The sequence below is a fragment of the Pseudonaja textilis genome, chromosome 3 (genome assembly GCF_049901715.1).
Source record: "Pseudonaja textilis isolate UNSWEBS1 chromosome 3, rPseTex1.2, whole genome shotgun sequence".
NCBI classification, from domain to species: domain Eukaryota; kingdom Metazoa; phylum Chordata; class Lepidosauria; order Squamata; family Elapidae; genus Pseudonaja; species Pseudonaja textilis.
In genome coordinates, this window is record NC_141992.1 from 82,177,956 (window position 1) to 82,466,313 (window position 288,358).

Sequence of the window (288,358 nt, forward strand, 5' to 3'; positions counted from 1 at the left end):
ATAGCTAGTGTTGCCAAAAAAAGATGCTGTTGCCATAAACTGCATAATGAAAATTAATAATAAGTTCCTCTGAGATAGAAAAGAGGCTCAAATATTTAAAATTTGCTGATACAGTCAGAAGAGTTATCTGCCCAAAGCCTCTCCCAGCTTGTTCATAATGTCACAACACAAAGGAATGCACTGCTCCAACACCTTTATAGATCGCTTCATAACATGATGATACTCTCAACGATGCAGATGATCTACTGCAGGCAGTGATGTCAATTTTTTTAATTGCAGCAGGGCTGTCCCATCTATGAGACAATTGCTGTAGTTGATGGATGTTGGGGCAGTAGTGGCAGCTGTTCCAATCTACTTCTAAAATCCTTCTTAGATACCTAAATTGTTTTCTTAGAATCGAGCTAAATAGGATTAGTCCAGTCAAATTCTTTTTGTGTTGAAACAGAAGGTACTTCAAATTTTCTTGTGCCAAGTCTGAATGCAATGTATTTTAGCTTTAATCTTTTTTTTTTTAAGTGAAAAATGAATTTAGTATTAGCAACACAGGTTGCATTTTTGGGAGAATTGGTGTGATAAATGCATTGATATTCTATTTTCACCTTTTGTTTGTTTCTGAAAATGGGTGTTTCTGCAGCATCTATTTCCAATCTCTGACCAGTCAGAGTTCACAAGGTCTAGGACACAATTTGGAGAAATGTCAGGATTCCGGCAGTTACCCCCATTTAAATCATGAGTCTCAAGACAAACTTCCAAAACTTCAAAAGGATTTATTGGGAGTTAAAATGTCCGGCACTGCCTGGGTGTAGCCGACTCTGAAACACATAATTCATTGTCACCCTTGACCCTGGTTTTCCCCCATCCCCTGGGTGTATCATAATTCATATTCTCCAGTGGGACACATCCATAGCCAAGAGGCATCAATTATGCTCTCCAATTAGAATTGTGTGCGGCAGAAACTTCAGTCACCTAGTTACTATCTTTTACTATCTTTGAAAACTATTTATGGAATGCACTTTCGGTATGCAAGCTTCCTGCACTGCTCTCCCCTCCCTTTCTGTTGGCATCTCTAAAAAGACCATAGAAATATTTTATGAGTTGATAAGAAGCGTGTCAAAAGACGATATCTTGATATACAATCAAAGGATTATAGAAAGAGAAATTTCCTGACAGCAAGAACAATTAATCAGTGGAATGATTTGCCTAAGAAGTTGTGGATGCTCTAACCCTGGAGGTTTTTAAGAAGAAGAGATTGGATGACCATTTGTCTGATATGGCATTTCCTGCCTGAGCAGAGGTTTGGATCAGAAGATCTCCAAGATCCCTTCCAACCTGTTATATATTTCAAAAATATTGAGTATTATACAGAATTCAACCAAATCTCTTCTGCTGACAGTGTGGAGTTGATTCCTTTATGTATTAACAATATAAAGGGCAGATTCAAGACATTTGCGTGCTTGACATACAGCCATATTTGACATTTCTACCCCTTGTGTGAATTTTGTTCTTATAGATTTTTTACATGGTTTTATGTTGTTTTTAAATTGTTGCACAGTTTTGCTAATTTAAAAAAATCGTATTCTGTATGTGAGCTGCCCAGAGTCCTGTACTGAGATTAGTATCTATATAGCTTTGATTAAAACTAAATAATAAGTCTATGTCTGTAGTACCTAAAATTAAACACGTACCAAAAATGTTTCTTCCCATTTCTTTTTATAGCAAAACCCCACAAAACAATAAATTAACAAGGAATCTGGCTCTCATTCCTGATATACCTGCTCAGGTGCTCAAGAAGTGATCACATTTGCTTGAGCTGTAACATCTCCCAAACAGCTTATGGGTAGGCTAAAGTATCATATCACACCGTCTCTGCTAACTTATGTGGAATAGATTGGCTTTCCCTCTTTTTATGAAGGCCCCCGTGGCTCATTAAATCTGACGACTGCTGCTCCCATGGATGTTGGGGAAGACTATAGAGAACTATGGATGCAGCTTCCATTAGTCTATCTAATTCCCCATGGATCCCCTGTATTTAGCTATCTCTGTGTGGATTGGAATTAAGGTGGTCACTCAGAGTCGACCACATATCTGATGGCACAAAGTCAATGTGGATTAGGAACTAACTTTTCTTTGGGATCAGTAATATGCAATTGTAACAGGATTATATTCTAATCTTGGCAATAGATAAAGGTCTTTCTTGGGGTGGGGAGGGCATTTTAAAAATAATTTTAGTATTTTAGAATTGAAACACTGTTTTGTGGTTATTTTATCATGCGATATTACATCGATTATTTTTAACCTAACTGCTGAGGGCTTTTTATGTAAGTTTTTTATTTAGTTTGGTTTTTATGTAAGTTTAAAATAAATTGTAAAAAGGTAAATAACGAATTGCTAAACTAACAGTTATAAGCTACAGAGTTTTGGAGTGATGCAAAATACAATAGAGCATTTAAACATTCCTCTTTGGGGTGTATTGGCTAAAAACCTTACCAGCTCATTTCCACATTTTTACGTTGCATTAAATATAACTTGTGAGCTGCTCTGGGCCTTCTCCTCTCTTCTCTTTGCATTCTGATTCATGAAATGGTTTATAAGTCTTTTCTTCAGGTTAAGAAGTAAAAAAAAATCTGAGGAATAGAAATTAACTCTCAAAAACACCATCAGATCTGGCAGGAGGGGTATGCTATGAATCCTTTCTCTTAAAGGCTGGCAGGACACAAGAAGAAAGTCTATCTATTCTTTTGAACATCATCCCCCATTCTGCCGGGGATTAGGATAGTTCCAATCCTGTTGACCTTTTGTGGAGGGTTCCCATGTCACCAAGTATGGGGATTAGAAGATACAGTCCATGAGATTATTCTGACGGTTGCTTGTGGTTTTTATCTTGGCTTACTGCAGGGGTCCCCAATTCGCGGTCCATGGACTGGCACCAGTCCATGGCATGCCAGCAACTGGTCCACGCAAACAAGCAAAGCCCATCCATAGTATGCAGCCAGCACACAAAACCATGCCCCTTCCCTCCGTGGAAAAATCTTTCTCCATGGAACCGGTCCCTGGTGCTCAAAAGTGTGAGGAGGGCCATTGATCTACTGTATGCTACTGTTCTGTTTTTAACTGGTGTTCAACCGCCCAGACTCATGAGGTTGGATAGCCATATAAATTGAAAATAAATAATATAAAATAAAAATAAAATGCAAGTGCAAAATGGATGCAGGTCTGAAAGAATTTGTATGAAGTCCCAATGCAATAGTTAACTATCTGAGATACTTTGTTTTTTATTGCTATCCACAAGTCCCTTGTTTCATTCATTTTAATCTAATGAGTTTCAATTCAAGAGGTTTAACTTCAGAAAAAAGCATGACTCATAAGCAATTTGCATGGCTCTTGCCACACAGGGATGAAGGATATGTCACCCTAATTTTCCAGGAGTTGCTAACACTGATTGGCTGGCTGCCTTTCTCCACCCTGGTTATGATTGGTAGATCCTGACCCTTTTTTGATGCTTTCTTTGCCATCCTTTCCTGAGGCTCAGGCACTTCAGGGCTGCACACTGACCACAAGGCTTGCTGCCTGCTGATCAGGATTCCAGAAACAAGGTGTGTTGGGTGGAATCATTGGGATGAGAGTGGCAAGAGAGCCAGTTTCATTGGTTGACTTTAGTTTCCCAGAATGGCATGTTGCTTGTTGGATGTCTGCAATGATTTTATTCCAGAAGGTTTGCAAAGGGATCAGAAAATTTTAAACTGAATGGAGAATTGGATAATTTTTGGAGGCCTAAATACTGCATTCAGATCAATGTAAAATCATGGTGATATTTAAATGGACTCTTTTCTGAAACTTTTGGGGAGTTTGTTCATAGACGTGAAAATATTCATAGCTGAGCCTCCTACACCGGAAGAACTAATGTATTAATTACTTTGCTTTGTACAAGATCAGGCTAAATTACAAGTGGGTGTATGTTTAGAATAGATGTTTGATAATAGAAAAGGTAAGGACAAGAAGATACATATGTAGTTCTAACAGTTCTAAAATGAAAGATAAATGTATGGCATGCTTCCTATTCATATTTGTTGTCTCTCAAGTGTTTAAAAATTAATGCCTGTATTCTGTTCCCAGCCTCATCCATTTAAAGAGTTTACAGGGAAAAGTATTTATGTATGAGCAGCTCGTATTTTTTATTTGTCAATTCTTTAGTTGTAAATGAATTCAGAATTCAAAAATACTGTAGCTTGCAAGCATCACATGTAATTCTAAGCAAAAAATTCTGCTTTGTATACATTCTTATTTACATAGGCATTGTAATGTTTAAGATTCTTTCCATCTTTAAATTTCAAGTATGTGAAGCTTTTCATATAAGAAAGAACTTTTTCACAATTCCTTTTGTATGAGCAAATAAATGAGAATTCAGAGTTTCCACTTCGGGTAGCCATTAGAGATAACTTTAGCAAACGTGGCTAGTTTAGCAGTCTTAATACTATAGGCAGAGATTTTGAGTAATATAAGCTGAGATAATATTTATTTATTAAATTTATATGCCACCAATCTCACTGTCACATAATTCTGGGCGGAGAATATATTGGATTGTTTCAATTGGATGTTTCAATAATTTTTTATTAGTGTTAATGTTCCATTCAAGTCTCCTTCATGTGCAAAAGAGACTTTTTTTAAAAAAAAATCAGATTGTTGAATTTTCTTTGCTTGCAGTTATCTAAATGAAGCAAAGTTCTTCCTTGTTTTTAGCCATCCTCAATCTATTGACTTCCAGAAATGTGGGACATGTTTCTCCAAAAATTTCCACCACCATATTTATAATAAGTTGCAATATATTTTCTGACATCAGTGAGGTGGTTTGATCAAAGTGTATGCAGATGAGGGAAACGGAGCAGGAGCGGCTGCTTTAAAAAAAGACAAAAATATGTTTTTCAGTTTGTATGTGCTTGTCTACAACTAAGCTAATGAACAAGAGAGAGGAATGACCGTGTAAATTAAATATAGAACTACAGTTTGGGACAACCATAAGTGTGTGATGATATATTTCCTTGAGTTAAAAAGTTCAACAATTAAAAACATGGCAAAACTTTAACTTATAGGCATTTTTTTTAAACAGACTGGCTGTGAGAACAAAAGGTCAAGAAGAAGCTCTCCTTTGGAGTTCTCAGAAAACGTAAGCTTTTGAGGATTTATCAGTATGAGTCTTGAAGGTGGCACAATAATATTTTACTGTAAAATCTTTTGAAGGCCTGCTGCAAACATCTTCATTAGCTTTGTACAGATGGCCTTTTAATGAGTGGTGGAATTCAATTTTTTTTTACTACCGGTTCTTTGGGCGTGGCTTGGTGGGCATGGCAGAGGAAGGATACTGTAAAATCTCCAGTTAGAGGTGGTATTTGCCGGTTTTCTGAACTACTCAAAATTTCCACTACCAGTTCTCCAGAACTGGTCAGAACCTGCTGAATACCACTTCTGCTTTTGATAAATGTACAGGTTTGTGCAATATTCGAATCCTGAATATCTACAACTACGTGTTGTAGAGATAATTGTTCTGTTTATGATTTAGACTATAACAACGTTACGTATAGGACATAAGGACACAACCTCATATACAGTTATGTCCATGGACATTCTCCTTAATTGACTTTTCCTTCCATTGTTTTGGGTCATCTAGCCAGATCAGACAATTACTGCTTCCTTAAACCAGTCCATCACGACATGTGCAAGAACAATTGCATTGAATGTCTGTCTCCCTGCTTAATGCCCTGTCATTCCTATGGTTGTTATTCCCATAGACCTATGCAGAAATTTGCAGATGCTATCTCTTGCATGGAATTCAACACCCAGAGCCTGAAGTTGTGGTGCTGATTTTATTGAGAAAATCGGGCATGCCAACTTGCTAGGTTTGATATATTTAAGCAGTGTTTAGACATGTCATGCCCATTAAAAGGAGGAGGTCAAGTAGAACAATATATTATTGTTTTCTTGCATTCAATGCAGAATTGTAATGTTATCTAATCTGATGTACCACAGTCTTCTTTCAGATATAGTGCCTAGGCCTTAGGCAGTCAGGTGGGTTCCCATGTGGATATTCAACAGAGGGCTAATTATAATTTCCAAATAAATGATTCCACATAAGAGCTGCCCATATCCTTCCTTTCATAATGTGTTAAAATTCACATATTTTACTTGCACATATCAAGCATCTTAGAATGATTGTGATGAAGATGAAAATATTTAAGATTATTTTGGGGGGTGGGGTGGGATTGTTTTTATTTAGCCCTTTTTCTCTCTAGAAAGTAACATTTTCAGGGGCGGAATAATTGTTAAACTCTTATTTCTCAAGTCACTTTGCTATCATGCTACATTTTGGAAAAGAAGAGAGGAATATATTACAGTACTTCTATTATGAGTCAGAAAGAAAGATCTGAATAACAAGAGACAAGCTCATATTAAACCATTGTTTATCACAGTCTGTAATAGATCAGCACCCACGTGCTATACTTAAATTTTAATTAGAGGCAGGCCAGGTCAATATCTCTGCAGGAAAGTGAGCAACCACACCTACTGTACTGATACTTGAATAAACACAAGCAAAAACTCCCACCTGAGTGCAATTTCTCCTGGCAACCTCAGATGAAACAATCTCTGTCCTTCCCAGTCCTGATAGGAACAATTGTTTCTACAACCATCTGATTGTTCACTCCCTTTTATTGACTGTACTATTTGCAGAGCCTAAGCAACTCTTCCTGGGCTGTACCTATGGTGTAATTTAATTCCTTACTCAAGAACTTTCACAATCTCTGCATCTAATTACTAACAGTGGTTTATTGTGTCCTTGGTTTCTGTTCACACACGTCAAATGCAGTATTGGAATCTCTTCTGGAAATGTTTAGTAACCCATTGATTCTTGTTTGCTAAGGACTTTGCATCTGAAATAGAAAGTTGAGAATTTGAGCTGAAACTAAATAAATCAAGTGATCTGTTTAGTCATTATTTTCGACCCTGATTGGGCAGTTTTTCTAGATTTTATTGGACTAGCCAGAGATTGGATCTTACACATATAAACATGTGCTTCTACTCAGCTGTTGTGATGCTGGGTGGGTGGGTGAAGAAAATGATATGTTTCTCATGGTCACAGATACATTAAGCAAAAATGGAGTCCAATTTTACATTGATTGGTTTGTTAATTCCAATGCAGATCTCTTTGTTTTCTATTGATTGGCTCACAAACAGGATTTCTTTTTTTCAGTGTAAATTTATTCCAGAAAACAGTTTTCTCAATCACCCAACTGATAAGACCATTGATAAGACCCCGTGGAATGCACAACTCATGGAAAAGATTGTTGTGTATTCATGGTGCAATCTGTTGGTTGATCTTCAAGATTTTAAGGTGCAGTGTATTATCAGGCTCTGATTAGTAATATTTAATAGCAAAAAAAAATTAAGATTACAGCCCAAGCATTCCAGTGAGTATTCCACTTTCAAATGAAAAAACCCTCTATTATAGGCAATCTAAGAGGGCAAAACTCATGGATTGTTCTTACACTTTTTTGATTCTATGTTTTGCTTGTGTTTTTTGTGAAGTTGGGATAATCAGTTGATTGTTTTGGTAATGGCTGTTAGACTTTATCAGGATGTATTACTTTTGTATGTACCTTGGATGCTTTTGAAATGTATGTAACCATTATTGTTCCTTGTTGGATGGACTGTATGTTAGAATACTAATCAATCTAACTAGAGTAACCAAATTGCTCCACTAGATAGAAAAGGGCCCATTTCAGAAATTTCTTATTATTAATAAGTGCCAAACCAGAAATAACTTATATTTATACACTTCAGAAGTTATCAAGGCTATGTGAAGCATTACAAAAAGGAGATTTGCAACATGGGTGAGCACATATGGAACATCTTTCTTCAAATTAACAAAGCATTGTGCCTTTTTTCCAAGTCTGTACAAATTGTTCCTGACTTTATGTGTCTATGCACACTTGAAGAGATAGCAGGGAAGCAGTTTCTGTGAGTCTGAGAAAAATGTGGCTGCATAAATGATTCAAAGGGAGGTGGCTAGGAAAGTCACAGTAAATTACCCATTAAATTTCACATGTGAAGAGAGTTTCACAGGATTGCTAAAATCAAGGCAGCAAAAATTCTAATTTCATAGAAACCAACTGTATATGCCAGTGATAGGATTCAAATTTTTTTTACTACCGGTTCTGTGGGCGTGGCTTTGTGGGCATGGCTGGGGAAGGATACTGTAAAATCTCCAATCAGAGGTGGTATTTGCTGATTTTTCAAACTACTCAAAATTTCTGCTATCAGTTCTCCAGAATTGGTCAGAATCTGCTGAATACCACCTCTGGTATATGCATTCCTCTCATTCCACTTCACAAAATGTCTCACTATTGAAAGTGTACTAGTAGAATAGACTGTCTACCATGCACATAGTGACTCTGATGTATTGACAGACCTCATTGAAGAGAAATGTAGAAATATTATGGAGAAAGATGAATATCTACTGAGCGCAACAACATGTTAAGCAAATGCTCTAAAATGGTATTGATATTTTCATAGGAACTTTTGAAAAAATACCTGGTACCGAAGCAGTATTTAAAATGTTGACAATAACAAAAAGTTTTCTTACTTTTGTAGAAATAAGAAAAAGGCCAAATTTTTTAATGAAAGCTAAGACATTATAAATATCATCATTTAGATTGCATGAGAACTAGGACACTTTTTTTTCTCTGATTTCTGCCTTATAGAGCTTGTCTTCTACTGCAGTCATTTCTCATATACTATATTTTCATACAAAACTCAAGTGTCCCTCACTTTTTTTTTCTATGAACCAAAACATCTTAAATGAAGATTTGATAGAGTACTAATATTTCCTTTCAAAGATGCTATGTCAATTTTATCTGTCTCTTCTTAATAATATTTTAAGTTTAAAAGCCAGTTGGTCTAATGGTAAAGGCCAGAAACTGGGAAACTGAGTTCTAGTCTTGCCTTAGCCATGAAAGCCAGCTGGGTGACCTTGGGCCAGCCATTCTCTCTCAGCCCAACCCACCTCACAGGGTTGTTGTTGTGGGGAAAATACAGTAGGAGGGGGAAGGAGTATTCAGTATGTTTGCTATCTTGAGTTATTTATAAAATACAGCCATTTTTTAAAAAATGCAGGGAAGAGACAGGGAATGTCTTCTACACCAATCCAGGGAATGTCTTCTACACCAATCTCTAGCAAGGAATCCCTGTTGTATGTGACTGAATTCTATTCATGGAAGGAGCATTTCCATTGAGAAAAGGACCAATTTGGATCTGTCTACAACCTGAAGATGGCTGTGTGCCATTGAGTCAATAGATCATTTTCAGTAACTCAAACGCTTTGTAGCAGAACTAAGGAGGAAGCCATTCTCTCTTTTCATGCAGCTTTTATGGTAGTATACTTTAGATTTGGAAGGTTCAAGAATTAGCAGAAAAGTAGACAGAAAAAAACCCATCACATAAGTAAGAATCTTTTTTCTGCAGCATTAGAGTTAATCCAATGGATTTAATGTCACTTTTACAAATACAAAGTGTGCCAAGGCCTTGGCATTCAATCAACCAATCAAAATGCAGCTGGAAGGGACCTTGGAGGTCTTCTAGTCCAGCCCCCTGTTCAAACAGGAGAATCTATACCATTTCAGACAAGTGACTGTCCAGTCTTCTTTAAAACCTCCAGTGATGAAGCACCCACAACTTCTGAAGGCAAGCCATTCCGCTGGTTAATTGTCCTCACTGTTATGAAGTTTCTCCTTAATTCCAGATTGCTTCTCTCCTTGATTAGTTTCCATCCATTGTTTCTTGTGCTTTGGAAAATAAGTTGACCCCTTCTTCTTTGTGGCAGCCCCTAAAATACTGGAATACTGCTATCATGGACCCCCTAGTCCTTCTTTTCTCTAGCCTAGCCAAACCCAAATCCTGCAACGGTTCTTCATATGCTTTAGTCTCCAGACCTTTAATCATCTTAGTTGCTCTTCTTTGCACTTTTTCCAAAGTATCAACATCTTTTTTGTAATGTGGTGACCAAAGCTGGATGCAGTATTCCAGGTGTGGTCTTACTAAGGCTTTGTGCCACTCAACAATATTTTGAACACAGGTGAGAAAATGGATGAGAAATCAGCTGTCAATCCCATTTATTCACATTCTAGGCAGATTTTAAGAAAAACAAATGAAAAGACGCCTTCTTAAATCAAGCCAATTCAGATGGGCAAATGACAGAGATTGCTACCTATTAATGAGCTAACTGAAAAAGATGCAGAAGTAGATTTTTGTTGTTGTTGACACCATTATGTGGGTGCCAACCTGTAGCACAGGTGCTACTGTATATCTAATGCATGCAGAGAAAGTTTGAGACACTCTTCAGAAGGAGAAGGGCTGGGGAGTCAGGCAGTAGTGAGAATTATTGTACTGTAATTTGAAGAACTGTTTGATATCAGTATTTGGAAAGTTTTTAAAATATATTGATTTAAACTTTATCTCCGTTAGCTAGTGACCTAGGGGTGGAACTCTTGTCTCACAATCAGGAGGTTGTGAGTTCAATCCTAGATAGAGGCTAATATTTGGAATAGACGCTCCTGCTCGAGCAGGGGGTTGGACTAGATGACCTCCAAGGTCCCTTCCCGACTCTGTTATTCTATGATCTAAGTCTACTAAGAATCTTTCACTTGACTCTTGAACATTTTATTACAGCCTCTGTGAATTTGCATGTATGAAAATTTCCAAATGAAGTTTGATTCCTGATGACTGTTTGGATCCATCAATATAATTTTCTTGGCAACAGTGCAGAAATGATTTCCCACTGACATTTCCCAGAATATATTTTAGCCTCATAGAACAGCCTATCACCCTGGTATACCCCTGTAGTTTTGAGAGCCAGTTTGGACTAGTGGCTAAGGCACTAGAACTAGCAGCAGAAAGTTGTGAGTTCAAGTCCTTCTTTAGGCATGAAAGCCAATTGGGTGACGTTGGGCTAGTCATTCTCTCTCAGCCCAACCCACCTCACAGGGTTGGTTTTGTGGGGAAAATAGGAGGAGGAAGGTGTGTTTTATATATGCGTAGCCTTGAGTTATTTGTAAAAATAATAAAGGCGGGATACAAATAAAATAAATAAAAAACAAATTCTAACAGTTATCCTGTATAGTTTTTCAATCAAATATGTACTGAAGGGCTGCCACGGGTGAGACACATCCTCATCTATACACCCACAATCATATTAGCATAATCTCATTCTCTGGGCCAGCCATCATTGTTACTTCCTATGATATCAATGTCAATGCCTGGAATGCACTATCTGGCTCTGTTGTTACATCCTCTAACCCCTACTCCTTTAACCTCAAACTAACCACTATTGACCTCACCCCATTCCTAAGAGGTCTATAAGGGGCGTGCATAAGTGCACCATCGTGCCTGCTGTCCTTGTCCTATTGTCCCCATTTATTCGTAGCTATTTCCTGTATTTATTCGTAGCTATTTCTTACTCATGTTTATACTTATATCTATTACCTTGTAAGAGATTGACAAATCAAATAAATAAATAAATAAAAATATAAATGGTTTCATCTCTCAGTACTGTTCATCTATTGTGATGTCCTCTGTTTTTTTTTAAGATGGAGAGATTCCATTTCTTTGCGCTTCTGTGGAGCGGAGTCTTAATCTCTGGAGTCATCGGCCTTCAATCCACAAATTTTTCAATAGACTGTGAAACTATGTCAACAAACCTAACTAAACCAGAGGAATCTGCATCACCCTACTACCTTTTGGTATCAGCCAAGGAATATAACCCAGGAAGTGAAGTTGAAGGTACTTTCCATATATTTTGTTTCTTGATTTCTGCATCTTTTCATTCTTTTTTCCTCAGCCTTTTTCTTGGGGGAGGGGGGATAGAATATGTTAACATGACATTTGATTAGATCAATCTGATAAAAAATACAAAACACCTAGCATTTAACAAGAGTTGAGTAAAGAAGAGCATTTACAAGCATTGTCTTACCCTGCAGCCTGGTAGGCCTTGCAAAAGTAGCTCTAGAAGGTTTGGGGAAGCCCTTTGGATTACTATATTTCCAGAAGAATGGTAGATATCAAAAATGGCCTTCTTACTCACTTCCTCCATCCTTTCCTAGACGCCAGTGTTTTCTGAAAACAAAAGGCTAATCTGGTTTCACTCCTTTGTTAGATGGCTCTGTTCTGCTACTGTTGTAATTGGGGTGGGAGTGGGGGAGTGACTTCAAGGTCAATCTTGTCTCCTAGCAACTGCCTGCAGTTTTCTTGGTAAGGTGGTTTGCAAAGTGGTTTGCCATCGCTTGCTTCCTAGGGCTGAGATAATGTGACTGGCTTCATGCCTAAGGCAGGACTAGAATTCAAGGTCTCAGTTTCTAGTCTGGTGTCTTAACCACCAACCGAAACTGTTGTAATTGGAGAGCACAAAATGGCTCTCCTAAGATTTAAATGACTCGCCCTTCCTTACATCACAGTATTGCTGTATAACCATAGTTATGAACCTTTATTCGTGCATGAAGCTCCAGCAGGTAGATCAGTTGTGCCTGTCTCCCTAACTTCCAAGTCATAAAACAAACATCACACTCCTATATTTAATATTTAAAAGAAGTATCATTAACAGCCACAACTAAATAATAAACACATTAATGCAAATATAGCAACTTGAGATAAAGTTATCGAAACTTTAAGGGAATGTATTATCTTTTTAGCACTACTAGAATATAATGCATAATATTTTTCTCATTTAGTGGATCTGGAAGGAATGCCAGGTGCTGGATTCAAATGGTTCATGCTACAAGCTCGAGACATTGAAAAAAATGTTCCCATTGGTTCATTTGTAACTGTAGACCCCAATACACAGAACTATGACTGTTACAATTTGCTGGTATGTCTTTATTCCTTCTATTTGTCTATGTGATATGATTAAAAGTATCGGTTCCTTCTGTAATAAATGTGTGTGATTCAGCAGCATTGAATGATGGGACACAATCTCTACACATTAGTATAGATCTTTAAAGATTAATGGCATCTTCTTGACTCGGGGAAATTCAGAAAGGGCTTTCCTATCCTCTTCTCCAGTTTTCTCTTACACTACATACTAACTTCAGTCACGGGGATAATTTTGAAGAATTCTCAGGAATTCTGTATGTGACAGACTCAGTGTTGCTACGTTAACAGCAAATCAGAATGTGTATTGCTTGTGTATGTTAAAAAAAAATTGTAATGAGAGAATTGATTGTCTATTTTACCACCTCTGACTCTAGTCATTAGTCTCCCACACACAGGGTTTCTGTCAAAGGTTATACGTGGGGAAGCCTCCCAGAATTCTCTATGAGGTAAAAGTGTTGCTGAATGACACAAATGGAGCATTCAAAAATTACCAGTTGCCATATCTCAAGAAGTCAAGTCACTGGGCTCCTTCTGACAAGAGAAGGCCAACAGTTCACATGAATCTGGAATGTACCCTATAATGAACAGCTATGTAACTTATAGATTCTGCATGAAGATTTTTACTTTAAGAAATAAGCCTAGGCATTTCTGACTGAGGAAATAAGCCTATTTTGTTAAAAGACAGAAAAATATATAGAAAATAGAACATGAATTTTTTCACAAAAGCTAATGAGGCAGAAAACTATGAGTCACAATGCTGGGATGTAAACACTTCTTGAAGGCCACTTTTTCCTATATTATCTTCAGAGCATCTGTCTCCATGCATGCCTTGAATTTAGAAGAGCAAACCAAGTTGCAATAACTGTATATGCATGTTGGATTAAAGGTCCCTTATCCCCAGCGAATGTAGCAATTGGGATACTGACTGCATATGATATTAGTAATCCAGTATATCTGTGTCCTACCCATTTCTGAAGCGCTAATCTAAATAATACATCAGATTCATCTCTATTTTTTTTAGAATTCAACTTTAATCCACAAGAGCTCTGATGAGAAATATAATGTTACATCTGTCTGGATTTCACCAGAGGCTAAGAAGGTTCAGTTTGTGTAAGTACATACCGTATAAAGAAACTCTATATCGATGTAGAATTTCTGTTCTGTAAGGAGTGTGTGTCAGCATTTACATACTTTGTATGTGTGTTGGTGTGTAGAGACATATGTGCACATGCCTACACACACGTACACAGGCACAGACATAGACACAAACATAAACATTGTCTAATTATGTTTATAATTATAGCCAAGCATATACATAGTCTTAATAGCATACAGCATTTGTGTCTGAGACAGAGATGCAGGGGCATCTCTGTTATGTTTGTTTGTGTGTGTGTGTGTTTGGATGTCTGTGTGTATCAAATAAACCAAAATGGTGGCCACAGTCATGCAATTTTGGCTGCCATCTTTCCTTTCTGATTTTCCTTTGCAGATGTCTCTGGTGAGATTATTTATTATATATGTCAGAGGTAGTCAGTCATTTTTAACTGGAACATATTTGGAATTTGGAATTCGGTTTAGTTAAAAAAAAGAGCTGACAACTGAGGCTTGTCTATTCACAAATTGCTTCCCACCTATTTACCTATTTAATGTGGCATTGTAAAAAAGGCAAACAGAGCAAAAATACATAGATGTCATCTTTCATTACAATTAATTTGCACCGAGCTCCTTGATTGCTACATGATGAAATGAAATGTTAAAGGAAGAACGTATTTTGTGGAGGATATAAATATATAAATGCTCTCGGCCATTTAAAAGAAAACAATACCATCAGAGACATCATATGAGGAAATCTTGATTATCAGAAATAACAGCCTGCAAAAATTATCAAATAAAGAAGGGTTTTCTGGAATAATTTGTTATAAAATAATATTAGTATTCTGAAATAATTTTAAGATAAGGAAATAACTAACTAAATAAAATAAATAACTTTAGAAAGAGAGAAGGAATAGAATTGAAGATACTGTGGCATTTATTTATTTTGTTTGGTTGTTTGGTTATTACCTGCCTTTATTATTTTTATTAAAAACTCAAGGCAATGGACATATCTAAACACCCTTCCATTTTCCCCAACAACATCCTGTGAGGTGAATTGCGCTGAGAGAGAGTAACTGGTCCAAAGCCACCCAGCCTACTTTCATGCCTAAATCAGGATTAGAATTCAAAGTCTCCCAGTTTCTAGTATGCTGACTTAACCATTAGATCAAACTGGCTCTCAATTATTATATGGCTTACTTGATATTGTATGATATGTTGATTCTAAAAAAAACGTACAAAATATAATTCAGAAATTCACCATAATCCAAATATGATCTAGTGAAATTATGTTATCTTTGCAGAGCAACTGTTTTTCAAGATCCGGAAAGATACTGGGTTGTTATATCCAACAAAATCCTCTTCCCTAGAGATTCCAATGTGGCAGGAAATGATAGCAAAGTGGCTAATGTGGCCAAAGAAACCAGTGCATCATCAAGAAGTAGGAAAAAGGTTTGTAGAAATAACTCCGACTTAACATGTATAACAGGAGGCCGAACAATGCAGCCAGGCAAAACATTCCGTTCCAAAGCGACCCATAGGTGCCCAAAACCCAAATACTTTTCACCCAGATGGACAAATGAGGGAGACTCAAAGCTTTATCTGCTTGCAAATGGGACACTGAAATGGAGCATACCATTTGCAAGCAGGTGAAGTGTCATCTCCCTCTGGGTGAAAACTGCATGGGGGGGGGAGGCAGGTTATCCCAACATGCTACCCACTCCATCCCACTGTCTCGCGGCTTGCCCGTGGCTGCACTGGGCAGGCAGCTGTGCGGGGCGTCGGGATTACCTGCCTCCCCCATCCCCCATACCTTTGCCTGCACCTGCTGGTGCCACACAAGGCTCCTGCAGGCTTCCCGTGAGCCAGGCAGCCATGCAGCACATCCGGATCACCTGCCTCTCCATCACTTCTGCCACCGTGCTCAGACTTACAGGTATCTGCGTTGTGCCAAGGGGTCGGCGGGCCTCACCCCAAAAAATCAGACTAGGGCTTGTTTTGGGGGGAAGTGTCTTATTTTCAGGGAAACACGGTAGTCAAATGCTAAAAATCAAGAAAGTGTACTAAAAATCAAGAAATGATAAAACACCATATAAAATTTTGGCATAAGCTTTTTAATTAAAATGTTTTTTGTTTTTAATTTTGTCTTTACAGTCTTCTAACATTATTGTAAGAGTAAACTGTGGCCAGGTAAGAATTCTTGGACAATTTCCAATACAATTGCCCTTATTCATTGAATACTTGATTTGTATGGTAAATACATTTAAATCTGAGCTCATAGGAGTCAGGCTCTAAGATCTAAGAAGTAATGTAGAGCTACTTCTGAGTAATTTCCTTTATTGTTCTTCACCTTCAAACAGAATCTTGCCTGACTAAAGCAATTATATGCATTACTATAGATACATTCTGGCAATTGCAAGAGAGGAACCATTTTAACCCTCTTCCTGCCAACCAAACTTTTGTAGCCTCTTTGTCCTCCAGAATGCAGCCCCTCCCTCCTGGGAAACCAGTTTACATTTTACCATACCAGTCTCTTTAACATCATTGTTTTCAATCAGGCTCAAGGAGATTTGTGTTTATCCTCTTCCCATCAGCATACAGAACATATTATAAGAGGGGAAGGGTGCATTCTCCAACTGACCAGTGGAATTTTGCAAAAAAACAGCATCCAGTTAATGTCTTTCCTGCTTCCTATTGTGTTTGCAAAAATTCTATACATTTGCAAAAGAGATGGACTGCCACATCACCAGCAGGCTATCTCTCTGCTTCATCTATAAAATAATTTTCTGCAACTAATCTCTACAGAAAGAGAGAGAATTGGGAACCCATTGTAAAGCAAGTTGACATAAATTATTGCCAGGGGAAATAATCCATCATAAAGATCTATAGAGCACCAATATTTCCATTGGAAATTATCTTCATTATGACTCCTAGTGAATTACAGTTCAAGCAAAAATGAATAGATTTGGCTGCCAAACTGGAAGTGGCAATGGATCCCATTAGGTGCAGGGTCAATTCCTAGAAGCAGTGCACATATTGCATGTCAAGGTACTCCTAATTTATTTATGTAACAGCTTACCTCTCTTCTGCTAAATGTATCAACATATTGCGTTTTTAAAGCATGGCACAAGAGAAGCAAGATTCCTAAACAGACATAACGGGTGGGGCAAAATACAGATGAATCCCATTTCCTGTTTCTTTGCTTCTTTGCAAACTATTATAAAATGCCTATGACACTCTTTGGTTCAGTGTGCAATCCTCTAATTCACAAAAGAGCATCGGAAAAAAAGATGGGCAATAGGAACAAAAATATTACTGTATTTAGAATTGATTTGCATTTTCAAATACTTTGAGCTGCTTTAATGAGAAATCAGGTTATTATTTTCAAAACTATTGCTCATTTATGCTCTCTTGATACTTTATTGAACCTGAAGTTGCATTATGTTGATGAAATTATCTAGAACTTTAATAATATTTTATAACTTTAGGGTAGTTCTTATGGAAGTGGCAGTGAATGTGTCCAGGTAAGCATTATTATTCTTTCAATATATCTTACCCCAAGCCTTGGTGTATTTTCATGTGGTAATTTATTCAATTTTTCAAGAACATAAGAAGAACTTTGGTGAAGAACGCAACTAGGCCACCATATTTTTCCAGTTGCCCACCAGTCATATTTGGAAAGTTTATGGTTCCCAGTTAGATTAGGTTTGCTTGGATTGGCAGACAGTTCCCAAAGTTCAGAACAATTAGTAGATGTCAAGTCAGAAAAGCTAAACTATATAATTCTCTGCATCATTTGATGTACAAACATTTTTTTGAGGGGATTGTAAGCTACTACAGTAGATAACAAGAAAAAAAATAGTGAGGGGCCTTCTTTGGGCCTCATTTTCTGATTTTCAAATGAAACAATATTCAAGATGAGTAAGCTATATGAAAATGAAAAAGAGCATGTACGGGAGCTTACACATCTGGAATATTGTTTGACTTTCACAGGAAAGGATAGGATGTGGAAATATTGATTATGCTATTATCAGTATCTATGTTTTCTATGAATAAATTACTAATGTGGTTTTTCGCAGGGTTCCACATCTTCCTCACAGAGTAGTAGCAGTCAATCACAGGTAAGAATTTCCTCCCCACTCCTCTTCAATGTTAGTTATGTTTAGGACTAGGTCAGGGATTGGCAACCTGTGGCTCTGGAGCCGCATGTGGCTCTTTCATCCCTCTGATGTGGCTCCCTACCGCTGGTCGGCACCACAATTTTGAGAGGAGCTTCCGGTTGGAGGGGGGAAAGCACAGGAGCAGACTCTATGGCAAAGGGCAGTTTTTCCAGTCAGCTCCACAATTGATAGGAATTTCGGTTAGGACAGGTAGAGGAAAAAAAATGCCACACTAGGAGGAGATTCTATGGTGGGGGAACTGGAATTCCATTTGGCTCCGGAATTGAAGGGGGGGGCTCCAGTTAGGACCTTTGTGGCTCTTCGAATATTTAAGGTTGCTGACCCATGGACTAGGTAAAGACCTAGTATTAGAGACATTGTTGAAAAGAATGAAGTAATTGCCAAAACTTGTATCACATTTCTTGACAATCTTTTAATTGTACAAATTGTAGAGATTTATGCAGAGCCATCCTTAGGATTGTTAAGGAGAAATTACATTGTTTTACATTAGTTACTCTTATTTTTCCACATTCTCGTACTAAAAAAAAAAATCAAGAGCCTGAAAAAGTGTTTCTTAAGCCACAATGTTATTTCTTTCTGTTCTACAATATTGGATGGAACAGACTAAATCTAACATAGGTCAGTGTAGAATAGTTCTTTTCTCTCTCTCTCTCTCCCCGCCCCCCCCATGTTTCCTTCTGGAGTTGTCTGACAAAGAACTATTTATAAAATTACCAATGATCTCTTCTAAAAGATAAATAAGTTAAGTTTAATTTAAGACAAAGATATGTTTTTAAAAAAATGTATAATCTCTACAGATGGATTGAGAGTATACAGTTAATACTCAATATAACATTGGCAAAAGATACCAAGCAGAATTCTTTGTAGAGATCTGAATTTTAACTGCTTGGATCCAAACCTGAAGAAATTTGGCTTGGATGACTAATGGAGAGAGAATTATAGAGACAGTGCTAAATCAGCACAACTGTTTTACAAGAAAGAATATTAAGCCAGTGTGACCAATAGACTCACCTGAAAAAGATGTCTTTTGCATATGATTAAGTTATCTCTGCATATGGTTCAGTCAGTAAAATGCTTGTGCACCCAACAGATCGATAGATCCCCTCCATGATCTATTTGTCAGTCTCTCACTGATATGGAAACTATGTTTACCATGAATCTCTTCTACTATCATAGAAGATAGTAGACTACTATCAACATGCAATGCAATCCCTTTGGCATTTGAACTACAAGGCTCCTATGATCATTAGAATCCCCCACTTGTGAATCCCTAATTTTAGATTTTGGAAAATAGATTAGGAGAAACTGTATCTTCTTCCTGGTTTTTCCTTGCCTGCAAAGCAAATAAATCAACACAAGCAATAATTTAGTTTCATTCCCTTTCTGCACCAAAATCAGTAACTTTTGGTTTCTTTCCAAATCATATATCTTGTTGCCAAGGACACCAATAATTATTCTCAATGAAGCCTTTTTTCTTTGAGTAGATGAACAATAGTAAAACTCTGCTATTACTTTGTAGTTTCTTTTGACATAGTAAGTGAAACCACTGGCAAAGGAATAACCTGTTCCTGCTTTCTTCTAGGGAGGCTTAATCTACCAAGGTGGAAGCATCAGAAAGGTTGGATGCCTTGGTGTAAGTATACAGTTCTCCCATTTCTATATAGGTCAGAGATGGGACACCCATAGCTCATAACCTTCATAAAACTGCTTGGCCACCTTTTTTAATGATCCTGAATCCCACCAAGATTATATTGCCAAGTCACACATTTTAAGGTGATTCTCCACCCCATGTAAGTCCTATACAATCTCCCAACTCCCAAGAAATGAAGAAAAAGATGAATATTTTCTAGCTTTACCTGTTTTGGTGACATCATTTCCACTGTGGAATAGTGGTTAAATTATTAGATTAGTAACAGGAAGGCCAAGATTTTAATCCACCTTCAATCAAGAAAGCTCAACAGATGACTTTGGGCCAATCATTCATTCCCTCAGCCCAATGTAGATTGTTGTTGTTTTGAAAAAAAAAATAGACAATGGGATTTCCCTTGAGATCCTGGGAAAAAAGGTAGGATAGAAATCTAAGAAATACATGAACTAAATAAGGATACCGCATGACTTCAAAACAATAACAGGAACAACAAAATCTGCCTGTCCATGATTTAGATCTTTGCCTTCAAATAGCTGTAATTAAAACCAGATAATAATATTGAAGTTTTGGTGCATCTATTTAAGTTATGCTCTCTTATAAAAACTGGCAAGAGTCTTTGGAAAGCATAACAAAGAGACCTAGTAGTGTAGTGGTTAGATGTAGTACTTCAGGCTAACTCTGTCCACAGACTATAGAGTTTGATCCTGATGGACTTAAGGTTGAGTCAGGCTTTCATCCTTCTGAGATCAGTAAAATGAGGACTCGTAATTGAGACTATGAAATGGATGCACAAAACTGATGAACCAACCGACACACTGTTTGTATATAAGTATGGAAGAGAGCTGATGCTTTTATGTTTTGTCTGTTTTTGTTTGTTTGTTAAAAAAACCAATAAAATTGTTTTCAAAAAAAAAAAAAATGAGGACCCAGAATGTTGAGGGCAATAAACTGACATTGTAAACCAGGGGTATCAAACTGGATTTCTTCAGAGGCCGGATCAGTGTTGTAGTTCTCATCCACAGGCTGGGGGTGTTAGATGGGATAGATGCCTCCTGCAGCACCCTGCTGGCCAAAACAGGGCACAGGGCCCACAGGGCCCATTTTCAGCCTAGATGGCCTCTTGCAGCACTTAGCCAGCCAAAACAGGGCGCGGGGAGCATGCATGGCCCCTCATAGCCCATTTTCAGCCTCCACGGCCTCCTGCAGCACTCTGCTGCCCAAAAATGGGCCACAGGGGGGCACATGTGCCCGCCCTGCCCCTTTTGGCCAGCAGAGATACTATAGGCTGGTCCTTTGATATTTTCAGGCCAGTCCCACAGGCCAGATTTAAGCACCCCGTGGGCCAGATCTGGCCCGCGGGCCTTGAGATTGACACTCCTGTTGTAAACCATTCAAAGAGTGATGTGAAGCACTGTGGGGCAATATATAAGTCTAAGTGCTATTGTTATTGTTATAACTTCAGCAGTGCCATTGTATTACACAGGCTTCCAGTTCTCGATCTTCTTAGTGTAATGGAGGATGCTGCTTTTGACTTACAGATGTGATAGAGTTTGGAATGTGTCTTGTTTAGACTTCCAAGAATGGTAACAATTTTGGAAAGTATGTTTCCAGAAATTCCCTAGTTCAAAAAATTTCCACAAATGATGCTTTCAGAAACATGGCTTCCAGTCCTAGCAATCAAGATCCAGTGGCTTTTTTTTTTTTTTTTGCTCCTTTAAAAAATAAACCCTTCAAAAAGGACCACAGAAATTGTGGCAAACAGAAGACAGTTTGAAAATATAGGCAACATTCTTAGATGTTGTCTTTATTTTGAGAATAAAGCAGGTATTTTCATAGCAAAAGCATTACAGTATATGAAAAGAATGAAAGCTTCATCCCGGATGCAAAATATTCCTATTTTGTAAAGTGTCTTCATTTAATTCTCTATTTTTCATACAGGGTGGAACTGCAAGTGTCTACAACAAATACGGTTGTGGTGATGTAAGTCTTCTTCTGTTGTTTGAATGGCGCTGTTGGTGGCATTTATTCTGTTTAATAGTCCTGTGTTTTTCAGTATATTCAAAATATAATTCTCCTCTTATTTTTCTGAAAATGAGTCCCACTAAATGGAATCCCCTTCCGAATGTACTATGAGAAATTAATTTATAAAGTGACACATATGTTTAACAATTTGTATTGCAACTAATACATATAAAATCCATAAAACTAAACATACACACATACAAACTATGAGCACATCCACACCAATATTTCCTTTCCCTAAACTTCCATAAAGAAATTTGAAGCAAAATCCATAATAATCTTTATTTCTGCAAATCTTATAATACAGAGAATGTCAGGAGCCAATCAATGCTCACTCCTCTTTTCCGGTTGACCAATAGCACCCACTATCCTGCATTCTCCCCTCCAACTGGAGGCTGGTCCTGGAGTAACAGAAATTACCTCACCTACATTCTCAAAAGAAAACAAAAGTTTCTAGTAACTCTGGGCACCCACTTTCCTCTCGTGTAATATCTGCAGACTTGAGAAAAGTACTGCAAACCTGGGTCCAGAAGCCAGAAAGCAAAATAAGAGTTGGGAAATGGGCCAATAGGACATTCAAGTGTGTGGAACTGATTTTTTTTTTAACAAAAATCCAAATATGCTGCAATTTCTAATGAATAAGAGCACAGTCAGAAATGAACGAACTGCCCCTCCCCAAAATGTCATCATAAGATCAGTCAGGTCCAGATCCAGTCGTGAAGAGTGAAAAATATTGGATGGGAAGTATCCTGCCATAAACTTGATGCTGCAATTTCAGCATCGTTCTATTTGGTATTCTAACAAATTCTCCCAAGGATTTTTCAAAGTTCTTCCTCAAGGTTTAGAAATTGGAATGCTGTGGGCTCCTTGATTGTAGATTGACTTCCACTCGCTTTGGTCCCAATAACCAAGCATAGCCAAAGATCAGTATTGTGTGAATTGTAGTCCAGAAACATCTAAAAACCTCTAGGATCCTAACTTAGGTGGAGATTTAAATTAAACACTAATGAATAAGAACACCCTGTTATAAATGCAAATCTCTTAAATCCTGCCAGTTCTGTTTACATTGGTTTTATTTTATTTGCAGGGAGGCATAGACACTAGTAGCGGCAACAGTTATGGGCAGGTAAGAAATCAATTACTATGTTAAAGGTTTCTAAAATATGGAGACAGTTGAGGAAGGAAGTTACCTAAACTGGTATACTGCTAGCCTTTCAGGGTAGACCCTTGTCAGGAAACAGACACCACAAGAAATCTACCTTATTGATATAGGCAGAGGTGGGCTTCAAAAATGTTAGCAAAGGGTTGCTGGGTGACCATGGCCACGATGAGCATGACCTAGATGACCTCCTGCACCGGGGGTGTTTTTGCCCTCCCTCGGTTCCAGAGGCTTTCCTTGAACTTCCGGGAGGATGAAAACGGCCTCTCTGGATTCCCTAGGCTCTCTGGAAGCCAGAAATGGGCCCATTTCCAGCCTTCCCAAACTTCCAGGAGGCCCATTTTTTACCCTCCCTGAGCCTCTGTGCACTCCCTGCCCTTACCTGCATTCAAAACGGATCACGTGGGGACTCCTGGGAGGAGAGGGGCGGGTTGGGTAAGGCCAGCCAGGAGTGGGATTTGGGGGTTCTCTGAACTACACAGAATCTTAGCTGTGAACCCCCAGCAGCCCACCCCTGGATATAGGCTATATTGCAATAACAGAATACGGAAATGCTGACTTAGTTTCTGTTTCCCTCCCTCATTCCCTCCCTGTAAAATAGGATCAAGGCAGGGCTATATTGAGATTCTTTCTCATTCTTTCCTGTATGAAACCAGGGGTTTCACAGGGAGGGAGTTATCAAGAGGAGGGGCATTGACTATACAAGTTTGACCAACATCTTGACTTTGTGATGTCCCTTGCTCCTGAAAACCCCTCTGTACGGAACTTTTGTTCAAGGGGTAGCATAGACTGCTCTGTTATTCCCTCGGGTGATGTTACAATCAACAAACTATAACACATGCTTTTTGTTTTTCTTGCAGTCTGTTTCAACTATTTCAGATAAAGGGAAGGTAGGTTTTTTTCCCCCTCAACTAAATCTCTAAAATATCCTTAGGTAGGACCTTATTTTAAAAGTGCAACCATTCCTTGCAACAAACTTCTCTTCTGCTTTTCAATCTAAGTCATTATCCTGCCTCTCTACTTAAAGCTAAAATTAGAAGTAGATTGACATTAGGCTCATAAAAAGATGGGCTAAGATATTTGGTTGCCTATGATAAAGCAGTAACTCTTCCACCCATGGGGCAACACTACACAATTACAATATGTGAAGAACTCACCACCTGGGATATCAAGCAAAAGGCTATGTTATAAGCCTGTTTGCCTAAGCCACTAAACTGAATCTATTATACTGAATTCTGTGCATTTTTATTGTCATGGTCTAGATGCAGATTAGCCTTCCCTGCCCTGTTCAGTTCCTGAACAGGTAGCTAATGTGGATACAGATGCACATTTGATATTTGTTCAGGCAGTATTGACACTACTATCTGATATGCATAGCTATAACTGTAGTTACAATTCTATTTTCTCATTTAAATCAGTGATTAGGCACCCACGAATTTTCATGAGGCAGCCTGCCACCATTTCTGTGTAAAATGATACTTAACAATAGTTTGTTCAATTGGGCAGAAAAAGAGAAATGATTATACGGTTTTCCTTCTTATTTTCCAGATATCAGTTATTTGGGAAGAATAGTTTTGAATCATTCTCCCATTTCATAGTTTTTTTTCCTGGTGTAAAAAATTAAAAGCTTTTACAATTCAATTTCCAAATGATTTTTTTCCATTCATTCAAATTTTACAACAAATAGAGACCAAATAAATTCTAAAGGACTCTGGTCCCTTCAATTAAACAAAATCTAACTTTTCTCTGTGATGATTTTTGACAGGTCATAATATATCCTCCTACGAAGTCTTTCCCACCTGAAGTAAGCCCTACTTATTTAATTCTTTAATTTTATTACTGTAAAAGAATGCAAAGTGAATGTCTAATTGCAACCCATTGAGCATGCGAAGCACTTTTTGCTGACTAGTCAAATAGAGAGGATTTTCTTGTAACTATTGTTTTTACTTATTTTTTTTATCCTTTCTTTCTTCACAGCGTGAAACATATTCATCGGTAAGAATGCTTGTTTCCCCAATTGGGCTCAAGTCAATTTCTTTCTAATTAGTGGTGGGATTCAAATTTTTTTACTACTGGTTCTGTGGCCGTGGCTTGGTGGGCGTGGTGTAGCTTGGTGGCATGGCTTGGTGAGCGTGGCAGGAGAAGGATACTGTAAAATCTCCAGTCAGAGGTGGTATTTGCTGGTTCTCTGAACTACTCAAAATGTCTGCTATCTGTTCTCCAGAACTGGTTAGAACCTGCTGAATTCCACCTCTGTTTCTAATCCATTTAAAAGATTTTGGATAGTCTTTCCATCTTTTCTTCTGCAATTTTTCTGCGGTAAAGAAAAAAGAAAGGAGACGACGTGAAGGTTATGAATGGGAAATTATGCCATCCTGACACTCACACGTTCCTTTACAATAAAATACATTAAACAAGGCAAAGTGAATGCATCATAAAAGTTTCTTCTGGAAATAATAATTAATTTTTTTAAATTCCTGCATTCAATTTTCTGCACCTGCAAATTTATTTGTGCAAATGATCTGCCTGCTTGGGGACTTCTAAAATGGTAACATACTTTTTTTCCTCTACATTCTTTACATACATTTACATTTTTATGGCACTTGTATGTCAAATTTTCATAGGCACTATCCAGTCTATAGTACACAGTGCCCAGGGATGGTCTGATGACATATTTCATCAATATCTTTGGAAGTGTCCCCTTGTTTATGAAAACATTGCTTTTAGGCAGCTGTTGTCTCCCCTCCCTTCAAAAGTGCTAGATTAGTGGAATGGTGAATCATCTTCTTTATCTTAATGGTTACAAATAACACTAAGAACACTAAATAAGGAGCAAGATGAGAGTAATTAACAATAACGATGATGCAATCCATTCAAAAGCAATTTCTTCTAAGCAAATGTGTGGACAAATTTGCAATATATAAATTGCTGCAGCTGGCTAAATAAACTTTTCTGTAAAAATACGTAGAAAGAGGGGGAAGGGTCCATGCCACACTTTGATAACCTTCCATGCTGCTAATATACACAGATACGTTTATTAGAGTGATGTAGAGAATTCAAATGCTTTTTTTTCTGAATTCTTATAGCAACTTGCCAACTCCCACTACAAGCATATTCAGGTAAATATGTTTTCCTTTGCTTTATTTAAAACATAATGTCAGTTATTAATGCAGAATGCTCACTGGCAGATTTGAAAAAGAGGAATAAATTTCATATTTTGAATGATTAGCTAATAAACACTTGCTCAGAGCACTTGTTTATTTTTTTCCCCTCGTGTTTTGTGCAAGAATGTTGATCCATTGGCTGCAACAGGAATTGACTGACAGTCTTGTTGCCCGAGTCAAACATTGTAGGCTGAGAGAGAATGGTCGGCCCAAAGTTATCCAGCCAGCTTTCATGCCTAAGGCAGAATTAAAACTAGAACTTTTGGTCTCCTGGTTATGCTTTAACCACTAGACCAAAATGGTTCTTCACCTGGACAAATCCTTGTAGTTTTCTTAGCAAGATTTTGCCATTGCCAGCTTCCCAGGGCTGAAAAAAGTAATTGACCCAAAGTCACCCAATGTACTTCAGGTCTAAGGTGGGTCTAGAACTCACACTCTCCCAGTTTCTAGCCTGGTGCCTTAACCAGTACACCAAATTGGCATATTACACCAAATTAATGACACCAAATACTAATGAAATATTCAGGAGGAAGGTGGAGATAATATGGGAGGGGCACCTTCATGGTATTAACTCCTATCCTTAGAACATGCAACCCCTTGAGAGCTGGGAGGCCTCTCTTCTCTTAGCCTTTTGAAAAGCCTTGAAGACCTGGGATATGTTAAGACTGGAGCCCAGTTAGGTTGTTTGTGGAGATGTTGCCAGAACCTTTTCTATTAGTTTTTATTCGTTTAACACTTTTTATTCTTGTTTGTAAACCATCTGAGATTATAGATACATAAGGCAGACAGCTATGGAAATGTTTTGTATGTATATGTGTGTGTCTGTGTATGTATACCCTGTTTCTCCAACAATACGGTCTCCCCCAATAGGAAGTCCCAACATGTTTTATAGGCATGAAATGAAGTTAAGCCCCTCCCCCCAAATTAAGGCCTATATTAAAACATGTGAAATGGGGGGGAATGGTGGGGGGGCTTGCCATTAGGAAGTACTTTTGTTGCACACCCGGATATGATGCTGCTTGCGTTGACCCCGATACGAAGTGCCCCACCAATGCCGAGGTCAACATCCAAGCTGTCGCCGCCCGCCTGCCCGAAGATGCAAGGGGGGGGGAATTAAGTCACCCCCGAAAAGACGAGCTAGCCATTTTTGGGGGACTCAAAAAAAAAAGACCCGTCCTTATTATATGAGAAACACAGGTATGTACATGTACATGCATATACACATATATACAGACACAGACACACACACAAATACACACACACACACATCTAACTACCTACCTACTACCTACCTATCATCTATTTATCTCTCTCCCAGGATGAAAAGAGTACTCATTTGTACAAGAGAAATTATTGTAGACTCAAAATAATTAGGGTAAAATTCTAATCTAAAATGCATATAGTATATATTTCCACAACACAGGGATTAATCTGCAAGAAAATACCATAATTAATGTTTATATCCATCCTTTTGCAGAGCACTAAATACGGTGAAAAGATCCAGAGCCAGGTATTATTTCTTGTCTCATTTATTCCTTTCAAATTTTTCAGTTATTTAACCATACATTAATCATGAATTACAGATTAAAAAATGGATAGCTAAATTCCATTCTTTAATCTCATGGCAAATTACTACATTGAGTGGAGATGATGCTACTATAGGAGCATGGAGTAATCTATCTGGACTACAACCTTACTTGCGGATGTAGCCAGCTGATAATCATGCAAATTTCCATTGGCAGCAGTTCCGTGTTTTTTGTTTTGTATGTTTTTGAAGGAGAGGAAGCACTGTACATTAAATTAGGAATTTCAGTATGGAAACAATGTACTAGTACATAATTTTGAATGAAATCTGAGTGTGGGGACTTGTCTTCTTCACCCTCATCCTTGTGACTTCCTGTTAACTGTTCAGAATCTGCAACAGAGCCTGGGAGATCTTATAGGAAGAGATTTTGAAGGGGTGTGGGAGACAACAGAAAAAAAGAGGGAATTGTTTCATTCTCCTAGAAATAGTGCCATCTGCTGAGAAACCTAATTAGGCTTTGCCACTCCCACTCATCTCATTCACAAGACCTCAGATAAAAGGAAGGCTGTTTTCATTTTTTGTATCTGTAATTAATTATTTATGGTTAAATGACTGAAAATAAAGCCTCTTTGATGCATCATCCTAAAATAGTACGCAATGAATAGTTTTTGCCTCACAGATTATTTCAGCATATGACAACATAAATGGTATTTTCATCCGATAAAGGAAATTGTTCTTCCTTTTTGAGTGGAGAAATGGTTACTGTGTGAATTGTTTATGCCATGTAAGTTTTCTCTGAGCTTTATCCAGAATGATTTTCTTTGAGGCTGTTGTTTAATATGTTCTGCATGAGCTAAAAACTCCAGTTCTAAATCACTTTTTGAAGTTTTTATGAAATTTAACCCTTTTTTAGTGATATCTAACACTCTATTTAGTAGATGTGTTTGATTGATTTGGGCATGTTAGAGTTAAAAATTACTGCTCATCTTCTGGATGTGTGAGAATGGGAAACATTGTTCTAAAATTAATATCTGCATTTAGGAAAATGTACTTATTTGTTCACCTTTAGCAATGACAAATTTTGTGGATAAAGAGTAAAGAATTCAGAGGTTTGTCAGTGCCCCAGAATCCTATTACCCTTAGGTATACTAACTGGTAGTTACAGAAATTGAAGGCTAGGAAAAATTGATTAAACTCTATAAAATAGGTGCAGTTCTACAACTAATGTTATGTAAAATTATCGCTTTCTTCTACAGGGTTCAAATCCTCAAAGTGACATCCGTATTACAATTCAGGTAACCATTATTTATTTGCATTCAAGCCTTCAGTTAATAAAATCATAAAAATTATGTCCACTGCTAATGTGCCTTGGATCACTAAACTGCAAATCCTATTTTCAAAAATAAATCATGAGCTGCTTTTTCCCCACAGATGTTATACATTAAGTACATTCACATTCTAAATCATAATGTTGCCTGGCTTCTGCTTCCAAAATATGCGGTTCAGACCAGCAGGCCTTGTTTAATAAATAATTAAAACAAATCATAGTTTAGAGCAATGCATTAATTCAGTCACAATGCTCGGTATCCTAAACCTGATGCTGAGCAAATAATGGGCAATCTTTGAAATTACTTTATGATAGGCCTTTCACATTCACGAGTGTTAATCCAGATTTGAATCTGCCTAGTGTGTAAAGCTGTGTTGACTATTTTAAAGAAGAGTAGCTGCAGTTATATTGACCTGGAAGGCATTTTAATTGAAAATTTTGAGAGTAAGACAACAGGCCATCCTAAAATAATTGCTGGAAAATCCTAAGAATTTAATCCTGGCTTCCTCCATATGCAGATCTAATTTAGATGCCAGTTCCCGGATGTTAAACACAGATAAGAAATGAAAATTAGATTCTGTTAAGTGTTTAATTTTCTTAAACAGAAGAGAAATTACCATAGCTAGAATTCTTGGCCAAGCTGATCACTGGAAATTTTATTGGTTGAAATCGTAATACATCAGGCTCATGCCAGGTTAGGACAGCTGACCTGGAGCATATGTAGTTCCTTTAGTTCTGCATTTAGCCCACATTTTAATATCTAAAATTAAGCATTACTCTTCTTGATACCCATTCATTTTCCTCAGAAAATATTTTTAGTTCCCTCTCTGTATTACCTGGATTGGGTTGATTTTTTAAATTTCACTATCAAGATCTGATTAGAGAGCCAGTTTGGTCCAGTGGTTAAGGCACCAGGCTAGAAACCAGGAAACTGTGAGATCTAATTCTAGTCCCACCTTGGGCATGAAAGCCGGCTGGGTGGCTTGGATCAGTCGTTCTCTCTCAGCCCACAACATCAGATTCAAGCAACAGGCTCACTAGTCAATGAATTACAACCTATGTATCAACATTCAGTTGATCTTTTTTCTTTTTGACCTTGCACTTGTGAGAAAAATATTAAGAAAAAATGAAAAACTATAAAGATCTTGCTTCTCTATTCAGTGCCTTAATTACACTTAACATAATAGACCCAATTAATGTTTACGTTCAAGAGATTAGGTTTGTTTAACAGGAAAAGCAATCATAATTATATACTGTATCGGATGTTCTTCCAACATATTCTTCTAATGTATTATTTGTAACATAACCACAGGTAGTCCTCGAGTTACGACCACAATTGAGCCCAAAATTTATGTTGCTAAGTGAGACATTTGTAAACTGAGTTTTGCCTCATTTTATGAATTTTCTTGCCACTTCCTGTTAAGTGAACCATTGCATTTGTTAGTTAGTAACATGGTTATTAAATGAACCTAGCTTTTCCATTGATTTTGCTAGTCAGAAGGTCGCAAAAGCAGAACACATGACCCCAGGACGCTGCACATGTCATAAATATGAGCCAGTTGCCAAGCATCTGCATTCTGATCATGCGGCCTTGGGGATGCTGCAACAGTCATAAGTGTGAAAAACAGTCATAAGTCACTTTTTCAGTGGCATTGTAACTTTGAACGGTCACTAAATGAACTGTTGTGAGTTGAGGACCACCTGTACGTGAAATGCTTCTTGTTTTTAAAATGGCTTCTGTTATGTTTCCCTAGAGTGGACAACCTATGAAAGTTTGTGATAAGGTAAGCACTCTTTCAACATTACTGAATCAATGTAGTTTGATAGGTATCCTTCTAATTTTGAAGGATAAGTTGACAAATTAGAGGAGGATAAATCTGTCCTTCCCTGCTAGACTGGACAGCTAGGTCTAGAGTCAAAAGTCTAACTCACTATTACTAGAGAACCAGTGCAAGTGTTGGTCTAAACCAGGTCGAAGTCTACTCTCACCAAAACTTTGAGCCAGGCTTAAGTTTTCAACCATCCGTCTTAATTCTTGCTTTTAGGCTTAGCCAGATAGTTTATCTGGACTTTGATGTGGCTGATGTGGCAACAAATGGCAACATGCAGCTAAGCTTTGAATAAGGAGACAAGAACTCTTTAGAGACTCTCGTTAGATCCGCAAGCAGGAGGTATTCTCCCTAGGATAACATTAATATGCGGATGAGGAAGACAAGCAGCTGCTTTTCCTTGTTCCAGAAAGAATGATTAGAGGCAAAACTGTCTACTTTTCCTTGCTAAATCATAGCTTGTGGTGAAGATAGTAACACAGCAAGGCATATGGGGTCTACTGAACAGTAGCATCCTGAAATCTGCCAAAAGATACTAAATCAAGGATGACTGATCTCCTCATTAAAAGCCAAGCTAACTTGTCAAACGAACATCTCTGTAACCAAACAGAAATGTTGGACTTCTGCAGCTATAAAATGCTACCAAGAGAATTCCACAAAAATATGAAATATGAAGACCTACATATACTTTGGGGGCACAGTGGCTCAGGGGTTAAAGACACTGAGCTTGTCGGCTGGAAAGTGGACAGCCCAGGTTCGAGTTACGAGCGCTGCACAACAGGGTGAGCTCCCGTTCCTGCCCCAGCTCCCCTCTCCAGTAGCATTCAAATGTGAATAGATTAATAGGTATCACTTTGTTTCAAAGGTAATAGCACTCTGTGCACTTCTGGTATGTAGCCATGCTGGCCACATGACCAAGGAAATGTCTTAAGACAATGGCTCCCTTGGCCGAGAAACAGAGATGAGCACTGAACTTTAGAATCGGACACAACTGGTCAGGGAAAACTTTACATATACTTTATGTATGTTTTAGAAGTACTCTCTTACTTCTAATCATTCCATCACTTCATTTCCAAATAACTGTTTCTTTCTTTCTTTTTTGTAAACAGACCTCTCCTTCCTACAACAGCCAAGCCTGTAAATTGGTAAATCTATACTCAAAACTGAAACTGTTTTTATTCCTTTGGGGTCATTTGGTATTTGATACACACTATCAAATGTGTATCTTTTGTGCACTTTTTTAAAAAAAAACATATATGAAAAGGTATGATTGATTGCTTATTGTACCCTGTGACTATCATTAAGTGTTGTACCTTATGATTCTTGGCTCTTGATGAATGTATCTTTTCTTTTATGTACACTGAGAGTATTTGACCAAGACAAATTCCTTGTGTGTCCAATCACACTTGGCCAATAAAGAATTCTATTCTATTCTATGGAAAGAGAAAAATGCAGAAGGACAAATAGCAAATTCACCCTTATTTTTAACATATCACAAAACATTGACAGTGGAAAATCTGTCTTCTGCATTATGCTGATTTAGAGCCAGCTGTTAAACAGAAAGCAGCGCACAGAAGGATCCCAAAATTGTAGTGAGGAATTATCATTTTTGTTCCCATCCATATTCAGTACATCCATAATAATTTTCATATCAACGTTCCAAGCTTTGGATCTACAATTCCAAAATACATTTCTGCTTTCTTAACAGACTATACAGTCTTCTTCATCTCAGAGTGGTACTTCTTCTGTCTCTCAGGTAAACTTTCTTTTGTCATACATGAGTCCTGTTGGCTTCACTAGGATTTGAGAAGGGGGGCTGTTTCTGATGATACATATCAATGTGAGAAATCTAGATGATTTATTTATGTAGCATATGGCAGGAACTCCCAACCTTTTGGGCACTGGTTCTGTGGAGAAATATTTTTCCGTGGACTCAAGGGGGCATGGCTTTGCATGCTGCCTGTATCCCACAGATAGGGCTTTGCTTGCTTGCATGGCCCAGTTGCTGGTGTGCCATGGATTGGTGAGGTCCATAGACTGGTGGTTGGGGACACCTGGCATATGATATATCATACACAGAGTAGCAAAATATATTCACATTTCACCTAGATTAGTAAAACACAATAAAATATAAGCGTTAAAAAGATCTATGTTCAAATGCCAAGGTTTAGGGGGCCATCTAACCATTGAAGCACAGCATTGTTTATATTGATCAAATCAGATACTGGACCAGTATATGCCCTCAACTTACAACTGGTCATGATGTGATCTACAGTTTGAGTATTATTCCTCACCATACACTTCTGGAAATCTCTAAAACATTTGAAGTCTGGTGGGAGGAACCTGTGTATAGTTCCTTCCGATAAAAATTCACTCTCTTTTCTGGGAGGGTAAAGCTAAATGTGGAAAGGAATTCTTTATACAACAGCCCCATGCATTGTTTCTTCATAGAAACAATCTTCTCCAATAGAGATTACTATCCATTTATTTAGGCAAGGCTGCTAGAATTCCACTCAAAGACATATTTAAAATTCTTGAATTATACTATCAAATTTTCACTTGGAATAATAAGTGCAGAGAATAATATTTTTAATTCTTTACTCACTCCCAAAACTAAGCAAATTTGGTTTGTTCAGAAAATTTGTCACATGCAAACCAGCAGCAGGATGCACAAGAGGTTTCATGGATATGGCACTAATTTTGTTTGTGATCCCTTATTTAGCTACAGATAAGCCTGCAGAAGTTAGTTGTCTAAATGATCTCTAAAGTTATAGAAAACATTCATCCTGGGAAGGGTTTTTTTTGACAGAAATTGTGTTCTTTGCCAGTATTGGTTCCATTGCAATACAGACAATAATGATATCTGGAGTCTTGCAGTATCCATCTCAACTCAGATTTTGTACAAAAGAGATTATATTTTGGATTATATTACTGCCTGTCTGTCTAATCTATGCCTGTCTGTCTTTCTGTCTGTCTTTCTGTCTGTCTATCATCTATCTATTATCTATCTATCTATCTCTCTCTCTCTCTCTCTCTCTCTCTCTCTCTCTCTCTCTCTCTCTATCCACCCACCCATCATCTATCTATCATCTATATCTATCATCCACCCAACCACCCATCTATCTCCAAAACATCTACATATGAAGTCTTTCTTGAACTCAACAATTTTATATTTCCTATTTGCTTAAAGTATTATTTTTTACTTTTAGCAATTGAAAACTAATTTTCTCCTCCTTTGTCTTTGTATATTCTATGACAATGTTTTCTTCACATCAGAATTTGTAGATGTGGGGTTATTTTAAGAAATATGTTCCATTTCATACAAAAACAATGTCTTTAGTTGTGCTATTTTTTTTCATCAGGGTGAAACGATTATAGTTGGTGGTGGTAGACCTTCTACTTCAGTAAGTGGCAGTGGAACTTCAGTTATAGTTAGTGAAGGTAGACCTTCTTCAGTTGGCAGTAGTGGAACCTCGATTATAGTTGATGGCGGGAGACCCTCTGGTGGATCATCATCTACATTTGGCAGCAGTGGATCTATTGTATCAACTGGCAGTAATCCCTGTGGTCAGGTCAGTGGTGGGATTCAAAAATTTTTACTACTGGTTCTGTGGGTGTGGCTTGGTGGGTGTGGCCTGGTGGGCATGGCAGGGGAAGGATATTGTAAAATCTCCATTCCCACCCCACTCCAGGGAAAGGATACTGCAAAATCCCATTCCCTCCCCACACCACTAATCTGCTTTCCAGCTCTGTTCTTCTGTGCAGGGGAACAAAGACTCAGCCATTCAGCTGGGACTCAGGAGGCAGAGAATAGATGGGGGTGGGGCCAGTCAGAGGTGGTATTTGCCGGTTCTCCAAAATACTCAAAATTTCCACCACCGGTTCTCCAGAACTGGTTAGAATCTGCTGATTCTAGAATACCACCTTTGGGTCAGGTTAGTGTGTTTTCTCACAAAAAACAACCTGCTTAAGTGTTTCTTATGTTCTTCTTGTGAAGAGAGGACTTTACACTCTATCCTACATTATGGAAAACAAAATTTGAAGGTAATAGCTAGAGTTCAACTTGACATTGAGAAAGCTTGCATATAATCTTAAGCCATGGTTATATAAGATGGAAAAGAGAGTAAATCTACTCTCTTGTCCTACTTATCCAACATGGCTGCAAGGAGATCAGCAAAATTATACATGTTTTATTTGAATTATGTTTGACTAATAAAAAACAGCTTGTTTTAATGTATAATTAGCTAACAGGACTGTTCGATTTGAATGATATCACAAGCAACAATTAATTAATAGCAATAGCACTTAGACATATATCATTTCACAGTGCTTTACAGCCCTCTGTAAGTGGTTTATGTAGAGTCAGCATATTGCTCCCAACAATTTGGGTCCTCATTTTACCAACCTCGGAAGGATGGAAGGCTGAGTCAACCTTGAGCCTGGTGGGATTCGAACTGCCAAATTGCAGTCAGCTGGCAGTCAGCAGAAGTAGCCTGCAGTACTGTACTCTAACCACTGTGCCTCCGTGGCTCATAATTAAAAAAGAGAATCAAGGTTTTCTTCTTTTTTCCCCAGCCACATTAGAAGTAAAGAGAATATGAAAACTTGCTGTGACTTGTTTTCATTACATTAAACTATTCTTTAGAGTTATATATGAGCCAGCTCTTTATTTCCATAATCTGATGAATGCCTGTTTGTATTCATTGTAACAGAAACTTGTATAATCAATTTTGAGTCATGAATCCATCTGTTGGCTGTGAAGAACTCCTATTTCTAATTATGATTGCAACATCTTTTCTTCAGTTGAGGCATTTTTTTCTCAACTTAAGCTGTAATGTGGAAATACCAATATTTTAATGATTTATTTGATACCATCAATTCATGAGCTGTTTATTTAATTTTTCCCCCACAGGGAAATACCCCTGGCAGGAATCCTTGTAAACCGGTAAGATTTATTTACCATTGAGGGGAAATGGTGGTCCTTCAAATACTTGTTATATTTTGATGTCAGAAAGGTACCTATTGCCCATTCTTGACCAAAGTCACCGAAGATGTGCTTTTAATTTCCTTAATTGCCAAATTCTTTTGCCTTGAGAAACCAGTGACAAGCTAAACATGGATTTAACAGCTGTTTATTTTTGAACTTCTGGATTTTCTTCTCTATAATTATCATTGTGACATCTAGTGCTTAAACATCCAAAAAGCAATGCCAGTCCATTACTGAACAGGAGGTGGCATTGCTAATGTGTGCTTGAGAAATTGCTTTAGACAAAATCTTCCCAATCTTTTAACTAATTAACAAGGCTGTGTCATTCTTTTTTTTTTTTTTTTGGCAAAGAAAAATGCTAAACACAAAATAAGGGCACACTATTTTCCTTTGAACTTAAACAAATTTGCATTGGCCACATTACAGGCTTGTGTAAAATTCTGTGTTCTAACATTGGAGAACTGTGTTGATTTGATTTTTTTTATTATGTGAAATTATACTACATAATATATTAAGTAAAAAGAAAAGAGCTCTGGCTGGAGATTGCCACTGTGCTCTCTTATTTGTCTTTACTTTCTTCAAAACTTATTTATTATTTGACAAGATTTTCTCCTTAAATTGCTCTTTCCTATGTAGTGTCATGGACAGTTAAATGGATTAGAGAACTTGTAAAAGGTTTCTTAAGTTTAAAACATTTCAGTTGTTTTTAAATCATTGGCTTTTAATATAGTCAAAAGGTGTACTGTTCCTACTAAATAGAAATGTAGAAATGTAAGAAAAAGGAGAAACTAAATAGGAAAACATCAGAAAATTCCAGCAGAAAACAGCAACATCTGATATGTAAAGCTTTATGAATAAAACAAGAATAATTGCACAATTAAAAAAAACTTCAGCAGAAAAATTCTTTCTTTGAACCTGTTCCACAATAAATGTTTTAAAACCTTCGGATGCTTTGAAGTAGATATAAACCATATACATGCATGCATTTTCATTGTAATAATGTCCCAGCATTATTAAACCTATATTGTTGATATATATTCAATAAATAACCTAAGACTAGAAAAAAAAACCAAAGATATCATTTGGGCCCATAAGAAAAATCACAAAATCCTAATAAAGGATTGATGTAATATAAATTTTGGAATAAAGTTCCTATATCCCCCAAAGTTTTTTCCCCAGGCTAGCATTTTAAGTTGTAATGTTGCATAGTCATTTTTTGCATAGGGCAGATCTGGACAAAACAGCAATCTTGGTTTATTATTTACATAAAAACATCTATTGGAAATATATCCTGTCTGCAGGACAATTCCAGCAAATTTGAAACAATATTTGTTTGGTTTAAATGTGCCTTACCCTGGACTGGGAGAAGCCACAACTTCATGTTCAGACAATATGGCAGGTGATCCTTATAAAGAGAGCTGGGAAGTCATTAGCAGCTGAGCAATCAGTCTAACTTGTCAAAATGCAGCCATGATGAGAGAGGAAGAGACACTTGTTTAATGCAGGTCACTTTAATGAGAAAAGCATGTTTTTGCACTATGAAGAAGTTCTTTAAAATTAAGAGTGTAAAACTTATTTGGCAGGATAACTCATCAAATTAGATAACAATCATGCTCTGTTTGAATATTATAACTGTCTTGTTCAGTGGAAGAAATTAAATTCATTTAGGCTATTTTGAACATTTTGGACAAAGAATCCAAAATTACTCATCCTTTTCTTATGGTGTAAATAAAAAGCAACCCATCCAAAGTTGGCTGAATTTAATTCTGTTTTAAGACCTCCTGCCAAAACCATAGGCACATCTTCATTAAAAAGATATATTGTATAATCCTTGGTACTCGTATAAGATCCATATTTATAATGTTTTCACTCATTATTTTTCCCATAGGCTGGTTCATCATCTCAGCAAGGTTTTGGAAGTAGCCAGGTAAGGACAGAGCATATTGTATTGGTTTATTTCTACAAAGAATTTTGTGCATTTTTGAATAGACAATTTATATATATAAAAAATCTTGTTTCTTTGCAGAGTGGTTCATCCCAGCAAGGTTATGGTTCCCAGGTAAAATCAATCTTTCAGTTAATTTGTTTCAGAAAATGCAAAAGCTGCTGCTTGGTTTTCTGTACTTTTTGAATAATAATTAGAACAACTGCGGCAAAAGAAAGCGATGATGATGATAAGAATAAGTGTCCCTCGGGTCAATCCCAAAACATCTGGGGCATTGTTTGAACACCATCAATCAATTGCAAAAGGCAACTTTACTTGGAACAGTTTTCATCCTGCAATGATTTTAACATCACCACTACCTTTAACACCATCAAACATCCACATCTGCTAATCTCAGGTCCTTGGGAAAAAACTCAATAGGTGGATAAAAACCCCAACTCCAGTCTAAACATCTGGCTGACTGTGTGACCAACCATAATATAATATTAAAAACTATTCATCTTTTTGGATGGCTTATCACAACAATCTTTGGAAATAATCAGGTTGACCTATCTTTAATATCCCATCGTTTTAATTGTTTCACTCTTGCTTAAAAAGGTGGGCCATTTTACAAAGGCCCAGTTTGCACTGAATGAATGAATATTGTTCCTTTATAGGAAGGGTGGGTTTACTTTCTATTGCTCTTGTCAATAGATAGAAAGCAAACAAATAAATAAGCAAACAAGCATTCTATTTTCTTATTTCTTTTTCCCAACAACCTGACTTAAGTTAAAGAGCTTTGGCACCTCCAGACCTTCACAGACACCAGTTTCAATCTAGATGAGCCTAGGAACAAATTAGGGCATCCCACACTTTCCCCTTGGAAATCTAGTGCATATACTCTCATGACCAATTGCCTTGTAACCAAAGCCTTTTTCTTAGTGGCATCAGATGAAGTAAGCTTTCCTTTACAAACCGTTATTTGTTTTCAGACAATTAAATTTCATGTACCTGTGCAGTTTCTGCAAATTTTGTACTCAGAGTATAGAACATCTTTTCAACAAGAAAAATAACCTCTTGTTATAGATTGCATGCACGTGTAAACACACACAAACACACATTATTCTTTTAGAATGGGCATTCTAAATTTGGTGTGATGTTTAATCCACTTACCACTGATGATTGGCAGCTATTGAATGCTGGTTGGGAATGCCGTAGCAGTGCCTGCTACAGACTTTTCTCCTAACGTTGATGCAAACTTGAGAATCATTTTTCAATGCTTTCTACTCCACAGAGCTTGAGCAATCACCAGTTTATTAGTAGGATTCTTCCACTGCTTAAGAAGCAGTGAAAGATCATCTACTTGAACTGCTTTTTTTCCAGTTCTTTTTTGTTGTTACCTCCATCGGGAGCAAGTTCTACTTATGCCGTGGGTTCGCAGCCTGATTTCAAAATTCTTTGGCAAGAGATTAATTTACTGCTCTGCAAGAGATATGTGTGGACTTCCATGATTTGGCATTAGGAGCAGCTTAGCAGTGTTACTTAATGAGAGCAATTAATCCTACAGAGCACTTTGACATACTCTCCCACGTTTCACAACCCAGACTATCCGGCTTAAACCAGGATAACTGGCGAAACAACAAAATGAGTTTTGTCTTCAGTTGCATTTTTTTTAAAATGTAAGATGGGTGAGGGCACCAAGAGGGGATGGGTGCCACTTCACCTACAGAGCACAGGGGCCCATTATTTTTCTAGCAATTCATAGCCACCTCTTGCTTGTTCATACCACATGGAGGCTGGGATGTTGACTCACAATGGAAGCACTATGTGAAGAGGTGGGCTTCAAAATTTTTAGCAATGGGTTCTCTGCCTGGTTGCTGGGTGGACGTGGCCATGGTGGGTGTGGACTAGTTGGCTCTCTGCACCATGGGCGGGGGGCATTTTTGCCTTCCCTGGGCTCTGGAAGCTTTCCTCGAGCTTCTGGGAAGGCGAAAATGGCCTCCCTGGGCTCTGGAGACTGTCTGGAAGCTGGAAACAGGCTCATTTCTGGTCTCCCCGAACTTCCGAGGGGCCCGTTGTTTGCCCTCACCGAGCTTCTGCATGTGCTTGCACTTACCTGCATCCAAAACTATTGTGTGCGTGGGGACTCCTGGGAGGGGCAGGTGTGGTGGGATGGGCAGGGCCAGCCAGGAGTGGGATTTGGGGGTTTTCCGAACTGCACAGAATCTTAGCTAGGAGCTCTCCTGAACCCCTGCGAATCCCCAACAGCACATCCCTGACTATGTGATCAATATACTGTATAGCAGTGATTGAGGTACTATATTCTCTTAAAAAGAAATAGCTATATGCCTTTGTTTCTTTTTGCCTTACTACAGGGTGGTTCGTATTCTCAAGGGAACAGAAATCCTTGTGACGGGGTAGGTCCTTTTTTCTAAACCACCTACCTTGATTTAAATGGTAGATTAATCTGACAATCTTTCCCAATGGCTGTTGGATGTGGCAAATATCATTGAAGCTTATGTGGAATGTTAAGTAATAGCATGATAATTCACTTTTTGTTTTAAATAAAATACAATAGCTTCAGTCAAAGGAGACTTTCTGTTATTTTCCTTCTGTGCATTCTCAATTATGTTATGGTATTTTAAACTAATTCTCAGCCATGTTAGAATAATGTGCATCAAATATTAGAAACTGTAAGTCACTAAGGAAATGTATTGTCTGCAGTATGCTAAAACCTTTTTATTTATGTATTAATCAAATTTGTATAGCTGCCCAACTCACCAAAAGCAACTCTGAAGCTATTACTTAAGACATGAAGCTAAACTAGAAACCTCCTAGTTAATGTTGTTAACAAATAGGTTAACATTTAAGTAATGATGGAAATATTTTATGAAGTCATGCAAAATAAATTGCTTATGTTTTCCCTTCATATAGCTAATAAAAAAATAATTGAAAGCTTTTACTGCATGTTGTAGGTGGAAGGGTTGATCTTGAATGTACACTAAATCAGATTACAAAGGTGTAGTTTATTTTGCAATGATTGAAAAGTCTCAACTTTGACAAGGAAGAAAGATAAAACTTAAATATGCAACCTGAGCAGGATGAAGCTGACTCATATATAATTGGAAACTACCAGGTTCACTTTCACCACTAGTGAAAACTAAACTGAAAAGGATCACAGAAAAATATGGCAAATTACTTCCATCACGTTGTTGAGGGAATAGCTGTCCATTAATCTAGGTTGTTTAATCCTTGTTTGTCTCAGAACGGAAAGACTTGTAGTTCCTAATGAAAAATTACCCCAAAACAAAAAAGAGTACATTTTTATTATACTTGAACATGTGTTTTCCCTTCCAGAGCACTATTGGCAAAATAATCAGCAGTAGCAACTGTCCAAAGGTAAATATGTTTTTCCTCCCTGTAATTGTACAATTTGATAGGAAAAAGATACCAACAGGAATCATATTCATTCTATCCATGGCTGGGATGTTCTAGATAGTTCAAATAATTTCTGTGTGAAAACAGGTATATAAGTGGGATAAGGGCAATTGTGCTTTTAATCATTTTCCTTTGAGGAACCTCAAATCATAGCCAATATTGCCCTCTACTGTTAACTGGTTCTATACACAATGATAGGCCTCTTTACATAGAGAGTACATGTGACATATGTGGGTATTGAAGTCATTGTTTTGAGTAATGCATTTATTCAAGAAAAAAATTTAACTGCACATATTAACTTTATACATTTCCTGTACAGGGGGTATCAAGTGGATCCTATGGCAGCAGCAGCAGCAGCAGCAACCAATATGGACAGGTAAAAATATTGTTTGGTGTAGATATTATATAATTGTACATTTCTGAGGAAAAAATGTATGCACTGTTTGATATTCTGAACAATGTTAGAACTTTGTATGGATCTTGCTGATATACGTAAGGAGTGAATACTTTTTCATCAGTTGTATTACTTAGTAAAGGAGAATGATAAGAGATTAGGAGAGAATTACCGGTAGCTGTGTGTGTGTGTGTGTGTGTGTGTGTGTAAAATATAGAAGTAAGACAAAAAGAGGCTATAGCAGCTTTGTACTTTGTCCTTGGATAATTTTGATTATTTTCTGCACAGTATGGTCAGAGTGGGTCCTATGGCAGCAGCAGCCAATATGGACAGGTAAATATTCTCTTGATATAAAAAATATATGCAACATATTAGAACAATATATGTATATATTAGAACAATTAATCAGTAGAATGACTTGCCTCCAGAAGTTGTGGGTGGTTTTTAAGAAGAGATTGACCAGACATTTGTCCAAAATGACATAGAATTTCCTGTTTGAGCAGGAAGTTGGATTAGAAGACCTTGGAGGTTATATGCCTTAATAACACAAAAGAAAGCTAGAATTGTAGAGTTGGAATCTAGAACAATCTAAAAAACAACTGTCTTATAGAACCTACTGTCAGGAATTCCTTCATAGTTAAATGAAATCAAGGTACCTGTGACTTATAACCATAACGATCCATAATTTCTTGGGTTATAGAAATTCATTCTTTAATGGTCTTCCTCATATGTGTCTGAACATAGCTATCCGTCTATCCTAAATCTTTTTTTCTCCAGAGTCAGTATCCCCAAGATATTACAGTTTAATACAGCCTTAATTTAGGGTGATTATAATTTCATTTCAGAAAAAAATAAATTCCTTTCTCACCCCTATAGAATAGATGGTCTATGTCTTCCTTAATCTTGGGTCCTGTACCAGGGGATTGGGAGTTTGAGGATTCTGCATAGGATCGTATTATTTTCCACATCTTCTCAAGTTCCTCCTTTACATATATATACACACACACACACACCATCACCACACTCTCAGCCACTCACTTATTCTGCACAATAGAAAATATATACATATAAATGTAATCTATTTATCATCATCACAAAATCTCCAGAACCGTAAAGCCTACAAACTTGAAATTTGACACGTATGTTCCTCTTGGTTTCTAGGTGCTCACTAAGAAAGGATTTTTTGAAATGACCATCAGAACATTAGTATTTTGTATATTATTATTAACATGCTCTGATGCTAAGGAGTTCTACTCCCCCTCCCCACCTGGAAAGAAATCTGTTCCAAATGCAAAACACAAGGAGAGGAGAGGAGTTTCAGTTTCAGTTTTAGTTTCATAGCAGCAACCAGCTTTAATACAGAATAATTGTGATATGCCACACCCAGGCTCCTTGCTGTCTCCTTGCTCACACAACAAATAGTTTCAGTTTCCAAACAGCCCTCAACTATCACACACTGATAGTTGGAGGGCTGTTTGGACGCTAGGATGAATAGGACGCTAGCCAGATGAATACAGATGGATGCTGGTAGGCAGAGGCAGATTTTTTCCCTCTTATTTTTCTCCCCCAAAACTAAGCCCAACCACATAGTTTCGTAGTGAAGCATGGGTATCAAGCTTGTTCTTTCATAATGTTTAAATCACTCATTTTCTTGGGAATTAGGTAGTCTATAAATATACTGTATGTAACTAACAAGCAAACAAATCAATAATTTCTTTGAAGAGTGGGTCATATTGCATTAGCAGCTAACGCAGACAGCTTAAAAACTTCTGGCTATTACTAATGCATTCAATATAGTGTAGGTCTCAGTAGTACTGATAGATAAGGATATTAGGGCTGCACATGATTCTAAAATGCTTCGGAAGTGTTTTGCACCTCCTTCAAGGGATTCATTAAAATTAGGGTTACTTTTAATCAAGCAGAGTATCTTTCAGGGCTTGCAAAGAAGGAAAAAAAGGACTTGCTTTAATTAATAGCAGAACTGTTTGTTAGAGATCTGAAATGTCTCTTCCAAAGTATCATAAAATAAAAATTGTAATTTTTAAACATTTTCTTACAGAGTGGATCATACGGCAGCAACAGCCAGTATGGACAGGTAAAACTATCGTTTAAATACAGTAGATATCTAATAATGGCAATATGTGACAATAGCCAGAGATGAGCAAAGAAATCCTATACGTAGATCAAGTCAAAGGAAGGAGGTTATGTAACTGCTGTGGATGGAGGCCAGATATTGAATCCAATGCCTAAAAACAGTCCAGGAGGGGAGGGAAGAAAAGCCTTAGGTAGAAAATGCAAATGTGGTTTGGAAAACTTAGTTCCGGTCACAGACTTCCTGAAAGCAACCAAGGCCAAGTAATAAGGGGCAGGAGTTTCCACTAGAGCTATGAAAAAGAATCAAGACGAGAGTTTGAAGCCCAACTCCTTTTTCTAATCAAAGGTGGAAAGACTTCAACTGCACAGTGATGACCACCACTCGACAGTTTGGATATGCCCTCCCCTGGGCATCACAGATTCTAGGTCTTTGTACTACACTTACATGAGACAGTCAATACATTCCCACAGACAAATGAGGACGTGCTGAAGCCCACATTTCTGTACTGCTGCAGAAGACAACGCCATAAGTACCAGCCCCACAGATTCAATAGATCATAATCTTGTCACTGCCAATCCTCACATAACTGTCCTAGGAGGGGTCTTGATTACTATGACCGTCCTCTCAAAACTTGTTTCAGGAATACCATCAACACAAGATGCAGCCCTAACATTCTTGCCTGGGCAGAAATGCCAGCAATCCAGACTAGAGGGGGGAAGATTATTTGCCAGTATTCCAAAGTGAGGGACCAGATCCTTCCAGAAGGAAAGCCAAAGGCATACATATGGGCAGAGGCTACCTTCACAAGTTGCCTCCCTGGGAAACAGAAGACACTTCCTAGCAGGAAGAAGGGGGGTTATTTAAAATTTATTTGTGTGTGTGTGTGTATATGTTTGTCCATTTTTAAATGCTTTGTTTGTCATAACATATAGAAAGTTGCAGGCCTAGCATTTTGAAGTAATGTATATTAATGTTAAATCTTAATTTATATTTCTGCACAGAGTGGATCCTATGGGAGCAGCAGCCATTATGGACAGGTAAAACTATGCTACCATATAATGTCAGGCTCCAAAAAAAAAAAAAAAACAAAGAAAGATATGCAGAGAAACCTCTAAGCCGTTTCCTTTATTGTTCGTGATCTATGGACAGAATCTTGCCAGACTACTTGCATCATTAAAGATAGACACTGAGCACCTCTAGGGAGGAGCTCTCTTGACCTTTTTCCTCCTAACCAAACTACCTCAACTGTGCTCTCTCTTGCTCCCCTGGAATACCACCTGTCCCTTCTGTGAATCCGAACTAATTCTCACCATATAATGTGTGTAAAAAAAGGCCTATAATAAAAATAAAAATGAGCATTTTGCACCTTCTGAATGTAGGTAGCACTCTTCTGCAGTTATATGAATTGTTTTTATAATATATTTGCTATACAGACTGGACAAAGCGGATCCTATGGGAGCAGCAGCCAATATGGACAGGTAAAATTGTTTTGTTGTACGATATATGTAGAAAATGTGCTCTAGCAATAGATCAAAATGGGCATTTTGGTTTATTGCTGCTTCTAAAATACAGTATAATAACATGGGCATTTCTGTTTATTATAATTTCGGAATATAAAAGGCAGGTTTATGAAGTTATATTAATGGGGCCTTTTTTACACTGGAGATGGCTGGTAAAATAAGAGAGAAGATTCCACTTCTATACTGCAAATGTACTGGGTTCCTATCTTTATCTTGTTAATTTTAATGTTTTTATATTTGTGTGTTTATTATAAGCTGCCCAAAATCTCTCTAAAGAGTGAGATGGGAGTTGTATAAATTTAATAAACAAACAAACGAATAAATAAATGTGTTATAATGTATTTTCTGTACAGACTGGACAGAGCGGATCCTATGGGAGCAGCAGCCAATATGGACAGGTAAAATTGTGTTACCATATGATTTGTGTAGAAAATATGCTACAGTAATAAATAATCACAAAAAAGAAATGTGTATTTCTATGTATTTCAGCTTCTGAGCATAAAAAAGCAGCCTTGCTTAAATGTATTGTTTTATTATCCCCCCCATATTTTTTGACAGAGTGGATCCTATGGGAGCAGCAGCCAATATGGACAGGTAAAACTGTTTTATTGTATGACACATGTAGAAAATGTGCTATAGTAGTAGATCAAAATGATCGTTTTGGTTTATTGCTGCTTCTAAATATAACAACATGGGCATTTCTGTTTATTGTAATTTCGGAATATAAAAAGCAGCTTAGAGCAGTTATATTAATGGGGGGCATTTTACACTGGAGGTGGCTGGTAAAAGTAAGAGAGAAGATCCTATCTCTATATTGCAAGGGTTCCTCGCTTTATCTAAGTCTTATTAATTGTAATGTTTGTATATTTGTGTGTTTGTTGCATTGTAACAAACCCAAAGTGAGATGGGAGTCATATAAATTTAAGAAATAAATAAATGTTTTATAATGTATCTTTTGTTCAGGCTGGGCAGAGCGGATCCTATGGGAGCAGCAGCCAATATGGACAGGTAAAAAACTGTTGTTATTGTATGATGTATGTAAAAAAAATGTCCTCACAGCAATAGATAATACAAAGAAAGATGAGCATTTCCATTTACTTTCAGTTGCTTTGTGCAAATATATTATTTTTATATGCATTTTCTGTACTGAGTGCTGCAGCTCTCAATATGGAAAGGTAAATATTGAGCAATGTATAGATAATATATTTCATGGACAGATGTAAACTATTTCTTAAAACTTAACATTGATGTTTATTTCTGCTCTGAATGTAAAAAAGATCTGTCTGTCTATCTATCTATCTATCTATCTATCTATCTATCTATCTATCTATCTATCACATGGATGTCACACTTGCAGTGTCATGTTGCCATCACGTGACATTTTGCAATGTTTTCCCATTTGTGGAGCTGGGGTGGGCCTGGCCTGCACATGTTGTATCCAGCCCAAGAGCTGCCAGTTTGACACCACCGATCTATCATCTGCCTGGACAACTTAAACACTTTTCTAAAACAGTCCCAGAGTAACTGTTTTCTATTATTCTTGTCAACATGGGTGACCTTCTTGGATAAGACACACTTGCATAATTTTTTAATTCCATGCTCCTCAGGCTATGATATTTAAGTGGCTCTCTCATGATAAGAAATAATTGGATCCATTTCTTATTTCCTTGGCAGGGTTCACAAACTAGTGGAGGCTCCAATATTAAGGGTTGTGGTGAAGTAAGTATAGTTCATATAAAATAAGTAATATTTTATTTTGAAATAGTAACCTTTCACTTATTTCTCAAATGACATAAAGTTGTAACCCCATTCAACCATATCCCTTAGAAATGCTTATTATGTTCAAGTATCACAATGAGCGACACAATGGCCTAGAAGTGAAGACACTCGCCTCCCACACTCAGGAGGCTGAGAGTTCAATCCTAGGCAGTGACAGATGTTTCTCTATTAAGAGGCAAGGAGAAAATATCAGCTGTGAACTCTTCGTAGGATTCAGGAAGGGTATCTGGCCAGTAAACGCTGAGCTCTATTCAATCACCTAGATTCCATCCCAATAAAAGGGATTACAGGATCGTAAAATGAAAAAAAATAAGTATCAAGATGTTATTAATCTGTAATTTCCAAAACTGGCCATAATGAAATTGCCTATCCTGTGAAAAAAACACAATATTGAGAATGAATAAAGCCTTGCTGTTTTCTTCCCCTGGCACACACCCTTGATGAGATTAGGAACTTCTCTTCTACTTTAATTGCAGTTTAACTTCGCTTGTCTGAACCTTAAATTGTGCGGTAACTAAGGGATGAATATGCTCCATCAAAAGTATCATTCAAAATATGAATAATGTATTGTCTTTTTTCTGTAGGTAAAAATTTTTTATCTGTAGATAAAAAGCAGGGCTCTTTAAGATTTAAGAAAGTTCTTTTTCAGAAATCTTTGCATTTTTCAAATTTACAATATGGGTCGGTAAAATTATAGTTGATATTAAAAAAAAACTGTTTTCTGCTTTCTTTCTCACACATTTTAATAACACCAAATGCCATTTAAAAGTGTCAGTACAACCTATTCATGCTATATCACTTCTATATCAGTCTGAGCATTTTTTTTTCCTATTTAAAGCAGTTTCAAAAGTAGTGCTTGGTTAAATTAAAGATTTCTCTTTTGCTCATGCCGTTTCTAGACTCTTTGAAGGCAATATTCCTCAATTAGAACTATTAATATGAATATATATTTAGATCACTTTTATTACCTTAGTTGTCATGACTGTTGATTATGATGATATTTCAAATCTCTTAACAGTCTCTACTAATCATACATAATACTTTTTTCTTCCACTTTATGTTTTATATAAACCCAGAATAATTCTAATGACAGAAGTTACACCTAATATTACTTTGGTTGTAAAGCAGTCCTTTGTTTCTTAGACTTTATCTCCAAAGTTTTTATTTATTCCTCCAACAGATCACAACTCTGCTAACATAAGAAAGGCCTGCAAGGGGAAAAAAAAAGATTTCTATGTTTCGTTATGACTTTGTTTTCATTTCTATGCATTTGGAGAAAATCCTTTCTGAAGAAAAGGAAACAATTACAGTACAATGGAGCAAAATATTTAACTTTCCCTTGGTTGTTGTTTTTAATTAGTGTCCTTTCTTTGAATTTTAAATTTTCTTTGAAGAAGATTTTTTTTTGAACTTGAAAAGAAGACATTGGCTGTCTTGGATTTTTCCTGCAACAGCTTTTACACTTATTTTGCTCCCATGCTTTTCTTAACTTATGAATGGCACTACTGTTCAGCTTTTTCTGATGAATGAGTAGCAAGTTTTTTATATGGGATTAATTATAAACCTTTCAAATTAGAGCTGCACACTACATTGTATACAATTTAGTGCTTCCTGTACCTCTTTGCTGCCATCTAGTGGCTGTGCTTTTTGAAATTCCAGGAACTGTAATACAAGATATGGTGACTTCACCATGCTAGAGCTGTGCCTATTCTGATAGAATGAGCATTGTTTAAAAGTACCTTTTACCCTCATTTTTCTGTAACCTTTCAGATAAAATTGGCCAAGTGGGAAAAGTTAGTTCGGATGTTTTGACAATCAAACTGCGGATAGATCTGACTGACTTTGCACGGGCATAATTTAGGACACCAAAGACCGGTTGTTTTCATTTCATTTCATTTCATTGTTATAATATTTTTACTTTAACAGAAGAACCCAAGAAACTGTAGACGCAAAAGGGCTGCATCAGCTCCAGTAAGTACACTGACTAACCAAATGGAGATTTTCTTTAAATCAGATAAAAGTAGGAAGGATTCCTCCATCAAACTAACTTGGTTTATGACTTGTGTTTTCTCTTCCACAGAATATACTTAAGACATTGATCAATAAGATTCGGGGAAAGAGGGTACGTGCTTCTCATCACTATAAGTTCTGATTCACTTTGCTTTGTGAATGTGAGGGGTGTTTTGTTTTGTTTTTACTTTAATCTCAGTGGTGGGATTCAAATTTTTTTTACTACCGGTTCTGTGGGCGTGGCTTGGTGGGCATGGTAGAGGAAGGATTAAATCTCCATTCCCACCCTACTCCAGAGGAAGTATACTGTAAAATCTACATTCCCTCTTCACTCCTGGGGGAAGGTTACCATAGGTTCTCTGAACCAGTGGTGGCATTATACTGGTTCTGCCCAGTTCTGGAGAGCCGATAGCGGCAATAAGGAGTGGAGACGGAACCGGTTCTCTCCGCTGCTCTGTGTTTGGCCCACCCACCTGCCTGGCCTCCCATACTCACTTTTATGGCCAGAATTCGGAGTGCAGCTGCTTTGCGCGGTGCAGAATAGCACTGCGTGGCAGCTGCTGCAGCGACCGGCATCGTGCAGGCTTGCAGGAGGTGAGTTAGAATGCCTCTGCACCTGCGCAAAGTGCACGTTTGGCATGCGCGTGCACCCAAAGTGTGCACATGTGCACAGCGCACCCACCAAGCCACGCCCACCAAACCGGTAGCAACTTTATTTGAATACTATTACTGCTCTGAACTACTCAAAATTTCCGCTACCAGTTCTCTAGAACTGGTCAGAACATGCTGAATACCACCTCCTTTTGCTTTCAGATATAAAGATCTCTTTGTCAACCCTTAAGAGAAAAAGACACTATTTCTGACAAGAATCAGACACATTTATTTGCTTATCCCAGTTCTGGTGGCTACTTATATTTTCAATTAACATCTTCTATTCTAATTGATTCGTGTCTACTACTAAGTAGCATCAGGTCTGGTATGTAACTGCTGTGGGAAACCACTGAGGAATGCCAGAGTTACAGGCTGAATTGAAAAGTTTTAAAAAATCATTCAGAAAAGATAATCACCTGCTACATTTTTAATATTACAAAGTAATCTGTATCTAGAAGAGGAACTGTTGAAATTGCTGGCTGATTTCCATGCTGGGGTAAAAGTTATGTTGGCACATGTTTTATCTTCCAAAGAAGGCTTGGTCAATAATGTCATATCAGAACAGTGTATTTTCACAATCTGTTGCTGTATCTCAGTAACTAGTGCATGAACTCCCAGTGATTATCTCTTGGTATAATAGTCATTACTTACTGATTAGAGTTTTATAGTTTCCCAAGGCATTAAATGAAAAGAAAACTAAATAAAGAGCAACCAGACGTGAAAAAGCACTGACAAAAATTATTTTCTTACTTTTGATTTGAACTTCAAATTCCTTTCCATCAGTCATAGAACTGCCCAAAATTCAATACACACTACAATTGTTTTCTATATGGGGAAAATATGCATGCCCCATGGTAATAACAGAATCAAAGAAATACTTTATGACTTTTTGTCCAAAAAAATATCAAATTATGACTTTTGCAACCAAAACAACAACTCCTATATATTCAGAATTTACAAAATGTTACGGTCTCAAAATGTTCTAACCTCAAAAGACTTGATTATGTCCGTCATTTAAACTTGGGACTGCTTGAAATAGAAGTTTTCTGCTAGTATATATTATTATATAAAAGTAAAAAGTTGAGCCTTAAGTTACTACCATATTCTACTGCACCAAAAGAATTCAGAAATCAAAGCCTTTTTTTCTTTTTCCCTCTGCCCTGAACTTTTTTCTCTTTCCCTTTTCATCCTTATTTTTCCATTATCTTTATTTTTCTTTGTGTGTTTTGTATTTTATATTTTGATAAACCAGTACAATTTGCAAATGTAAAGAAATGGGAGTTTTCCACAAATGTTGAACACTACAGTATTTATGTCTTGTTTACAACATGCACTTTCAGGTTTATGAAATACGATATTAAAGACAAGAGCGGGCATTATAAATCCCACGTAGTGTGTTTTAAGGGATATATATAAAATGACATTTTACAGAAGCATGAAGTAATAAATAGATTATAAACAAGTATAAAGGAGCTGTGGTGGCACAGTGGTGAGAATGTAGTATTACAGGGATTTGATCCTGATTGGCTCAAGGTTGACTCAGTCTTCCATTGTTGGGGGCAATATGCTGATTCTGTAAACCATTGAGAGAGGCCTGTAAAGCACTGTGAAGTGGTATATACATCTAAGTGCTGATCCTATAAATGGCATCAAAAGGCTCTTTCAGGCAGTCCTGCCTAAAATCATGTTATCTACCAATTATTCAGGTGGCGAAAAAGTATGCGCCAACATAAAACATACCGCTCTTACTATTGTCCCCTGTTTTACTGCCGCAAAAGGCCAGCGTTGTCTTCATAGCTATTTCTAAGCATGACTAAACATGCTTCAGGAAAGAAGATAAACCTGAATTTAAAAATATAGTCCAGCTGACAGATTGCAGTTATGGAAGTAGGATACAGAGCGAAGTGGGAGGGAACTTACCTAAAACTTCTGATCAATGCAATCCCTCCACTACATATATGACCTGTTCACTGAAAGAGCAGGAGGAAGCAGGTAATAATTAGAATAAGTGAGTTCCATCTTATACAAGTCCTGAAAGTTGTGAATATCTAAGGAACCCAGCAAGATCCAAAAGAGGCAAACAACACGTGGATGGAGGTGGTAGGCAGTCAAGAAACACTGAATGTGGGTGGTGGCCCATATTTCTCACATAATTTGTAACAACATAATGAAGCATCTTTAATTGCTATCTTTATTTCAGAATGAACCCTTTAATTCAGAACAAAGGTATACCTATGACCAGGTAAGAATTTCAGCTTCATAGTAAATTTAAATTGGTAAATAGTTTCTAGAATTAGGGCTTTTAAGAGCCTAATTGGATTACTGTGTTAAAGTGCTATTCATCAGTTCTTGAACCAACAGAAAAGTGTGGCTTTGATTGCCTTAATAACAACACCAGCAATTACTAAGGAAATGATTGATAGGCTTTCCCAATTTATTTCCTGTACCTGCAAAGCCTTGCCTTCTGCTTGTTTAGGAGAATGATCAGAAATCCTTCCACTAATGTGGGCAAGGTTGAGTGAGGACAAGCAAGTGCTTGAAATGCCATGTTTAGGTGGTATCATTGTCTGGGTGGGTTGAGCCTGGAAAAATTAGAAGAAAGAGACCTGAGTCCCTTATCAAAATCCTATTTAGGGAATGCTCCACACCCAAGGCTGCAGAATGCAGACGTCTGTTATCACATAAGGGTGGGGGAAAGAAGGAGTGTTCAAATATAATGGTTTGATATAAATATGGCTTGCTTCCTAGGTCCTGCAGTAGCTGAACTTCTTTGTTATCTGACCTTCTTTGAATCTACAATTAAAGCCACCTATCTATCTGACCTTGTCCTTGATTCCTTGCTGCTAGCTCCAGAGAGCAGGTTTGAGCTCCTAGAAAGAGACTTATTTCTGTGCACGACGTGAAGCTCTGATGGCAAAACAAGTTATTCCTATTCCCAGTCCCATAGAAGAAGAGAATTCTTTTAAGACTCCAAGATTAAAACCATGGCTATCAACCTTCTTACAAATTAACTGATGGTTATATCGGTTGCCGACCTTTTATTCCAATATCAGAATTATGGGTTGACTCAGATTGAACAAGCGGAACTGTTGCTATTGGCCTTTTGTGTGCCTCTACCAAAGATCCAGCAATTGTAGAAACAAGTTAAAAAAAACTGACACACAACAAAAGGAATCTTGGCAAATATTCTGCCTTTCTTGTTCTGTATGATTTGTACACCTCTCTAACACTTAAGGATTTTTTCCCCACAAATTGCTCTCAAGATTTATAATTGGAAGGTGAATCAAAATGGGTAACTCCTCTTCTCTAACAAGGAAACCATTCCACATGAAAGTATGTTGCTGATCTCCAGTCAGGTTGCCAGTTGGAATAAAAGAGGCTTAAATGGCTAATTAGAAGCAGTACTATCAGGTAAAAGAGAGGATTACAAAGACTTTGTCTATATTAATCCAACTATGCTTGGGGATTGATGGGAGGCCTGAGGAACTGTGGCAGAGAATGGATGGGTCACCACTATTATCTCTTGTTCTATCCTTCTCTGTCCACTAATTGGACACTTTGGATGTTGAAGCCCTGGAGTTGGGTTGTACGGTGCTCACATTGACCACTTTACATGGCAATATCCTTCTCAGATCCTCAACTCTCCCTTCCAAAACATCAACAACATCATGAGCTCTGTTAACTATTAGAGATAATAACCCAATTCCTTTCATCTGGAATTCTTCTGGATTTCACTTCTTATTCCCTGGTTTCTGGTGGCCTCAATTTACAACAGATGTGAAAGTTGATATTTTTATCGTTGTATGAAGCTTCATACTACCTAGACAGCAGAACTGCTGCACTCTCCCCATAACTACAAGGATTAATGAACACAGTTTGCTTTGGACTTTATTACTCATTACCACATGTTATTTGCTTGGATGCCATTCTAATACTACTGGACCTTTTCTCTAAAATGGCTCTTTTCATCCCTTTTTGTTGCCTTCCATACATTCCTGAGAACCACAGATTGACTGATCATTTTATTCTGGACAGAGGGCACTCAATTCACAGAACATTTTCAATGGCATTGTATCGACAATTGATTTAATGTTCCACTTGTCATCCACAATCTGACAGAGGAATGGAAAGAACAACACTTTCTTTGCTGCATAAATGACCAACTCAAAACCTGGCCTGAGGTTTAGCTGTGGTTCAGTTAATTCATGCCTCTACTCAAATGTCTTAATTTCAGGCTGTTTATGATACTGCTTGCACCTGCTGCTTGATACTTCTTGACTTCCTCTCATTCCATTTTTACCATAAACTGCAAGATATGCTGTGACTCTTCAAGGATCCTGCAAATGCCCTGCTACCCGTACCAAAAGGAAGACCATTCTATTGCTGTAAGATACAACTGGCTTCCTCCTAGGTTCCAGTCTTCAATGCAACTGTCTAAGAAGTTGTGTGCCAAGTTTATTGGACTGTCTGTGGAACTTACATAGATCAGTACCATTAACTTTTGTGTGCAGCTTCCATCTACACTAAAAGTACATTTGGTCTTTTGCCAATCCTTCCTGGGTCAATAATCCCCCTTTTGCTCTTTGTGCACTTCAGCTCCATCCTTTCTCTGTAAAGGAAACTGACCTGGGAAAAGGAGGAAAGCAAATGTATCAGTAACAAGAGGAACACAGAAACTACCACCCCAACCTTTTAACGGGGGTGGGGGGGGGGCAATTCTGGATGAGGGAGAAATGATGACAAAGATACTGAGAACTTCTCCAATGTTTGCCAGGAAGTACCCCAGGCAAGAGAAAGGAAGGGCAGATAAATGTGATAAATGAATAATAATAACAGATGTCCCTTAAGGTGGGGAAATTTTGTCTGCTCTACATGATAAATAGGGAGGGAGGGAGGAAACAGGGAAGTAAAATTAGCCTATCCCGCATGAGAGTAAGAAAGAAATAGCAATGTCCAGATCCCAGGGAGAAAAATAATACTGTGGGGACTGAAGTTGACAGGGCCAGAAGCAATGTGCAGGTGTTTTACACATCTAAGACTGAGAAATTGCCACATAAGTGTGTAAAGAAGAGACATGATATTTAAGCACTGGCTTTGTTACAAATATATTTTGATTTTTAGACCCTCTGTAATTGATCTTTGTTGTTAAAGCTATTCTGGTGTCTTCAATAAAAGCAATTTATCTATTCACACTTGTCCTTGATTCTTTGTTACTAACTCCAGAATACAGGTTTGCGTTCTCGGGAGATTCATTTCTGAATTATGGTGGAGCCCTGGCAGAGCTTTGATCTTGCTTAATGATGCAAGAGAATGGAAACAGGCAGCAAGACAGCAAGTCCTTGTAGAAAGGAGTACCCAGAATAGCTTGTGAATGGCCATTAAAGAGGAATATAGCAGGGAAAGGGAAATGATGCTTTCCAACCACATTCAAGTACGGAAAGTATGGTTATATAAAATCCCTTGTTGGAAAAACTGTGGAAAAATATATTGTGCCCTGTGCTGGAAAACCAGCAAAAACCTATTGGAAAAACCTAGTTCTTCGTAGCTTAAATCTATCTTGTATGGAGTAGAAAGTAGAGTTAAGACCTTTAAACAGAGGTCTTTCAGAAGAGCACTAAACCAATGATTGAAAGCAAGTCTAGCACTCTTTCAAAAGAGCATTAACCCCATGTTTATAAAGAGCCCACATTAGATCTGAGAAGCCCTTCAGAAAGCACTGGTCAGTGTTTGAGCCTTTGCTTCTGCCAGGTGTCTGGGCTTTCCAACAATCTGGCCAAAATGGCAATAAAATGGTTCCCAACAAACAGAATAACCTAGAATGGCCAACTGGAGTTGGTCAAAATAGTGTCCCTCAACTGCAGCAATTTACACCCTCAGTGAATCATGCCAGATTGTGCCCATGGGCAAAAAAATTTGGGGAGAAGAGGTACTTTTTATTTTGAAACTGGTATGGCTAAAGATGGTGTTTAGCTGCCTTTACTGGGTTCAGATGAAGATACAGTTGAAAGGATGTGGAATAATAAAAAAAATATGGGGCATGTTTATACAGTGGTTAGAGAGGATGGAGGATGAGCCCTTTGGGACTCTAATCTGCTGTTGTAGTGAAGATCTTCTGAACCGAAGGGTGGGAAACTGGACTATTTATTCCATTTGAGATCCTTCCTCTTTCCATCTTAAGATGGTACCTATTTACCTGTGGCTAAAACTGCTTAACACAACAGATTGCCATTCACAACTCTTTGGAGTGTAAAAAGTCCTTGGAAAGGAAGGGAGGAAAGAAGGAAGCAGAAGAAGCTCCAATGACTATTGTTTGCCAGGTCCAGCTGTTGAACATACTTTGCTGTTCCTTCTTTGCTCTTGAATAGGGAAATGTTGTGGGAGAGAAAGTAAAGATTTAATAAAAGCAACAACCACACTTTCCGAACCTCCCCCCAAAACTAAAATAGAATGGACGTACCAGGAAGCCAAAAAAGGAGTTTTGTATGAACCAACAGAGATTGGTTGTTCCCTCTTCCCTACAATTCTGATATTATGGTATAATATAGGCATCAACACACTTCCCATCAGGTCAAAGAAAGGGAAAGAATCAAACTCATATATAAATGTATATCATATACTCTTTTTTAGTGGAAGGTATCCTCTTTCTGTGAGGTAGAGAGTATGATTATTTTCTTTCAGATGCCCTTACTTGTACTGAAGTAATTTATATTGACCTTTTACAGGATAAAAACTTTTCGGATGATAGAAACAATCATCCACAGGTAAGGATTTCCTTTTCTTTACTTTTGACAGGATGATGATCCCTTACAAATTCTGTTATCAGTGGTGATTTGCAACCATTTGATAATTAGATAAATAATGCAACCATTTTATAGTTAGATAAAACCAGGTTGCAATATTTGAAGTTTTTAAAGTTGTAATTCAGGGCATGCCCTTTTCAATTTGGTAACAATACATTTTAACAGATATATCCAGGTTTCACACATATATTGTTAGTTTAGGCATTATAGATTAAATACTGATATTTTGAAAATGAGATTTTGAAAAAAAAATAACATTGGGCTTAAAATATTCTGGAATCCATGGATAAATATAGATGTAGCATTCAAAAAGCAGTGAAAGTGATCTGGAAGAGCTCTTGCAATTGCATTCAGTGCACATATATATATATGCTTCTCTATGCCTAAACTCATAAAAGAAGCATTTTAGATTTTAAAAAGTTGCAGCTTTATTTTTAAGAAGTTCTCCACAATTTTATGTAATCCTACATTGAAAAGATGATTTATTATCTCCTTATAGGATGGATCATGTATGGCAAATGCATACAATCTGGTTAAAGTATTTCTGGATTTTAATCATTAACTTATACAGGTAGTCCTTTCATTTAGTGACTGTTCAAAGTTATAACAGCACTAAAAAAAAGTGACTTACAACTGGTCCTCTCACTTATGACTGTTGCAGCATTCCTACAGTCCTGTGATCAAAATTTGGGCACTTAACAATCAGCCTGTATTTATGACAGTTGCAAAGTCAACAGGGAACCTAGATTTGCTGAGTGACCGCATGATTCATTTAACAAATGCAGTGATTTGCTTAACAATCATAGCAAAAAAAAGTTTGTAAAATAGGACGTGACTTAGCAATGGAAATTCTGGTCCCAACTGTGTCCTAAATCAAGGACTATCTGTATAACTTGAGAATGAACAGGAATTTTTATGCTTGTTTCTAGTCCTTCTTTCAAAAGATCAGCCTATTTATTCAATTGTCTTTGGGCTCACTCTGGGTCTTTCAGGGCAATCTTTTATTGTGATTTTTTCCTATTGCATTCGTAAAATTTTATTTGAATCCTAGACAGTTCTGTCTTTCCTGTGTAATTCTGCCATGCTTTCCCAATTTTTCTTCATGATTTTTAAGTAGAAAAAAAAAACCCAGCACTGTTGCATAAAGAAATAAGAAACATCTCCACAATATCTTTTATTTGATATCACTGATCATCTCCCTTAAGAGCTTAATGCAGAGAATTTCTGTCTCAAATACTTGATAATGTATATTTGGCATTGGAAGAGATTTAACCATGAGGTTACAGTTGATTTTTTTTATGCTACCCTTCAATTTAGGGGAACTGGGTGCAACAGATTTTGGTTACCATTGTATTTACATTTTATGTCATTTATATAATGATGTCATTACCCAAATGACAAGATCGGTGCAAGTAATATAATTTGGATTGGGCACATAACAATGTTATTGCAAATGACATTCTTTCCAATTTAATAGACAATCAGAAATAATGGACACCCACTCCCTGCAATTAGTCCCTGAGAGAAGATTTCATTGTATGTGGAAATTCAAGCGTTATATTTGAATGTATTGACAAAAGAATCAAGCTTCAAGCTTTCTCTAAAAAACTTTTACAGCTGTGCAGTGCTAATTCCTCCCTAAAGTTCTGATTAGTCCCCTCAATTTCTTTCTCTCTTTTTTTTAAGCAACAGTGAATTATTTTGAATGCAGTTTTATCTGCAGTTGTCATTATTTGGTTCCTCACCTTTGAGAGAAATAGTATTTTTGCCAGCTCTTGAATTTTATTTTATTTTTTCCTCATGGCCGTCTAACATTTTGAAAAAATTTTATCAATAAAAAAAACTTTTATCAATAAATAAAGGTAGAAAAACATTTTTGTTTATGGGGGCTGCATTTTTTTCCTATTGACATCTAGATTTTGCGAGGCTTGAAGTGATATTTCCAGAGAGCACAAGTCTCTAGTTTGCTCATTTCTAAGGGTGGAATTGGATATTAAAAGCAAAAGAATACAATGAATAAAGAAGAGGTGAAAAGCATCTTTTCTAATCCTTATTTTAATAAAACCATGAAAGTCGGCAATACTGAAAATGTATTCCTGAATATTGACAATAGCACCTTGGAAAAAGATTCTGAAGGCCATAAAAATTAGATTGCAGATCCTTTGTATAAAACTTAATTGCTGAAGCAGCCTGCCAATTGCAGACTTCAAAGCACAATTTTAGGTCTGTTGTAGTTATAATTAGAGGTTTCCTTCTATAGAAGGAGTAATTTCTTGTGTTTTTCATAGTTTCTAGTTCAATCAAGCTAGCACTAGAGAAAAACAGTTGATGGACTATTGTAATAATCAGGTCCTACTATTATCTTCTATTTCCTATTAAATTCCTGCAAGTTGAAATAACTTGTTCAACCTGGTTTAATTCCAGTCCCTAAATTGGCATAGGTTAGATTAACATGAAATAACATTTAAGAACAGATATTTTATAATAAAACATTACACAGTGTTTGATTTCTTACAGCAAAGGTGAAACTAATTGTTTGCATTTTTACAGATTCATTGTGTGTGTCCTAATACACAGGTAATCTATTTACCTTTCATGCTGCTCCTTACTGTCTCAATAGCATTGTCGCAATTGATGACAAAATGTCTTTTGTCATGTGCTCACTTTTGCCTACCAGATGTTAAGTTCTTGCTTTATTGTTTTTAACGAGATCCCTTTGCAAGCCAATGTACATGCAAGCAAGCAAACAATAAATTTTGAATGGATATCTAACCCACTATATAACACACCTATAAAAATCAGCTTTGCTCTTTAGAAGATGACTTGGGAGTCATCAGCTACAGTCACATGCTACAGTTTTATATTAATTTTGTTTGCAAAAGACACTCAATTAATATGTATATTTTTGTTCTTACTATTCTTGAAGTTTTTTGCTACCCAATTGTAAATCTGAGAAGGTAGACCTGGATCCTTTAATAATCTCTCGTCTGAACAATGTCTGACAAGATGCAGCTAGCACTAGCAGAAACTAAGTCACCCAAATCCATTGTGAGTGGTGAACTCAAATCTTAGAAATGACCCTGTCCCATCCAAGTTACTTTAAGAATAATCCAACTTAATGTGGCATTTTCACATCCAAAGTGATATGTACAAAAGTAAAGTTGTATTTTCTCATGAGAACAATCAACCAATGGAACAGCTTGCCCTCAGAAGTTGTGGGAGCTTCATCACTGGAGGCTTTCAAGAAGAGATTAGACTGCTATCTGTCAGAAATGGTGTAGAGTCTGCTGCTTAGGTGGGGGTTGGACTAGATTCCAACTCTTCCAACTCTGATTATCTGTAACCTCTATAGTTTATCATGAGGAAAAAACAGTGATGGCTATATATTTATTGTTTTTAAAGCAGATTTTAAAACAAATTAAACAAAAAAAAGTTTTTAAAGCATAAAATTTTCAAAGAAAGCTTACAAAAGAGTAAAGCAAGACAAGTAGCATACTGTATAGATTGCAAGATGAGTGGCATATAAATTTTATAAATAAATAAATAAAATGTCATTTTTACGATCCTGTAGTCCCTATTTGGGGTAGAGTCAGGGCAACTGGATGGGCCTGAGATGCCCTTCCTGATACCTATCAGGAGTTCACAGTAGATATTTTTTTTATTTGTGCCCTAGGTGAGAAACTATCTGCCCTTACCTAGGATGGAACTCTCAACCTTCCAAATGGGAGGCAAGCATCTTCACCACTAGGCCACTATACTGCTCTAAATAAATAAATACTCCTTTGGATTCGCTTGCAATTTTGGGGGTGCAGAATATTAAGAAATCAAATAACCCTTAATTGCTGGCAGATAGAGGCCACTGTGGTTAGTAGCACCCTAATAATCTTGAAAAAGCTAAACAGGATTGGACAAAATGAAGCACTTTTGGATGGTTGTCAAGGAAAAATCTAATTGACTCTTGATGAATGTATCTTTTCTTTTATGTATACTGAGAGTATTTGCACCAAGACAAATTCCTTGTGTGTCCAACCACACTTGGCCAATAAAGAATTCTATTCTATTCTATTCTATTCTATTCTATTCTATTCTATTCTATTCTATTCTATTCTAACTATCCACATGTAGTCCATCTTGAGAGAGATTTTACTTTTACCTAGGTTGAGGAGGCCTTGTGCAAAAGATAGAAAAAGTTGATATTCCTTCTGAATGAAAGGAGATTGAACTGCTAGCATAAGATAAAAGAAATTGCCACACACAGAGAGATGGGAGAATAATTGGCAAATAATGGCTGCTGCATGAGCAACATTATGTAAACAGCATGTTTCAGTTCAGTCTCATGCTGATTAAATCTTAGGGGCCTAAATTCTGCTTGCTAACACAGCCATGCAGACATATCACTACTAGATTTGGGTAAAACTAATCTGATAATAATACTATACAGCAGTATTAAAATGATATGCTTCCCATCTCACCCAAGGTGAAATCTAGGTGGCTTACAAACATTGATTAAAATACATCATAAAACAATACAGATTTTAAATTTAAAATGCTATTAAAATAAAAGATTGATACCTAAATTCTGATTCTTTGTAGAACTTATCTACACATCCAATAACTAACTAGGAGATCGGTTAAAATTTTTATGCATGTTTGTAGTGATGTTAAGGTGACTTTTTTGGTGAATATATCTGAATTAGTCAAGCATATATTCCAGATGGATAGAGTTTAATGTACTAGATAATTCCCATTTTCCCCCTCTTTTACACCAAAGTAGCACTCTTTTGGCAATAAAAGAAAGGAAAGGAGACAGATGATGAATTAAGGAGCAATTAATCATGAACTCTCTAGCTTTACTGAATAGGAAGTAATGAAACTAGACTCTTCTTTGCTAAATAAAAACTACCAGTATCAATGGCACCCTATAGAAGGCAGTAGTTATGGGTTGTTGCTTTTATTCAGTGCTGTGGGAAACCTTTGTTTGTTTGTTTGAAACCACTTCCTACTATTGCTTTAAAATCTATACAGCAGGAGAATTCAAGTTTGTGTGCAAACAGAATTAGTATATATGAGGTATATGTATATAGAATGTTTTGAGACTTGGAGAAGCAAATAAGCCCTACTAAGAGAGTAAGTATATATTATATGTTAATGTTCTATAGATTGTATAGAAAGAACTTCATAATCATTTCTGTTCTTAGGTTTAAAAAAACATAGCGAAAATAGTTTAAAATAGAGATTCTTATGGAACAAATGTTAAAGATATCTAAAATGTTTTAAGACGGCATATTATTTTAACAACTTCCTGAAGGAATTATTATTTTCTTCAGAATGAACAAGTTGGAACAGATGGAGGCAGCAACCAATCTGAACAGGTAAAATATTACATATAGGTAATCCCTGACTTGTGACTTATAAGTCATTGCAGTTGTTAAGTGGGTCACCAAGTGACTGGACCCTATTTTATGACATTTTCTGCAGTGATCACCAAGAGAATTTCTTGTGTGTCCAACCATTCTTGGCCAATAAAGAATTCTATTCTATTCTATTCACTATGGTCATTGAGTGAACACACTGGTTGTTAAGAAAATCCATTTTATCCAATTTCATAATGCTGATTTCGCCAACCTTGGATCCCTGCTGTCTGGATGTATTGGTAGTGGAAGACAGAAGAGGAAAAAAAAATAATTAAAAAATTGCCAAGTCCCAAGCTGGAAGAGGCTCAGGGTGGCCACACTCTAGAAGCCCTCCAGATATAAGTATCTATTAGGATAAAAAATATAGCTTTAATTTGGCAAGATTCTGTCCTTTTGGTGTAGGCAAATAAAGAATTGGACTCAACTGGATTTTGCTCTGCTGTCTTTGGGCCTGAGCCTGACACTATGTGATATATATCATGGTAATATAGAGATGTCAAAATCAGCCTAAAATAATATCACTTACTTTGTAGCCTCCAGAAATTATCTTGCTGTAGTCTATTACAAAAGGGCTCAAGGTACCTGCCTATTTTAAAATTGTATGATTTGTCATATTGCTAGCAGATCAGTTTCTGAAGAGTAACAATCTTGACAACCTCTAGGTGGCAGCAAAGTGATATAGAAACTCTGTTTCCATCTAGTGGACCAATGGGTTTATTTAGCCAAGGTAGAGTAGCCCTAATAAAGGCAAAGTTTATAACCTGCAGGCCTAATTTTCTTCATTTTCAATATAAATGATAAGATATCCTTAAAAACCAACAATTTTCTATCTCTCACCACATTCTACAGATTTTATTTTTATTTATAATTTAAATAAAAATACAAAACTCCATTTTACATTTCTTTCTGGTCTAAGAAAGCTGACATGAGAAATCTATAAAAGTTTGCTAGGCAAATATAATATTTCAGCAATGAGACATTTTAAAATAATAACTGGGTTTTCTTCCATAGGGTGGATATGGTGAATCATATGACGGCAACCAATATGGACAGGTAAAATATAACTTGTATCCTCTATGGTTATAGATAGTAAAAATAAAATAAGTGTTAGACTTATTCAGTTGCTTTAATTCAGCTACATGAATTTATTTAATAAATAAAATATTTGCTTCAAAGTTTTTATTTTGTCTGTTGTATGTCTTTCCCAGATAAATAACAACTGAAAGAATAAATACAAAAATATTTATAATAAATAAATAAGTAAAATAAAAAACCTCCCTAAACTACTTTAATCTGAAAGTTTAACAGACAACCACAGGATTCTACTACTCTGCAGTTTTGTGCTTCAAGCTTTACCCCTTTTGGAAATAAATAGAGGTTTGTTACAACTCTTTTCTCCAAAACCAAAGAAGGCTTGAAACATCTGATCAAAAGGATTAAAACAGACAGTGAGAAATTTGGCCTCTTCTGAATATCAAAAACACTGAGGTCATAACCACTGAGAGGAACAGAAATGTCAAAATAACACTTGATGGTAAAAAGATCAAATGTGCATAAGAATCTACTTTCCTCGAATTACAGATTGTTCAGTGCTGTCCAGATATAGTGTTGAATCACATTGGGTCTCAAAGCAATGACAAGCATGAATAGGATATGAGAAAGAAAAGACAACAACCTTGCAAATAAATGCAAATTAGTCCACACTATTATGGTTCCCATAGCTACGTACAGTGGCAAAAGTTGGACTGTGAAAAAATTAGACTGGAGGAAAATTGACCTCTCTCTCTCTTAGTTCAACTTACCTCATAGGACTGTTGTGGGGAAAATAGGAGGAAGGAGTATTAGGAATATCCGTTACTTTGTTTGTGCTGTGGTGTTGGAGATGCCCCCTGCATGTTCCTTGGACAGCAAAAGTAACAAACAAGAAGGCAGAGAGAGACACACTTTTGTCTAATTAAGGCACCAGACTAGAAACCAGGAGACTGTGAGTTCTAGTTCTGCCTTAGTCATGAAAGCTGGCTGGGTGTCTTTGGACCAGTCACACTCTCTCACTTCAACTCACCTCATAGGACTGTTGTAAGGAAAACAGGAGGAAAGGAGTATTCAGTAAATTCATTGCCTTGAATTATTGATAGGATATAAATAAATAAATGAGAGTAGGATATAAATAAATAAATTAGAATGAATACTGGACTGTAGAAAACCAAACATATCACTGGAAGTCAGTCTTAAAATTCCACTTTAGTTATTTCGGCCACATCACGCAATATAAAGTCTACTGGAAAAGGCAGTTATGCTTTGTAGTTGTAGATGATAAGAGGAAATGAGACTTCAAAAATAACTTTCAAATGGATTACATGTGGCCAGACACTATTAAAGCTGAGACCAATGAGAGCATAAAACCAGTGAAAGAAGATCTATAAGTATGGAAAACGTTGCCAAGAATCAGGTGCAACTGAACGGACGTCATCATTGTCTTCTTCTTCTTCTTCTTCTTCTTCTTCTTCTTCTTCTTCTTCTTCTTCTTCTTCTTCTTCTTCTTCTTCTTCTTCTTCTTCTTCTTCTTCTTCTTCTTCTTCTTCTTCTTCTTCTTCTTCTTCTTCTTCTTCTTCTTCTTCTTCTTCTTCTTCATTATCACAAGTAGAGTAGATAGCATATGGGTAGGTCAAGAGAACATTTAAAAATCTATGTAAAAATCTTTTAAAATTGCTTAAATATATCAAAAATAATATATCATAAAAAATAAACTCAATCCTTATTTCCGATCCTAAGCATAAAGAATGTCTTAATGCAGATATAGTAAGGAAGTAGTGGAATTTTAACAATAATGATTTATTACTGTTTTCTGTTTAGAATGGACAATATGTGGGCAGCCATCAGTTTGGACAGGTAAAACTCATTCTGCTTATTTCTGCTCTGAAATATATTGTGTCTGCTTCAAAAGATATACACACAAATATCTATCCATTGTATAACTTTAAAATATATTAAGAAATCTTGACATACATATAAATAGCAATAGTCCTTAGGCTTATATACTGCTTCATAGGGCTTTACAGCCCTCTCTAAATGGGTTGCAGAATCAGCACATTGCCCCCAACAATCTGGGTCCTCATTTTACTGACCTCAGAAGGATGGAAGGCTGAGTTAACCTTGAGCCGGTGAAGATCAAACTTCAGGCTGTGGACAGAGTTAGCCTGAAATACTGCATTCTAACCTCTGTGCCAGCAGTGGTTCATATTAATTTTTAAAATAGATATTGTGGTAATGATCCAAATGGACAGGTGTATGATGTAGAAAATACACCATATATACTTATGTATACATTCATACACAGATAAATCAACCCCTGATTTTTAATCAAAATACCGGGTATGTTTAAAAAAGTATTGCAGTATAGGCAGCCTTCGACTTGCACCTATTTGTTTAGTGACTGTTACAACATCATTGAAAAGCGACTTAGGACCAGTGGTGCGATTCAAAAACTTTTACTACCAGTTCTGTGGGCGTGGCTTGGTGTGCATGGTGTGGCTTGGTGGGTATGATATGTGGTGTGGTGGGTGTGGCAGGAAAAGGTTACTGCAACATCTTATTCCCTCCCCACTCCACTAATCTGCTTTCCAGCTCCGTTCTCCTGTGCAGGGCAACAAAAGAAGACCCAGTCGATCAGCTGAGGAGGCAGAGAATAGATGGGGGCGGGGCCAGTCAGAGGTGGTATTTGCCGGTTCTCTGAACTACTCAAAATTTCCGCTACTGGTTCTCCAGAACTGGTGAGAACCCACTAAATACCACCTCTTCTTAGGATTGTTTTAAACTTACAACCGTTGCAGTATCCCCATGGCCAAATGGTCAGAATTCAGATGTTTGGCATCTGGCATGTTTTTATGACAATTACAGTGTCCCGGGGTCATGTGATCACTTTTTGTGACCTTCTGACGAGCAAAGCCAATAGAGAAGCCAGATTCCCTTAACAGCCATGTTACTAACTTTACAACTGCCGTGATTCACAACTGTGGCAAGAAAGGTCATAAAATGAGGCAAAGCTCACTTAGCAACAAGAAAATTGGGCTCTACTCTGGTTATAAGTACAAGGATTACTTGTAATATGCTCATGAATAATGAGTATCCATCAGTGAATAAGATAAACCCAGTTTAAACTCAGTATTTTTGCATCTAAAATTCTTAGTTGAGTATATATAGTATGCATTAATATACATGGAGATATAAACATTGATAACTGGGCAGGTTTATATTCAGAAATATAGAAAACAGTTTTCTCCTCATTAATGTGAAAACTTTTCTGTAAAGAATGGAGCGATGAGCAGTGGAGACCAAACCAGTTCTCTCCACCGCTCTGCTGTTGTGCCCGCCCGCCCAGGCTCCCATATTCATTTTTATCTGCTGAATTTGAAGCGCAGCTACTTTGCGCAGCACAGAATAGTGCCGTGTGGCAGCTGCTGAGGTGACCGGGATGGTGCAGGCTTGCAGGAGGCAAGTTAGAACGCCTCTGTGCCTGCGCAAACTCCTCTGCGCCTGCGCAAAGTGTGCATTTGGCGTGTGCGTGCACGCAAAGTGTGTGCATATGCACAAAGCCTACCCACCAAGCCACGCCCACTGAACCAGTGGCAACAATATTTGAATCCCACCACTGGATCACATGACCATGATATTCTTCGTTTTTTGCCAGTTTCTGCCATTTACTTCTGGTTTCCAGCAAAACACACCCAATTTGTGTAATAGATTTGTTTAACGACCATTTCATTCATTTAACGATGGGCTCAATTAAAGTCATATGTAACGGACAACCTGTATTTGAGAGGTAGACAAAATTAAATGAAATATTATTTCGGCTTCTGAATGCAGCAAATATTGTTTTAAGTTCTCAAGATTATTACGGGATTTCTAATTAATTCTCATTTTCTTACAGGGAGGATCATATAGTGGCAGTAGCAGCCAGGTAAAAATGGCTGTATGATGTAGTGCATGCGTATAATATTTGCTATGTTTATTTATCATACACTTGTAGAAATGAAATAAAATGAACAAATAGTTTAGTTCTGCTCCTGAATATTCTACATAATATTTTATGTAGATAATTGTAGCAAAAATGGTGTAGTAGCAGAACTAAGCTATTTATACATTTTATTTCATTTTTACAAATGTATGATAAATAACCATAGCAATTTTATAATATTTAACCCCTTAATTAATAGATGACTGTTAAATTATCATATGGAAAAGAAAGTAAACATTTTCAGCTTATTTCTACTACAGAATATAGCAAGGAGCTATATGCTTAATTAAAATAATTATTTGGTAATCAATAATATTTTTACCAAGAAGACCAAAAGGTTCTAGGAGCAACCAATATGACATCTGAGAACTATTGTATAATATAGTATAGGTATATAATATTTACTGGGGTTATCCATAGTACAGTTGTCATCAGGGGTAGGATTCAACATTTTTAACAACCGGTTCTGTGGGCGTGGCTTAGGTGGTGGGCGTGGCTTGGTAGTCATGTGACTGGGTGGACATGGCTTAGTGGTCATGTTATTGGCTGGGTGTGGCCAACTCAATATCACTCACATCGAGGCACGTCTGGCCTCTCATGACTGTGGGTATGCTGCAACAGTCATAAGTGTGAAAAATGGTCAGAAGGCACCTTTTTCAGTGCCATTGTAACTTTGAATGGTCACTCCACATAAGCAAAGTACCAGCAAAGGAGGGGAAAAAAACTCCAGAGAAGTTCCTGAGACAGGAAGTCTAGTCCTGCCAAGAATGTAATAAGGGTTAATGGAGAGGCAGTTTCTGTAAGCAACACCAGAACGTTTCCTTCCTGCCTTCCTTACAGGATTAGGCCGGTAATTTCTTCTAACAACCGGTTCTCCGAACTGCTTAGAATGTTAATAACCGGTTCTAGCGAATAGGTGCGAACTGGTAGAATCCCACCCCTGGTTGTCATATAGAACGCAAAGTTTTTCAATTTACTTCAGGTTCTGAATATTGTGCTGTATTAAGGTGGCTGCAGGTAGTCCCCAAGATATGACCCTAATGGACTCTGCCTATTAGGATCATAAAATGAATTGGATTCATTTTTACAATGTTTTTTTACCACATTCATTAAGTGAATCAATTGGGTCATTAAAAGAATGAAGCTTGGCCTTGCTTTGGTTCATTAAATGATCTCTGCCATCGTTCAATGAACCAAGAGGCTTCAGAATTTGCAGGACTCCCAGGTGGGGCCTCTGAGGACTCCAGTGACTCCAGGCAGAAACTGAGGTGGGAGGATAAATTTGCAGGAATCCACGTGGAACTAGAGCACGAATGTCAAACTCGCCAAGTCACATTGTCATCATGTGATGTTTCGTGATGTTTTTCCCCTTCACGGAGCTGGAGTGGGCATGGCCTACGTGTGACACATCTGGCCCATGGGTCACCAGTTTGACACCCCTGCTCTAAAGGGAACCGCTGCCAGCTGCTCATCACCTGTTCTACCAGCAATCTACAGCCATACTCACTCATCCTCGTTGTGCTAAACCAGAGCGTGACACAAAAATAACACAGTCACAAAAGTAGATTAAATTCCCTTTAATGCCTCCAACTTGTGCCCCAATGTCCAATTATCCTTGGCTTGATATCAAACTCTTCCAAAAACAGTCTACGAAGAGAGTAAATGCAGTCCGAACCAAAAGTAAAGATAATTAGAAATTTAAAAATCCAACACAAACCACACTGGAGTCATTAACACAGCAGGCCAGGATGATAAATTGCCGACTTCCACAAGATAATGCAGCAACCACAGTTGGGAAGATGCCAAAACCAAGATAATGCACGGTTTGCTTCAAGCAAAGAGCTATTTAAAATGCCCCATTTATATCCTGTTCTCCCAGCTGCATCTAATGAAAGGGATCAGGGCTTTTTCCTCTTCCATAAGCCATGTTGCTCCCTTCTCCATTCCTCCCTGCATGCCCTAGGATGAAGAGGGGATGGCCCTGAGTCTTCCTCTGAATGCCCAGCCAGACTGTGCTCTTTCCCCGTTTCTTCCACAGCCACCGGAGCCACATTCCCACTCCCTGTCAGCTTCTCAATCTCCCCTTCAGAATCAGACTCCAACAAAGGCATGACATTCATATGCAAAAGCAAATGAACACACAGTACAGCAGAATACAAAGGACCATTCTGCAAGCAATCTCAAAATACCTGCAAACCAACAGTACAGGTAGTCCTCGACTTACAAACCTTCGTTTAGTGACTGTTCAAAGTTACAACATCACTGAAAAAAGTGACTTCTGGCCATTTTTCACACTTACAACCGTTACAGTATCCCCATGGTTATGTGATCAAAATTCAGGTGCTTGGCAACTGACTCACATTTATGACCATTGCAGTGCCTGGGGGTCCCTTTTTGCCACCTTGTGACAAGCAAAGTCAATGGGGAAGCCAGATTCACTTCACAACCGTGTTGCTGACTTAATAACTGCGGTGATTCACTTAACAACTGGGGCAAGAAAGGTCGTAAAATGGGGCAAAGTTCCCTTAACAAATGTCTCACTTAACAACAGAAATGTTGAGCTCAATTGTGGCCATAAATCGAAGACCACCTGTACAGCAAAGGAATTTTACAATGCCAAATCTGCTTTCTGAGACACGTGCTAGTAGTTCTGCAAGCAATTCCAAGGCAATGCTAAAAAAACCCACCTTCTAAATACTAAAAAAAATCCTGTAGTACTTACAAACAAGCACAATAGTCTGCAAAGTACTTACAAACAAGCACAATAGTCTGCAAAGTACTTACAAACAAGCACAATAGTCTGCAAAGTAGTTACAAACAAGTACAGTGTTATAATGAAAAAGAAAACAGTAAAGTACTTACAAAGCTAACAGGAATACTCCAGTTCTTGAGACCAGAAGAACGAAAGAAGCAACTGGAGTAGCAACAAGAGATTCACACTTCTCTAGTCCTCTATTTGGCAGCACGGGAGGTCGGGGGGAAGCACACTGGATGCAAAATCCTCGATCTTAGTTGATCAGATTGTGCAGATTGAAAATTTTTACTACCGGTAAGGTGTGGCAGGGAAAGGTTACTGCAAAATCCCATTCCCTCCCCACCCCACTAACCTGCTTTCCAGCTCTGTTCTCCTGTGCAGGGCAACAAAAGAAGGCCCAGCTGATCAGCTGGGACTTGGGAGGCAGAGAATAAATGGGGGCGGGGCCAGTCAGAGGTGGTATTTGCCACTACCGGTTCACCAGAACTGGTCGGAACCTGCTGAATACCAGCTCTGGTCAAGTGACCCAAAGAAAAGAAATGTATCAACCATATGGACCTCAGAAATTACCTGTGCTGGTGACAAAGGGCAGTCAAGGCCACCTGGCTGTGGCTACTGCTTCAGGAGTGACTGAATCCAGGTCACATGATTGCAGAGGGCCTCTTGTTGGTCACAATTTTGAGGTGCATTCATAACTTCAAACAGTCATTAAGCAGCCATTTGTACCTCAAGGATTCTGTGTATTTTGTCATTTATTTACAAGGAGAAACATATGGTGGTTGTGACAGCGGCCGCCAATGTAGCATCCATATAAAAACTCTGCTAGTGTATGTATACTGTAACATTTATGACATGTTTACCACATATAAAATAAAATAAAGGACGTGGCTCCTGAGGCAAACAATGAATATAGGCAGCAGTTTTGTGCTTTGTTAAGGTGATAATTAATAAATATTTTCTTAAAGGGAGGATCACATAGCAGCAGTAGCAGCAGCAGTAGTAGCAGCAGCAGCAGCAGCAGCAGCTCGTATGGGAGCCAGGTAAAAACAACTTTATAACTTTATTTGTTTATAATGATACATATAGCTCAGTGGTAGGATTCAAATTTTTTTACTACTGGTTCTGTGGGTGTGGCTTGGTGGGTGTGGCAGGGGAAGGATACTGTAAAATCTCCAGTCAGAGGTGGTATTTACTGGTTCTCTAAGCTATTCAAAATTTCCACTCCCGGTTTTCCAGAACTGGTCAGAACCTGCTGAATTCCACCTCTGATATAGCTATAGATACATCCTACAATGTATTTACACACACACATGTACATACATACATTTGTAGGTAGTCCTTGCTTACCGATCATCATTAGTACCGGCAACCCTGTTGCAAAGCACCACAAACGCTAAGCGAAATATCATGTGGCGATATATCGCGAAGCATCACGATAAATGACCTGCTTCCATTATGACATAAATCACAAGGTGGCTAAGTGTGACATCACATGATTGTGACTTGCAATTTCACTTCTATGTTCTCCATTACTTCTGCTTGTTGGAACCAAGTTGTGAAGCTTGGAAATGGTGATCACATGACCACAGGACTCTGCCACAGTTGTAAATGTGCACGGGTTGCAAAGTGCCTGAATGGCGATCCCATTGATACTATGAGGGCTGTAAGGGTGAGGATTGGTCACAAAACTGTATTTTCCAACTATCATAACTTTAAACATTCACTAAATTTTAAACAGCGCTACTTGTGCTGTTGGTAAGTGAGGACTACATGTGTGTGCATGTGTGTACATGTATATGTATATATTGTATCAGTGGTGGGATTCACATTTTTAACAACTGGTTCTGTGGGCGTGGCTTGGTGGGCATGGCAGGGGAAGGATACTGTAAACTCTCCAGTCAGAGGTGGTATTTTCTGGTTCTCTGAACTTCTCAAAATTTCCGCTACCAGTTCTCCAGAACTGGTCAGAACCTGCTGAATACCACCTCTGTATTGTATGTAGTATATCTACAATAAACATGTTATTTTTGTATACTATATAGAAAATATACTATTAAATATACTATATGAATGTATATTTAGCTTATAGGAAATAAAATCTGGGGGGAGTTCCGTTCTGCTTCTGAATATAGCAAGGAACAGTGTGCTTCATTAAGATGAATATGTTATAATAAATGTGGGATATAAATAAAAATAAATTACAAATACTGTGTTTTCTAAAGAGAAAGAATCCTATGTTGGTGGCAACAGTCAATAGAACAACCATGTAAAATATTATTTAATGCAGTTTATGTATATAACATTTGTCATGGTAATCTGTAATAACATAAAATCAGTTGTTTTTATTCAACCTATCTTTCCTCCTAAAGATAGAAGGTTGCTTTGCATTTTATTAAAGTAGTCATTTTGTAATTAATAAATATTTGCTTACAGGGCAGACCATATGATGTCAACCAATATAACAGCCAGGTAAAAATTATATTCTAATATTTGCCATGGTTATATATATTGCACATCCTATATATTTTAGAATATACTTGTATTCCAAATATAATGTATATTCAAATACATTTTGGAATGTAAATAAAGATTTTTGGCCTCTGGATATATACAGTAATTTGGGCTTCATTAACTGAATTATTTTATAATAAGTATCTTCTTACAGGGAGGATCACATAGCAACAGCAGCAGCAACAGCAGCAGCAGCAATCATTATGGCAGCCAGGTAAAAATAAATACTATAATGTTTTAATAGTGATTCAGATAGAGAGATATAGGATATTCGTGATATTTTTATTGATCTATACATAGAGATAAGCATATAAAATATTTGCCATGGATATCTACTATATATATAAAAAACCATTCTGGCACAGCAGTAGGCTAGCCCCAAATTTAAAACTAAAAAGAAAAAACCATTCTGGCATAGCAGTAGGCTAGGCCCAAATTTAAAACTGAAACGGCTGTGAAAGTCTGACTCACAGATGAACACAATACAGAAGCCTGATGATGGCAGATGAGATTCTGCCGAAACGTTGCTACAACTTTAAAAGCACAACTATAATGATGTGGGAAAATACCCCAACAAAGAAAATGGGATCATTGTAACCTTAACATAGAGTAAATAAAATAAAATATATTTTGCTTATTTTACTTCTACTCCTGAATGTAAAAAAGCAGTGTTGTGCTTTATTAAAATGATAATTTTATAATTAATAAGCATTTTCTTACAGGGAGGATCATATAGCAGCAGTAGCAGCAGTAGCAGTAGCAGCAGCAGCCATTATGACAATCAGGTAAAAATTGCTTTATAACATTGTGTGTTTATAATGACATAATATAGATCTACATTTACATATGTAGATCAGAGGTGGTATTCTTGAGAACCGGTAGCGGAAATTTTGAGTAGTTCAAAAAACTGGCAAATACTACCTCTGACTGGAGATTTTACAGTATCCTTCCCCTGCCATGCCCACCAAGCCACGCCCAAAGAACTGGTAGTAAAAAAATTTGAATCCCACCACTGATGTAGATATATACTACCGTGTTTCTCACAAAATAAGGCCGGGCCTTATTTTTTTTTGACCCCCGAAAAAACGGCTAGGCCGTCTTTTCGGGGGTGACTTAATCCCCCCCCCTTGCATCCTTGGGCTGGCGGGCAGCGATGGCTTGGATGTTGATCTCGGCATTGATGGGGCACTTTGTATTGGGAGACCTTTCACGACCATTGCTTTCCCTTCTCCCCGTGCTGCCGCAGCATTTAGAACAACACCACGGTGTTTGGCACAGCCACGGGGCATTTGGTGCAGCCACGCAGGGCCAGTCAGGGCTCCTCCCTGCAACCGGAGCCCGGTGGAGACACTCGGCTTCAGGCGTTCCTGTCGCTGCCTTCCCTGGCATTGTTTGAAGGCAAAGCCCATTCTTTTAAAAACAACGCTCTACTACAACAAAGCTTCCCCTGCCCGAGAGGGCAACCCAACCCTATGTGGGGAGGCAAATTTCCTGGGGCCACAGAGCAGGATCGGCCCACCCCAGGAGAAGTGCCCAGCCACCATCCCTGCCTGCCGCCAGGCAGAGCGCGAAGAGCTTCTCCTGGGGCACCCAGCGCAGCTGACAGGTGGGCCCTCCTGCCTGGCGGCAGAGCTCTCACCAAGACAGCAAGCACCTCCCCGCCGGGCCCTTTGCTAATCCCGCCAGGGCTGCGCTGGAGCCGGGCGGACTGGGCAGAGCTGGGAAAGCGAGCCACGGGTGCACGCCCACCTGCCAAGTGAAAGAGCCAGGCGGACCCGAGCTTGGCTTCCTTCCCAAGTCCCTCCAGCCCAACCCCAAAGGGGCCACCAGGAGAGGCCGCCTGAGGCAGTGATAGCGCCCACCCATCCGTGGACAGGGTGGCAAGGCGGTGGCGGAAGGACTCCTGATATGAAGTGCCCCACCAACGCCGAGGTCAATGCAGGCAGCACCATATCCAGATTAGCAACAAAAGTACTTCCTAATGGCAAGCCCCCCCGCCATTTCCCCCCATTTCGCATGTTTAATATAGGCATTAATTTGGGGGGAGGGGCTTAATTTCATTTTATGCCTATAAAACATGCTGGGACTTCCTATTGGGGGAGGCCATATTGTTGGAGAAACACGGTATATCTATTTTTGTAACTTTTTTATCTAAAGATACAGGCAAAACATAAGTATCTAAAATGTTTGCCATGGACTACAGCATAGTAAGCAGCTTTGCGCTTTATTCAGGTAATTATTTTATAATTAAAAAATATGGTGGCAACAGCCAATACAGGTAGCCCTTGACTTATAATTTCATTTAGTGACCATTCAAAGTTACAACGGCACTGAAAAAAGTTACTTATTGCTGTTTTCACACTTATAACCGTTGCAGCATCCCCATGTTTATGTGATCAAAATTCAGATGCTTGACAAGTAGTTCATATATATGGCCACTGTTGTGTCCTAAGGCCATGAGATTTCATCTTGTGATCTTCTCACAAAGTCAATGGGGAAACCAGATTCACTTAACAACTGGGTTACTACTTATCACCTGCAGTGATTCACTGTAGCAAGTAAGGTTGTACAATGGGGCAAAACTTACTTAACAAATGTCTCACTTAACAGCAGAAATTTTGGGCTCAATTGGGTTATAAGTTGAGGAGTACTTGTACAACAGCTAGGTAAAAGCTTTTTTTGCAGTGGGTTTATCTGCACCCTTGTCTACATGTGTATGTAATATTTTCCAGTGGCTCTCTGGAATTACAATTTAGGACACTGAAATTAAAATAACTTTACACAGTTCATCTTAGGTGTATTCCTTGGTAAAGAAAGTATCTTTGTGCCTTATTAAGGTAAATGTTTTATAATTAATCAGTGTGTTCTATACAGGGAGCATCATATGATCACAATAGCAACCAATATGGAGGCCAGGTAATTTATCATTATGTATAGTACATATGTAACATTTAATAGAGATATTACACACACACACTCACACAATATCTATCTATCTCTATCTATCTATCTATCTATCTATCTATCTATCTATCTATCTATCTATCTATCTATGGAAGAAAATGTTAAAAAGTGCTCTACTTAGTTTTGCTCCTAGATACAAAATACAGATTATACTGAAATCTTAATTAAAAAGATAAACAGTAAAAGTTCATTAATTAAAATAGATTCTAACTTTGGGATATCGAAGTGATAAGAAGTGGCTGTCCCATTTGATATCTGGCCTTGTCTTATTGGCCTTGTTGATTCATTATTGAAGTAGAACTGCTTTTTTAAGGCATATTGGTATGTCCTAATTATCCACTTTTATATTTCTCTTTTTGAAGGATTAAACTTGATGAATTACTGATAAAGCAAATTGCTTTGTTGTTGACACCCCTGTGTTTTCCTTCCCCGGATGTGTTCCAGTGGGGCCTAGACAACCATTTGTCTGGATGACAAAATTTTAATTCTATAATTATGTGAAAGAAAATGGAAGGGACATTAACTATGGCAATTCACATTGGTAAAAGCCCCATCTAGCCTCATGTCTAAAATATCAGACAAGATTATAAAGCCAAATTTGAAATGGGATAACCATTTCTCATCACTTTGATATCAGAAATTTAGACTCTATTTTAATTAATGAAGTTTTGCTTCTTATGTTTGCCACTTTTAAGAGACACAACAGGAGGGATTACTTTCTACTCACATTCTTGTAGATCTTTCTTTAAGGGGATGAAGCACACGGTCACATCATCTGACCTCTATCCCAGCCAGAAATTGGTGTATACGCACACTTGCATGCATTACCACCCAATAGGGGTAAGTTGGCTGCGCTTATGACTGCTATCACCATTATATGGTCTTCCTCATTCAGAATAAACTTATTAAAAGTGAGGATGGCAGGCACAACTGGTTAAAAAGAACAGGGTTTCATCCATGCTGTTGTGTCCATCATTTTTTACTATTTGACACCCACTTAGGGCACCCCAGCTGTCAGCAAAACCTTTCTTAATAAGGACCGATTACTTTGCCTTCCTCTCATCCTGGCAAACATAGCCCATTCACCCAGCAGTTCAAGATGTCTGTTTCCACGCTAATGTATTAAAAAACCAATATGAGATTTCCTCAGTGAACTATAATTTGTAATAACTGTTTTTGTAATAAATGTTTTTTTTTTCAAACAGGGCGAATCTTACAATAGCAGCAGCCAATATGGAAAGGTACAATTCCTGGAATAGTTTTACCTGTAAAGGGAAGCATCGTTTGGAATGCTGGACTCTCTATCAACAGCATATTTGCAGTCAAAACTCAGCTTTTCCTTTCTTTTTTCTTCCTTAGTCCTTGAAATTTATTGCAACAATAAATCTAAGTTCAAACCAGAGTACAGAAGTCTGCTACTGATCTTGAAAATCTGTACTTCCTTTGATTTTTTTAGTTTTGATTATATAACATTCAGTCAGTAATTTTATTTTGGTCATTGACCAGCAAAATAGACCTTTGGAAAAAAAAGAGTCACATTTTACTTGCTGAAAATCAATGCTGTTTATACAGCACATAAATTAACTACAATAAAACCAACTACATAGCAAGAGAGCTAAAATATCCATTTAAGAATTTGGGGCATACAAATTAATATAATAAGGCATTATGCAATTTGAATAAGGCAAATATTTATTATTAATTCAAGTAATAAAAATAACATTAATAATATATAAAAGCATTACAGAGCTAAAATCCATGGAAAAATGTAATTAATATTAATATATCTAGAGACAAATAAACATTGACTACACATTGTTGATCACACAAATTAGCAACAATTTGGATATGATTAAAATTAGATGCCATTTCCTGAAATCTGATCAGGGTAACCTGCATATTAAACTACACTAAAAATAAGAGACTGCTGTATGAGAATTCTGAGAAATATTTGGTTCTTGTGGATCTTCTTGGCATGTTTTCTGCTCAATCCCTGCCATGCCTCATTTTACCACTTCCCAGTTTCAATTTCCAGAGTAGGATACAGCCTGTGCCTGTTGCCAAGACTTTGAGGATATGGATTTATCTTGTCAGGACTATTGAAAACATCCCCTTCTATCTAAAGCAATGTTTCTCAAACTTGGGAGCATTAAGATATGTGGACTTCAACTCCCAAATGCCTGAAGAATTCTGGGAATTGAAGTCCACACATCTTAAAGTTTCCAAGATTGGGAAACACTGGTCTCGAAAAACAAAAAGTTACTCCTCCATATGTCCCACAGCCAGGTCAGGATAGAGGCATTTTCTTGTCTCCAACTAAGAGTCATATAATAAAGTATCAGAAAGATATTGGATTCCTCATATTTTACAGAACCCTTCCTCTTCTGGAGCCAGTCAGCCAGGAGGTCAGGTAAGAGATTCTCTCTTGGTTAAGTTGAGGTGTAACTTTCTTGTTTTTAAAAGCAAAATCATAACATATAAAAATATTGCTTGGCTAAAAAAGCATCTGCATCAGAAATAATTTATTTTCCTTTGTAGAACTCAGCTTCTTCAGGAGGCATCCAAACTGATGGACAAGTAAGAAAATAATGTCCAGGCAGTCTCTTGACCTTTCATTCCCATCATTGTGTTTGCTTTCACAGTGCGGGGGGAGGGGGGCCCACCACTAACCATATGGAGAGAGTGGTGAAATTGCTAGTCCAGTTGTAGTTAACAAACAACAGTGGTGACAAGGTACCATGTTTTCTTGGTTTCAGGAGAGAGGATGTCATGCTCCCACTGCAAAAATTGCTGCAAAACCATTTGCAATCTTGTCCAATCAGGTGCTCTCTAGATGGGTTAGGACAATAATACCCAGTGGTATCTGCAAGGGGAAGTCAAGACAGACAAGATGGTGGTTGTAGGAACATGATCCATGCCCTGTCCTTTTTGCATCTGTGTCAGCATTGAACACATATACATACAGACAAGGCTTTTTGATTGGGCTCCCATGACAGCCATCTTGTCTGTCTTAATACCCAAATTCCAAAGATGCAGTTAATAATTCCCCAAACTGCCAACCTTTGGAATCCGGGAATTGAATTCATGACATATCCCAAGGGCAATAACTCCATGACTGATGGCACAGCTTAGTGATTTGGAAGAAAAATGAGCAGCTTCATGTCAATTTTTGATGAGTGCTACATTGTACTGCAGCAGACTCAATCAATAGTTTTCTTCTCAATTAAATATATTGTGTATTAAGTAGGCTGTGTATATATATGCTAGTTTTTCTGAGATTTGCAAGTTAAGACAGTATGTCTTTTGAAGCTGATTAAAAATGTACTCCTGTATCACAAACCTATTAATCTGTTTTTTCTTTAAGACAGAGTAGCAGTTTCCCTGAGCTCCTTATGACACTTTATTTGGTCATTTTTTATAAATAATTAGTTATCCAGTACTTAATTCTATATATTCAGGCTCAAGCTATTTTTTCCACAAAATTGATAACACTAATTGATAATAAATTGATAATTAGCAAGAATAATATGGTACTACACAGATCATACCAGGACCATATCCAGTTGAGCATGTTGCAATCACATATAAACATAAAAAAGAATTAAACATTGAATTAAAAAAATATGATCCTGAAACCTTAGCAAAGTTAACAACATCATCTCTGGAAAAAATAAGAACTATATTTTTAAGTATTGTGCCAGGACTATATTTCATCACTTTTAATCCATAAAGAAGCATTGATTCATTTTCAGCCAAACAAATTATTGACTAAAAGTGATATTTTACAAATTGTCAGAATACTTTTTTTATTAAAGAATTATTGAATTTCTGTTCTGTTTTCTTAACAGATTGAATGTTATTGTACAGATGGGCTTTTGGTAAGTACTTATTCTGCACTAATTTGTGTTTTGATTGCACTGAAGCAGAAATGGATTTCTTTGAGTTCAGTTTAGTATCATAGTTTAGCATCCAGACAATCCAGGTTCTAAAGCCGAATTTTGTTTTAATGTAAGATTGCCTGAAGTGATCAACATCAGGAGTCGATTAGACAATCCTAGAAGCCAATAAATGTTTGGGGGTCCATAGATTGTTGATAAATGATGGAAGATCAGTTAGGGTCAATTAATATTTGAGATTCTGTGGAGCTCCATGCAAATCTTTAATTTGGAAGATGAAGCAGCTAGTAGTTACTCAGAGTTGGATAGAGCCACAAGGAAGAGAAGTCTAGAGTTGTTTCTATTTCCATGACTTGTTGCATAGTCAACCAGATGTTTAGAGTGGATTTGACATTTTATCCACTTATCAAATTCTTCCCAAGGATCTGGGATAGGCACACATTGTTGTTTGATGGTGTTACAGTAACATTGCAGGATGCAAGCTGCTTCAGTAAAATCGCTTTTTGCAATTGTGGGATGATTTTGTCAATTCTGGTAGTTTTCAAGTGGTGCTCCAGATGTTTTGGGATTACACACAAGATGCCTACTACTATCTTTGGCTTTTTATAGCATAGTAATTTATGAACAAGAGATGTTTCTATTCAAATATATAAGATGTTCATGAAGATATATTAGTAAATGTGACTTTCCTAGGGATTTTTCTTTTTGATCGGATTTAAAAATACAGATGGATTTTTCTTTAATAGGATTCCTCTTATCATGGACAAAGCAGCCAATATGGTGATGTACAAGTAAGGAATATTTTTCTATAGAAAGGATGATTTGACATGAATTGACTTGCCAATAAGAATGAGCATGGGAAAAAAAACCTGACTTCTATTGTTACAGGGTTCCCAATCAGCTAGTGGCCAATATGGTCATGGAAAAGGAAGCTTGTATGGGGACACCAACCAACATGTTGAACATGGTGGAAATAGTCAATATGATGGACAAGGAAGCCAGCATAGTGGCCATAGCCAATATAGTGGTGGACAAGGAAGCTCATATGGCAGCAGCAGTCAATACGGTGGTGGACAAGGAAGCCAATATGGTGGCGGACAAGGAAGCCAATATGGTGGCGGACAAGGAAGCCAATATAGTGGTGGACAAGGAAGCTCATATGGCAGCAGCAGTCAATACGGTGGTGGACAAGGAAGCCAATATGGTGGCGGACAAGGAAGCCAATATGGTGGCGGACAAGGAAGCCAATATAGTGGTGGACAAGGAAGCTCATATGGCAGCAGCAGTCAATACGGTGGTGGACAAGGAAACCAATATGGTGGCGGACAAGGAAGCCAGTATGGTGGTGGACAAGTAAGCCAATATAGTGGTGGACATGGAAGCTCATATGGCAACAGCAGTCAATATGGTGGTGGACAAGGAAGCCAATATGGTGGTGGACAAGGAAGCTCATATGGCAGCAGCAGTCAATATGGTGGTGGACAAGGAAACCAATATGGTGCCGGACAAGGAAGCCAATATGGTGGTGGACAAGGAAGCTCATATGGTGGTGGACAAGGAAGCTCATATAGCAGCACCAGCCAATATGATGGACAAGGAAACCAATATGGTAGTGGACAAGGAAGCCAGTATGATGGTGGACAAGGAAGCCAGTATGATGGTGGACAAGTAAGTCTATATGGTGGTGGAGAAGGTAGTCAATATAGTAGTGGATAAGAAAGCTCATATGGTGGCAGTAGCCAACAAGGAAGCCAATACGGTGGTGGGCAAGGGAATCTCATATAGCAGCACCAGCCAATTTGATGGCAAGGAAGCCAGTATGGTAGTGGACAAGGAAACCAGTATGATGGTGGACAAGGAAGTCTATATGGTGGTGGAGAAGGAAGTCTATATGGTGGTGGAGAAGGAAGTCAGTATGGAGCGAGCATCCAATATGGTGGTGCACGAGGAAGCAAATATAGTGGATAAGTAAGGAGAATATTTTTAGGAGGATTTTATATTTTATGGCAATGTCAGCCTTTGATCACAGAATAAAATTAAGAAAGATAATAAATATAAGTAAGTCCTGCAAAGAGAGATGGAATTGAGAATGCTTAGATTTGAGAAAAGAAGGCTGAGGGAGGATATGAGAGGACATTTCAAATTCTTGACAAAGCTCTGTACCTGGTTTCATTGTTCTGAGTGCAGAATAATGGATTTCAGTTACAGAATCAAGATTTGATTAAATAAAGTTCCTAACAGTAAGAGGAATACAGTAATAGAACACATTAATTTGGAGCATTCCAGAAAGGTGTGGTGGGTTGTTAAACTTCACTGGATGTGTTTAGGCAACACAACATAAGAGATTCACTAAGTATGGGGCCAACATCAGTGAAAGTCAGTGTGGTATAATAACTAAGAACTAGAGCCAGGAAGACCCAAATTCAAGTCTACCCTTAGCTACGGAATTTCATCGGGTGACTTTCTGCCAATTACACACTTTTAGGCAAACCTCTCTGAAATGCGTTGCTGTGGGAAATAATGGAAGTGTGATATTGACAGGTTTAAGGTGATTTAAAGGTGTGATATGAATCCGTTAAATAAATAATGGCAATTATTCTTTTTTGTGAATTGGCCATTGTTTTAAAAAATGCATTTTCTACTTAGAGGGTTTCACTGCCAAACCAATGAAGTCTTACTTTAAATGACTACTTGGAAGGAGGCAGTCAGTATTCATTATATACAAACGTGCATTAAATAAGAAAGACTACATTCTGGAAATTGCCTGGCATGATGTTTTATGATGATCAGAAGTGCTTTATAGACTGTATAAACCACCTTTTCTGAGCCATCATAATTTTAAATGACAGGTCATAAATTGAGGACTATCTATAGATATGATGACATTTTTTCCTTGGTATGGATCAGGGAATATTATATTATGGCTGCAAGGAGAGAGAAAAACCTACAGTGAAGAATAGATGTGGGCTCATAAGATTATCTCCCTTCTCCCATGTTCTAGTCTCAGTTCAGAACAAATGAGGGACATTAATCTTTTTAGAAAAAAAGTAAACAACAGCAAGAGCTTCTCTTCAATGACATGTTTAACTGGGCCTCAATTTCCCTTTACATAGAAGTAGATCACAATATTTTCCAGTCAGGTTATAAGTCACATGGAAGTATTCAACATAAAGATAATTTTTTCTCTCAAGCATTAGCACAGATTTATAGAAATGTTGGAACTTATGTTGAAATTATTCTCTTTTTCTAATTGCTTTTTTTGCCTGCACAGGGTTCCCAGCATGGAAGTACTGAGTTTGCTGTTAATGGAACAGGCAAGCAACAGAGTGGACAAGTAAGGACTTCTCAAATAAATGTATTTGGGCTGCACCAGTTAATTATTTCCTCCATTTAGCCTGTAATATCCTTACAGTTAAGAAAGAAAATAGGTTGTTGTAATGCTATTGTATTTGTTATACTTAGGAAGAATGTGCACACTTATCTTGAGTATATTCAAATTTACAATCCTGTTTTTGGTATTTTCAATTGAACTTTTGAGGAGTCCAATATAGTTTTGTACTGTAATAATGTATGTTGATCACATACATTCAAAATGACTATTCAGTATCTTTCCCCCAAGTGTTTTGGAATATAAAGATTAGGTTGCTTATTTCTGTAGGGTCTCTTTTATCCAGAAGGCAGATGATAACTCAGCTTTCTCAATTAATGATTCATTTTTGTATTGGCATAGATATTAATAGTATAAAAAGAGTATGAAAATGTTTATGAGTCAGTGAACCCAATTCAAACTGAAAGCATCATAACTTCTAAATATTAGTATCCATTATTACCAACCATAGAGCTCTTGCATTGAATTATTTGTTGTAAAGCCAATGTACTGTATAATCTTAGGTTAAAGTGCATTGACAATTATAAGTTCTACTGAATTCAGTAGGATTTCTTTCCCAGTTAAGTATACTTAGGATTGGTGATTACAGGAGCTGGTTTCACTGGGGCTACTGAGAGGCCAATATACTGTAATTCAGGGGTGTCAAACTCAAGGCCTGTGGGCCTGATCTGGCCCACAGGGTGCTTAGATCTGGCCCGTGGGCTGCCCTGGAAACAGCAAAGGACCAGCTCGCGGTGCCTCAGCCAGTGAAAACGGAGTTTGGGAGGGCCGCCCACATCCCTCCTGAGTTCTGTTTTTGCTGGCAGAGGGTTGCAGGAGGCATTGCAGCTGAAAATGGACCTCGGGAGCCCATTTTCGCTGGCAGAGTGCTCAGGCCGCCACAATGCCCCAGACCCAAGTGATGTCAAGCTGGGCATGCCCACCCTGACTACACCTACCCTGCCCACCCGAGGTCAAACACAACCCTGATCCAGCCCTTAATGAAATCAAGTTTGACACCCCTGCTGTAATTGATTGCAGTACAAATCTTCATACCTTATGTTTTACTTCAATGACATTAAATACATGGGATTGTTGGAGTTTGGTATAACCTAACTAGATGTCCTATCATTAATATAGAAATGCTGGCACATTCTTTTTCCAAAGAAACTAAGTCACATTTTAGAATTCTGAGAAAGAATATAGAAATACTGAACACCAAGAGCTCTGGTCTTTGTTTGCTAATAATGCTAGGTCTCCCTACAGGAAGATTCTCAAGGCTAAATAAGACGTTGCTATGAGTGCACCAATACTGAGCTGTTGACATAATCAATTAATATCTGTTTTATCCACAGGGTTTTCAGAGCCATCAGTCTCATAACTCTGTAAGTATTCTACTCCCAAAGTGTTTCCTACTTCTATTTACTAAGGCCCTGTCTTCAGTGAAGGAATGATCTATCACAACTGCTGCCCCATTGAAGAACATCAGTAGTGCTCTTGAAAAGAAGGGAGGGAGAGAGGAAGGAACTGCGGGGAGGCATAGAGACCAGACATGGGAGTCCTGAAGAGTGCATATTCTTAAAACCTGAATCACTACGACTGCTGCTGCTTCCTTTCCCTGCTCTGCCACAGCTCATGCGACCTTTCTAATTGAACACTAATTAGGTATTGCTTCCTAATTACAGCAGTGAATGAGACGCTAAATCAACTTTCTTTCATTTGGCCTCTTGTAGATTCTGCTTCCATCAGCTCTCAGCAACTCTCTAGTGGGGATATTGATCTCATGTAAAGTCATGCCGTGTTTCTCCAACAATACAGCCTCCACCAATAGGAAGCCCCAGCATGATTTATTGGCATAAAATCAAATTAAGCCCCTCCCCCCAAATTAAGGCCCATATTAAACATGCGAAATGAGGGGGGAATGGCGGGGGGGCTTGCCGTTAGGAAGTACTTTGTTGCATGCCCGGATATGGTGCTGCCTGCGTTGGTGGGGCACTTCACACTGTTGCTTTCCCTTCTCCCTTGCTGCCGTGGCATTACAGCAATACCACAGCATTTGGCACAGCCACGTGCGGCCAATCAGGGCTCCTCCCTGCAACCGGAGCCCTGAGGAGACACTTGGCTTCAGGCGCTCCTGTCGCCGCCTTCCCTTTGCCTTTGAAGGTAAAGCAAATTATTTTAAAAACCTCCACTCATCCCACCAGGGCTGTGCCGGAGCCATTCGGGCTGGGCAGAGCCAGGAAAGCGAATCGTGGGTGTTTCCTGGCTCTGCCCAGACTGCACGGCTCTGGCGCGGCCCTGGCGGGATGAGCAGAGGGCCCAGTGGGGAGGCGCTCGCTGCCTTGGTGAGAGCTCTGCCGCCTGTCAGCTGCGCTGGGCGCCCCAGGCAGAACGGGAAGAGCCCGGCCTTATTATGTGAGAAACACGGTATAAAATCTTCTGGGAGATCAATAATCCCTGATTACATCAATCAATCCCCATCAATAATAGCCAGATAAGTTTCTTGTTTAGATCTCATGTAAAGTATTCTGGGAGGCCAATAATCCCTGATTGCATCCATCAGTCCCCATCAATAATTGCCAGATAAATTTTTGTCCCCTTCAGGAGCCAAAGAAGGAATGGTCATGGAGGCACAGAGCCCTGTGACTGGAATAAAAGGGGAATCCTGCAGTGGGCAAAGTGGAACCCAGCAGGTTGCTTACCTTTTCAAGCTTCCTCATTCCTCATTTGACACAGAATGCTTGCCTAAGAGGCTTTCTTCTGTTTTTCCAAAGAAAGCACCACTTTCCAAATAGATCAGCTTGATCCAGCTTTTGGATCAGGATGGCACTGGGATGGGATGGCACCTCTGGAATGGTGCTGAGATGGAAGCTGTATTGGGGATACGTCTTTATCATTTGTGAGTCATCTCAGAGCCAGAGCATGGAGGTTATATGAATGAGGTCTAAATGACTAAAACCATTTCTCTTACGTCACACTTTAAATTCTATGAAAATTTTGTACCTCAGTTTGGATTACAGGTAAACCTTGACTTATGATCATTCATTTAACAGCCATTCAAAGTTATGATGGCGCTGAAAAATAGCTGGTCTTTGCACTTAGGATTGTGGCAGAATCCCCATAGTCACATGACCAAACTTCAGGTGTTGGGCAAATGGTATTTATTTACATCAGCCACAGCATCCCAGGGCTGCACAATCACTATTTGCAACCTTCCTAAGGCATTTCCAATATGCAAAATCAATGGCAGAAAACACATTTGATTTATGAGTATGGCAAAAAAAGTCATAAAATGGAACAATGAAAATTCCTGTCTTAAACATGGTCATAAGTCAATGATTATCTGTAGCCTAGTCGTGTAGATTAGAATGTACGTGTGTTTGGTGTAAAGGCATTTTACCATATCTAACCGCACTTTGAATGAATGTGCTGGAAGACAGTGAATGAATAATTTTTGATGAGTCTGGTGAGCCTTCATGTATAGCATCAGAACAGAGGAAGTACAGTTACAGATAAGGGTACAGGAAAGAGAAATCCAGCCTCCTCAATCCTTCACCACTGTTTGTCCATTGCTACATTCCCATATTGCAGTCAACTCATTAAAGCAACCACATTTTTTAGGCAATTTCTAAAGCAGCCATATCAATTTTAAGGTTCACACAGAAGCCTGAAATAAGATGTATCTATTGAAAGGGGTGTTCTACTTGGCTTCCACATTTTACAAAATATATATCATTTTTGAAACAGGTACAACTGTAATATTCTCAGTACGCCAATATATGTGAATTATTCCAAATTCTATATTTATGGATACAGGAAACCTTTTCTAATTAATGATGATTGGGTTTAGGCTGTGGACAAAGATAAAAGATAAAAAGAAATAGAAAAATGGAAAACAGAAGCTTCTAATTTCCTTTGCAGCAAATACAAGTAGGATTATGCAATTATGTCTTACTCTACAGTTACAAAAAAAGCTGTTTTTTTATTGTCTAATATTTTCTAATCCTCAAAACCACAATTCAAAAGTTCATTTTTTTCTGTTTCGTGCGAAAAATCTATAAGCAATAAATGTAGATATTGTCTTTTCGCTAATCAAAGATGTTCATTTAGCCAGCTGTGCAAACTCCATCATCTTCGCCAAGTTTTCCTCTGTTGTGGGTGATGCCAAATCATTCCAATTTTAAGCATAATCTTGCTGCAGTTGTCATATACAAAAATGAAGTTTTGTGACTTTTTTTTCCAGCAATTTATCTCCAATGTCTAGCCTAGAGATTTTTCTTTGAGAGCTGGGTTGTGAGCTTGTGGGTTGAGGCTGTGGAGAAGAATATAAGAAATAACAAGTTTAATAAAAAGTAGTAAAGTGTTGCATTTTGTTTCAGTCCTAGAATGTGATTTTACGTTTTTCCCCTCTGTAGAGTGCTATTGGGAAGCAGCCCATCTTGAGTCTGGTGCTTTTCAGCATTCTGAGTGCCTTTGCTGTCTCTTCGTCAACTGGATCGAAATGGATTATATGAACTTTTAAAATTTTATCAAGAGAACACATTGGGGTCAGGTTTTCTTTAGATGGATAAATCATATATTCCTGTAATCCCTGACCTCTACATACACAAGTACTGTTAACAATATGCCTTGTTGCAAATTACTAACTTTATCTCCTTTTTATATATATGCACTCCTCATTTAATGACCATAATTAGGACTGGCAACTTAGTCATTAAGCAAAGCAGTTTCTAAGTGAAACCATGACTCTGCTATGGTCTTACTTCAGCTTTTCTTTGTTTTACAAAACTGCCATAACTGTAAATGGTTGCTAAATGAGACAGTTTCTAAACAAAGATTACCTGTATATTATGCTTTTATCTTTATTCTTTTTTAATGTTCTATATTATATTTCATTGCAAAAATGACATTTTGGTTATTAAATTAATTAATGGATCAACTGACTTTGATCAAAGGCTGCAGTTTACTTAAGACTGTTGATATATTTGAAAATAACTACACTGAAAATTATGTAGTTCATTACTCCCTACCATTGTATAATATAATACTGACCCAAATTTTGGCAATAATGTACATTTTAATTATACGATATTGATTAAGGTATCAGAAATAATTATTCTGACATTCATGAGTAACTAGATTACAGCCAAATTCTAAGATTTTGAAAGATATACTCTTGTAGCATTATCTAGAAGTTTCTTCATAAAAAGAAAGAGAATTATGGGAAAATTTATAATAATTTTGAAGAAATACTGTAAAAATCAACTATTTTCTACTTTTAATAAATACATAAACCTAAATAGCAGGGATCTTCTGCAACTGTTTTCTTTGCTTCAATCACATTACTCAATATAAATTCAAGGCAACAATAACATCTATATACTATTAAAACACCCATGTTTGTAACCTTTAGCCAGACAAAATGCTGCACCATTTTAGGGCAAAACATTGTGAACCTCAAATAGTATCTCAAATGGACTAGCTTGCCAAATCCATCCAAAATCTGGAACTCACCACTCCTGTGGAAATGAAATTTGACAAAAGTTATAAAACATTTTATGACATAAAATTATCATACATTTTATGATACAATACAAATTGTCATAAAGTATTTCCTGTGGTGAGCTGCTGATGGTTGACTCTGCTGTGCAAATACAACTCTGAATAACTCCTTGAATTTTTAAAACTTTTCTAGTGAAGGCAGTACACTAGAAGCAGTGTCACTATTGAAGGAATCAAGGAATTTGGTACAGAAATATCTCTGAAATGATAACACAACGGGTCACAGGCTGATTTGTTATAATATGGTCCCAAAAAATCAAGATGGCTGGTGCAATCATACAATTGCGATGGATGTTAAATCGGATTATGGTTTCAATTTTGTGAGTCATAGCCATTATCTTGGTTCCCTTCCCCCCTCACTGTTTATTTGGCTCTTTCTTGCCCTATCAACCCTTTGAAAGCAAACAAAAATAATAAAGATCACATCTGATTTGTTGCAACATCATGGAAGAACTCTTTGAGTAATGTAGAAGTGAGTTCTTAATGTAATACTCACCCTACTTCAAGAGGCTGTTTGGGATCTCGTATTCTAAAGATCTTGGGTTCAGATAATTTGAAAAAAAAAATGCTTTTAATCTATTATTCACCTGCTCACATGTTCCTTGAGGTCATCTGAGAACATTTGTTAAATTTGTCATGGGTTCATCTCCTGATGGCCCAGAGCCAAACTACTTTGTAGATAATTCCAGTCCCGTTGGAACCCCTCCCTGCTAAAATGGCAGGTCTAAGGTTTTTGCTGGGATTTTCAAAGGCCCTACAAGCATGATTTTTGGAAAAAATTAATTATTTTAAATATCTCAGTCTTTGATGTTTGTGTTCTTTTGTAAGCTGCCAAGAGATCTTGGTAGTCAACAACAGGGGTAGAATTTTACCAGTTCGCACCTATTCGCTAGAACTGGTTGTTAACATTGCAAGTAGTTTGGAGAACCGGTTTCTAGAAGAAATTACTGGCCTAATCCTGTAAGGAAAGCAGGAAGGAACCATTCTGGTGTTGCTTACAGAAAGTGCCTCTCCCTTAACCCTTATTACATTCTCAGCAGGACAAGACTTCCTGTCTCAGGAACTTCTCGAGTTATTTTTCCCTCCTTTGCTGGTACTTTGCTTGTGTGGAGTGACCATTCAAAATTACAATGGAACTGAAAAAAGTTACTTCTGACCATTTTTCACACTTATGACTGCTGCAGCATCCCCACAGTCATGAGAGGCCAGGCAAGGAGATGCGTGCCTCGATGTGAATGATATTAAATTGGCCACACCCAGCCAATAACATGACCACCAAGCTACGCCCACCAACTAAGCCACACCCACAGAACTGGTTAAAAAAATAGAATACCACCCCTGGTCAACAATATAAAGACTTTAATAAATAAATAAATGAACACAAGATATATTCTTTAAGAGGTCTTCAAGTAAGGAAACGGGAAGTCCAATTCTTAAAAAAAACATTTTAAAAAAAAAATACTTTAAAAAAAAGTAATACTACTCTTTCCACTATCCTGTACCTTTTGTTAGCAGAATTATTGAGTTGGAAGATGCAAGAAAAACAATACATATTAACAGCAGTTTAAGAACAATATATAGCCTACTTGCATAGGCTTTGTAAAATATATTTCCAAAGAGAAATAATGTACAGATGTCAAATGCAACAATAATCATCTAAATTAAATCACTTGCGTTTTACATAAACCCAATAATATAGTTTTCTGCAATAGTTCAGTAGCCTTGTATTTGCATAAGGATATTTTATAGGGATGAACCATGAAACATATTTTATAGCGCTGATAATTTGTGAATGCTCTAAGTGTGGTGAGATGAGAACGGATGTGATGCAATCCCTCATTTTCAAGCAGATTTGTCATGCTATTTTTCTTCAGATAGATAGCCATAATTAAGTTTCAGCTAGCCATCTTTAAAAAATCCTCCCCCCACTTTAAGCATTGACTGTTAGACTATAAAACCATAATAGAGTATTTTATAGTGTCAGTGTTACTCACACCACACAGACCCAGAGTCAAAACAGTAAATTGCTAAACGATTCATACAATTCTGTATAAATAGGAATTATCATGGCATTTTAAAAGTATAATTTTGAAGGTTCAGTCCACAAAATGACATAAAAGCTCAGTGGATGTTTAGCATTCAAATCCTAACAGTATTTAGAAAGAATTGGCATGCACGAATGTCCTTCTCCTCCTCCTTTTCTTCATTCCACCTTTATAACATGCCAACCCCTTCTGCCTCCTATTTATATATGGGCATTAAGGGGTCAAAGTTTGTGCAAAGCAAGTCTACATATATAAATACTGCCACTGCATGATTGTGAATATGTTCTGGGCATTTAAAATAATAAAGGATGTCAATAGTACTTGTGTAGATTATTATCTAATGTTTTACTTAAAAAACAAATAGTTTGAAAACCGGTTTGTTCAACATAGTCTCATAATGTCAAACTAGTTTTTCTTGTTCACCATTTCAAATAATTGCATAAGACATAGGGTAGGACATTTCTCTCTTTTTCCTGGATTGCAGCGTTTTTAAATGCAATCTATTTTTTCTTTCTGCAACAAAGGCGGCATCTTAAAACTATTTTCTTGTAGAAAACATTTAAACTGATATGCTACCAAGGGAAACCCACAATAAACCACAGAGTTTACATAACACACAAAATTTCATATCAATAGCAATTCTGAAATTTCCCTTAGCTACTTAGATGTAAATGTTTCAAAATGTGTTTTGGGGTTAAACACATTTAGTAATGGTCTCATACCTTCACAAGTCATCAGAGTAACATAAGTAACATGATACTCGTGTAAAATATAATGCCAAAGAAATCAGAGTCTTAATTTGGAAAAGACAATTCAGGCTATTGCACTGGGCCCTCAACTCAGTACAAATTAAAGCATCCCAGAGAAATGGCTATTTAGCCCAATCCAGCAGAAGGGAATTCATTGTGTCTGGGTAATTGATTCCTCTGGCAAATTCTTGTCAGAAGGGCTTTCCCCCTAACTTTGAAACATCATTTGTTTTCCTGTAACTTGCATTATTATTTCTTCAGAATGAGAACAGGAGTTGATCTTCTTTACATGATAGTCTTTCCGGTATTTGAAGAGGGCTGTCATATTCCCCTCATCCGTCTTCTCTCAAGGCTAAATATACCCAGCTCCTTCAATATTTTTTTTACAGGTCTTAAGTCTATGAAACTAAGAAATTGAGTTTCTTAGAGAAAGAAGAAACTATGAAACATATCCTTCCCCCTTCCAATCTGCTTCAATTTTTTGAAATCCTTTTAAAGGTGTGATATTCAGAAATTGATTTATTCCTTGGGGTTGGGAGCATGGGAAGTGATTACTCTTTGGTAAAAAAAATCAATTTCCATGACTTGGAAATTACACTTTTGTTGATGCAGCTTAAACTGCATTCTATTTTCTGCAATCAGAGCACATGATGTCTCATGTTCAGTTTGCAATCACCTCTTATTCCAATATATTTTTCACATTCCATGGACACTCCGAGTATCCCACATTTCAAAAACTTCAGATCCAATGTATGCTTCCAAAGTGAAGAACTTTGTATTTCTCTGTTAAATAAATCTCATTCCAGTACTTTCAGCACCATGTTTTACAACCCATCAAGATTGTTTTGAAATACTTTTTTTTTTGCTAAGACACTAACTATTCCCTCCCCTTTCTCTGGGAAGTGAAATGGGGGAATAAAGTCATCAATCACTTTGTGATAAGAAATGGATCTCTTTGATGCCATAAGAACTGGCAAGAAAAAACACCTTTTATCTTCCTACTTCTCCTGCCATCCAGGGGTTGACAAGGGAAATGACATTTGGCACAATGGCAGAGACCTGACACTTCGATTGTTAAAAAGCAAATAGCCCTGATTATCAGAGGTGGGTGGGGTTAAAAGAAGGGCATGCTTGCAGTATCCTCTGGAGTCCAACAGCAACAGAAAAAAAATCCTGCACTTCGATGTACCTCAGAATGATTTATAGCAGATATATTATTTGATGGAACTTGTCCCTGCAGAAACTGAAAAACTCACAATTTGAAGTGGAGTAAGAAAGGGCAGGCAGAACTTCCTTCATAATAGGTCAAGGGAAGGTTGAATGACCTGAAAGATGACACCAATGACTAATTCAGGTTACCAACAACTGCAGCTTTAGAAAATTATTTCCTGATTAATTCCTATAAGATTGTGCCACTAGCTGCAATCCAACTGACCATGTGCAGTAAGAAAGAGCAATGTGTTAAGTTGACAACCTACTAATGTTTCTAAGTGACAAGAGATAAGTTTTAGATAAAAGAGATTTGCCATTCACAAATTCTCACTCCAGGTTTCAAAGTTTTCCCTAAGGCAACAAAAAAACAAAAGTAAGGCCACAGCGAAGACTTCTTTCTTTATATGAATTCATTCTCTCTTCTGTGAAAAGCTGCAAAATGCATAGCTAAGTTGACAATGGCCCTGCAGGAACAGGATTAAGGAACAATTAGTGAAATACAATACAGGTTCCCATAGACTGGGATGTATTTTAACAATTGGCAAATGGAGACAGAAAGAAAGAAAGAAAGAAAGAAAGAAGGGGGGGCAGAGAGAGAGAGAGAGATTGCATCCATCATAGAGCCAGTCTTTTCGGATGTTGCCGTTCCCTTTTCTGCCAGCCCCGGCGGCCTCTTCTCTTCTAGGACGTTCCGACTGCTGCCTCTCCCGCCACGGAGCGTCTTTCCCAACCCCTCCTCGAAGACTGGCAACACGGGGGGAAAAAAAAGAGCCGCGGGCCTGGGAACCGAGCGGGCGGAGCCGCGGCTGCAGCCGGAGTAGTGACGGGGCGGCACCGGGGAAAAAAGAAGCACCCGGAAGGGAAGCGTGCCAGGCTCCCAGCGCGGCAGGTGAGAGTCGGGAGAAGAGACCCGGGAGGGCTAAAGCGGAAACAGGGGGATTGCTAAGCAGGGAGGGCAAGCCCGCAAGCTGGGAACTCCTAACTAGGCGCGAGCGGACAGGAAGGAGGCGGCTGGGAGGATCTGGTCGGATGGATGGATGGATGGATGGGTGCAGCTTAGGTGGAACTGAAGCGAGGCAGAACCTGGAGGCGGGGAGCGAGGGATGGGATGCAGGGTAACGCTCCCCACGGCGGGCAAAAGTGGAGAGATAGATGGCAGGATCGGATTGCACTTGCGCTCGCCCTCGCCTGGTCAGCGCCTTTAAAGCGGCTTCTTCATCCCGAGGCTGGTAACATCTGCGTCTGAAACCTTCTTTGGGAGAGCGCATCCCTGAGGCTATGCAGAGTGCCATTCCTTCCCAAGTTAAGGCAGCTGGGTCGTCTCTATCTTTGGGACTGAGATGGGATGGGATTTGCTGGTTGGAGGGGAGCTCTCTGCTCCGTCTCGAACTCAGTTAGGGTAGCCAAGGGTTGCTTGGCGAGGGATTCTGTGGTCGAGGAATGAATGAAATCGTCTGTTCCCGGAGCATGCACAGAGTGCTCATTGCCTCGGTTGGCTAAGAGGTGCGAGCGGGTTGTGCGTTAATCCTTAAAGCGCGAAGCTTCACAAAGATTTTTTTTTTAAAAGAATATCCTAATCCCTAACTGTACAAATTAAACGCGAAAACTTGTAAAACTAGAGGAGCAACATATATCAATGGCAGGAAGTGGCTCAGGCAGGAGCAAAGGGATTAAGAAACAATAGCTTTGGGGACAAGAAGCAGGATGCGCGACTATTCCGAAAGGTGAGTTACAGTGCAGTGGGCGTGGTAAAAATCAATGAACGTAAAAATATAAGGCAGTATAGAACAACGATACCAGAAACAAGGACCATCTAACCAAATGTATGCATGTGTCCACTCCAGCCATCCAGATCCAGTCACTTGCTTGCTTACATACAAGCAAATGTTGTATGTAAGCAAGTGTTTATAGTATGGACTATTGCTTAGGAATAAAATGGGAATAAAATGGTAAGATTTTCAATGTATTGGCAAAGGAACAGAAAAATGGAAAGGTAGGCTAACATTATCAAATAAAAAAATCCTGTGACTTTCCTGTATAAATGAATGTTGATAATTCATTATGGCACATTCAAAGCACAATGTAAGAAGTGATTATTAATCAATTTGAAGCAAGGGACAGTAATATAATGCAAAGAAAGATTGTCCTACCAGTAAAGTTGTATTAAACATACACACAAAGGGCAAAGTTACACTATTTTTATTCAAATATATTGTACAGAGACATATTTATATTTTAAAATTATATATGGCTGCTGACAGTTCCTGCATTTACTTTGAATTAATGCCTATTTTGAACCAAGCTTATAGGTTTATTTTTATTTGATTATTTGTTTTTTAAATTCATATCGCACCTATCTCAGTAACCTGCTAGGAAACTTTCTACCAACAGGGAGAGTAGCATACATGCAATATTGATGTACTAATAAGTGCTACATACCCAGCTGTATTTGTTTAAATATCACTAACAGTTTTTATATTGTTATAATAGAGAACAAGAAAGGTTACATCCTGTGTGTACTTAATAACTATTAATCATCTAAGAACTAGTAACACAAAACTCAGTGCATCCCAGAATTTCCATAATTGCTGGATTATTATCCCTTTATCCTTCCATTATATATCATACTGTTTTGGTAGTCATCTTATGATGGAAGCTAACAGACATGTCATTCATTGTATAATTGTTCTTCTAAAAGCTTTGGAGTTTAGAGGACATTACTTTGCATTTGTAATTCTGTCACTTTTCTCCACATCATCTGCATTTCTCTCTTTATTAGACAAACAACCATTTCAGTGAAAAATATGGAATAGTTCCCTTTGATTAATAGCACTAGTATATATTTAAAATATACAATTATTTTAAAAAGTATTCTAATATTACTTTTACTATATTTTTTACATACTAGCCTTACAAAATCATTTTTTTCCATTAAAAAGATTTTTTACTATATTCACTGTTAAGAAAATATTCAGGAAAAACTACATTTTTAAATGGGAACTTTCCCTACCTCTAACTGAAAAAATATGAGAGAAAAATGTGAACTTGTCAGATAAGAAATTCGTGGTGGCATAATTACATAGATTAGTACAACATATTAATATTGTCCTATTTGCTATCCTTTCAATCAGAAAAGACTATGAAAATAATTTAATTACAATTTATATGCTTCAGCTGGAAAATCTTTGAACAATATCACTACTCTTTATGCTGAACCTGGTTAACTGGCAGAGTTGCCCTCATTGGAATGCTTTAGTCTTTCATACAAATATTTTAAAAGGTAAAACACTACTCAGATATCACCTTTCTTTGTTGAACCATTGAAAGAAAGTCTTTCAGTAGCAGAACTTGTTCCTAACTTATTTTTTCTAATTGCAAATAAGTTTTTTTTTAAGTAAAAGAATAACAAAGGTCAATGTTGGCAGATAGACAAAATAAACAGAAGGTGATTCAGTACGTTAATATCCTGGAATTTAGATGGATTATCAAAAGTTGAACTAGAAACTGCATAGAAATGACAGTGTGTCTGCTGATTGCTGTATTTGAAAACCACATGTACTTTTCCTGTATCTTTAAAGTAACAACTATGAATCAAGTCGCACCACATCTGAATTCAGATAAGTGAATTCCAGATGCTATCATCTTCCATTTGCAAATATTTAATATTTTGCCACTTTTCTATCTTTTCTTTGCCACAAAGGGTAGTTGAAGGATATAAGGACAAAAGAACTGCACAAGAGCTTCTGGTTAGAAAAGTTAGAATCTATTTCTCTGGAATTACGTTCTATCTCTACATTGTAGGTTTCTATATGTTCTTATTTAAATAGTTTCTTTAGACATTACTAGTCTCAGACTATTAAGTGTGGCTTCATAGAAAAATCAAATGGAAAAGGCAAGTTTAGATAATATAAATGTAATGGAGTAAGCTAAAGTGCATTGGAAACAAGCAGTACAGGAAAGGTGAGCTTATTTCTTCATTCATCCATGTTTGCAAAGTGCCCAAGCCAGCTGACAAGGTAGTCCTCAACTTATGATCACAACTAAACCCAACATTTATGTTGCTAAGGAAGACAGTTAAGTGAGTTGCGCCCCGTTTTACAACCTGTTTGCCATAGTTGGCGCTTCCGAGGCAGCTGCATGCTGTATGAGGCATTCTTCCCCAGATTGTACATGGAGGTTTCCTCGTGAAACCTAGGGAAGATGGCCTCATGTCAGACTGGACATGCTTCATCAAGCTGGGGCGGTTTGGGTTTCCTCAGACAGCTAAGGGTTTGTGCTGGGCCCCGTTGGCCTGGACCTTGCACTGTGCTGCAACTCAGATTCTTGTAGTCCCAAAGCTGCAGAGTGCCAAGAAGTCCCTGTGGTTCAACCTGATAGACTGGGCTGTGGCGGCTGTGGTGGTTATGGCTTTTGCAGCCCCAGAGCTGTGGTGCACCAAGAAGCCCCTGAGACACAGTACAGGTAGTTCTCAACTTACAACAGTTCATTTAGTGACAAAAGTTACAATGGCACTGAAAAAAGTGACTTAAGATCATTCTTCATACTTAGGACCGTTGTGGCATCCCCATGGTCATGTGATCAAAATTCAGGCCCTTGGCAACTGACTCATATTTATGACGGTTGCAGTGTCCTGGGGTCATATGATCCTCTTTTGTGACCTTACGACAAGCAAAGCCAATGGGGAAGCCAAATTCACTTAACAACCATTAACGTAAGAACCTCTGTGATTCATTTAACAAATGTGGTGAGAAACGCTGTAAAATGGGGCAAAACTCACTTAATGAATTTCTCCGCCACATAAATTTTGGGCTCATTTGTGCTCATAAATTGAGGACCCTGTATAGCAAGCAGCCCCAGAGCTGTGCAGTTATTTGCTGCCTCGCAAGACATGGTGTAAGCTGACCAACGGGGGAAGTTGAAGGCAATGTCTTACCTTACTGAAAACCAGATTGAGAGGGACTAAACCGAGAATAGCTTGGATCGGGATGAGTCCTCAGATAACAATTAGTAGAATTCAGTTAATGATGGCAATGGGGAGTGCTGGAATGGCTGATGCTAAGCAGTGCAATCACACGATGTCACATTTTACAACTGCATTACTTAGCAATGGAAATTCTGGTCCCAAATGTGGTAATAGATTGAGGACCTTCTCTAGTGTGTAGGTCTGGTAATCTCTGATTAATATTCAATAGATCTAATTCTGTTTTGCTTCTGAATTTAGATAAGACCAAGAAGGTACTGAACCAGGAAGTAGGAAAGAAATATACTGAAGGAAAATTCCCAAGGCAATAATTTTATAACATGGTTGTCATTATTATGGAGACCTTTTTGAGGTTGCCAAACAGGAAGAAGCAAACCTCCACTAGTATCAAAGAACAATAGGAATATTCCTGTTTACCAAATATTGTTTTAATAAAATCTAGGTTGTGGCAAACAAGTAGAATTGAACCTCTTATCGAATTATGGGAGTGTTTTTAAGAAGAACCTCTAATTTGTCAGTTACAATCTGTCAATCTGGAAAAGAGCTAGAAGAATCCAGTATTTATATTTCATAGCTTTCTTACACTTTTAGTAACTTTTGCATTATATTTCTCTAGGAAGCTTTTGAAGTTAGAAAATATCATTCAAAGTATTGCAACATAGGAATTTAAATAAGTAGAACTAAAGGAACAATGAAACACAATCCCAGTGTGATACTGTACACCATTTTGGGATATAACTATCACTATGAAATAAATTACGATTCTGGGCATTACAGGTAGTCCTTGACTTACGACCATAATTGAGCCCAAAATTTCTGTTGTTAAGTGAGTTTTGCCCCATTATATGATCTTTCTTGCCACAATTGTTAAGTGAATCACTGCAGTTGATAAGCTAGTAACTTGGTTGTTAAGTGAATCTGGCTTCCTCATTGACTTTGCTTGTCAAAAGGTTGCAAAAGGGGCTCACAGTGATCTTGGGACACAGCAACAGTCATAAGTATGAACCAGTTGCCAAGCATCTGAATTATGGTCACATGTTCATGAAGATGTTACATAGGTTGTAAATGTGAAAAATGGGCATACATCACTTTTTTCAGTGCTGTTATAACTTTGAATGGTCATTAAATGAACTGTTGTAATTGAGGACTACCAGTGTGTGCTACGACAATTTATCTTCTCATACTCATAAAGGTACTATGCTGTAACTCACGTGTCATTTTTGGAACAAGCACAATAACCAAGGAAGCAGCAGCATATAATCCTCTTTAGAAGCATATAATCATTATCCCAACCAAGTAAAATTTGGGGGGTTATTTATAATTTATATTAACTCTGCTGGTGAATCTATCAAAATATTTATAGCACAATTGTATACATTTATATTCAGGTTAACCTTTTTTTTTTTAAACAACAAGATTATTTTTATTCCTATACTGCTCTTCCTTCAAAAATGTGGTGGAATATAATTTAGGTCCCCAGGAGGGAGGGACTGCATTCTAAAGGAGCAAGAGAGAGAACAGTTGAAGTAGTTTGGTTGGGACAAAAATGGTCAAGAGAGCTCCTCTTTAGAAGTTCTCAATATATATCTTTAATGATGCAAATAATCTGCTTTAATTCGCCAAGATTCTGTCTGTAGGTGAGGAATAATAAAGAAAACTGCTTAGAGGTTTCTCCGCATGTTTTTTTGGAGCCTGACACATAGAGAGTTTGGAGCAAAATATGTTTAATATATTTCTAAAACAATGTCAAATATTATATTTGTTGCAAAATGATGATTGCTAGAGCCACGGTCATTTATGTAGAACACCAAGACTCCAACAACTACTGGAGGCTACTGAAATGACACTGGTTCTGTATTTAATATTTAATATTAGGTGCTTTGTGAAATGAGATAGCGTGCTGAAGATTATAAATCTTAGGTTGCTAAACTAGAGGAAACAATCAGAAGCCTGTTACGTATGAGTAGCATAATGGGTGATTTATTGCTCTTGCAGAATATGTAAATTATTGTTGCATAAGTGCTGACACCTCATTTGGCTTTTAGTACATTACCAGAGACTACACTGCACTGAAAGAAATTTCCTTTCTACATTCTACTTTGTTCATACGAGCTGTGCAAAAACTGTCATTTGGAGTTATTAAACTATGGAGCTACTATTTCTACTGAAAAAGGAACATTTTTCCTAAACTTCAAGTTTGATGTTTACTGAAGAAGAATATGAGCATGAAAAAATGGATTTGGCAAGTTGTGACTACCCAATTTTTGAGGTTATCATTTTGTTTTGAACTTGTACAGCAGCAGATGCTGGTTGATATATTTTATGTACCTTAACCACAAGACTGACTGAATACTGCTCTCATTTTTGTTTGGGAACCATGGAAATTCAGAAGAAGTTTCCTCTTGAAGTTGGTATATCTATATGCATTTTAAAAACATTTTCTAGTATGTATTATTTATTAGGAAAACAATATTAAGAAGATTTTGATAGTTACACTGAATACTGGTAAAATGTAAAATGATTGGGATCCAGAGATGTGCTGTTTAGTTTGCCAAGAGTTTGAAATTTGTCAAGCACTTTTTTTGCATTTTTAATTGATTAGTAGATCTCAGTGCTGTGTTATATGTTGCTTTTAGAAATATCAGTTTTAAAAACTGAATTTGAAGAGGAAGTAGGTGTGTTAACAATATTAGCACTGGATATTCAATAAATTTCACAATGTTGTCTTCTGTTTGTTAGGATAGAGTTGATAGCCCACATGTGGTAAAATCAGGCAGGAAAAACAGCATGAAACCATGAATACTTTGATCATTGTAAATTGCCATTATATTGAATTTGTTCATTGTATGTCTACTTTCTGTAGGATCAGTTATGTTGCTTTGAATATACAGTAATTAAATAGATTTAGGTTCAGAACCTAAATCTATGTAAAAATGTTTTGGTTTAGAATTTGTGAGTAGATTTTTTAATGTTGATTTTTAATGAACAGAAAATAGTTATTTGATATCTCCTGACAAAAGTAGTAAAACTTGTATCCAGGGTAAACAACCATTCATCTTGTTAAAATAGATAGGTTGACTATGTTAGAATCAATCCTACATAACGATTAATTAACTTAAATATTTAATTTTTACTGGATTGTATTTTAATGTTTTTACTAATCTCCAAATTAAACTAAAATACCCTGGATATATGAGCAACATACAGAAGGATTGTAACAATATAGACATACAGTAAGTGTATGTATTTATACATTACCTGCATACACATTTAGGCAAAAAACCCAAGAATCCCTCAATGGAGATAATTGCAAAGTTTCCAAAACATGTTCTGCTTGCCTTATGCCCCAAATTCACAATATTTTAAAAGATAATTTTTATAATTCCTGTATTTTACCATATTTTAATCCTAAAAATAAGTTTGGTATTCTTTTTAGTACCTTGTTAATTTAAAATATGCAGATACAAACAAAGTATAAAATGATAGTAGATTCTAATTATTGTTGGGTACAAAAACTATGACTTTAGACCTGGATACAATGGAAAGCTATATAGTTGTATCCTTCCCTCAACTGATAGCAATTTATAATATAGCTCTCCATCTGCCCAATCCGAATACTGATTTTCAGAATGTTACAGTTAGACCTATTTTTTGAAATGACATTGAGATATCTATGTATTCAATAATTCCTTTGCCAAATTTAAAATTGAATTATGTGACTCCTGATTCAAGACAAGTAAAAGTACTTTTATGGAGTAAAAGTATCCTTTTGAATTGTTTTAAAAGAACTTCGGTTTATTTATTACCTTTCTGCCCCAGTTAAATTGTTTAAAGCTACAATAAAAATAGAACAAACAATTAACATCTGATAAAAACAGGGTCACTCTTGATGTCTTTATTCCCTCTGAGACTAAAATATCTTGGCTAAAGAAGAAAGTATCGTTTTCTTTTTCTGAAAACAGAAAAAGGAAAAAACCTTATTAAAATTCCTAAGGAGCATAGCTTGGGGCAAGCAAAAGAAAGGGCCTTTTCTCATATGTCTAATAAATAATGTTTGGATAGTGCTTATATCTTTAAGGGAGTGTCTCCTGCTGTTCTTTTTGGACATTTAAAAAAAAAATGATGTTAGGCCCCAGCAATTTTGGATTTTAAAAATTAGAACAACACCTTAAATTGTGCTTCAGAAAAAAGTTGGCTGCCTTCAGGTTCATCAATATGGGCACAGTCTGGTCCTAATCAGGGGTAGGATTCTACTGGTTCTGTCCACCTCTGTAGAACCAGGTGCTCTGAAGAGCAGCAGACATAGAACCAGTTTTATGTCTGCTGCTGTTTTGGCCCACCCGGGCTCTTACCTGTCCTTTATTTCCTGCTTTTTCAACCTCAGCTGCTTTGAGTGACACATCTGCGGTTGAAAAAGCAGGAAAAAAGGGCTTTTCCAACCACTGCGCACCTGCACGCAGCACTGCTCAGCTGTCTGGGCAGCTCAGCAGGTCATACATTGCACTCACGTGACTTGCGCATGCGCGCACAGCGCAAAGCAACAGAACTGGTAGTTATACCGGTTGAATCCCATCCCTGGTCCTAATAGCATGAATCCATTAGCAGCTTGAATACAGAATTCTAAAATTTGCCTTTCATGGGGCTCACCATAGCTGTTGCCCTGTAACCATGCAACTCTTGCTGGTTTGAGAAGAGTTGCAGTAGACGCATTAACATGATGGAGCAAGTGCCTACCTTGCTTCTGTCACTAATCTGGAAATCCATAAAGACATGGGTCCCCAAACTTGGCAACTTTAAGACTTGTAGACTTCAACTCCCAGAATTCTCCATGCTGGCTGGAGAATTCTGGGAGTTGAAGTCCACAAGTCTTAAAAGTTGCCAAGTTTGGAGACCTCTGCATAAAGATATAGAGATCAGGAAGCACTGTGAACTTTCTCTTTCAATGTAGTCCCGATCCAAAATGCCTAGACCTTCTGACTGATCAACAATACCTTTGGCTTAGTTTGTTTCCTTTCAACCAGCCCATTACTGAATAGGCACAGTCCTGCTGAATCTACTTCCTTGAAGTTAGATGCAGTAGACTCAAGATTTCCTTCCAGCAGTTTCATGCAGGGATTTGGAACAAGGTGGAAGGGTGGGAGATGTCACTGGCTTAGACTTGAACAGTTAGTCTACCAGCATTGTATGTATGCAGTATATAGAACCGACATGGGTGTGATATTTTAAGATCTGCATTGGTACCTCTCTGTTGACTGCTGTTCAAAGAAGCCACAGCTTTCACAGGGCTCACACATTGGTTCAGGAAAATGTCCGTTTGAATTAGGGAGGCATACAAGAGAGGATGTGATTCTGTTTTGCCATGTTTTTGTCCTATTTATTCTGAGCCTGTGTGACTAACTACCTTTGGCTTTATATATATGGAATATCCATTTGGAGCTTAATTTTTGGAGCCTGATCTGAACTAGAAATCAAAATACTTATTCTGGTGGCTACAAGGGATGGGCAAAACAAATATATGTATCTTCTTGATAGATGGGTGGTTATACAAATTTAATATATGCATAAATAAATAAAATCTTAATCATGAATAGTTTCCCAGAGCCACCTTTAAAAATTTGTTCTTTCTTTCCTGAAGTGAAACTGGTTAGTTTAGATTTTTTGCTACTTAGCAGCCACCAGATATATTTAACAAGAGAAATAAATGTCCAGATAGCACAGATGATTTTGTTGATAATTTCTTCGAAGGGTGAATTTTTCCTTTTTCCTTTTTTTAAATTAAATCTCCGCGTTGTTACCAGAAGTTTTTTTCCTGCTTGCATTTCCAACTTAACAGGAAAGAGAAATATCTTAGGTAAGCATTATAGGTTTTAATTTCTTTTACTGAGCAAATAGTATGAGAGGACTAGTAGCGTCCTAACTCCTTCAGAGCAAGTTGTTTTCATTTTCTTTAGGAGTAGAAGGACTTTGCTCTGGCAAAAATTAAATAGTATATTTGGGGCCTTGAGTTTAGGAGCAAATAATAGGGGTCGAGTTGGCATTCTCTTCAAATAGTTGCTGCAATTTCTACCCCGAGACATAAGCAACAGCTCTTTAATTATGTATTCGAAATGAAGCACATGTTGGAAAAAGCTATGATTCTTAAAACTATACGCAAGAGGTTCCTTCTACAGTATAGAAAAAATCTTTATGAATAGAGATTAGTTAAACTTCCCAAAGGTGTGAATTATCTCCTTCGTTTTTCTTTAAAGATCATAAATCAGCAATATGCATTTGTTAAGGCATTGCATAGACATATCAAGAAAGATAACCAATAATTAACACGAAAGTAAATGTTCAACATATTTAGTGATAGGGTACTTATTTGATTTAGGCTTCAATACAGTTCCATACACCATAGTTAAACATTTAACATGGCACATGAATTCAAATATTGTCAAGTCAAAAGGTTTCTGAGGAGGAAATTTTGACAGAATAATGGAAAAACAGTTAAGAACTTAGGATTTGTTACAATCTGAGTAAATTTTAAAAGTTTCTGTCAATTGTTCCAAATGAAGTATTTTAATAGTAATTTTTAGAAAATCTTTTTACTGCATGTCTCTCCTAGTTTGTGCGGTATTCTCAGGAGCAGAATGGTATTTTGATCATTTCATTACAACAACAATAGTTTGTAATACTGTAAAGTTAGCTGTATTGTCAATGTTTTAGGGCTAAATTACAGAAAAAGTAATTTCTCAAGGAAACTAGTAACAGAGGCCTTTTCCCAACTGGTCATGTTTTAGTAAGTTATCCTCACCAATAAACAAACAAATAAATAATATGTATATAATATAATTTAGTCCTAACTTCAACATGGAACATGTTTCAGTACTCTTCTGTGACTTAGTGCAAAGTCATGCTATCCAAAGCCACAGACAGGCAATTCTTTTATCACGGCCAACAGAAACATAGCAAAAATATGAAGACTTTGAATATTCTGAAAAAAATGATCCTGTGAAAGCGGAAAACTAGCCTGAAGTTTGGTATATCCATGGGGTTTGCCTTAAGAAAACTGCGACTTAGGAGTAGACGAGCACACATTTCAGCGATCTGAAATTTAAGGGAAAGAGGAAGTACTCAATAATAAATTAATCTGTAAGGAACAGCATAACTCAAACCATTCCATTCTGAATATCTCAGTAACTGCACGCACGCGCACACACACAAACTATCACACACATAAAGGAATACAGAATCCTCTATTCTAAAATAACAGCAGCACTTTGATTTCAGTCTGTAACATCATCACAACTTGTGACAGATTTTGTTAAGGTTTTTGTATGTTGTACAAAATGTTGGCCTACTTTATTGACACAGTATTTTTCTTATGAGCAATATTCATATTTTGACTAAATATTCAAAAAGGCAAAACTCCTTTTTACCTTTGAAAAATCATACAAATGGTGGGTTCAGCTAAAATTTAGGTGGTTGAGACTTATATGTATTATATCCAAGAGCATTGGTCTAGATTGGCTATCGGTTTTGTTAGACAAGAAACTTCCTTTTAGAATTTGGTTTCTTAAAGCACTTGATTCTACAGATCTGCCAAGAAATCTCCCAACTGGTTGATATTAAAGGAAACCTACTCAGCATTCAAGACATTCCAGACTGATTCTTGTTAAATATAAAGAATAGTATAATTCAAATAAATTAATATAAAGCAAATAAATTAATTAATAAAATTGTAAGAAGGCCACATCACCTTCTTTCCTAATGTGGCTCTTCAGCCTTCCCATTTTATATGCTGGCCCTGCTCTCAACAGGGAATATATCACATGACAAAATAATCTGTAATAATAATAATTTCTTTCTCTCCCATCCTTTTCTGACTTTCTTTTTCAGGAAGGTGATAATCAAACTATGTCTACCAACTTAAAATACCTTTCTTTGAGCATATTAGTCTTCCAGACAACTAGTTTGGTGTTGACTATGCGATATTCTCGGACACTGAAAGAAGAAGGACCTCGTTATTTGTCTTCAACTGCGGTGGTCATTGCTGAACTTTTGAAAATTACTGCTTGCATTTTGTTGGTTTATAAAGACAGCAGTAAGTATCTCAGTATTATCTTCAGCTATTATATAAGAAGTGAATAAGACTCCTTCCCAGGAGTAAATCAAATACATTGGCCAAATCAGTATATTTATTAAAGAAATCGTAGAGACTTGGAAGTCGTAGTTTGCTTTTTAAAGGTTTAGATACCAGTAGCTAACATAAACTTAAGCTACGTAAACTTGAAAATACTTACAGAAGGAGTACATGGGGGCATGGAGAGTAATTACGAGGAAAGGAAATTCAAATTTGATTCATCAGTGCCAGAGGTAGTATTCAGAAGGTTCTGATCAGTTCTGGAGAACTGGTAGCGGAAATTTTGAGTAGTTCGGAGAACCAGCAAATACCACTTCTGACTGGAGATTTTACAGTATCCTTCCCCTGCCACGTCTACCAAGCCATGCCCATAGAACTGGTAGTAAAATTTTTTTGAATCCCACCACTGATCAGTGCCTTGAATGATATATAGTAATCAGCTGTTTTCTGGAGATTCATATTATAGACCTGTGATGGCAAACCTATTTGTGTGGGCACACGAGCCCCAGCCCAATTTACCTGAACTGTGCATGTGCGTGCCTCCCAGCTGATTTTTGGCCCGTTTGAGGCAGTTTTCAGCCTTCCTGAGGCTCAAGGTAAGCCTCTGCAACTTTAGGAGGCCGAAAAATGGGCCTTCTGGAAATACCGGAAGTGCCCGTTTTCAGCCTCCGGAGGCCTTCTGGAGCCCAGGGGAGGCCATTTTCACCCTCCCAGGGGCTCGAGGAGAATTTCTACAGCCTAACCCTAATTCTAACCCATTTTTCGGCCTCCAAAGGCTTCAGAAGGCTTCCCTTGAGCTCCTGGGAGGGTGAAAAAGGCCTCAATTTCTGGTTTCTGGTAAAAAAAAAAACTCCATTGGGGAAAGTGGATTTGCACTTAAAACACATGACTCACAATTACGGCGACTCAACATATGACCGCAGTAAAAACGGATGAAAAATCAGATTCCAGTCACGTGGTGACTCGATTTAGGACCGTAATGAGTTATGACCAAAGTTCCATTCCAGTTGTTCCAGTCATAAGTTGAGGACTACCTGTATACTCTGAAAGATATACTGTGAAGGTAGAACTTAGCCATAGGAACACAAGTTCACTTACTAGATTTTGGTCTAGCTGTGTCTGCCCATATTCATTATTTAAGGAAATAAAAATGATGACAAGAAGGAGGGGAATCTAGGTCCTTCACAAATTTCAGAATATTCCAGTCCCTTAGAAATGGTATGTTTTACATTAAAAGCATTAAAATGTTTAGCTACAAAGTGATTAAAATGGATCGCCTTCCTTCTAACTAATAATATATACTGCATTTTCTCTTTGCATAGAGTGCAGCTTGCGAACTCTGAACAGAGTGTTACATGATGAAATTCTTAACAAACCAATGGAGACACTTAAACTTGCTATTCCCTCTGGGATTTACACTCTGCAGAATAACCTGCTTTATGTTGCTCTGTCAAATCTAGATGCAGCCACTTACCAGGTACTTTATTTTGATAGTGTCTTATCGTTAAAACTCAGAAATCGAATCATGGGCTATTTTATTTTATTTTATTTTATTTTTTCTTTTACCTTTTTAGGTCACATATCAGCTGAAAATCCTCACAACTGCATTATTTTCCGTGTCAATGCTCAGTAAGAAATTAGGTGTATATCAGTGGCTTTCATTAGTGATCCTGATGGCTGGTGTTGCATTTGTACAGGTAAATACTGTTATGAATATGTGTCGTAATGCTGGCAGGGACAATCTTAATTTGTTTTGGTAATAGAAACTTGGTTGATGCCTCATCACTCTTATACGGCATTTAAATAGGATTTGACTGCCCTCTAGCGTACCAGCTATAACAGTGGTGGGATGCAAACATTTTTACTACCAGTTCTGTGGGTGTGGCTTGGTGGGCGTGGCAGGGAGGGATACTGCAAAATCTCCATTCTCTCCCCACCCCACTAACCTGCTTTCCAGCTCCGTTCTCCTGTGCAGGGCAACAAAAGAAGACCCAGCTGCTCAGCTGGGACTCGGGAGGCAGAGAATAGATGGGGCGGGGCCAGTCAGAGGTGGTATTCCAAACTACTCAACATTTCTGCTACCGGTTCTCTGAACTACTCAAAATTTCCGCTACCAGTTCTCCAGAACTGGTCAGAACCTGCTGAATACCACCTCTGAACTATAATGAAAAAGAGGTATTTTCACAAAGTTAGTTTATCTGAAGACTGCTATCCCATCTTCCTTCAACTGTATTTCTTGTGCAGGCTTAACTTACAGATGATCTCTGCATTATAGGTAGTATTTGCTTAGTGACCATTCGATAAAAAGTGACTTGTGACCATTTTTTATACTTATAACCATTGTACATCTCCATGGTCACATGATCAAAATTCTGACAAGTAGCAACTGACTCATATTTAGTGTCCCAGGTTCACGGGACCCCTTTTGCGACTTTACGATAGGCAAAGTCAATGGGGTAGACAGATTCACTTAACCATGTTACAAATTTAACAGCTGCAGTGATTCATTTAACAAATGTGGCAAGAAAAGTCGTAAAATGGGGCAAAATTCTCTCAACAAATATCTCACTTAGCAACGTAGATTTTGGGCTCAATTGTGGTCATAAGTCAGCTACCTGTGTATGGTAGCCTTCTTCTGAAGTGACTCTAGTTTGTCATTGTCCTTTTTAGGCTGAGATATGCAGAACTGAACATAGTATTGTAAATGTAAAATGAAATAGTTGTTTTCCATGATCTAGGCTCAATTTTATGTTTGTAAACCTCCTAAATAGTATTTGCTTTTTAGCAGTTGCATCATGCTATTGGCTCATGTTCAGCTTGAATACCCGGATCTTATTCACCTATACCTCTGCCAAACCAGTTTTCCCAATCCTGTTCTTGTGCCTTAAATTTTTTTCTCCCAAAATGTAGGACTTTACAAGTTAAGTTTGTTTGTTAATGTTCTACCACCTATACTTGTGTGAAGAGAATTACTTCCTCTATACCTAGTATTACCTTAGATCTAGTAATAAAATGGTTATTTAGTAAATCTGTGAATGACATAAAAATTTATTGTAACCACTAGGCAGAGTAAGATTAGAAAGCAGATTGGTAGTTCTTAAAATCCTATTGCATATTATTTTGAATTGACCTAAGAATAGTACTTGCTTCAGCTTGGTTTTATATTCAAAACTCAATGGATTCCTTTTGTCAGTACAGTTTCTTTCAGTATGTGGTGACTAGTAGCTTGCATAGATTAATCACATGCTTGAATGAATAGCCGTCAACTGATCAATCTGATTTGACTGAATCTGTGAAATTTGTATGTGAACTGGTTGTAAAGGAGACCATTATATGAAATGTTACTGGTGTGTTACTGCATTTTTTCCCACTTCTTTCTTGTTAATTTTATTCGTTAATTTAAATATATTTTAATATATTACTGTATTTCCTTTAGTGGCCATCAGATTTGCAGACAACAACAGCTAAAGAACTCTCAGCTGGATCACAGCTTGTGGGCTTGCTAGCAGTACTCATAGCCTGCTTTTCCAGTGGATTTGCTGGAGTATATTTTGAAAAGATTTTGAAAGAAACAAAACAATCAGTATGGATTAGAAATATTCAGCTTGGTAAGTCTTTAAAAAAAAATCTAAAGGAGAGATTTAGATTTGCATCCGTTTATTATTAACAGTAGTTCAACCTGTTAAGTTTAGAGTTACAAAGGCTACACTCTGTTTGATATTAACTTTTCTAAAAGGAACTCTATTATTTATATCCTGTTACGAATATTTATTACTGGAGTCAGTTTCTGTTTGATTTCTGCTAATATTTAATGGATGATAAAGGCAATGGCTAGTATTCAAATTGTAGTGCAATTATTACTCTGATACAAAGAATGTATTTTTTTTAAATAAAAAAGTTGTCTCATTCTTGCTATATGACAACTCCCTTTTGAAACTTTGAATGTATTTTTATGAATTTGGTATGGTGGGGGTTTTGCTATCAGAGAAAATGTATTGTAAGTCTCACTTCAAATAGCTAATGTGTTAACATGAGAACCAATTAAATTAAACTAAATGTTGCCATCTTTCTATAGCCATTATCACAGGCATCTGAACAAACCAAGATCACATCAAAATTACATGCATGTGGTGATGTCATGATGCATAATCCACCCTTACGTACTTGTGTCCTGTCATCTGATGCAAGTATGTAAGTCAGTTTTTGTGTCATGATGCATGTTTTGTCACCTGCTCACCCCAGTGGCACCCTTTTTTTTAAGTCAAAAAAGGGAAATATTTGTATCTACAAATGTTTATTGAAGAATGCTTTAATTTAAAGACATTTTTCTGTTTGAATAGACATCTAGGAATAAAAAAAATCATAGCAGTATTTTTAACTAAAGATGAAAACAAATGAATATTTTCTCCCACTAGGTGGATTTAGGAATATAGACAGCTGTTTTTAAAGAGAAACGGCATAAGGATTATCAGTGCACCTGCATTTTATATACTGTATGCCTATATAAAAAGTAGTGTAATCCAAAGAGTGCCTATTAAAAAAAAGTACTCTCATAACTCCTCATAAAGTAATTCAAAATTGCAGTTGAATGTCTTTAAACTGTGGTTGAAAGTCTTAAATTAACTGTGCCCATTTTTATTAAAGTGCCTGTCTGTTAAACTATATAATATAGTGCTACTTTAGGACATAATTCAAAGTTCTAATATGGCCCACCACAAACAGCAACAATAAAATGTAATAACAGAAGTGATGCAATTAAAAAAATTCAAAACAGTGATACAGGTAGTCCTTGACTGACAAATACAATTAGAACCGGAATTTTGGTTGCTAAATGATGTGGTCATTAAGCAAGTCATCACGTGACCAAACCTAATTATACTACCAATTTTACTGTGATAGTTAGATGAATCATGTGATCATTAGGTGAACCACACACACATTTATTAAGCAAATCCAGGCTCCTCAATTAACTTTGCTTGTCAGAAGCCTACTAAGAAGTGACTGCAAGGTTCTGCAACCATTATAAAAGTTGCCAATTTCCCAAATGTGACCTCAACTGTATGTCACTTTTTTCTGAAGCCATTATATCTTTAAACTATCATTAAATGATCATAAGTTGAGGGTTGCCTCTATTGTTTGCAATATATAGGCAGTCCTCATGTTTTTGATATATTATACAGGTAGTCCTCAAGTGACTACAGAAATTGGGATCAGAATTCCCATCGCTAAGTGATGTGGTCCTAAAATCTGACCACATTGCTTAGGGATGCAATCCTTTCAATCCTTATTGACATTAAGTAAGCCCCTTCTCACAACTTTCCCCCCTGGTTTCCAGCAACCAAAGTCAGTGGGGAAGCCAGCAGGAAGTTGAAAGTGCCAGGTGGCTCACAAACAGGCTGCAGGCAGGTAAATGGCTGCTGCTGGATAGAAAAGGGAATAAGGGGGTGCACTGATGAGGCATGGCATGAACTCAGTGAGGCTTAGCGATGGTCCATGGGTGGAGGTACAGTGCCAGCACAGCAAGGCTCAGGAAGAGTGTGCGATGGTGAGGAAGTCATGGCTCAAGTGCAGCTGGGGGAGAGTGTGCAAGGTGTACTAGTGGCAGGGAAGCATAATGCAACTTCAGGCAGGTTTGGGGGGAGTGCATGAAAGGCGTTTCAGTGGTAGAAAAGGTACAGCACAATCGTTCAAGGTGATTGAGGAAGGCGCAAGGGTGGGAGAGATTCCCTGAATGATTTGTGACCTTCTTTGCTGGGTTCCTCCTTGATTTTGCTTGAGGAGGTGTGGCAGGGAAGGTTGTAAATCACAGTCAAAGTGACTGCAGGACTGTGCAACCAGCGGAAGTGCAAGCCAGTTGCCAGGTGCCTATATTGCGATCACACGATTGCAGGGGTCCTGGGACAGCTGGTCTACAAAGACTGGTTGTAACTTCAGTGGTCGCAGGACAAGTCATTAACTGAGGACCACCTGTAATAATAAGATAGGCTGATAGAACTTCCAGAAAGAAAGCCTAACTTACTTGGGATGGGTTAACTTGGTTTCTATAAAATTTCATTTCATGTAGATGCAAAATCAAAGAGTTCTCCAGTAGACCTTAAAAATGAGGAGGTTAATATTACTACACTATTCTACACCATTTAGAAACTATAAGCCCTTTTCTGCCCCACAGTGGTTAACAGATACAACTGCAATTAATAGTGGTTTTATGCATATTTTTGCTGTGATAAGTTGTACATAAAACTGCTTCCAAAGTAATTAAGATAACCATTTAAAATGGAAACCATTTCAGGAAAATAGAAAATCTAGTTTTAAAACCGTAACACTTGTTAAAGAAGCAGGTTCTAAATCTAGCAGATAATCATTGGCATGTCTGAATAAATAAGTTTTCAAAACCTAAGTGTATCTCTTTCTCACATATGCTTGATAGAAGCTGCTTAGGTCCTTTACATGTGTAATAGAGACTTTCAACAGACTCACTGTAGTGAGCAAATAGCATTTGTGAGGTGCTGCATTGATATCAGCTTTTAGGATCAAAAGTTAGGGTGTCATCACCATTCTTTGATATTTTCTTATATACAGCACAAAATAATAACTAATATTTAAAGATACTAAGAGAGGGTTCTACTTGCATCTGAATTATTGAAGTACATAATCCAAATTGTTACTGGGTAGCATAAAAGAACAATCAGAATTTCTTTTCTGTCCAACTCACCATGGCTCAATATTTGTCTTGACTTTCAGGATTCTTTGGTAGTATATTTGGATTGATGGGCGTATACATTTATGATGGAGAACTTGTATCAAAGAATGGATTTTTTCAAGGTTATAACAAGCTTACCTGGATAGTTGTAGTTCTGCAGGTAATACATCCAACATTACATTTTATCAATTAGGCTTGTGTTGTACCAATACTGAAATTACCATTGATTTGTTCAACTAATACTTTAAAAAAATGTTCTATTTAACAAGGCAAGGGAAAGCATGGCTTTGGGATTTTTTTTAACCTCTTAATCACAATTTCCAGGTCACATGATACAGTAAGTCTTAAATAAGGGAACTTGCACAGTCTGGCTTCTAGAATACTCTACAGCTCCTTTACCAGAACTGGCTATAGGTTCTGTCTGTTTACTTAGTACAATGAAGTAATACGTTGTGTGACTCTGTATTGTCTTACTCTCCTGATTGTCTCCATGTGTTAATATGTATGTATATATGCATTGGGAAGCACAAAGCAAGCTGCATGTGTTCCATTCTAAATCATGTGACCAGAGGCAGGCCTTACAAAAGAGCTGTCAACAGCATTCTGCCTCTCCTAAAACACCTGAGATATATTTTTTTTCTGAAATGGTTTCCTCCATTTTTACACCCAGTCCTTTTTTTTTTTGCTGCTAGTTTCTCCCACCATACCAAAATTGAACTTGCTCTGTTCAGTTTTTGGAAGCTTATCTTAAAGGACAGAGTTCCAATTTTCTACTGGTGTGGAAAGAATTTTAAAAAACGTCCCAGTTAATCAGGCACATTAATTTTTATTGAATTGTTTTATTATAAATGCTTCCAAGGTAAGTCTCCTGTCCCTCACCACTAATTATGAATACCAATTATTTGAAAAATGAACTTCTGTTTCTTGATAAACAGAAATAGAAGTGATAGGAAATGGTTAACTTTGCCTCATTTAATTAGAGGGTAGGGTTAAGAATAAGAACAGTTTAACACTTTTGGTGTTTATTAAGACATAATAAAATGCACAGTATGGAAACAACTTTAAACCAAAAGCAGAAGAGAGTATAAAAACTAGATCTAATGGAGACTTTAAAACTTGCAAAATTGAATTTTTATGATACAATACTATGCAGTTTAATATTATATATTTATATGTTACATAATATTATATATTTAGTCAAATGTTTTAGCATAAATCATCCAGAATCAATTATATTAAATTAATTTAAAATATTGAAATTGGGAGATTCTTTTTCAGATTCAACATTTTAAGGGGTCTGCATTTAATGTACTATTTGTTCAGCAACCATTTAAAGTTATGATAGTGCTAAAATAATAAGCTTCTGGCCCATTTACAATTGTATTTAAGACTCATTTAAGGCTGTATTTTCAGACTGCCGGCACAATTGCATTGCTTCTGATGTGTAAAAGAGCTTACTCTTTTGAAATCTCTCTGCTCTGGGGGGTGTGGAAGGCAAAAAAAAAAGCAATCTATTTCTGTCCTTTGCCTTCCCCAACCCCACAAAGCCGAGAGATTGGAGAAGGGTTTCAAGAAAGTAAGCTATTTGCTAATCACACATTGAGAGCGGTGTGATTGTGCTGGCAATTGGAAAGGGTCAAGCAAAGGAGACTGTCTGCAGAAATTGCTTGCTTCTGCCCCCCTGTAGAGAGATTGGAGATAAAAAGGATTTCCAGAGAGTAAGTTGTTTGCATAGTACACTCTGGGCTCCCACCCCCAAGTTATGGCATGGTTGTATTGCTGTCAGAGTGTACAAGACAGTAATCAGGCACTCTATCATTGGAAAGGATGAGGCAGTGTTACAAGGCAAACAAAAGGTAATCTTGTCCCAGCTGAAGAACACAGCTGTAGTGACTTGATTTCCCCAATTAGTAACTGCTTTACTGAATGATGGAGATTCCAATCTCAATTAGGGTCATTAAGTGAGGACTAACTTCAATAAAGTCCATATAAAAATCATGGCTTTCAGGATTAAGGCGGTAGAATAATGTAACATAAAAATAAAGTAATAACTTTTCTTTTAGGATTTCTTTGCTAAATATGAATAGTAAGCTTTATCTGATCAACCATTAAGGTTAATTAAATGACTATTACATTTTCAATGTTTTGTCAGGCACTTGGCGGCCTTGTTATAGCAGCTGTTATAAAATATGCAGACAATATTTTAAAAGGATTTGCAACATCATTATCTATTATATTGTCAACATTAATTTCATACTTCTGGCTTCAAGATTTTGTCCCTACAAGGTAAGTTGTATTTTTAACTTTGCCTTTAAAAACACAGCAAAAGCCTTGGACAAATATAAATAAAGTATAATTTAAACTGAATGTAAATGTTTATATGTGAGTTTAATAAACTAAATATTTTGCACTATAATAAAGGAACTATCTTTTGTGGAGCAATATTGCACATGTCAACTCAAACATAAATCAGTTCAGCTCCATGGGGTGGATTTATTCAGTGGTAAGGAAGGAGCTTTAATATGCATGTTTTTCTTTCATCCACAAACTTTAGTAGCTGCATTTTGCTGCCAGATTTTGATGGTATAGCATGGGGCCAAGATAGTTATCTGGAAAATGTTTTGAAAGAAAAAAATGCAATGTATGGGTTGTCCTATTTTTGTCTACAAAATATTAGCCTAAATCAGTTGTTTCAGAATAAGGCACCTTTTTTTAGATAAGAGTGGCTGAATATAAATTAATTTGGATATTTTGATTCTATTAGTGTTATATTTCTATCACTGCCTAAAATAATATATAAACAAGCAAACAAGTAAGTAAAACGTCTAGATGGATTTGCATTCAAACGGAAAAATAAAATGTTTTCCTCCAAGACTGTAAGACTATAGTTTTCAACTTATGACCAACCACTTAATGACTGTTCAAAGTAAGTTACAGCACACCCTGCCATTGCCACTCGGGTGTGATGCCTAATAGGCAATTCTGTTTCCCCTCCACCACGTGCCACTTCCATTTGCGTGCCGCTCCCCCTAACCCCGCCAACACCAGAATCTGCCATCTCTGTTCGTCTGCTGCCCCCCCCCCGCTCCCCACAATGCTAGAAGCTGTGTCGGCCTTGCTCCTCTCCTCCCCACTTTTTGTTGGAGCTGACTGAGTTGCGAGGCAAGCCATCTTTGTGAAGCTCCCTAGAGACGGCCATTCTACCCTTCCTGGTGCCGCCCAATACACTTGCCTGTTTTTTTAAAAAAAATCAAGCATTAAACACTGCCCCCCCATAGCCTCTGGGATTGGCCCATTGCCAACTCCTGGCCCAAGGGCCTGATTCATCACATGTTGGCCATGCCCACACCTGATTTCGCAAAGGGGAAAAATGTCCCGATACATCACATAATGCTGCCGTGACGATATGAGTTTGATGCCCCTGGGCTGGGAATTATTTGTCCTGTGCTGCCAGTGGCCCGTGTCTGGGCAAATGGGCAGGGGCGAAGGGCCAGGGGCAAAGGGGCCAGAGACCCATTGGCGGCGGAGAATGGCCAAGGGAATGCCAGTGGAGGAGGAAAGCTGGCTGTAAATGGGTGAAGCGGGTGGCTGGCGTGAAGGAGGCGCGACCAAAGGTCCATGCCTAAATGTCCCATTCTACACTGAATGTGTTAGCTAGATGGTTACATGATGGTTGACTATTATCTTTTTAATTCATTCATTTAATTCATTCCATTCCATTCATTTTTTATTGTGTATGTCATCCCGAATCATTATGTAAGAGTCATTATATAAAATACCCATGTTATGAATGTGCAAAATACATATTCTAACCATTTATTCTCTTTCTTTTTAGTGTATTTTTTCTTGGAGCTGTTCTGGTAATAGTTGCTACTTTCTTATATAGTTATGATCCAAAGCCGACAGGAAATCCTACTAAAGCATAACAGTTTCCATGTCACAATATTTTGCTAATATTGTGGAAAAAGGACTTCCAAATACTGTTGGAGGATTATCAGGCACTGAAAGAGTTTATACTGTGTCAGAAGGATGATGTTGAATCGTTAAATTTACAAAACAAACTTCTGCAAAAGAAGGGAAGCCCAGAGCAAAACTTGAATGGGTTGCTTCTAGAACCTGGAACTAGAAGTGCTTCCAACTTGAACTCTGGGGTTAAATCGGAATGATTTACCATTTTCAACAGCTGCAGAAATGTCCTATGCATTCTTCTTGCAACAGCACATGACAGCATTTGTTAAATCATACCTGTTTTTGCAAGTTATTTAATCTTTTCTAATTTTATATGAATGCAGAGATCTGTACACACACACACACCAAATCAAAGAGATACAACATTTTGTCCTACAGTAGTCTTTTCCATGTTGGTGTCCTCCGGGTGTTGGAGTTTGGATTCGATAACCTACCAAACAATAAATTCACCAGGCTGGCTGGAAAACTATGGAATCAAAGTATAATATCTGGTGGGAACATATGTTTTGTTTTGGGAAGAAGGTTTGATGGTGATGTTTCTGATAAGTATTCCTGTTCAAAACCAATGAAGTATCACTGAATCGTTTGTAGATTTATAATATTTTATATAGTAAATAATTAATTCACTGAAATTGATGTTATAAAATGTACTGATGTAAATGTCTTACAATTTCATGGTGAATTCTCCAAGAGGAATAATTTAATATTTTCATTTGGAAGCTTTGTGTGTATGAATGCCACAAACTAGATTGCTGCACCATTCGGAGTTTTTAAAAGGAGAGCCTCACCAACTAGAAGCAGCATAACTACAGTATCTGGTACTTGTTCTAGGCTAGATGAATGTCATTGTACATTGCCATAACCGATAATATGTGTCTATTTGTTCAGAGAACAATTTTCTTTACTTGATAAGAACATTCTTACAATTTATGGACAGTACATTTCATTGCTTACTATCTTAATTTGAAAATATTTTTAAAATGTATTTTTAAAAGTAGCCATATAACTCTATAAAAGTATTATACTTCCTTTTGGAGCCACAGTAGTATATTCATGTGTATATAATGTACTATAATATAGAGCTTTAAAAAAAAATCTGGAAAACTTATTTAACTAAAGTGGCTCTGTCCAGTCTTGAAATTCCATTATTAGAATACATGCTAATTGTATTAACCAAGAAATGAAGAACATTACTGTGCAATAAATATTAGGCATGAGTTGTTCAGGTGCGTAAACGAAAATGGCCATAAAGCCCAATGGAACCCTCTCTGCTCTTCATTGAATATAAAACTTGAAATTACTTTTATGCTTGGGTCCAGGTAATTGCTTTTGATGCAGAAGAGCTTTGTTGGCTGTATGGCAAATCTTTATGAACTCAAAGGGCTGTAGTCACACCAGTAGAGATCATACCCAGATTATTTTGGAACGTTGAAATATTTAAATATGTTCACAGAACGTAAGACAGCAATAGGCTCTGTGAAAGTAATTTGTGTACATTTGCTTGAATAATGGTAGTACATCATTGAAATCCTCATGGAAATTGCTGCTCAGAAATTATGATTGTAATCGTGGAAGTCATACTGGCACTTTCTGATCCTCCATGCAGACGCCTGGAACAGCTGAGCTGCATTGTTAGGTGGAACTTTTATTTTTAACCCATTGTAGGCCAGTCTGACCTAAATGCTTATAAAATATATCACAATAAAACAACGTCTACCCTGCATCTCCCTCTGGCCCATATGCATCTTTTAATAACTACGGTTCTTCTGAAACATAAAACTCATAGAAAACATAGTTGCATGATATAAGACTAGGAATTTTAGATTTTTTTCTTGGAATTTAATTATACTAGATGGGTAGTTAATGAATGACAATGAATTAAAGTAGAGGCTTATAACTCTTTTGCATTAGTTACATTTGGGATTATGCATTCAAAATATGTTATGATTGTTTTATGTAACAATAATGGAAGAAAGACTGAAAGGTTTACTCCTTCACAAAATGATTCCAGTATTTTAAATTTAAAATGAGGCGAGGAGCCTGGTATGTAGCAAGATAAATTTTTATACATGTATAGATACTCATACGAACTATATGCGGTCTCTGAGAGTTTAATTGATAAGAGTGTGTGTGTGTGTGTGTGTAGACTCTGCACTATACTTCTGTCAATAGAAGCAATTTCTGCTAATGGAATGGAAGGTGGATTCACTTCCTTTATCCATAGGCCCAGTTGCATCTTTTAAAAGCCTTTGGAACTTAAAAAATTCTAAGTTCCAAAGTGGATTTTGAGGTCAGCCAAAGGTCAGAGGTCAACTAAAAGATTGACAGTAAAAAGTACCATTCTGCTAGCATATTTTTTTAATTCAATGTACAAAAAATTTATAGCACGATTACTATTGAAAGCAAATGATGTACAAATTTACAAATGAGATACTCTTATAACAGCTCCACTAATAATTGTTAGAAGTAATTTCTTATTTAAACAGAGCTGTTAAAAAAGAAATGTTTATAATGGCAAAGAATTGTAAAATGTATTCCAATGGCAGATAAAACTCCAATTATATATAATACACTAGGAAAATATTATGCAATTTTGAGAGATGTATAAGTCAGTTCTTAGGATTAACTAAATCTATGATTAGTGGGTTTTTTTTAATGTTATCTGAAAACTGAAAAAATAAGAGTTTCTCAAACTGCAAGAAAAAATCTTAGTTAAGAACAAATTCCAAATATCAATGCCTAATGAGCTGTGGGAAGACAATGGTCTTAAAGAATAATGTAGACTTTGTATCAGTAAGCTGTTTAAATTATTTGTGTTCTGTCTCCACAATAATTATAGACACCAGACAAGAAATCTGGAGAGTGAGTTCTGCTCCCACTACAGGCATGAAAGCCTGGGTGACTTTGGGTCAGTCACTCTCAGTCCAACTCCTCTGGGGGGGGTGGGGGATTTGGGGAAATGGGAGGAAGAGGGAGGAGTATTAGGTATGATCACCTTGTATATTAACAAAGACGAGAACCGTACATTTTAAAAAATTACATTTCTATAGGAGCATCACCGCTATTTCCTTTGGCATTCCATACCAGTATTGATGCAGCCTTTATGTAAGAAGTAACTTCATCATTAAGTTGTTTTACTTTTTTGTGTATAGATACCTGGTACCAAGAAATATCAGAATCATCATGTTGGTAGTATGGAGTATAACTGATAATTAAATACATACCCTTCATATGTAAAAGTCTGATGCTGTCCCATAGCAGCCAATTTCACATGTCCTCAGTACGCAATCACTGCTGTATTAGATCAATCTCAATCCATCCTGTAAATTCTACAATAAATCTACCAGCAGTCAAGGCATTATTTGAAAACTGATCAAAATAAGCTACTAGTAACAAATGACATTGCCTTCCTTGGGTTCACATAAAATGTGCTAATTCATATATTTATAAACACTGTTCTTGTATCTGAAATCAGTCTTGGAAATGGATATGCAAACTATAGTGTACAGCTGATTAATCAAGAGTGCATTCAGTTTTATAACAATATGAATATAGGTACGGTTTCTAATTAACATGAGGCCATTATGTCAATATGGAGAACAAGACTAAATAATAGCCAATTATTTTATTCTGTCATGTATATCAATATCAAATCTTGAGATGTATAGTTTGAGGCTAATAACTGAAATGGTTCCTTACTGAACAAGTTGTTGAATTCATTTTTGAAGGTACCAGTCATTATAATGTCTTGTCACTTGTTATAATGGGGGCATTACCTACTATAAATTCAAAGTTCCGTAAGTTACCAGCAAGGCTAGCATCCACTATGCTAACGACAATCATAAATTGGTTACCCATGTAATCAGCTTGATCTTACCTTTTTTGCAGCTTTCATTAAGAAAATGTTGCAGTTGCTAAGTCAACCAATGGTTAGCTATGCTGAAAACTGGAAGTAAATGTCAGTTTTCAGCAGAACTGTTGTAGAACACAATCACGTGACCACAAGATTCTGTAAAGTGCCATAAATTTAGTCTGGTTCCCATAAAGAAACCAAAATATGCTTATGGACTTCACTTACCAAATTAGATTTTGTGAAAAATGCCTTACTTTGATTTTCTACCTGCAATAGTGGCCATTACCAAAATCTTCCAATTTAAGATAGTAACCTGTATATGGTGCATACATCAGCAATTATCTCAATGTGGATTCAGTCAATTTTCCATGGCTTATACTTTGTATGCCCAGAATTTTATGAAGAGTTGAATTAAGCAAAACCTTGTCAGAATGAAATTATAACTATGCTGTCTGAAATAATGGTTCAAGTTCATTTTTAATTAATGTCTAGCTGCTGCTATGACCCAGCAAAGCAACCCGGTTTCCTCTTGGCTAATTTAAATTTAAGACTGCAGACTTTGCATGAAATATCTGCTTTCAGTTGGCTATGAAAAAAATCATTAATTTTTTTTTATCCAGACTTACAAAAGGCTTTAGTACAAAAAAACCCTGTAATTCAGACATGCCAGGGGGATTGTTTCCTGTGATTAAATGCCTTACTGTTTTACAGCCAATACACAAAAGAATCTTTACATTAGTGAGATTCAGGGTCTTACTTTCAACTCTTTAATGAGGGAGATTCAATAGCACATCACCTAACTCCATATCCTTTGCAAGAAAGTAATACACAACCTTCTTAACTGCTCCTTTTATTCAAATTTGCATAAACACTTAATAACCAATCATAGCAAAGCAGCTGCCAATCTTATATTCCACTACCCTTTTGAGACACTTCAGTAATGAATTTGAGGGAGTGGTCAAATTCTGTTCAATCACAGAATTTGTTGCTATTTGTCAAGAGTAGTTTTGTTTTATCTAGATTCTAGAGTTTCAGGAGAGAATTTGAAAACAACTGTCATAAGATTAAGTTACAATAATTGATATTTGTATTATAGTTATTCATTTATGGCTACTTATTCCACTTCAGTGACTTAAAATGTTAGTCTCCATTGAATTAAAATATAAACATTCCAGTATTTGATAATTTAATAGTTCCAGTAATGTGAAAAGTAGCTGTATATTTTAGAGATATTTTAAACTTTTTTGAAAAATAATCCTTTTATTTTTGATCATGGCTCATGATTATCCAAATTATTAATTTATCTTGCATTAATTTTGGTCTTTGTCAAATAAAAAAGGAAAGGGATTGGTGGCCATATGAACATGTGGAATCACAGTTCAATTTACATTTTGTGATGTATTGGTGTGTCATTAATCAAGAGAACACGACTAGTTGGAGGAAAGGTAAACTGAACTCTAAGCACCTGGAGGGCAGGTATCAGATTACCTATTGCTGTATTAGATTTTATCTTAAGAGGAGCAGTGTAAAAATCTTAGATGATTGATGTCATGCTATGGATGTGATAACAAGGAACGAACCATATACACATGATCCTTGTGTGATCCATTATTAAATTATATGCTTTCTCTGATCTGTGACTTGCACACTTCCATCCAACAAGTTCCACTCCTTAAGCTTGGATGTCAGAAGCTCAGCTTTGGACTTTGTAAGATAAAGGTCTCTGATCAGATTGCTGAGGTCTTTCTGATTGGAGAAGTATGGCTTTTTCTCCTCAGCCACATCTGTGGAATTGTAATCTGTATCTGCAATACCTTCCTTGCTGGTTTGACTTGCTTCTCACTCCTGAACATGGCTGATCCATTTCTGGAGGGGTGGGAATGGGAAGCTCAGGGCAGTGTGGTACTGGGGCAATGAATAAAGAAATGTCTGGATACATGATAGGAGGGGTGTTCTTCCCAGTTCAATGTTGGGAAGGGTCTACCACGCAGAAGTAGCAGTTGCTCGAGTGGTCAGTTTGTTCCTGCCAAATTCTTGGGATAACAAACTTCATGGCTTTTTTCCCTGCACCAGTCTGTAAAAATAGTAGAATTATATAAATTAAAACAAGATATTATCATAGGGCATAAAATATATATTGCACTCTTTTCCTAGAACATTGAAAATAGTGAAAATGTTCTTAATTGCCACTCTTTTAAATTGTAATAAATCACTGAATAAACATAAATCTAGAGAGCAGCAATTGTTCACCTTACCTTCAAGAGTTTTCTTGCAGTGTTTGCATGTGAAATGAACTACCCAGGGCTTGTCTTGATCACTGACAGGTATGCCAAAGTATGTTTTTTAGGCCTCGCACATCTTAACTGATACTTTCAGAGTACTTTTCGCTCTTGACTTGACAATTTTCCACACACAGCAAAATACACCTGCTGGATGCAAGCAACTTCTTGATGCTATCTCAATCAAATATTGCTATTTGTTATTCTCTTATTCAGCAATTAGACAAACTAAAATGTTGGTTTAAGGCAGTGGCATACACCAGGGACCTGTTCCATGGAAAGGTTTTTCTGTGGACCAGAGGGGGCGTGATTTCATCTGCTACCTGGATGGGGCTTTGCTTGTTTGTGCGACCAAGTTTCTGGCATTCTGTGGCTGGGGCTGGTCCATAGACTGGGGGTTGCGGACCCTAGTTTAAGGCACCTGTATTTTTATACTTCTACGGATGTTTATTGGATAGTCCCAGAAAATTCTAGAAAATTCTGACCAATTCTAGAAGCTTCTGGAGAGTTCCAGAATATTCTGGAAGTCTACTCAGCATTGAATGTTAATAAAGAATGTTCTTGAAAACAGATAAGCTTCAAAATAGCATCATCCTGATCAGAGAATCAAAATTTTTGTGGAACAATAGCTATTTTCTCTTTATTTTAGGCATAAGGGATTAGGAAAACATACTTTATGCCAGAGGTCTCCAAACTTGGCAACTTTAAAGACTTGTGGACGCTCACAAGTCTTAAAGTTGCCAAGTTTGGGGACCCCTGCTTTATACCAAGGAACAAAAATGAAATTGAAATTTGTTATAGGTCGTTATCTCGATTTAAAAAACATGAACACCTATGAGTTACTCAGGCCTTGACAACTGTAGTGTCACAAAAATTTTAATCTGTATTCTGTTAGATAATATAGTCCACGGGTTTTTTCACAGGATTAGCTTAATTACCAAACATATTTATACAAGCAGTCCTCAACTTACAATTGAGCCCCAAATTCCTGTTGCTAAGCGAGACAGTTGTTAAATGAGTTTTGCCCCATTTTATGACCTTTCTTGCCACAGTTGTTAAGTGAATCACTGTGGTTAAGTTAGCAACACGCTTGTTAAGCCAACCTGGCTTCCAGCCATTGCTTGGTCGCAAACGGAGATTACATGACCCCAGGACATAGCAAGGGTGGTAAATATAAGTCAGATGCCAAGCCTCTGGATTTGGTCACATGACCATGGGGAAAACGTTGCAACAGTCATTAAGCGGGGAAAAACGGTGGTAAGCCACTTATTCTCAGTGCCGTTGTAACTAAGCGAAGTTGTAAGTCGAGAATCACCTGTAATATTACCCTTGGCGGTTTGTTTTAAAAACATGTCGGAATAATGTCAGGCGATCTCCAGAGAGGCAATCGGGAAAACCTACAATATCCTCTCTTCCAAAAGAAACCCATCCCCAGTAGGGGTTTTGCCGCTCAATTTGTTCGTTGCTCCTTTAAGAATCACCAAGAGGTAAGAAAAATGCCCACGCCTCACACGCGCTCTCCCGCCTTCCTGTCAAGCCTACTACTCAGTCAGCAGCCGGAGCAACTTCCAACGTCCGCTTCCCTCGCGCGCCCCTCCAAAATGCCCCCATGAAGGCAAAACCGTCGACGAAAGCGATTGGTTCCCACTGAGAGCTACGCGTGGGCGCGGCCTCTCGTGTCACGTGCAACACTCCTTGAACCAATCGGATGATCGCGTGATGTGAACCCCGGCCGCCGCTACGGCTGCCGCCAGAACAAACTGGGTTGTTCTCCCCCGCCCCTTCCTTCCTCCTTCCCTCCCTCCCTCTTCTCCCCAAGATGGCGGCACCGGCGGGTGACTGAGGGGAGCTGTTGGCCGAGAACTGGAAAAGACAATCCTGGCCGTTGCCGGGAAAAGAAAAGACGACGTTCCCGTCTCGTTTTTTGTTTTTCCCCTCTCGCCGCTTCGCCCACTTCCCCTTCGGCCCTCTAGGAGGATGGTAAAATGACCCAAGTGGGAAAGAAAAAGAAAAGGGCCGCCAACCGCAGCATCTTGCTGGCTAAAAAGATCATCATTAAGGACGGCGGCACGGTGAGGAAGCGGCTCGTGTTGGTTGCGGGGGGGGAGGAGGGGGGGAGGTTGGCGAGCTCGAAGCCCGTGGGGAGAAAGCGAGGCTGCTGGCGGGGCGAGTGGACGGGGCCGCCGGGCTTGCTTTGTGAGGCCTGCGTTACGGGGGTGGGGTGGGGGGGGAGAACGGACCTGTCAGCGTGGACCAACCGTGTGCCGCCTCGGTTTCCCCCGCGTGGACAACTCGTATCGTATATATCCTAATGGTTACGGGTTCACGCTATAGGGAGAGGAGAGAGAGTCGTTCCCCCATCCCAGTGCACTTGTTGAGAATGAGACCGCTTTAAACCCGGGCTTGAGAAACGTGTCCTTTAAAAAGGCGAATCGTCGAACTTCTCTTTTTGGGGGGGACTTTGTTTTCTATCCCCGTTTTATCGATATTCTGATTTCGCTTTATTTGGCTTCTTTGAGGAGAGATTCGGAGATTTCGAAACTACGAAAATGAGAACGGCATGCTTTCTCTTCCTCTCACAATTTTTACTCTGTAAAATTGCTTAAGTGAATAAAATATACTGGCTCTTAACTTTTGGGCAGTATTTTAATCTACGGAATCCTTCAGTTGTTGAGAATCACTGGTTTTCAGTGATTTGCTATTTTTATCAGTGGTCAGTCTACTGGGTCTTCTGTTTTGAAAAACTGATTGGAATAGCTCCATCAAAAGGTTTAACCACCAACTGTTTTTCTTACATCATTTTGTTGAGTAATTTTGTTGAAGTAAACTGCTCGGATGGGATCATTTGTTACAAAATAACATGAAGTACAGGTAGGTGGTCCTTCTCTAATGACCACAATTGAGCCCAAAATTTATGCTGTTGAGTGAGAATTTGTTAAGTGAGTTTTGTCCCATTTTATGACATTTCGTGCCACAATTAAATGAATTACTGCAGTTGATAAGTTAGTAACCTGGTTGTTAAGTGAATCTGGCTTCCCCATTGACTTTGCTCGTCAGAAGGTTGCAAAAGGGGATCACATGACCCTGGGATGCTGTAATGGACATAAATATGAACCAGTTGCCAAGCACCTGAATTTTGATCATATGATCATGGGGCCATGAGTGGCCATGGGCGAATAGGCAGCAATATCAATTCCATAAATAATGCTGCAAAGGATGTAGCTGTGAAATACATAAGTCAGTTTTTCCAGTGCCCTTGTAACTTTGAACAGTCACTAAATGAACTGTTGTAAGCTGAGGACTACCTGTATATAACTTTCAGTTATTATGCTTTATCTAAGGAAATCCTATGGAAATGGTTTTTAGTTGGGGTACTTGCCCAGTATTTCTTTGTTTTATCTGTTTTGCAATAATCATGTTGTGGTCACATGTAAACATAATTGAACTGAAGAATAAAACATTTGATGTGATTTTTAGTGATATGTAGAAATACCAATTACCAGATGTGTAGGTATTCCTATGTATTGTAGGGTGTGTCTCACCAATGTAGTGCTAGGAACTTCATAGTTTTGTATTTCAAACCAGACCACATAGTTTGTCCTTTTGAAATAGGAAAATGATGTGTTTTTCCCTTGTCAGTCATGGTAGTAGCAAAGATAACCAACTTGTGGCCTACCTTACAGATCATCCTAAAGATACCTTTAGTGGAGTATGCATAGGAAAGTTGCTGTAGTGGCAAGCTAATCTAGAGAGCCAGATGTCTTAAGGAACATTGAAGTGATTTCTCTGGGCAACTATCAGAAGAGCAATAAGGGAAGTTTGGTTCAGTTGCTGTGTAGTAGTGCTTTATTCTGTTGACTGATAGAACTCGTCCTGCTTTTGGAGTGATCTGAAACCAGTTGCACCTGATTGTTATGTGTTTAAATATTTGAATAAAGTTGATGTCTGTAACATAAGATCCATTGAGTTTAATTTGAGACAGGGTTGTATAAAAAGTGCTTTACATTTTTAACATATGCTGTGATTGCACCAGTCCATGATTAACATGTCAGGCATGAACAATGTATATCAGCTGTATGCTTAGGGGTACTGTAAACAGGCATCAGAGGACTACAGCCAATTAAAGTGCCCTAATGTGTGTCCCTGAGTCTTTAGGGACTGATCACCTATTTACACTTTGCTATCTGAACTCTGAGCAGCTATTATGTTTGCAGTGTGATCCTCAGCTGATTCTGCTGTTGCTTTTTGCAGGTGTATCTCCATTTCAGCGAAAGAAAATTATGCCCTTGAAAATCCTGTGTGCAAATTAGTAACATGTCAAAGTGCTGAATTTTTAAGTTTAATACTCAAGGACATGTGATACCAAGTTGCAGTATGATCCTTGTTATTTAAGGATATGAATGTTTCTCTATGCGGCAACAAATTATGTAATATTTATAAGGTCTCTACTATATTATTATTATTCTTTAAATGGGAAATAATAGTTATACAAAACACAGGCTTGCTGAGAAAATGTGACAAATTTGTATTATGCCATGTCTTTGAATGAGCTGTAAAGTTTGCTGTGTTGTAATGGTAATTTTAATACTGTTAATTGGGGAAAGCTTGTTGATAATAGTTCTTTAAAATATGTAGGATTCTTGTCTATGGAGATTCTCAGTCACCCAGGTCATGGTTGTCCCAAAAGTGCTTTTTCAAGAGGCAACTTAAAAAGCAACTTTGAGACATGTAGGACCCTTATTGTGATCACATTAACTTGTAAACTCTTGAATATATTTCTGTTAAAAAAATCCTCTCAAAAGTATATTATTTGGGTATTAAAGAAACAATCTTGTGGTATTTGAAACAAGACGTTCAGTTACTTCTGTTAAGTTGGGTTGTGTGATACCATCTAGGGATATGTCAAATGTTACAGAAAAAGTTTGGTTCATGGAACAATTGGTGTTAGACAATGTGTCTCTGGAAGGAAGGCTCTGGGAAGATTGGCATGTGAAGTGGCATACAGACGGTGTAGGGTTGCCCTGTAACTTCTCTCTGAATTTTATTTTGGTCATTACCTAAAACAACTAGGAGACGTCATGTGTTAGTTTAAGGCAAATCGCAACCTTCCCAGAACAGTTTGACTAGATTCCTGAGCAACAGTGTATTTGTTTCACACATGAACAATACATTTTCCATTTTCTGAATATTCCTATTACCCAATACTAGTAATACTTTGAAAGCTTCTTTCTGCTACGTTTTAGAGTATGCTTATCTTTTAAGGTGCTTCGTTTTTAGTTCATGTGAAACAGTACTTAATGATATCTCTAATGCACAAATTTTTCAGAGCTGTATGCTGTTTTTTAAAGAATAAGTAATACATAGTGCTCTTTTCGTTTCTTACAAGTATAATATTGAGAAAAGAGCTACAGACAAACATTTTATCCTCAAGATTCATACTGTACTGAAGTATGTTGTTCTCCTGCCACCTATTATTATTTTGCTAAATAGTCAATTATAAATTGCAGTCAGTATAAACCTATGAACGAAGCTGACTTGATGGATTCAAGTACATGAATTTAGAACAATAAAACTGGCACTTTCAAAGGTCCTGCATTTTCAGAGATATTTCACATCTTGTTATTGTATAAAATAGTGTAAAGAGCAAATATACTGTGGATTTAAGAATCAATTTTAAGGTTCTCTTTTGTATTTTCATACCTTATTCTTTTTTTGAATTGGTGAGGGTGATCTTATTTTTTTAAAGAAACTGTTTTTCCATTTTCAGTGTTATTCATGCATATTGTAGTTTCTGAAAAGACGTATTTTAGTTTTTAGAGACACCACATTCAACTTTTGGGATCCAAAGTCCTATTTATAGGAATTAATCCAGAAGTCAAATGTAGAACATCAAAACTTCTAGAATTCCTTGATTTTTTTCAATAGTTACGTTATTGGATTTTTGAAACTTTAACGGTCACATATCCTGATTCTTGATGACTTGTAGAAGCTGCTTTAAAAATATCTTTGTAATTTTATTCTATTACTGCCAGTGTCAATTGTGGCCTAGTACGGTTGTGCAACTGGATAAATGGAGAATGGATATATTGTTGATGATAAAGTTACCTCTCCCATCCTTGAAGAAAATAGAGTTGCAGTACTTCCTCTTACATGTCTTAATCTCTTATGCTTCTTAAGTGTATGGTACTATACAAGTCAAGGCTTTTATAGCTGCTCATGCAATGATTCAGTGATACAGTTGGTCCTTGATTTAACCATTCATTCAGCAACTATTCAAAGTTATACCTATGCTGAACAAAGAGACTTAACACTGGTCTCTAAGTTATGGCTGTGTAGCACCCCACAGTCACGTGATCAAAATTTCAAAGTTTGACCGCCTGCTCTTACGATTGCAGGAGTGCTTCAGCTTTCCCACCTGTCATTCTCCCTTCATCTATGCCCTTTGGGCCGCTGCTGCCAAAGCCATTCTAGCTTGTTCTTATTTTCTTGCCCCCCACTGCTGACCAAACATATCTGGCCAGGCTGTATGCAAAGCAACTACTGGCTACACAACAATTTCTTCCTTAGGTCACCCATGGTTATTTCCTTGTGAGACCTGGGAAAGATGGTCTCATGTGGCCAAGCAGCTATTTTGCTCCCAGTCAAGGAATTTCAAGTGGTTGGGATCTAGAAAAACCTTTTCTGCTGTGGCTCTGCTCTTTGAAACATCCTGCTGCTGAAGGTGAGATTCTCCCCCACTTCCTTGGGGCAGCCCCAAAACCTGGCTCTGCTGATTGGTTAGGGGGCACTTTATTCTAGAGGTAGTTGGTGGAATAAGAGAGAAGATTCCATTTTCATTCCGCTAGTGTACATGTAGTCCTCAACTTACAACCACAATTGAGCCCAGAATTTGTTGCTAAGTGAGAAATTTCTTTAAGTGGCTCTTGCCCCGTTTTATGACTTTTCTTGGCACATTTGTTAATGAATCACTGCAGTTGTTAAATTAGTAACATGGTTGTCAAGCAAATCTGGCTTTCCTGTTGACTTTGCTTGTCAGAAGGGCACAAAAGGTGATCACATGATCCTGGGACATTGCAACTGTTATAAATATGAACCAGTTGTCAAGTATTTGTATGTAAATCAAGTGACCATGGGGATGCTGCAAAGGTTGTAAGTGTGAAAAACGGTCCTGTCACTTTTTTCAGTGCCATTGTAATTTTGAACGGTTGCTAAATGATCTGTTGTAAGTCAAGGACTACTTGTTCTTGGGTCCTAGTTTTGTCTAATTCTTATTAATTTTAATCTTTTTTATGTGTCCTTTTATTATATTGTAAGACATGGGCACATTTACTAAATAGTATGGAGCCTCAGCCACTTATATTTTCTTTTCTAAGAATGCCTTTGGAGCCAATATGGAATCCATGGGCATTTTGGGAAATAAGGCTGAGGTTGGCATTTTGTGTTGCAGTATGCCATGTTTATTTTGGATTCATTTCTTTGAAACCATAAAACATTGGTTTCACTTCTTTAAAAGCTATATGTTAGCAATAGTGTTTAACATATTGCATGAATCCCTAAGTTCTTCTTCGTTCACAGTGTTATTTAAGGAACTATGCTATTTGGTGTGACAAGATGCAATGTGGCTGTAGATTGTATTTTTTTGTACTATTTTTTGTACTAGAAGTTGGAGTATTGGAAGAAAACCAATAGACAAAATTGTTTCTGTTTTAGCACTTGCACAGTGTTTACTGCTAGCGTCCTTGTATAGAATCCCTTACAACTGCCTTGGATTAGCTACTAATTCTCTTTCCTCCTTTCCCACTCTTTTTTCAACATACAAGCATTGTAAGGGAAGGAAGGAAGTACTGAGGGAAGCAGCAACTGTAGTGATTCACTGTGTTTGCTTAGCAAAAGAAGGGTCTTGGTACACAAGGCTACAGTACTAACCATATACTGGTGCTGTGTACAGGAGCTGCTTTATTTAGATATGAGAAAAGAGGAAGCGGGATGTAAAAGAGAGAGAGAGAGAGAGAGAGAGAGAATTTGTGGGTGTGGCTTGGTGGTCATGTGACTGGCGGGGCATGGCTTGTATGCAAATATTTTATATATTGATGTAAATATTGATTTTTTTTATAAAAAAGAGCAACTTTTACCCAAAATCAGGCAAAGCAGGCAGGCAAATTCACTTGCTCACAGAATCACAGATTCACTTAGAGATTTGTGTTTCTGCCATCGGTTATCTGAGTCTGCACTGAATAATAGAACCTTCACCTAAGGGAGCTTAAAAGCAGAGCCGAAGATCTAAAAATTAGCTAGAAAGCAAGAAATCCAATGGTTTCCTGCTTTCTAGCTAATCTAAATCTCCCAGCACAGCAGAACAGCTGATGGTCGGAAAAAGAAAAAAGGAAAAATAGCAACTTAGCAGGCAAGTTTGCCAGGTAAGGAGTGAGTGGGCGGGGAGGGTTCCTGAGGGCCATGTGGGCGGCGTAGCCTTGTGTTCCCGTGCAGCCTGGAGTAATTGCTTTGCGGGGGTGCTCTGGGAGTGAGATTTCTCTGCGGACCACCTACATTTTCTCGCAGACCACCAATTGGCGACCACTGATCTAAACATATCTCTGTCTCCCTGGGAGTCCCAGGCCTAATAACATAACCAGGTCTTCAGGGCCTTTTGCCATGTCAAAAGGGATGGAGCTAATTTAATTTTGGTGACAAAAATGTTCCTCCAGATGGGTACCACTGCAAAAGGAGGCACATCTCCTGAGACCCACTAAATATAGATCTCTAGTTGTTGGTTACCTGCAGCATGTTTACTTTGCCAGATCTAATATGTGTACAGTATATAGGTTTCAACAAATTCTCAGTGGCCATAGTAACAAGCCCATAAATATGTTATTTCTAAGGCTTCCCATGAGGCGGGTTGTTGTCTCTAGTCTCATTCTGCAGCTTTAAAATACAGCAGGATCTCAGGAATAAATGGAAGTCTCTATCCCTTTCTGCCTGGCAAAAGGCAGCAAAAGAATCCTAGCCTATTAGACCATGTATTGGATGGTTGAAGCTCCAGTTGCTTACTATGAACCAAAACAAGCAGGGGATTGAGCAAGATTATTCTCTTTCCTCTGCTGTTCCAATGTTGTAGGGAAAGCAAAGACTCCATTCATTTTAAAAACTAGGTCTCCCACCACCACCCTATTTTTAAACACTGTTGGTATTTATTGTCATACAAAAATCTTTCTGCAATTATAGATAAAAGCAGTGCTAAGATTCCTTCAGCAAAACTTTTCAGTGCTGACGGTTGGATCTTAATTTCCTACAATGGGAAAAAGAATTTATGGAACAGTAAAGAAGCTATTTTTTAACTGCTTTTTGGAACCCCGATGCTGAATAGTTCAGGATGATGATGATGATGATGATGATGATGATGATGATGATATTCAATTGTTTCTGACTTGGTGATTCTATAGACAGGTCTCTTTATCTTCCGATCATGAACAACTTCTTTGAGTTGTTCTATGCTCTGGCTGATGTCAGCTTTGATGGTACCCAGCCACCGTGTTTTTTGGTGGCCTGATTTTCTTTTACCGCTATCTCTCCCAAAGATAATTGCTTTCTCTGCTGAATTCCCCCACATGACATGGCCAAATTAAGTGAGACACACTTTTGTAATTTTGCCTTCCAGTGACGTATCTGGTGTTATGTGCTTCAATACTTGCTTGTGAGTACTTGTTAGTTTCTTGCTAGTACAGTTCAAACTATGGCCTTGAAATTAATTATTTAATCTGATTTCCCATGAAGAGGGAAGGTTCCACCAAAAAATTTCTTTTGTTTATGGTAGAACTACATATAGACCTTAACTTACAACCATTCACTTAATGACTGTTCAAACTTTCAATGGCACTGAAAAAATGTGACTTACAACTAGGCCTGGCATTTACAACCAACACAGCATCCCCACAGTCACATGGTCAGACTTTGGTTGCTTGGCATCTAGCATGTATTTACAATGGTTGCAGCATCCTGAGGTCATATAATCACTATTTGTGACCTTCTCAGCTGGCTTCTGGCAAGCAGAGTCAGTGGGGAAAGCTGGATCCACTTAAAGACCACATGACTCATTTAAAGGTAAAGGTCATAAAATTAAGTGTGACTCAATTGTCTTGATCAGTATGGATATACTGGTCTCAGTTGTGGCTATAAGTCTAGGACTACCTGTATATGGTTCTTCACATTCAGTTTAGAAGAGGTTACCATGTGAATGCAACATCTTTCTGCTGCATATTAAAGCAGCCATATCTATTTTCTGAACTTTATGGCTGCCAAAATAAATTTCTTCAATAACCAGGTAACGCTGGAAAACAGTGTGACTGTTTTATGGATGACAGACAGGTGCTGCATTTGTTACTCTGGTACTTTCAGAAACATTTCTTTTCAATACAAAGCAATTTATCTTCATCATTAAATATTTTCTGTCAATTCTATACTGCAGTTTAATATGTTGTCATACAGGTTGTAGAAGAGTATAGAATGTGTACCTGAAACTATGGTTCTTAGATACAGTGGGCAATAATTTAATTTCTGACTTTACCTATGCATTCATTTTATCAAATTATTGTGACAGAATTGTATCATATGTAATTTTCTCTAATGGTGTAACTTTCCTGAGAGAATAATGTTACTGTAAGGCATATGTATCAAACTCGCCGCATCACATTGCCATCATGTGACATTTTGCAACTTTTTTTCCCATGCGTGGAGCTGGGGTGGTGTGGCCTGTGTGGGATGCATCTGGCCCACAGGATGCCAGTTTGACACCCCTGCTATAACGAAACTTCCGAAGTGAACTGTGAATGTAAAAAACGTTCATTCTGCATCATTGCATAAAGGGGTTTGTAGCATTAACATTCAGCCTAAGCCCATGATGGCGAACCTATGGCACACATGCTGGAAGTGACACACAGAACCATCTCTGCTGGCATGTGAGCCGTCGCCCCAGCTCAGTTTCACTGTGCATGCACGCACACCTCCTGCCAGCCAGCTGATTGTCAGGTATCTGCTGTTCATGTGCGGGGGGCGGGGTGCAAGCAGCAGACATGCGCATGGGGGCAGGGTAGCATGGGGGGTCATGCACACATGTGCAGGGGTGGAGTACTTGCATTGCATTATGAGTTCAGGTGCCTGTGCACACTCACACTTTCAGCACACGACAACGAAAAGGTTAGCCATCACTGGCTTAAGCTGTATTCACTCTGACCATGATTTGGTTTTACATTCACAAGGAATATTGAGCTTAGATTCATGTGTTTTCTCTTTTCATTGTTCACCTTTTCATTGCTTGTGTCATAAATTATCATTTAAGTAAATCAGGAAGAAAATTTTTGACTTAGGAATCAGTGCTTGAAAGGTGCTTGATGCTGAGGTCGCCTACAAATGTCTAATATGTTATTTTCACTTACCTGCACTTTTCACTACAATGGTACCTCAATACTCATTAATTGGTTCAGGAGGCACAACAATGAGTGCCAAACAAAGTCACTGTACTAAAAACAATGAGTGCCAAACAAATCACTGACTTATCACATGACCCTTTGTTTTGGCCGGGAAGAACTTCCTGTCTGTCGCTTATCCTATATCAGGGACCTTCATACTAAAGCCAACTTCTTGTCCACCCTCTGCAGTCCTCCCCCTTTTTCCTTTTGCAGTGACCTTCTCGGCATGTCCGACTTTCTATTTGTTCTGTGTGGCTGTCCCCCTTTTGCCATTGCAGCGCGTCAAATACTAAATAAACGACAAATAGCGGGGCAACATTTCACCTCAAAATGCATCAAGTACCAAATCTGTCGAGTACCAAGGTATCATTGCATTTGACAGATGTGAACCTCCAAACTAGCTTTTAAGAACTGTCTCTTAATGAAGCCTTTTAATGGAAGCAACTGTTTGCCAGTCAGATTATTTTTCCTTCTGAAAGGTCCTGATGGACAAAGGAGTTCTTAATTCTGGCACTTAAAAGTCCTCCTGCTCCTTGAATTAACTCCTTTTCAAGAGCCAAAATACGTTTGCAGAAGTGGGTTTTGAAGGCTAGTCCTACTATCACATAATCATCTTGTCTAAAGAAGTGGTATGGAGAGAGAACCACCTGCTTTTGTTCTCCACACCTTATTTAAATTATAGCATTTTTAGTGTTTGAAGAAGTATATCTGACCCAAGGCATAATTTGTCACATTTGTCCGCAGAAAAAAGCAATGCATTGTTGGAATGTCTCTCAAGGGGAGGAAAGAAATGGAATCCATTTTTTGCTCATAGACATAAACATTAAATTAGTTTTACGTGTACTTTTGGCTGTGCCATTCATTTTCTGACTTTTAATTTTTTTAGCTACTGTTTTTATTACTTGTAAGTCAAGTAACAATCCTATTTTTTCCTCTTAGCCTCAAGGGATAGGTTCTCCTAGTGTCTACCATGCTGTTATTGTTATATTTTTGGAATTTTTTGCTTGGGGACTTCTAACAGCACCTACATTGGTGGTAAGTGATAACATTTTTTAAAATCTACTATTCAACTTTAGATACAGTTTTCTGATTTAATTAAAAGTTAATTACAGTAGTTCAGATCCATCATTTCTGTCTTTTGAAAACTTTTTTTCTTCCCAATATTAATTTTAAGATTCAGGTTGATAAATGTCAAGTATAATTTAATATTTGGGCAGCAAAATACAGTTAAATCAGAATGTAAATTCTGTTCAAGAAAGATGAAATTGGATTTCCTATTTCTAGTTGTTATGCTACAGTTAACATGTCCAAACTAGAGTTTTTGCAGATTTGCTGTAAAATAATTTGAAAGGATGCTTCATTTACCAATTCCTTTTGTGTTAAAGTAGTGTTTCTTACATTTTTTTCCTTCAGGACCCTTTTCCACTTTTAAAAATTATAGAGACCCAAAATGCCTTTCTTTTTATGGGTTATATTTATTGATATTTACTGTATTAAAAATTGAAATGGATGCTTTGCTGCCATTCCTACTTCTCACATTTATTTTACTGTATTGTAAGATTATACTATTTTTCAACATATGCTAGCACATAATTTTGATTTTGTGGGCCTCTGCAATGGTTTTGGGGGGACTTCCATAGTTCCTAGGACCATGGTTTAAAAAACACTGGTTTGGGCAACAGATTTTCTTGAAATTATTTATTCAGTTAAATCTAGACATGGTTTAGGAGAGGAGTACAGGTGAAACTCAAAAAATTAGAATATAGTGCAAAAGTTTATTTATTTCAGTAATGCAACTTAAAAGGTGAAACTAATATATGAGATGGACTCATTACATGCGAAGCAATATAGTTCAAGCCGTGATGTGTCATAATTGAGATGATTATGGCTTACAGCTCATGAAAACCCCAAATCCACAATCTCAGAAAATTAGAATATTGCGAAAAGGTATTCTAGGCTCAAATATTCTAGGCTCAAAGTGTCCCACTCTAATCAGCTAATTAAGCCATAATACCTGCAAAGGGTTCCTGAGCCTTTAAATAGTCTCTCAGTCTGGTTCAGTAGGAATCACAATCATGGGAAAGACAGCTGACCTGACAGTTGTGCAGAAAACCATCATTGACACCCTCCATGAGGAGGGAAAGCCTCAAAAGGTAATTGCAAAAGAAGTTGGATGTTCCCAAAGTGCTGTATCAAAGCACATTAACAGAAAGTTATGTGGAAGGGAAAAGTGTGGAAGAAAAAGGTGCACTAGCAGCAGGGATGACCGCAGCCTGGAGAGGATTGTCAGGAAAAGGCCATTCAAAAGTGTTGGGGACTTTCACAAGGAGTGGACTGAGGCTGGAGTCAGTGCATCAAGAGCCACCACACACAGATGGATCCTGGACATGGGCTTCAAATGTCGTATTCCTCTTGTCAAGCCGCTCCTGAACAACAAACAACGTCAGAAGCGTCTTACCTGGGCTAAAGAAAAACAGAACTGGTCTTTTGCTCAGTGGTCCAAAGTCCTCTTTTCTGATGAGAGCATCTTTTGCATCTCATTTGGAAACCAAGGACCCAGAGTCTGGAGGAAGAATGGAGAGGCCCACACTGCAAGATGCTTGAAGTCCAGTATGAAGTTTCCACAGTCTGTGTTGATTTGGGGAGCCATGTCATCTGCTGGTGTTGGTCCACTGTGCTTCAGGGACCATTAAGTCCAGGGTCAACACAGCCATCTACCAGGAAATTTTGCAGCACTTCATGCTTCCTTCTGCAGATGAGCTTTATGGGGATGCTGACTTCATTTTCCAGCAGGACGTGGCACCTGCTCACACTGCCAAAAGCACCAAAACCTGGTTCAATGACCGTGGGATTACTGTGCTTGATTGGCCAGCAAACTTGCCTGACCTGAACCCCATAGAGAATCTATGGGGCATTGCCAAGAGAAAGATGAGAGACATGAGACCGAACAACGTAGAAGAGCTGAAGGCCGCTATTGAAGCATCCTGGTCTTCCATAACACCTCAGCAGTGCCACAGGCTGATAGCTTCCATGCCACGCCGCATTGAGGCAGTAATTGCTGCAAAAGGGGCCCAAACCAAGTACTGAGTACATATGTATGCTTATACTTTTCAGAGGTCCGATATTGTTCTATGTACAATCCTTGTTTTATTGATTGCATGTAATATTCTAATTTTCTGAGATTGTGAATTTGGGGTTTTCATGAGCTGTAAGCCATAATCATCTCAATTATGACAAATCACGGCTTGAACTATCTTGCTTTGCATGTAATGAGTCTATCTCATATATTAGTTTCACCTTTTAAGTTGCATTACTGAAATAAATAAACTTTTGCACGATATTTTAATTTTTCGAGTTTCACCTGTACAACTGAATGAGTTGTGATTTTTTTTAAAAATAAAATTGTACAGCATATAAAGGAGAACAATACATGAACATCTATTCATTTATTTTTAGAATTCGTGTGGTGTTGTACATTCCCTGTAAATAGCAAATGATTTTTTAAAGCCAGTGTGCAACAGGTTAAAGTGGGCTGAAGTATATGCAAAGAGTTATAGATTATTTGTCTCAAATAAACATCCTGTTCCCAATTAAAAATTCATATAGAAAACTGGTTTGACTGGTATTGATAATTTGTGAGGGAACGATACTTTCCTGATTAGAGTTGAATTGTTTATGGGAAACATTTCAAAAAATCCATTAGAAGCTAGTTTTTATTAATTGGGTGAACTGCTGCTCAAGAAGTATAATAAATACAATTACATTTGAATGCAGCTATTGTAGATAAAATAACAGCTCTGCCTGCTGCTTTTCCTGCATGCCTGTCTCACAGTAGAATAATGTTTTATCGCTTTTGAGTAGAGCCCAATTGGATGACAGTATCTAGCCAGGCTTGGAGCGTCTTGGAAAATATTAAGCAAGGTCAGTCCTAGTAATGCCAGGATGGGAGACCACCAGAAAATATCAGAACTGTCTATTAGTCTGGGAAATCAGCAGAGGAAAAATACATCATTGAAGAAGCCATGGCAAACCACTTCTGTATTATCATTTTAAAAAGTATATCCATCTGCCCATTAGATCTTTAGTAGTTAACCTCAGGTCAAAAGAGAGGTAACTTGATTTTTTAAATAGCTTTCAAATCAATATAAACAATCGTGTAAATCTCAAGGATTTAGGCATTGATATGTAAATCTCAGACAAATGTTCTGATTTTTATAGAGACTTGCTAATATTTTTGGTATTTCAGTATCCTAAATACAGAAGGGTCCAAAGTGACTCCTAATCCCTCAGAACACAAGATAAAAAAGAGGTTTATGCTTACATTTTTTTTATTCAACTCTCCTTGGAGGAGAAGTCAGTCCTTTGCACTTATTTCTTGAAATCTTAACCAGCACACAATCAAAACTTTTATAATAAATAATCTGAAGTTTCATGTAATTGGACAAACTTGATGCATAAGGGAGATTTATTTCCTTAAAATTTGATCTTTATTTGCATGGTTTAAAAATGTCATATCGGTCTTTTCATACTTGTCACATGCATAATTATTTTACAGGTTTTGCATGAAACCTTCCCAAAGCATACGTTTTTAATGAATGGCTTAATCCAAGGAGTAAAGGTAAGATCTGATTGACTACTGAAACTTCATGTTGATATAGTTAGAATAATAGATTTTAAAGATGCTTTAAGACAATCAAGTCTCTAAACCTAGCTCATAAAAAAAAGTAAAAGCATGTTCAAGCAGATCATTTGGTAGGACTGGTGATTCATGCCTAAAAATACCTGTTTTCCCCCCATTCCCGATGTGCTACTCTTCCATACATATTCAGGGACAAGCTTTCTTCAACCATATCTAAACTTTCCCAAGCTAATAAGAATGCTTTTCATCTATCATTGTTTATGTTCCTAATGTCTGGGACAAACCAAAAAAGCTTTCTTGTCAGATTTGTCTGCTTGATAATCCTTCTTTCATAATCTTTTGATTTTTTGTGAAAAAGTCTTTTCCCTCAATTTTTTCCTCGATCCCCCCCTTGAGCTGTCACATTCTTCTTTTTGCTCCAAAAACATTCTCTATGTCTTTGATATGCTGTATGGTATATTTAAAGGAAATAATACGAGGGTCAGACGTGCACATATGTTAAATTGAATTAATGTTTATGTTCTTACAGCAATCTTGTAAATAAAGCACCGTGTGGTCAATTGGGACTATTACCCATTCAGGATTCCAAAGGATCTCATATAGAGATTACATATGGCAGCCCTAGAGTGTTTGGCAATATACCACCTTCCTCTTCTGACTCCCAATTTATGTATTGATTTCCTCCCCCGCCTTTTATTTGACCAGCTCAAGGCATCTTATATTCCTAATGCTCCTGCTTCCTCTTTTCTCCATAACAGCAACTTTATGAGGTGGGTTGGTTTGAAAGGGAGTGACAGGCCCAAATCCGTCCAGCCTGCTGTTGTGCTTAAGGAAAGATCAGAGCTGACTGTCTCCTCGTTTCAAGCCATAGCTACTACATCAAACTTGATATCTTACTTTCCCCCTTGTTCTTCCTAAATATATTGAAATATACTGTGCAGTAGATAAAGGAAAGAGCACTATGGAGCACCGTAAAGCCATAAGCCCATGTGTTATTTACAATTTGTACTCTAGACAAAATAAAATTTCTTTCCTGGTCGTTTGGTGGTTATCCATACTTATGGTATTGTTTTTATATACATACATACATACATACATACATACATACATACACACATACATATTGTAAAGAGTTACTTATTAGCCTACTTTATAGTACTGGGGAAGGCTGTCACAACACTGGCCTGAAAGGCTAGAAGCCATTTGGTAGAACTTGTTTTTCAATGGGGAAGTCAATGGCCATTACATTCCTCTTGTGTCATTTGTTTGTGTGAGACAAATTTGTATTTAATTCACAGGGTTTATTGTCTTTTCTGAGTGCTCCTCTGATTGGAGCTCTGTCTGATGTTTGGGGCCGAAAATCATTCCTGCTGCTAACAGTATTTTTTACCTGTGCTCCGATTCCACTGATGAAGATCAGTCCATGGTTAGTATCTAAAGTTTGCTTTTTATATGTTGGTCAAGTAAATCCTGTAGAATGAGCTTCATCATTTGTCTATTTTAATATACAGTAAATCCTTGATATAACATATACCATCAGTCTAGCGGACTTTGAATTTAGTGGACAAAAACCTTGTCAATATTTTGTCTGTTTTTGCACAAGCAAAATCCCATTCTTCATTTTGTGCATATATGAAATATGTACACATTTCTTTTGGATTTAGCAGATATTCTGCTTTGGTAGACACCATTTCTTCCACTAGTGTATTAAATGGAGTGATTAGTATAGACACTCCGCATTTAATAACTCTAATTGAGACTGGAATTTCCATCACGAAGCAAAGCTGTTGTTAAGCAAAACATCACATGACCTCATCATTTAGCAATGGTAGCTCCAATAGTTCCAGTTTCTAAGACCATTTTGTCAATAGATCAGGTTCTCGTGCTTCTCCTACCCTGTCATACTCGCTTCTACTTCATCTCTACCCCAACCCCCCCCCTTCATCTCTTCTCCCTTCTGCTTGCTCTTGATCAAGCCTCCTTCCCTGCAAAGTGTCCCTGGAGAATGAGTCTGTTGAATTTGTAGAAGGAAAGCTGGAGAGCAATCAGAGGGCATATGCAGGTAGGCTCTGTCAGTACTGGGCCTTGCTGAAGCCTGCAAACCCAGTCTCCTGGAGTGCGTCCAGTATGAGTTGCAGAGCACCTCCAGGAAGCCCTTGTCCCTCAGCCTCGGCTGCCACTTTGAAAAGTGCTCTCCACCTTCCCTGGGCAACCATCATTGCCTCTCCTACCTCCTTAGCAACAGAGAACACCACACTTCGCCACCCGCTTTCTCCTCCCCAGCCTGGCCTGGCAAGCACCCGTCAGCAGGTGAGATTCTGCAGCCCTGCCACACTCACCAGGCTGCCCTCTCATCCAGTGCCTGGATTCCAGGCCAACAGCAGGAAGAAGACAGTGGAAGTCAGCTGGAAGTGGAGGTGGAAGAGGGAAAGCAGGGCTTTGCAGTGGAGTGCAGGTGACCGAAAGGGAGGAAATGGGAGGAGATAGGTAAGTAGGGGATAGCTGAAGTACCCCTAAGGATACCCCTAAAGTACCCCTCTTCAGTGTCGGTGGGCTGCTCAGCACCCAAATTTCTATCATTTGATCATGGGAGCACTGCAATGGCTGGCACTTTGAGAACTGGTCCTAACCTACTATTTGTTTAGCACTGCCATAACTGAACAGTTCCTGAACTAGTGGTTGTTAAGTGAGGATTGCTTATATTTAACCTCATTCAAAGTAATTTGAGATTTCTTTGTGCGATTATTGATTGAATCTTTTGGCAGCGTGCCAGATCATTTATCAACGAATGCATTTTCTATGGTGCAAAAGTTTGGTTTTCCTGTTTGTTTTGCTCTTGGATAATAGTAAATGGTAGCAGAATGACATGGCTATTTTTGGTATCTTTCAGACATTCTTATAATAGCTAGTCTTGAAGATAATTTCTGCCTGAAGATTTATCTTGATATAAGTTTATCAAAGAGGCAGCTTTGGATAGGAAGTAACTACACTTCTGTCAGTTTCCCTTTCATATAGCTAGCTTGATTTTTTTATTTGTTTCTTTGTTAAAAGAAAATTTCTTTTGAAGATTCCAAGCAATAAAGAATGCTGAAACTATATGAACATAGTTTACCAGATAAATGTATTAACAGTGGTTAGATTTGTGGTAGCTGCTCAATCTTAGATTTGAATAATAATTTTGTAGTTCTTATTTATTTAAAGGGAAAAGTATTTCCTATTCAAATTCTGTGCATGCAATCTACCATATTTAGAAATCCATGTTAATGTATTATAATAATAGTGACAATATTATGCATGCATGTTGGACAAGCAGACTTAGAGAGTTATTAAGATGTTTTTAACAGTTTATTCTTATTTCTAATCTTATGATATCCTTTATTTTAGGTGGTATTTTGCAGTTATATCTGTCTCTGGAGTCTTTGCAGTGACTTTTTCAGTGGTATTTGCTTATGTAGCTGATATAACCCAAGAACACGAAAGAAGCATGGCCTATGGCTTGGTATATTTAATATTTATATATATATACAGATATTGTGCATGTTGATCATCAGATCTCTTTTCCGTGTTTATGCAATTGAAAGACCATCACCACCCCACCAAGAAGGAATAAGAGAAAAATAGTTATAAAAGCAGACAAAGCACTTGTGTATCACTCTGCTTCCCTATTCTCACAGCCTAGATTTGCTGCTGATCTCAGAATTCCGTCCATATACTGTTTATAGTTGCTTTTCTGGGTTGGGAGAGGAAGGGGAAAGGTAGAACAACTGGACAAACTGGAAGTGTGATTAGTCAGCAGCCAAGGGAGCAAAAGGAAGAGAAGAGAAAGTCTACTTAAGAGAAAAGTGTTAAATTGTGCAAATACGCTAATACAGCAAATACAGCTAGGAGCAAGCAGTCTTCAAGCAGTCATCATGGAATTCTGTAATTTGTACTTTCTGCTCATTTGTTTTCATCAGCATCTAATTTTATCCACAAATGCTATTTATAACCCCTTCAATTCACAGGTATGGGGGAAGGGGAGAAGAGAGAGAAATCTCATCTTACTATAAATAATAATAATATGATTAAAGTAATCGTCAGAGGATTGCAGCTTATTTTAGTTCTCTTCCACCAGCATTTTGAAATAATAACTTTTCCATTTGTTGGAACAAATCAATTTATACCATTTCTGAATTGCCACATATATTTTTAGGAACTCTGTAGCCAGTTATTATTACCACTATTATGGTCATCTTACATGTCTTATCCCCTGAGATGTATTGAAAACCGAAAGATAGTATAAATATATTTTCAATGCATGCTGCCTCCTCTTGTCAAGAAGTTAAGACTTAAAATATTTAGGATTCTCAGTAGGTAGTGTGGTTACCTACTAAACCTCATCTCACTAATTATTATCATTCACAGGTTTCAGCAACATTTGCTGCCAGCTTAGTTACCAGTCCTGCCATTGGTGCCTATCTTGGTCGAGTGTACGGGGATAGTCTGGTGGTTGTCTTAGCTACAGCGATTGCATTGTTGGACATTTGTTTTATTCTTGTTGCTGTCCCCGAATCACTGCCTGAAAAAATGAGGCCTGCATCATGGGGCGCACCTATTTCTTGGGAACAAGCTGACCCTTTTGCGGTAATATATCTCACCCTTTTATATGGGGAATGCTCAGGGGTCACTTAAAACGGGATTACATTCAGATTTTTTTTTAAATTGAATATATATCCATCCTGTGGGTATGTATGGGGGAGATCTTACATGCATTTGATTGGGTTTCAAATATGCAGAGAAATCTACAAGAGAGTTGAGGGAATCCAAGGCAAAAGCAGACAGACATGTAGATTTTGCCTATATGGACTGGGAAGGCCTGTGGAATGAGGATAGAATGTCTAGTTCTAGGTTTCTTTATTCTTAAGTCCCAAGTGGAGGTTAAATCACTTACATTCTATTCTGTCATTCAAGTGCTCACAGGACAATAAATTCTAACCAAGAGGAAGATGACCCTTGAGATAGTTAGCATTTTATAGTGAGAGGAGCAGTCTGTTAGAAAAGAAAATAATCCGTCTGCTGTTATCATTCCTATATTGCCCATTTCAGTTTCTATTGAGATTCCTTCTTGGAGAGTTACTAGCATTGGATTGTTAGTCTGTTTTTTGTATTTAATTTTAATTATCACAGAGATAATGATCTGAAAGGAAAAGAGCTTAGCGGTTGATTTTTAGTTCATTTTTAAATAGGCACCAAAGGACATAGTCTTAGTTTTCCTTCTTCAAGAAAAAGTAAAGAATAAGAATATATTAAACAAGGCTAAATTTCAGCTATGCAGGGTGTGGAATATTTCATTTTACTTAACATTGAATTAAGTAAAATAGTATAAAATAGCAAGCTTCTATAAACATGTTAAGGTAATTTTGTATGTGCAATTTTATTCATATTTTGGTTTTCTATAATATTAAAAGTAACAACAAAATATTTCTGTTATCAGTGCGTTTCCCCACTTCCAAAGTAAACATGTGGCTGCTGAGCTGAGCTCTAGGATTAGATGGATAGTTTCCATATCTGGCTAGAGTACTCCAGCATTGCATGTACCATTAGAAGAGAATACCTGTGGCTCAATAGCTGCAGTATTACATGTGGAAGTTTTATAGTGCTGATTGCTCTAGGTTTTGGAGTAAATTGGTCACCAGGGCCTTGCACTGTGCTGGGAAGATGCTATCATTATCTCACCCCTTCATCCTTAAAAGAGCACTGTCTATAATCGGGCTGATTTCCAAAAGCTTATTGTGTCCCAGTTGAGAAAAAGTAATTGCATTTCCTAGGCTGCAGAGAGTTCCAGCAGGCCAGTTCCTTTTCCATGTCTATTTCTAAACCATATTCGATGGAACTTAAATGTATTCCATAGATTCTGGGAAGCAGGTAGTAGTTAATGTACCTTTGGACTATTTTTGTTTTTACAATGTATTGATTTATTTTCTGTCTGGGGAGAATTCACAATTGGCAGCTTTCTCTGTTTCTTTCTCCCATCTGTTCCCTACCTATGATTGATTAAAAAAAAGGAAACCCAGATTCTTGACAGTCTTACTAATAAAGTTAATTGGTTTGCGTTTCTCTTCATTTCTAGTCATTGAAGAAAGTTGGTCAGGATTCTATAGTGCTGCTAATCTGCATCACAGTCTTTCTCTCCTACCTCCCTGAGGCAGGCCAGTATTCCAGCTTCTTCTTGTACCTCAGACAGGTAAGCATTTGCCTAATTGTTTTAATTGCACACATTTGATTTGCAAAAATGAAAGTAAATATAGCCATAACTTACTAATAGATTTAGATCTTAATTTTTGGTTTCAATAGAATAAAATTGTTTCATTTTAATGCAATTTGGAAGTGCTATCCTTAAGAGCAAATTTCTTTCATTAAAAAGTGACTAGTTCAGCCTCTTATTTCCATAGAATAAGCTCTATATACTGTAACATTGTTGTTCTTAAATAAGGGAATGGGTTATCTTAATTTCTTAAAAACTTTTTATGAAACAAACTTATATTATCTATGTATTTGCGTATGAGTTATTCATAATTCATCATAATCCTCTACAATGGAATTCTCTTTTAAAAAAAATTAGATAATGAGGTTTTCATCAGAAAGTGTTGCAGCATTTATCGCCGTCCTTGGGATTCTCTCCATTGTGGCACAGGTAATTGTAACAGAGAAAACTTGCTGAGTTTCTGCCAGTACTGTTTGTTCGAGTCAGTTGATAGCCTGGGTTTGTGGAATGGATTCATGTTGATAACTTTCTGGAATGATTCAGTACGTAGGATGTTGCCAGGTCTTGGGAAGGTGGAAGAGGGAAATAAAGAAACACTGTCACCAAATGCTTCTGCCCCAACCTCACATACATGGCAGCCCTTAGCTTCCCTGATGAGGACAAGCATGCAAGACCAGCCGGTTCCACCTGAAGGAGGGAGGTGAAGGTCGAGCTTTGCACTGATGTAGTTATCGCAGTGATCAGATCTCTGAAAAGTCTTGATTTTTTTTCTTTTTGGCCTTTGTCTTTCCTCAGACGATAGTTCTCAGTTTACTTATGAGATCAATTGGAAACAAAAACACCATCTTACTTGGTCTTGGATTTCAAATATTGCAGCTTGCATGGTACGGTTTTGGCTCTGAACCTTGGTAAGCAATTTTTCACTACGTTGCTGTTTTATTACTGTAACACCTGTGGTACAATCTTTTCTTAATTTAGCAGAGGTTTTTAAAACATCCATCAGTAGTATGCCTCATTGATGTTTTAATGCAAGCTACTTGACTTACAACAGTTAATTTAGTGACCATTGAAAGTTACAGTGACACTGAAAAAAGTGCCTTACGACCATTCTTCACATGACCATTGCAGCAGCCCCATGGTCATGTGATTTACATTTGGATGCTTGACAACTGACTCACATTTATGACGGTTGCAGTGTCTTGAGGGTCACGTAATCCCCTTTTGCAGCCTTCTGTCAAGAAAGTCAATTGGGAAGCCAGAGTCAGTTAACAACCGGGTTACTCATTTAACAACTGCAGTCACTCACTTTATGAATGTGGCAAGTTCATAAAATAGGGCAAAAATCACTTTACAACTTTCTCCCTTAGCAACATGAATTTTGAACTCAATTCTGGTCCTAAGTCAAGGACTACCTGTATTAACGTTGTTTTGGAGTTGTATGTTTTTCTTAGTTTCTGATTTATTTGATTGATTTTAAACTCTGTTGAGATCATTGTGGATACTAGCCTGATTGGTTTATCAGTCTCTATACCCTCTTTCCAGGATGATGTGGGCAGCAGGGGCTGTAGCAGCCATGTCAAGCATCACATTTCCAGCAGTGAGTGCACTTGTTTCACGAACTGCCGATGCTGATCAACAGGGTAAGTGCTTCCTGAGATAGAGAGTCCTTAATAATGGAAATACTGCCTCACTGAAAATTGACAGATCTCTCTTTTTCAAACAATGCCACCACATTATGTTGATTAATAGTCACAAATGGTATTGTGCAAGTATCCTAACTATTGTAAAAAAAAAATCAGAACATTTACTGATACTGCAAATTGTATTTCTGTGCAAATCATGTAAACATTGTTGAACACAGATATTTTTAATCTAATAATAACTAATAGTAATTATTGTATTTTTATAATTTGCTTATAGATGTTTATTTGAATATGCATTATTTTATAGGAGTTGTCCAAGGAATGATAACAGGAATTAGAGGACTCTGTAATGGTTTGGGACCAGCACTTTACGGTTTTATATTCTACATCTTCCATGTAGAATTGAATGAAAATCCAATGACTGAAAATGAAGTCAATGTGGCCCCCCAGCACCATTCACAGCAAGTATGTTTAAGGCACAGCAAGTATTTTTTTTAAATGTATAAGTGGTGATAAAAAAAAGGAATCATAGTTTTAAATGTATCACTTCTAATTCCGACATCTTTATCAATTGCCACCAGCCACAAAGAAAGGAAGAGGACCACTGTAAAACAGTGCTTCCTATTCCCCAGTACCTGAAACCAGTTCTACTAGATACTGTGGATGACAGTATTAAAAGCCACTGAGAGATCAAGGGGCACAATTCAGTGTCATCCCTCTACTAAACCCTGGCCTGAGGCTTGGCTAAAATGCATCTGCTTCCTGCAGGGTCCTATGGACCTGAAGCCTCGCTATACTTTTCTCCATTACTATTTTCCCTGGACAGTAATTATCTTAGGCTGCTGGGTTCAGTGATGTCTTCTTAAGGAGAGGGTGCCACCACAGCCTTCTCATTCAAAGACCTGGCACTGCAGCATGAACCCAACTCCAGATCACCTGCCTAACATCTTTCACTGTCTTAAGAGCAACCTGGATTTAACAAACAGGTATCCAAACTAGCACACTGGAGAACGCTCAGAAGTCACAGGCTCAAACCTGCTCCAGATAACCAGACAAGGCCCTGCCCCAGGTACTTCATCTGGAGCTGACTGGTTGAGGTCCAACTCTATAATGAGATCCAAACAACTTTATCTGCCAAATAGCACCAATCTATTTCTTACAGTTGCTTTGGAAATTATCCTGGGCTGATCCCTCGCAATCAGTAACAACACCGTGTGGTTTAGCTTGCTTTAATCATTGCTCAGTGGTTGTCCAGACTTTGCTTAATGACTAGTCATAGTTAAAGAAGCAGGAGCAGTTGTGGAGTGAAGCACCACAAAAGGCAGCAGCTCTGCTGTTTTCTTTTTCACTCCCATTGGAGAGTTTGGCAGGTTTTTTTTTTTTTGGTATTTTACTTTTTACTTCACTTCACTAGTAGTCCTCAATTTACGACTGTAATTGAGTCTGGAATTATGGTCATAGGTTGTTGAAGATTTAACTTCAGTGATCGCTGGACCCTCCCTCCCCCATTTTAAAACTTTTTGGTGACAGGCATTAAACAAATGCCACTGTGGTTAAGCAGATCAATTCTCCCCAATGGGTATTTTTTGCCAGAAAATGTAAGTAAAAGTTAAAAATCAGCCCAAAGAAGTAGTACATTGTGGTCCTGTAACCGTGAAATGCTATAAACAGCAGTAAAGTTGAGCTGATTGCCAAGCACCCAAAGTGTGATCGTGTGACTGGATGTGTGTGCGGCCATTGTAACTTTGGAAATGGCTTGTAAGTAGCTTTTGGAGAATTTGTTGTAACTTCAAGTGGTTGAGAGCCACCAGTACTTTACTTTATCAGAACAAAAAAGGGACTGGGAGAATGATTAATCTTCCCTTACTCCCAGAGTGGTGATTTGTTCCTGATCAAACTACAGAAGACTCCTTGTTGCCTCCAAAAGGAAAAAAAAGCGACTAGCATATAATTATTCTTTGGATATTGTTTTATTTTTTTTAAGCAACAGATTGCTTCTGAACATCACTCTTTTTGAATAGGAAACATTCTTTGTTGATGCAATTCAAGGTGCTGGTTGTCACCTTTAAAGCCCTTTATTGCTTGGGACCAGGCTATTTGAGGGACCGTCTCTTGCCGGTCATATCTACCCGACCCATCAGAACAGGGAGGCAGGGAATGTTGTGGGTCCCATCCTTGAGGGAGATACACCTGGTGGGACCCAGAAAAAGGGCCTTTTCCATGGTGGCACCCTCCTCTGGAACATAATTCCCCCAGAGATGAGACTGGCCCCCACTCTGATTCCCTTCAGGAAGGCAGTGAAGATCTGGTTCTGCCAGCAGGCCTGGGGAACCCAGAGTGGGATGGAGCCCATGAAATGACTCATGTAATCTGTCACTGGGGGAGGAGGTGGGGGGTGATTTTATTGTATTAATTTATTTGATTTTATGAGTTTTATTGTTTTAAATTGTGGTTTTATATGTTGTAGGCCGCCTTGAGTCGCCATGGCCAATAGGCGGCAATACTAATCAAATTAAATAAATAAATAAATAAATAAATAAAAATACAGGAACATTTTATTTTGCTTAGCCTTAAATTAATCTCATTCATGCTCTAGGCTGGCTGATACATGTATTGGCCTGGTTCTCAAAAGATAGTATCTGGAAATGGGATCTATTTCTCTATATAGATACAATTGTAAGCACAGATTCTGTAAGTTAAGAGATATTGAGCAAACAAATAAAAGCAACTGAAATTATGAATTCCTGTAGGGATCTTTTACAGCTAGCCTGCCACGTAAGGTTGGGAGAATAGCTGCCCGTTTGTTGCAATTTATGTGTAGATGACCAGGCTGAGCCCCAGGGTGGAGTCGAACACGCCATCAGTTGAGTCTCCATGCCCCCAGGAGACCTAAGTCCATCCCCCTTGAAGTCTTTTGACTCTTATCTGGTGCCAATTAACCTTAGTTGTTCAGATTCTTGTATATAGATAGTGTGAAAGAAACTTGTACTTTTGAATTTTATCTTGGTTCCTGACTTCTTGCACTTGAAAGAATAACAGAAAAACAGAGATGGAAGGGACCTTGGAGGTCTTCTAGTCCAACCATTTGCTCAGGCAGGAAGCCGTATACCAGTGATGGCTAAACAGAGTGCCCCTGCGCATGCTTCCCCTATGCATGTGCCCCCCTGGGGGGGGGGGGGGGCATATGCACGGCAGAGACCTAAAGACCAGATAGTTGGTAGGAGGCACACTTGCATGCAGAGCAGAGCAGAGCTGGGGCGACGGCATGCATCCCACAGAGAGGGCTCTGCATGTCCCTGTGGCATCCATGCCATAGGTTCACCACCACTGCCCTATACATTTCAGACCAATCTTATCCAATCTGTTCTTAAAAACATCCAATGTTGGAGCATTCACAACCTTTGGAAGGAAGTCATTCCACTGATTAATCGTTCTGTCAGGAAGTTTCTCCTTAGTTCTAGATTGCTTCTCTCCTTGATTATAGTTTCCATCCATTGCTTCTTGTCCTGCCTTCAGGTGCTTTGGAGAATATGTTGTCCCCCTCTTCTTTATAGTAGCCCCTCAAATATTGGAACATTGCTATCATGTCATCCCTAGTCGTCCTTTTCATTAAACTAACCATATCAAATTCTTGCAGCCACCCTTCATATATTTTAATTTCCAGTTCCCTAATAATCTTTTTTGCTGTTCTCTGTAGTCTTTCTAGAGTCTCAACAACTTTTTTACATTGTAGCGACCAAAATTGAATGCAGTATTCCAAATGTGGCCTTACCAAGGCATTATAAAGTGGTATCCAAACCAGGATGGGGAATTGTGTAGTCAGAAAATTAAATGTGATACTTAGTCTCCTCCCCTCCCCCCCCCCCCAAGTACAATGTGATTCCGATACTATGCCTTATTATCTGGACCGTTTTCAACCTAAATTCAGACCAGGATGGAGGAACAGCTTTAGTTTTCAATTCAACATGCTGTTTATTGCCTAAAGCTCAATGTGCATTGGATTAAGGTTTTATTTAATTCAAATGTGAGGCCTCAGACACTTCAAAAATTCTGGGTGGCTTACAAATTCTTATACTTGTTGCTATTTTAAAAACAGGCATAAAAAAATACAGGTTATTTGAGGGCCTGCCTTTCCCTAATGGTATTCCTGTATCCCACCCGTTGGATGAAAACACTTACTTGAAATAGTGCCATCTATAATGGGATTCAGGTGGCATGCCAAATTAATCATGCAACCAGAAGACAAGCCGCTTACCTTTAGAAAAGAAATAATAGAGGATCATTATGTAATCATACAAACTCTATACATGAAATGAACATTGGTATAATTCATCTTTGCAAAATATATGCAGCTTCGGATTTAAGGGTGCTCTCTAAATGTATAGTGTTTAGGAGATGCAAAAAACTTAAGCCATACAGCCAAAGGAGAGTTGAGCAGGATTATTACCTAATTTTACCGAATCACAGTTCGGTGCTTTGAAATCTCTGAAGTAATGAGGGGAGCAGTGGGAGAGAAACAGCTAGCTGATGATAGTGAGGCGCAAAATCAGATTGTTCACACTCCACTTCATTCTTGTGTAAGATAATCTTGCTTGCTGTTGTTGTAATTGTTGTTGCTATGGTAAGGAAACTGTATTAACCACAAATGGTATGCACAGGATATTTGTACCCAGATGACACACTGTACAAAGAAAAGATGGTATGTTTGTTAAATAAATTTTAAAAATGTATTAACAAAATAAAATAAAAATAAAAAGTGCTGACCTTTTGTCTTTTGCTAACTCTTGCTCTGTTTTGTTTTTCTTTCCAGAATTCCATCATTCCTGGGCCCCCATTCTTATTTGGCGCATGTTCTGTACTGCTGGCTCTACTTGTTGCCTTGTTTATTCCTGAACATACCAACTTAAATGTTCGCTCTAGCAGCTGGAAAAAACACTGTGGCGGACATGGACATCCACACAGTCCACAGGCCCCTGGAGAGGCCAAAGAACCTTTATTACAGGATACAAATGTATGATGACAAAACCCAAGGACTCATAGAGCAAGTTTTATTTTTTCACCTGCGGTTCTGGATACACATTCCATTTCCATTGAAATTGTCATTTCTTAAGACTTTTTTAAGAAATGGATCTCTTGCATGAACTGTTAAGAACCACAAACAGGAAGTGGAAAATCATCCAAAGAAGTTACAACTTAAATTACTTTGGTTTTTAAAAAGAAGCTAGGATTTTTGTCAGAGTCCTAAATATATTAAATCTCCTTAATTTTGAACAAAATTATATATATATATATATACACACATACACACAAGGTATCGGCATGTGTTCCTGCATCAGTTTCTTGAAGGTGTTAAGCTTCGTTCTCTTCATGCTGGTCTCAGTGAGACATACAAGCAGGATTTGGGTATCTCTCTTCTCTGTAAAATCGTTGGTCAGATGGATTCAAAGCCTTAACATAGATGCACTTGGCCAGGAAAGTGAATTTGGTTGATATTGGACTTTCAAATCAGTGTCTGACAGGTTTTTTTTTCTTTTTTTACTAACACAAATCATGTGTTGAATACACATCCTGAACAGTACACTTTAAGTGCATTATTCTGCTAATTCTGTGTAGTGTGAGCCTAGATTTTACTATTGGCTCCAACACTCTTACCTTCATAAATACAATTTGATACCACTATGCTTTGGATGTTTTGCATAAGGACCTCAACACTTGAACGTACAAACTCAACTCTTCAGCTGATAGCCTTGATGATGTCAATGTGCTCTATACATGATTGTCACTTCTATTACTTGACAGGATGAATAGCTGTTCCGTTTTGAACCAAGGACAAAAGAGTTAATCAGCTTTTCCTATTATTTTATTTGTAAATTACATACATGGGGGTATGACAGGCTAGTGAATACTCTTGCCTAGTAATTCAAGTGGCAATTCTTGCTCTATAGTGGCCTTTTAGGATTGTCACAAATAACCCTTCAGAGCCAAGGAGTTAGTCCTGCATTTTCAGGACCGCAGTACAAGGAGAGAGCTTTATACAATTACTGATGTGAATTTCTCTAAAAGTGTATATTTTTGTGTCCAGTTGTATTATTTAAGTGTTCCTTTGTATAAAATGTGTATAAAGTATTGTATAGTTCAAAATGTTTTCATCTTGTGCTATGGTTATTGCTTAAGTTTTTTAAAAAACTTTCACCACAGTTGAATAGAAGCTGAAAAATTGTAAATACTCTGTTAATAAAAGTTGAATATTTTAGAGTTTTTTTAAATTGATATACTTGGTATAATACTGTCAATATAGTTGATTGTACATTTTTCATATCACATTTTATATTTGTTCTAGATATACATATATTTTCTATTATAAGAATTTATGTACCTAGAAAAATGTTTCTGAAATTTAGCACTTGTAAAGGAGCAAAAAGTATCATGAAAAATGGAAAACAGTAATTGAAGGAATTTGCGGACGGACGACATATATATTTATTCTAATGTCATAGTGCTAGCATAATTTCTCTGGGTAACATTACAGCAGTGATAACTCACTTTTGAGTAATAAAACAAAGTTTACTCTGTAGGGAGGCATCTTTCTTCAATGTTAAATAACTAAGGATTCTTTAGAACAGGTTTCAAACTGGATTTCTTTGAGGGTCAGATGACCTTATGGGCTAGTGGGGGAGACGGGATGGGCACCTCCTGCAGTACTTTGCTAGCCAACGAAGTGCAGTGGGGGGCACACGCCCCGTCCCTCATGCCTGTTTTGGCCAGCAGTGTTTCAGGAAGTCCATCTAGGCTGAAAATGAGCTTAGGAGCCACATGCAGTCTCCCCCCTGTCCACCATTTTGGCTGCCAGAGGCGGTATGGGCCAGTCCTTTGCTATTTCTGGGCCGGCTCTGCAGGCCATATTTAAGCACCCTGCAGGCCTTGAGTTTGACACCCTTGCTTTAGAACATTTCTCATTAATCCCATTTTACTGTAGTTTTATTGCATTTACAAAAAATACTATGGCTTCTTAGATCCAAATTTATTTAAAAATTTCATTTTTGTATTAATGTATAAACATAGTAAGGGATCAGTGGATTGTCTTAATTTTGTTTTCTTTCTACTCTCTCCTGAGATCTTTTTAAAAAAGCTGGATTGATATATATGACAAAGGAACTTTTAGCAAATGTATAAACTAAGTTATTGTTAATAGAAACATGGGGCATGGGCGGAGAAAGATTTGCATGAGCTAGTATTAGCATATTAAGATCTTGATGTTAATTCTTTGTAGACTATAATTCAGGTAGCACTGGGTAAGATATTTACTACATGGTCTGCTCTGGACTTTTAATCTTCACTTGCACTTGAGAAATCTGGTTAAAATATCTTGCCAATTACTCTAGCTTTGTAGAAAAGTACTAAAATATTTAAGAACAAAAACAAGATGTAATCTGCTTGGATCTATTACATTTTAGAGTGCTCTTTGTTAAAAACAATTAACCATTCAACTGGAGCGTACATTCTTTTAGTGAGTACCTAGTCTTCTGGAAGTATTTGGACAAGGCAGGCTTTTAAATTAGGCTTTTACATGGGCAACATTAACCTCCATTTATTGAGGATTGAGTTTTCTGTGTGCAGGGATTTTTCAGGTCAATCAGAAATGAATTGAAAAGCCTGATCTGTGTTGAACACAACTCATTTGATACTAAACTCTTGGTCCTGCTTTAAATGCTTGATAGCCTGTGGAAACATTAGACAGTAGTAGGAAACTACGTTTTAAGATCATAATTTGAGCAGCTGTGTAGGTTTGTTAGAGGACTACCATAAATAACACGTATTTCTTCTCTGCATAAGTTGGATCTGGTAACAATTATATATTGCTTAATCACATTCCACTTAATTGGTGGTGTGTGCTTTTTATGAAACTGACATTCTTCAATTGAAAAATGTCTACAGAATCTAATATGAATCAGGTGCAGTATGTTTTTAAACCAATCCACTGACTAATTTTTGCCTATGCCAATAAAGTGCTGGTTATAAATTAGCCCTATGTGGCTTGGCACTAGATGTTAGAAACACTATTCTTCTAACAGACACCTGAAGTAAATCTTGAATTATTGTGCTTGCCATCATTACTGGCAATTTAATGAAAACATGTTAAATCGCTCTCAAAACTGCCAAAGGTAGCTTGCTGGGTCATTTACATTGTTATTTATATTTTTTGTTACTAGCTTTTTGGAACATCACTTTGGTAGGGGAAGGAAAATAATTCTAAATTCTGATTGATGACTATGTTACTAGAGGCAATTTTTGGAAAAACCCATCCTTCAATTGTAGGTAATTGGCACCCTAACTACATGAATATCTATATATCCCTTCTTATATGCTATTTCACATCCAGAAACAAGCGCTTTAAAGAGTGCCTTGTACATGAATGGGAACCAAGAAAGGAATGTAAGTTCCTTATATGAAAGTCATAAGCATGTAAGACCTATCCAATTTTCTGTAATTAACAACACAAAAAGAGCTTTAATCTAGAAATTTGGACTAATAGCTATATTCTTCTTATATGAAGCAAAAGAACTTTTTAAGGGAGTGAAATAAAGACTGCCCTCTAGTCTTCACTTTCTAAAACCTTAACTGTACCATAACAGAAGTGTTTCTTTTCAATGTTAAGAAAAGTGAAGTTTATACAGAAACTAAACCTTTTAAGTTTTATTAAAACGAACAGATTTGTGTGTGTGTGCGTGTATATGAACACTACATTGATTATAGACAAATATACACATTTTACACTGCAGAAAACGATTGTGCAATTACACATTTAAATGATTTATTTTTCACTCAATATACAGGATTACAAATATATATATATATCAAAAAACCAGTAACAATCCAAACCACAATCCTTAAAATATATTGAATCTTTTAAACCCAAACAATTGATGGGATTTCAGTTCACACTTTAAATTACCAAGTTTACACGTTAGATTTATCTAAATGTATATTTGACAAAAATTACAAGATATTCAGAGTACTGTCTGGAACAAAGTATGAATGTAATAAAATCCCATTAAAGGAGATTATATTTAAATATTTTCCAGCTACAATTATGATGAGGTTCTTATAGCATGTTAAAACTTTTCCTCTGCATTTCATAAAACTTAAAATTGGCTGGACTATGCCAACTTTTGCTGATTTGATTCAGTTAGAGGCCACGTTGTCCTATTGTAAAATGAAATGGCTCCTTCAGCTAGAAAGATTTGTGATTTTGTTTTTATGGTCAAAAACAGCAAGAATATGTGAACCTCATTACTCTTTACAGTAAATAAAGCTGGGCAGCAGAGGTTTATATATAAGACACTGTACAGACATTGTTCCCCGTGTTCAATAGACATGTTATGTAACATACTGAAAGATCCAGGCAAATGGATGCCCAAATATTTTACAACTATGTGAGCAGATCATCTAGAGTTGAAAACTTCTGAATAGAATAAGTGCAAAACATTTCACATTCAAAACAATTCTCAAGTAACTGTTTTAAGGAAAAATGGGTTGCACGTTTCTACTGAATAGCAGCAAAAATAACATCGGTGTTAATCTTTCTAATATTAGATCACAGCTTAATGTATTCTTCATTATGTGAGTATGATGCAACAGACCAGTTCCAGACATAGCATTTCAATTTATATGTTGCAAAATCAAACACTTAAAATAAGGCATCCACTATGTTTAGATAGCAAACCACACTCAATGACAAAAGTATGTTACAGTGGAGGGGAATATTACCAAAAATATACCAACATTCAGCAATGGTTTTAAAGTATTGTTTTCTAAACCCTGGACAAAATGTGCCAATATTGTTAACTAACAGCACAGGAATTTTAAAATCGGGTAAATTCAAAAATAAATGTTTATTATAGATTTGTGGGCACTAATACTGCATCTCTAAATCATGTTATTAATACCGGTCGTTCCATTAAAATTACTAAAATCAATTTGCATACTGGACTCAAATGCGTTCCAAAAGTAATAAAAAGAACAGCACTGAGCTAGTTTATATGTTTTTCTACCATGGTTGGAAACCAGAAAATATTGTGTTTAAAAGTTGTTTCATTACTTCAGACATTGTCATATTTTTTTATTTATGGCCAAGATACCCCAATGGTTGAACAGCAGAGTTGGCTATTCAAGCTGGAAATATGTAGTTTGGCCATGTAGAAACATCATTACATAATCTTTAAATGTATAAATAATTGGAAAAAATTCTACTTCGACACAATTTTTAAAAAAATCTGTTCGTTTTCGATATAATAACCAAAAACTGCTAAATGAAAGATAGTATGAAAGTTTATGCTTATTCAGACTGACATACATAAGAGATCCAGGAGTCTCATCCCATCTGCCATAACCCTTCCTGAGATTGCAGTATTATATAGGTAGAACAATAAGGCAGATCTATTTGCATTGCACTGAATTTAAGTAGAACACCCTGCATCATAGACACTGAAGAATTAAGCTCCAAAATTCTGCAGGCAATTCTGTTTGTGTCAGGTAAATTCCTCCTTAAGCCTTCCACAATTTCACTTTTGAGCCCCACATTCCATAAATTTCTGTCATAGAAACAACAATAAGTTATTCTTATCAGGTAGTGCATCTTTGATACCTAAAATAGAAAGCAAATACCTCGTATATTGCAAAAATGCAAATGAACTATTGAGAACAACCAAATAGAATCTAGACATCTATCCATTAAATAAACAAATATCCATTTCATTTTGTAGAAAAACATAAATGTAAATGTCCTAGAACTAGTTAACTTTAGTACCCAGAAATCTATTTTGTAAAAATGTAAAGTTGGTACTTCAAAAGGGAAACAAATGCATGTAACTGATAATGGTGATCAAAATTGTTGTAAACCTTTAATTACAATATGCTATCCAGGAAAGTAGGCAGAAGTTTTAGAAGGTGCTGCAGGCTTACATGGAAGCTGCACTTTTTTTGGTGCAGAGGACTTCATATATCCTGCAATGATAAAAATTGATGAAATATTGTACATTTTCAGAGATTATGAGCAAATTCTTTTATTTTAATTAAACATATGTATATATATATATATATATATGTATACATGTTTACCTGTGTTTTGAGCTGTGTTTTGATTGAGTCCTCTTAAAGGTATGCTATCTTCCCTTTTCTTTAAATATTTTGTTTCCAATCCCAAATTTTCACCACTAAGTCAAACAAAAATAGAACTGTTGTGAGCAGTCACCTATTTAGGAGTTTTTCAAGTTTCCCAATGAAAATCTGTAAGAATTTCAAATACAATTGCAGATCTCCTATGAATTACTTTAAAAGACAGTGAGCCCATGAATGCTGATCTCAAAATGATATCCTGAGGACAGAAATTCCTACAAGGACTTAATCCCTTAAATTGAACGTGATTATATTAATTCTTCAAAAGAGTTGGTCTCTGGAAACTTGCTTTTTTTGTTTACAGACTATCTCGCCTTTGTAATCTCACCTATATCATCTTTTTGAAGCACCATACAAAAAAGGTGGCATGTGACTTGTCAGACTGATCACAGCACCAATATATAGTGCACTGACAAAACAATTCAACAAGATATATTCTGTTTGCCTGAAAGCACCCCTCCTCATCCAGCTATTCTTAAAAAAGAAAAAGACTAGTTTTATTTTCTGTACTATGGGAGTGGGGAATATCTCATTCAATTTAAAGTTAATTTTCTTTCAGGTATATAGGCTATAACTTCATAGTTCATTCCTTATTAGAGGAGCAACTTAAAAACTATGTCTGGAGGGGGATGTGGCAAGAAGAACGTATATTAAGGCAATGCTCCTTTTAAAAGGTAATGAAAAAACCTATTTTTGCACTCAAGTCAAATCAAGGATCTCCTTTCCAGAAATTCAAGACTGAAAATGCATCCTTTTAGAATCAGATTATCTGTTCTACTTGTTTATCAATCACATCTATCTTTTCTACATCAGTAGCAACAGTTTACCCAAGTGGCAATTACATTCATAAGCCTTTAGCAGAACAATGATTATTTTCATATGACTTCAGAGTGAATATATAGGTTTCTCTTGTTAGAACGAAAATTAGAAAATGGGAAAATATGGCTTGCTTTAGTTGTATTACTTTTCCTATTAGATCTCCCACACTGAATTCTCTGGGGCATTTAATCCTTGCCTTGGTAGCTTCCACACCACGTTAGAGTGGAGAAAAGATAAATTCTGATATAATGCCATAGGAGGAAGTAACTGTTTTCTTGGATTTAGAATACTGACTACCTTTAGAAGTGACACAGGCTACTTTCACTTTACACATTCCTTCAACCCTTTGGCCTCTACCCCAGATAGTTCTGCTTCCCCCCAATTCCCAAGTTTGTCTTCCTATTCAATTCCAAATGGCCTTTCCACCTTCTCTTTAAATGCACCCAGTTTTCTCCTTAGGCCCACTCCTTTCCTGTTCAACAGCTTACTTTTCTTTATTGGCTGAATGACCTATCAGCCCAGGAATCCCTGGCTGAGCATCTGAACATCTATTTGTTTCTGAGAGCTGCACATTGAAGTGAACCTGCTGGAAAAAGAATTTTTCAATATTATATTTTCGCCATTTTATGTATCAAAGCCTTAGTCATGTAATATTGCATGTAAGAAAAATTATACATATTGCTACAGTAATGCTTAATAATTGAACAGTATAAATTGTCAATATATTTATTTAAAGCAGAATTAAATTAGCTTTCTCAAAAGAGTAGTAATAAATTGTCTGACACCATCACTAATTTACAGTAAATCACAGTCATAATACTATCCGTATGGAAGACAAGTTGCTTGTCTTTTGCATGACAATATTAGCTGTTACAAAAATGGATGGCTTTGTCTTAGCATCTATGTACTTGTACAACCATTTTGCCAATAATGTTTTAAGCAGCTGGAATAATATTCTACTCTAAATAGGGATGGTCCCACTCTGCCTGCTTTTTCTAAAGCTTTTTTTTTTGGACTTCTTTTTCAGACACTTGGATTATTTGGTAGAATATGTTTTATCTGTTTTACTGTATTATTATTTTTATTAAATTTTATTAATTAAATTATTAAAATATTGGACACAGTGTGACATTCCTTTTTGTCATACATGTTATAATATATAATATATATTTTATATACTATATATACACATTTGTTCAATTCATTTTTATCTGTAATTATTGTACTTTATTGTTGACTTTTGTAGATTCCTTTTTTCTGTATGCTGGCCTGAATTATTTCGAGAGGTCCGCTATATGCATATCGATTAGGGTATAATTCTGGCCATTCAGGTCCATACATAAGGAACTGGATGACAAATATATAGAGTCTTTCGTGTTTTTTTTCCATGACTCATCCCTAATTGTTATGTTTTTCCCCACAAATGGTAATCACTCAAAATAGCAGAAGAGAAAAAGGATTTTGTTTTGGGCATAAATCAATAAAATGGAAATGACATGACTTGATAGAACATAATGGAACTTTATTAAAAATAAATGTCTTAAATTCCTTGCCTTTGTTCCTGATATTTGTTGGTTGGCATTTTTGACAGCAGCTGCTTCTGGGAAGCTTTGGAAAGCTAGCAAGGGGGAGATGGGATAATTCAGTCCTGAGTTTAAAGATGTAATCCTATTATCAGCCTGTTAAAAAAAAACCACACATTGGTTCATACTTGCTGTCTTTGTTTAAAGCAAGCATAGTCAAAGTTCATACATACCGGTACTACTATTCAAGGTTAACTCAGCCTTCCATTCTTCCAAGATGGGTAAAATGAAGACTCAAATTGTTGGGGGAAATATGCTGACTCTGTAAAATTGCTTAGAAGAGGGCTGTAAAGCGGTATATAAGTCTGTGCTATTGCTGTTTATATTGCACTTCGTATTTTGCCTAGGTCTAAATTTAATTTGCTTGAAGCTAAAATCCTCTGCTTCTGTCAAGACCTGGTTTGAATCCCAGGCTGAAGCATTTGCTCTCCTCTCTGACCCTACATATAAGTTTACCATCTATTGATAGGATAGCAAAAGAAGCAAATGGAGGGAAATATGCTAATCTCAAGCCTCATATTTTTATCAGGAGGAAGGAAAATTGTTCAATTCCAACTAGGCCCCACAAACTGTCCATTGCTGAAGAATTTATGCAAAGTGTGCACTCCCATTGAATTTTGTGTTGTTACTTAGAAATTAAACTATGAAGGACAGCAACGTGGTATCAAAGATTTTTACTATTACCATACTGTGAGGAGAGCTGCCAGTTCTTGAAACAGTGTTGCTAGATGTAGATGTTCCTAGCATTTCATGCTTTCTTGCCAGCTGGATTTCATTCAATTGTTTATTCAGCCATGTGATGACTGCAAGGAAACAATGCATTTCACTTTTCACTCCCAATTCTTTTTAATTTTAAAACAAAGTCATGATTAAATTCTGAATGTGTATGGATAGACTATGCTTTCAAAGTTAAATTTATATTCAGAACAGAGTTAAAAGGGTTCGCTCCCAAACAAAAACTTACAGAATTGCACATGATTAGGAACTGATAAATCCTATGTGACAAAATGGAACTTCTACAGTACATATCATTGTTAAGTTATTCATTGCAAGGGAAACAAAATAAAAGCATGAGTTGCATTAATACAGAAAAAGGACATGAATATTAATAAGTGCCAGGAGGGAAAATAAGTATGGCATTTTTCAGAATCATTCAATATCCCTACCCTCAAAAATCCTCCAAACATTTAAAAAAGAACTATTCATCTTTAAGTCCAACATTCACGATTATTGCCTAAACAAACAGATAACAGAGAAAATGCCTAGCCCAAAACTTAAGACTATATCGTCTAATAAATTCTATATATTAAAATATAGACTGTTGAAAGAATTAGACAGTAGTTAATGCAAGAAAATCACATACCATTTTCATTTGTTTTGAGAAGATGTTTGCTTTCTTCCAGCTTTTGTACTGTAGCTTCTAATTGTTCCTGCAATTTGCATATCTGAAATGTTTTCATATTATTAGTTATTTGAAATATGTTTATCCACAGCAACAAAACAATATTTCAAAATTAACATCAGAAGACATTTCTTCTAAATAATAAACATAATTGTGTAAGTTGTTCTTGAAATCTAAATAAATAAGTAAATGTATAGGGATGTTTAACAAAAATACTTCAGAGTATTTCAAAGCAACTGGAATCTAATTCAAAGCATCTAATTAAGATTATCTGATCCAAAAACAAGGGAAAACAAGGTTCAAATTTTATTCATTCTTGGATGGGATACCACTAGGAAAATCCAGGATAGTAAATAAGGTTGGAAAATAGGAAAAAAGAATTCCTTAATAATAGTAAATCATTTTGCTAAAAAACAATTTTTCTCAAGAAACTTACAAGGACATAATATGACCAAGAAATGAGTTAAAACTGAGGAAATCTTTACTTCATTCCAGAGAAAAGTGGGTTTATAGCAAAAAAGAAAATATTATTTCTGATGAAAGGCAATCTTAGTACTTGTTTAAGCATTTATTATATAGAAGCAAGGCTGTTAAGTTACCTCTTGTTCTTTCTCTCGAAGAGAACTTTCCACTTCCTGTAATTCCTTTTGTTCTTTCTGTAATTTTTCTTCCTTTTCAGCCAAGAGCTTTTCTTGCTGAATTGTTACTGTGTTTTTCAATTTCAACTTACTCATTAACGTTTTTACATCTCCTTGCAATTTCTTTATTATCTCATTGGCCTGGAAACAACATTACAGAATACTAAATGATGATCAGATAAAAATCAAATCATCATAATAAAAAAGAATACTATGTTTAAACAAACCTTAAGGAACTCAGTTGACAGAGCTTTCAGTGAGGTTTCCAGTTTTCCTATCTGAAATTGTTTCTTTTCTGCATTTTCTTCCAGGTTTGCCTTTAAAGAATATATAATGTTAGGAAGATTGTGTAAAAAATAAAGTGAAAATCTGAATGGATTGATTTTCAAATATACAAGAAGCTGATAGTTCTGCAAATCCTATAATGTGGTCTGTAAAACCAGCAGTACTTTGAAAGTTTAATGTGTTATTAAATAGCAGTATGTTCTACAATCTATAATTCGGAGGTGGGGGAGGAAGATGGTGTATGCAAGGTGTTTGAACTTCTAAACACAGCCAAGTTCTAGGGAACCATATTATTAGTTTGGCAAAGAAGTTTCAGATTGTCAAAAATTATGTTTTATGTTAACACCAAAATAAGCTTTCAATTTAAAAATAAAATAAAAAGCAGACTACGATGCCACAAAGGTTCTACTTTTCATGTAATGTAAACTTTACAGATAATACATAGAAATGCCCTATACCCCAAAGCTGAAATCAGAAAGTTGCCTCCTTAAATAAGCTGTTTTCCCCTTGGCTTACAACCCCAGGAAAATAAGTTTGAATTGAGGAGGCGGTGTGATAAACTGCTTTAAAATGGCTATGAATATTCAGTTTCCTCCTCCTGGAATCATGAAGCTATCTAGCTTTTTAAAACTAGCTTTATACCTGTACTGACAGGTATAACTTGCATGTTGATGTCTCCGCCAATGGAGCTTTTTATTGCCAGATTAAACAGCACAAGCCTAGTCACCTGCACTTAGCCAAACACATAGCGTAACATTTTAGATCATAATGAACTTTAATGACTAAATTTGTTATAATGGTACTACAGGGAAAATTCTAGGAACCTTTTGCTCTTGTGTGGCTTCTAATACTTCTTTTGTCCTGGCAACAAGCTGGTCCTTATCTTTGATCTCTTGTTCCAAAACAGCAACTCGCATTTGCAATTGATTAACTTGCTTCTCCTTTTCATGGCATTCAGCATCTAAGGTGGTATTCTCCCGACGTAAGGATAGAACTTCTTGCTTCATTCTCTGGCATTCCTTATCAAATGGATAAAATAAAGCATTCTAAAGTATTTTAAAGATTTAAGCTTGATTTAAAAAGTAAGTATATATGGCAACAATTGTTTACATCACATAACTGCATTATATTCACCTATTATAATATGGAACAATTAGAAATTGTAAGTCATGAAAATCAGATCTTTAAATAGACACAAATTGGCAAGTGTTACATACATCTTCTGCACTTGATAATTTTGCTTTAAGTTCCCTGACTGTTGAATCGCCTTTGTATCTCCTTTCCGTTAAGTCTTTGTTAGCAAGTTCCAGCTCCTTCAGCCTGTTCTGCAGTTGCTGGACAGTTTTCTGATGCAAGTTTTCCATGTCTCTTTTCTGTTGATCATTCTGTTGCTGATAATGTGCTTGTGCCTATGAAAAATAGAAAGTGTTTTAATAATTCTTAAATTTTAAAAGGAATCATTTGTTTTATACACTGTATTATTTACATACCTGCAGAGTTTTTTCCTTCTCATTTGACAATTCCTGAGCATGTTTACTGTTCAATGATGCTGTCTTGGAGGCCCATTCACTTCTTAAGTTATCTAGTTCTCTGCTCTTTTCTGACAAGTTCTAAAAGAAAAAAGCATAATCACTAGGCTTTCATGTAATGCTAGAATTTAACAATGTTAAATTCTTAAAGGACCACACTCATGTCTTATCTATTTAAAAAAATATAGCACTATAAATATTGTTCTGTATGCCTTCACAATCCTATTAATCTAAATTGTTTTCTTTAAAAAAGGTTTGTAGCATATTAAGACATGAAGTTCCTTCAATTAATTAGGCTTTCACTTACTTAGGCTTATGATACAGTTAACTTATTATTCCTTCAAGGTATAACAGTTCTCTAATTTTGCTATAACTGTGCTACTCTGGTACAGTTATATTTCTATAAAAGAAGTTCAGTAATACATATCCTATTAGCTGTATAGTTAGATACTCTTGATAAAGCATAGTTCATATATATATAGATATGTTTTCTGTAAATTGGAGCATACTGAAGCTTTGCTCTTACCTGCTGTGTATAATTCAGCTGTCTTGTAAGGTTCTCCTCTGTTCTGCTAAGTTTTTCTTCCAGTAATAACTTTTCTTCCTATAAACAATTGAAAATTTCTCAGTCAATATATTTTCAGTCTACAAAATGATTAATTGCAAGTAGTAGTAGATATACTCTCCTGGACATTGGAGGACCTTTTTTGTCAATCAGGATTGCCTTTTATAGCACATAATTTGCAAATATATTTATACTACAGGAGGTACAGGAGGTGTTTGGTTCTTTTTCTAAATATTTTTAGAATATTCATTCTAAACTAGATAAGGGTGAAATCTCAATTTAGACTTCAGTAATAAAGGACCTTTGTTCAATGGATAAAATTTTCATATCGCTGCAGATGGCATTTTATTTAATTTAATGACAGTCAAAAATAAAGACATCCTTTACCTCTCAAATGGTCTATTAAACTAAGATTTAATTGTATTGCTGTCCATCAATTCTAAAAATATAAAGAACATTAAAGATAGGATATTAGTGAGTCTTAAATTCAATAGCATTTGCCATTTAACTTCATCTTTTTATTCTCTTAATGACCAAAAACAATTATTATTGCCAACATCCATCAATCCATCCCAGGGGGTAGATATCTATCCCTGGGGGTGCGAGATGATTTTCCAAGGGGTGCGAAAACTTGGGTTTAGAAGTTTCAAAATTATAGTGTAGATGTATAATTATATGCATATAATTATTTATTTATTTTAAGAGGTGCGAGAATATATCAGAAGCGTTCTAGGGGTTTAGGTTATAGAAAAGGTTGGGAACCCTTGATCTATACACACATATCCATATACATGTACATGTATGTATGTATGTAACGGAAACTTTCGTTTTACCTTAATAGATTTGAGGCAGGATGCCAAAAATTTCTTGATTTCAGCATCACTTCCTGCTAAGAATTTTAGTGATAAATGGGTAAGATGTTTAAATGGATTTGTCTCAACCACATTTAGAAATGAAGGTGTGTGATCTAAACTAGATCCTGAAGAAACCAGCTGTAGCAAAAACCTAAAAAGAAAAAAAAAATCACATATAACTTAAAATTACCCTCTCAAAATCATGTCTTCTCAAAAAAGGCAAAGCTACTTATAATCCCTAAGGAACAATGGGAAATCTTTGCTCATGAACATTTTTAGTAGCATGAAATCCCTTTCAGTGCACTGCTAAAACTCAACAGTGGGTTTTTTGTGATTTTTAGAACACAACGGCTGTCTTCAAGCTGCTACTTCAACCAGCTCCACCACTACCAATGCATGCCACCTCAAGCCCCATGCCATGACCAGCTGTCCCAGCATCATACCACAAACCCCCAGCTGCTGCTGTCCCAGCATCACAGGGTGAAGCTGCCCTTTGGTACAACCCCCCCAGCCATCATTTTTGGCTGCCCTGCATAGTGGCATTCCTCAGAGTCAGTGGCAGTGGCATCTGGGCTGAGGTAGAGGCCTGGGACCTTCAGCAGACTTGCCCTATCTCTGCCTGCTTCAGTCCTAGAGCAATTGGCAAAGCTCCTGCCACCAAGGAAAACTGCCTCAATCTCCCTACTATGGGCAGCCAACCTAACACCATGGTACAAAACCTCAACCACGGCCACAAAGCTACAGCTACTTAGCTACAGCCGCCCCAGCTCTGCAGCGTGAAGCCCCAGTGGTAGCCACTTCCTCCACCCTGTGCTCTGCTGTCCTCAGCTGACCTTCACTGCCTTCTTCCTCTTACCAACAAGGTCTGCCAGCCTGGCCCTTTATGGGGCAGCTACAGCCTTGGGAATGTTTTGCAAGGCCTCAGAAAAGGTGGTGTGCAGCTTCAGGAAAAAGGCCACGCGCAGCCAGCAGCTGCCTTGTGAAGAACCAGGCCAGGTGTAACTTATCCACAGTGGGAGCAAGATATCGAAAGTCAGCTGTGGATGGCAGGGCAGTGGAGTGCCGGGCAGAGTACAGGGTGGTAAAATGCAGGATAGCCCAAGGACAGAGTGGAGGGGGGGATAGGCAGGTGGGGGGCAAATTGAAACACACCCTGTAATAGTAAATGCCAAGTGCCTAAATTCTGACCATGTGACTACAGGGGGCTACAAATAGTTGTAACTTTGAGGACCAGATGTAACTATATGATATGCCATCATAATTTGAACAGTTGCTGAACAAACTGTTAACTGAGGATTACCTGTAAGAAAAGAGATATTACTTCTGGTTGTGTTTTCTGCCTGAACTACCTCCTAGTGCTAATACCCAGCCCCTAAAAAAGTAATAAATAAGGGCAGCTTTTGAGACATCAAAAGGTTTTCGAAGTAAACAAATGCAAATGATCCTATGGTCTCCTTTTTTAATTTTAGTTTTATTTTCTTGAACTTGATATTTTACATAAATGATAGATTGATTTACAAATGCTATTTATATTCATTGATTTGAAAACGATATAAAGTACATACAGTTTATGTATTACTGACCTTGGGATTTCTTTATCTTGTTCTTGGATACAGTGCTGAAGAAGATCTATAAATCTCTGAGGAAAAGCAGAAAAATCTACCAGGAGACTTTGCTGGAGTTTTAAACTACATAGAAAAAAAAGAAATAATTAAATACACTTATCAATGTAATGTGTGCTAAAAGCAGTTAATTTTCAAGACATTTCTTTCCAAAGCTAAGAATTCTAAAGTGTTTGCCCTGAAAAAAAATTACAAAACAATTTCCTTATGACCTTTCGGGATGCTACCACAATTTACCTGTCACTTCAATTAATCACTTATTACTGCAGTAAACTAATTTCCCTTTCTAGCATTATTTATTCTTTAGCCCAGTAGTTTTCATGTAGCTCCTAGAACATGAACCTGAAATAAGGATGCCTCTCCTCAAAATGTTGAAAGTCTAAATCACTGTTTGTCAATGAAACTTGGCAACATTTAAGTTGAATGGACCAATTCCCAGAATTCCCCAGTCACTATGGTGGGAAAATTTTGGGAATTGAAATCCACACATTTTAAAGTTAACTAGCTAAAAAATATTGGCCCAAATAGATCCATGGTCTAAAGTTAGTATTCATAATTCATGCAAAAGGAGAACAAAAATAAACAAACCAAACATCAGTGACAATTTCTATATAAGTATTGAGTTACATGCTTTACATCATCCTAACAATATAGAGATTAATTTGGTTATTTTTGTAGCAAGACTATTACACCCATAATTTTTATTACTAATGCTGGATAGTGTATTTACAATATAAATCTATAAAAATCAGAAGAAAACCTACCTTTGAAAATCTTCCTCAGAAATAACAAGATTATACAGGAAAAAGGGATCTGAATCTTCAGTTAGCCGAACAACTAAATCCTGAAGGGAGTATGAATTTCAAAAATTAAATGTATTTCTCTAGAATAATATTTCTATAGTACCAAAAACATACAATTCATAAAATGCTGAAAGCTTCCATACAACATCCTCTGAGTATCACAAAACAATAGCAGAAGTATGAGGGCAATCCTTACTCCTAAATATTTTTTTAAAAAGTTTAACTGCAGAATTTATCCAAATGGTCTTTGAAGTGAAGGTAAAGTGATGGAGGCCTCCTATCTAATCCATCAACTTCTTTTTCAAGGCCCAGACCATTTTTCTTGGTCTTTTCCGTTCTACAGCTGAAAACAGGCTTAACAATACTGTAACTCTGATCCTTGTCAGCAAATAACATGCTATGTTTAAAAGTTCAAATATTAATTGAATTGTTTTAATAAAATTTATGGCAGGATACAGATGTAGAATGAGTTTTGGGAGCTTTTGATCCAGATTCCACTCTTTTACCAACTATTAAAACAGCCCTTTTTGAGACACCATGTTTTGGGAGTGGAAGTTACACTAGAGTGTCATTGTGAAAAGCGAGTGAAAAGAGGCATGGCCTAGGACTGTCAGACCAAGCAAAAACATTGATGATCTCCAGGGTGCTCTTTGAAAGAGACAAAGGCCTCCACAGGATCCTGGCAAACAGCAGTGCAGAAACATAAATGCCAAGAAACAATTTGACATCAGAATCCTTGAAGAGGACTAGCACTGGAGGGAGGTGGTTAAATGGCATTAGTAGCCTTGAGAGCCACACCAGTGGTGGAGCCTGAAAAAGCCTAGCTGCAACATCAGTCATCAACCATATTCACCTTTCTGAGACTGGAAGTTCCTGCAACATAGCTGTAGCTAGTGTCAATAAAGGAGAATATTTGTAGCTCAGGGTTGAAATGAGGGGTCCTTGGTGTTCTCTGAGCTTGATTGTTTTGTTGCATCTGATGATATTATCTGGTTTGGCTAATGAAACTTCTGCAAGAAAACAACCAAGTTCAGTGTAGCTAGTTTTCCAGTGAAAGATCCAGCAAGGGTCAAAAATAGTAGTGCTCTAAGGACATCACAGAGTCTAGGTTAAAACATTTACTGTTTGGAAAGGAGGAGGGAGAGTTGGCTGAGAAAGAGATTTTTTTTTTAATGTGCGCCTTTGAATCAGTGTTCACGCCTGGCAACTGCCTGGACAAGTTCCTGCAATTTTCTTGGCAAGATTTCAGAAGTAGTTTGCAGGAAACAAGAGATATAGATATAGCAGAACAAACAAACGTTCAAACAGAAATAAAACACAGATTTAATTGTAAGAAATAAGGCATAGATACAGAAACATAGGAATAAGGTATCTAGAAATCTAAGATATATAAGCATAATAATAAAAATAAGTAAAACATACACTTCCATAGGAAATATTTTTGTGTAATAAAACCTCCTCTGTAATAAAGGGAAATGAAATTCACATCTACTTTGTGATCTGTACTGTTCCTCAAAATAATCAATGGTTAGGGGACTGCTATCAACAAATACTTTTTCTAATCACCTAAGGAAACCATAGAGAAAATTTACATAGTAGTTGCATAAATTCTTTGAAGAATCCTTCGAAGACTGAAAGACTGAAACTTTATCAGTCTGTGAAACAAATTACATGAAAGCAGTCTGAGGTGTTCCAAAGGGGAAGGTATAACCCCCCAAACAGGCTTTGTTCATCCAGGGTACCGTAACTTGAACATCTTGATTTTTTTCTTAGAATAGCATGATCCAGGAGATTTCAGCAATAATAGGGGATTGGAGGCTAAAACATATGAAGAACGGTTGCAGGAATTGGGTATCTATAGTTTAATGAAAAGAAGGGTTAGAGATGACATGATAGCAATGCTCTAATATCTTTGTGGACTGAAAAGGGGTCAATCTATTCTCCAAAGCACCTGAAGATAGGTCAAGAAGCAATAAATGGAAACTAATCCAGGAGAACTAATGTAGAACTAAGGAGTAATTTCCTGACAGAACAATTAATCAGTGGAACAACTTGCCTCCAGCTTCAATACTGGAGGTTTTTGAGAAGAGATTGGACAACCATTTGTTTGAAATGGTATAGGCTCTCCTGGTTGATCAAGGAGTTTGACTAAAAAACCTCCAAGTTCCCTTCCAACTCCATTATTCTGTTATAATATTGCAGAGTTTTCTGGAGTGTTCTGTTCACAATTCAACAATTTTTGCATATTTTTATTAGATAAGAAAAGAAACATAGCTTTTCTCAGCAGACAATTACAAACTATAAAACTACTAAATATATGGGAAGGGAATACATATGAAAAATTAGTCATGATGTAGAGGAGGCCAGATGAAAGGATAGGAGGACAAATTAACATGGAAATCTATGCAAGAGTATTGAATGAAGGGTAGAAAAGAGACTGAATGAATATAATGTTATTTGGAAATATATTGATTAGGCTAGCCCCACTTTGGTCTCAACTTTGCCAATTGTACAGTTATCATGGAATATTACTTCCAGGTTTATAAGTTCCTTCCTCTGTTCTGTAGTGATGAAATCATTATTATTCTTCACAATATTTATTCTGATAAATAATCAATAAAGTCTATTGTTCATGAGGGCATATCCTTGGCTAGAGTTAGCAAATAAAATTTTAAGCAGGATCATTTATTGTAACAACTGAAAACAAAAGCACAATGAAGGAAATACAAACCTTTCTATGAATGGGATTTGTTGTTGATTGCATTTCAACACTCACTCGGACCTTTATTCGTCTGCAAAATACATGAAAGTGCATTCAATATATTGATATAAGTAACAGCAATTTATTCAATCAATAAATGAAATGTTGTATTTTAATTCAAGTAAAGGTGATCGATTAAGAGAGTTTGCACAGAATTATATCTACTGTAAAGTCAATATACCATAATTGTCATAAAGACAATCTTTCCTGCTAGCTTTCCGGAAAGCCCTTAAAATGTGGCTCTGCAGGATGCCTGCACTGTTTAGATTATTATAATCACCTGCAGTTTTGTTTATGTTTATTTCTATTTTTTTTATTATTATTCTATCAGTTTTACTAATTTTTATATTATTTTTATTGCTGTTGGTTCAACATATTTTGTATATTTTTACTAGATAAGAAAAAAAAATGATTCACCTATAATCACATTCAATAAAATGGATAGCTATATAATTCATTAAATAATCAGTTATGATCCTAAATATCACTATATTAATTACCACTCATACAATTTTTATTAATGCAGCTTAATAACTAGACATTACTTTGCATGAATATTCAGACAAATATTATGACATGAAAATACTACTATTAATGTACAAGGAAGACAAACTTTAAAGAACCAACAGATTTGCAAGAAGTGGGGAAATAAATTTTTCCTCAGAGAAAAAAACTAAAAGCCCAATTGAGAGTCGAGTGCGGAGAATTAGGGTCAGAATATTCCAAGCAACTATCTTGCACCTTTTACCATGGTTTCCAAGGGGCTGTAGTTAGTTCTGAATAGAATATGTAAGAAGATTGCACAGTCCTACACAATCTGAAATTACAATTTATAATAATAAATTCCCCCCAAATTCAAGGTGGGGATGTCTGGATTTACCAGTTCTAATTGACATTAATTTTATGAAAAGGTACCAGTAGGAAAAATTATTTATTCATGACAAATAATCAGAGCCCTTCAAAGATGAGTACATAGCATATACAGCATCACCTGAGAACTACACTTTCCAAACTATTTGTGAACACTTTATGATGATTCTCTTCCTTTCTCCAGGATTGCAGGATTCTACTCTCTCTTTTCTTTTCAACTATTGAATAAGGTCATCTGCCAGTTAGGGATATGGAATCCTCAGTTTGTTGATAATACCCAATTATAATATTTTGACTCCAGAGCAACCAAGTTAAGACTGTCAAGTTTCTGTCCCAGTGCCTGGAGGCTACATAGGTCTGGATGGAGAGAAACTGCTTCCAATTTAATCCTATGAAGATTGAGTAGCTGTGGATATTTGTTTGTCCAGAATAGATCTGGGAATTTTCCACCTTTGACCTTGAAAGGGTACCCCTTCCCACTTCAAGGGTGATAAATAATCTGGGTTTTTTGTTGGACTTGCAGCTCCTGCTTCAAGAGCAGGTATCTGCTGCATCCAGCTGGTACTCCAGTTGCACTCTTTCCCATATCCAGGAGCTACTCTTCGGTCAGTCAGTCATCTCACAGGTTGACTACTAAATTATTCTACATGGGGCTGCCCTCAAAGACCATCCAGAATTTTCAAGTGGTCCAGAATATATCAGTAGTTGCCAGTTTACTTCTAGGTGTGATTCAAGGGACTACCTTTGTTACCTGTAAAGCCCTAAAATGCCTAATTACCTCAGGAATCACTTGACTCCAGAAGTGGTCCTGAGAGATGACATTGTTCAATCAAAGGAACCCAGAGTGTGCCAACCCTGCAGGATTGTTGTTCTCCCTGAAAGTCAGATGGTTCTAGTTCTTCATCCAAGTTTTCGGCAAGAGACATCGAGCCCCTTTTTTTCATTGTGCCTGCTAACTTTTTAAAATTTTGTATGTTTTACTATAATTTTTCTTTGATTTTTGAGAACTGCACAGTCGTTGAGACTTAGGCAGCATATAAGTTCAATAAATTATTATTAATTGGTAATATCTCCGATTCCAAAAGTTAATTCCATAACTGCACTAAAATTATGGGGAAGTACCATTTATTATTCTTTAAACCAGGGGTTCCCAACCTGGGGTGCTCGCACCCCCTGGGGATGCGAGACAATATTCCAGGGGGTGCGAAAAAAGTCCAGGTAAATAATAGGATATTGGCTATATGTTGGCATTTTTATTTATTATGCAATGGATTAACTTTGTTTTCATTTTAGAGTTAAGTATCGTTATTTAGTGGCCGTCACATACATAGCTGAAAAGATTCAATCCTACCATATATTTAACGCGATCAGTAGTTCCTAAAGTCTACATTTCAGGGGGTGCGAGGTTCGAGTGAAATTTCTTTAGGGGTGCGGGGCGAAAAAAAGGTTGGGAACCACTGCTTTAAACACTATAAGGAAAGCTTGCTAAATTAAAATTACCAGATCTGGGCTGCAAAAATCCAGACAACCACAGATGACAGCAATAAAATCTCAACAGGTTGCCTGGATTTTTGCAACTCAGATCCAGTGGCTCCAACTAAACAATCCACACTAAGAAATGAGGAGCAGATATTAAAGAATCTCCCTGCCCCCACTTTTTTCCCCCTTGACATCCTCCCAAAAGCTTAACAACTAACCAAGAGACAGATATCGATAGATGACAATTGACTCTTAAGAGTCCCTCTGCTCAGTATCTGACTGTCATTTAACTATTAAAAGCTTGGAAGCTCCACCATGAGGCCAAGATATGGTTAAAAATACCTGAAAAGATCTAGCTGCTGTTTAAAGAGACATATATGTAGCCGTTTAGCATCTATAATACATTATAAAACATTAGCATTAATCATAGGCAACTGGAGCGTGAGTTAGAAAAGAATAAGCCACTGTATCCATCAACTTTACACAGTTGAAGAGAACAATGTGTACATTTCCAGAATCGCTTCTCACCTATTGACTCCAGCAAAAACCACGCTATACACACCCTCAAGCTTGCAACAGTTGTTTAAAAAGCCCATCGATCACTCCCAGCCGCCGCAGCCTGAGAGAAAACCTGCGAGGCTTTTCATTCATGACCGTTGTGGTTGGTTTTTTTTTTTTTTCCTCCCCAGAATTGTTATGGGTTTATGTAGTAGAAGCGCTCATGTTCAAAAAACCCATAACTTTCTGTCGCTTTTGTTTTGAAAGGTTTGGAGCAAGAAAATAAAAATAAAATGGGGTGGGGGTGAGGGTGAGGGTGAGGGTGAGGGTGAGGGGAATGAAAGAAACGGAGGCCACTCCAGACGAGGAGTTCCGCCCCGCTTTCGCCCGGCTGGTCGGGGAAAAGCCAACCGTCCGAGTCCAGGTCTGAAGTACGGACGGACGGGTGGGGGGAGACTCCCAAGGTAGGGAAAAAAGAGACTCTCCCCCCACTCCGCCACCCCCCTCAGTCTTTAACCGACTGCGAAGACCCCCCAGTTCACCCGCGGGAAGAAAAGCCTCGCCGGCGCCTCACCTCTCCTCGCAGCCCTGGCATTTCACCTGCACGGCCACCAACTGGCTGAAGAGGCTCTCCGACGCCATCTTGCGCTTTGAGTTTGGCGCCCTGCTCCCGCGGGGGGCGGGGGGGCGGAGGGAAGCCAGGAAAGAGCAAGGCAGGAAGGGCGGGGAACAAGCCATGCGCCGCCCGGGGGAGGCGGGGTGGGGGTGGAGGAGGAGGAGGAGGAGCCGAAGGAGAAAGAGGGAGGAGCCCCGACACCTGTAAGCAAGATGGCGGGGGCTCCCGTCGAGGTGGCATCTCTACTTCGGCCAGGGCGATGCGCCTACTTCGTGGAGCGGAAGAAGCGCTTTTGCAAGATGGTCCCGGCCCAGGGCAGGCACTTCTGTGGCGAGCACAGCGCTGAAGAGGTAGTAGGGGGAGAGCTAGGCAAGCCCGCTGGACCGAACGAGCCGTTTCGTTTGTAAACATAAGGCTCCGCTGCGTTTCGTTTCGAGGAGCTTCCAGTTTTTTTTTTCTGACACAGGCAGAGGGAGGAAGGAAAGAAGCTCACTCAGGTCGTCGGTATTTTATATATGTAGAATGTACACGCGTGCACACACACAGGCAAACACGCACGCACACAACCACGCTTTGCGGGAAAATGTCATTAGGTTTTCTGGTTCATCCCGTTTTATCTCATACTACCCATCCTGGTGTCAAAGTTCCGTTTGCATCTAGTATTGGAAATTGTGATGGTTGTGAATCTGATTACAAATAGTCCTCTGCTTACGACCACCCTCGAGCCCCAAATTTAGGTTGCTGAGTGAGAAAATTTGTTAAGTGAGTCTTCTTGCCCCATTTTATGACTTTTCTTGCCGCATTTATTAAGTGACTCACTGCAGTTAAATTAGTAACACAGGTTGTTAAGTGAATCCGGCTTCCCCATTGACTTTGCTGGTCAGAAGAAGGTTGCAAAAGGTCATCAAATCAAATCAAACATTTAATTGTCCATGCACAACATGTGTACAATGAAATTGAAATTGAAAATTGAACCAGATGACCCTAGGACACTGCAACTATCATAAAAATATAAACCAGTTGTTGAGCATCAGAATATAAATCACGTGACCGTGGGGATGCTGCAACAGACATAATTGTGAAAAATGGTCATAAGTCACTTTTTTCAATACCGTTGTAACTTCAGTCACTTAACAATTACTAAATGAACTGTTGTAAGTCGAGGACTATCTGTACATATTAGGGCAAATTATGCAGGGTTGGGGGAAGCTGGCTTAGTTTCCCTAGCATGCATAGGGAAAATGTTGCCATCAAACTAGAAAATGAGTACAAGTAGAAATGGGCAGTGGAAGAATACAAACAGCTTTTTAAAAAAACACAAAGTAGGTTTTTCTTTCATACCGCCCTTGGATATAAGGCACCTTTTGAGGCAACGTTTTGTTGATTCCAATGTAAATCATTATATTTGGGTTTTTTTTTCCTATTCCATTATGTTACATCTATGTCATTTGGGACTCACTTTTATTTGGGGGGGAGGGGTGTGTGGAGCTGAAAAAGGGTATGATTTTAAGATTTAGTAAATTGTTTTTTTTTTAACTAGGAAGAACATAAAAGGAAAAGAATCCCTTGTCCTTTGGATCCAAAACAGTAAGCAAGAATAGTTTGTGTGATATTTTTGTAAAAAGAACAATGAATAGCATTGCTAGTTTGTTTATTTTTAATTTTAGCACTGTATATGAAGACCAGCTACAAAAACATTTGAAAAAGTGTAATTCAAGAGAGAAGCCAAAGCCTGTAAGTGTCACTGAAACTACTTGAAGTAAAATTAAGGCGGACTTTCTAGAGGTATACTAGCTGAACTGCCTTGTGCAGTGATACTTCATTCGATTAATATCCTGATGAAAGTAAGGATTATTCTAGATGGAAGCATCAGAGAACCACCAATAAATATATTACAGTGTTTGTACTGTAGGGCTTTATTGTATCAGTGTTCTACTTTCTCATACTTAACTGATTTCAGAGATAAGAAAGACTGGAAAGTTTGCGAAGAAACATGAGAAGGTTGCATTATAGAAGGCAGTTTATCTGAATCCTGTATAGAATTCTGTGAATTTAGCCAGACAATTGCATAATGGAAACATAATCTGGAAGCACCTAGAATCTGTGTGCGTCGTAAATGGGTCTTGGATATTATAGCAGAGCAAAAATTGTTTATACAGGCTTTAGGCTGCCCTACAGCCAAGAATGTCAAAGTATAAGGCAAATCTTTTCAATAGGTAGCAGTGAAAGTAACTTTCTAAGATTTTACAAGGATGTAGTTGAAAGACAAGGGAAATAAGAAAGAAAGTAGAAAATATTTTTGACTAAACATTTTGTTTAGTCAAAACTTATATAAAGGTTATATAAAATTGCATTCATAAGTTTATTACATGTCTTACTGTTCTAATAAAAAATCAGTTCTTGGTTCATCTATCTGTTACACTTGTCTAAATATTACTAAATATTTAGGATTGTTTTCATCCTGTAGGTACAATCAAATTTCAGTTTTGTTTTTTCTTAAACTGTTTAATTAATTATTAATGTGTGTAAATACTGGAAAAGAGAGCTATAATTAGTCTTAACATTTTTTCCATATTTCATTTAGGTCTACTTTGCTAAAGATATTAATGCAGGACTGAAAAATGAAACAGAACTGTCTGAAGAACAGGTGAACAAATGCCTTAGATATATTTTGAATTGCTATAAGAGAAACTCTGCTTTTTAAAAATCTAAATAATTATTTTTATTTGCTCATTTATTTATAAAATGTATATGCTGCCTATCTCTATAGCTGCTTGATATTGTGATTAAAGCGTTGGCCTAGAAACCGGGAGACTGAGTTCTAGTCCTCCCTTAGGCATGAAAACTGGCTGGGCCATTCTCTTAGCTCAACCCACTCACAGAATTGTGCAAAAATTTGACGCAGGAATATTAGGTATGTTTATTGCATTGGTGGGACCAGTAAGATGTGGAGACAGAGAGACAAATGGGATTAAAATATAATAATATATTTAGTGAGAATAAGAAAAATGCTGCTTTATAGAAGTTTCAGAGATAACAAATACTATACCATTGGCCATTGTTTGTTGCAGAATTATAGTAGCACAATTTGGTCTTGGCAATTAAATGTATCTAATGCTATTTGAGCAGCAGGAAGAAAAATCTTGGTGATGGAATGGACAGAGGCATTTATTTTGCTGTGACGTCCAAGTGTTCTTCCCCATAGTGGCTTATCAAGCACCGGCAGAAAAGTACCGTATATACTTGAGTATAAGTTGACCCGAATATAAGCCGAGGCACCTAATTTTACCACAAAAAACTGGGAAAACTTATTGACTCGAGTATAAGCCTAGGGTGGGAAATGCAGCAGCTACTGGTAAATTTCAAAAATAAAAATAGATACCTCTATGAAAAATAGATACTTCTATGAAATATAACTAAAAAGGCATGTTGCTTTCATTAGTGTCAAGATGGCATGAATTAACATGGCATACTCAATTGCAAGTTAACTTCATTCACTCTTGGCACTAAAAAATGCCAATATCTAATTAAAACTTTCACTAGGACAGTTGAGAATAAGTTTGATGTTCACAATTTCCTCTTTAAAAGAGACCAGTAAATAGGGAACAAGATGATGAAGAAAAAGAAGTGTGTTTTTTCACACTTTTCACATAGGAACACTTGGCATCATAGGAACAGGCTTATTCTCAGTCCAAAGGTTTGTTTCTGATTTCTTCCCTGATTTAAGGGAAATTTGGGAAACGATCTCACTATCATGAAAGGTTTAATTGATTCACTAACCCAAAAGAAGAAGATGATGATAATGACAGTGGGAGGCAGGAGTCACCCTCTCCCTTGCAAGAAAAAGCAAGAGCCGTTCTTATGATCTCTCTCTCTCTCTCCGGAATACAGTCAAGCCCTTTCCAGCACGCGTGATCCGCCGCCGCCGCTTTGCACCTTGCAAATGCAAAATCCCAGGGTTTTTGCATTTGCAAGGTGCAAAGCAGCGGGGGTGGATCGCGTGTGCTGGAAAGGGCTTGACTGTATTCCGGGAGAGAGAGAGAGAGAGAGATCATAAGAACGGCTCTTGCTTTTTTCTTGCAGGGGAGAGAGTGACTCCTGCCTCCAACTGTCATTATCATCATCTTCTTTGGGTTAGTGAATCAATTAATTTGGGAACGATCTCATTATCATGAAAGTCAGTGTTCTCTGCCTGTGGGGCGTTTGGAAGAAAATGCCCCGGCATATTCACGGACGTGTAAGGGGAATCAGAAATCCCCACGTTCAACACCTAGCACGGCAGAAGAGAAAATGCAGCTGTGAGCAAATACTGGGAAAACCTGATTGATCAGAAGGAAGGAGGCAAAAGAGGGAGGGGTGGTGGTGGACGGAGGTCCCACTGGTATTTGTGAAACACTCAGTCAGCAGCGCTTAAAGTCAATGTCCTCGCTCCCACCCACCCACCCACTCAAAGCCACAAAGTCCCCCAATCGTGCAGCCCAGAATCACCCTCCCCTCAGGGGGCAGCAACGACGCCCGGCGTTTCCCGAAACAAGAAGCTCGCCGTGCAATGAAAGCGCCCTGGCTCTAGGCTCGTGGGCTCAGAAAACAACGCGAGCTGAGGTGGCTTTGGCTCTGCTTGGCTTCGTTTCCTCAGCCCCAGCTGCTTTCAGTCCACTCGGGAGGAGGTGGTGGTGGCGGCTCGCGTTGTTTTCGGAGCTCGCGAGCCTAGAGCCAGGGCGCTTTCATTGCACAGCGGAGCTTCTTGTCTTGGGAAACGCCAGGCGTCGTTGCTGCCCCCTGAGGGGAGGGTGATTCTGGGCTGCGCAATTGGGGGACTTCGTGGCTTTGGGTGGGTGGGTGGGTGGGAGCAAGGACGGACGGAGTCCACGAAGTGGGGCTTGCCTGCTCTTGCTGGCTGCCTCTGCTTCCTTAGGGGCGGGGAAGGGGGCTCATCTGGACCAAGGGTGAGTCTCCCCCTCAGTTTCCCCTGAAGGATATTCTGTCGCTTTTGCCTTCTCCCTACGCCTTCCCTCTGTTAAAATCCCCCCCACACACACACACACACTTATTTTCGGGTGGATAGATTTCGTGTCTGAGCATTCTCACATGACGGTGGGTCTTCCCCCCCCCCTAAAAACAGTTAAAAAAAGAAAAAGCAATATATCCTCATGCAAGAACTTTTCTGCTTCCGATTACCCCCATGCTTACAAGTTGCAAAGGAAACACAGAAGCAGGAAAGCGGCTGCCCAGCTCTGGAGCTCCACACCATTTTTTTTTTCAGAGGGTAATCTCACTCGAGTATAAGCCGAGGGGTTTTTTTTTCAGCACAAAAAATGTGCTGAAAAACTCAGCTTATACTCGAGTATATACGGTATGCTAGGTTTAAAAAATGCTGACTGCACTGTACTTATTTTCTGTATAGATGCATATAGTATTTGAATACAAATGTTGTTTAGCATGCTAAATATTCAGAATTCAAACATGATATCAAGAGTTCTAAAAAAAGAGAACACTATGTGGGATACAAACATCCGTCCCCCAATAACTTGAAGGCTTGATATGATTACCCTTATTGGCACTGAGTGATTAAAAACAAAACAAAAAGATTTTCCATTCCTGTGATTTGTATTGTATTCTGGCCCTTCACCTAAATATATTTTCTAGTCAAGGTGAATTGGATATTGTTTAGATCAGAATAGAGGTATTACGTTTTTTCGCTCTTATTTTTGCTTTGTATAGATGGGTTTCTATAAACAAAGTAAGAAATATTCTGTGTCCATTCCATCAGGCACCAATTTCTGCACTTTCTAAACAAGAACTAGATAACTTAATTAGGAAGCTTAAAAAAGCAAGTAACAGTAAGTATTTTATTTTTATGTGGATAATTACACAATGTAAATGATGAAATAATTTAAAATAACTGCTTTGTAATTTTACGGTTTTTGATGTGTATGAGAATTACATTGTAATGTTGTTTACACTTAAAATATTTGCAGAGTTGGATATTAGTTTTCTCATACAATAGCAACAACGAACATTTGAGAGAAAAATTACATTGTTAATTCAATTCAAACTCAAATACGAAATTCTACATTCTGTTCTCAGCTATAAATTATGAACTTAAGGACCAAATTCTTTCTCATCAAGCCTTACAAGAAGCCTTAAATGATCCCCAAAATGGAGATGCAGCTTTTAAACATTTGAAGCAACAGGTACCTGTCTTGTAAATAATAATATATTTGGTAAAAAAAATTCTTCTAAATAAATTGCTTGCTGGTCAGTGAACAACTTATTGTTCCCTTTAAAACACTGATGATTTTATACATAGTTTTTATTCTCAGTTTAATCCACAACCCTAGATTTTCCTAAAATTTCATAAGAATATTGAGGGATCTGATTTGTTATGTATACTGTAACATCATTCAGAGGGGTTTTTTTGTTCTAGGTTTTGCATAACGGAAATTAATTTTTGTAGTAAATATTAAAAATAAATGTTAGCATGAAAGAATTAGTTTTCTAGATCTACTGAAAATAATATAATCTGCATTTAGAATAATAAGTCATGCAAACTCTAAGGAAGATAGCATGGGACTAAATCACAATGGCCATGCATATTGAAAGAATTACAAAAAAAATAAAAATCTGTTGCTGATTTTAGAATTCATTAATGCTTAATTCAAATAGTACAACGAATAACTTTGCTGGTTCATAAATAAACTTAATGTCTATAGGCTTCTATATTAGGTAACATGAAAAGATTGCATTTGCTTGGACCAGGGAACTGTTTTGTGGAATTTGGAGCCGGGCGGGGAAAACTGTCCCACTGGTTGGATATAGCTTTACAGGATGTCCAAGATGTTCATTTTCTTCTTGTTGAAAGGGCATCTACCAGGTTCAAGGTAAGGCAATTATTGCCATAATTAAAATTAACATTTTAATAATGCCATATGTCCAAAAAATGTTTTTTTTAAGGTTTAAAATTATTGGATTTGGAATCTTACCAGCGCTAAACATTTTTGTCTGGATTGTAAAATACAACCAATGTATATACACCCAATATGTCATAATAATTTGTAGTTTTGACCCTGCAGGTGGATGGCAAACACAATAAACGTTACTTTGAGAGGCTTCAAGTTGATATCCAGCATTTATGTTTAAGTAAGTTGCTTAAAGGTCTCTCTATGAACTCTCTGAAAAACAATGCAAATGATCATGGTTGTTGTTCTTTTAAAAAAAATAATGCAGGTAGTATTCACTGTAGTTATGATAGAAATGCAGTTGCTACAGAGTTGGTTTTGAATGCCAAGATTATTCTTGCTCAAATACAAGGTCTGTTGGATAATGTTAAAAATAAAAGCATTATGGTATCTCAATAGCCCCACCCTCCAATTTTTCCTGCATTTTTCTTCCCTCTGTTCCCAGCTGCCAGTTATGTCCTAGAATGGCCCCCAGCTCCTCCAATCTTCTAAGTGCTGTTTTGTTCCCTCTCTCTTCTTAGTGACCGCTGTCATGGTTTCTTCTGGTTTCTTTCTGTTTTCTCTTCTCTAAACCCCTTCTACTTAGGATAACTGCACTATTAGTTGTTATTGTATAGGCTTTCTGTATTCTGCTAGAAGAGCACTTGTGGAAAGCAGAATGCTGAATAACACACACACACACACACACACACACACACACACACACAGAGTAGAGTAGAGTAATTACATTACTTTTAATATTGCTTCCCTTCTGTGACTGTTATTACAACAAGCCGATCAAAACAAATCCATATTAGTATTAATATTAGCCTGTAATTAACCTTTAAATTAAATCTGTGTTTTCCTTTGGTAGTTTATTACATATTAATGTAGCAGCATGCCTTAATTTAAGTCCCCCAAATGTTTTGACTTACATGTCCCAGCAGTACTAACAAGAATAATGTTTAATTTATGGAATACAAACTAAAGAACCCTTTTCCAACAGTGACCACAATATAATTGACTTTTGTCTCAACATACGCCCACACAAAAATCATCACAATGATGTAATCCCCAATTGTAACTTCAAGAAAGGCAACTATGATCTTATAGACAAGGATCTCTCATCCCTTGATTGGCAATCTATTCACTGGATGCAATACTGTTGAAGATCATTACAACATATTTTTACTTGACGTCAAAAGAGTCATCAAACTATATGTACCAACAACTCCCAAAACAAAACAAAAAAACAGATTACTCATATCAATAAGGAAACTGATCACGTTGCCAACTTCAAAAGCCGATACAAAAATTTATGCCACCAGATAAAGACTGAATGCACCAATTATCACATTAAACAAGAGGAAAACCTTCTACGCAGCAATTCCACCCGCGCTTTTTACAATTTTGTAAACAACAAACTAAAAGACTCAAGGTCCATCCCACCCCGGAAAGGACCTAATGGTAAAGACTACAAGGACGACACCATTAAAGCCAACCTCTTTAACACATGCTTTGGCTCAGTATTTGTAAACAGCAATGGATCATGCCCAGTATTTCCTAGCCGAACCACAGAAAACTACAATGATCTAATACATATCGATCTTACAGAAGACAATATTGAAAAAGCAGTACGCTATCTAAAACCATCTCTATCTATTGGGCCAGACGGAATATGTGCCTACTTCTTTAAAAAGCTATCCACTGCCATAGCCGAACCTCTAAGCATAATCTTTGAAAAATCTTTCAGGACCAGCTCCTTGCCTAACCTATGGTCACAAGCCATGGTCATCCCCATCTTCAAAAAGGGAGACCCCAGCCTAGTTGAAAATTACAGACCAATCTCCTTATGTTGCGTCACCTGTAAAGTCATGGATTCAATTATTAACCAATCCATTATCCTCCACTTAGAGACAAACAACCTAGTCTCCAATAAACAATTTTGTTTCAGAAAAAAACTATCATGTAATCTGCAACTCTTACACTGCAAAAACATATGGACTACACAACTCGATCAGGGCAAATCAATAGACGCAATCTACATAGACGTCTGTAAAGCCTTTGATTCAGTGGTACATGACAAACTACTCCTAAAACTAAAATCTTATGGTATCTCTGGACACCTGCATAACTGGATAGAAGTGTTCCTGTCAAACAGACAACAAAAGGTCAAAATTGGGAGCATCCTATCAAATTCTGTACCTGTCAATAGTGGTGACCCCCAAGGCAGTGTTCTAGGGCCAACTCTCTTCATACTCTACATAAATGACCTCTGTGATCATATTAAGAGCAACTGCGTTCTCTTCGCTGATGATGTAAAGCTCTTCAATACCACAGACAATACTGCTACCCTTCAAAAAGACCTTGACTATGTATCAGAACGTTCAAACAAATGGCAACTTCAAATCTCAACAAATAAATGCTCTGTCTTACATATTGGCAAAAAAAAATCAGAAAATAAAATACAAGCTAAATAGTCAAACCTTGTTGATGATCCAAACTCTGTCAAGGATCTTGGAGTACTCATCTCTAATGATCTAAGTGCTAGAGCCCACTGTAACCACATAGCCAAAAAGGCATTAAGAGTTGTTAACCTAATCCTACGTAGTTTTTTCTCTGGTAATATCACACTACTAACTAGAGCATACAAAACATTTGCTAGATCAATACTTGAATACTGCTCATCAGTCTGGAACCCACATCACATATCTGATATTAGCACAGTTGAGAAAGTCCAGAAATATTTCACAAGAAGAGTTCTCCACTCCTCTACTCGTTGTAGAATACCTTATGCCACCAGACTTGAAATTGTAGACCTAGAAAACCTTGAATTATGCCATCTTCGGTTCTGATCTAAGTATGGTATATAAAATCATACATTGCAATGACTTACCTGTCAATGAATACTTTAGCTTCAACCATAACAACACAAGAGCACACAATAGATACAAACTCAAGGTTAACCGCGCCAAACTTGATTGCAGGAAATACGACTTCAGCAACAGAGTGGTCAATGTCTGGGATACTCTACCTGACGCTGTGGTTTCCTCCCCAAACCCCAAAAACTTTAACCTTAGACTGTCTAATACTGACCTCATCCCTTTCCTAAGAGGTCTGCAGGGGGCGTGCATAAGCACACCAACGGGCCTACCGTCCCTGTCCTATTGATTCTTTCATTTTTCTTATATGTACCCATTTCATGTATTCATAACTATGTATATACTTATACCTATTATCTTGTAAGCGATTGACAAATCAAAATAAATAAAAATAAAGAAAGACAGACGTTCAGGGATCATGAGAATTATTGGGCAAGAATTAAGTTGAGGAAAGATGAAGTGTATTGTTCACAAGGATGATAGCAGAATGTCATAATTCTGTTTGGATTTCTTTTTGGACAGGTAAAGTTCCTCTTCTCATGGAAAAGAATCTATCTCTAATAGGAATTGGAAAACATCTGTGTGGTGCTGCAACAGGTAAAATTGTGTAGCTTGCCCATGTATTGAAAATAATGTAATAGTCATTTAAAAGATAATGAAGAAAGCTTGTCAACAAGTTTTATTCATATCCACATATTTGTTAACATACATTGATTACCGTTGACATTTGTTCAAGGCTTATTGAAGTCAATAAATATGCTTATTTAAACAGTAATACCAAAGAGCTAGCTTAAAATGAGTGCTTCATAATACATTTGTGGCAAAAGTTAAAAAAAATCCTTGATAATATGGTCCAATTATAAGTTATATAGAATTTTCAGTTACATTAATGTGTGTATGTGTGTGTGCTGACGCTGCATGCAGCAATTAAATATAAAAATAATCTTTATTCCCAGATCTTGCTCTGAGATGCTTAGTTGACACCTATGTGAATTCACGTGCTGAAGAAAAGGAAGGGCCAGTCACTAAACGCATCAAGACTGATTGTCCTGGCCAAAAACATAGCAAGTGTGCAGCTGAAAACTGGAGCCCTATAGCTGGAATTGTTATTGCACTTTGTTGTCATCACAGATGTGAGTGGAGGCATTATGTTGGCCAAGATTTCTTTACAAGAGTAGGACTTGGCCCCGTAGAATTTAATTTTTTCAAAAGAATGACCAGCTGGGCTACCTGTGGCATGAGAGAAAGAAGAACAGAGACCAGCAGAAGTGGCATACAAAATAAAGGACAAAGAAACGTAGATGAACATGATCAGGATAATATAAATACTGACTGCAGTTTGGATAGTCTTCAAGGGTACGTGGTCACTTTGAGTACAATTGTCAGCCCCACTGCATAGACCAGATTAGGAAATCAACTGCACAGGAAGTCTAAAACTATTTTTATTGAGATTCACTATAATAATACAATCTTGCAAGTCTGATTGTACTGTACCTCTTCCTTCCAATATTCCCATGAATTAGGATAGCATCTGCCTGAGCCACTTCCAAATGTTATCTCATTATTCTGGACATAAAAAATGTCTTTGCTTCTTTTGCCCAAGTGACTGTTCTTGCATACTTCCAGAAAGGTGATCGTCCTTATGCTCTAACAACAATAGGTTTTGGAAAAAATATGTTGTCTTTAAATATTTTCACTGCCAAAATATATTTTTTCATTTATGCAGTTAGTCCTTGATTTAAATTTGAGGGGGAAAACCAAGTTTGCAATGAATTGCTTGAAATAAGAGTGTCCAAAAGTTAGTAACTTTAGTTTCTAAAGTTTTTTCCCCTTTTTTTGTTCTAGGCTGCTGACCGTGGATGAACGAAAACAGATAGGGCACCTTTGCAAACTGTTGATTGATCATGGTCGGATCGAGTACTTACAGCGGAGAGGATATGAAGCTGAGTTGCAACGCTATACAGACTCAAGTGTGTCATTAGAAAATGTTCTTCTGACAGCTGTTCCATCTCAGTCTTCATTATCTTCCATAATTACTTAAAAGCTTCAAAAGGTCTTTCAGGAGTTTCACTGCTTCCAGGATTTTTGCAAGTTTGTAACATCCAGGATTATGTTTAACAAACTAGGGATAGTTTACAGCGTCCTTTAAACCAGGAAAAAAAAATACTAGTAAGTAGGCAGCTCAAAGTATTTGTTACAACAGATCTGCATTACAGTTTCTTATGTGCTCCAAAAAATTGTAATACCAAATCAGCTTGGTGTTATTTTTGGTCTTCAGTCAGTGGTATCAGCAGCACCTGAAATATCACTTTCCATATTTTCTGAAAGAAAAACGTAATGTTTGCCAAGAAATGTACATTTTTCAGAAATATACCAGCTTTTTAAAAGTTTTTCTAGTATATCTATGTGAAGTTTTCAGAAGTATTTTAATCTATATTTTTTACAAAATATTAAGTTATCTATCTAAACTGACCTATGAACCCACTGTGGGCCAGCATGGTATTTTTCACAGTACTTAATGGTTATGCACCAGCAAGTGAAATTTCCTCTTTTCCTGTGCTCTTTTTGCAATGTCCACTCTGCCCCTGCAGTTCTCTTTTTTTTTTTTGAACAAATTTTATTAATTTTTAAAGACATACAAAACATAGAACATAAGAACATAAAACCCCTTTTCTGAAAGTTATTTGTAAATTTTGACAAAACAAATAAAACATTTTGTGCAGTTCTCTTGAAGAGAGGTTTTTCTCTAGTTCCATAGCACAAAAGGATTAATCTCTCTAGGATTCTGTGATCTCATATAAACCAAGATGTTTCAAGGATCTGTTCATTGGACCACTGCAGCATGGTTCATATAATATTAAAATCATGCATTTTAGTGCTAAAAAGAGCAGTATTAGGGCTCTGCTTCATGTATCGGAATTATTTAATATTCAGGGTAGGATTGGATTCATTTAATATTTTGGATCTCAACTTTTAAACACTATAAAATGCCACAATGTCAAGGAAATTCTAGTATCACAAATTTTTCCTTTAACAATTAAATATATTGTAGGCCACATTTGTCTGATTCAAAATTTTTAAAAGAGATAATGTTTGGTTGTTATTGTTTACTATGAAGCTATCTATTTTGACTTCATGCTTTCTATCCTCAAGGCCACTATTGCTTGTCTAACAGACCATCATTAAAAGCTGGTTTAATGTTATGTGCAAACTCTGCTTTTGAAAAATAGGGCACTCACCTCACTGAGTCTGTATTTATTTTTAACCATAAATAAATGGTACCTTCACCGTTGAGTGACTTTTGAATATATAAATGCATGAATTGAATTCCATAGAGTTCTTGTTCTTCCTCTTCTTCGGGATTCTCGCAAGGAGGAAGTGTAACTTGCAGCTTCAGTGGATTATCTCTGAAGTTGACAAATCTATTAGATATGATATAATGGAGTTAATGAACTGGTATTCCTTAAACTAGAAACACTCTTTCAAACTTAATTTGATTTTAGGTAAAAATATTGGTAATACAACTGCTATGAAGCCTCAGTGAAGGCAGTGTTAATATATTGTGTTCTTTGGAATCTAAGTTTCATTTCACATGGAATAATGAATAATGGTTTAATGTTAATAAGTCTGTATTTAACTAAGAAATATGAGAATCTGATTTAGTGTTGACTTTTAAACTTCACTGGAATTTTTAAAAAAGCTCTCATTTTAAATTAAAATTTAGATAAAAATTGTATGGTAGAGGTGTAGACTCCAGATTGTCACAGCTTGTTTTAACAAAACTTAAAGATAACCATAGTGTATCAAATTCAGATGAGATTTTAAACTGTGAATACACTAAACAAAACCATCTGATCATTATTTTCACATTAACTACAATTCTGTACCATATGAAATTGGAACCATTGTATCTTTAGCCCAAACATCAGTTAGGTATAGTAGTTAAGGCATCAGGCTAGAAACAGGAGACCATGAGTTCCTATCCTGCTTTAAAGACAAAGCCAACTTGTTAACCTTGGGCCAGTCACTTTCTCTTAGGAGGCAATCACAAACCACTTCTGAAAAACCATGCCAAGAAAAGCACAAGATAATTTAGAACGTCATATGCTATTACAGTTCTATATTTCCTTCATCTCTCCACTATTCTCTAATACAGGGGTCACCAACCTTTTGGACCTCAGGGACCACCAAACCCATACTTTTAAATCCCGAGGACCACTAATATGATTTTTTTTAAAAGCTAATATATTTAATATTAAAAAATATGTTAAATATACATTTAATACGTGTGTGTGTGTGTGTGTGTGTGTGTGGTATTCAGCTTTGCTCGGGTATTTTCCCACGTCATTATAGTTGTGCTTTTAAAGTTGTAGCAACGTTTCGGCAGAATCTCATCTGCCATCATCAGGCTTCTGTATTCTGTAATACAGAAGCCTGATGATGGCAGATGAGATTCTGCCGAAACGTTGCTACAACTTTAAAAGCACAACTATAATGACGTGAGAAAATACCCTAGCAAAGCTGAATAACTAACATACATACATACATACATACATACATACGCACTTATTTAATTTAACAAAAACATAAATGCTTAATGATTACAAAATAAAACGTTCTGGGCTGGAAGCCTCCCCCCACCTGCACCTTCCAAAGAGATGGAAGAATGGAGCTGAGGAGTCTCGGGGCAACTGCCACTGGGAGAAACAGAGGCAGAAAGGGGGCTTTGCTCTCTTTGGGGGAGCGGCACCCCTTGGTGCCACTCCAGGGGCTTTTCTGCCTACAGAAGGACTGCTACTCTCAGTGATTAATTGAGGGGAGGAAAGGGAGAAAAAGTGGGAGCTCCTTTCAGATTCCGGGTGGAGGATTGAGAGAACTCAGATCTGCAACCGAGGAAAAGCTGGTGGGTGGGCTCTTCCAGCCTCACCTGGAGACAGGCAAAGAAAGGTGTCCCTGGGGACACTTCACTTGCTTTAGCCAATCTGCTGCGTTCTAGGAGTTCTTTGAAATCACCAAACACTCCCACTCGCAGTTATTGTGCCTCCTGGCTCTTCGAGGGACCCAGAGTCAGGTCTCTTGAGATGCACGTGCCAATCAGCTCCCACTCACAGTGGGCGGCGGCAACAATAGTCCCCTCCCCCGGCGCCCACTGTTAGCTCTCCTCATTAGTTCTCTAGTTTTGAATTGCTCCTGCCAGTCTCTCTGCTTCCCCACGCCCATGTGCAGGCAGGCAAGGAAAGGGAGACGGAGTCTCCGCTTTTCCAGCCCTTGCTGCCTCTTCCAACATCGAAGTCTCAGAGATGCAGGCAAATCCGCTGCCGTGGTAGCGTCCGAGTTGCCTTAGCATGCTCAGTTTGTTAAGAATCGCCCTACCCAGAGAAGGAGGTGCTGGGGGAGGAGGAGGCAGTAGTGGAGAAGCAAGCAACTCAGGGCGCTACCGCTGCGGCGGCTTTGCCTGCATCTCTGAGGCTTTGATGTTGGGAGAGGCAGTGAGGGTTGAAAAAGCAGAGAGTTGCATATGGCTCTGTCTCCCTTTCCTTGCCTGCCTGCATGTGGGCACGGGGGAGGGGAAAACAGAGGGGCGGGAGCAATTCAAAACTAGAGAACTAATGGGGAGACCTAACAGTGGGTTCCAGGGGAGGGGACTGTTGTTGCTGCCACCCACTGTGTGGGAGCTGGTTGGCGCGTGCATCTCAGGGACCTGATTCTGGGGTCCCTCAAAGAGCCGGGAGGCACAAGAACTGCGGGGCCCAGATTAATTGCTTTCGGAGGCCATTTCTTCTGCAGCCCACAAAAATTTTCCATGGCTCACCAGTGGGCCGCGGCCCACTGGTTAGCAACCGCTGCTCTAATAGATGCTGAGAAATCTGTACATGTCATTGCTTCCTAGGACAGTACAGTATGTCTGTTCTCAGATATTGTGAAGTGAATGGAGGCGAGATTAATGATGCATTCAGCATGGCACAGTTACTGTTACGAGTGACGAACCTGACAGTATTGTTTTGAAAAGAGGACTAAAAATATCAGCGGTGGATAACAAAGCTAGTTACATTTATCTAGAGCACTTAATCTTTCAACTGTAGCAAAGAAGTTTTTTTCCCCCTTACCTTAGGTTTAGCATGTCATTCAGGCAAACAGGAATATCTTGTAATTTGTTGCTGGTGAGAACAAGGGTGGTCATATTCTTAAGATTAGAAATGGATTCAGGCAAGCAGGTTATTTCATTCCTTTGGAGCCACAAAGTATGTAAGTTTTCTGCTCTGTAAAGTCAAACAGGTCTATTAATTAGTCAGAAAAACAACTGAAGATTTTATATATATTAGTTTGTCTTACTGTGGAGATTTCTCATTTTGGCAGTAAACCTGGAGTGCAAAAGTAAAATGTGATAACCTTAAGGAATTTGGAGTCTTAAAAGTCCTACTCCCTGCCAGAGAATCATACTTTCCTGCTTGCTGTTTTTGTTGGGCGGAGTTGACACTACTTTATAACTGTTCCAACTCAGTAAAAAATATTAGTACATCTGTAAATTTCCATGGGAAAAAAATATGAACAGAAGTTTTCAGCAAAATAATTGTCATTTATCTGCTCATCCTTCTCTAAATGCATTTTTTTTATTTTGAACAGCAATGACCCAAATATTAAAATTGTAAATGCCATCAGATAAAGATCTGAACCTAGAATGACTGGTTTTAAATTGAGCACTATCTAAATTTTGGTAACCGGTATATTTTTCAACCATAATTTCCTTATCTGTGAAACAAATAACTATTTACTTGGAAGATATTTTTTTTTGGATACCAAATGCTCAAAACTATGACATAAATTAAAATACTATGGAAATTATTTGAATCAGTCAATTTCCATGGTAATTTCTGTGTTTACTTGAAATTGGTTTAAAGAATGGGATCCACATGGTATACATTTCAGTTTATCTGCTTAAATAGATCTTGCCTGAATTATATTGTATTTGTTTCATTAGGTAAGTAACAACCCTAACCTTTTGTTTTTGTCAATGAAATTAAAACTGCAAGATCTTTGATAATTAAATCACAATGACATGAAATACATCTCTTATCATTGCATTTACTTGTCAATATTGCCAGGGATTTCTTTCAGCCTGTTGCTCGCCATATCTAGCCACTCCAAGTTGGGCATATCTAGGATAACTGGTGGGAAAGTAGTGAATCGGTTCATGCTCAGGTCTAGGTGAGAAAGCTTCTTCAAATTGCTCAGCTAAAAAAAGAAATAAAGAATCTTAGCAATGATTCATTTTGATGACCCACATTTCATCAAATGATATCAGCTTCAGGTATAATGGAACAGTGGGAAATTCTGCATTCTGGCAAAATGTCTGTCATGCTTTGTTCAGGGATCGAGAGGGAAGTGAACAAGGAAAAAAAATAAAGGTTTTTAAATCAGTCTGGGTGAAGAGATTCAAAACACCAGCAGGACCATTAAATTTAATTTATTGTATAAAACTGCAGTGAAGCTCTTAATTTGAGTTCACAGGTGATGTAATTTATCAGCACTGACATCACTTATTGTGTGGCTATACATGCAGCTGCTTTAAGTTACAAGGAAGAAAAATCACCATTGGATGCCTCCATGTCAGTGATATATTTTGCATGACTGATGGGGCAAACTAGTATGTTCACATAAGGGAGCAAAAAGAAAGAAAAAATGTCCATTAGCTAGTCATTTATTATTGTAATTTATTACAACTCATTTTAAACATTTAAACCACATCTTGTTATTATGAACATAGAGAGGAAGACTATGGTATTTCCTAACCTGATGGGGAAGGTCACAGATGTCTCTATTTACTGCCAGTTCCAATCTTTCTAAGCCAACGCAGTTGCCTAATTCTTTAGGAACCAACTTAATTTTATTATAACTGAGGATCAACTCCTGAAGATTTGACAATTGACCTATAGGAGTAAGACAGATTAAAGAAGCAAGCTGGTTTAAATTAGAGGGAAACAAAAAACATCCAGAATATTAATGTTAAAGAGAAAGCTTCTACAGATTTTTAAGACTCATTTTAGAAATCTAACATTACTTCAACCACTCATAGAAATGTCAGATTGCCAAAGAACCAATATTAGAAACCAATTTCACTTCCTGGTTACATAATTATTGATCCAGCCAATGACAAATATTCAATAATCTGCATAATTTTCTTCAGCTACCTATCCCATCAGAAGTTTTCATTTTCTCAACTCTGGTATCCTTTAAATAAGTCTTAAAGATTTGCTCTTCCTCCATTCTTGGATGGGGCTTGTCTTCACTGGATGTTTTGCATAATTAGGTTTTGTTCTTTTGGTTTCCGTTATTTTTAACCTTCTTAAAAAATTTTTTTTTATTGTAAGCCACTCTAAGTTGATGAAATTGGGTGGCTCTATAAATTTCATATAATAAATAACTCAATTGGTATCCTTCAGATGCATCTGAGTTAGAATACAGAATTTTCAAACTCAGGCCAAGAGATAACATATTCTGTAAGCTGTAGTTTCAATACTAATAAGATTACTTAGGACAGAGGTCTCCAAGCTTTGCGGCTTTGCGACCTGGCTGGGTGGTGGGAAGAGAGGAACCGGGCATCTGCCAGGCTGGCGCATGCGTATGTACACAGTTGAGCTGTGTGTGGGTGTGCATGAGTGCCGGGTCTCCCTCACACAAGACCTATGAGTGCACGGACGTGCATCGACCTGCCATTTGCATATCCCAGTTCGAATAGGCCAGTAGTGGGCTTCCCTGGGGATGAGGACCCCTGACTTAGGACACTAAAGAAATCAGGCTAGAACAGAATAAAACTCAGGAAAAAAAAATTATTCCTTTGTTCCAGAAGCAGCTGCTTCCTTCAGAAGGTCGCCAAATGTCAGAAATCTTTATCTCACGCTGAACAAACCCACCAATTCATCCCAATGTGTCTTCTTTAAAGCATCTCAACACAACACACTTCTCAAAAGATAAAATTGAAAGTCAACTGAGGACAAGGGAAGTGAAAAACAACAGGAAATTCTGCTCAATAAAAATGGACCAGAAAGTAGTGCTGTGCTAGCAGCCCCCATGCTCCAGAACACGTTCCTAGGAAGGTACTTTTCACCACAATTTTCTTAACATTTCAAAAGACTGTGAGGCAATTCTGTTTTAACATCCCTTTGAGGTTTAATAATCATGGCAACATGTATATTGTTATATACTTTTATGTGTGTCGTTTATTCAGACTAGTAGTCTTTTGTTCTCCTTTGTTGACTCATTGATATGCATCACCTAGAGAACAGTGATCCAGCTATGCAGATATTGCTGATAAATAATCTTGTCAATATCTGATGAAAGTGGACTGTTACAAAAAGTACATATTAAATTAAATTTATAATATTTATAATGTTTCAAGACTCGCTGTTTTACTGTTGCATTAATTTTATTAGATAATCATCGGAATCTTCTGGAATAGAGTAAAAATATATCTTAATGCTATAAAACATAATATATGTTTTGAAGGAACAAAAAAATCAAAGAGTAAGTTAAACAGAACAGAGTAGTGCTCTCAATTTCTTTCAAGCTTGAGCTGTTTATCAAGAAGGAATTTTTCAAAATGTTTTCAAAATACAACTTTTTAAAATTAAGTACTTCCATAATTTTAAGGAACTTTCTAATTCAGAACCCAACCCGAAGAGGCAATCACAAGAAGGAAGGTTGACATGAAACTCACCGATCTCCCTAGGAATTTCTGCAATGGAATTTCGAGACAGATCTAGGACAATGAGATTTTGAAAGCGACCAATGTAGTAAGGGATTTTGATCAAATTAGTTCTGTGAAGTTGCCACTCCTGCAGGTAATTCAGTTTCAGTAAGCAAGAAGGTAAAGTCTAAATTTGAATGAGAAAAAATAAAAAGGGATGGAGTCTCTAAGTATACCAGATCAACAATACTACAGGCAGTCCACAATTATGACAATTGGGACCAGAATTCCTGTTGCTAAGTGGGATGATTATTAAATGAGTTCCCCCCAATTTTACAACCATTTTGCCATGGTTGTTAAGTGACTCATAACAGTTAAGTGAATCATATGGTTGTTAGACCAGAATTCCCCAACCTTTATCGGTTGGCAGCCCAGGGCAGGGGGGAGGGTGGAAAGGGGGTGGTTTTGTGGGAGGGGCAGATGTGTGTGCATGCGTGAGCATGCATTGCTCACATGAGGGAATGTAAGTTAGGCCATGAGCACTTGCACAAATGAAGCCGTGAATGCCCACGACGCCCATGTAATTGGGGCCCAAGTGCCATGTGACTGAGGCCCTGAGTTCCTGCAACACTCGCGCAAGTGGGGCTATGAACTCCTGCATGAGTTAGGTTGAGTGCTCACACGAGTGAGGCCACAAGCACTCACGAAGCACGAGTGGGGCCCCAAGTGCCTGCACAAAGGATGGCCTGAGCGCCTACTTGGACAAGCAAGCCCCTGCAATGCTCGTGTGACTGGGGCTGTGCATGTGTGCACACACACTTGCACTAGCCAGCCACTCACGTGGCCCAGTTGTGAATAGGTTGCAGACCAGTAGTGGGCCACGACTCACAGATTGGGTACCCCTTGTTAGACATATCTGATTTTTTTTTCCATTGCCTTTGTTTATTGGAAGCTGGCTGGGAAGGTTGCAAATGGTGATCATATGACCCAGGACACTGCAGCCATTGTAAATACATGCCAGCTGCTAAGCTGAATTTTGATCACATGAACCTGGGGAATGCTGTGACAGCCTGAAGTGTGAGGACCAGTTAAAAATTACTTTTTTCAGTGCCATTGGAAATTCAAACAGTCAATAAAAAGTATGTTTGTAAGTTAAGGACAAACTGTATATTAAAAGGTTGCAATAATCAGTTTTAGAAACTAAAGACACTGACACAAAGTAAAGTGTACCTAACCTGGGGTGTAAAAATACAGATAGTCTCTTATAAAAAAAAACCAACACTAACACAATGCTGCCATAGAGTGATTATTATACACTGAGTTATATCCAACTCAGGCTTTAAAAAAAACATATTTAAGAAACACAACCAAGCAAAAAGAGAGATAAAAAATAAAGGAACAGAAAAGAAATTTATTAAATAATTAGGAATTTTCAAAGTAACACTGGATTAGTATTGCATATAAAGATGATCTTACATCAGTTTAGCTGTTTAAAACCATTGCCAAAATCAAATCCTTAATACAGCTAGATCTTGATTTATGCAGTTAATGAATCCCATGAAATGGCACATTATTTGAATTTGCACTATTTGCACTGGTGTTTCTATGGAAAATATGGCAATTAGTTCTCCCTTGACAGAAATGGGCAATGAACAATTTCAAACATAAATTATTATATATATGTTAATAAATGTTTACAGTAAAGAATAGAAAAAATATATCTACAATTCAAATGTATTAACAAAGTTATAGTGGCTATAGAAAATACCTAAAAACCATTTTTTTGAATATTATTCCTAAAAGTAATCTTACATTGATTAAAATATTATCTCTCAACCTCCTAGTAGATGTTTGCAAACAACAAAAAGGTAATGCTACTTTGCCCTTTTTAAAATTTCCGATGCATGTTTTATAATAATTTGCACTGTAGATTTAGGCATTCCAATATCTTGTCCTATTTTAATGTTGCTATGACATTTATATAGCTCAAGTACATCAAATTTTTGCTTTAACAAGCCTCTTTTTTTTTTTTTTTTGAACTTGTTCTGTTTTCCTTTGATAGAATATTTTTTTCCATTTTACACATACAAAGATGAACATTTCTGCATATATTAGCCTTAGTTGCTCACAATCTAGATTCTCATGGACTGACTTTTGGGTGCCATTATACCCAACCTGATATCAATTTACAATTCACACTAAATCAACTATTGCATTGTTTGAATTCGCATTAATCACACCCTAGCTATTCTTAGCAAAAGTGATGCATTTTTTTCCACATGTTTTCAAGGGCTCACGTCCAAAACAAATGGCTCTTGTAGTTCTCCGGGAAATGGGGAGCACCTGAACATTAAACTGGTTTAAAAAAACACTGAAGCAAAGTGAAGAATGAAAAATAATCTCTTAGTAGTTTTCGAACAAATACCTGCCATTCTTCCTGCTCAATCCTTAAAACAGCCCTTCCACCTTCATTGATTACTTTGCCTTTCAGCTTGGCCAGACTGGCCCTCTCTTCCCAAATAATTGTCAATCTAGAAGTAAAAGTTGTAAAGCTTTAAAGATGCATTTTCCTTATTGCTACAACTTCCATCATGCCTTAAAACATTTGGAGTCCGGAATTGATCAGGCAGCACAATCAACAATTGTGCCATCAAACAGTGAAGTAGTTCGTATCACTGTTTCTCAGACACCCAAAAGCTCCTAAATCACCATGCTGCACTGCATTTCCTACTGAAATGTGTATCATCTTGGGACTGGCTAGCCTTGACATAGAGAGACTTTAGTAGCAGAATAGTGGAATGTGTTACTATTACTACTCGCAGAACAGAGTGGCAGTATTTTGGAACATTTAAAGAAATCTACTACCTCTATTTGCTGTTTTTCTTTTATTTCTTTTTCCAAAAACTATTTTTAATTTTAATTGTGTGAATACAACACAATACATCCAACTTATCCTTGTTATACATATATACATTTTACTTCATCCTTATTAATAATTACTAATTAATCATTTGCTGTTTTTCACTCTTGGAGAACTCCCAAAAATCACAGGGAGATCCCAGTTGAAATGTGAGCATACTTCTCCTTCAAAGGATCCCTAATATTGAGTACCTACCTCCCTGCAGCCTTCTGACTGAATTCTTTTTGTTTCCGAAGCTCTTCAGTAATTTTCTGGATTCTGACTTCCCACAAGTCTTTAATAGCCACAAATGAGCCAACACAAACAGTTGTTTCAGTCATAGTGCTTCCGCATTCAAACTCAGCACCCACTTTTCACTTTTTGGCATGGTATCCAGAAGTGTCGTGAGCAAAAGAGGAAATCCGCATTAGATGGACAATTGCCTTCAATTTCTGGATTTTTAATTAACATCCAGGAGAAACATCTATAGGAAGGACAAACCATTAATACACCATTAACATCAGAGCCTATTCTTAGAGTCTTGCATGCAGACCTCTTGTTGTCTGCCAGAAGCTTTTGGACAAAGCCTGACTGTGCAAAATCATGGCAATCGGGAACCACCAGCCATTTGAAAAGCAGCTCCCAATTTTAGCTGCAAAGCAACAACAAACTCCTTGCCAATTCACTACCCCCTCCAGGAGTGAATTAAATGATTTTATCAACCACTTACTTGAAACCGCAGGTGGTTTTCCATGTCCCAGAGAGTTCAGTACAGTAAGAATTTTGTCATGAATCTTGATCGCTTTGTTAAAGTCATTAAACTCTTCCTGTCAGTTATAACAGAGCAAAATGTCACGGCAGCTAGATTCTAATTTTAACCCATGACATTGGCAGAAACAAGTTCAAGTAGTTAGCAACCTTCACAAAGAGTGACTGCAGCCATAAAATAAAGTTCTGCCTGAGGGAAAAAATGCAATAGATCTAGATTCTAGACAAACTGTTAAAGAATAGACATCATATTGACAGAGATTATTAAAGACAAGACCAGAGTGTCCCTCTGTTCTAACAGAGGCTTGTGAAACCTGGACCATCAGGAAGGCTGAATGAAGCAAAATTAAAGCTTTCTTGGAGATCATGAAATTCTCTGTTTTCTTCAGATGCTGGAGAAAACTACAAAGAGGTTTTGGTCCACAAGAACAAATGACTGAAAACTAGATGAAGTGAAGCAGGCTAGTCATTGGTAGCATCAAGAACTGAACTACATTTTATATATTTTGGACTTGTGTGAAGAAATGAATCACCAGAAAAGGCTCTGATAGTGGAGAAACTGAAGACATGTGAAGGAACCCAGAGAACACAAGGTGGCTCAGTACCATTACTGATTGCATAAGCGTGACTTACAAATCAAAGAAACTATTACTGACAATCCTGGCAAAATGATCCATTGGTCCAGCAACCATCTGGAAATACTTCAATCCCCCACCACAAATCTTTTCTTTAAAACTTCCCCTCAGCCCAAACAACGTATTGCAGCTGGTAAAAATTACTAAGATTATTGTAAATCAGGCCACAGCACTGTAAAACAGTAAATACTAAGGATCCATTCCTGAGATTTTGGGTAAGCTCCAATTCAAGAAGGAATGATTTTTTTTATAACTTCCAAAGATTTTACGGTTTTTAATAGGAGCCTAAAGTTCAAAGGAAAATTGAAAGGTAAGGACTTGTTTGCCAATGATGCTTTCTCATGAGGACAATGAGGGAAACTGTAACTGGTTACATGGATGTGTGCATTTAGAACAGGTGTCCACAAATTCTTCAGCTTGTTGAAGTTCATATTAACATTTATATGAAAATAATTTAATACTTTTAGAATAACAATATCAACTTCTTGGATAATCCTATTGATCCTTGGGGTCAATATTGACCATTTTGGAAAACCCCAGTGTAGAGGATCCAGTCACACAATAGCACCTCAGATAAGCTACAAAATTTGTAAATAGTGGGATTTATTGAAATATGCTTTATTAAACAAAAACAAATAAATGTTCAATTTATATATGTGTTCATGTGTTATATAAAATTCCTTACAGATCTATTGATTTATCAGTTTTACATTTCTTCTGCTTGTTCTTCAAAATGAATATAGAGAAACGCCCAGATCCAGATATGTTCCCCTTTCAGATGATATATCACAAGGATCTTAAATAAACATATATATGTATATATTTACACATTTACAATAGATTTCCTTAAATTAACATTCACCACAACCTTTCATTCTGAAATTTTTAATATCCTGTTAAAAGCATGTGGTAATTTTTTAAGGCCCCCTAGTAATCATATCCACTTTTGGAGTATATAGATTTTAATCCTATTTCAGTTTTTACAGCATCTTTTACACCTGAAAAAGCTTTTCATCTATGGCTCCATAGCAAAATTTTGTCTATGAAAATGGTGGGTTTACAATAGTGTTATTCAAACTTAGCAACTTTAAAATGTGTGGACTTCAAGAACTGAAATACACACAACTTAAAGTTGCTAAGTTTGAAAAACAATGGTTTACAAACTACTATTAGACATTTCAAAGATCTCCACATTAATTGTTAGCAGCTTCATACATTATAAAAATGCTTAATGCAATCTTGGATCTTATGTCTATGCTGTAAAAGCCAGCTCCAAATTTGGGTGGGGAGGGGGTATCCATGGTCCAGGGTTTGCCATTCTTCTAGTGTACATATTCATTTCAGTAATGAAGAATGTCTGATACAAAACTTGAATATTTGAAAAGAATATTGAAAAAAGAAAAAAAGAGAACAGTTAGCACTATATGTCGAAAAATGGAACCTTTGCATCTTTAATAAAATAATCATTAAAAACATTTTATTTGAATATCATCTGTAGTGAATTAATTGCATAAGAAATAGTTAACATTTGGTTAATATTTTCATCCGGGGACTTTCATTTCTAATCAGGTCGCAATTTATTTTGTGAATGACGTAAGACGTTTTAGAGTCCCACAAGTATTATTAGCGCCCCCCCATCTGATAATACGGTAAAAGTGGAATATTGCACTATTTTGCCACCATAGGTTTCCGCCACCTTGTGAAGGAGTCATACCATAACTTCTAAACAAATAGTTTACCACTGAGCGATTTAACTAGGCAAAAATGTAACAGATAATCAAGACACAGAGCCAGCATCTAAAAGACCTAGCAAACGCAATGCAGTTCTGAAGTATGAAGTCAGTTTTAATGGCACTTGCTAGCTTAGTAGCCTGATTGCACTTTTGGAATTAAAATAAGCCATCCAGATGTTGTCTTCTTTACTTAAGATCCATCACCATGGAAGCAGGATTCTCCAAATAAGATTTCCACAAGTTAGAAAAACGAGACATGGTTGCACCGTCAATGATTCTGTGATCAGCTGACCAGCTCACATTCATTATTTGTACTTTAAATACCTCACCTTTACTGTTAAATCGAGGAAGGGCCTAGAAATAAAAAAAACAAAACAAAATGCTATCAAGAAAAGCAGTGGATTAATTCATGAGAATTGCCCACACCCAATCAACCTTACTGATAGGATAATTACAAGGTACTTACTCAAGTTTTCAAAGTATATGAACAAGCATTAACAGCAGTTAAATTTATAAGTCATTTTAACAGCGTAATAGGCATAATGGATCTTACAACACAATGTATGTGAAAATAATTTAGGAGTGCAGACTTGGGTCAATTGAAAGAGATTACTAATGGTGAGCTCTTAAACTATTAAGTATCCAAGATATCACCTATTGCATTAAAAATAATAGATTTTATATTAATATGAGTAATATTTTTGGGATTTGTCATCCCCACAAATTAAGAATACACATTTAAAAAATTCAATTTTCAGATTAAGATATAAGTCATTATATTTTGATGGGGGTCCCTAAATCTCAAATGTGTATTCTGAGAACACATTCAAACCTTTTCTTAGGACAATACTCATATATAAGACATCAAAAGAAAAGGCTATTCTGTTGTTAATAACCATTTGATAGGTCATCTGTAGCAAATAAGAACTTTAACCTACATGTGTCAATAAACATGATTTTACATAAACACTGTGTAAGACTACAAAATGTTAGAAAACCAACACAAACATTTATTAGGGAGTACTTCAAACTGATCTTTCATAATTTACAGTGAAAATACCTGTATTTTTCCCAGAGCGCCAATAGCTACTTCAGGAGGAAGGATCATAGGTTTTGCATAAGTGCCACCAATCTAGGAAGCAAAAGGGAAGTTAACACCTTTGAAAATCAGTACACTTTTAGTAATGTCTCTTTTTGGCAGGTTTTAAAACAGCTTTTTCAATCTGGAACATTCCAGACAAATTATAACTCCCAGAAGTTCTAACCAATATAGCTAATGTCCATTTTGTTTAAATATAATTGGGGAAATAAGTGACAAGGCATTTGGGGTACAACAGACCCACTTCTTGTCCTTGAATTCATTCTATAGACCCAACCATTAAAGGAAACCCAGTAGATACCTTCTCCCAGAAGCAATGATGTTATCCTTTGACTCTCCTAAATTACTTCAATTCCTCCCGTTTGTTACTATTTATGCCCCCATGATATTCCAGTTCATCAGTTTAATGTTACATGCTGTTTAACTTACTGTGCCAATGTTGGAAAGTGTGAATGTTCCCCCTGCGAGCTCATTTGTTCCCAACTGGTTAGCTGAGCCCAATTTTTGAAGGCGATTTAATTCTGAAGCAACCTCAAACACACTACAAGCCTGGACATTTTTCACATTAGGAACAAGCAAGCCTTGTGCTGTGTCCATGGCAATTCCAATATTGTGAGAAGCCTAGAAATGCATGGAAAAATGTATTGCATTGGTTGGTATAGAAGTAGCTCTCTTCATTCTTGGCAAAATAAAGTATTTCTCATTTAATCACTCTTCCATTATTCTTTTATAAGTTATAAAACCTGTACTTACATAAGTTATAAAACCTGTACATTGTAACGGTTGTAAAACAGGCCATCACAAAAAACCATTTTTTGACACTGGTCATTAAGCGAATGCTGCAGTTGTTACATGAACCAATTGTTTGTTATGGGTGTGGTATTTCTGAGTATGCCAAATCACAGCAACTGTAATTGTAAAATGCATTCTGGAGACTATAGGAATCTGCAAACAGCTGTAAATGAGACTCTATTGCGACTGCCTGGAATTGTCATGTGATCATGGAGGTGGGGCAACCATCCAAACTTTGAATCCAGGTCCTAAGTAGCCCCAAGGCAAAGCCAACGTAACTTTGAATGACTGCTATGTGACCATTCATAGGTCAAGGACTATCTGTGAGGAAATCAGATTTTAACAGGAAAAAAAGTGATTTGGAAAATACTGGGCTGCTCACATAGCACCTGTCAGCAACACCATCAAGCAGCTGTGATTTTTCTCAAGATTACCCTGCTGTCCTCTGCATCTGTAAAGTGACCCCAGGGAAAAATGTATCTGATTTAAAAAGAGGCCACCAGGAGTTATGCACATGCCCACATGGGCTCCCAAATCAGCTTTTTCCCTTTAAACTTGCACCGTCTGGCAAATGACACAAGGGTTATTATTCGATATAACAAGCACAATACAAAGGCTACATTTCCATTAAGAGTAATTCCTTGTGAGAGGAATTATTTTAGTCAAATTTTCCCCCATGTCCGCTTGAACCAGAGGCTCCAAGGGGTTTTCAAATGCACCCCCCCCCCCCGGCTACATTCCTAAAAGGAATAAGGCCTCATGTTTATACTTATATCTATTATCTTGTAAGCGATTGACAAATAAAATAAATAAGGCCAGAACAATTAAGTGGTGGATTCCTACAAAATTAAAGCCAGAGAACTGCTCTCATATTGAATCCACACAGTTTCAGAGAATCCTGCAGGAAGAATAAGGTTTTGGTGAGTATTAAAATAGAGACATACTGCTAGCAATTAGGCTGCAGGAAAAAGACCTGAAATCTTTCAGTGTTTTGCTTTCTATCTGCAGGATACATTTAAATGTACCTTTACCAAAAATGAAATAAAGCTGGACCAATTGAGGAGGTATTAAGAAACTACTTTTTAAAAATCATATACAAACCTTGTATGTGATGTTTTGGCAGTTTTCATCCACGGAAGCATTAAGAACAGGATAATGTAATAAGCCTAGAGAAGCAGCCTGTTAAACATATAAAAAGAACATATTACGCATTTACAAAATTTTGAAGTCCGTATGTGTATGAGAGGGAGAGGAGGAACGGAAATAGAGAAAAGCAAAGGTACGACATTAGCTCCTTGACTGCTAACTTTTGGTATGAGAAGGGTATTTTCCAGGTGGACCTACCATAGAAATATTGTAGATGGTACAAGTTTTCTTAAACATATGTTCTAGTTTATAGCACACAGGGTTTCTTTTGTCCGCCTGGGTTAGTAACTTGGGGGAGATTGTGTCTTTGAATCACTCTTGGTAATTACCCACACAAGTCCATGTAGTTTTCTTGGCAACCTTTTAAGAAATGATGTAACATTGCCTCCTTCCTAAGGCTGACAGAGAGCAACTACCACAAAACTCTCAGGTGGCTTTAGGCCTAATGCAGAACTACAACTCACAATTGCCCATTTTCTAATCCAATACTTTTAATCGCCATACCAAATTGGCTCTCAGAAATTTTGATTAGTTTTATGTTTAATGTTGTAGTTATTAGGCTAGTTCAGATGAAGGCCATAATCCTCTTATTTGGGGGGGGTTGGGATTCCTAATTATTCTGTAAAACTGAAGGCTCATGAAGATTTGTCCCATCCCATCAAACAAACATTTCAAATAAGTTTGGGTGATTCATCCCTTTTTACATTTCATGATTCCTGTCCTTCCGCAGTAAAATTCCAGACCAATATCTGCAAAGAGTTGCATTATCTAGATCAGGGTCCCCAATCCAAGAGCCAGTACTGGCCCATGGTCTGTTAGGAACCGGGCCACGCAAGTGGCAGGCAAGCAAATGAAGCTTCATCTGTGCATGCACAAAATCTACGTTGTATGTGAAGCCATTCCACCCCTACCCCACCCCCAGTCTGTGGAAAAATTGTTTTCCACAAAACCAGTCCCTATTGCCAGGTTGGGGACTGCTGATCTAGATCATTCTAGTTTTGTGGAGTAGGCTCCACTGAAATCAAATGGTCTTTCTACGAAAATCTGTCTAGGATAATCGAGTTGTTTTGAAAAGTACCTTATCATGGTACTTATAATCAATGCTAATTGGACTGTGCATATATGGTCGTTAGAGTTATATTTTAGTATCATCCTGCAAAGCATCTTGAAAGAATATGTCTGAAAAGCCTATGAAGAACAGATATGAAATCACATCAAACCAGTGATGCAGAATACAAGCAGATTTGGCAATTTTCCTCCAAGGTTGTTTTCACTGTTGACTAACATGAGTTTGATGGACATATGAAGGTACAGTTAAGACAAACTTTGTACCTTCATATGTCCATCAAACTCATGTTAGTCAACATCATAAAAAAACCCAGGGGACTAGAATGTTTCCTGACAAATTTGATAATCCTGTGCCACAATATTTGGCTACTGGGCTAGTGGAAGCAACTTCTAACTCACCTTTAGAAAGAAGGGCATAAAAGTGAGTTTAATTCCCCGTTCTTTTGCTAAAGGTTTCAACTCTTCTCTCAGCTGGATGAGCCGAGTGAGGTCAACCTCATCACAATAACCGAAATGAGGAATTTTCAAAGCAGCACTCATAGTTTTCACCATTGCCTTCTGAAATCCTAAAAAGCAGAGAAGGGAAACCATTTACCATTAGTGATACTCTAGTTATTTTGCTATTGAAACTTTTGGAAAAACCCCAAAATAAGTTAATTTTGTTTTTTCAAAATTTTCCTTTCAATAGGAAAGCCACTGATTAGAGGAAATACATCATGCAATATTATAATTATCCAGTCAGATGTATGACAAATTCTGAGGGAAAACCTGTATGATTAAGGAAAAGTCAGTTATCTAAAAGGAATGCTGTAGAATCAAATTCGCTAAAGATGGATTTTATCCACTGCATTCAATTGGGACAGCCAATAGCTATGGAAAGTAATCAAGATTTGGGTGGGAGATTTTTAGGAACGCTGTGTGACACCATATTTTATACTTTTTGGAACTCTGTATGATAGATTTCATGGCCTGAAATTATAGTTGGGTCCTTCAGAGTGTGAAGGGAGAGTTCTCTACATCACCAGTGAGTTATGCAGAAGCAGTTAAAATGAATAACACCCAGTCTTAGGTTGCAACAGAAGGTTGTTCTCTAGCAAAATAAGATCTCATTACTGTAATCAGGAATCCCAGTAGTTATCCATATTAGTTTTCTAGGAACCGGGAAATTAAATCAACTAATTCTGAAAAATTAGGAAGAAAATTTAGGCTTCTAAATTTGATAAATAAATAATTCTGAAAAATAACCTTAGAGGTAGAAAACATGGGACTGGCTCGCAATTTTTATCTGGTTCTATATTCATTTGTCTAAAACAATGATTTGCATTGGTATCTGTACGTTAATCAGGATCCAGATTCAATTTATTAGGCTGAACTACCGGCTGCACCTAGTAAATATGTTCACATGCATTGAAAACTATTCGTTTCTTTTCACTGGAGCCTTGATGAGCTCTCTAATAATGCATTGGTGGCATATGTAAAAACTTCCTTTCCAGATCTACATTTCTTAATTTATTGTGGGGAGATCTGGAACGTGAACTTAGGTTGAAGTAATTATGTAATCATGTGCTTACTTTTAGCACTATCGTATAGATACTATGTATCTCTAGATATCTATATGTCTATTTCTATATTTCTCATACAATACTTTTTAAGAATGGAAACTTCTTTACTGTGCAACTTTGTGTCTATAAGTTTATAATTGATTCTATAGTTAGAACAATAATTAGTATCTTGGAACAAGCCATACATCCGAAGTCTGTGTCTGTAATATTTCTGCACTGTGAAGAATATCCAGGTTTACCTTTGTAGTTACCTTGTTTGCTTATTAGTTGTAAAGCAATTCTTTCAATTGGGGTAGCTTATTAAAATATGTTCAAATTGCCCTCAATCAATGTTCTATATAGAACCTATGTAACATTATACTTCTCATTCTTGGCTCATTTGGGTACAAAAGACCAATGGCCCATTGTAATTTGCTAGTTTGGGAACTAATAAACATTGCTTGGAGTCCCCCTAATTGTTGGTGTATATCAGTGAAATTTCACTAAATTTCTGAAAATAATGATTGTCTGAAAAATTCACCCAATCAATACCAACAGCTAGAGATGATACAACTATCTATTTTTGTGGGTCTACCACAATTCTGATAATACTTCAACATAAAAAAGACAGTTGTGGAATCTCCCACAGTACCCTTCTAAAATCACAAAGTTGCAACAGCATTTTGCAGTTGTTATTTATAAATGTTTCACACGTGCTATTAAAATATGTTTTTTCTTTTTACCGGATAAGGCCACTGTTTTGTCTTTCGCTGAAATTATAGGTTTAGAAGCCGGTGTTACAATTCTTTCAGCTTTCTCTTTTGACTTGTCTTCAGCAACATCTGGTTTTGAGGAAGGTGCATTGATGTCAGGCTTTGATGACAGAGGTAAAATTGCTCCAGTCTGCTTAGCTAAGTAGTTAAGAATGTCTTCTTTGAGAATACGGTTGTCTTTCCCTGTTCCAACAACTTCACTCAGCTTTATCTGAAAGACACAGGACCACCAATAATTCACAGTGATGTAGCCATCCCAGTTGAACAAAATAACCAATGTTACCAACACATTTGTAGATTATAATGTGCTTCCTCAGATCCATGAAAACCTATATATGAACTCCAGAAATGGAGCATGACATGAAAACACATAGTTCTTGCAAACTAAGGAAGAACGGAAGCAAATGGCAGTTCTGTAACTCGCTTGAGGAATCCATGTGTTTGATTTCATTTAAATTTTCCATGGTAGGTCAAGTTTTGGAAGCATCTGACACTTGAAACCATGGACCTGATATGCATCCACCCTGTCCCAAATTTGAATGCAATTAAATTATTAAAATTCTGTATTGCTTGTTCATAACAATTTGTTCAAGCCCACATATAGAATCCACATGTATAGTTCTTGTTAGATTTTGAAGCTGATTTGCTGACAAACCAAGCAGATAAAAGAGCTCTTATACTTTCTGAGAGAAGTTTTCAATATGCTGGTCCATCTTTCCCTCCTTAGTAAGTTTTCTGTAATATGACTGCAAATGAATAAGGAAATGTGGGGAGAATTTCAAGTGGAAGATGATAGTTTGAGGACCTTTTATTTCAGATTCCAGAGATGAAGGGGATGGCTGCTTTATGAGACTGCTATCCAGAAACACTCCTTATATCTGCAAGAAACTGTTTGATGCAACTGGCATTGCTAGGGTAAGTGCAGACACCATAGTAGAGGGAAGCTGCTTCCCAAGTTTTTCAGACACAGCTCACCTAGTGTATGAAAGAGATTCTCTTTCCATCTCACTAACTATTCTGTTCTCTTTGCTTCACCATTAGGCTTTATGCATCCGCTGAAATGCACAAAGTTTTCTGCAATGATGCATTTAATTTCCTTTATATGACAGAAAACTTTGCTCTATTCCCTGCTTGGACTCAAGGCTCTTTAAATGCAAAATATTTAACACATAGCCATTCACAGCCTAACTCCAGTGTCTAAATTATCTTATACTGTCAATATTTCATTGAAGCTGAAATATTCTCACAGGAAGTTCAAAGAGTTTTCCACTCTCTTTAGGCCAGGTAAAGAGGGAGAGAGTTGTCCAGAGTTCTTTCCAAAGTTCCTTTGGGAAGTAGATTTCTTGGAAATTATGCATCCACATTAATACTCATCAACCTCTGCTCAATATTTGATACTATATTCAGTGTAGTGAATAGTTCCTATTCTAAACCTAAATCAGAGGATGGAATACATAATAATATTTACATACAGTAGACCAAGGCTTTTAAAGAGGCAAGCATATTATTGGATCACTTATGGAGCATAACATATCTCTTTCATTTATAAAGTAGTTGCCAAATCTTGAAGTTTATAATTAGTTTCTCCAAATAGTGATGATTTTGGCATGTAGGCCAATGTAAACATGCTACATATTTATAATACAAATAGTACATCAACTGCAAGAACCCTTGTTTGAGTAATAAAAAAACAACATACATTGTTCTCCATAGCAAGGCGGCGAACAGCAGGGGTTACTAAAATCTTATGGCCTTTGATTTGCTGGTGGATCTGTTCTTCACTGAACACAGCCGGTGTTTCAACCACATCTTCTTCAGGAGTTACAGCTGCGGATTGGACCCAAAATAAACAATGTGGATTAAGTGGAACCAGTTTTGTATAGTGATAAAGATGCCAGGTGCCAGGAGTTCTAGTCCCACCTCAGGCATGAAAGTTAGTTGGGTAACTTTGGGCCAGTCACTCCCTCTCAGCCCAACTCACCTCATAGGATTGTTGTTCTAGCAAAAATAGAAAGAGTAAAGAATATGAAGGACAAATAATCTTCGATTTACAACTATTCATGTAGTAGCTGTTCAAAGTTACAACAGTACTGAAAAAAGTGGCTTATGACCATTTTTCACACTTACAACTGCTGTGGCATCCCCTTGATCATATGATCAAAATTCAGATGCTCGGCAACTGGTTCATATTTATGACAGCTGCAGTGTCCTGGAGTCATGTGATTACCTTCTGTGACCTTCTGACAAGCAGTAGGGAAGCCAGATTCACTTACTAGCTTTAACAACTGTGCGGTTTCAACAGGCCAGATTAAATTGTTATAATAATGTAAGAAAACAGGAGCTTCTAGCCTTTGGCACACTTCCCAAAAAGAAGAAAGGAAAGAGAGTAAAGAATCAGGTGTTTGAAGAAAAAGGAAACCCTATCACATTTGACCAAAATAATAGTATAAGATATGCTACTCTTATTCTATATGATGGCTCTAAAGTACTACAGTTCCACTGATCGTTAACATTTCTGACAAGGATTAGCCAGTCCCTGCTTGGAACTCTTTTGATGCCTTCTAGTACTCTTCCATTTGAATAGCAGCAACTCATCTACTTCATAAAGAACCACCTTCTGTTCTGATAACCATTTTGTGTCTTTAGAGCCCTCCATTGTTGTGACTTCTTATCAGGCTTCATGTTGGTATTTTTCCAAAAGGTACATAAATTAAAATCTTCTAGAAGAAACTCTCCAGAGCCTCCTTGATGGTCTCATATTTTTTATACATGTGCATTCCCAACTTTACATAAACACGTGGCTTAAAGTACATTTTACCAAATATAGGAACCAAATAATTACAAAACAATATTCAACACTGTTGATTATATGGTGACATCCTGACTCGGCGAGGAAAAGAAAGAAATATTACCTTTTACAGAAGCCGTTTCTATATCCACCAGTGGTTTTCCCACATGGGCAATTTCTTCCAACCCATAATGGAGTTTTCTAATGACGCCATCGTAACGGCTGGTGATTGTGACCGAAGCTTTATCACTTTGTACTTCACAGATGCTATCAAATTGTGACACAACATCCCCTTCTTTTACATACCTGAAAAAAGGGGAAAAAGTCGCACGATATACACAAGGATGAAGTTGATCTCCAAAAACATCTTTCATAAAATCTTAGCAGGTGGCCAACCTGTTATGGCAGGTACCCTGGTTCATCTGGCACTTAGACGGGAGACCACAAGCAGGTGTCTTGCTTTAGACTAGAGTAGCATTCAAAAACTCAACAAGCTACCACCTCCTTATGGCTGTCAAGAAAACTGCATGAACCCTGGTGGTGCAGTGATTAGAATGCAGTATTGCAGGCTAGCTCTGCCCACAGTCTGGAATTCAATCCTGACAGGCTCAAGGTTGACTCAGCCTTCCATCCTTCAGAGATTGGTAAAATGAGGACCCAGATTGTTGGGGGCAATATGCTGACCTTATAAACTGCTCAGGGAGTGCTGTAAAGAACTATAGAGTTATTGCTATTAATGTAGCATCAAGCTCAACTTGAGGGCAGCTTCAGTAAGAATGGTATGTGCAAAAATAATGAGAAACATGGAAAATGCTGCTACTGTAGACCTGCAAAATGGTTCTTGAAAGCTCGACTTTTTAACAACCTAGTGTGATCAAAGGCTTTGAACAAAGGAGTAGTTGTGTCTATCCACTATCCTTCTTTAGTTTGAGCAAACTGACTGTGTTCATGTATCAATACTTTCTTCCACAGATATTGGGTTAATTAAAGCTTTCCAGACATATATGAGAAAGTGTTTAGATTCAGTTGCCCAGAATGTTAAACAATCCTATCTTAGGATAATTTTTAATGATAAACAGAGTAAGCAATTTATAAACCAAATAATTTCAACAGAGATGTTAAGGCATGGAAATAAACTCTCTGAGAAATATGAGGACATTTCTTCACACATCAGCCCTTGAGTCAGAAAAATGAGGCCTAGTTCTCAATGCCTTGATTGCACCAAACATAAAATAATGATGGCTAATAACAGAACATTATCTCTATAACCTTCTTAGAAGTGAAAGATTGCTTTCTTTCCTATTCCATCTTTTCAAAAAGCAAACTTTTTTTTAGTTAGGGAACTGATCTGAAGAAATACACAATTTAAACTTACCACTCTTTCACTGTCACTTCTGTGATCCCTTCTCCAATATCAGAGAGCTTGAACTGAACAATCTGGCTATGTGAAGCTTGAAGACAAAGAAGGAAAATCTTAAACAAAGGAAAATATCTAAAAAAGCATTAATAAATAAAAATTGGAAGAGATGAAGTAGTTCAAGCTACAGGCAGACAAATCAGAATCCTTAAAAACTTAAAATGCGGAGGAAAAGAGCCTTGGGTAATTACAATTTGCCAACAGATGCAGAAGTTCAATGTCTGCATGCTTTTTTTTTTACTCTGAAGTCCTGCAACTGAAGCTAACTGGTCAGCAGATGTGAACAGAATGCAGGCTCAACTTCAAAAATCAGTAAATGTTAATATTTAGGCTGCCTGTAGACAAAAGGAACATGTAAAGGTAAAAGCAACATGTTTTTTATGAATAAATGATCTTGGTTTGTTGACCCAGCACTGTCATTACAAATAGTTTGCTATCTTTATATCTTTCTTCTGACACATTATGGGAAGATCCAGCTCTCTGGAGAAAGCTCTAACGCTGGGAAGGGTGGAAGGAAAAAAGAAGAAGAAAACACCAGCAGCAAGATGAATGAACTGTTATAGTAGTGATAGGGGCACCATTGGAAGAGACCAGGTTAGGGATAGATGATCCTGAAGAAAATCAATCTACCTATATGGTCACTAAGAGTTGAACCCACCTTGATGCATCTAAACAATCAATTAATTGGCATTTTAAGCAAGAATTGTGTGGATGTTAAGCTATCTCTGCAAATGCATACTGGACTACTTCCCCTGTACCTCAAAAGCAAAACCTATATCCATGATGGCAAACCTATGGCATGCATGCCACAGGTGGCACACAGAACCATTTATGCCGGCACATGAGCCTCAGCCAAACTTACTGTCAACTCATAAAATTTAACTGGATTTAATTGAAGTAACTGCTGGAATCCTGACACTTACCTCATTGCACATGCGTGCACCTCCTGGCTGATTTTCAGCCTGTTTGAGGCCTTTTACGGCCTCCCAGAGGCTCGAGGGAAGCCTCTGAAGCCTTTGGAGGCTGAAAAACAGGCCCGTTTCATCACTTCCTGTATTTCCGGAAATATCGGTAGTGACAAAACAGGCCCATTTTTTGGCCTCCAAAGGCTGCAGAGGCTTCCCTTGAGCCTCTGGAAGGCTTTAAAAGGCCTCAAATGGACCGAAAACCAGCTGGGAGACACACTCATGGCCAGTGCAGATAAGGGCAGCGTGGGGGAGGAACTGGGCGCACATGTGTAGGGGGTGTGGGGGAGCCGCGCCCATTGCCTTCTGGGTACTGGCACACAAGCACGCACACAATTTTCAGCACAGGAGCCCAAAAAAGGGCAGTGGCCATTGACCTATAGAGTTGAAATGCTGTCTTGTTAAATGTGACATTCCTCTGACCAATTATCTAAGACTTTACCCCAATGAAGGCAGGGCTATATTCATTTACACATTAGCATTATAAACTGGGCTAAAGAACATGGGGTTGGACAATTTTTATATCCTTTTACATGAAAGAAGCCGTTCAGTAGTTTCCGATTTTATTCCAAATCAAAGAATAAAAGCTCATGAACTCTCCAATTTCTACATTGTTCAGGACTAGAAAACTACAGGTACTCCTCGACCTACAACAGTTTGTTTAGTGACTGTTCAAAGTTACAATGGCTCTGAAAAAAAGTGACTTATAACCATTTTTCAGTTATAACCTTTGCAGCACCCTATGATTTTGTGATCAAAATTCAGATGCTTGGCAACCGGTTCATATTTATGATCATTGCTGTGTCCCCAAGGTCATGTGATCACCCTTTGAGACTTTCTGACAAATCAAGTCAACGTGGAAGCCAGATTCACTGAAAAACTGGGGCAGTGGTGCTATTTTACTGGTTTGGCCCAGTTCTGGTGTACCGATAGTGCCAAAGATCAGCTGAGATCGAACTGGTTCTCTATGATGAGCTGCTGTTGGGCCCACCCACCTGCCCAGGCGCCCATACTGATGTCTATTCCCTGCTTTTGACGTGCAGTTGCTTCGCGCGACACAGCAGATTGCCGCATGTCAGCTGTTGAAGCTACAGGGATTGCAGGAGGTGAGTAGGAAAGCCTCTGCATGTGCGCAAAGTGTGCGCTTGGCATACATGCGCAAAGTGTGCACACGCATGCTAAGCACACCCACCAAGCCATGCCCACCAAACCGGTTGGTATACCTCTTTGAAACCCACCACTGAACTGGGTTACCAACTAATCAACTGCAGTGATTCAGTTAACGACTGTGGCAAGAAAGGTCACAAAATGAGGCAAAATTCACTTAACAAATGTCTCACTTAACATCAGAAAATTTGGGCTCCATTATGGTCATAAATTGAGGACTACCTGAATTATCAATGGCTTGGGTGTCATGCATATGATGAACTGTGTGATCAGTTAAAAGGATAATTTTTAAACAATTGTTTGAATGCATTCACAGGGTCTGTCTTATATCTCCAGAACAGTAGACTGGACTGCTGTACAGGTAGTCCTCAAGTTATGACCACAATTGAGTTCAAAATTTATGATGCTAAGTGAAACATTTGTTAAGTGAGTTTTACCCCATTTTATGACTTTTCTTGCCACAGTTGTTATATATATTACACACACACACACACACACACACACATATATATATATATACACACATACCCTGTTTCTCCAACAATATGGCCTCCCCCAATAGGAAGTCCCAGCATGTTTTATAGGCATGAAATGAAATTAAACCCCTCCCCCCAAATTAAGGCCTATATTAAAACATGCGAAATAGTGGGGAATGGTGGGGGGGCTTGCCATTAGGAAGTACTTTTGTTGCACACCCGGATATGGTGCTGCCTGCGTTGACCCCGATATGAAGTGCCCCACCAACGCCGCGGTCAACATCCAAGCAGTCACCGCCTGCCCGCCCAAAGATGCAAGGGGGGAAAAGACGGCCTAGCCATTTTTTCGGGGTTCAAAAAAAAATAAGACCCAGCCTTATTATATGAGAAACACGGTATATATATATATATATGTACATTATAGAGCAAATAACATGTAAGAAAGGAAAATATTAACTAATTTTAATGTGAAGAAATCTTACCAGCAGTTATTCTAAAAAAACGATGCTGATGCTGATATCGCCATAAAGACTTCTCAAACTTAGAAATGTATTTTTGCTTTAGCAAACAAAAGTCACTATGTAGTCTTATCTGATGAACACAGAGCTGGCCAAGGGGGAAAAAAAATAAAAATTGTAAGAACATGAAGTATTTTTAAAATTTTTTCCACATGCTCCTTTTAATTTGCAAGAAGTACAAAAACTTTGAGCTGAGACCCAAATTAGCAGAAGCATCTTTTTTATCTCTCTGTCCATTAATGACCATTCACTTTGAGAGAAAGGGAATTACTGCCGTATCGCAAGAAGTTATAAGAAAAATCATTTCTCTTATTCTTTTTTGTATATAAAAGAAGAAAGTGCAGCCACAGTATACGATTTTTAATTCTTCAAATGGCATACATTTGTTTCATAAGAATTATGTGAGCCTATTATCCTATTCCATTGCTCTAACACAAACCATCCACCTTCTTAATGAGGCAAAAGTAATTTCCTATTCTTCAAAACTGGTCCACCTTAGAATATATTCACAGATAACGCTCCAGTGCTGAAAGGACAGCAACCTTATAATCAAAGTTCATCAGAGATACAGTATGAATGCCACCCACATCTCACACAGCAAGATCTGCAGACACTAAGGACAATTTAAAATCTCTTTATTTCATTCTTTCTATTGAAGAAATCCCAATGTATTTAACATGGCAGCTAATCTTTATGAACTTTTACTTAAAAGTGTTTAAGGGGAGGCATATCTGGTAACTTTAATGGTAGTAATTGCTTCTTTTGACACCTAAAAGGCTCCTGGCTCCAATCAACTTTAATGCTTAATGTTTCCTTTTCTTCTTCTTCTTTTTTTTAAAAAATTGCAAGCTACAAAGCAAGTGATTCTCAAGCTTTTCTTCACCATGGAACCCCTTTGAATATTTTTTGTGCCCGGGGACCATGGCCACAGATCAAGTTTTAAAATCATAACATTTCTTCAAGCCTTTGTGGGGATCCTATGATGACACTGCAGCCCCCGCCCCCGGGTTCTGTGGACTCTAGGTTGATCTAGACCACACAATTATTCTTATACAAAAATGGAAAATGGGGCTGTAATCCATTATTTGGTTTAGAAATGTGACATGTGATCACTCTGCAGATAAAGTTACTTAAGTTTGAGTGACAAGAGCATTTGGGGAGTGGGCGCTAGGCAGACTGGCAAAGATACAACCTCACTAGGGAACGTCTTCTCCTGAATGCAGTTCTCTATTAGTTCTATATGCCATTTTATAAGTCAGCAGATTCAATTAACCTTGAGGGACCATTCCCCAAATGCTCTCAGAATAGTAAGTATTCTTGAGGGCATTCTGGTTTGAATAAGGCACACTTCTTGGGATTAGTTTCATGCAATGTATTTTATTTAGGTACTGCCTGACTTCAGAACTACACTGGGTGGCTCACAATATCACAGACAAATAAATGAGACAATATTTATGAATAGAAAAAGACAATAAATAATTTGGTTTCAGAAAAAAACTATCCTGTAATCTGCAACTCTTACACTGCAAAAACATATGGACTACACAATTCGATCAGGGCAAAACAATAGACGCAATCTACATAGACTTCTGTAAAGCCTTTGATTCAGTGGTACATGACAAACTACTCCTAAAACTAAAATCTTATGGTATCTCTGGACACCTGCATTACTGGATAGAAGCATTCCTGTCAAACAGACAACAAATGGTCAAAATTGGGAGCGTCCTATCAAATTCTGTACCTGTCAACTGTGGTGTCCCCCAAAGGCAGTGTTCTAGGACCAACTCTCTTCATACTCTACATAAATGACCTCTGTGATCATATTAAGAGCAACTGTGTTCTCTTCGCTGATGATGTAAAGCTGTTCAATACCACAGACAATACTGCTACCCTTCAAAAAGATCTTGACTATGTATCAGAATGATCAAACTAATGGCAACTTCAAATCTCAACAAATAAATGCTCTGTCTTATATATTGGCAAAAAAAATCAGAAAATAAAAGAGTCTGAATAGTCAAGATCATCACCTTGTTGGTGATCCAAGCTCTGTAAAGGACCTTGGAATACTCATCTCTAATGATCTAAGTGCTAGAGCCCACTGTAACTACATAGCCAAAAAGGCATTAAGAGTTGTTAACCTAATCCTACGTAGCTTTTTCTCTGATAATATCACATTACTAACTAGAGCATACAAAACATTTGCTAGACCAATACTTGAATACAGCTCATCAGTCTGGAACCCACATTACGTATCTGATATTAGCACAGTTGAGAAAGTCCAGAAATATTTCACAAGAAGAGTTCTCTACTCCTCTACTCGTTGTAGAATACCTTATGCCACCAGACTTGAAATTGTAGACCTAGAAAACCTTGAATTATGCCATCTTCGGTCTGATCTAAGTATGGTATATAAAATCATACATTGCAATGACTTACCTGTCAATGAATACTTCAGCTTCAACCATAACAACACAAGAGCACACAATAGATACAAACTCAAGGTTAACCGCACCAAACTTGATTGCAGGAAATACGACTTCAGCAACAGAGTGGTCAATGTCTGGAATACTCTACCTGACTCTGTGGTTTCTTCCCCAAACCCCAAAAACTTTAACCTTAGACTGTCTACTATTGATTTCACCCCTTTCCTAAGAGGTCTGTAGGGGGCGTGCATAAGCGCACCAACGTGCCTACCATCCCTGTCCTATTGTTTCCTTTATTTTTCTTATATGTACCCATTTCATGTATTCATAACTATGTATATACTTATACCTATTATCTTGTAAGCGATTGACAAGTCAAAATAAATCAAATAAAACAATTTTTTACAAAGCATTTCACTAAACAAAATACGCCATTATTTAAAAAAAACTTTCTTCCACTGTTCTGTATATTTCCATTTTAAAAATAACAGTGAGGCACTATAGATAACATTTACATCTGTAGGAAGATAACTTCTGTATAAATGTTTTATGCAATCCATAGCCAAACTATAGCTATGTGAAGATTTAAGTTTATAAATACAAAGAATCAAAATATATACTATATTTTTGTACATGTGTGGATTTATACAGCAAGATTATGTTTATTGCTAATTCTTTTGTTGAGATTAGCTGCTCCGGCATCTTATATAAGGCCTATTTCATAGTGGAATTCAGTGTAATTATTACAGACTATTATTATACAGGTTATAATACAGACTATTATTATCACAGATTATAAAGTAATTTCCCAAATTTATTGGTTATCGGCCATATTTCAAATAAACTTTATTTACGTATGTTGATAATACCAAACTCAGGTAGAACAGCTAGGTAAACTTGAAAAATGTCATTACTTAAAAAACCATAAGAAAATTTAAAAGTGTCAAATTTCATAGGGAGATTTGGAAAAAAAAAGCCTACAAAAAGGATAGAAAGTCATTTCCATAATGTTGCCAGAAAAACTACACAAAGTTCTTGGGAACTGAGAAAAACTTCTGAGTATTTATTTTTAAAAAATATATGAATCAGTAAAAGAAAAAGCAATTTGTAACTGCAGACAGTTTAGTGCATTTAGTGGTTTAAATGCTGAAGTATTCCTTTTATCCGAGAAGAATTTGACCCTATTAGCCCCAAGGAAGTAGATATAGTTCTTGAGTGGGACCAAGTAATATAGGATATAGGATTTATCTGAGTTCCATATGCAAGAAGAGGACCTGAATTTATGTATGGTTTCAAAAAAATAAGTAATTGTGAATTAATTCTTAAGAGTTCATATTTTCACAGAATCTGTGAAAGGGAGCAAGGAAAGGAGAAAGAAGTATGCCTGCTGTTTGATTTCAAATGGAGCAAAATTTAAAGTGATAACATGTTATACATGCTTAATGTAATAAGAGGTTCATATAAATATAGTGCTCAAAATAAGTAGAAATAACTTCCCAAATCAAACGATAAAGTATTAGGAGGAGAATTATAAGATGATTCTGGTTAGATATGACCTCTAATATCTGCTTTGCAAGTCTCTTTGAATTTGTTTATTGAATATTCTGATATGCAACTAATGTTCTGATATGAAACTTCAGGTTACTTTCTTCCTTAAAAGATTACTGAAGTCAGCCAGAGTGACTAGAGGAATTTCAATGTCATAATGGCAGGCAATCTACATCTAGTGAAAAGCAAATATTAAAGTCAAAACTGATATAAAGAAACTCACAATTATATATAAAAAGAAGCCATGTAAAGATGTCACTCAAGGATACAGATTGTTATCAAGAATACTTTCTCAAAGGCAGAGAACTAATAATCCAAGATTGTGCATCTGGCAATTCAAGACATAAGACAGCAAGTAATCACAACTGCACAACTTCTGTTCATTAACATGAAGGTATTACAAGACCTTGGATCCTTTTCAGATGTGTAATCCATTATAGTGCTCAAACCTTATCTATATATTATTAAAACTCTTTGTATCTGTTTGTAACCATAAATTGGGCAAAATTGTAAAGTATAGGACAACAATTATTGAACCAAGATAACTCAAATAGGATAATTTACAGAATGCCAGCCCTCATGAACTCAAGTGGGAATGAAATTTGGGGATGTTGAAGTGTTTCAGCAACACTGCACCTTCCGACTACATTTCCCAGAAATCTGTAAATTGCATGGCTCAAGGAAAAATGAGGGTTATAGCCCTCATTTTCCTGTGCCCAATTGGCTGGCAGTAAGGCACAACAGGCAAGCAGTGATTGGTTGTTTTGGAACAGAGGCTAAAATCTTAACAGTGAGTGGTGAGAGAAGAATGAGGGAGCAATGCCTATTTGCAAACTTGGGCTGGCTGGGAACAGGTGCCAAAAGCCAATGGGTGAGCTCTCTTCGTCCCTGAATGGAGGCAACCTTTGGAGAAATGCCAGAATAAGGAGTGGGGGTACAGTTTTGCTCATGATCCATCATTACCTTTATTTCCCCTCCCCTCCACAAAATGGCAGACTGTTCATCTGAAGAGAAAGGATTTCCAACATTTCCTGCCAGCTTTCCACAAGCAACAACAATGGGGAAACCAGCAGGAAGTTGGAAGTCACTCCCACTATTTTTGCTCAACGGTTCCGTTTCTCTGTTTTGGTAAGAAAATATCCCTGAAAGAATGACTTAGCAGGTCATGGGTTGTCTAATTTTATTTATAAGTAAACTTCTGAAAGATAGCATACAACTGATACCATAAATCAGAGAAACTGAGCCTTAACTAAAGCTATAATAGGTAATCCTAAATGCTTATATTTGAACTAGAAACACTCAGTTTTTAGATCACACAGAAAACCATCTAGATTCCAGCAGAATATACTATTAGCAAAAAGAAATCTGGAAGGTTATAGATCATGCAGCTTGAAAAGGTCTGAAAACCTCTGTTCTAGAACAAGACAACAACCACGTTGGTTGGAAACCTGGGGAATTGGAAAACTTTCCAACATTCTGTTTCTACTGTAGTCCATCAAAAGTAGTTAAAAATGATAAATTGTGGTCTGTTCTTCCACATGTTGAAAACACACATATAGAAGTCAGTCTGGAGATGTCAGCCTTCTCCCAAGTTACTCCCACCTGATGCCTGATTAATTGCTCAAAACATAAAAACCTTAAGCAATTGGTTATAAGGGAGTTGCAAAGCCAGCTTCATCCCCTGAAAGATGTGAATTAACAACCTGTGAGTTATGATCAGAAAATGGAGGCAAGGTGAGTTTTCCACCTGTGCAAGAACAAGATTTCTTAAAGCGCAGTACAACTGCATATTGCAAAAAGCAAACAAGCTTTGCTTTAGTTTCAAGTTAACATGGGAACTGCACAGACCCTGAACTTCAAAAACTCTGAGAAAGCGTCTTAAATTAACACATGTGATGTGGGGTGAAAGTCTGCATTATTTCAGGCAAACAGCTGTTGGGAAGCATTTCAACCATGAATAAAAGTAACTTTAAAAACTGCATGAATAGGATTAGAACATAGAAATATCTTTATAGGTTTGGTAGCGCTAAAACCATAGAAATTAGCAAAGTAGAATATCAAATCACAAAGACGCTCATATTCGTGTAACACATCGAAGTTTATTTTTGGAAGGATAAATATGGCAGACGCCACAAACCTGGATTGTTTGCAGTCCTTTCATTGTGCCGACTGCCTCGGTAATTTTTAATAAATGCCTATAAATCTCAAAATCGAAAAGAGCAGGGCCAACAATTCATGCACTTGCTAAAAAGGCAGAGGATCAAGTAGATACTGTACTTTCCGTTCTGTTTTCTTTCTAGAGAAAAATGGAAACAAGCAGGACCTACGAAGCATCTACTGTACCCCCTTCTCACATTTTTCAACTCTCCCACCGCTCGCTGCTCCTTACCAAACGCCCGGCTGTTCTGCAGCTGCTCCTCAATGCAATCGTTGCCGCCATCTTATCCCGGAAAGATTCTTTCTCACGCCTTTCCCACTCCTCCCTTTTATCAGCCAATCGCGTCGTGCCTTTTCCTCCCGCTGGCCAATTAGAACGTGAAAAGCTGCCTCCTTTGGTAAAATGAATGACCGTGGCGCTTTTCTTTATAAAACAAACCATCAAAAATAAGATATGGTTAAAAAATACAAGAAGGGAACGTCAGAGTTTACAGTCAACGGAGTCATCTCATTATCTCATCATTCTCTTGAGATTCCTTCAAGTTGGTGGCATAAGCGCACCAACGTGCCTACCATCCCTGTCCTATTGTTTCTTCTATTTTTCTTATATGTACCCATTTCATGTATTCATAACTATGTATATACTTATCCCTATTATCTTGTAAGCGATTGACAAATCAAAATAAATCAAAATAAAAACAACCAAGTCTTGAGGGACTTAAGGGAAATTAACAGGGATGGGTCCAACTTCACCTGGTGGGAGATGTTTCACCGGGCGGGACTTCACCTTCCTGTCCGTGAACTTGCCTAGAGGTGTGTCTGCTTCTGTGTGGGTACATACCATACGCCGTTCTCTCCGCATGTGTATGAATATATCTCACGTGCACAATGTGATAAAACGGATGCAAGCTTTCAGGGTATACAGGTTTCTTAGTCCGTATCCTTAGAGGCAATATCTCTCTACCTACCTACTTACTTACCTACCATCTCTCGTCTGTCTACCTACCTACCTACCTCTACCTACTTACCTACTATCTCGTCTATCTGTCTACCTATCTATCATCTACCTACCTACCTACTTCCTATCACCTCTCGTCTGTCTGTCTGTCTATCTATCTATCTATCTATCTATCTATCTATCTATCTATCTATCTATCTATCTATCTATCTATCTATCTATCTATCTATCTATCTAGGTGTGCTACAGTGTTGTCACGCCCAATGTCTTTTTCTGATTTGTGCAGTCATTCAACAGACCTCGTTGGGGATTGACAAGCAAACGCTACGCGTAACGTTCCAGTCGAACTGTGGTTGAAGAGAAACTTAAATGTATTCAGGAAGAAAAGAAAAAATAACAGCCTTCCTGGAAAGGGTTTTCCAAAAGTTGTATATGGAAATAACTTCGCAGCCGGAGCTCTTTATTTTTTAACCCGCTACTCGTAAGCGAGTTCCCGAGTGATGCAGCAGAGGCAGCAGCAGCGGAGTCCGGCCTGTTCTGCGCCTGCTCCCCGCCCGCTTTCTCAGTAGAGGCCGAAAAGCCGGAGGAGGTGGCTGCGGCCGTGGCTGGATTTCTCGCTCTCCGTGCTTGTCTTGGATCGGGTTCCGGTCCTTCGCCTTTTCTGCTCCTGGGAGCGAAGGGGTTGGTCTCTCGGAAGCGCCTCTTCACTTGCAGGGCGCAGGACGCGGCCTCTCAGCGGCGGCCCACCATGGGCGACGAAGGCCGGGTGGAGATAGATGGCAGCGTTATGGAAGGGGTGAGTTAGCGGAAAAGAGAATCGTGGCTAGCCAGATCCCGTGGCTCTGGCTCGGAATGGGGGCGCAACTGAACAACCGCAAGAAATGAACGAATGAACGAATGAATGAATTGGTGTGGAAGAGCAAGTAAGAAAGTCGCAATTCTCATATTTTCTGGCAGGAAGAGGTGAACCACCTCTCCCTCCCCCCGAAGCAGGGACAGGGTTAACCCCCCGAAAATCCATTCTGCGTGGGTCTTTTTATATTTGGAAGAAGGAATACAGTATTAATCTTTGGATTCCAATCTTAGTGGCTTGCCTAACTAAGTGGATTATGATATACCTGTGCTTATCAGCCCTAACACTCTCCCCTCCCAGGCATTACAGACCTGTGGACTTGGCACAGACTTTGGGTAAGCTTTCCAATCTCTCCAGTTTTATGAAGTTTGACTATCTGCTTTCCTTGCAGGGTGGCCAGATCTTGAGGGTTTCTACAGCTCTGAGTTGCTTGCTCAATAAATCTTTGCAGGTGAAAAATATCCGAGCTGGCAGGAGTCAGCCTGGTCTAAGGTAAATCTTGGTGAACTGTTGGGAGAGCGAATTTCTCTTGAGCTAATCTTAGGGGGTGGGGGAAATCCTATCAGATCATTGTGGCTCATGTTTATACCAGGTTTGTGGAGAACTTCAGAAAATTTACTAACCCATTTGCTGATGGTTATCAAGGATAAAGACTCTCTTAAATCAAGGAAGTGGATGGGTTGGCATTGTTTTTGACATCCTTGTCTAACCTACAGCCCTGGAATTCCCTGGATGACTCAAATAGCAACCAGGTTAGCAAGCCTGCTTAGCTTCCAAAGTCAGAAACAACAGCCAGACACTGCCATCTGCTAGTATAGCAATTCTCAAGTTTGTTTATTTTATTTATTTAGAAAATTTATATTGCCTCCTACTCGCACATGGTGATTCAAAGCAACATACAAGGCTATAAAAACAGCATATAAAAATTAAAAATAATAAAAGGAAAAAAATAATAACCCTTCACCTGAGACAACACACATTCAAACTAGCTATTTAGTGGGCTCCATCCAGTGATACTTTTGTCCTGGAAGTTGCTACAGGGACATATGGCACTATATTGTAGTGCAGTGGTCCCCAATCTCTGATCCATGGACCATTATTGGTCCGCAGCATGTCAGCAACTGGGCTGTGCAAACAAGCGAAGCCCCATCTGTGGAATGCAGGCAGCATACAAAACCACAGCCCCTCCAGTCCACAGAAAAAGCTTTCTCCATGGAACAGGTCCCTGGTGCTCAAAAAGTTGTGGGCCGCTGCTGTAGTCAATCAGACTAATTTTAGTTCACATAGCACCATATTTCCTACACTGACTGGGAGGTACATCCCACATGGTAGGTGGAGCCAGAACCAAAAATAAGTAGAACCATATATCTCTGTCATCCCCCTCCCTTTCTTATTTTTTGACATCCTTTTGGCTGTGTAACATTGCTGTCAAAGGAATATACATCACATTTGTCTGAATTGATTGCCCAGAGAAGGATTTTGAAACCAAAGTCTATGTGAAATTAGGTAAAAGGCACCCATTTCCCAATCTTGGAGAAATATTCTTTCTAAACCAGGGAAGCAGTAATTAAGAATAATTGCTTGTCCAAGGGTTATTGCTATTTTTCCTGGGCAAGTAGAGAGAAGTGGCTAATTAACCTGTGATGGAGGAAGATGTCACCTTAAGGTGAGCATCCTTTGCATCATGTATGCATGCCCAGCCTCTCTTTTTGTTGTAATTCAGTGTACTTGATTTAAAGGCCTCAGCACCTGTCTGGATTGGAAATGGTTCGTCATCTGTGTGATGGACAGATGGAAGGTGGAGACATCGGATCAACAGAGATCACTTTCACACCTGGGAAGATCAAGGGTGGAACTCACACAGCAGACACTAAAACAGCAGGGTATTGTTTTCTGCATTTGTATTAATTAGCACTTAATTTTGAAGAAAACCTATACAGCAAAGCTACAGAATTGTGTCTTTCCAAATGTATTTCATACAAACCAACCATCACAAATCAGTAAAGGGGTGGCTAAGTATGATATGGGAATTGTAGTCCAATGTACCTAAAAGACTCCAGACTAAGAAAGATCTTGCTGCAAAATGAAAGAAAAAGTATAAATCCAAATACATACATATACACTGATATTTTATTACTGTATGTCCTGATTTTGGGGGGGTAGATTTTTCTGCTGTTTTCTAAGAATAAATCTTTTGTAGAGCATTTTTCTCTTCTATGGATTTTTCTTTTTTGTGTCTCCTGGAGCCTTTGATTGAAGTCCAGTTTCTGCAATTGCAAAATCCTAACACCAAATTACAAATGCAGAGTTGCTCAGAATTTCAACGTTGAGATTAACCAGTTGTTGAATTAGCAATAGAAAAGTTTAATTCCAACTCCTGTTTAGCTATGAAGCTGAGTGACTTGGAGCCAATTGCTTTCCCTCTAAATTAGTGTTTCTTAAAGTGTGGGCTTAGGACCCTTGGGGGCCCTGAAAGACTCTTTCAGGGGTCCGTGAAATCAAAATTATTTGCCAGCCTTTGTTGAAATACAATATTAAAATCTCATCAGTTAATGAGGAACAATAGTGGCAGCGAATGCAGCAATTTTAATTTTTAATGCAGTGAATATTGGTAAATGTAATATTTAAGAACAAAAGTTCTTTGGGTCCTCCATAATTTTTAAAAGTGGAAAGTGTCCTGAGAGAAAAAAAAAGAGTAAGAACTATTGCTCTAAGCATAGTGAGAGTAAAATGGAAGGTGGGTGGGAAAGAAACCATGGATGTCTTTCCCCTAGACAGGCTTAAGAAGGGAGAGTGTAAAAGCAGCAATAAAATCTGAAGGGCTATTTAAACACTTGAGTTCCACTTCTTGCTGGGAACATAATGAGAGCATAAACCCTATTTTGTCTATGCATTTTTTTTAATCATAGGAGTGTTTGCTTGCTAATGCAAGTGGCCATGCCCTGTGTCCTTTTTGCGGCCTCTCCTTCTGAGCTTCGTTTGAAAGGTGGCACCAATGCAGAGATGGCTCCTCAGATTGACTATACACTGATGGTAAGTAGAAGTTCATGTGCTTATGGTTGGCCCTTTGATCTTGAAAATCAAGTTATCTTTCATTTGGGATTGTTTCACAGTGGACTTGTCCAATTAGTTTTATCAGTGCAGATACTGGAAATATGTTCACCGTATTTGCTGGTTCCCAAGCATTTTTAGTCATGCATTTGCCTGAAAGTGTGGCAGAAAAGAAAAACCAGCTTTTAAAAGCTGATGTCAAAAATTAAGTGGGCTAAAATCAAGCACAGGAGGTTCAAAACACTCAGGATGTTCATGAGCCAAGACCCTCCTATTTTTTTATGTGAGTTCTGATGCGCCGCCTTGCTAACTTTTTAAAGCTTGAGCAACATCTCCGATGAAGCCATGATGAAGCTTTTTAGAACATCGTTAAAACAAGTGAAAACTGCTTTAATCAATGTATTCAGATGTAATAAATGCCTCCTTATCTATTCATTTGGAAACTTGATTTGTACTTGTCACAGTCAAGTGAACGATTATTTCTGAACTTCGTTTGCTTGTTGTAATCAGTTGGATGCTAAATATTTTTATTACTGAAAATAATAGGATTGTGTGAATAATACGGCACATTTGCCCACATTGCAAAGAGGATATTCTATTATAATCGGTGGTTTTATTTTTATTGATTAGATATTTTTTAATCCAAGTGAAAACACAGAGACTGTAGTGCTCTCTGAGTTTGGTGAGTTGTTGTTTTTTTTACAAACATTCATTACCAAACTAGGTAACATCATCATGATTATCAAACTCAGTAACCATCATGTGCACTGATAATATTACCTAGTTTGGTGATGAAACGTCTTCAGGAAAATAACCAACCAAACAACAACCAACCAGAAAACCTCAAAGATTACACAGTTAACCCCGAGATACAAATATTCTCTTTTATTCAAAACACAGAGAATGAGAATGATTTTGTCTACCTGAAAATAAATGGTATATTATCCTTCCTTCTAATTCTTTCTCTAGAATATCTGCTACATTGCCTCGTGTCACATAAAATGATAGACATCATGGGCCTTGAAAACACTTGGCTCCATTCCTTTTCTTTTACATCCAAAGGAGTATCTATGAGATCCTACTTCTAATTTGTGACAGATTAGAATATGTCATAGGCACATAGAAGTGATTTGCATAAATCATAGTTTGTCCTTAAAACATGAAGAAATTACAGCTTTTGACAGCAAACTATTGTCCATAGAAATTGCAATTTTCCACACTCGGATAAAATAGGAGTGAGGCCTTCAGACAGATAAATATACTGGGTTTTGCATCAACCTGGCAACATGACTAAAAGATTCTTTATTCATTAAAAGGGTGTACCGGCGTTTTTCATAAATGTATTTCCTCTCCAGGTCTTCAAGCCAATAGCTGAGAAGTTTGGTTTGATTTTAGACTGTGACATAAAAAGGAGGTGAGTCCCAGTTGCATGTTGAGTTGTATCTTGTCTCTATGATTGCAGGTTTCCATCTCCTATAACTTTCCTCCATTTTGGCAACAAAAGATATTTCCTTCCTTTAGCTTATGACCTGCTTCATTGGCCTTCTAAGGCAGAGGCCATTAAAAGTAAAAGCGCAGCCTCTGGAACCTAGAGAGTAGCTTCCCTTGAACTCTTTTATTTAGCAACTTGGACAACTTATTTATTAATTATTTAATTAATTAAATTATGGCTCAATTAAATTGAATTGCCTTTTGGTTTTCTCCTTCGCTTCTTTGTCCTGGTTCCATCTTCTTTTTGGAATTTCCACATCACTCAAAGCCAGATGATTTTACACCAAGGGGACTAGGTGTACCTTAGGAGTAAAGAGTGAAGTGATAGCTCCTTCTGCTCTTCATCTGCCTCAGCTATGAATACTTACTTTTTTGACCCCTGATATTTGTATCCTGCTTGTGGGCTTATTAAAGATACTAATGAGGTAGTGTAGGAAATAGAGCACTAGATTAAACCAGCCTTTTGCAGGACTGCTATTTATGTTTGAGAAGGTTTATCTTTAATTGGCAAAAAAAGTCCCCTTCAGTTCATTATTTTGAGCTCTGCTTGTGTGTCATTATTTTTTAATAGGGGCTACTATCCTAAAGGGGGTGGTGAAGTGGTTGTCCGAATGTCTCCGGTTAAGCAGCTAAACCCAATCAATTTAACTGACCGTGGTACAGTGACCAAGATACATGGAAGAGCCTTTGTAGCTGGGGCTTTGCCAATCAAAGTAAGTATGTCTGATAGATTTAAGTGAGGAAAGGGGCTTGTCCTGTAAGATTTGGATCCAAAGTTGGATTAAATTCACACTGCTTGAAGTTATAATATAATTTGGTTTAGCTAACATGTTAGAATTTGTAAATAATAGCTTATGATTTCCTAGATGGAATGCACCAGTCCTCTAGTTATCAACAAGCTATTGTTAGACTAACTATGGTTTAGAAAGATGCCACATTACCTTGAAAAATAATATGGGCAATTTAGTTATGATAACTGCATAGTAGAGTGTTCATTTTATATTCCTCCACTTGTTGTCATATTAAGAAATTTATGACACAGTCATAAGGCTAAAAATAAATAGCGCCATTGTAAAGTACATACTTTTCCTGAAGAAGATCCCAGATCCAGTCCTTTAATTCAGAGGGCCCCTACCCCCAAGTTTGTGGATTGGCACCCATCCACGGCATGCCAGAAACTAGGCCGCACAAACAAGCGAAGCCCCATCTGTGGAATGCAGGCAGCACACGAAACCACACCCCCTCTGGTCCATGGAAAAACCTCTCTTCATGGAACCTGTGCCTGGTGCCCAAAAGGTTGGGCGCCACTGCTTTAATTGACATCTTTAGTTACAACAGGACACCAAAGCAAGTAAAAGGACATTTGCCTAAGATATGGCAAAGCTGGTTTGGGACAGAGTTGACAATAGTGGACAAGATGAATGGATAGCTTAAGCTGTTGCAATGTAGTTTTTCATTTTTGAAAGATGGTGATTATGACTGTCCCTGAATGTGCTCAGAGCTTAATTATAAAAGTACAACTGAATAGGTCATTACAAAAGATTAATAAGTAATCCCTCAAAACCCTAAGTATCTGCCAAGTACTGTATGTTATGTGAAAAAGCTAGTGTATAATATAACGACTGTATAATATAATGTATTGTAGTGTATAATATAAATTGACTCTCCCGTTGTCCAGAAGGTTATTTGATAGCTTTAGAAAAATCCCATTTTTGTTTTTACATCAGTCTCCCATCTGCTGAATGAGTCAAATAAGCCAGGTCACCTATAAAGCTTCTCTGATTTAGACAAAATCAGGGCTGAAATTTGTCCTGAGAGAAGGTTTTCTGTAGCAGGGTTATCAAACCTGAGGTCCTTAACTGCTTGACACTATCCAGAATCTTTGACATAGTCTCCAGAACTTCTCCAGAAGTAGTGTTATGTATATATTTTGTAGTTAGTAAACTTGTAGTTTTTGTTATCACCAACAAACCTGAGAGCAGTAGTTCTATTCCTGTGTTTCATTCAATTTAAAGACTTTCGTGTTTATTTTTTCCCCCAACATACTTGAGTTTAGCCCCTGACTTGCCATGCAAACCCCAAGTAGAGTCTGAAATGGGTTCAAGTTGTACTGTACAAAACTCTACAAATGGCAGAGATCATCAGGCAAGATACTGTTGAGTCTGAGTGAACAGTCTCTAGATCACCTTTTCAGGAGGCATCATTAGCAAATTTCTGCAAAATTGCAATCTCTCCTCACCCTCTTTTCTGTGTAAAATACACATAGGAAGGAAATCACTTTGGAATTCCATGTATTCCTTTCATTTTGTTACTTTAGGTAGCCAAAGAGATGGCTTCTGCTGCAGTGAAATGCATCAGGAAAGAGATCCGGGATCTTTATGTCAATATTCAGACTGTTAGAGAGCCGGATAATGAGGCCTTTGGAACAGGGTCGGGAATTATGTGAGTGAGTTTCGTTGTCATTTGAGAGTCCAGTTTATTGCCATAGGAAGTCAACTGGTTTCTTGTGAGCTGTTTTTGGGGAGAGAAAAGGTAGGGTGAGCTTCAATGTTTTCATATAATTTTATGAATTTTTACTTTATTTAGAATTGTTGCAGAGACATCCACTGGCTGCTTGCTGGCAGGATCATCCCTTGGTAAAAGAGGTGAGAGTTTTACATCACTTCATGTGACTTGGCCTCCTCAGTACCCATATTGTAAAAGGCTCAAACCAAAACCATGGCAATGTCTTCCCTAGAAGCACATCTCCAGCTCCTTTCTCAGGATTATATCCAATCTGTGTTCTTATCTGATGACAGCTTCATTATGACATATTTATTTATCTCATTTGTATGGTATCCATCTCCCTGATAAGGCAGCTCTGGGTGGCATATAAATTTAATCAATAAATAATAGCTCCAATAAGGTAACATGGGTCTTCTAGTTCCAAAAGATATCTTATTACAAATAGAGGGCTTGTCCTGGCTGAGTCTGTAAGGCCAGTTCTGAAGAGAAAATGTGTATGTGCGTATACACACACACACACATAAATGTATTGGCCTCCCATCTTACTACAGGATAACATGTATGAGGGGAGAATGAGATAGAATCTGCTTTCTCTGCCCTTTGAATCAATGTCTTTCTTCTAAATTAGCTGGAAAAACAGGCTGTGATGACAGGGAACATCGTTGTTTAATGTAAAGTAAGTAAAGGTTTATTTGGAGACTTCCTTATAAGAAAGTTGGGGCAGAAGGCTAAGTGAAGTTGGAGGGGAAAAAAGAGGAGAAGAGAGATGATTAACAAAAAAAGAAAAGGGAAGGAAAAGCAAAGGGAAAACCTAAGATAAGAGACACCTTAGTGGCATAATGAAAAAGTAAACTGCCTTCGCCATGAAAGCCCAGTCACCATGCCTCAGCCTTACCCACAACCCCAACAAAGGGAAAATGGGAGGAGGAAGGTGTGTTGGGTATGTTTACTGCCTTCAGTTATTTTAAAAAATAAGTACAGCATATTCCCCACTTTGAGTTATTTGTGTGTGTGTGTCTGTGTGTGTGTGAGAGAGAGAGAGAGAGAAAGAGAAATAGATAAATAAGCATAGGGTGTTGCTGTCACATCCCATCTTATAATATTAAATTTAAAAAATAACTATTTTTGAACAATTAGCCATCTAAATAATTAAGTGGAAGAAATATATGTCCTATTTTCCCAGTACCAGCATCTCCCCACATCTATGATATGTTGCTACTAGGGAAAGAAAATGAGGAGAAAACCTAACAACTCTGTGTCTGTCATTTTGGGTGGTGGCCATGAGATTAAACAATAATTATCCCTCCAATGGAATTTGAAGAAATTTTGCCGCTTCTGGCCAAATTCATATATTATACATGTTTATTAGCACAAAAATATGGGTTAATGTGGGCTGAGAGCTGTGATGAAAACCAGATGTACAGGCATTAAACAGATATGGAGAAGATATATTTGTTAAAAATAATCCCCAAGTTTGAGAGACAAGGTTATCTTTGATTGCTGTTTTCAGGGTTAAGTAATGTGCGTGTTTTGTTTCTCCAGAAACATATTTGCAGGTATATCATTTTAAAACTTTTTCCTTAAAAATGTTGACAACAAAAATAATTTCTTAAATGGAGTGGAAGAACACCAATTAAGGGAATATCTTTTCATTAAGAATTGATCATGGATCAGGATGGGTTAGGATCAATCAGTAGATCTTAAGGGAATCAGGAGAGCCTTCTAGAATGTTGATAAGCTCTTTCTGATTTATTGATGTTCTCCCCTATGTTGAGATTGTAATTCCCAGAATTGTCAATCCATTTTGAGCATAACTGATTGGTGAAGATTGAGGTAGATACCTTATGTTAATGAAATAAGGGTGAGGATGCCTGTTAGTCAGAAATATATTTTAAAAGCAAATCTACATTGAGTTAGTGTTTAGTTCACAATACAAGTGACAACATTTGCATCCATATATGTCATTTGCATAATTATGTCAATGTGCTTCAATGTCTGTGGCTTAGGGTTCATTGCACCCAACGTTCATTGTATCAAGGTTCACTAAATTGAGTTCTTAGTATAGCACAGGGGTGTCAAACTCACGGCTTGCAAGCTGGATGCGTCACACGCTGGCCACCCCTACCCCTATTTTAGCAAAGGGGGGGAAAGTCATGATATGTCATATGACCATGTGAGTTTGACACCCCTGCTATAGCATATATTTGGGAGAAACCGTAATAGCCATACTAAATCAAATATAACTTCAAATTCATTCTAAATCAAACATAACTTTACGATATCTGATATCAAATTTCATCATAACTCTCCCTGACTACCTTGTGAAGGTGAACGAATGCCTTTTATAATTAAGCCATCCAAAGATAGAAATCTATTCTGAACGTATTTTCATTTATTAAGAGGCAATCTTGTTAGAAGCATTTTATTTAAATCCTACTTAATTTTTTTTGCAGGTAAAAATGCAGACAAAGTTGGAATTGAAGCAGCAGAGATGTTGCTGGGAAACCTTCGGCATGGAGGTGCTGTGGATGATTATCTGCAGGACCAAGTAAGATCTGCATATAGGAAGTCTCTCTCACACACACAAAAATAAATTCAAGATGAAATGTCATATGTATACCTGCTCATACATCTGGATTAGGGTTCCAAGGAGTTAATGATTCAGTATCCAGGTTTTTCTCAATCTGTTGCCCACAAGCTATGGCAGCCTGTGAAATCCCATCATCTTCACTTACTAGTGGATTTGAATTGTAATCCAACACAGCCAGAGAGTTAAGTGGAAAGAAAGCCATTTCTAATAATTCCTGAGCTTTATACTAATGAGAAAGTAGTCTGACATTTCCAGGATTTTGGTGAATTTCAGACCAACCTCACTGGAAAACAAATAGAGACTTTATCTCTCTTGTTTGTTTTTAACACCATTTCTGCTGTATGCCATGAAGGAGAAAAAAACTTAGCTAAGCTCTTGAGAGGTTTAATTTTCTCCTATGCAGGGAAGGGTGTAATTGAACCAGTGTAACAAGCGGTTTGGTGAACGTGTGACTTACACATGCACAGAGCATTTGCTACTAACCTTCTCCTGCAATCCATGTGTGTTAAACAGCTGTGCCACGCGAATCAGCTGAGCTTGAAAACCAGGATATAAAGTACAGACTAGATCCAGGGTGTGTGAATGGGCCCAACAGCTGATCGTCAGAGTGAACCAGTTGCTCCCAGCTGATCCTCGGAGCTACCGGTTCACCCAAACTGGGCCAAACCAGTAGAATCCCACCCCTGTATGTTGGGGGAGCAGACTGATGTCTTAGGAGAGCTTTGAGCTACATGGATTCCTGGATTTCCTCTCTTCTTGCATACCTCAATTGGGAGATGTGCAAGAAGAGAGGAACCCCTATACTTTGGAGTTGGGATTTTCTGGAATCAGAAATTACAGCCAACATGGCTGTTAATGAAAATGAAAAGGCGGATCTGACAAACCACTTAATTCAGCAGATTATTCACTATGAAAGGTTCCCTTTCAATTCCACCTGCAGTTCTGAAAAAAACCTCTATAACTTTTCTCATTTTGATAGACATTTACAAAAAAATTATGCTTACTTTTATGTAGCCTTATTTTTCTGTAAACCTGCCTCTTAAAAAAAGAAAGAAAACAAATGTTTTCATGGCACTAAATAGTTGCACTAATACAAAATATCTTGGGATGAAAATTTACTGAAGTGATGATACCCCTCTTCGAGCCATTATGGCTTGAGTTTTCAACACTCAGTAAGATTGACCAAACTGGCCCACTAAGGAACTCTGTTTAACTAGCAACTATAATAAAACCGCAAGCTAAAAATTAGCCTGGAAATTCAGAATCTTTCCAGAGGATTAGAACCTTATGTAAAAATGGAGAAGGTGGTAGATTTAGTGCATTTTACAATAGGGATGATAAAATACGTTGTAGGAGAACAGTCATCTTAATCTATGGTGGTAAATCAAAAGGAGTCTGGTAGAACCTTTTCTGACTAATACATTTTATTAAGCAATAATAACCAGTAACATTGCTTTATAAATATTTTTAAGTTCAAATTATGTGTTTAGGATTGCAACTGTACGTTTTTCAGTGACTTGACTGGTTGTGTAATCAACTCAGATCATTCAGAATGGTACAAGCAAAAACTCCTAGAAAGGCATCCCATAAAAAGATGCTCCAGTCAGATAGTTGAAGAATGTGTCCCTATTATTATTATTATTGTTGTTGTTGTTGTTGTTGTGAGTATTGCACCCTTTAGGCATACATAATGCTGGTTTATTTTTGATCCCCTCCAGTTGATCATTTTCATGGCTTTAGCAAATGGGAAATCGAGAATAAAAACTGGACCAATTACACTGCACACAGAAACTGCGATACATTTTGCAGAACTGCTGACAAAAGTAAGTAGCAGTTTTCTTTATAGATCACTTGATCTTCCAATGCTGTCAGTCTGGCCATTAGTGGTATGGCATGATCTCTAGTGAAGAAAGGGCTGGCACAGGATGGTTTTACTGGGAAGCAAAGGATATACAAGGATGCCCTCCACAATTCAATGTGAACAGGAAAGAATGGCAAATACTTTTGATACATTAAGTCTAATCTCTAGCACCTACTTCTTGAGGTAGCTGCCTTGCCTTGTCTACTGACTGGATTATGGAGTAATCCGCCTAAAGATACTTTTAACCACCCACATTTTATACAGTGGGTACATGCCAGCAGGATACAAACTCGAAATTTCCCTGAATATCATTAGCAGCAGCACATGTTGGATACATAAAGCCTTTTTGGAGATGGCACTTTGACTTCAGAATGTTCTCTTTGGAGAATTCAACTGATGCTGACATTTTAGTAATTATAAATATGACCTTATAGGTAATCCTCCCTTATTGACTACCTCATTCAGCAACTGTTTAAATTGATGGTAGTACTGGAAAGTTTTAAGATAGGTCCTTGAACCTATGGCCATCACAACGTTCTTGCAATCATATGATTATGATTTGGCACTTCACAGCCAGTGTGCATTTACGATGGTGACCACATCCCATAGTTGCATGATCAGCATTTATGACCTTCAAAACTGAATTCTCACAAGAAGAATCAATGGGGAAGCTGGCAGGAAATCATAAGTAATGGTCATACGATGTTGCCCTTAATGACCGATGGTGATTTGCATAAATGACTGTAGCAGAACTGATGGAAGTATGGTGCAGTCACATGACTTTTGGCTTAATGACATTGCTGGTCCCAATTGCAGGGAGGACTTACCTGTATTTGTAATTTTTGAATTTTTGTGTGTGTTGTACTTTGCTTGGAGTCCACTTTATGCGAAGAACAATTTAAGAAAGCATGCTTTTTTTTGTTTATTGTTTGCAGGCTAAGTTTACAGTGGCAAAATCAGAAGACGAAGAGTCTTCCAAGGAGGCCCATATTATTGAGTGCCAAGGAATTGGATTGCTAAATACAAATCTCTAGTTATTACTCTTGGTGGAATAGTGTAATGTTTATTTTGATTTGTTTTTCTTTAAATATCTGCATAAATGTATTGCATTTTGTTCACTGGAATGTTTGAATAAAGTGCTTCCTTAAATTCCCTTTGTTATTAAATTAATAATAAATGTACTTCTTTATTGGGCTTATATCTTGCCTCAGCCCAAAAACTATTAGTGGCTTATGTGATAGGAATGGGTTGATTAAAACAATCACATTTAAAATTCAACATTTTAATTTGAACTTCATTCCCCCACTCTCCCCAACTGTGGACAAAATATGTTGTTTCCAAACCTGTCTGGACAACTGATGGTATTTGCATCACAAGGGCCTAATGTTTTTTCACTATTTGTATCTTCTTTTTAATAAAATGAACCTTCAATTATATAAATAAGGTCAGTTAGAATTTAAGGAAAATCCCTTCTTCACCACATAGCCCTAAATGAAATTGTAGTTTAAACTGAACACAGGCTTATTAGATCTGGATTTCAAAATGCCAGATTCCTCAGTTTTAACAATTTCCCATCTTATTAAGGCAGAAAACAATTCTGACACTAACTGCAATATTCTTTGCTTTAAATTAAATTCAATATAACTTAACTTTGTGAAGGAAGGAAGGAAAGGAAGGGAGGGAGGGAGGGAGGAAGGAAGGAAGGAAATTTCTATTGTTTTCCACTCTAGTGATTAATCACCAGGCTAGAAAGTAGATGTCCCAATGTTCCTTTTTATTTGTATCTATTTCATGTATTCATAATCATGTTTATATTTATAAATGTTATCTAATACATGCTTGACAAATAAAATAAGACCTTAATTCTAGTCCCACCTTAGCCATGAAAGCCAGCTGGGTGGCTTGGGCCAGTCCCTCGCTCTCAGCCCAATTTACCAATTCAGGTTGGTTTGTTGTGAGGTAAAGAGGAGGAGGAAGGTGTGTTGGATATGTTTACTGCCTTGAGTTATTTGTAGAAGCAAAGGTGGCAAATAAATACAGAAAGGAAAGGAGGAAGAGGAAGACAGGCTATTGATTTCAGAGTCCCAGCACTCCACTGATCTCAAGAAGACTGGTAGAAACAGGTTAAAATCATAAATGTTCCTTTGAAAGTAAAGCTCCATTGCCATTGTTCTGTTAAGCTCCTCTATCTGGAGCTCCATTGCCATAACCTAAGCCCCTTTATCTTTAACTGATTTCACCGCATGTGCAGGGACTCCTCTCAGACACGCAAACTAGCCATAAGAGGCTGTAGGAGGCATAGATTTTGTTCCGGCCTTACCCACTGGGCTAAATTAGCCTAGACTTTCTCTCAAACTGCCAAGCAGTGAATTGGGAAGGATGCTTGTGGGGCAGGAAACGCATCATGCGGCCTTCGTGATGATGATTGTTTGAGACGACTCTGCCCATCATGCCTGAGCACACAAAGTGCACTAAACTAAGCTTGGTTTACCTAGCATGGTTGCAGCAAGTTATCCAGATTCATACTCAGTGATTTGTGCACTCTTAATTCAGCAAACCATTGTTCAATTTGCAAACATAAACTGAGCAAATGAGGGGAAAACAGCAGCTCATAGAGACCCCCTCCTCAACCCCATCTAAACAGAGGCACTGCGGTGGGGAGTCAAAAAAGCCAAGATAGCAGCCATTCCTGCACAATTGAAGTCCCAACTCTTACATGTAATGGGCATAAAAAAGGATTTCTGCTGCATGGTCTTACTCACCATTTTGACTTTTTTGACCTCCTGCAGAAAGCCCTGCTGCTCTGTGATTGCTAGAAATTGAACAGTGTGATGAAGCCTCCTTTGAACACAACCCTGAAAGGAGGCGGGTCCATTGATTAAGCCATGGCCATTTCCTAGAGAGACATGATTTTATATCACCAACATCATTCTCTGTCCTGTGCATGATGGCATTGTTACACAACTGGTATCAATTGCTGTAGGATATTTGCTGTTTGCAAAACCCGTTGTGCCAGTGTTCAGTAAATGAGAATTACCTGGATCTTCTGCCAGCCTGAGAGAGGAAGCCTAAGAAAATTGAACAGCGCCCTTAAAATAGGTGCATCCCAAACATCAAACACAAAAGTCACTGCTTTTGCTGTCGTCAATAAAACATTTTTTATTCAAAAAAAAAAAAAATCTCCCAACATGCCATTAACTCCCAATTGCTGCTGAGTAACCAATTGGGCAGAATTCACCTGAAGAAAAAGAGTTCTGATACCCACATACGGTAGTTACTTTTGGGTGCTCCAAACATGTTTAATTTATTAATTAATATAATTTAAATATTGTTCTATTGTAAACTATAATCCTTGGCAGGTTTTTCATAAAAGCCAAGGTTAAAAAAAAATCCTGTTCCTGGCTGTTGTCGAGTACTTCATTTCAGCAGTCTGACTATGGAGACGAAGAGGATTTCCTTTGGTTCAGGACAGGAATAGAGAAATCTCTGTTAATTGTGACTTAGCCTTGTGTCCTCCACAGCTTGTATTGTAGCCCATAATCTTGGACTATCCCTTAAAGCATTGTGGAATTTGATTTTCCTGGAGCTTGGAGGAGGCCCCTTTGGAAAGACCCCAATCCAATTCAGTAGCCCCCAAGCTTTTGGGCACCAGGGACTGGTTCCATGGAGAAATATTTTTCTGCAGCCAAGAGGGGGGCGTGGTTTTGCACACTGCATCCTGCAGATGAGGGTTTGCTTGTTTGCACTGACTGGTTGCTTGAATGCTGTGGACCAGTGCTGGTTCATGGACCAGAGGTTGGAGAGCCCTGCCCTAATCATCCTGCAAAACTCTCCAGCGCCATGGAGTTCCTTTGTTGTCTTGTATTACTGTGCCTCCCAGATGTTAGTGCTAATTCACTGCTATCAAGTAATTATTAATTGTTGTTAAGGTGGTTAATGAATTAGAAGAGCTTGCCCCATCTGTTGACTTTCAGATGCTAATTAATTATTGTTCATTATTAATAGTTAGCAATAAATAAGGTTAACTTTTCTTTGAGAAGGAGGACTCCATGTGTTTGCCAAGAATGATGCTGGTCCATTTGTAGCCGGGGGCGCTGAACCTTTTGTGTTGTGTCTGTCTCTATAGTCTTGGGAGACCAAAAATATTGGGTGGGAAATGAATATTGTAGCCCATAATCTCGGACTATCCCTTAAAGCATTGTGGAATTTGGTTTTCCTGGAGCAAGGTGGCTAGAAAATTATGGGAATTGCTTTCCCATTAGATCTAGGGTTAGCGGTCAGGTTGAGCAAGGGGGTCATAAGAATGGAAGACTGCATCACCAGTGGAGATGCTCAAGAACGCTTGAGCCAAAGCAGAGGGCTTTGCTACCTGTGCTACAGAAGCCAAACTGGCCACTTCATGGTGCTGTTGTCTCATGAATGAAAGCAATTAAGGGTTTTCCTCTGTCTCCTATCTGTCTAGCATAGTGTTTCTAACCTTGCTAATTTTACAATGTGTGGATTTCAACTCTCAGAATTCTCCAGCCAACAGGGAGGGATTTCAACACCCAGAAGACAGAGAAATATTGAATTTTCAGGGCCTGAAGAAAAGTTAAGGGGATCCCACGATCTTTCTGAGTCTCTGATTTCACTATCAATCTTCTCTTACGCTTAAGACAATTTTTTTCCCCTAATATTGCACCAGAAGCTTCCTTCCTATTACTTAAATTCATTATTTCATGATCCTCATTCTAAAATGAAAGTGAAAACCTTTTGGTCACCTTCTGCATGACCACCTTTCTGTCCCATCTTCAAATAAGATGGGTCTTCTGTTCTGAAGGCTAAGCATGGTCCCAAGCCACGGAGGCTTGTTAGATAGAGCCCAATGTTCAAGTTGTCAAGATCCTTCTGTGTCTTGAGCCTATCTTCTGGAGTGTTGGCTGTTCCTGTCAGCTTGGTGTTACCTGCAAATTTGATGAGTTCCCCATCTAGCCCCTCATCTAAATCATTGATTTAGCCTATACTGAGCCTAAGCCTTGGGGTACCCCCACTGCATACTTCCCTCAAGTAGATTCTTAGGGATTATTTGTAATTTCTTAGGGATTATTAACAGATTCTTAGGGATTATTAGTATATTATTAGGGATTGCGATGATGATAAAATGCACTTATTTATCCACTTTTATTGCATCTGTAGACTGAAGCCCCATTTCAATTTACTCAGTCTCTCTGGAAACATCTCTACAGGATCATTATGAGGACTATTTTCAGCATGTGTCAGATGATGCTTGGATTCACTCAGAATTGAATTCTGGCTAGGCAGGTCCTATGGAATTGACTGAGGTAAATTGAGAGTCTTGCTTGATTATCTGAGGAGAGTTTGATCCTGTTGATCTCAAGAAAAGGGCACAGTTGTTAGAGCTTTGATTGCTGCCATCAACTAAGAACCATGTGCCTTCTGGTTGGTTAATCCCTCCCCCCAAAAAATCCCCAAATATGGTTAAATCCCGATAGGTGGTGATGGAAAAGAGGTTCAGCTTTCCTCAAGAGGAGGTGCCTCCCTCCCAGCCATTTTTGATTTCCCATTGGCTTTCAATACCACTGACTGTGAATCAGCTTGGGGGAAGACAGAGTGGGGGATTCCAATAAATAAGTAAATAAAACAAAGAGGAATTCAATAACTCATGAATATTACTTCTATAACATTGATATAACAATAGCATTTCTCTACTTATTTTGACACAGTCTTTAAATAGCCTCAAGGAATATAGATACATTCCTTCATCCTTGTAGCTTCAAATCTCACCAGGCCTCTACCTGGATGACTTGAATATGGTCAGAGGAGGTAATATAATATTTCACATGTAAAAATGCTTGTTACATAATATCTGATAGAAATCGCTCTGCACTTAAAATGGTTTTTTTGTAATGAAGCTGAATTATCAAATAGGATTCATTATATTTAGCACATTTTCTGCAGTGAGGCAAGTGTGAACATATTTGCTTAGCAGTAACAGCAGTCAGGCAGCAGAATCATTTCACTAGACGCATTAAAACGAAAACTGGACAAACCATCTATCAAGGATGCTTTAATTTGGATTCTGTCTAGAGCAAGGAATTGGATTTAAAGGCATAGAGGATCCTTTCTGGATCTGTAGGTCTATGTCCCAGATTCTACTGGTCAAAATTATAGAATTTTCCTTTTTTAAAAAAATTAGATGGTTTGTAATGCAACTTAATCAACAATTGGATTGGATTCCATAGTTGAGACAATTTGTCTTTAGTTGAGCTTTCCACTCAGATACTATAGTATTATGGAATTTTTAGTATCTACCTGTACTCCTCTTTGCCATGCTACCTGGCTCCTAAGTATCAGGTCTTTCAAGGAGAAAGGTGACTTGACAGCTTTACCTCAAGCAAATGATACAAAAGAGAAAAAACCAAATCAGGATGTTTTGAGAAATTATGGATTAGGGAAAGGACCATATTTATCAAAACTTTTACTGATTCAGTTAGGATCAAATTTGTCAGCAGATCCCAAGGAGAGTATTAGGGGACATTAATCTTCACTATGATTAAAAGGGACGCGGTGGCTCAGTGGCTGAGACGCTGAGCTGGTCGATCAGAAAGGTCGGCAGTTTGGCAGTTCGAATCCCTTCGCACAGTGGTGGCTCTTTGGCTTTGTAATGGAGATGAGCACCACCCCCTAGAGCTGGAAACAACTAGCATGTATGTGCGAGGGGAACCTTTACCTTTACCTTATGATTGAAATCATAGCCTATAGGTTGGCAAGAGTGAGTCCTTCAGGATACCTTTCTCTTCTAATGAACATAGCATAGTATCTAGGTCTGTCCTACAGGTAGTCCTCAACTTATGGCCAGAATTGGAACTGGCATTTCAATCTCTAAGCCAGAGAATTGTTAAGTGAATCATGCCTGATTTTATGACCTTCCTGGCTGTCATCTTTAAGCAAATCATGAAGCTGTTAAGCAATTCTAGCTTCTCCTGTTTGCTTCTGAGAAGCCACCTGAACATGAACCAAGCATGCTGCAACCATCATAAGTACATAGTGGTGGCCAAATGCCTGAATTTTGTTCACAGGACCACGGGGACGCTGTGGGTCCACAGGAATACTGCGATGATCGTAAATTTGAGGACTGGTTATAAATCACTTTTTTCAGTGCTGTCATAACTTTGAAGGTGTTAATCAAACGGTCATAAGATAAGGACTACCTGTAGTAGCCGCATTTTGAAATTTCACATCATAGCACAAGAAACCACTGAAGCAGGATCATAGTGGCTGAAGATCAAATATTTGGTACAGAAGCACGTCCAGATTTAAAGATAATAAAGTCCTCACAATTCATGTTATCTGGGATTACTTCTTTACCAATATGGTTCTTGCAGCAATATAGGGGCCTGATACATAGACAAAAATAATGACTCTTTCTGTGTTGGTCATTGTGCTAGTGAAGATCAAGAAAACATAGTATATTTTTGCTTCCTGGAACTGAAATATGTCAGCTGACAATCACACAAACACTATTGTGGAATGTCCTGATAAGATACTGTAAGATGCTCACCCATCTTTAATGTCAGCCATTTCACAGACACTCTCTTATGTCGAGACATCGTTGAAGACAACGTGTCTATGTGAATTTTCATGCAAAAGTTGACTTGCATGAGAAGACATGAGCATTGCTTCTTGGAGATGAAATCATTCCACTTCCATTGGTGTAGTGATTCTCAGCATAGGTTTAAATTGTCCCCAGTAAAATATTTTATTTTCAGACACACTTTGGGGTCCAATCAAAACATTGGGAAAATTATGAGATATATTTAGTAATATTAATCTGATAGATATTAGAAATTCTTTTCCAGATAAGAGTTAGTCTTTGGCATACACTTAGAGGTGGTATTCAGCAGGTTCTGGCCAGTTCTGGAGAACCAGTAGGGATAATTTTGAATAGTTCGGAGAACTGGAAAATACCACCTCTGACTGGCCCCAACCCCGTCTATTCTCTGCCTCCTAAGTCCCAGCTGATCGGCTGGGTCTTCTTTTGTTGCCCTGCACAGGAGAACGCAGATGGAAAGCAGGTTAGTGGGGTGGGAGAGAATGGAGATTTTGCAGTTTCCTTCCCCCAGGAGTGGGGAGGGAATGGAGATTTTACAGTATCCTTCTCCTGCCACACCACCAAGCCACGCCATGCCCACCAAGCCATGCCCACAGAACCAGTAGTAAAAATTTTTGAATCCCACCACTGCATATACTATATCAGGGGGTCTCCACCCACCAGGCTGCAGAGTGGCACTAGTCCAGGGTCTGCCAGGAACTGGGCCATGAAAGCGAGCAAAGCCTCAACCGTGCACATGCAGGATCCAGGTAGCATGCAAAACCATGCCCCCCCCCCCACTCCATGGGAAAACTGCCCTCTCTGGAACTCTGGTGCCCCCAAAATTGGAATAACTTTTTTTTTTAAGCAAAGCAATTCAACTGTTAAAATAGGAACGGAACTGGCCAAGTGGACTTTTGAAAGTACACAATGCCTATTTCAGATTAACTGACCTTATGACACAACATGGTAATTAATTCATATTTATAGGGTATAATTTTGTATTTTTATTGAAGCATTGTTATATTAATGGCTCAGCTAGCAATGGATGTGGCACTTGGGGAGGGAGGAAATCAGACAGTTCCACCTAGTCTGCCACAATGAAATTTCCTGTTAGGAAATTGAAAACAATTAACTTCTTTCAGAATATTATTTTAAAGATTGATACTGGCCCGGCTTCTTCCAGTATTTGTTCCCCTGAGTGCTGTCAATAGTTTAATCTGTACAATTATTCCTGAAGGTGCTATACAATTTTTATTTGAAAACTCATCTGAGATAAAATCAAATAATATCAAACTACTTTTCAGAGAACTGGGGAGGGGCTCTTTCTGTAGGCTGAGATATCCTTGGCCACTTTAAGCCTGGTGGACTTAAAGCAAAGCTGGCTGGGGAATTCTGGGAGTTGAAGTCCACCAGGCTTAAAGCGGCCAAGGTTGGAGACCCCTGCTTTATTGGACCCTCATCTAGGCTGCAAATCTTCCTCCTGTCTCTTAAGGTCATACTCACAATTCAGATGATGAGCCGCTCCAAATCTTCCCTCTTCCAGCTGTAGAGCTTAATGTGATAGAAGGCAAAGGCATGGGAAGTAATCAGATCATTGCATTAAGCTGAATCACATATTAATTAAATTGAGTTTAGTTTTGACATTGCTTAGGCCTTTCCTTTTGGCGGTGTAGTCCTTGGCTGTCACTAAGGGACATAGGGCAGACTTCAGCGTGAAAGAAGACATGGATTACTCTTACAAGGCAGTAGTTATGTCTTCTCCCCAAACACATTAAAAAATTGAGAACAACTTAAATATTTACTATAAATCACAGCCCAGCTCTCCAGTGCATAGCACCACCGTGGACAACTTCGTTTACATATTTCAAACTTTCATCATGGTGTCTTTCAATCTGATAGCACCTGACTGACAATGTGCAGAGAGGCAGAACAGATTTCTCCACAATGCATTCTCTTCGTTCAACGGGCTTATCTGGAAAATCTAGCCCATTGGCCCAGTATTGAAAAATTCCTCAAATTTCCAACTTCTGGTTTTCTTCACTTCAGGAACCAAGGTTTTCCACTCAAGAGCTGGAAGGGCAATTTCAAGTTTCTAGGATGAAGAAAGGAAAACATGAAGGCTGAGAAATAGCAGTGTAAGTAGCTATTCAAAGAGAACGTATGCAGCTCTCTAAATAATACTTTTGGGTCTTTGCTCTAGGGAAGCAGAACAGTGATATTCGTAAAAGATGGAATGAAGTTGGTTATTAAATTAAAATATGAAGGCATTAACAGATTCCCAGACATCAGTAAGTGATCCATAAAGCAAATGATTGAAATTAGCTGATCAAGCTGTAAGAACATACTGTATTTCAAGGTACTTGGAAGTGGGCAGTCTACTCTTTTTATATAAAGGATTGAAATTGATTGTGTAATTAAGGCTCATAGAATAGGAAAGGATTTAAAAGTCTAGTTCAACTCCTATTAATAAAAGTAATTTTCTGACAGATAACTGACCAGACTCTGTTTAAAATATTTTAGCAAAGGACAGCTCATCACTGAGGACAGATCACACTATTGGGGAGTTTCCCCTAATTTTAAGTTGACCTGGACTAGACAACCCATGAGCCATTGAGTCATGCTTCTCCACATATAATATAGATGGCTAAGCCCCAGTGAAGCTCCTCCTCCTCCTCCTCCTGCAAAAGGTTTTAAAAAGATGTTGGACAACCATTTGTCTGAAGTGGTGTAGGGTTTCCTGCCTAGGCAGGGTTTGGACTAGAAGACCTCCAAGGTCCCTTCCAACTCTGTTATTCTATTCTATTCCTCCTCCTCCATCACCACCTTCTTTGACCTATTCGTTTTAGCATCTCTGTGGCAGCCTTTTACATATTTCAAGCTGATTTAGAAGTTCTAAAACTCACTCAATAGTAGACAGACTATCACTTCAGTAAGGCAAAAGAAGTAAAATATTTAGATTTTTTTTTGTTTTCAATCATGTATGACGTTTACAGCCTTAGCAATAAAATGAAAAGTGAGCTGAGAGAAAAAAGAAGTCAACAGTTGAATTAAATCAAAACTTTGACACTCTAATTTCTTATAGATTCAGGATGAACCTATAGATCTTCTCCAGTGGATAAGGATGCAAAGCTTTTTGCATGCTAAGGCTGCAGTATTGAATAATTTGCAGCTTCTGATATACTGTACCATAATTCTCAACATACAACTACAATCAGGACCAGAATTTCCATTGCTACACAAGGAGTATATTAAATGAATCATGCCAAATTTTTCGACTTTTTTGCCAGTTGTTAAATAGACCCTGCAGTTGTTAAGTGAATCATGATGTTGTTATGCGAATCCAGCTACTCCTGTTGACTTATCAGAAGCCAATTGGAAAGGTCTCAAATGGCGATCATGTGACCCTGAGATGTTGCAACTGTCATAAATGCATACTGTTTGCTGTGGGGAAGCTGTGATTGTTGTAAGTGGAGGAACCAATTGTCAGTCACTTTTTCCAGTGCTGCTGTAACTTCATAATGTCATGAAATGAATGGCTGTAAATTGAGGATGTCCTGTATTCTATACTCACATTAAATAACTCGTTATTTAGAAATTCTTGGTCTGTAATCTTGTCTTTTGGTGGGGGGGGGGGGCGGAAATTAGAGGATTAGGGAATTAGGAATTAAGAGCCATGGTAGTGCAGTGGTTCGAATGCAGTTTTGCAGGCTAATTCTGCTGACTGCTGGCTGCCAGCAGTTTGGCAGTTCAAGTCTCACCAGGATCAAGGTTGACTCAGCTTTCCATCCTTCTGAGGTTGATAAAACGAGGACCCAGATTGTTGGGGGCAATATGCTGACTCTAAAAACTGCTTAGAGAGGGCTGTAAAGCACTATGAAACAGTATATAAGTGCTATTGCTATTATAGAGTTGATGTGTTGTTATTTCTTTACTCCTGATGCCATATCATCAGGAACAAAGGATGAGCAAAACAGGGACTCTTTTATCACCTGTGCAGATCTGGATTATAACAACTGGTGTGAAGGTATGTCTTGTCTTCCAAAAGATACAAGAAGGACCTTCATAATGATTTCTCCTATGTGGCAAAGCAGAGCATTAGGAACCGTGAAGATTTGTTCCATCCACTCCTCCATCCAAAGTTGCACCTTGACCAGCTATTTTATCCTTAATCAGAATATATCTCAATAAAGTAGAAGAGACTTAGATCAACTAGCTATTAACTGTATGCCATTTGTGACAGGGATGGAGTAATCCAAACATGTTGTGTGCCCCTATTTGTGGCCTCTTGCGTATTGCACTGAAAAACTGACTAGGTTTTTTTAGACTATGTTGGAATGGATCATTCAAATCAGTGTTTCTCAACTGTGGCAACTTTAAGATGTATTCTGGCAATTGAAGTCCGCACATCTTAATGTCGCCACGGTTGAGAAATGCTGGTTTAGACCATTAGAATCTAAATTTCAGCAGGTTCTGACCAGTTCTGGAGAACCGATAGCAGAAATTTTTAGTAGTTCGGAGAACCAGCAAATACCATCTCTGACTAGCTCTGCCCCCAATTATTCTCTGCCTCCCGAGTCCCAGCTGATTGTCTGGGTCTTCTTTTGTTGCCCTACACAGGAGAACGGAGCTGGAAAACAGGTTAGTGGAGTGGGGAGGGAATGGGATTTTGCAGTATCCTTCCCCCAGGAGTGGGGTGGGAATGGAGATTTTTCATTATCCTTCCCCTGCCATGCCCAGAAAGCCACACCCAGGAAGCCACACCCCACCCTGTCCACCGAGCCATGCCCACAGAACCAGTAGTAAAAAAAAATTGAATCCCACCACTGGTCTAAATGATTCATTCAATCAGTCTAAATTCTCTTGTTGATAGAATCTATTTCTCAGTGGAAAAATCCAAATTAAAACCTATCTAACTGAAGGCTATCCATACCGTTTTTGAATGCATCCAGAGAAGGAAACCACCACCTCATTGATTAATTAATTCAAATTGTCAAATTGTTTGTTGGCTTAGTAAGATATCTTTTAACATCTAACCAGATCCTTCCAGTAACTGCCTCCTGAATGTACTGTAAAAGAACATCTCACAATGACACCAAAAATAGCTTTCCTGGATGCATCAATAAATCTACTGAGGTTTATATAAGGCTTTAGGAAAATGTGGAGAAAGTACTGGAAAGCAAAGGATCGAGAACAGAGAATAAATATATTATCACCGACAAATAGTAAAAAAACCTAGACTCCTCTCATTTATCTTCCTCCCATTTTTCCTCTTTGAGTTTTATTGATATCTTTTTCTTTGCTCATAGAGGAACACATATTCTGTAAATGTTGGCAAATATTTGATACTTAGCATCAACATAGGAGATATTAAACCCTTACTCATAGGCAGCAAAACAATTGTCCCAGGCATGGTAGAAGCTGCAAGAGTGGAAAACCTAGCTACATTTTAATTTATTTATCAGATTTTTATCCTGCCTTTATTACTTTATAAGTGATTTAAAGTGGGGAACATTCAATATACTCCTTCCTCCTCTTTTACCTCACAACAACAACCCTATAGGTTGAGCTGAGAAAGACTGGCTGGCTCAAGGTCACCCAGCTGGGACTAGAATTCACAGGCTTCTTGTTTCTAGGCCAGCACCTTAACCACTAGACCAACGTAGTTCCAGTGAAGTTCTCATTGAAAAAACACCCAATTTGCTGACTTGGGAGGGTCAAGTTTGAAGACCTTGGGAAGTGCAGGCAACTGTCTACATGATTCTCTTCTTCTGTTCGTTTCATTCTGTACTGATGCAATCTTTTCCCAATTGCTTTTGGTATTGATCTCAATAGCTTAATAAGCCAGAGTGCATGAGAAAACTAAGATCCTACTTCAATTAATTTAAAGGCTTGACTGGCATGTCAAGTACCCAAACTGTATGTCTGTGGAGATTCTCAGTCATTCAGGTCATGGTTGTCCCAAGGTGTTTTTTCATGAGGCAACTGGACTTTCTCCAGAAAGTCCAGTTATCTCTTGAAAAAGCACCTTTGGGATACCCAAACTATACTTTGGAGCAGGGATCTCCAACCTTGGCAACTTTAACCCTGGAGGACTTCAACTCCCAGAATTCCAGAGGGCCTCTTTGGGGGCATTGCACACTTAATAGGCACTGTACTCTGACTATCTCTCTCCCACAATTCTGTAATATTTTCCCCACTAATCAAGGACTGTGTACAACATGCTCATTCAATTTAGCTCATTTGAGGGATCCAATGACATACGAGAGCTTAATGTAATGATTAAGGCACTGAGCTAGAAACCAGGAGACTGTGAGTTCCAATCTAGCCTTAGGCACAAAGCTTGCTGGGTGAACTTGGGCCACTCATGTTCTCTCCGACTAACTCACTTCACATGTTTGTTGTTATAGGAAAAATAGGAGGAGAAAAGAGCATTAGGTATGTTGGCTGCCATGAGTTACTTATAAAGTAATAAAGATGGGATAAAACTCTAATCAACTATACAAGTAAATCTATATTGAACCATGCAGTGATTACATGGGCTAAGGAGGAGAGAAGCAAAGACATTTCATATCAGGACTCTTAAATTGTATTATGAAAAGTATACACATTATTTACCTAATATAAAGCACACTCACCATTTAGTTATATTAGCATGCTTTCAGAAAGATACCTATTGACACTATAGTTGTTCATTCTTCCTTTTTTATTAAACTGGTTTTTTGTTTGATTAAAACAATGAAATAAATAGTAGAAGTCACAGGAGTCTTGCAAGTGAATTACAATAGCAGGACCTTGGTTAAATTCTGCCACAGAGATTGGGCAGTTGTGCTGTACATGAAAAGCTCCATACAGAATTGGGCAACATGTGCCTTTCCAGATGTTATTGGCCATCAATCTCTAAGCAACATACTAATGGTAAAAGAAGACGGGAGATACAGTGCAACAGTGGAAGATTCCTACATTGCCACACCCCAAGAAGCATCCCCAGTGTGAATTTTCCATTTTACTATAGACAAATATAGTTCAGAACCAGATGAAGAGATATTGACATAGCATTTTCCAATTGCATTTCCTCAGTAGAAGTAGCCACAAAACTTATTAGCAAAATATAGTGTACTGTATTTAATTATACATGCACCTGAATAAATTTGTGATTTCTGAAAGGATTTGTGTGAAATCATAATTATTGCCCTTTGTTTACATGCTACAGGTTTTTTTAATCTGTCTTTTATATTTGAACTAGTAGCAATCAGTCTCAAAATGTGACATTGCAACAGATCAGCCTATCATGAGAAAGGTTTCTATTTTTTTTGCCACAGAATGTTTACCAGGGTTGACTAACATAACATCTTGATACCTGAGAGAAACAATCCAAAAGGATCTTCCTTCTTTATAACTGGTAACATTAAACTGAGATTTAACTGGACTTGCTAATATTTAATAATGTGCCAATACTGGCTAAGGTGACTTTGTTCCTTGAAAAGATTTCCAGACCCTCTCTCGAGTATAAATCCCTCTTGTATTCACTAGTTTAACTCCACACTGCTATTGCTCAAAGTCTGTCCTTGGGTTTAATGGCAATGACAGTGATATGATCACAGAATTGTTAGGCCGTAGGACAACAGAGTAGGTATGGTATGAATTGCATTCGGCATCACCTACAGCAAACCACAAAAATGCCCAAATGATAAAACACACACAGTAACATCCTTATGCAAATGTTATCCTTATGTACTCATGTTTAAACATGTGGTGCAAGTCACATTTGCATGATGATATCATCACACATTTTATCATTTGACTTCTTCTGTTCTCCCTGAAGATACCCATGGCCACATCTATGCCATTGCCCACTATCTCCTTTTTTCTGGAGAATGGATGTTCTATTGGGTTGTAGCTTATTGATGATAACAAGGAAAATCAAGAGTTACCAGCAATGCTTATAAAATCAGAAAAGTACTTTTATTTACAATTCAATCATACATTAATACAGCATTTGAGTTATTTTACTCTCTAGTCAAACAAAAGAAAATCCACAGATGTCAACATAAACATTCAGTTTCACAGAACACTGCATTGCTAAAACAAATTTAAATAATTCTGTACAAGCTATAAAGTACCAAAACATGAACCCGGTGGGTGGAAGACTCACAATATTTTTTTAAAAAAATTAGGTTATAACCTTGGAATAGAACTTAAAATGCAATTGTTTCTGGAGTGTACAAATCATTCCTTTCATAATATAGCTAACAATATCGAAATAGAGTTTTAGCTCTACAATGATGCTCATGCCCTACTTTAATTGTATATAAGACTGTACCTTCCATTTTATTCAGATATCTAGAACTAAGTAATGGGACATTTCTATACTATGAATATATGTCAGTGTTATTACCAGTTTAATTGTTGTTACTTCCTTTCCCTAGAGATTCCAGGAAACCATGGTCTTCTTTCAAGTTTCCTAATATTTCTCAAAAAAATTAACTTTCACTATTATGTAGAACCTTAAAACTGTATACTGTATGTACTCTATCCTCCACACTATTTGTGGCATTGCAAACATGAGGGTGTGAGCATCTATTTATACCGAAACAACCCATCAAAGCTAAACACTTTTTACATTTAACCAATTTCAACAGAATACAATGCATTTTTTAAATCCCCTTTTGTTGAGATCAGCAGGTCTTTGAAATGCTTTAGTTCCACCAGGATTAAGCCCATTCTGAAAAGAAAACCTTCAGAATATCATGTAATTATTCACAAGTAGCAGTGAACAATTTTGTATTTGCTACTTGCAGGTTAAAAGTACTATATACAAAATACATATATTATTGTAGATTTATCCAATTGTATCCCACCTCGGCATAACACATATGTTCAGAATATGATACATTATTTACAAGAAATATATAATATATCTTACAGCATATTTACATACATTTCTACTGTCCAATCCTTCAAAAACAGTTTGGAAATGACCAGTCTTCTAGAACAAAGGGCAAAAATCACTGCTTGGTTGAGAACTGCCTGGAGTAACAAAGTCCCTACACCAAAATACAGGAGCAATAAAGAAAACAAAACTAAATATCCACGCAGCATGTCACTTTGCACAGAAGCAAAGAGGTTTAACTGTTGAAATAAAAGGATGGCAGGAGCTCACAGGTGCAGTAAACTGATCCAGAAATGGCACAAAAACATTGCAAAGTGGAGCTTTATGGACATTTTGCCAAACAAAGAAATATATTTTCCTAAAGCTAGCAAATAGACCTTTTTGTATTCACAAAGCTGTTCATGTGGGATCCTTGGTGCTCTGTGAGCTTGTTTTGTTGCAGACATTTCATTACCCAACTAGGTAACATAATCAGTGCTACACTGCAATGCTACTCCTCTTCTGTTGATAAACTGTTCATATTGCATGACTTGCATCCATTTATAAGGATCTCTGGATAGCCCACCCTATTGCATTTCACTTTATTCTCATAAGTAACTACTTCGTTGAGTAGGTAGATAAGCCTGAAAGTTAGTCTGGCACTACCAAAAAGAAAGGCAGGTTTCGTTTGGCTCGTATTGCACATGAAAGTTGATATTGTAAAATGAAAGCATAGTTTAGAAGAGGGGTCCCCAATTCCCAGTCCATGGAGCGGCACCAGACACAGCATGACAGAAACTGGGCCATGCAAACAAGGGAAGCCCCACCTGGGGGATGCAGGCAATACACAAAATCATGCCCACTCCGGTCCATGGAAAAACCTTTCTCCATGGAACCGATATCTGGTGCCCCAAAAGTTGGGGACCACTGATTTAGAGACATATCTATAGATTAGTCCAAGGTATCACTTTATGGCTGAATGGAGACACTGAGTGGAGACAGAGTCTTGACCCAAGAGACCAGTTTCCATCAAAAGGCCTAATTTTGGTTGGCCTCCTTTCCAAAGCACATCAGCTCAATTCCTCTTACACCGAGTTGTGATGAGAAAGATCAACCAAGATTCTGAGCAAGGTCCAGTCTCATCTAGTTGGTAAACTTTTAAAACTGTCTAATTACTTCCAGTTAATGGACTTATATGTTTGGTTTAAGTGAGTCTGCAAGACTGTAGGATCCATTTATTTTCATCTTTCTAAAAATGTAAATAAATATGGCAGCTGCAGGACCTGCTACTATGGATAAACAAGAAACTACGATGATTACAGGAGTCACGTACTCCAGCTCTTCAACTCTGGCTGAAAATGAAACAAACAGGGAAAAAAATGAGTATAGTATGACAACAATGGGCATTGACAATGCTATCAGAAAGTTTCACTGACAAATGTTTATCTATTTCTGGATTTAACATTACCTCCTCTTCCTTCTCTTCTGGGGCTGGCATTTTGGTCACAAATCATAAAAATTCTACTCCTCTTTATAGCAATGTTTATACCTTGTCACATTCATGGACAGAAGCAGAGGTGGTATTCAGCAGGTTCTGACCAGTTCTGGAGAACCGGTAGTAGAAATTTTGAGTAGTTTGGAGAACCAGCAAATACCACCTCTGACTGGAGATTTTACAGACTTTCCCCTGCCACGCCCACCAAACCATACCCACAGAACCGGTAGTAAAAAAAAATTGAATCCCACCACTGGACAGAAGGTCCTGATATAGAAGTATCAGGTCCTGATATAGAAGTATCAGAAGTACATTTTTGGGGGATGAAGAGGGGAATAATATCATTGCCAACAATCCCCTAAGACACCTTTCCAAATGTGTAGTTTTTAATACCTGGAATACTCTACAGTAGCCCTGCTATCTGGAGAATTCTGGGAATTAAAGTTCCAAAATCAGTTTGGGGAAAGATTCCATACAGATTAATATGGAAAATTAACCAACTTTAGTTAGGAAAAGAGTGAAATATGGGCTAAAGGCAATGTAAGGGAATAGTTAAAAGGCTAAGGTATCTGACCAGAGGTGGTATTCAGCACGTTCTGACCAGTTCTGAAGAACCGATAGCGGAAATTTTGAGTAGGTCGGAGAACTGGCAAATAGCACCTATGACTGGCCCCGCCCACATCTGTTCTCTGTCTCCCTAGTCCCAGCTGATTGGCTGGGTCTTCTTTTGTTACCCTGCACAGAAGAACAGAGCTGGCAAGCAGGTTAGTGGGCTGGGGAGGAAATGGGGATTTTGCACTATCCTTCCCCTGAGGTGGGAGGGAATGGAGATTTTACAGTATCCTCCCCCTGCCATGCCAACCAAGCCACACCCACCAAGCCATGCCCACAGAACCGGTAGTAAAAAAATTTTTAATCCCACCATTGTATTTGATCCATGGAAAACACTGCATTTCTGATCACGTTTCTTCGTTGCTATTTTCCTCTTGTATATAATTTCTTTATACAGGTAGACTTCGACTTACAACTATTCTCTTAGTGACCATTCAAAGTTGAAAAAAAGAGACGTACAACTATTTTTCACACTGAAGACCCTTGAAGCAACCCCCACAGTCACGTGATCAAAATTTGGACACTTGGTAACTGGCATGCATTTGTGACAGTTGCAGTGTTCTGGGGTCATGTGATTCCCACTTTACAACCTTCTGACAAGCAAAGTCAGTGGGGAGACGAGATTCACTTAACAACTGGGCAATTGCAGGGATTCACTTAACAACTGTGGCAAAGAAAGTTCATAAAATGGGGTAAAATTCACTTAAGTGCTTTGCTCATGAACAGAAATTTGGGGCCCCATTGCAATTGTCAGTCAAGGACTACCTGTACAAAGGCTAGTTTGCTGTCTAAGCAATGTCTTTTAGTATTGCAAGAATCCTAGCCAGGGAAAAGAAGAGCTGATCTCAGTTACCCTTTGGGGACTGCTACCCAATAAGCATGGAGTGTTAAGGCAATGCAATCTGCTAGCAGTATTAGTGCAGTATGGTTATCTGGTTCAATGATTGAAAAATATGTACCAATTATTATGATCTCTTCTGTATTATTTCTGTCATCAGTAGAAGCATCCACCAGGTGCACAGCTGTATTGTTTTTCAGTGCTGCATGTGATGTCATGGAGGTAATTATTTTGGGTGCTGTATCTGATGAAGACATTGTAATCAACTCCGATGTTGCTATATCTGATGCTGTAGACAAAAAAGTTTTCAGTGTTGCACGAGATATAACCGATATTGTAGTTTCTGATGCTGCATCTGATGTAAAAGACACTGTTGTTTCGGATGGGGTGGTTAATACTGTTGTTTCAGATGGGGTGGTTAATACTGTTGTTTCAGATGGGGTGGTTAATGCTGTTGTTTCAATTAATACTGTTGTTTCAGATGGAGTACTTAATACTGTTGTTTCAGGTGGGGTGGTTAATGCTGTTGTTTCAGATGGGGTGGTTAATACTGTTGTTTCGGATGGGGTGGTTAATGTTGAAGCGGCTGTTGAAAAGACTGAAGCTAAAGAAAGAAATGAAAATATGCACTTCTGTTAATAATTGTTTAAAGAAGGCAATCTGCTTTTGACAAATATAAAATCAAACTATGTGATGATAGTTTATATATGTTAATGTTGAATATTTTCAACATGAATGCTCAAGCACCTGAGATTTAAAAAACCCTTATATATTGGTTTTTGTGCTTATTTGAATGTAAAATATTTGACATCCAGGCTTTAGCTAGAGAATATTTAACGTTAACATTCAAATAACTTCAGTGAAAGAAGATAGACTTCTTATCTCTGCCTTAATCTTTCCTCTTCATAATCGGATTCTAAACAGGAAAGCTTTATAAGTGAAGCTAGGAAGTTTAGAAATGGACTTAATGATCACGCACTCTCCTATTATATAGTATATTATTAAAAGGTTCTCAAAATGACCCACAACAAATATTGGAAAACTTATTAGTGCATTAAATCTAGGGATTCCAAACTCTTGATTTGCAAATGATTTTTTAAAACCTATAATAAATATTCTGTGAATATGAATAGGCTGACCAATGAATACCCTACTTTTGCAATATTAAATAAGTTGCTATTATCTGATCCTTCATGATTAAAATGAGACTGGCTATAAACAAGACTGGTGATTATTGCAGATGAAAAGGTGAAACCCTTGCTTTGCAAGGCCAGTAGTTGTGGGGATTCAGATCTGTGAGTGCATTCAAGAATATGGCCTTTTACAGTCCCATCAGTTTTATACCTTGTACAGAAATATATAGCGATGTTCTCTCCACTACACTTGTAATTTCATTGGTGACTTCACAGGTATAGGTTCCAGAGTCAGAGGGCTGAGGATTTGGGATAGAGAGGTTGTACTTTTCTGCAATATTCTGGGCCAGTCCATCAGGAAGCTGCTTCTTCCAGACAAAACTAGCCCGAGGATGACTTTCAGTCAAGCAGGTAAGTATCAGTGCTTCTCCTTCTAGTACAGTGTTGCCTGGAAATGCCACGATTTTAGTATTCCGTGGGCCATCTTAAAGAAAGCAAAGGATAGCCATGTTAAATTAGTAAACTGTAAGTTGAAGGTCATAATGAGTGCCCCAAATGGGGAAGGATTTGAGAATCATCATGGTGAATATCAAAAAATGTTTAATCATGGATGGATTTTTTTCCTCTATTAAAAATGTTTAAAGTACAAATATTAATCAGATGGCGAAGGTACTTTAAATGAAAATGAAAGCATAAACCAGAACTGCTCATTTGACTTGTCTTGCCACAATTGTCTTAAGATTCCTTCTTAAAATCCTCCTAAAACTAGCCGAGCCTATTGCAGGGGGAAGCAATCTTAACATGAATACAACCTATGTTTGAATCTTCATTCCATCAACATACTTACAGTTTATTTCCATCACATGCGTAGCCTGCCTGGGCGCCAGAACCATGTCCTCTAAAGACAGCTCAGCTACACATATAATCTCTTTCCCAAAATCTTCCTCGGTAGGAATGAAATCCACCTTCAGGTTCTTGGTCTGCAATGATTTTGTATGAGGGTCTTGAAAAAACTCTTTTTCAGCAGTTAGTTTTCCTTTGATCAAAGTGATCATCAACTGCTCAGAAGGATAGACCTCAGGGACACGACAGGTGACAGAAGCAGGTTGCCCAAGAATGAGAGGGCTTTTGAGCTCAATAACCGGATCACTGGGGAATGCTAAAAGGAGAAATGAAGAAACCATATCAGGAGAAGTTTGCTTTAAGCAGCTAAAACTGTCAACTCTCTGTTCACAACTACTTAGTCCTCATGTTTTGGATACAAACTGCTTCCCAGATGATGGCATTTGAACCAATATCATGGCATTGCTGTTGTTTGGTGTGTAAACTCTGAATGAACCAGCATTTTATACCAGGGGTCTCCAACCTTGGCCACTTTAAGGCTTGTGGACTTCAACTCCCAGAATTCCCCAGCCAGCGCATGCAGGTTGGAGACCCCTGTTCTATACAACCTCTCAACATATGAAAACCTCCAAAAGACCCATAAACAGGGAGGAGGAAAGGGGAGCCTGCCTCCAGTTCCATGATGCTGCCACCCCCATTTCAGTAAAATTATTTTAATTTAAGTGCATTGGCAAAATGAGCTAATCTGTTAGAAGGCGGTATTGCAGGCTATTTCTGCTGACTGTCAGCAGTTGTATCCTGACTGGCTCAAGGTTGATTCTACCTTCCGTCCTTCTGAGGTTGGTAAAATGAGGACCCAGATTGTTGGGGGCAATGTGCTGACTCTGTAAAACTGCTTAGAAAGGGCTGTAAAGCACAGTGAAGTGATATATAAGTCTAAGGGCTATTGCTAATATGTTAAGGGTAAATACACTGCATTGTTTTCCAGTTTAAGAGCATTCAGATTTTATAGATGTTTATAGAAAGGCATACACCCAAGCCTTTGTCATGCAGATTCCAATTAACCTGTCTTCTTTTTTGGGGTGTGTCCTCCACAACATTTTTCATTGTCTATGGACCTGACCTGCAGGATTCTTAGGAAGTAATGATCTGAAAAACAGCTTCAAAATTTCAATGACAGCAGGCCCGAATACAATGGGCACAAACACTCCCAAATTCTGCAATTGTTTCCATCTGTCCCATAAGTTGTTATACAGTTGATCTGCTGAAGGTTCATCTGAGCAGCATCATCTGATGGAATACAATTGATCTATCCCAGCAATGCTTTCTGGAACGGTGAACGTGCGCGTGCGTGCACACGCACACACATACCAAGATATGGATTGCCACTGCCTTAACTTTCCTCACTTTTCATAAGTTTTTAAAAACATACTTTCTTTGTGTCATCTGGACCAGTGTTGTAATGGTTGAAATTATTATCATGGCTGGCTTTGGTTATATCTCATCTTTATGGATTCATACCGACAGTGCACTTCAGTTCTGTTCAATATTATTTTATTTATTATTTATTTGTATCCCACCTTTATTAATTTTGTACATAACTCAAGGCAGAGAACATATCAAACACATCTTCCTCCTCCTATTTTCCCTACAACAATAACCCTACGAGGTGAATTGCACTGAGAGAGAGAATAACTAGCCCAAGGTCACCCAGCTGGCCTTCATACCTAAGAAAAGGACTAGAACTCACCGTCTCCTGGTGATTGGGCCACCCTGCTGGTTTTGATGGCTAAGACAGGATTAAAACTCATCGTCTCTCACTTTATAGCTTGGTGCCTTAACCATTAGACCAATCTGGCTCTTCTATTACTCTTTATATATATATATGATGTAACACTTTCTCCATTCAATATCTAAGTCCCTTCTAATACAATCTTTAAGAAAAAGATCAAACGATCTGCGAGGACCATTCCTACCTGCAGATCAATTAGACACTTAAATTCCATATACGTGGAAACTACAGGTATGCCATGAGAATTAGATATACTGCATCTTACTATAGTTTAGTTACTTACAGTAAATGTCAACCATGACTGCTTTTTCTTTGGACGGTTCACCCTGCTTGCAAACAGCAGTGCAGAGATATTGGTGCTCATGTTGAAATCCAACAGACTGTATAGTTAAAACTGAACTCTTTCCTTGATGGCTCAGTTTCCCACCTAATGGATAGTCTAATTGGGTTCTCCAGGAAAAGTACGGGGATTCACAATCGGTTGTGCGGCAGCTTAGGGCAAGCTTGTGTCCAATTTGTGCAACAACTCTGTGATCTGGCACAATGTCCTCTATTCCAAAGGCTTTCGCTGAAACAAGAGAGAAGGAAGAACATTCAGGATATATGGATGCAGTGTTACAGATAAATATTTATCTTCCCACTGTTTAGAATCAAGTATTTATCCAAATGAGCCCAACTCAATGTTCAAAAACCTGCTTCTAGACAAAAGCAGAGTGGAACTGTATCTAAGCAGGAGTGAAGACAAAAAGCATTGCTTGACATGGGAATGGTGAAGATGTATGCAGACAATATAGCTAGTATAATAATTGCCTTAGTATAAACTCAGCCACCCAGAGCTGGTCTGAAGCTGGGTCACACCTAAATGGAATGGAATAAATATTTTTTATTCCACTATAATGTTTATTCTTCTCTCAAAAATATCTTACAATAGTAGTAAGATTTCTATTTCCATAACAGCGCTGTGTTATGTTTTAAAGTGAACGTGTGAATTTACTCATGTTTTAAAGTGAATGTTAAAGTTACAAACTGTAACTTTGAACCGTAAAGTGAATGTACAGTTATAAACCAGCATTAAGGCAACAAATAGCATCTATTTGAATGTAGAATCGGTAAAGTCATCCAGACTCTGACGCAGCATACAGGAAAAAAGTGACTAGGAATTGTTGTCCGGATGTGTAGTCATGGTGATACTAATCTCACATTCTGGGCCCAGGCTGAAAAATTAATAACATGTCCAAGACTGCAATCTTATAACCACTGATCTTAAAGATCTATTGAATTCAGTGGAACCACTTCTAATATGTCCACACAATCAAGCTATTGTGCCATTGATTCTGATGAGTTAAAGTTATGATTGGTGTCTAAATGAAATAGATGAAGATGGAATTCCAATGCATGCATATTGTTATATGGAAATAGTCCTGCCTTACAGCCTAAAGTTCAAGGTCTCAGCACAATTACCGATCACTGAACTGACTGATTACCAATCACTGAACTGACAATCTAAATATTGCTCAAATTTGAGTCCTAAAGAGTAAGAGTTTAGTTCGAAAGGCACATGCTTATGTATATCATTAGAGTTAATATGTAATAATATATAATTAAGCTTCCACTTAATGTATTAGAAGAATGCGTCACCCATAAATTAAGGTTTTCGAATGACAATCCCATCAATGCACTTTTACTCAGGAAGAAATCTTCTGAGTACACTGGTTGCTATATTGAAGTTAACGGTTCACATGGCTGCAGTATTATTTCTGAATCCATGTGGATTCCTGTCCGCTAACAGCACAAGGTTTATTATGCCTGCTTACTTGCAAGGGAATCCAGTAGCAGTCAGTGGGATTTGCTTGTAATAAGTCTACAAAAATTGCATCCTCGTTTTTAAAAAAATCTCTTCACAAGTAAAAGATTTATAAGGACATTTATAAAATCACTTAGAATAACTTTATTGTCACTTTGAATTTACACTGATTGGCATACATTAAAATTACCCACACTCTCTGTAATATCTATCTATCTATCTATCTATCTATCTATCTATCTATCTATCTATCTATCTATCTATCTCTATCATCTATTTATCATTCTATCTATCTCTATCATTCTGTCTGTCTGTCTGTCTGCCTACCTACCCACCCACTCACCCATCCATCCATCCGCCTGTCTGTCTGTCTATCTATCTCTATCATCTTATCTTGGAGCAAATACATTTATTTTTATTATTTTTATTTCAGATGCTTAATAATGCAAAACAAGACACGTGTTCTCTTTAGAGCGCCAGCAACAAGCTCTAAACTCACCCGTGGTGAATGTCAGGAGCAAGGAAAGCAACGCTGAAGTCACACGTGCCATTAGCTGCGACGACTTGGGTCCGGGGGGGACGCAAAACTTGAGCGGGTTCAGAAAGGGCAGTCCCGAAATTGCCTTGCCCAGGGATCTCTCCAAGAAGGACCCACTGGGACCGTGAAAGAGAAATCAGTGTACGCCGGACCCCCATTTCGCTCTTTTTATAAAGAGAAGGGACGGGGGAGGGCAGGAGGGGACGGAGAGGGGGAGTAGGACTGTGGGAGAAAGAGCGCTCCTTGGAAATTCCGGGATGGAAAATCCCTAAAACCGAACAAGAAAAACGAAACCGGCTCTCCCACCCCCGGAAGCCCGGCCCATGTTGGAATTGCCTCTCTTCTAACTTCCTCTCCCCCGGTTTCCTGCAAGGGTCCGAGTTTCTTTGGGCAGCAAAGTGTCCCGCGAAGGAACTATACAGCGCCCGTTGGGAGATTATCTTCGTCTCTGGTTGTGCATTTGGGTGCCCGTGTCCGAAAGAGAACGAGAACCAGGAAAGTAAGGAAAAAGAAGCAAAATGAGCCACTTTTTAATCGTTTTAGCATAAAATGGAGATATTCTTCTTCTTTCTGTCAAAATTGATGGGGGAAGAATCGGTTTATCGGACGTAAGCACTGAAACATGGATGTCTACCGTTCAGATTAACAGAGTTAGAAGAGGGACCTTTTAGGTCATTTAGTCCAACCCCCCACACACCGTTTCTGACAGATGGCAATCCAGTCTGTTCTTGAAAGCTTCCAGTGATGAAGCTCCCACAACTTCTGAAGGCAAACGGTTCCATTGGTTGATTGTTCTCACTGCCGTAAAATTTCTCCTTATTTTCAGGTTGAATACTCTCCTTGTTCAGTTTCCATCCCTTATTCCTTGTCTGGCCTTCAGGTGCTTTGGAAAACAGCTTGACCCTCTTGTCTCTGTGGCAGCCCCTCAAATATTGGAACACTGATCCTTCTCTGAACTCTCCCTCACAATCAGGAGGCTGTGAGTCTCTGATCCTAGGTAGAGGCTGATATTTGGAATAGATTCACCTGCAGAGGGTTGGACTAAATGACCTTCAAGATCCCTTCCAACTCTGTTATTCTATGTTCTATGTTCTTCATAGATTAGCCATGCCCAGTTCCTATAACTGTTCTTCATATATTTTAGCCTCTAGTCCCCTAATCATCCTGGTTGTTCTTCTCTGCACTCTTTCCAGAGTCTCAACATCTTTTTTATACTGTGGCGACCAAAACTGGACGAAGTACTCTCGGTGTGGTCTTACTAAGGCTTTATAGAGGCTTTATGGTATTAGTACCTCACTTGATCTTCAAGCATTCACTTCAGGCCTCATGAATTCACGGAGACCTTTTCAGCTGGACAGGTGATATAATAATAACAGGGGCTATTATTTTGTTGTTCTACGATGAACAGGCAGAGCTGTCTGTATTCATGTCAAAAAATAATATTTGCTGACTGGGTATAAACATCTTAGGTCAACTTTACAGTGCTGTTGTAATGAGTATTTAGAGAGTTAGCAATACAAACAAAAGACCCTATGAGAGCAATACTAGGCGTGTAGCAATGCTGAAGCTCCCAAAAAGGAAAAGGCTGCTAGATTTGGAATTTTCCAAAAATCTTCATCAAGTCCAGTTACCCGAAGTTGGGTCTCTGTTTAGTCAGTCTGTGGAGAAGATGAGGCGATGTCCTTCAAAGGTCTTGCACCTAATATCTTTGGATAACAGCAAAATATCATGGCATTTATAGTCCCAAACATCTACTGTTTAGAAGACACTGTTGCTGATTCCTGAATGACAATTATTTTGGCCAGCCTCTGTTCTGTCTTGAGTGTAGGGGACGTGTTCTGACCAAGGCTTCCTAGACCGTAGTTACGCACACGCTTATTTTAAAAACGTCTTATTTTGTTGCAATGCTGGGAATTGTTTTCATTCCCAGCCTGTAATGAATCTCAAACAGTCCCTCGAGATAAGCACCCACCTTTCTTTCCCGTGAAGTGCTGCCAATAACAGAAGTATGAAATGAACTAGGAACAAAAACCCCAACTGAAGTACGAAGAATGAATCTGAACGGAATGAACTACTTTGCTTCCTGCAAAGGTTTTATCACCTTTACTTGTCCTTTATACCTTATGGGTGGGCAATCACCTCCCAGCCTTACTCCCGAGTTGCCCCTTATGTTTCAGCTGCTCTTGCCTTCTAGCAGCTCAGCACACATGCGCACTGGGAATAGGCTCCCCTGGGTTGTCTGCCTGGCTGCTGCCAGACTCCAAAGGCTCCGGAGGCAGCACCCCACTCCCAGATGGTCCTGGCCCCATCTCTGCATCGGATGCAGGACCCTCGTCCAAGTCCTCTCCAGACTCCTGGACTGATCCCCTTTCTTTCCCACTGTCCGATTCTGCTGCCATCTGCACAGGCTGCTGGCGAAGCACAACAGGATGCCAGTACACGTAGTCCTCAACTTATGGCCACAACTCAGCCCCAAATTTCTGTTGCTAAGAGAGACATTTGTTCACCAAATTTTGCCCAATTTGATGATTTTTCTTACCACGGTTGTTAAGCGAATCCCTGCAGTTTTTAAATTAGGAGCACCGTTCTTAAGTGAATCCGGCTTCCCCATTGATTTTGTTTGTCAGAAGGTCACAAAAGGAGATTGTCTGACTCTGGGACATTGCAACCATCATAAATATGAGCCAATTACCAAGCGTCTAAATTTTGATCACATGACCATGGGGATATTGCAAGGGTCATAAGCGTGAAAAATGGTCATAACTCACTTTTTTTCAGTGCCATTCTAACTTTGAATGATCACTAAGTACATTGTTGTAAGTTGAGGACTAGCTGTATAAATGCATATATTGGAAGAAGACTGCAGACCTGCAGTTTCACCCAAGCTCACAAATAGTAGGATCTTCTGAAAATAAGATATAACACATTTATTTCCTCTTCAAATGAATTTTTCTTTTTGCACATTTATGGAATTTCCACATTCCACAATTGTTTTTACTTTCCATTTCTACAAAGTGCTTTAAAGGTGATTTGATAAAATATTCTGCCTCTCTTCATCTCACAAACTCCTGGAGGGAAAAAAATGAGCAAAGAATGGCTGCATCTTAAATAGTTTGAAGTCTTACCTTATTATTAAATACTTTAAAATGTTAATCATCAGAAACAGGGTGGGAATTAGATCTTACTTTTCAAAACTAGCAGCTGTCTGTGAGTATTTAAAACAATGCCACACTAAAATTTATCCAGATTTTGCTTTCTTGGTCTTCCCTGAGCTGCTGTTTTATTATTTATTTATTAATTTAAAAGAAATTACTATGGTAGAGGTTTGGTGATATCTACAGTAATATTTGGTATAGACCATTTTATAGTAATATTATTTATTATTAAACCATTTCATAAGTGTAATATGTAAGGTCATTTTCCCCCTCCTTCATTTTCTATGAATTTTCTTCTTTAAGTTTAACAATTGTTTTATTAATGGTATATAGCTTTTTTATAAGTCTACTTAGGTGTTTTTGTTATTGTTTTTTCTTGTAATTTTTAAATGAAATTTGAAAAAAAAATAATTTTAAAGATATGCCTCTGAGCCTTCACTAGCTACAAAAATCTGATTGTAAGAAAAGCTATGCCAGGATGGTTGAAAGATAAGATCAATCAGATCCACATGTGAAGAGTTCAGTTACCTTTTTTATTGCTCAGGCCTATGCGTAAAAAACTTCTCAAACTTATACCTGGGTGAGACTAGATAAGATTCAACAGCATTCAAGGGGTGGATCGGATTTCACTCTCTTGTGCCCACATAGGGATTCCAGACTAATTCCCTGTTTAACTCCTTCCTCCGACAGTCTGACTCTCACATTAACAGGCCTATTATTTTGCTGTTCTACAATGAATAGCCAGCTGTCTGTGTTCATGTCAGAAGCACTGGTAAAGTAACTGAAGGGTGCTTCTGGGTTGGAAGGATTTTGTGATGACCTGGAGTGTAACACAAACATAACAAAATCCAAAACGTAAATAAATGTCCTTTAATGCCTCCAACTTGGCCCCACTGTTTAATAATTCTCAGTTGGAGATAAAATGTACTCAAAAATAGTCTTCAAAAGAAAGCAATACAGTCCAAACTTAATGAGCAGATAGAGGTGAAACAAAAAACCAAACAAACTACAATGACCAAATTTCCACAATGGACCAGGATAAGTAATTACCAAATTCAAGGAGATAACAAGGCACAGTTTGTTGGAAGGATGTCAACCAAGGTAACTTCAGCCCCAAATAAAATACGCTTTGCTTCCGGCAACACTGTGTTGTAATCATCTCTCTTATATACTTGTCTCCCCAGCTGCAACCAATGAGGAGGATCATGGCCGCTTCCTCTCTTGTAAGCCAAGTTGTTTCCTTCTCCATTCCTCCCCATGTCTAGGATGCAGAGGGGTTGGGCCTGGTTGTTCCTCTGACTACCCAGCCGGCCCCTGCCCTTCCCCAGCCTCCTCCAAAACCTCTGGAGCCACACCTCTACTCCCTGTCAGCTGTTCCTCCTTTCCCTCAGAGTCCAACTCTACCAAGAGCATGACAGATTTGCTGGTGACCACACCATTGTCCAGGGGTTTGCCAAAAGTAACGCAATCTTTGGGGATGCTCTTTCATATCTTCTCACATTGGGAGGGCTGTTGTAACTTTGAACAGTTGCTAAGCAACTGTTTATAAATCAAGGATGATACTCTTAAATCCTTAAATGTAAGATGATAATCTTAAATTCCTAAATGAGAAGGCACAAGCCTCATCTGATGTACTACAATATATTTATGAATTGTATGAACAATCTGAAAGTGAAGATTGACCAGCTAAATTACTCTTTATTTAAAAAAAAACAATAATATAATAATTCCACCTTCAATTGAACAGTGTGTTGTCTGGATACAAATATCTTTGTAAAACAATAATAAACATTGCAGCATCATTCATTACATTAATATTAATTCTACAATATTAAAATAGTAATATTCAACATACTAGTCATAATATTTACTTATCTCTTTTAACATACCTTCTTTATTTTGTTTCCCTGTTTCTAACTTCCCTTTTTATTATTTAACCATTGATAAAATAGATCCCAAACCGTATAGTATTCAGTTTGCTCTTTCTCTTTAATTGCCAACATTAATCTGTTCATTTCTGCACATTTTAATATTTTCCTAATCACATTCTCATCTGTAGGTATCTCTTCACTCTTCCAATAAAGTTACTCTTTACTGTTTCATTTTGCCAAACCATTTCTACAGTTTCGTTTTCCTGATATCTTCATAATTGGATGACTGCCTGTTACTTACAAGATCTAGAGTCTGACTAACAGTGCTGGAAGCCCTGCTTAATTCTAGGAAATAAAACCAAGTTATTTTAATTCAGGCTTGGAAGATAGTCCAAGATAAAACAAATGATTACCTTCTCCCATCCAAAGATGTAATGAAATTTGGAAAAAAAAATACAGTAAGGAGGGAAACTGAAAGCAACTGAGATATTTTTCACCAGGACCTGCATCAAACTTTATTTGCCCATACTCCACAGCAATTGTCCCTAAAGTGTCTCAAGGCTTTTACTAACAATCACTAGGCATTCTGGGATTTGAAGTCCCACTGTATTTGGCAGGTACCAAATTAGTAAAGGTTATTCTTTTAGTTGTAGCTAACCAAAGGAGGGGGAAAATCTATTTTTGCTTTTATCTGTTTGCCTGAATGTGGGAATGAATATTCAGGAACAGAGACAACAATTCAGTGGTGGGATTCCAATTTTTTTTAACCACTGGTTCTGTGGGCATGGCTTGGTGGGTGTGGCAGGGGAAGAATACTGTACGATCTCCAATCAGAGGTGGTATTTTTCAGTTCTCTGAACTACTCAAAATTTCCACTACCGGTTCTCCAGAACTGGTCAGAACCTGCTGAATACCACCTCTGGAAAAACATCTATTTTCCCAGCAAGGTTTGTGGAATCCCTGTGCAACCATGCCAGAACTTGACACTCTTTAGTTTGTGTATTGAGCAATTCTTCTCTTCCGATGAAAACTTGACCCACAACTATCAGGGCCTGAATGTCTGTCAGGGCCATCTTAACAGCATTATGCCCCCCCCAGCAAAGCAGTGTACTGGGACCTCTACGACAACTACTCACAGGAATAAAAATGTAAATGGTTAATAAAATTAAACATATATTTGCATGTTGGTATTAATTAAAAATGCAATAAAATGTAATAAATATGTTGCTGTATTTATATGATACAAGGTGCATCAAAGGGTTAACATACACAGATTAGTATGGGGCCCCTATGCTTGTGGGGCCCACGGGCAAGTGCCCATCAGGCCCATGCATTAAGACAGCTACTCTTTTCGCTTCCTCTCATTTTTCTTTCCCTGGGTTTATTATTATCATGCCTGATGAAGAGTTCAGGGAAAATTCAGAGCTTTCCAGCTCCGTTCTCCTGTGCAGGGCAATAAAAGAAGACCCAGCCAATCAGCTGGGACTCAGGAGGCAGAGAATAAATGGGGGCAGGGGCAGTCAGAGGTGGTGCTCTGGACTACTCAAAATTTCTGCTACCGGTTCTCTGAATTACTCAAAATTTCCACTACTGGTTCTCCAGAATTGGTCAGAACCTGCTGAATACCACCTCTGCACCAGAGGTTTGATAGGCAGGTTGGCAACCATACTGGTTAAGGAATTTCCAGATGTGGAATCATACCACCACTAAACAAGAAGTAATTATCTTCTATATAAAGGTAGTCCTTGACTTACGAACAGAATTATTTCCATTGTTAACTAAGCAAGGCAGCTGATAAGTAAGCTGCACCTGATTTTATGACATTTTTTTGCTGAAGTTGTTAAGTGAATCAGGCAGTTTTCTTTGATTTTGCTTGTTGGAAGCCATAATGCCACAAATGGAAATCACCTGACCCCAGGAGAGACTGCAACTGTGATACATACATGTTGATTGCCAAGCACCTGAACCATCATAAAAGGTGCCTTGGGGGCTGTAGGAATCCATCAGAATTGCCTTTTTTAAAAATCAAAGCTACCAAAGCAACTCTGCATAGACAGGTATATGGAGACCACCAAAAGCTGCTTCTGAATCTGGAAAGGGGCTACTTTAATGTTTGAAAATATTGTCCTGAGTGGGTATTGGACTTGAAGTTTGCTTATTTTTGTATCCCCATCCCTAATCCTATTGAGTCAGAGATTAGCTCATATGGGCACCAGAAATGAGTCACCGAAAAATCTAGACAAATAGCAAAATGATAAACAGTTCTCCGTATTCCTTTTCTCCCATCACTAGGGCAATCTGATTTTTTTTCAGTGGAGATCTTAATAGCCCCTAGCTAGCTAACAAGTACAAACACCCACATTTACAGTGGCGATGCATGCATAAAAATAATATAGAAGAGGATTTACTGTAATAAATAGTCTCCTTAAAGCATCCATATTTATAGTCAAGATACACCTAAAAATGTGAAAAAGAGTGGTTGATTTAATAAATAGTAGACAAGTCTTAAACACTCAAACCATTCATTTTCAAAGGATATCTATCTATCTATCTATCTATCTATCTATCTATCTATCTATCTATCTATCTATCTATCTATCTCTTTGGTTATTCAGGTTTTCTCCCGCGTATGATTGGAAGTATCTAGGCAACGTTTGATGAAGTCTCATTCATCATCTTCAGGCTTGTGTCTTGGGCTCTGTGCTTCTCAGAGTGAGAAACACAGAGCCTCACTCTGAGAAGCGCAGAGCTGAAGACACAAGCTTGAAGATGATGAATGAGACTTCATCGAAACGTTGCCTAGATACTTCCAATCTTACGCGGGAGAAAACCCGAATAACCAAAGATCCACATACTAATACCCGCGAGAACCTCAGAAATATATATATATATATTCATCCAAACATTACTTAAGGCACTTATACCACCAGTGTTTGTTTGTACCATAAATGTTTCTTATGATCATATACTTTGTTGTTTATATGTACACTGAGAGATTGTATGTCCAATCACACTTGGCCAATAAAGTATTCCATTCCACTCCACTCTACTCCATTCCACTCATTTTCCCAGTTCTTTAATAACAGTTTAAAGATGATCCATGATTGTTTTCCGGGCAGCTTCCCTGCAATGCTGAGATTACAGAGCAAAAATTATTGCTCTGAGTACAAAAGTCTTGTACTGTAAGATAAAGAAACCCCATCACCTCCTCATTACATGCAAAAGGCAAATTAAATAAATCATTTGGAATCTTTCTAACCCTGACACATGACAAGTTTCAAAGCTTTGTGTAAATTTATACATAATTCCAGGGGTTCCTATGAGGACACACCAATAAGAGAGGCAGAGGTTCCTGCAAACAGAAGAATAGGGCTTCCAAGAGCCACAAAATTACACAGGAAAGATGAGTTGTTATTGTCATGCATGATAACACTTCCATGCAAGAACACGAAACACAAATATAATATAATTTCTCTTATGCAAAGACTTCTTGGTTTTTGTGCCAAATCATTCTCCTTCCCTCAATACCAGCAACAGTGGCCATAAATGCCCTGGCAAAAGGTATTGGCATTCCTGTCTTGAACTTGACCTGGAACACTGTTATGTTCTTTAAAACAAGAACACAAACACAAGATGAGAAAAGAAACTCTGACCCAGTCTATTGTAGCATAAAGATAACCAGCAGATGTGATCTCTCCAGCCCAGCATCTTCAGTTCTAAACAAGTACAACTCTCATGTGTTCCTTCTAAAAATTCCCATTTTATACATACAGTTGAAGCATTTTAAATTAACCGGCATACGATCTATTAGGCTAAGTCTATAATCCTATATTTCCATAGAGCGGTGGTTCCCAATCTTGGCAACTTTAAGACCTGAGGACTTTAATTCCCAGAATTCCCCAGTCAGCATGGCTAGCTCACACATCTTATAGTTGCCAAGGTTGAGAACAGTACCCTAGCCTTGAGCAAAGCCACTAAATTTACTGCTGAATTGTTGTGCAAATGAAAAACAGCAATTAGCATTGCATTTAATCGGTAAATCCGATTCAAATGATGTAACAGGCTGTTCATAGTTTGGTTCATTATGTTACCATGTTTCCCTGAAAATAAGACTTAGTCTTATTTTTATTTTTTTTGCCACCAAAAAAAGGTACCAGGTCTTATTTTTAGTGTCAACTCATAAAATATTTCTATGGTTGTTTTAGATTGCCAACAGAAAGGGGGGGGGAAGAGGTGTGAGAGAGCATGGCCGCAGCTTGGAAATAAAAAATGCATTCCATACATAGTTTTTTAGAGATAGTAACTAGGTGACTGAAGTTTCTGCCACGCAAAAATCTAACTGGAGAACATGATTGATGACTCTTGGCTATGGATGTGTCTCATTGGAGAATACGAATTATGATACACCCAGGGGGTGGGGGGAAACCAGGGTCAAGGGTTACAATGAATTATGTGTCTCAGAGTTGGCTACACCCAGGCACTGCCACACATGTTAAGTCCCAATAAATCCCTTGCAGTTTGGGAAATTTGGCTTGAGTGTCGTGATTTAATTGAGGTGAGTCCTGACATTCGGGGAATGTCATCCACTAACTTAACCTCACTTTTGTATGTCACCCGGGCCTCCTTTTCACTGTCAGAGGCCTTCAGGAACTTTTTCTTCTGCGGCCGGCAAGGCTTTCCTGAAGGCCTTAGTAGCCGATAACAGAGCTCCAACTTATGACCATAACTGAGCCTGGAATTATGGTCATAAGTCACTACAGTTACACATTGAGGCATCATGTGCCTGGATTTGAATTTAAACTGTTTTTTACGATGGTCAATAAACAAATGCCACGGTTGCTAAGCAAATCTGTTTTCCGTTTTTCTGCCAAAAATCAGAAGTAAATATCAGAAACTGGGGGGAAAAGTAGCAAATTGCAGTCATGTGACTGTGGGATAGAGTAAACACCTGTAAAGTTGAGCTGCCCAAAATGAGATTGCATGGCTCCCTGTATTTCCTTATGGCAGGGGTACGAAACTTGATTTTATTGAGGGCTGCCTCAGGGTGTTTCACCTCAGGGGGCTGGGGGTGGGTGGCTAGGGTGGGCATGGCCAGTTCGATGTCACGCATGTCGGGGGCTCCTGTGGTGGCCCAAGCACTCTCCCAGCAAAAATGGAGCTCGGTCCATTTTTCCTGGCAGCGGGCTGCAGGAGGCCATCGCAGCCAAAAACGGAAGTTGGGAGGGCCAAGCTCCATTTTCACTGGCAGAGTCACCTTGGGCTGGTACTTTGTTGTTTTCAGGGCAGTGTGCCAGATCTAAGCATTCCACGGACCGGATGAGCTCTGCAGGCCTTAAGTTTGACACCCCTGCCTTACAGTATATATTAAGTATATATTTGGTATATATATTAAAAATGCAGGTTTTGCTACTGGTGACAGCTACCAACAGCGTCAATGATGGGAAGAACAAAGGAGAACATTTTCAATAATTCCTGGTCATGAGATGATATAAAAACATGATGTTCAGAGAAAGCATGCTAGCCATCCCTTCTCCTATTTTTACCCACAACAACTTTATGATACACGGAAAGGTAAAAAGTATGACTGGCTGAAAGTCGCCCATTAAGCTGAGAATGGTGTGTGAACCTGACCAATGGTGGCTTATTCATGAGAGGTTCTTGGTATTCTCTGAGTTTGGTTGTTTTCTTGCAGATGTTTCATTACCCAAACTAAGTAACATCCCTAATGTTCTTACCTTGTTTGAATAATGAAACATCTGTAAGAAAACAGCCAAGCTCAGAGAACACGAAGGACTCTTCATGTCAACCCTGAGCTACAAATATTCTGCTTTATTGGTGGCTTATTCATCATGCCATATTAAAACAAACCATGGCTTACTTGGTACACATAATCGTGGTATCACTTGCTGAGAAGTAGCAGATGCTACTTACAGAAGTACTAGCGGCCTCACTGAAGAAAGAGTGGGCTAGATGAGGCTTTGGTGAGTTACTGAAATGACTGATCCCATTTCAACTGCTCACAATGGAAGCTGAATTTTAAAAAGTCAGGCTGTTGCAAATAAGATGAACTTTGGCTACACACTATTTTTTTGCTTTTATTAAGATGAAACATTATCTACCAAAATATAAGCGCCAGAAACAATGATTGTTATGATTGGCACCAGTAACATGCTGTGGAAATCCCACGTTTAAAAGGGCTGTGTTTTGTTAACAATGCTGTCTCTAATCCTGGATTTTATATCCTGTTTTTGAGACAGCTCAGCCAACGTAAATCCTGTTTCAAGTAAAAAGCTACTTTAAAGGAAAAACCATTAGTATAGATTCTTTATTTCCATTGCCTCTTGGCTGCAAAGTCTCATCTTTTCTCCAGAATTTGCCTGCTACCATTTTCTTCTTCAAGGCACCTCTGATTTTCTTAGATAGTGTATAGTAGCTGGGGAAGAAGCTTTCGTAAAGGTCTAGAAATACAAACTAGTGGCTGGGAGTTGCACAATACACTCAGCTAAAATGGATTGGCTAAATATCTGTGGACATTTTCGGTCATCCAGGTCATGGCTGTCCCAAAGATGCTTTTTCAAAAGGCAAACTGGACTTCATTTTTCCTTGAAGACGATTTGCTTCTCATCCAAGGAGCTTCTTCAATTTTACTGAAGAAGCTTCTTGGATGAGAAGTGAAACATCTTCAAGGAAAAACAAAATCCAATTGCCTTTTGAAAAAGAAGCACCTTTGGGACAATGGATTGGCTACTTTGGTCTATAATTTTAGGCAATGGGTTTTATCGGGTGATTCAGGAACTAGAAATTATGTTTGAGGGAAACAATTATTTCATCCTCTCAGGTCTTTCTGCTCCTCCCTCAATCTCCCCAAAATAGTAGTATGAGCAGTAATTTTATCAAAATGGAATTCTTCATTGGGGTTCTGAGGATTTCAACCATTCCTCTTTTTTTCAATTGAATATTTAAATGTGATAGAGGAGATTTTCTGGTGTCCAGGCAGAAAATCTTCCCAAGGAAAACAATGTACTGGCCCAGTTACAGATAGTTTTTGACTTATAACATTTTGTATAATGACCCTTCGAACTTACAATGGCACTAAAAGTACTGACACTTATGACCATGTTTCACACTTACAACCATTGCAGCATTCCCATCATCACGTGATCAAAATTCAGATGTTCGGCAACTGGTTCGAATTAATGGTGGTTGCCCTGTCATGGGTTATGTGATCATCTTTTGTAACCTTGTGATAAATAAAATCAATTGATAAGCCAGATTCACTTAACAGCCATGTTATTAACTCAATAAACTCAATGATTCATTTAACAGTTGTGGTAAAAAAGGACAAAACTCACTTAACTATCTTGCTTAGCAACATAAATTATGGGCTCAACTGTGGTCATTGCCAAGCATCCAAATTTTGATCACGTGACTGTGGGGATGCTGCAATGGTCATAAGTGTGAAAATAGACATGCCAGTTTTTTCAGTGCCAATAACTCTGAATGGCCCCTAAATGATTTGTTGTAAGTTGAGGACTACCCTGTATTGAGAACACCTCAGATCACCAGAAGAACAAATCATGTAATACCTGGATGAAAGAAAACCAGATTTAAGCATTGATAGAGAATTTGCAGCTTAGATATTAAAAGTACATCATCCAAAACACAAATTACTGATGTTTGGAAAATCAAAGCCATTCAAAAAGAGAAGTCAAAGTGGTTAGATTTTGTCAGTGATGACCCAAGCATAGATTTTAAGTCTGACAGAGAGAAATAGAAATGGTACTCATTGGAACAAGAAGAGTTGAAGGCTACTGGATGCCTGAATAGCTACAGAGGTTTTTCTGCAGCTCAAATATGGTAGAAAGCAACTGTCTATCACTCAGTAAATAGAAAAACTCAATTTGAAGAAGGTGACAAGCAAAGGAAGAGAGTCTTTAAAATGGAATTTTAAATACTAAACCCTATACTTAGTTAAAAGGTGCTTCCTTTCCAACCGTTTTGCCTAAAACTGACACAGCTTTTTGCTTATCATTAGGAAGAATTCAGTTGCTGCTATTAGCAAGATGAATTGCATCCTTTTCATTGTTGTGTTCCAATCTTTTTAAAGACAACCTTGTCTCTGGCTTAAAAAAAACACCTTTTAATGCAGTTCAGCCTCACAATGTCCATAATAGTTAGCCCACCACCCTTTGAGGGCTTTGGTTTTTTTAAAAAATAGATTAAGGGTTTTTAAAATTATCTTGTTTGGATTTGTGCAAAAATGCACTGATTATGGAGCTGAAACACAATTATGCTCATCATTACTATAATAAAGTAAAAACAAAAGGGAGCAAATGGCTCCAGTCATGAAGATGATGTGGCTGAAAAAACAGTCAACTTAGGTAAAGTTAGTGGCCAAGGATTAATTAATTTAGGAAAAGATTTATTGAAGGGCTGGTTTCAACAAAACCAATATCCATGAAAAGCAAGAAATATATATATTTTATTTTATTCATTAGATTTATATACTCCATTTTGTCTAGAAATATAAGATCACGCATAAGAAACCTGTCACAACTCCAATAAAGAACAGACTGGAGCCGAGACAGCCAGGATGTGATACAACCATAGTCTTTTACTTGCCTTGTGTTACCACGTGGACGTTATGATGAATATTCTTCAAATAACTGACCGGTTTCCTTACAAGGAGTGGTGCAATAGTAATGATTCATGGCTGGATGTCAAGGGGGTGGTGTTGTAATAATGAAATGAGGCAAATGGGGGTACATGGACTCATTGAGCAGGGGAAAGTGCAGTGACCAAGTTTCTTTAATTTAAGGATGCCAGATGTTAGGCAGCGAAGGCGGCCGGAAGGTGGTTATAGTAATTATGTTGTTATCCAAAGTATAACATGTTTAAATACAGCTCTGGGTTGCAACAAAACCCAGAGCTGACTTTAAACATAATTTGATTGCTGTTACCCATTGTTGTGGTGTGGGAGACGAATAAAAAGCTTCACTGAAGCTACACGAGTGAGTTGATATCTCATCGTTCACTCCCTCAACCTCGGACGAACAGCTGACAAAACCATTTAGCATAATTTTTAAACACATGATGAAATCTCAGCTATATTGAATAATATTGATCTGTCCTCTCATGTCAGTAGACAGCAAAATTATAAACAAAAAGCAAACATACCTGAATGAACCAAGAGTGTAAATCTGAGATTGAATTATCTTTCCAACATTGAAGAATATTTTTTCTGCCTTTGATCATATTAAAAAAAAAAATCACACATAATTTTTCACACATAATTCATGAATACAGTCATATCTTTTAACCACTTCATATTTTGTAACACTATATAAACAGACATTAGGATATTAAACCAAAATATGGCAATAATATGACAAACTTGGTATCAGATGAACAAGTGTCCCTGGGACCCTGGCTTATTTTAAACTTTCAAATAACAACCAGTCCATTTGACATATTGCTTGGAGTTCAGTAAACATAAAAATAGTATTTTGTTGAATTAGTCTTATCTTAAAATTGTAAGAGACATGCTTAATACTGTCTAAAATATTTAAGCAATGCGTTGTCCATGAAAAAAGAGTGCTTTTTATATTATTACTAATTTGATTGATTAAATAGACCAATCTTGTTTTGTCTCATGTTTACAATAAAAATTGGCTATTTGGAAAGAAGCTAAGGCTTTTCAAACAGTAAGAATACAGTTCTATATATGCCATGAATATCAGTGGTGATAATGAACTTGCAAATTATGGGTCCTAAATCATGATCAAATGTATGTTAAATATCAAAATGTGGTTCTGTTCATTTTATTGGATGCTGTTAAATGGTGTGTAATTTTTCTTAAAGTATTGGAGAGAAAAGATTTATTTAACTGAAAAAAATAATAAAATAAAACCAGACTTTTTAACAAGTGGTTTAATTTCATAATATTTTAAAAGAGTTGATAAATATGGTGAAACCTGAGAAAATGGCAAGTTGTCTCATTCCAAAATAAATGCATGTCAGTCCAATCTGCCATTGCAGATAGGCAGATTGTTATGATGCCTTTTGTCACGTCTGTTTTTGAATTATATTTTTTTCTGTACTTAAGAGTTACTCTGTTCTATATGGCCTGAGACCTGTAGGGGCTGACATTCCAAGTTTAGCTTTGTTGTTAGCATAGAACTGCAAACGTAAAAAGTATTAATAGATTATAACATTGAGTTTACCACTCTTATTACAGGAATTTTGATTTATCCTAGAGTGATATGTATTTTTAGCCGATCAGTTCTCCTTACGTGCATAGCTAACACTTTAATGCAAAGGAAAAATAAGCCCTTAAGTATGAGAGCTAATAGCCTGATAAGAAATATGGACAATCAAATCTTGTAGACAAGCCAAGTGAATTGTAACATGTACTACTATCAGTGTGTTTCCCTTTCAAGAGGCATGTTGGCTGGGCATCAAAGATGACCGCCCTGGAATTCAGATATACATATTTGAAGGGAAATGCTTGACAGCATCACCCTCTATCAGAAAACAGGTATTCTCTGGAAACAAGAAACAAATAGAAACAGATGTGATGTGTGTCTAGAATTGCTTGCATACATGAATTTGGGAGGACTGTGTGTATGCAAAATAATTTTGAAGGAGTTTTAAAATAGCAGATTCATATATTTCTTCCTGAAGGATGTCTTTCATTTGGAAATTCCTCCAAAGAATTGGTAATGCCTTGATTTGCAGCCAAGTTATTCTTTTGAGCAAAAGAAAAATATTCATGTTGATTTTTCAAAAGTAAAACCATTTTGGATAAATATTTCCTTTCTTATTCAGATCCAGATATGATAGATCCAAACAATAGGAGAGACTGACTGGCTATTCTAAATTGAGGCCTGAATCAAAAATACGTTTTTTCCCAAATGTCTTTGCAGTATTTGAGCATCTGCATGATTTACTTTGGAAATACTAAGGAAGGGAACCCTAACTAAACTTTGAAGATCTTCAAAAATGTAAAACTCTACGAAGAACCCATCATCCTTTTCAAAATTGTCTCCTGGACTCAATTGAAAATATTTTCAAAGCCACCAGAATTTGTGTTCCCTTTTCCAAGATGATGAATGGTTTTTCTGAGTTTGCATGATTCTTCCTACCTGCTCAACCATTTGGAAACCTTTTCTCTATCAGCTTGTTGAAATGGCATAGCAACTGTGTTCCACCAAGCACATAACAATAGCACGGAAAGATTGAACCGAAAGGGGGCATTTGGTTCATCAAGAACAAATCCTGCTCAGTGCAGAAATTTAAATTAAAGCATATTAAGGCAAATGGAAACACAATACATTGCTATATCAGATTCAGCTAGATCGTATTTAATCTACCACTGCTGTTGCTTCCAAGATCTTTTCTCCAAGTCCCATTACTATCCCAGGAGCAACTATCCTTTCCTGTATTACTGATTTTTTCCTAAGTAAAGAACTTTCCATTTGTCTCTATTATTTTTTTCTGTTATTTCAGATCATTCTTTTAATTACCAAGAAAGCTTTGAATGATCCATATTTTAGAATATTAGCTATCCTATCCAGTTTTCTGTTATGTGAAAATGAGAGGAAACATACTCTTTACCTTTTCATCCATTTCCTTAACAAAATGAGGAAAGACTAGAAGATCCAGGACTGATCATTTCCCATATCTGGTAAGGAATACTCTCTGAATATGGTTTTAAAGCCAGTTTATGTCTCCACTTAATATCTTGCCATCTGCCTATACTAGATCAGCATATCTGCTGATCAGCATATCATGGGATATTTGGTCAAATGCTTTTCTGGATCCACTATAAATTATGTCTACAGCATTTCCCCAGTCCATTAAAAAGTTATGCAATAAAAGAATAAAATGCATTTAACCTGGCAAAAGTTGCTCTCTCAATGCTCACTTCTGGTCAAAACTATGCTGCATGTACAGTTATAAACCAGCCTCTTTAAGACTTGCTGTAGAATCTTTTCAGTTATCAGTGTCAAACAGAACTCATCTGCAGTTTATTGTAGCTTCCATTTCTCTATGATAATACAGGAGGCTTTAGCAAAAGCTTCAGCTAATTCCTCAGTATCAAAAATGCAATTCACCTGATCCTGGAGATGTCAATTCATTCAGACAGTTCTGCAACCCACTGAATTGGGTTGATTTAAATAAGAATGGATTAGTGATCAGTCCTTGTGACTGTCTGCATTTCTCTCTCACTTGACAGCACCTATATTTTACGTGGGGAATTGCACTGTGAGATATTGAGAAACCGCAGGTACATTTTCCCCCCAAGGTAAACATGTTTCGGTTTCCAGATTACTTTATAAAATCCCCTGACTTATGCAGAATGTGAGGAGCTGGTTATAATTCACAGGATGATGGATGATGTTTTGCTAAGGTTGTTGTTTGGACATAGCAAGACAGTTAGATCTTGAAAATAAAGTATTATTTGGAGAAAAAGTTCTTGACAAAGCACGTACAGGCAGTTTCTGAAAATAAATACTGTTTTAGGTAAGCGCTTATTTTATAATACTGAGGAAGTTCTTGATATATGAAAAAAAGACCACTGGGTAGATAGCAAAATCCTTCACAGAAGGCCACATTTTAGCCTTATTATCTGAACCTCAGAGTTTCTTGCCTTCTTAGTACTTCATGACTGGTGTTCAATCTTTTTAAAAAGGACTGGACTTCAATCAATCAATTATTTACTTGTGTTAATGACCCTATAAATTCTGCTTTGTATGAAACTACTTGATATTTTATATCATCCATCAGCACTTGTAGATATATATTCAGGGGTGGGCTCCAAAAATTTCAGCAACTGATTCTTTTCCGGTTGCTGGGTGGGCATGGCCATGGTGGATGTGGCCTAGTCAGCCTCCTGCACCACGGAGGGGGGGTGTTGTTTTTGCCTTCCCCGTGCTTCGGAGGCTTTCCTCGAACCTCCAGGAGGGTGAAAACGGCCTCCCTCAGGGCCCGTTTCCGGCCTTCTGGAGCCTCTGGGAGGCCTGTTTTTCACCCTCCCTGAGCTTCCATATGGGTCCTGCACTTACCTCACATCCAAAATGGGCCACGTGGAGACTCCCAGGAGGGGAAGGGTGGGTGGGGTGGAATGGGCGGGGCCAGCCAGGGGTGGGATTTGCCAGTTTGCCGAACTGGCCATAACATTAGTTATGGGTTCACCCGAGCCCAGGCAAACCTGTAGCAGCCCACCCCTGGATATATTTGAGGAGCCGTTTTCTTTTGCAAGGAACATGTCATGCCGGCCTTTCTCCTCACGGTAATTTCTTTCAGTACCTACTTGTCACATATGGAAGAGTCCAAAACAGACAGGATGTCCAAGCAAAACAGATTAAAGCACCATTTTATTCTCTGCTGAAAACAAGGTCCTGACATGGACAAATGTAATTGATATTTTTTCCTCTTGTCAGTGGCTCTGCGATTCTCCTGATAATGCGCTGACCTCTTTGTTTTTCAAGACTGCTATTTTGGCCCTTATTCTAAGACAAAGGGAAGAATCCATTGGAAGGAAAATTGTCATCCTTGCACATTTTTTGTCAAGAGTTGCTAAAAAAAAAAGCTCCTGCAAAGCACCCACTTGGGTACACTCTGAGCTCTGCGGATAAGGGTGAACATCTGCATTGGCAACACTTGGCTTCAATTACATCCTCGAAAGGAAGGAGCTAGCAATAAATCTTGTAGGGATTGTCATTTGTCAGCAAGGTCACCAATCCAGGACCCTTCCGAAGCCTGTAGCGATTACTAAGTGTTATTTTAGAGAAAGGTGACAGCCATATGAATGGGACTTTCTCAATGTAGTTAAATTAGAAACTGCTTCCACCAGCTCATCTGCTATTCTAAGCAAACAGAGAGAAGTTTCATTGAGCGACTCAGTTTTCAGCTTTTGGAGGGCAGAAGTCATTTCATTATCACTTGAAGAGATTGTTCTTTCTCCAGCCCAAGCATACTTCTATGTCCATTCATGCTTTCAGGGTACGTTTATTGTCACTTGTTGATTGCAATAAGGAATGATGACATGTAGGCATAAAAAGATGCATGTTAAACACTTGGAATAGTCATGGCATACTTAGAAACTATCTCCCAGTTTCAGGATCTTATGACCATTATGACTGTAATCATTCCCCCAAAATAGGAAAAATTGGACAAAGGCCTCTGATCCTTTTTTACAATGCAAATCAATGTTCAGATTAGCTTGCCTTGGTTTGGCTGGACTTGATTTACCTGTTCATATTATTGGATCGAGCTGATTAATACTGAAAAGTTAAGATAAAGGATATAAAGCTAGAATTTGCTTGCAAAGAAAACAAAACCTGGAACAATCACCTAAAATTCCTCCCTTACACTTTACTTACGTAGTGATTAAATTAGTGGGGATCGGGGAACTGCTGTGGATATAGTATATTTGGATTTCAGTAAGGAATTTGACAATAGACTATAGCTTACTTCTTGGTAAGATAGAACAATACGAAATACGCAGTACCATCACTAAATGGATTCGCAGTTGGATGACCATCTGCACTCACTGTGTAGGCCTCAATGGAGCTACATCTACATAGAAGGAAGCATGCAGTGGAGTACCTCGAGGTTCTGTCTTGGGCCTAGTGCTCTTCAATATCTTCATAAATGATCTAGATGAGGTGATAAAAAGGGAACTCATCACTTTTGCAGGCAAAACCGTGTGTGGGGCGGGATTGCTAATACTTTAGAAAAGGGGTGTCAGACTCACATTTTATTGAACTATAGAGACATAGAAGAGCAGAAATTAGAAATGGTATACTCTGGGCTGGACTTCTTCCAGGATATGCTTTCCATTGTTTTCCTTGCCTTCTACAGCCAACAGAAACTCAACATGCTATATCTACCAAACATGGCAGATAGTCAATCATAAAAAGAGAGAGGTAGAAGTCTAAAACTCTACTAGAAGCATTAAAAACTCTAATCTTTAATTGGTTATGCTTCTGTTTCAATTTTAAGGGTAAGATGTGGATTTTCAAATACATGATATTTCATATTCTGTTACATTTCCTAATTCATAATTTATCCTAATATAATCTGTTAGAAATTATCCAATTTATCGCATGATGATTTACATCTTCTATTTCTACTTTTATTTCCAAATAGGATCATGTTCCAATGCCGAAAATCTTTTTTTAGCTCTATGGACTTTTTATATCAGAATAACATCTAATATAAAATATTTTTGTTCCAGGTTTTTAAATTTGAAATTCAACTTGATGCAGACAATTAACCAAGATCTTATTTTAAAATACAGCACTCTCTCTTGAGAATAAGCATAGTTATCCCACTAAGAAAATGGAAATGATTCACTGATGCATATTTCCTGAAGGAAAAGCAATTATTAAGGTTAAAAATATATAAAATATAAAAGTGACTCATAATTGTCTGTTCTCATATTTAAAAGCCATTTTTTAAAATCAACAGTAGATAGTATTTCCCAACAGATTAAAACTGTCCTCTTTCATAATTTCCATGACATGCATTCAGACTGATGATGTTAACTGGTAATGAAATATCTGCAAACAACTAAGCTCAGAGAACACAAAGGACTCCACAAATTCAACCCTGAGCTACCTATATTCTATTCTATTGACAAAATCCATCATGTTTTGAAAAATGAACCCAAGCAGATGGCAGAAAGCTGAAATAATTATAATAAGTTGACAATGTTTTTTTTCTGAGGAACGCTTATTACTGCTAGACCTTTGTAAAAACTAAAAATATTATAATTCATAGATTGTGGACATAATTAGCTAAGTTTAGCAATGTAACTAGTTATTTTATCACCATATGCAAATAATGTAGTTTTGAATATATCAGATGCAGTTTTTATAATGCTTTTTAAAAAAAACAAACAACTCAATCTCTTGAAATGATAAAGAAGCTCATAAAAAAATCTTTTTTTCTTCATTAAGATAAAGGGCATAAAAAAATTAAACCATAATGGTAGGATAAGTGAGCACCATCTAAGAAATAAACCAAATATGAGTTCTGAAGGTTGTGTATGAAGTTGGCATAGACTAAGAAGTGTGAACATAGTCTGTGGAGGGAATTAACTAGTACAGTGAAAGAAAACTGACTTTTCTTATGAAAACAATTGGGAGGAGCAATTAGCTAATTGAAAAAGGCCAACTTAACAATTGTTATTGTTATGATTATTAAGAATAATAGAGTTGGAAGGAATCTTGGAGGTCTTTTTAAAAAAACCTCCAACGATGAAGCACTCGCAACTTCTGAAGGCAAGATGTTCCACTGGTTGATTGTTCTCATTGTCAGGAAATTTCTTCTTAGTTCTAGGTTGCTTTTCTCCTTGATTAGTTTCCATCCATTACTTCTTGTCCTGCTTCTGGTGCTTTGGAAAGTAGTAGACATCTTCTTTGTGAACACTGATAACACTGCTATCATGTCATTCCTAGTCCATCTTCTCACCAGACTAGACATACCCGATTCCTGCAATTATTCTGTGGAAAGGTAATTTTATGAAGGCAGTAGTGTCACAAAAAACAGGAAAAGCCCAAGGGGAACATCAGGTCAGCCAGAAAACAAACTTACATAGGAAAAGGAATCAAATAAAAAGTATTAAAGAATCCCTATAGACAAAAGCCTAAGTAATTAAGAAAACTAGACAGATAGGAAAAGTAAACAAAAGATAATTTAGAAAACCCTTACAAACACAGGACATACCAAATAAGCAAAACAAACAGACAAAAGACACAAAATATAAATTACAAAAGGGACAGACAGGAGATTGCCACAGAACAAATATGAAAAACTATCTTAAAGCTAAAAGAGATTAGAGAAAACCAATAATACAATCTGGCCACCGCACTGAGTTTGCCTTCCGCACCCCGCAGAGTTTGCCCTTTGGCAGGAATAAAGACAAACTCAAACAGGATTTGAAACATTAGGCACAAATACAAACACTCACACAAAATCAACTTACAAAGGGAGAAAAGGGTATAAAAAAACCAGGGACTTACCATAAGAAGCTAGCTAGCCCAGGAACGCAGACTTCTCGCTGTTCTCCACCTTCCTGAAAAATAAAAAGATCCAGCTTTCAAGCAGTTGTCTGTATCCTTGAACCGGAGCTCTCCCAGTGGGAAAATCGAATCCTCGAAAGAAAGGCATTTTGACACCTTTCAACAATTCTTCATATGTTTTAGTCCCCGGGTGCTTAATCATCTCACTTGCTTTTCTCTGCACACTTCCCAGAGTCTCAACCTCTTTTTTAATATTGTGGTGAGCAAAACTGGATGCAGTATTCCAAGTGTGGTCTTACCAAGGCTTATAGAGATAAACAATTATAAACTTGAGGTGAGGCAATTCCTGTGGTGAAGCAAAATGATTCAACTGACTTAAATCTGGAGCAGAAGTCATGTGATTCAATTGAGAAATGTGTGGGTTGGTTCCCAGCCTGAATCTGAATTTTGCCTTCTCCTTTCTCTCTCAAGGGAGTTGCTTAGATACAGGAGAAAGGCACAATTAAAAACTAGTGATGGAGCACCCTGGCAGGTCAGATCTAATGCATTTAGGGGATCCTACTGTATGATATACAGACATCAGGCAAGGTATAAAAAGTGTGACAGAATCTCCAGCTAAGGTGTGTGTGAGTGGAGGAAAGAGGTGGTTTAGCTTGGAGTCAGTAATAGAATTTAAATAAAAGTGTTAGTCTAAGGGGAAAAAATGAAGGAAAGGAAATATGATGCTGAAAAATGATAAGGCTGCTAATGTAAGTGGTTTAAATAAAGCCAAAAAATATGGATGTAGTTGGCTTATAAAGTGACCCTCTGACTTACCAAACATCTATGTGAAGACTATTACTACTGTTCTACCATATAAAGGAAAAGATAATATGAGTAAATGCAGAAATTACAAGAGGATTAGTTTGTGATTTGGCAGAACTCTTACTGAAAGGATGATGAACAAAGTTTGAGAAATGCAGTGCAGTTTTATGCCAGGCACAGGATACATAAAACAGACCCCCCCCTTTTTTTTTTGCTTATGAAGAATGTATGCACCTGAGAAAGAAAATTATTTGAATGTTTGTTAATTTAGAGAAACCATATGACAAATGTTATAACTGCTTCGTGAATATGGAATTAAAAGTTTTTGCTAAAGACAGAATATATGGCATGGTTAAAGTGAACAATACATCAGAATTAATGACATGCTTAGAGAAAGTTCAACAGTGAATAGGAAGAAAGACAAAAATAGATATCCTGTTGCTTCTTAATATGTTTATGGTGGCGATGATAGAAGTTGTAGATTGGATGAATGTATATGTATTTTATATGCAGATAATGCAATGTTGTTGGCTGAAGACAGAAATGTTTTGTAGGAATCATATATTAAATGATGCAATAAGAAGTATGGGTATGAAAATTAATGTATCAACAACCAAAATAGCTGATTATGAAATGAAAATGGAGAACATGATGGAGAAATGAGATATGAGAAAAGTATAAGAACAAGATGAATTTATATACATTCATAGAATATTTGTAGGAGCTCTGGTGACCCAGTGGTTAGAATGCAGTATTGCAAGCTAACTGTACCCACAGTCTGGAGTTCAATCTTCACAGGCTCAGGGTTGGTTCAGTCTTCCATACTTTCAAGGTTGGTTAAAATAAGGACCCAGATTGTTGGGAGCAATATGCAAAAAATGCTTCTACATTGTAAAGAGTGCTGTAAAGTGCTATAGTATAGTATATACATATAGTATAGTATATACATATACTGTAAGGGCTAAGTACTATTGCTATTTATAGGGAAAATAGAGAAAAATTAAAAAATGCAAATGGTGGTAGAAAGATAACTTGGGATCAGTTCTGAGCAATAAACATTGTTTTAAAGAAACAAAACTGACTGTACAAGCCTATAACTAGCCCAAAATGTTATATGGAAATGAGACTTGGTATGTGAGAAAAATCATAAAGTTGAAGATAAATGGGAAAAATTAAGAAATGTTTGAGGTAAATTAAGAGGTCTAGGCTTAAGAATGAATGGATGCTGAAAGAATATAGATAGAATACAAAAGTGTGTGACTGGTATGAAAGTATAATGGAATCAGAGGTGGTATTCAGCAGGTTCTGACCAGATCTGGAGAAACGGTAGAGGAAATTTTGAGTAGTTCAGAGAACTGGCAAATACCACATCTGACTGGAGATTTTCCAGTATCCTTTCCCTGCCATGCCTACCAAGCGATGCCCACAGAACTGGCAGTAAAAATAATTGAATCCCACCACTGAATGGAATGCATAAATAACCCTGCAGAAAGAGGAGATACTGCCTTGGACACCATCAAATAAGAGATGCAGGGGCCCACAACCATTAATGATCAAGGAAACTTAACAGTACCATCAGTTAATGCACCTTAATATTTCTATATCAGTGTTTTTTTATGATAGGAATAATCAGTGATATTTAGTACAGGATCATAAAAGGTAAATAAGTAAATTAAAAAGTTGGGCTGCCTAAAAATGTCACCATAATGATAAGGGATCATTCACTAGTTTTTGAAATTTATACAATAGACACTTGAAGTTAAGGAAGTTTGGAATACTTTTAATAAACCAGTAATATTGTCCAGTCTGTTTTCTATTGTTCAACATTTCATTGGACAGTTCAAGAAAAGTATCTTTAAAAAAATTGTACTCTTAAAACATTTAAGGTAAAAAACATCCCCAGAGAATATCAGTAAATAATGAAAACAAGGCAAGAAATGACATGCATTATAAATATTTCCTGTTACATAATGTTTTTTTAAACTAACCAGATATTCTTGGTCAAGAGAATATTGTATATAAAGATCTACTTCTAATTTCTCTTCTGTGGTAAATATGCAGATCTTAGATGCTAGCACTGAATATCAGTTCCCATTTTGCAATGTATGTTTTATAATAATTACTAAGTTCTTAGAATCAATAGTGTTAAGTTCTGCTTCTGTAGGCACAAACACTGTTGTAAGATTACTAATCTTTCTTCCTTGTGGAGTATTCATTTCATGTATTCATAACTGTGTTTATACTTATACCTATTATCTTGTAAGCGATTGACAAATCAAATAAATAAATAAAATAAAATAAAAGTAACTGCAAAATAGTGCAAAGACTTCATTGCAAATTCACCATTTAAAAGATAGGGAGAATCATATACTTGTATATTCTATTATTTCTATAAATTCTGTAAAAGAGATTTCACTTATGCACCTTAAAAGAAAGAAAGTTCCATTGCCTCAGTTTAAGCTACAGTATGTCTTGAACTATTTATTCTGATGAACGGAGCATACTTTACTTTTTGGAAATCTCCTGATCTTTTGACAATCATGTATATGAGTTGGGTGCCTATCTAAATCAAATAAATATACAAATATTATTTTGGCTAAATTTCTGAGGAATTGTAGAACCCCTTCTGTAGGCTATTGCTGCAGGAATGAATTATATAAGGATATATTAAAGAAAAATTCATTTCTACTGAGGAAATGAAAATTATTTTTTTTAAATCAGAATACAATTATTTGTGTGCCATTAAAAGATAATAGTAATGTTTTTCTAAACAAATGTACTGCTACCCTGAAATAATGAGCCCTTCAATAAGCGTTGGAACCTATCGGCTTTCCAGAAGTTGAAGAACACGCTCAACGTTCTGTCACCATCAGAAATGCATCTGTTGCAATAGTAGTTCATTTGGAAGGAGACAGATTCCCCACATACTTTCAAAACTCATGAGCTAATCATCTTTTTGCAAATGCACCCATTGCTTTAAATTTATTCCTGAAAGAAGAAAGGAAGAAGGAGCAAATACGGATTTGGATTTCCCTGGTGTCTGAAAATATACAAACTGTATAAATAAATACAAACTGTATTTATTATATCCTGTTTTTCACTTGTCAGACTGGGAACATTTCTTTAAAATTCATCACCATTATTAGAAGATACCATTGCATTCTACAGTAGCCATGTAATGGGATTAGGATATTAATAGTTATTATTACTGGTGCAGCCTTCATATTAAAATTGATGGATCAGTTAGGGCAGCTGGAGGATTCCTGGAACACATTTAAAAAATCCTGTGGTTTCTCAAGATAACCAGATATATTTACACTATGCAAGCAATAGTTTACTACGTACTTCTGAGCAACTGATTCTAGTTGTATGTCAAGCAATGGAAGCCATCTGTTTAATAAGATCTGGTTATTTCTCAAAGAAGTAAACAGAAAAATAACATGTGGGATATTTACCTCTTCATTTCTTTTAGACTTATTTTAAAATTTATATTATTTTGTTTGATATAAATTCAGATTAAAATATGGTCCGTTCAATTTAGTATTTCAATAAAATATGACATTTATATGCTGTTTAATTACAAACCCATTTGAATTGTTTTCTTATTAATATATTCTGGAAATTTAGCTGTTTCAGCTATTTCAGATGATGAAAGCTTAATTACAGGATGGGAGAACACAAATTGCTTATTTTGTTATTGCTTGTTTTTGCTTACCAGTTCTTGTTGGGAAATGTAAAAAAGAATTCTAGGTTATATCTGCCAAGATATTTTTTCCCCATTTCTAACCAAGGAGAAATTACTAAAAGTCTCAAAGTCTTCCATTCAATGGGGAAATGTTTCAAAGGAGAAATATGTGCAAGATCATGTATTGACTCAACTCCAGGGATGGGATACTACCGGTTCTGCCTGGCTCTATAGAACCGGTAACTCTGAAGACCAACAGACACCAAACCGGTTCTGTGTTTGCTGCTGTTTGGCCCGCCTGCCCACCTGGGCTCTTACCTGTCCTTTATTTCCTGCTTTTTCAACCTCAGTTGCTTTGCGCGGCATAGTTGAGGTTGAAAAAGCAGGAAAAAAGTGGCTTTTCAAATGCTGTGCACCTGCATGAAGCGCTTTTCAGCTGTCCAGGCGGCACAGCTTAAGTTTTTTTACATGCACGCGCAGCAAAACGTAGTCACCAAACCGGTAGTAACACCGGTTGAATCTCACCCCTGCTCAATTCAGTGCGAAAGTTGTTTAATCTTGCAAAGTTGCATCATGCAGATGCAGCATCTGAAGGACAGATCTCCCTTAAGATAATCACAAAGGTTATAACTGTGAGCAAGACCATAGATGTGCCTTGTGGAATTTCATTGAAAAAAACATTGTCTTCTAAACTTCCGAAATTCAAATTTTTCCCTAGGTTACAAGTGATTTGCTAAGCAGCTTGCTTGGAAACCTTAAAGCTCTCAGTCACAAGAGTGTGTTGTATTATCTCTTTTGATACACACCAAAAGTGACAAGCCTTGAGGAAGAAATGTCCCCTACCACATCATCGACAACCAACAACTATTCTGCATAGGAATTCTGAGAATTATATTCCAAAACATTGCAAAAGCACCTGTTTGGGTCTAAAGCATACTTTAGAATCATACATATAAACATTTGGGGAAATGTCAACCTTGTGTTATTTGTTGATGCAATAATTCCTAGATTTCCAAACTTCCAGTCAAATGGGCTTCTGAAGATCCATTAACAAGATTTGGCTTAGCTGAATTCTTCTGTGATTACCTCACTTGTCATAATAACTTCAGAAAACTTACTTCAAAAACTGTCTACAGGTAGTCTTTGACTTACGACCACAATCAAGCCCAATATTTGCATAAGCTAAACAAGACAGTTGTTAAGTGAGCTTTGTCCCAGTTTCCCTTTCTTGCCACATTTGTTAAGTGATTCATTGCAGTTGTTAAGTTAGTAACAGGATTGGTAAGTGAATCTCGCTTTCTCCATTGATTTTGCTTGTCAGAAGGTCGCAAAAGGTGAGCCCAGGACCCTGCAAACCGTCATAAATACGAATGCCAGTTGCCAAAGGTCTGAATTTTGATCTCATGATTATGGGGAGGCTGCAGCAGTTGTAGGTGTGACTTTTTTGTAACTTCAAATGGGTCCCTAAACAAATGTCGACAACTACCTATATATAAAAATCTTATATATATATATGTCAGAAAATCCCTTCAATCTGTGAAATGTTTCAATTTCTAAATATACTATGAGGGATCCTTGGTACTCTCTGAGTTTGCTCGTTTTCTTGCAGGCGTTTCATCACCCTGACTAGGTAACATCAGGGATGGGAGGCTACTGGTTCTGCCTGGCTCTATAGAACCGGTAGCTCTGAAGAGCAGCAGACAGCAAACCAGTTCTTTGTCTGCTGCTGTTTGGCCCTCCTGCCCTCCGGGGCTTTTACCTTTCCTTTATTTCCTGCTTTTTCAACCTCAGCTGCTTTGTGTGGCACAGCTGAGGTTGAAAAAGCAGGAAAAAAGTGGCTTTTCAAATACTGTACACCTGCACGCAGTGCTTTTCAGCTGTCCGGGTGGCACAGCTTAAGTTTTTTTACACCCGCATGCAGCAAAACGTAGTCACCGAACCGATATTAACACCGGCTGAAATCCACCCCTGGGTAACATCATCGGTGCTAGTAAAGGCCCTTCATTTCAGGCCTGAGCTACAAATATTCTTCTTTATTGGTAAATCTACGGTAAATTCCACAATGAAAAGTAGAGCCATCTGAGCAGTGGCATCTCTGCCTTTGAGGCCAAAAGTGGTAACAATCTCAGCAACAAATGCCAAAGTCTGCCAAATCACACAAGTAACAACTTTTTCCTGTAGTAGCTGTAGAATACATTTTTATAGCAGCTACACTATTCAGATGTACCTAATATACAATCCCTGTATTGGATAGGCTAGCCTAAACCGAATGGAATTTGTGAGACCCATACATTGCCATATATAGCAACGCTACCCAACTTTTCCAGTTCTGTGGACCAGTGGGGGTGTGGGAAGGTGGGATGGTTTTACATGCGTGTGTTCAAATGCAGCTTTGCATGCTCACGTGGTCACCCACATGGTCTGATTCTCATTGGGCCACGGCACAGGAGATTTTAAACCGAAAAATCAATCCTTAATTAAGAAAACTAAAAAAAAAATACTTTTGCAATTCTTCGTTCAACCTATGTGTTCATTTCCAAGGCACAAAAGTGTCCTGGAAATGGAAAACAGGAGGGAGTGATAGCAGTGATCTGTATAGGAAGTTACAATTCCAATTTATGCCATTTAGTACAATAGTTAATATAATAATAAACTTAATTAAGCTGGTGGAATATTATGTTCCTGAGCTCCTTGGTCAACTTCAAGAATGAAAGAGAATTGAATCAAAATTTACAGAGGGTCTATACTGACCCTAAATGAATGACTTGGAAACCAAAGCAGGTTACTGTGTTAGCCTGCCAATGGAAGTAATTCCTTTTCTCTTTCTGTGACAATGGAAATTCTTTGGCTGTCCTCAACACTTTCTAAACTCCCACTCATAGAAATATTTCATGCAGTCATAGTGAATAAATCATAGACACTTAATCAACAATCTTGTGGCACCAGTTGGTACACTGCTAAGTTTCTTTAGGCATTACAGTATTTTATTTCTTTATGCCACTAAGACACAAGGGTAAAACATTATTATTTAGAATTGCAGCATTTTGGATTTGGCAGCCCCCCCAATGGCTAGGAGGAGTGATGGGGACATAGGAAAGGTGGATTTCCCCAGTGCTTTTGTTGGCAGTGATGCTGTTATAACAGACGACTTCTAAACCATTTGTGCACGATATTACAGCTGTTTTTCTGAATAGTCTGTGAAGTAATGGAAATACCCAGGATTTTGGAGGATGTAAGATGTAGTGCAGTGCTATTTTGACAGCATTATCTGACAATCTGGTTGTATGGTAGGCTAATTGAAAGGGGTCTAACAGCAGATCTGTTGTAGCTTTCAGGTGGGCCAACACTAACTTTTCAAAGGTTTTCTTGACTACGGATGTCAGAACTACTGGTCTGTAGTCATTCAACTCCTAGATGGAGGGTTTCATGGACACCTGAATGAGAGTAGAGTGATTGAAGCAAGAAGGGACATAACCAATGGTGGCATTCAAACTTTTTTTAAAAAAAAATATAGTTTATTAGTTTTTACAATTAAAACCAACCAACAATACATACACAAATAAACAAAAGAAAGCAAAAGGGGAAAGGAAAGGAAAGAAAAGAAGGAAAAATTTAGAAGAAAGAAAAAAAAGAAAAAAGGAAAGAAAGGAAAAAAGAGAAGGTTAAGAGTATTCTTATTTTTACAGTTTGCAAGATCTTTTTTCATAACCTTAATTTATGTCATGTACACACACCTGTTCTTTACTTAAATCGCTACCTCATTATTATAGATTAATACTTTCCTCTTATGCCTTATGATATATAATTTATCTTTGGTCAATCCAATTATACCAACAGTTCCAGCTATCATAATATAGTGAAGTGTCTTTGTTTTTTAGCACCCAAGTCAGTTTGTCCATTTCTGCACATTTTGAAATTTTTTCGATAATCATTTCATCTGATGGAATTTGATGTTGTTTCCAATGTTGGGCGAAAGCTAATCTGGCCGCTGTTAGAATGTGTATTGTTATATATTTAGCTTTTTTGGAAATTTGTTTATCAAAAATCCCTAACAGGAAGGACTCTGGTTTGTATTTGATCTGCTCTTTTGTAATTTCTTCCAACCAAATTTTGATTTTCTTCCAGTACTTTTGGGTTTCTGTACAAGACCACCACATATGCAAAAAAGGTTCCTTCTTTTTTCCTACGCTTCCAGCAATATGGACTCACGTTAGGGTGCATCTTTGCTAAG

At 37.7% G+C, this 288,358-nt stretch overlaps 9 protein-coding genes and 4 long non-coding RNA genes across 45 annotated transcripts; 7 read left to right on the plus strand and 6 right to left on the minus strand.

The window, feature by feature from the left end:
• The first annotated feature begins 3,492 nt into the window (after positions 1-3,492).
• On the plus strand, positions 3,493-87,675 carry LOC113435977 (uncharacterized). 18 transcript variants are annotated; one of them, XM_087930227.1, is made up of 59 exons: positions 3,493-3,593; positions 5,105-5,161; positions 11,631-11,823; positions 12,768-12,904; positions 13,931-14,019; positions 15,306-15,453; positions 16,156-16,191; positions 17,490-17,525; positions 18,081-18,122; positions 19,765-19,815; positions 21,769-21,810; positions 22,940-22,978; positions 23,872-23,901; positions 24,777-24,815; positions 24,989-25,006; positions 26,098-26,130; positions 27,653-27,685; positions 28,957-28,995; positions 30,782-30,811; positions 31,966-32,001; positions 32,565-32,612; positions 34,219-34,428; positions 35,769-35,801; positions 37,732-37,770; positions 37,870-37,902; positions 40,143-40,184; positions 41,125-41,166; positions 41,525-41,581; positions 41,888-41,932; positions 43,659-43,694; positions 44,696-44,731; positions 45,128-45,172; positions 45,568-45,612; positions 45,773-45,808; positions 46,178-46,222; positions 46,889-46,933; positions 48,920-48,964; positions 49,074-49,115; positions 51,855-51,896; positions 56,377-56,415; positions 59,005-59,031; positions 61,782-61,826; positions 62,880-62,921; positions 64,722-64,757; positions 66,796-66,825; positions 70,603-70,677; positions 72,071-72,106; positions 72,303-72,362; positions 72,871-72,933; positions 75,023-75,064; positions 76,318-76,353; positions 77,484-77,522; positions 77,651-77,689; positions 78,961-78,990; positions 79,755-79,799; positions 79,897-80,676; positions 82,280-82,342; positions 83,731-83,760; positions 86,791-87,675. In XM_087930227.1, the coding sequence occupies exons 3-59, from the start codon at positions 11,631-11,633 to the stop codon at positions 86,887-86,889; spliced, it is 3,693 nt and encodes a 1,230-aa protein (XP_087786353.1). In that variant the 5' UTR covers positions 3,493-3,593; positions 5,105-5,161; the 3' UTR covers positions 86,890-87,675. The 18 variants fall into 18 exon arrangements, with proteins under 18 accessions (XP_087786353.1, XP_087786355.1, XP_087786354.1 ...); XM_087930229.1 differs by having other exon boundaries at positions 46,187-46,222; XM_087930228.1 differs by having other exon boundaries at positions 45,577-45,612.
• LOC148126188 (uncharacterized) lies at positions 22,122-49,729 on the minus strand. Its single transcript, XR_015742933.1, has 3 exons — positions 49,499-49,729; positions 37,197-37,292; positions 22,122-25,325 (listed from the first exon to the last, which is right to left on the minus strand). It is a non-coding gene; the product is annotated as an uncharacterized LOC148126188 (long non-coding RNA).
• Positions 87,676-92,794: 5,119 nt separating the features above from the next.
• On the plus strand, positions 92,795-117,438 carry SLC35A3 (solute carrier family 35 member A3). Of its 7 annotated transcripts, none has more exons than XM_026700385.2 (8): positions 92,795-93,667; positions 104,803-105,007; positions 106,369-106,523; positions 106,621-106,743; positions 108,483-108,654; positions 111,788-111,906; positions 113,899-114,032; positions 115,582-117,438. In XM_026700385.2, the coding sequence occupies exons 2-8, from the start codon at positions 104,821-104,823 to the stop codon at positions 115,670-115,672; spliced, it is 981 nt and encodes a 326-aa protein (XP_026556170.1). In that variant the 5' UTR covers positions 92,795-93,667; positions 104,803-104,820; the 3' UTR covers positions 115,673-117,438. The 7 variants fall into 7 exon arrangements, with proteins under 7 accessions (XP_026556170.1, XP_026556173.1, XP_026556169.1 ...); XM_026700388.2 differs by having other exon boundaries at positions 92,795-92,832; XM_026700384.2 differs by lacking the exon at positions 92,795-93,667 and adding an exon at positions 98,865-99,331.
• Positions 117,439-119,327: 1,889 nt separating this feature from the next.
• On the minus strand, positions 119,328-123,505 carry LOC113436142 (uncharacterized). Its single transcript, XR_015742935.1, has 2 exons — positions 122,819-123,505; positions 119,328-121,642 (listed from the first exon to the last, which is right to left on the minus strand). It is a non-coding gene; the product is annotated as an uncharacterized LOC113436142 (long non-coding RNA).
• Positions 123,506-123,549: 44 nt separating this feature from the next.
• SLC71A1 (solute carrier family 71 member 1) lies at positions 123,550-152,088 on the plus strand. The gene is made up of 12 exons (XM_026700382.2): positions 123,550-123,919; positions 134,249-134,344; positions 137,865-137,927; positions 139,247-139,374; positions 141,333-141,447; positions 142,353-142,571; positions 144,058-144,171; positions 144,550-144,621; positions 144,988-145,100; positions 145,735-145,832; positions 146,143-146,300; positions 150,646-152,088. The coding sequence occupies exons 1-12, from the start codon at positions 123,833-123,835 to the stop codon at positions 150,850-150,852; spliced, it is 1,470 nt and encodes a 489-aa protein (XP_026556167.1). The 5' UTR covers positions 123,550-123,832; the 3' UTR covers positions 150,853-152,088.
• A 2,534-nt stretch (positions 152,089-154,622) lies between these two features.
• SASS6 (SAS-6 centriolar assembly protein) lies at positions 154,623-173,430 on the minus strand. Of its 4 annotated transcripts, none has more exons than XM_026700392.2 (17): positions 173,293-173,430; positions 169,842-169,902; positions 167,072-167,151; positions 166,269-166,373; positions 164,665-164,836; positions 163,793-163,870; positions 163,228-163,347; positions 162,955-163,146; positions 162,562-162,756; positions 161,680-161,769; positions 161,414-161,593; positions 160,776-160,857; positions 160,097-160,215; positions 159,383-159,508; positions 158,318-158,412; positions 156,954-157,048; positions 154,623-156,839 (listed from the first exon to the last, which is right to left on the minus strand). In XM_026700392.2, exons 1-17 carry the CDS (start codon positions 173,358-173,360, stop codon positions 156,751-156,753), a joined length of 1,947 nt encoding a protein of 648 aa, XP_026556177.1. In that variant the 5' UTR covers positions 173,361-173,430; the 3' UTR covers positions 154,623-156,750. The 4 variants fall into 4 exon arrangements, with proteins under 4 accessions (XP_026556177.1, XP_026556176.1, XP_087786373.1 ...); XM_026700391.2 differs by having other exon boundaries at positions 158,318-158,415; XM_087930247.1 differs by lacking the exon at positions 173,293-173,430 and adding an exon at positions 171,520-171,616.
• On the plus strand, positions 162,689-166,388 carry LOC148126189 (uncharacterized). Its single transcript, XR_015742936.1, has 3 exons — positions 162,689-162,819; positions 164,673-164,743; positions 166,302-166,388. It is a non-coding gene; the product is annotated as an uncharacterized LOC148126189 (long non-coding RNA).
• A 79-nt stretch (positions 173,431-173,509) lies between the features above and the next one.
• On the plus strand, positions 173,510-186,452 carry TRMT13 (tRNA methyltransferase 13). Of its 4 annotated transcripts, none has more exons than XM_087930249.1 (11): positions 173,510-173,831; positions 174,875-174,921; positions 175,002-175,068; positions 175,919-175,981; positions 179,056-179,174; positions 179,422-179,528; positions 180,048-180,215; positions 180,408-180,474; positions 183,677-183,751; positions 184,111-184,510; positions 185,000-186,452. In XM_087930249.1, the coding sequence occupies exons 4-11, from the start codon at positions 175,956-175,958 to the stop codon at positions 185,193-185,195; spliced, it is 1,158 nt and encodes a 385-aa protein (XP_087786375.1). In that variant the 5' UTR covers positions 173,510-173,831; positions 174,875-174,921; positions 175,002-175,068; positions 175,919-175,955; the 3' UTR covers positions 185,196-186,452. The 4 variants fall into 4 exon arrangements, with proteins under 4 accessions (XP_087786375.1, XP_026556181.1, XP_026556179.2 ...); XM_026700396.2 differs by having other exon boundaries at positions 173,510-173,684; XM_026700394.2 differs by having other exon boundaries at positions 173,510-173,684; positions 179,105-179,174.
• On the minus strand, positions 184,588-197,020 carry LRRC39 (leucine rich repeat containing 39). Of its 3 annotated transcripts, XM_026700398.2 has the most exons (10): positions 196,469-196,595; positions 195,955-196,222; positions 195,265-195,370; positions 192,870-193,026; positions 190,946-191,082; positions 190,242-190,387; positions 189,262-189,414; positions 186,437-186,576; positions 185,401-185,475; positions 184,588-185,297 (listed from the first exon to the last, which is right to left on the minus strand). In XM_026700398.2, exons 2-9 carry the CDS (start codon positions 196,077-196,079, stop codon positions 185,429-185,431), a joined length of 1,011 nt encoding a protein of 336 aa, XP_026556183.1. In that variant the 5' UTR covers positions 196,080-196,222; positions 196,469-196,595; the 3' UTR covers positions 184,588-185,297; positions 185,401-185,428. The 3 variants fall into 3 exon arrangements, with proteins under 3 accessions (XP_026556183.1, XP_087786382.1, XP_087786381.1); XM_087930256.1 differs by having other exon boundaries at positions 184,588-185,475; positions 196,469-197,020; XM_087930255.1 differs by lacking the exon at positions 184,588-185,297 and having other exon boundaries at positions 185,408-185,475; positions 186,394-186,576.
• Positions 197,021-197,727: 707 nt separating this feature from the next.
• On the minus strand, positions 197,728-219,170 carry DBT (dihydrolipoamide branched chain transacylase E2). Of its 2 annotated transcripts, none has more exons than XM_026700399.2 (11): positions 218,985-219,170; positions 212,589-212,712; positions 209,457-209,532; positions 208,206-208,387; positions 206,993-207,120; positions 205,264-205,504; positions 203,379-203,545; positions 201,867-201,944; positions 200,403-200,594; positions 199,935-200,006; positions 197,728-199,228 (listed from the first exon to the last, which is right to left on the minus strand). In XM_026700399.2, exons 1-11 carry the CDS (start codon positions 219,033-219,035, stop codon positions 199,061-199,063), a joined length of 1,479 nt encoding a protein of 492 aa, XP_026556184.1. In that variant the 5' UTR covers positions 219,036-219,170; the 3' UTR covers positions 197,728-199,060. The 2 variants fall into 2 exon arrangements, with proteins under 2 accessions (XP_026556184.1, XP_087786374.1); XM_087930248.1 differs by having other exon boundaries at positions 218,950-219,036.
• An 826-nt stretch (positions 219,171-219,996) lies between these two features.
• Positions 219,997-233,210, plus strand: RTCA (RNA 3'-terminal phosphate cyclase). The gene is made up of 11 exons (XM_026700400.2): positions 219,997-220,506; positions 220,955-221,055; positions 222,303-222,446; positions 223,473-223,596; positions 224,970-225,028; positions 225,677-225,818; positions 227,423-227,547; positions 227,692-227,750; positions 230,064-230,158; positions 231,919-232,023; positions 232,997-233,210. The coding sequence occupies exons 1-11, from the start codon at positions 220,459-220,461 to the stop codon at positions 233,093-233,095; spliced, it is 1,101 nt and encodes a 366-aa protein (XP_026556185.1). The 5' UTR covers positions 219,997-220,458; the 3' UTR covers positions 233,096-233,210.
• A 14,385-nt stretch (positions 233,211-247,595) lies between these two features.
• VCAM1 (vascular cell adhesion molecule 1) lies at positions 247,596-257,886 on the minus strand. The gene is made up of 6 exons (XM_087930257.1): positions 257,541-257,886; positions 255,521-255,805; positions 253,450-253,761; positions 252,814-253,086; positions 251,591-252,073; positions 247,596-249,876 (listed from the first exon to the last, which is right to left on the minus strand). Exons 1-6 carry the CDS (start codon positions 257,590-257,592, stop codon positions 249,716-249,718), a joined length of 1,566 nt encoding a protein of 521 aa, XP_087786383.1. The 5' UTR covers positions 257,593-257,886; the 3' UTR covers positions 247,596-249,715.
• A 21-nt stretch (positions 257,887-257,907) lies between these two features.
• LOC148126190 (uncharacterized) lies at positions 257,908-262,843 on the plus strand. Its single transcript, XR_015742938.1, has 3 exons — positions 257,908-258,078; positions 258,773-258,937; positions 261,445-262,843. It is a non-coding gene; the product is annotated as an uncharacterized LOC148126190 (long non-coding RNA).
• The last annotated feature ends 25,515 nt before the right edge of the window (positions 262,844-288,358 follow it).

Coding starts and splice junctions, on each gene's coding strand:
- RTCA (XM_026700400.2), top strand. CDS start 220,459: ATGGGCGACGAAGGCCGGGTGGAGATAGATGGCAGCGTTATGGAAGGG. Junction 221,056..222,302: donor AGGAGTCAGCCTGGTCTAAG/GTAAATCTTGGT, acceptor CTTGATTTAAAG/GCCTCAGCACCTGTCTGGAT. Junction 230,159..231,918: donor ATGATTATCTGCAGGACCAA/GTAAGATCTGCA, acceptor GATCCCCTCCAG/TTGATCATTTTCATGGCTTT.
- VCAM1 (XM_087930257.1), bottom strand. CDS start 257,592: ATGGCACGTGTGACTTCAGCGTTGCTTTCCTTGCTCCTGACATTCACC. Junction 255,806..257,540: donor GCTCCTGACATTCACCACGG/GTGAGTTTAGAG, acceptor CTCTTGTTTCAG/CGAAAGCCTTTGGAATAGAG. Junction 253,087..253,449: donor GCATGTGATGGAAATAAACT/GTAAGTATGTTG, acceptor GCTTTCTTTAAG/ATGGCCCACGGAATACTAAA.
- SLC35A3 (XM_026700384.2), top strand. CDS start 99,302: ATGGAAATTCAGAAGAAGTTTCCTCTTGAA. Junction 99,332..104,802: donor AGAAGAAGTTTCCTCTTGAA/GTTGGTATATCT, acceptor TTTCTTTTTCAG/GAAGGTGATAATCAAACTAT. Junction 105,008..106,368: donor GTTGGTTTATAAAGACAGCA/GTAAGTATCTCA, acceptor CTCTTTGCATAG/AGTGCAGCTTGCGAACTCTG.
- LOC113435977 (XM_087930227.1), top strand. CDS start 11,631: ATGGAGAGATTCCATTTCTTTGCGCTTCTGTGGAGCGGAGTCTTAATC. Junction 37,771..37,869: donor AAGGTTTTGGAAGTAGCCAG/GTAAGGACAGAG, acceptor GTTTCTTTGCAG/AGTGGTTCATCCCAGCAAGG. Junction 75,065..76,317: donor GCAACCAATATGGAGGCCAG/GTAATTTATCAT, acceptor TTTTTCAAACAG/GGCGAATCTTACAATAGCAG.
- SASS6 (XM_026700391.2), bottom strand. CDS start 173,360: ATGGCGTCGGAGAGCCTCTTCAGCCAGTTGGTGGCCGTGCAGGTGAAA. Junction 164,837..166,268: donor CAAGATAAAGAAATCCCAAG/GTCAGTAATACA, acceptor TTTTCTTTTTAG/GTTTTTGCTACAGCTGGTTT. Junction 163,871..164,664: donor CCTGCCTCAAATCTATTAAG/GTAAAACGAAAG, acceptor AATTGTTTATAG/GAAGAAAAGTTATTACTGGA.
- DBT (XM_026700399.2), bottom strand. CDS start 219,035: ATGGCGGCAACGATTGCATTGAGGAGCAGCTGCAGAACAGCCGGGCGT. Junction 212,713..218,984: donor GCAGAACAGCCGGGCGTTTG/GTAAGGAGCAGC, acceptor CCCCTTGGCCAG/CTCTGTGTTCATCAGATAAG. Junction 207,121..208,205: donor AGAAACGGCTTCTGTAAAAG/GTAATATTTCTT, acceptor TCCAATCCGCAG/CTGTAACTCCTGAAGAAGAT.
- SLC71A1 (XM_026700382.2), top strand. CDS start 123,833: ATGACCCAAGTGGGAAAGAAAAAGAAAAGGGCCGCCAACCGCAGCATC. Junction 134,345..137,864: donor TAACAGCACCTACATTGGTG/GTAAGTGATAAC, acceptor ATTATTTTACAG/GTTTTGCATGAAACCTTCCC. Junction 137,928..139,246: donor GCTTAATCCAAGGAGTAAAG/GTAAGATCTGAT, acceptor TTTAATTCACAG/GGTTTATTGTCTTTTCTGAG.
- TRMT13 (XM_026700394.2), top strand. CDS start 173,547: ATGGCGGGGGCTCCCGTCGAGGTGGCATCTCTACTTCGGCCAGGGCGA. Junction 175,982..179,104: donor CAGAACTGTCTGAAGAACAG/GTGAACAAATGC, acceptor CCATTCCATCAG/GCACCAATTTCTGCACTTTC. Junction 179,175..179,421: donor GCTTAAAAAAGCAAGTAACA/GTAAGTATTTTA, acceptor TTCTGTTCTCAG/CTATAAATTATGAACTTAAG.
- LRRC39 (XM_087930255.1), bottom strand. CDS start 196,079: ATGACTGAAACAACTGTTTGTGTTGGCTCATTTGTGGCTATTAAAGAC. Junction 195,371..195,954: donor AGTCAGAAGGCTGCAGGGAG/GTAGGTACTCAA, acceptor TTTTACTTCTAG/ATTGACAATTATTTGGGAAG. Junction 190,388..190,945: donor TCTGTGACCTTCCCCATCAG/GTTAGGAAATAC, acceptor TTCTTTTTTTAG/CTGAGCAATTTGAAGAAGCT.